This window comes from Kogia breviceps, chromosome 3 (assembly GCF_026419965.1).
Source record: "Kogia breviceps isolate mKogBre1 chromosome 3, mKogBre1 haplotype 1, whole genome shotgun sequence".
In the NCBI taxonomy this organism is placed as follows: domain Eukaryota; kingdom Metazoa; phylum Chordata; class Mammalia; order Artiodactyla; family Physeteridae; genus Kogia; species Kogia breviceps.
Genome location: NC_081312.1, coordinates 14,138,234 through 14,404,029, shown reverse-complemented (window position 1 = coordinate 14,404,029; position 265,796 = coordinate 14,138,234). Strand labels below are relative to the sequence as shown.

The window sequence follows — 265,796 nt, the reverse complement described above, 5'->3', positions numbered from 1 at the left end:
CAAGGAGACAGCTCAACTTCATCAGTAGGCTTCTAGGATCAGGAATCTAGTGGGCTCTTAGAAAGTGTTTGCAGAAAGAAAAAGGAGAGCAATAAAGAAGGAAAGAAAAGAGGGAGGGGGAAGGGAGGGAGGACAGGCTTTTTCCTATTAGGAAAGAACATTATGATGGTTAATTTCATGTGTCAACTAGGCTAGGCTACAGAACCCAGATATTTGGTCAAATATTATTCTAAATATTTCTGTGAGGATATTTTTCAGATGGGATTAACATTTAAATCAGTAGATGTTGAGTAAAACAGATTGCCCACCATAATGTGGGTGGGCCTCATCAAATCAGTCGAAGGCCTTAATTGAAAAACCCTGACTGCCCCCTTAGAACAGAGAATCCTGCCAGAAGACTGCCTTTTGAGGCAAACTGTAGCATCAACTCTTTCCTGGGTTCCCACTCCTGCTATAGTACCTTCTCTCTCCCAGCCTGCACCTATAACTTCATAGGGAGTTCTGCATGATCACTCGGAGAAAGAGAAAACTTGGGTCTTGTTTACAATAGACCTTTGTGATATGCAGCCACCACCCCAAAGTGCACAGCTACAGCACTACAACCCTTTCCAGGGTATCACTGAAGGACAGTGGTGAAGTGAAATCCTCCCGGTGGGTAGAATTTTGAGCAGTGCACCTGATAGTTCATTTTGCTTGTTAGGAGAAATGGCCAGCTTAGATAGCAATTAGATAACCATCCACAGTCTATGGCCATGTGAAGTCTGTGGTTTGACTTGGAAGGAACACGACTGGAAAATTGGTGACAAGGAGAGAAGACACATGTGGACAGACCTCTCTGAATGTGCAAAAAATGTGAAGATATCTGTGTCCCATGTGAATGCTCACCAAATGGTGACCCCAGAAAAGGAGGATTTTAATAGTCAAGTGGATAGGATGACCTGCTCTGTAGATACCAGTCAGCCACGTTCCCCCTGCCAGCCCTGTTATTGCCCAGTGGACTCATGAACAAAGTGGCCATAGTGGCCGGGAGAGAGGTTATGCATGGGCTCAGCAACATGGACTTCTACTCACCAAGGTCAACTTGGTTGCAGCCACTGATGAGTGTCCAATCTGCCAGCAGCAGAGAATAATACTGAGTCCCTGATATGGCATCATTGCCTGGGGTGATCAACCAAATACCTAGTTAATTACATTGGACCACTTCCATCATGGAAGGGGCAATGTTTTGTTCTTACTGAAATAGACACTCTGGATACAGATTTGCCTTCCCTACACACACTGCTTCTGCCGAAATTACCGTCTGTGGACTTACGGAATGCCTCATCCACTGTCATGGTACTCCACATAGCATTGCTCTTGATCAAGGAACTTGCTTCACAGCAAGTGAAGTGTGCCAATGGGCTCATTCCCATTGGAATACACTGATCTTACCATATTCCCCACCACCCTAAAGCAGCTGGCTTGACAGAAAGGTATGATGGCCTTTTGAAGACTCAGTTACAGCATCAGCTGGGCTGTAACTTGTAGGGCTAGGGCAAGGTTTTCCAGGAAGCTGTATATGCTCTGAGTCAGAGTCCAATATGTGGTGCTACTTCTCCCATAGCCAGGAGTCACAACTCTGGGAATCAAGGGGTGGAAATGAGAATGACACCAGTCACTATTATCCCTAGTGACCCACCAGCAAAATTTTTGTTTCTTGTTCCAAGATCTTATTCTCACTGGCTTAGTGGTCTTAGTTCCAGGGAGAGATTCTTTTACCAGGAAACACAACAACGGTTCCAGTGAACTGGAAGTTAAGACTACCACCCAGGCACTTTGGGCTTCTCATGCCTCTGAATCAACAGGCAAAGATGGGAGTTACTGTGCTGATTGCAGTGACTGATGCTGATTACCAAGAGGAAATTGGACTGCTACCCCACAATGTAGGTAAGGAAGAGTATGTATGGGATACAGGAGACCCCATAGAGTTTCTCTTGGTATTACCATGTGCTGTGATGGAAAACCACATCAACCCAACTCTTGCAGGACTACTAATGGCCCAGACCCTTCAGGAATGAAGGTTTAGGTCACCCACCAGGTAAAGAACCATGACCAGCTGACGTGCTTGCCGATGGACTTTTGAATGATGATGATGTGTCAGTGCAGGTTCATCAACTGTAACAAATGTACAACTCTACTGGGGCATGTTGATAACTGGGGAGGCTATGCATGTATGGGTATGGGGTATATGTGGGAAATCTCCATTTCTCTAAATTTTGCTGTAAACTTAAACTGCTCTAAAAATAACGTCTATTTAAAAAAAAAAAAAAAGACTGAGGTACTCCAAGGAAGAGGTAATTCTGTCTCCAGACTGCTTTTGAACTCAAGCTACAGAATCAGCTATTCCATCAGTCTCTAGTCTGTTAGCCCATCCTTCATAGCCTCCAAAATCACACGAGGCAATTCCTTAAAAATCTCTCTGTATATGTATATGTATATGCATATGTATATGTATGTGTATGTGTATGTGTGTGTGTATACATCCTATTGGTTGTGTCTCTCTGGAGAACCCTAATATAAACATCATATAAAGTAATTTTATGCTGATATAAACACCTTCTACCTGTCTTTCAATTTTTTAAAAATTGTTGTTGTTACATGGAGAGAGAGATGGTGTAAGTCAAAGCCTGAGGAGATGTGAAGCTTTAGTGGGTGTAGCAGTCAGCAGTCAGAGGCAGGCTCTCCTGGTAAGAGTCATCCCAGTGCCCACTGAAGAAGTTGAGGGTGAGTCTTTTAGATTTTTAATAAAATGTGAGATGGACCCGATGGTCTTAAACTCTCAGTTGGTAGGTGAGAGCAGAGGGGCCACCTGAATGGAAAAGTCCATTTCTTTAATGAATCCTACCAGACCTACAAGCAGATCCCATCCTAGATTCTAATTCTGAGATCCAGGAGCTTTGATGACAGCTATGGTGCTAGTCAGATAGAACAGCCAGAAGCTTTGATTGGAAGTATAAGGATTCCAATGACTGAAAAAGAAGTTTTCTACAGAGCTTTAAGAATAAAACAAAGATTAACAGTGGCTGGTAAGATTCAAGGATGGATGAGAAATGTAGCAAAAGTACTTAGGTATGTATTTTTTTATAGTAATTTTCTCTGTGGGGCTATCTTGTTTGCTTCTTTAATGTTTATTATTTGTTTTAATAAAGAGATATATTCTTTGTAAAAAGAAATTATAATTAGGTTATGAAATAAATTAATCTTTTGACTAATCATACCTTTGGGAGATTTGGGTTTTTTAGACTGCAAAGCTCTAATGTAAGAATCATCACTTAATGGTGGCTAGTACCCTAATCGTATGCAAAGCACTAAGAGGAACTAAACAGTCTTTTGAGTGCCAGGCTTACAGACTCAACCCCATAAAGAGAAAGAAATATCGGAGAAGCAAAACTATATTAAGATTTCCATGTCTGGGTGAACTTCAAATGCTGTACCAGGCGTCCATGGCCAATAATTATAGCAGAATAGCTCTCAAGACACCCTATCTAGGTCTGGGGTTGTGAACTTTTTCAACTATGAGGACTCTTTATAATATTTCCCAAATCACTGGGATCCCCCATAGAATGCTAGCCATATTGTAGTATCTGATGCAAACATACGTAATAACAAAAAAGTAAGAACTTGGAAGTTATTTTAAATGAATGTGCCTATTCCTTCATATGCACGCGCTCCATGATTTACTTAGTCTAGGCAGGTACATGGATTCATAAGCCCCGTGTAGTAATTCTTCAGTAGCCTCAGGGCTCCTCTGCCACTGCTTTAGATAATGAGATGCGAAGCGTCTCAATAACCTATACATCTTTAAAGTCTCCGCATCTCACTGAGAGCAAAAGCAAGGTTCTCCCTCTGGATTCCTTACCCCGGATCCTACTGATGCTCTCAATAGCCCCCTAACTGGTCTCACTGCTTCCACTCACCTCCACACCCAATCCCAGTTCAAATCCATCCTGCACATCATGGCCAGAGATACCTTTCTAAAAATCTAGATCTGATCCAGCCACTTCCCCACTCAAACCTATGCACGGCCCCTCATCACCAAGAGCAGTGGTTCTCAATCTTGAGCACGCATTAGACTCATTTGGAGGACGCCTTAAAATGCAGATCATCATGGGGTTCCATTCCCAGAGTTTCTGACTCAGTAAGTCTGAGGCCAGGACTCATGATGTGCATTTCTAAGAAGTTTCCAGGTGATGGTGATGGTCTGAGACCACATTTCGAGAACCACAGCCCTAAGTGTAAAACTCAGACCAAAGTAGGTCCTCCACTTCCTGGACCCCGACATCTCTCAAATATCGTCTCCTGCCTGGTCTGCCCTTCACCCTTTACCCACTTGTCTAATTCCAACTCATCCTAAGCTTAAGCATCACCTCCCTCTCAGAGTGCCCTCCAGGAAAATATCAATTTCTCTTTCGAGTTCCCACTGACTGTGCCGGGCATCTTTTTACTGAGCATTGCATCTCTTTGCGACCGTTTGCTTACACATATCTGCTTCACCCACTAGATTGGGTGCCCCATGAAGAGGGGATCTGGTCATACAGCTTCCAGCTTCCAGCACCAGAAGATAGTAGATGCTCAATAAGTTATTTATGCGGGCTTTTAAATCAGTATAAATAGCAAACGCACAACTTTTAAAACACACTGTTTCTCTGAGACGTTTAGAAACCCTGCACCCTGCCGGCTAGTGTCAGTAGGATTAGACTGTTGTCAGTGACTCAGAGTTCAAGATGCTGCTTGCAGCAAAGAAAGTAACGTGTTGTTAACACCCTGTAGCTATTGTTAACACCCTGTAGCTATTTGTGATCCTGATTAAAGAGGACATATATACGTCATGCATGCAAATAGAGTGAAGAAACATCTGAAATCTTTATTAGAATCTAGGACCAACTAGACTGACAGCAAACCAAAAACTTGTATTTGTCTCTGAAACTCTGTATGATTCGGTGAAAAAGATGGTTCCATATTCCTCCCAGCAATGCAGCATCAGAGAGAGGGAAACTCTATTTCAGTGATCTTTTCTATGTATCTTTTACAAACACAGCTGAGAGTTCCCAAGTAGCAGACTAATTGGAGGATGGCAATAAGAGACGAAGGAACTTAAAAAATTTTTGAGATTCTCTACAGTCCGTGAGGTAAAGAGAAAAAAATAGACTCTATAAGAACATCTGATATGGCTGCTTATAAACAGTGGACTATATGTGTACTGGGTCTAAAGACTATTTGTGGTACAATTGCCTGTGGAGGGATACCTGGAGAACTGAAAATCAGCATCTTCAAATGTAAACAATATTATATACACGGAGTCTACTGTTCTATTATGAGCTCCTACATGATGTATATTCTGGTTGATTACTCATTGATGATTATGGGATTTTTGTGTTACACTTTCAAGGGTAGATATATCTGGTCAGTGACTTTTTTAACCTGTCAATTACTCCTTCCTTCCTTCCTTCCTTTTTTCCTTCCCTCCTTCTCTCCTTCCTCTAACTCTATTGTCCTTATATATTCATACACATACAAACAAATTTTATACGTATATGTATACACACAGACATACACACACATTCTCCTATTATTCAATAACTTCTCTTGATTTTCATGAATTAATATGACAGCTGATACCTCCTCATGCTCTGATAACAGCTACCAAATTTTGCTCAACATTTAACTATCTCTTATCAGATCCTGCTTATCAGAACATATTCAGCTTTTAAAATGTTTTTCAGATATTCTGTTCATTTTTATTCAATTAAATAATTGAGTGTCACAGGTACTGATGACACCACAGCAAATAAAATAAATATGATTCCTGACCTCACTGGGCTCACAGCGTTACGAGGGAAACTGTCAGTAAACAAGTAATCTCACAAATAAGTAAACAATTACCAAGTACAAGTGCCTTGAAAGAAAAGTCTTTCCTGAGACATTAAGAATGAAGAATCTGGACTTCCCTGGCGACACAGTGGTTAAGAATCTGCCTGCCAATGCGGGAGACACAGTTCGATCCCTGGTCCGGGAAGATCCCACATGCCACGGAGCAACTAAGCCCGTGAGCCACAACTACTGAGCCTGTGCTCTAGAGCCCGCGAGCCACAACTACTGAAGCTTGCATGCCACAACTAATGAAGGCCGTGTGCCTAGAGCCCGTGCTCCGCAACAAGAGAAGCCACCGCAATGAGAAGCCCGTGCATCGCAACAAAGAGTAGCCCCCACTCGCCACTAGAGAAAGCCTGTGTGCAGCAACAAAGACCCAATGCAGCCAAAAAAAGAAAAAAAGAGAGTGAAGAATCTCATTTAAATGAAGCAAATATGGAAGATGTCATCATTGATCCCCAATTCTTCTCCCTTTCCTGTATCCAAGCCTTTTGTCGTGTGATTGTTTCAGCCTTTCCCACATAAGGGGTGGAGTGCCCTTCCCACCTTTAATTCTGGCTTTGGCCTTGGAATTTGGTTTGACCAAGAGAAGGAGGCAAAAACGATGTTGTGCCAGTCTTGAGTCTAAGTCTCAAGAGTCCACCTGTGTTTATATTTGCCTATTGTATTTCTGTCATTGCTGTGAGAAGACTATACCCAGATTAGCCTGCTGGTCCCAGAAGGAGGACAGACACTCAAAGCAACCTGAACCTCCTCATGTGCTCCAGTCAATCCTGGCTTCAAGCAAAGCCTCCAGCCATCCCACAGGCTCATGTGTGATCCCATCTTACATCAGATGACCCAGTGGACCTATAGGTGCATGAACTACAATAAGAAGTGATTATTTTTTGAGCCACTGAGTTTTGGCTTGTTACACAGGTATTGTTAGAAATAGCTAACTGATGCAGGGCATCAGAGAATTCTCTCCCAGACAGTGACATTTGGACTGAGACCTAAATATTAAGTAGGTATTAGACAGATGAAGAATGAAAGTAAGAATGTTCTTACAGACGGGAGGCTTCAAGTGAGAAAGAACTTGATCACTCAGATGATTGGAAGAAGGTTTAGAGAAAAGGATGAGCTGAAGACAGGGAGCAGGGGCTAGATCATGCATGGTTCCTCATGTAGTCTAGAGAATTTCAGGTTAAATTTCAAAAATTGGACTCAGAGGAGAGCTATTGGTAATCAAGAACATTAAAATCAAAGGATTGCTGTCTTCATTATTATTAATCTAGAACTGCACGGTCCATTAGGGTAGCCACTAGCCACATATGGCACCTTAAGCTCAAAGTAATGAAAATTCAGTTCCTCACTTGTACGAGCCTCATTTCAAATGCCCAGTAGCCCATGTGGCTAGTAGCTACCGTATCAGCTGCACAAATATAGAACATTTCCATTATGACGGAAAATTCTACTGGACCGGGTCTTAGTTTCTTTTTACTGTGTAACAAATTACCATAAATGGAGTGTCTTAAAACAGCACAAATTTATTATTTCAGATTCCATAAGTCAGGAATCCAGGTACAGCTTATGTGGGTCCTCTCCACAGGGTCTCACCAGGCTGCAATCAGCCTGTAGCCTAGGGTCTCCTCTGAGGCTCCGGATCTTCTTCCAAGTTCCTTAGTTGTTGGAATTCATTTTGTTGTATCCACATAGCCAAGGGGCTGCTTGCAGCTCCTAGAGGCCACCTTGGGGTCCTTACCGTGTGTCCCCCTCATCTCATAACATGGCAGTTTGTTTCTTATCCTTGAGGCCAGCAGGATATTATTTCTCCTCTGATAATTTCCCTTTTGACTGACTCAGTCAACTGAATAGTAACCTAATCAAAGGAGGGATATCCCATCATACTCACTGGTTTACACACATTCAAGTGGAGGTGATTATGTAGGGTGTATATGCCAGGGCATGGGGGAACCTTCAGGGCCATCTTAAAATTCTGTGTACCACAGACAGAACTGATCTAGAAAGTGGGAAAAGGTTAAATAAATTAATGAATAGAGAAGGCAAGTGGCGGGAGAATTTAGAATGATTAGCACAGGCTTGGACCACAGGTGTAACCTCTATTTAAATAATCTCTACATCACCGAGGTCTATAACAGCCTTCTTGTAATTAAAGACTGCCTGCAACCAGGATCAAGGTTTATCCACAGTAATTTCACCCTCAAAGTAGCTGTAACCACTACTCTGCCTGCAACCAGGTAGCAGTATAAACAAGACCCATAAAAGCGAACACAAATAGATGTTACCTTAAGAGCTGACATCCCTAGATTCTATTTCCTTGCTGTTACTAACCTCCAAGAGTTTCTGACCTCCTGCTAGTCTTGATCTTCAAAACCCAATTGCTCCTTCTCAGATTTACTGGTTTACCGGCTTGACACAGTCCAGCCTTGGCCTGAACTCCCTGGCTTCCAGTCCCTTGGCCCCTCCAACTGCAAACATTCTTGGGCGCACTCCCCTCCTCTTGCAAGCCCCGTCTAGCTGCTGCCCATCCCCCAGGTGACTTGGGTTTTGGAGGAGGAGAGGACTTTAAATATTGATGTTCAGGGAGAGGTGCGCTGGCAGAAAAAAAGCATTTACACCATTTGGTTTCTCTTTTTTAATTGAAGTATTGTCGATTTACAATATTATATTAGTTTCAGGTGTACAGCATAGTGATTTAGTTTTTTTACAGCTTATACTCCATTAGAAGTTATTGCCAGATAATGGCTATAACTCCCTGTGCTATACAATCTATCTTTGTTGCTTATCTATTTTATACGTAGTAGTTTTTATCTCTTAATCCTGTACCCCTCCCTTGCCTCTCCCCTCACCCCTCCCTTCAGGTAACCACTAATTTGTTTTCTATATCTGTGAGTCTGTTTCTGTTTTGCATACACATTCCTTTGTATTATTTTTTAGTTTCCACATATAAGTGATAGCATACAGTATTTGATTGGTTGCCCTGAAGGTAAACGTCAACCATGAATTATAAGGACTACGTAAGGCTAATTATTCATTTTAAAGAGGTGCTAATTAAAAATCATGTAAGGAATGTATTCATCATTTTGATAAAATTGTATCTACATAATTTAAAATTTCACCAAGAAAGCAGGTTTTTTAAAATGTTGCATTTAGTTATTTTAAGAAACTCTATTTCAAAGCTGTACCTGATTCTGAAATGGCTTCTATAGTAGCACTTCCTTAAAAAAATTTTTTTTCTGTTACAAGTGAAGAATAAGTGTTTGCATTCTAACTACAATCAGTATTTCAACAGAGTGGAGATATTTTAGTGCCTTCGGTGGGCATTTATCTTCTTGCCATCAGCACAATAGAACAAAAGAGTACCCATATTAGCATTAATAATAAAACCAAGTCCATTATGCAGATTTTCTTGTCAGTTAAATTTGTTGCAGGCTCAGTTTTGGATTCAATTTCATACATTTGGAAGTACTTTTGCTGTCAAGCAAATTTTTATCATTTTAATTTTGGAGGGTTTTTCTTCTTTGTTTTTTTGCTCTCCTGTGTCTAAATTACCTTTTTAGAGGTTGGCAAATGATTCTTCCCCACTGATATAGGAAGGGTTTGATTTGGCAAACTTAGGTATTTTCCCTGCCATGTGAATAGGGTTAATTTTAACAGAGCCGTTTCATTTTAACAGCCTCAACTTGCTCGGTGTATGTCCTGCCAAACAGCTTTGTGTATGATTGTCGACTGATGTCAGCACAGTTCTAGAAATAGTATTTGATAGTTAACAGCTGCCACAGAGCCAGAAGGGGAACACGAGACATTGTATTTCAGGAGGGTTTACGAAACTGGTGGCTATTGTTTTTATTTATTTATTTATTTGATTTCTTGACAACAGGAGAGTTTAAGATACCAAGTATAGGCATTTTAAAAAGACTGATATTCCTAAGTAGGTCAAGTGGATCCTAGGACCTTGACACTATATACCATTTAAATATTCTGCTCTCAAATAATATTTGATTAATAGAGGTTTTTACTCATTTTTTGATGACGTATATGGTCAACAGGTAGGTAACAAAAAATAGGTAGGTCGAGACTTGGCAAACTTTTTCTTTAAAGAGCCAGGTAGTAAATATTCTAGGTTTTCTGGGCCATGCAGTCTCTGTGGCACCTACCCAGTTCTACTGTTACAGGGCTAAAGCAGACAGTATGTAACAAATAGGAATGGCTGTGTTCCAATAAAACTTTATTTACAAAACAAGCAGTGGGCTGGATTTGGCCGTGGGCTTTAGTGTTTCCACCCTTGTTTTGAATACTAAGTGGGAATATTCCACACAATTCCATGCTGCATTCCATAAAGGTTAAAGGTACTTACACTCTCTTACAGGCTTCTGAATCAAATTCCCCATGCATTCCCTGTGGAAACACGTGCAGTTCTTTTATGGACACAGAGGGGTACTTAATTACATACGTATATGTGCTCTACAACCACTCTAATAATGGTCTGAGAGTAACGTGGGCAATAGATATGCTTTAATGAACTGAGAGGATAAAGATTATGATCTCTGGTGTACAATGAACCTGATTTTTCCTACCTTTCTTATTTTATTTAAGTTAATATCACCCTTAAAGTTTGAATTATCCTGCAAGAATGCAGGTTCATTAACTCCAGTTCAGCTTGTGCATCATCTTAATGGGACATATTTTGTAATGATGTAAATCACAAAACAGTTCTGTGCTTCAAATGACCTGCATATTTCATTGAAGTCATTATAAGCAGTGCATACTAGTAAGAAAACGGATGTTATTATTTAAAGATAACTTACACAGAGAAGAAAATCCACGGAAGAAAAACTAAAGCATGGTCTAAAAAAAGAAAGTCAAAGAATATGCTGGTTGCAAAATGTTATCTTGAAAGCCTTTATATGCCTTGCCCGTGCCCACTCTCCACCATGAACAGACTACCATGAACATTACTAATTTGACCACATACAAAGATGGAGGAAAAATGTAACAATGCCTTACACTTTTTATTTTTCTGTATTCATGTATCACATTTGTTCTAGAAATGCCATTTTCGCCTTTGGCATCTCAAAGGTAAATTGATGGTCCCAAGCTGGAGAATATCTACTTGAAAAGGATCCCATGCACTAGCAACTTCCAAAAAAATGATCACTTTTTCCAAACAAGCCTCTTGCTCGAGGCTACATTTTCTTTTAACAATAGTTTTTGGAAACTTTCCCTCTCTTAACGTTATCACAGTCTCTTTGTTGTCTTGTTCTTTCTTGTTTTTCCTATTTGTTACTTTTTAGAGATGGGAATGTCATCTATTTGTCTAATGGGATTCAGAATGATTTTAATACTGTTGCTCTTTTTAACTCAGTGTATTACTTGCCTTCAATATATATACCATATAACACAATAGTGTTGTACCATGTCAAAAGCTATGACGCTTTTTCTTTAATGGGTTATTCTTAGAGCAATTTAAGTTGAATAAGTAAATCATTACACTCTAAGTTATTCTTATCTATGTACATAATTTATAAAAACTATGCCTGTTATTGTGTTAATCATTTCCTAATTGATTTAGGACCATCTGTAGATCTCTTTGGCTCTAAGTTATCTGAAGGATGCTGTTTTTATTTATTTATTTTTTTTTAAGGATGTGTTTTGTCAGCAACCATTTTTCAGTTTACTTTCCCACTGTCATGAGTAAACATCACTAGTCTCAGTACTGATTGCTAGAATATCTCAGCCCTAACTTCATCATCATGCTCTTCAAATGGCATGGAAGTGTTTTTTATGGGCACTCTTCTCTCTCCCAAACTCTCCATTTTATCCCCTGGAATCCCTATTAAATGCTAAGCAAATTTCCTAACATATTCCATCACTTCACAAAATATTCCCTCCACTTCCTAATTATAACTGAAATCTGCTCTCCCTTGAGGACATGGGTGTTCTTTATAGGACTCTTAAGCAGCTGTTCATTCTCACAGGACTGACATGTGATAGGCCAGGAGCTGGGGGTGGTGTGAGTGCAAGAGGGCTTGATATTCCCTTAGCTTCTCATTGTGGCAGCCAAGTCATTACTTCTCTACCTTCATCTGGGCTTTGCTTCCTCTTTGAACCTCATGCCATCCAATTATGTAGCATTTTACCATCCCTCATGTCTGTCATCTACTGGTCCAGAGGTTAACATGGTAGAGGTACTTCACAAATAGGGAAGGAATTTATGAAATAATCAATATAATTCCCCAGATTCATCAAAGACAATTCAGTCCCTCCATCACAGGTACCACAGTTATTTTAGGGGTTCTTGGTTTCCAAGAGGGTAACCTGTCTAAAATCCTTACCTCACTCTTTTTTTACACCTCAACTCCAAAGAGTTATACCTCCACACTCATGATTGTACTACACTTTACCATCATCTAGAGCACTTTACTAACTCAAACACTTTAAACAATTTAAAATTCTTGAAGTGTGCTCCAAATCAATCCCTTGCTGTCTTTACTTTGTTCCCTATCAAACCATCTAGCTAAGTGTATCTCTGAATTTTGATATCTGCAAACAACTTTATGGCCATTTAGAACACATGTGGATATTCAAATGTAGGCAAATTGTTTTTTAAAAGATTAATCAAAACTTTTAGAGTGACTAATGAGGTGTTTTATACCAATGCTCCTTCTGAGAAAAATTAGAAAAGCTGAAGCAAATATTAAACACACACACACACACACACACACACACACACCCCAAAACTCTAAAGATATCATAGAAATATCAAAGCAGACATAATTTGTAGGATCAAGATTTGAATAAGGGAAAACCCAAGAGGTAAGCCTGGTATTTGGAGTGGAGTGTGGCTGAGAAAACGAGAAAGTAAGCAGAGATATTAGTGGTCTCATAGATTCAAGAAGTGCTATGAATACCCAAGCAGTATGTATATACATATGCTTGATAGTAAAGCTGTTAAAATACAAAGACAAAGAGATAATCTTAGATGCCTCCAGAAGAAAAATTATATATGAGCTTCAAAGAAGCAGTACTATAGGACTTACAGCTGACTTCTCAACAGAAGCAATGAATCCAGAAGGCAGTGGAATCAAACCCTCCAAGTACTGAAAGAAGATAGCTGCCAACCTAGAATTCTATGTCCAGCAAAAATATTCCTCAAAAATCAGGATAAAATAAAAACATATTTAAGCAAGTGAAAACTGAGATTTTTTTTTAGCAGCAACCATTCTCTTTTGCAAATGTGAAAGAGAAAATTTTAGGAAGAACTATGATCCTAGCTGGTATTTGCAGAAAAAGAATGAATGATAAATATGTACATAAATTTAAATATTTACTCTATGAAGCAATAGTTATAATGTCCTGTGGGGCTTGAAATATACAGATACAATTAAGGTACATTACAATAACAGCCCAAAATGTGAGGGGTAAATGGACTTAATGTATTGTTACTTTCAAGTATTATCAAAGAAGAAATAAAGTAACAATTTATATTTTACTTTTTTTAAACATCTTTATTGGAGTAAAATTGCTTTACAATGTTGTGTTAGTTTCTGCTGTATAACAAAGTGAATCAGCTATATGTATACATATATCTCCATACCCCCTCCCCCTTGCGTCTCCTTCCCACCCTCCCTATCCTGCCCCTCTAGGTGGTCACAAAGCACAGAGCTGATCTCCCTGTGCTATGTGGCTACTTCCCACTAGCTATCTATTTTACATTTGGTAGTGTATATATGTAAATCCCACTCTCTCACTTCATCCCAGCTTACCCTTCCCCCTCCCCGTGTCCTCAAGTCCATTCTCTATGTCTGCATCTTTATTCCTTTCCTGCCCCTAGGTTCTTCAGAACTTTTTTTTTTTTTAGATTCCGTATATATGTGTTAGTGGTATTTGTTTTTCTCTTTTTGACTTACTTCACTCTGTATGACAGACTCTAGGTCCATCCACCTCACTACAAATAACTCAATTTCGTTTCTTTTTATGGCTGAGTAATTTCCATTGTATATATGTGCCACATCTTCTTTATCCATTCATCTGTCGATGGACACTTAGGTTGCTTCCATGTCCTGGCTATTGTAAATAGAGCTGCAATGAACATTGTGGTACATGACTCTTTTTGAATTATGCTTTTCTCAGGGTATATGCCCAGTAGTGGGATTGCTGGGTCATATGGTAGTTCTATTTTTAGTTTTTTAAGGAACCTCCATACTGTTCTCCATAGTGGCTGTATCAATTTACATTCCCACCAACAGTGCAAGAGGGTTCCCTTTTCTCCACACCTTCTCCAGGATTTATTGTTTGTAGATTTTTTGATGATGGCCATTCTGACCAGTGTGAGGTGACACCTCATTGTAGTTTTGTTGTATCATACTTTACGTAAACCAGGAATGCATGTTGTAATCTATTGGGCAACTACTAAAAAGAATAGTTTAAAATACAAAGATAACAAGTGAAGAGAACTAGAAAATGTAATAACTAAAATGGAATTAATGAATAATAACACAAGGAAGAGAGAAAAGGGAACATAGAACATGTAGAACAAATAGAAAACAAATGGTAAGATGGTAGATTTAAATCCAGATACATTGGTAATTACATTAAATGTAAATTGACTACATTTTTCAGTTAAGAGACAAAAAATTTGAGACTAGATTTAAACAATGACATACTGTTTACACTAGTCACATCTTAGGCATAAGGATACAGATAAGTTGAAAGCAAAAAGATAGAAAAATATATACTATGTGAGCAAAATGAGAAGAAAACTGATGTACTATTATCAGTCAAAGTACACTTTAAAGCAAGAAGCATTACTGGAGATAATGAGGGGTATTTAATTATATATCTCTACAATATATATCTCTACAAGACAAAGTGTTAAAAGGAGAAATAGATAAATCCATATACATAATGAAAAATTTTAATATACTCCACTCAGTAACCTGATAGAGCAACAGACAAAAAAGATCAGTAAGACTATAAGTTAATTGAATAGCATGAGTTAAGAAATTTAACATAGAGGGAACACTTTACCCAACAACTGTAGAATATGCATTCTTATCAAACATATATAGAGAATTTATTATCCATATGGAGAAAATTGTCCATATGTTGAGCCATAGATTTAAAATAATTAAAATCATACACAGCTTCTCAGGCTGCAACTGAATTTAATAGAAGTTAATAATTAAAAAAACCCTAGAAATCCCCCCAAATATTTGGAAATTAAAGAGTATAGTTCTTAATTAGCATAGGTTAAATATAAAGCACAATGCAAAAGAGAAAATATTCTGAAGTGAATAATAATGAAAATACAACATACCAAAACTTGTAAGATACAGCTAAAGCAGTGTTTAGAGAAAATGTTTATCATTAAATGCATAGGTTTGAAAAAATAAAAAGGCTAAAAATGAATTAGTTAAGCAACCTCTCAAGAAGTTAGGGGAAAAATAGCATAATAGACCCAAAGAAAGGAGAAGGAGGGAAATAACATAAATAAGAGGACAAATTAATGAAAAAGAAAACAAACATATAACAAAATCAGCAGAGTTTACAGAGTTGGGGCCTTGAAAAGTCCAAAAAATTTGACAAAGCCCTAGAAATACTGGATCAAGATGATGCCAAAAGTAGTTCTACCAATTCACATACTCCACCAGCATTTTCTCAGAGGATCCATTGTTCTAATTGATACTTGGTGATGTCAGGGTTTTTGGTTTTTCCTATTTTAGGCATTTTGGAGTGTATGTAATGGTACCTTGTTATGGTTTTAATTTTAGTTTCCCTAATGGCTTATGTGGTTGAGCTCACTTTTATATATTTATTTACAATTTTAAAATCATAGTTATTGTTTATGTTTTGTTGCAACATTTAGATGTTGGATGTGTTTAAAACAAACATACCTGGGGCTTCCCTGGTGGTGCAGTGGTTGAGAGTCCGCCTGCTGATGCAGGGGACATGGGTTCATGCCCCAGTCCGGGAGGATCCCACATGCCATGGAGCGGCTGGGCCTGTGAGCCATGGCTGCTGGGCCTGCTCGTCTGGAGCCTGTGCTCTGCAATGGGAGAGGCCACAGCAGTGAGAGGACTGCGTACCGCGAAACAAAAAAAACAAACAACACAAACATACCCAATATTGTATCTTTTTCTTATGTCCTCAACAAATTTTTTTTAAAAATCAAGTGTAAAATTGAGAAATCTTCAAACACTGTGCTGAAATCATTTGGACTTGAGTTTGTATTTCTAGAAAAATCTAATGTCTGGTCCTCTGCCTTAAGAATTGTGGTGATGGGCAGTGAAATGATTAGTGAGAAAAACCACTTGGTAATGTAAAATGACTTCACTGGCACTATTAGTGTCATAAAGAAATAACTTTGTCTCATCCTTCATTTAAAAATGTTATGGGTACCAGCCCCCCTTCCGGCCCGCAATGGCCAACATGCTTTCATGTGAAAAGCAGAATCTCTATTCACTGTCCATTTTTTGTGTTGCCTGACAAAAAAGAAGCTTGTAGTCAGTGGAGTCAAATAAATCACATTTATATTTTTCACTGTTTTCTTTAGCACTTAGGCAGTTGGGTTTCCCTCTTCTTTTGAGGCAGAAATTAGCATGTAGGAGATTTATTTGGGGAGTGCTCTTGAGAGGAACACCTGTGGGGGGAATGGAAGGATGGTAGCCTGGGAAGAGGAGAAGCTGAGCTGCAGTGTAGCCACTGCTAGGTCTCAGCCGACCCCGCCGGGAGCTCTGGAGCTGGGATAGCCATTCAGAGTTGTTCTGAGTTGGGGCACTGTGGTGGGGGCCTCTGTACCATGGTGACCAGCCATTGGTTGTGGGCTGACCTGGAAAAGGAGTATGACTTTAAGTGGGATAGCTCTCTCCAACCTCGGCTATTCCATCAGGGCAATGCAGCCTGTGGCCACTGCCAACGCTGATTAAATTCACGAGGCACATTATTGAACGTTCAAACGCTCTGTGGATACAGCCGTGCTTGGGATGGCCTTTAGGAGCTTCATCTTTTACTTAAGTTGTCCAGCTCTTTCTTTGCTGTGCTTATAGGCAGTCATGTATGAATACTGAGCCCCAAATACCTACCCAGTTGACATTGTGGCTTATGGAGTACTTCACGTGTCCAAATGTAAGGCAATTGTGTATATAGGCAATACTCTATGAGAAAATATGGAACAAAAGCCTTTTGGCAATTTGAATATAATATAAACTTTCAGGAATGCAGATGAAACAGCCAAATAGCTATGCATAATATTTACTTTAATTATGTATATTTAAAATCTCATGTTATAAACTCTCATGCGACAATTTTATTCAAAGTCCTTATATGCTTTACCGTATCTGACATCACTGGAGTCAATTTTTGAGTTTGCTAGAGTTTTTTAGAACACATCACCTTTGTTTCCTTCTAAATTGTTTAAGATACAGTACTTTTGGAATCTCTATATAATAATGAATGACCTTGGAAATGGTAGCCTAAGTTAAAAGTAGCCATTTAGTATTTGTGAACTCCATAATCACTTACTTTATTACTTCTTAAATTGTTTGTCTATTTTTTCTTGAAACAATTGACATATAACTTTGTATAAGTTTAAGGTGTACAATATTTTGATTTGGTACATTTATATATTGCAATATGATTACAACAGTAGTGTTAGTTAACACCTCTATTATGTCACATAATTATCGTTTCATTTTTATGGTGAGAAAATTAAGATCCAGTCTCTTAGCAACTTTGAAGTTTATAACACAGTATTGTTAACTATAATCACTATGCTGTGTATAGATCCCCAGAACTTATTTATCTACTAGTTACAAGTTTGTTCCCTTAAACAACATCTCTCCTATCCCCCCAGCCCCAGTCCCTGGTAACCACCATTGCAATCTGTTTTTATGAATTTGGCTTTTTTGGATTCCACATATAAGTGATATCATACAGTATTTACCTTCCTCTGTCTGACTTATCTCACTTCCTAAAGTGTTTTTAAAAGGTTTATTCTCAACAATTTCCAACACACATGATCAAGAGATCATTTTACTATTAATAATTACTAAATCTGTGTTAAAGTTTTCTTTTTCTCCCAATGGTGTTATTATTGAAAATAAAACAACTCAGACAGCACTCTGTAATATGAGTGACTTAGTAAAGATTCTAACTTAAGGCAACAGCTTCTTTTCTGAGAGACCATCTGTGGGGAAAAAAGACCTTACATTATATTTGTGTGTATGCAGCAACCATGAGCTAAATGAAAAACTTTTCCTCTGTATAATGGTTTCCAAAGATAAACAGATTGAGAGCTGCCTTAACTTCCCAATCCCACTCTTAAATTTATCTTTATCACATCTTCCCTCTAGTGTCAGAGGAAACTTACTGAAGGTAGGAGAAAGAAGAACAGATGCGTCATTCAAAGTTGAACTTGTGGCAAAGACGGTCTCATTATTGCAGCGAAGCTGGGAACGTGGTAAAACCAAATAAACGAAATGACAAATTGCCAAGGAAAAGAAAAAAAAGAGAGTGAGCAAGTGGCAACATTCCTTTATCAGAGAAATCAATGATGTGTGCCGTGTCAGTGGCCCTCCGCAGGGGAGAGGCCAGGTGACCCAGGCTTGGTTGAAAGCCCATGACTGAGCCCAAATCCCTTACCACAGAGACCCATATGCTGAAGCTCCTCTTGAAGACATCTGTGTGCCCCCAACATCACCCCTGGTTCCTAATTCCAATATTCATGTAACATTCTTGCTTCACTTGGCCTCCCTGCAAAGGTGAAGGATCTCTGGAAACATGCTCCTCCCTTGAATTCACTAACTCACCTTCTACACAGCTTTGCTCTTCTCCTTCTGGACTCTCCCTTTCCATCTTTTCCAAGGAAATCTCTCATGATTTACTAGCAAAAGTTCTTGTTCCCTAGAATTCCACTGTCTGCCCTCTGCTTAAACTGCATACTCTGCCTAAGCACACTCACTTATCCCTGTAGCTTTCTTTGTTACCTGTAAACTGAGAACTTCCAGCCAGATTGTTTGGGTTTAAATCTCAAATGAACCATGATCTAGCTGTAGAATCTCAGAAATGGGTATAATAAAAGGACTGATCTCACAGGACTGTTTAATGATTAAATGAGATCATACATACAACATGTTTAGTACAGTGTCTGGCACATGGTATAAAAACATATGAAATGTCAGCTGCTCTTCTTAGTGTCTATTTCCAGCCTATATCTCCAACCTGAGTTATCTTGCATATTATCATTTAGATGTCCCATAAACACTGCAGATGCAACAGGTTCCATTTAAAACTCATCATCCCACCCTCTCCATCTCACTGTCCCCGCTGTCACCCCATACACACACCCCTAAATATATTCTTCCTTCAGTAACATACCCTAATGTCAGATAGCAGCCTTGAGATGGAGAGCTCATTTTCAATATTTCATTTTGCTAAGTTATTTTTTTATTTTATTTAATGTGATCAGTATCCATACATGTGTTTGAGCCCGAAACCTTTGCCTGATTCTTAACTCCTCTCTCTCCCTCCACCCAACACCCTCCCCTTGCTCCAAATTAAGACTTGAGGTAGCAGAAGAGCCACTCCAGACAGAAAGGACAGCGTGTGCAAGTGCTGAATGGGCGAATGGGTGCTACATGTTTGTCTGACTTTGAAAACTATCTGCTGCCAACACACAATTTCAAGAATGTGTGTGGCAGAATTACAGGCCAAAGAAAATAATACTTAATATGTTGTGTCTGTATGTGGTCATTTTTTTAATGTGCTTGAATACATTGTCTTATTTGATGTGTACAAAAATCATGTGAGTTGGGCAGGGAAGATATTACTTTTCCCTTTTTGAAGAGGAGGAAATTGAGCCCCAAAGGGGCCTCAAAGACCTGCTAGAGGTGCATGATTTGAGATCCATGAACAGAGGAGCAGCTCTGCCAGTTCGTGGACCTGTGCTCTGTGCACAGTGTGGCCACCTCATCCGACAGTGATCAGGGTATCAAAGCTCATATCCAAACCACTGCCTCCAAATCAAGGGCACTTGCTGTCTGTATTACTCAGGGTTCTCCAGAGACACAGAACCAACAGGAGATACGCATGCATACATGCACACCCATGCATACACACACGTCTTAGAAATGGGTATAATAAACACATAGATCATATAGTATAACCAGTGTCTCTCTCTCTCTATATATATATATAGATAGATAGATGATAGATAGATATAGATATATAGATATATTTATTGAGAGAGAGAGAGAGAGAGAGAGATTTTAAGAAACAAGTTCATGTGATTATAGATGCTTGGTAAGTCCAAAATCTGCAGGGTAGGTCAGCAGTCTGGAGACCCAGGGAAGAGCTGATGTTGCAGCTCAAGTCTAAAGGCTGCCTGATGGCAGAATTCCTTCCTGCTCAGGGGTCATCAGCCTTTGTTCTATTAAGACCTTCAACTGGGACTTCCCTGGTGGTGCAGTGGTTAAGAATCTGCCTGCCAATGCAGGGGACATGGGTTCAAGCCCTGGTCTAGGAAGATCCCATGTGCCGTGGAGCAACTAAGCCCATGTGCCACAACTACTGAGACCACACGCCACAACTACTGAAGCCCATGCTCTGCAACAAGAGAAGCCATCGCAATGAGAAGCCCACGCACTGCAACAAAGAGTAGCCCCCACTCACGACAACTAGAGAAAGCTCACGTGCAGCAATGAAGACCCAACTCAGCCAAAAATAAATAAATAAGTTCATTAAAAAAAGAAAAAAGACCTTCAACTAATTGGATGAGCCCCCCCCCACACACACACACCATTCCATGATGGAGGGTAATCTGCTTTACTCAAAGTCCATTGATCTTTGAAAAGCATAAATCAGATCTTGTCACTTCCCTGCTGTAGATCCTCCAATGCCCTTCCAACACTGGAAGAATACAATCCAAATTCCTACTGTGCCCACAAGGTTCTCCTTGGGCTACATTCCAAACTCTGTTAACCTAGATTATAAACCTTCTCCTGAGTCTGTCCCCACCCACCTGGCTAATCCCACCAACACCACTCCCCATTCCTGTTTCTTCCCTTTCAGGAATCCCTGCACATGAAATTAAGATAATTCAAGGAAGGCTTAATTGTGGGACTGTGTACAAAGCATTGGGTGGGGTGTAGGAAAACCACAGAGATAGTGCAGTGCCTCAGGGCTGTTATCAACTGAAGGAGGGAGCAGTTACAGGACCTTGGAAGAGAAAATGGAGAGGTGTCCCAGGACACCACCAGCCAGCCAGAAACCCCTCCACAAGGACCTGAACTCACTTCAGGTCCTTCATCCAAATCTCCTCCATCCAAATCTCCTCCATCCAAATCTCCTCCTGGAGCTCCCCATTGGCTTAACCACAAGTGGCAGCCGTAGAGCACATTGGTGTTCACCAATGTAGTCCCTGCAAGTCAGTCTCCCTTCAGAGAGTAGGGGCCAAAGGGTGGAAGGTAGACCTCAAGGAGCAAATGGAAGGAATAGGGCACAAGGTCCTTAAACAGGTCCAGTGATCTCTCGAGGGGGCATAGCATATGAACATCCTTCTATCTGGGTCACCTTCCTCCTTCCTGCCCTCTCCCTAACACTCTCTCCAACTCTGATGTCCCTTCACTGGGCTATGTGTCCCTGCCATGTGTCAATAACACCCTGAACCTCCCCTTATCACACTGAATAGTAATTATATTAATTATCTGTCTCTCCTACCCTGTACAGCTTGTTCATAGTTATTTACCCAGCAAGTTATCTCTGTGCCCTGCACATAAGCACTCAGTTTCTCTTGTTGAATTGAATTAAACAGAATTATTTTATGTTCTTTTTTTAAAAAAATTTTTATCGAAGTGAAACAGGAGAGAAGGGGGCAGGGCACAACATTCGAAAGAATGGCATAGCCCAAGGACATGACATAAACTAATTAGAACCAAATGGGTTCAAGATGGCGGACAAGCTGACTTCCACTAGACCTTGAGTCTCAGTATACACTCACTGTAACACATCAGCAAGCTAAATGACACACCCACAGGCGCCATGACAGTTCCAAGACTGACCATAAGGATCAAAAACTGGGTGGTGGCCCAATTCCTAGAAATCCCCACCCCTTCCTGAATAGCTGGAATACTCCTCCCACTCATTAGCCTATGAAATTACCCACCCCTATAAAAACTGACAACCCCACACCCTGGTGCCTTTCTCGCCTTCCAAGGTGGCCCACACTGTCTGTGGAGTGTGTTTCTCTCTAAATAAATCCACTTCTTACCTATCACTTTGTCTCTCACTGAATTCTTTCTGCGATGAGACATCAAGAAACTGAGCTCCATTAAATCCTGAAACCACGTGTGTGATCTCAGTTGGAAGACTGTGGGTTTAGGTTGGGTTCGAGTCCCGCCATGGAGTTTCAAGTCCCAGTCTGAGGTGCACAGTTTCAGAAGTACAATTGATTTATTGTAACATCGTACGGAAAATCCCGAGCGAACTTTTTGGCCAACCCAATACAATGTTGTGTTAGCATCAGGTGTACAGCAAAGTAATTCAGTATGTATATTCTTCTTCAGATTCTTTTCCATTATAGGTTATTACAAGATATTGAATATAGTTCCCTGTGCTATACAGTAGGTCTTTGCTGTTAATCTTTTTTTTTTTATAAATTCATTTTATTTTATTTATTTTTTTATTTTTGTCTGCTTTGGGTCATCATTGCTGAGCATGGGCTTGTCTCTAGTTGTGGCAAGTGGGGGCTACTCTTCATTGTGGTACGCGGGCTTCTCATTGCAGTGGCTTCTCTTGTTGCAGAGCATGGGCTCTAGGTGCGCGGGCTTCAGTAGTCGTGGCACATGGTCTCAGTAGTTGTGGCTTGTGGGCTCTAGAGAGCAGGCTCAGTAGTTGTGGCACACGGGCTTAGCTGCTCCGCGGCACGTGGGATCTTCCCGGGCCAGGGCTCGAACCCGTGTCCCCTGCATTGGCAGGCAGATTCTTAACCACTGAGCCACCAGGGAAGCCCCTATCTATTTTTTATATAGTAGTGTGCATCTGTTAATCCCAAACTCCTAATTTATCCCTCCCCCACCCCATTTTATGTTCTTAACCTCTATTTTAGCCGTAGTTATGTGAAATAAAATTCATATTTTATGGCAAGACAAGACAAATTTAAACATAAATTCTTCTCTGCTCTTTGGCCTCCCTCTCACCCCACTGTGCATTGTGCATCTTCATTACCCATGGACCAGACCTCCCCCGTTGGCAGAAACACCTGCTCAGCCATAAAGAGCAACATTCTCCCAGCACCAACAAGACAACTCCTTAAAAGATAACATTCCTCCTTAATCTTGTAAGAGGTCACGTGACCCACCAGGATTACGCTTAGATCTGGATTATGTGAACTGTCAATAATACGTCATTTGATGTACAGCTCTCTGTCTCAAAAAACTTATATAACTGTGCTTTGATTTCTAACTGGTAGAAGAGTCCTCAGAGCTTTCTGAGATGCTCTTCCCGAGTTATATCCTCAAATTTGGCTCGAATAAAATTTTCCATTTCTTTCTTAGATTGACTGATTAATTTTTTGTCGACATATATAATACTCACTGACATCCATATTCTTATCACGTTTGAGCAAATAGGCCAAAGTATTAATTTATACATATTCAAGCCACAAAGATACTGCAATGTTATTGTCAGCATTTTAAACAACCAGTTCATTATCTTTATGTATACTCTTTTCTACAATATGCACTGTGGATAAGACACTTACCCTCTTTAGGCCACTGGGTTTTTTTATCTGTGATAAAAGGGAATTTGGTCAGATGATTTCCATGGTGTCTTCCAACTCAAAATTTCAGAGGTTTTAAGTGAAGGGCTGCATAATCTCCTTCAACTCGGCACCCACGTCTTACTCGTGGCTGTGTTTCCAGCATTCAGCCGGGGGTTTGGCACACAGCAGGGACTTAAGAGCACAGCACAGCTGTGGGGTGTCTGTTCAAAGCCAGCTCTGCCACATTCTGGCTGGGTAAACCTCGGCCATTACCTTAGCCCTTCAGAGCCTCGGTCTCCTCCTTTGAAAAGTGGGGCTAATAAATGGGATAATGTTGGCAAAGAGATGAGCACAGAAGTCAACTCACGGTAAACCATCATGGAATGTGGATGACTGTACGAGCCAGTGAATCTGGGACGCTAGACAAATTGCCTAGATTAAACTGTGCACTATTTCTCCAGTATCATGTTCTCTAAAATACTGAGTGATTAACATAACTGTTCCTACTCTCTAGTTCGTAAGTAGATGTAAATTAGTTCCTGGCATTTGTGCCAAAACACCAAATATTACTAAGATGTATGGTTAGTAATTATATATACATTTACAGTAGGAGGCATACACTAAATTTATTTATCTTATTTTTTATGTATAAATAGATACATAAGCTGATTATTACACATTTAAATGAACAACGGGCCAAACATTTGCTGAAAGTTTTTTGTGGGCAAGAATTTTGTTTCTAATAAAAAGAACTACTCGATTATCATATTGTTACCTAATTATTCCCGAACAAAACAGTCTGAACTTTTATTGAGTTAAACCAGAGCTCAGGAGTTACATTATCTTTCAAACCAAGTTTCTGACTATCTCAATAAATAAGAGAAGGTGTGACAACAAATGTAATTAACAAATGTGATTTTTTTCTGCCAATTTTTTCCCTTAACTGTTTATGATGTCGGTTTTGCCCATCTGGTTTTCATCTGAGAATAGAAATCACTAATCCCACAAACCATCCACTGAATTCTAATCCTAGAGAAGACTGGTATTACTTAGCAGCATAATATGTTTTTCTTTCCTCCTGTGGAAATAAATGTGCAGCTTCATAGTGGATTAAAAAGACAATTGAGAAATTTCCTATTATAAACATGTATGGTATCTTAATTTCCTAGTATAATAGCAGACAGACGAACATAATTAATTATATTTTAAATGCAAATTGTTGACAACTGTTCATCTGGTTGAAATTATTTAAGCCACATCAACTCTAAAGAAAGTCCTACTTTCTAATTCCTATTTTTTTATAAAAATAATTCCATAGGCTTTTCCATACCCAGCAGTCTCTTAAAAATGTCACATGATATTTAAAGCACCATTGCTGCAACCCCCATAGAGACATCTAGGCAAATATAAGTGATTTATATGCAGATTTCAACCTATTTACCGAGCTTAATAGTGAGAGACAAAATATTATATGCAAAATGCGTTCATTTAAATTTTTGATCAGATCCTTCTGCTACTTGATGGAATGAGAAAGTTATATTGGTATAGGAGTAAATACATTTCAGAATAGAAGTCTCATACCACGTTTATCTGTAATGAAAGACCTGGACAACCATGTGGCTAGATGATCCATCAGTTTCACTAGTCTTCTTGATTGACAAGTGTCACTGCAATGTGACTCAATCCTGAGATTTCCATAGTAAGCACTAAAGTGGCTGAAATTATGACAGCTCTCAAACCAGCAACGCCGTGGGACCCACAGAGATCACCCACCTCATCCATGGAATGCCAGCCGCATGTGGTATACAAGATAATTTTAGGAATTACACACACATTGGCTGAAGTTACAGTTACATTTGTATATCAATGTGTATTAGAAAAAAACATAACTAGCATATTGAAGCTATGATTTCATAGATGGTATTATTTAGGAAAAGGATCAGTACTTAAGCAAAAAGTAAGCTGATTAAAGAAAAATATTTACAAAATAATAGTGCAGGTGGCATATGGAAATGACAAAAATAGTGATGGCCATACATAAGAATGACTAAAATTTAGAAAATACTGACCTACTCCAACCCCTAATTGTGTAGGTGAGGAACGTGAGGTCCTGAATAGTTTTAAAGGTTTCCCCAAGATCCTATGGCTTGTCGGAGGCAGTTTGGATTCTACAGTTTACAGCCCCACACTCTACGAATTGCATCTAAGGTTGACTATCTTGCCTTTACAACATCTATTTCAGCCTCATGGGGCACACACATCTTTTTCCTGGAAGAATGGGACAATGAGAAATTCAGATAAATTCTCAAGCTATTTGTGTATTTGATGTTGTTCCTTTTTATGGAACAACGGTTGTCTGATGACAAGGAGTACAGTTGTCATTGGACGAGAATAAAAAGTGCTAATGAAAGCTGATCTCACTTTCAGCTACATTTTTTTAATTGAATAAATTTCACATGTAACACTGTGTCAGTTTAAGGTGTACAGCCTGTTAACTTTGATGTATTTATATATTGCAATATAATTGCCATTGTAGCCATATTTATCACATTATGTAATTATGGTACAATATTATTGTCTATATTCATCAGACTGTGCATTAGCTCTCTAGGGTTTATTTACTATTCCTTACAAGTTTGTACCCTTAAACTTCGTCACTCTTATCCCCGCCAACCCCTCGTGACCATTATAGTCTCTGGTTTTACAGGTTTACCTTTTTTAGATTCCACATATAAATGATATCATTTAGTACTTGTCTCTCTCGGACTTATCTCACTTATCACGGTGAGCTACATTTAAACAGAGTAATATTGATTAGGTCTGTGTTGTTAAATATGAGTATAGAGGTAGACTATAAGAATGGTAAGTTTATAATCCTCTATACCTTTTGTTAAACTAACTTGTGAGCCTTCTTACTAAATTCAGCTATGCTTAAAATGTCACTTTTATCCAACACACCAAGGCCTTTGGACATTTTTGCTTTGTATGTGAAGGATATTCTAAGATATAGATTCTATAGTTTCCTGAAAATGGGGGGGTGGAAGTGGAAGGAGTCCACATAAATGTCACTGTGCTCCGAGTGATGTGCTGGAGCCATTTCCTACCAGACCATGAGCATCGCTCCCCACCCCCCTCCAGCGTTCAGAGACGTCACATTGGTAGCTTGAAATCATTGACCACAGTGGGAGTATTTACACCACAGTAGTCGGCAAATGCTACAAATCAGTGTTTCTTCGCTGAGAGAGTTGACTGTCAAACATTTACAAGGAAACCACTTTTTTGAGGGTTAGTGGAAGGCAGGCCCTTTTACAGTGAGGCTTGGTGGTCTCTCCTTTCAGCGCTGGTGTGAGAGCAGAGTACGAACTGCCAACTGTGGCGGCCGGAATCCTGGCAGGACAGGCATTTAGAGAGTTTCTTCCCCTCTTTGACTGAGTACCAGTTGAAAGAAGTGCAGCCAAAACTGTCACCAAAGGAGGTATTACGCTTCCAGAAACATCACGAGTAAAAGTATTGCAAGCAACGGTAGTAGCTGTTGGATCAGGCTCTCAAGGAAAGGGTAGAGAGATTCAACCAGTTAGCGTGAAAGTTGGAGATAAAGTTCTCCCAGAATATGGAGGCGCCAAAGTAGTTCTAGACAACAAGGATTATTTCTTATTTGGAGATGGTGACATTCTTGGAAATATGTCGACTGAAATATGTCACTATTGAAATGGCATCACGTGAAGCTGCCCATTCCACGGAAGTTCTGAAACCTTTCATCATGTAAATAATGTTCACATTTCTCTGTGTAAAATAAACGAATGATATCCAAACTAATGACATCCAGTGTCTCTAAAATTTAGTTTCAATGTATTGATATAAACGTTTCCAAGTAAACGTATATAAATGAAAAACAAAAACGAGGCTTGGGTGCTTTAAGGAATGAAACACAAATTAACTTTTACACCTGTTAGGGAGTAACAGGCAGCGCCACCCCTGCTCTAGGGAGCAGGTGAGTGGGGGATGCAGAGAGCCCCTGATTGTGTTTTCTTTGCTTTCCGGGGACTATGGTATAATTTGAGCCCTGAGGAAAAAAACACAGGTCCAAATAATCAGAAATGGCTTTTCTCATTATTCTGCTGACCAGAAAGACCCTGCCTAAGGCTCTTTGGAAAGTAAAGATGACAGGTAAGGCCTTCTTCAGAAAGAAATATTTCTACATAAAAATCCTCATGAATGGGCTAGATGTGTGCCATCCCATAGAACTTTCTGCAGTGATGGATATGTCCTGTATCCATGCTGTCCAGCAAGGTAGCCACTACATGCAGCTTATTTAACCCTTGAAATGTGGCTAGTCTGAATTGAGACGTGCTGTAAGGGTAAAATATACACTGGATTTCCAAGACTTAGAATGAAAAAAAGAATGTAAAATACCACATAAAAATGTTTATATGGATTACACGTGGAAATGACGGTCTTTTGGATAGATTATTAAATATTATATACTACTATTAAAATTAATTTCACCTGTTTCTTTTTACTGTTTTAACGTGGCTACTAGAACATTTTAAGTTTAAATTTAATATTTAAATTAATGCACACATTCTATTTTTATTGGACACCACTGAGCTAGATCATGAAGTTCTGAGTCAGGTGCTATGGAAGAGAGAAGGGTATAGCGAATCAAAAAGGAGGGGCAAGGAAAAACAAAGCCAAATTGTGCACACCTCAGGAGACGGATTTTGGAATGCAACTTCCCCTTCCACATGGAGTGTTAGAATGTTGGGAGAATGCATCACGAGTTGCCTGTATGTGGCCTAGGAGGAGAGGGAGACACACCCAAATATTTAAAACCATGAGCAGTATGTCTTGAGTGTCAAGCAGAACCTACATTCCCCTTAAACCTCCTTCCTTTGGTGGATGGGATTAGGACATGGTTTGAGAAGTTTCTACAGAATTCTGTGAGATACTAGGCTCAAATGTTCAGTCCTGCTTCCAGTAGATGTGTCCTAGTTCCAGCCCCGATCTGAGAAAGAACATTGTCGTGTTTGAGAATTTACGTCAGATCATCACCTACCTTGAAATCCAGAACCTCTCTTTTAGATGGGGAACCATAAGGCGTAGACGAAGGTGTAAGCATCCTCACTAAATCAGGAGGGCTGAGGCCATATAGGACTCAGATTTCATTATTTTAATCTCAGGTCTTCCCTTTCTCCAGAAGATTTAAGAAACACAGCACAGTCATTCCAATGCACTTGATGTCCAAGACCTATTTTTTGGTCTGCTTTTTAGAAGTAGGGGTGGCTTCTGAATCTGTCATCAAAAGCATCTCATGGAGGGCAAATGCTGCAGCCAGCAGAAAAAAGTTTAATTTCAACATATATAAAAAAGGAAAGATGGGGAAGGGAAATTCTTTTCCTACTGCACAGAAATACAAACTTTCAAGCCCGCAGCATAAAGGATGTGCACCTTAATGAGACAAAAGTCACGTTCTAATCAGGAAACTTTGATCAAGTAGAAGTTAAATAACTTCCCACCTGCAAAACCATGAAGAAGGAAGCACAACAGGAAGCCCTGAGCTGTAGCAAGGCTGGTACACAAATCCTGACTGTCTCTGCACGCGCCTTCTGGGACTTTAACATTCACCCAGAGAGTGGGAACTATAAAAATAGACGACATGTTTCTGAAGAAGTGAAAGACTTATTGCATAATGGTGGCAAACTCTGTCTGCTAGAACAGAACGACTCTGCATGCAAACAGAAAACTAAAAAATAGCTACCACTCTAGACAAATGTATTTTTGAAATATTCAGCCTCCAGAAAAATGTATGGCTGCATTAGCAGAGTGAAAGCCTCGTCACCTGATATTGGGAAAATGCAGTCACCTTCCCTAGTCCACAAATCTGGCCCATAAATCTGGCTAATTCATGTTGACCCCTCCCGAACTGTAAGTCTCAGAGTTATTTCTCTCCTCTTTCCTTACTTTCCTCTGTAAGACTTGTACATCAATAGAAAAGAAATAATTTGTGAACAGAAAATATCGATTTTGGCGGAAGCCTTGTAAGGCAGAGATCTACCGCTTCCTTCATTTTCATCGTGGGGAACGAGAGGAACCAGGGAAAAGAAACATCCAGACACAGACACAGCTGTCAGGTTGAAGAGGCATCTCCTCTGGTGTCTCCTTTGCTCTCTGCCCTCCCCTTTTCCGTGTCCCCTCCAGAGTTTCATGCGGACTGTGTGAGTCTCTGCCCAAGCCCTTCTTCCTTGATGACTACCCATCTGCTGATTCACCGACGCTTACAACAAATATTAATTAAGCAACTAATATGTGCAAAGCCTGGATTGGATTAGATACTTAGAGAGGGGGCTTTGGGGAGGGAGAGAGAGATGCAAAGACAATTAAGATATAATAACTTTCTTAAAGGAGTTGAAAATCCAGGGGAGATAAACATGAAGACTGTAATAAAATACCGAGTATATCAAGTGCTGTGATTGTGTGGCAGGCAATCTGAAAATGCCCTAGGATAGGGCTTGTCTCAAAGTGCCTAGAAGTCCCATGGGATGCAGGTGGAAGTCTAAATGCCCAGTGAATTGAGAGGCCTTTTGGGAAGAAGTAAGGGGGAGAGAGATTAGAGGTGCATAAGATGGCTGCAAATTCAGTGCTTCCGGGTCACAGTAATGAACGTGTCTACGTTCAGTGCAACAGGGCTGTCAGCCGCATCCCTGAGTCTTACAGGGTGAGGCCCAAGTGGACAGAATCCTTCTACCAATTACATGCCCATGGGGGTATCTATGGCCCAAGGTTACATTGTGTCCTTGCTAATAGGCCAACTTCATCTCCCTCTGGAGTTATTGTTGGAGCCTATAGGGACATGGCACTGACCCACTGTTCTAAGCAGCTGGACAGTCCAGCCAGGAGCTGGACCAAAGAAGATGCGTAAGAGGACAATGTGCCCCTGCCACTGTGATTGTCAGCGGCAACCTGGTGGCCTCAGAAGATAGTTCCTTTGAAAGGCTTCTCTTTGGCAGGCGTCAGCAATTGTGCTTTCATAGCATCACAGATAGCAGAACAGGAAGGGAGAAAAGAGACCCTGGAGGGCAAGGCTAACTGCAGATGAACAAAACTCAGGTGCCCCATGGAGCCTGTGTTCTTTACAACCTGAACGTTTATTGGGCATCACCCATGTGACTAGCATTGGATTAGACCCTAGGGCCACACGGACCAACCAGTCAGACACTAGCCCCTGCCCCAAAGAGCTGATGGTCTGCTGGGGGCAACCAAGTATTAACTCATACTTGCATAAATGATTATTTCATTGGGTAAGTGCTCTGAAGGAAAAGCATCGAATTGGGAAAGTATAAAGAGGTTAGGGGCAAGGTCATCTGAGGCTTATAAACGCTTCCTTGAGGCAAGAAGTAGTTGGGCAAAGGGAGTTGGATGGAGAAGTTCCTACAATCGCAGGCAGGGACAGGACTGGAGAAAAGCTGGTTGTGACTGGTGTTACGGCTGTGTCATTATGCCAAGTCTGGGTACAAAACCTATCAAAAGGGACTGTGGGGACCCATGGGCAATTGACTTGCAAGAGCTGAGAAGCCTTCTTAGAAAAGGTGGCCTTTTAGCTGAGCTTTGAAATATGAGTAGGGTTTTGACAGGTGGAGGATGGAGGCAAATGGCATTCCAGAAAAAGGAAGAAACAGTAAAAGCAAACACTAAACATGAAGGGAAGAGATGAGCAATTGTATATCTATACGTATATCATATATATCTACACACACATCCCAATACCGTGAGGTAGTTGTTATTTCTGTTTTGCAGATAGGAAATGCAAGTTCTAAAAGATACAAAGGTTGGAAAGACTTGCCCAAGGTCATCAGATTTTAGGTGATAGAGCCCACATGTAAACCCCAGTCTAAATCTACCCCATGTTGCCTTCCTGAAAGCTCATGGCACATAATAAGCCCTCACTAAGTGGCTATCATTATAGATACAAATGTGACAGCAAAAATGATCACGTGATGCGCCCAAGGGCAGTTGGATGAATAGGGGGGTAACAGGAATTGGGATGGAATAGCAGAGGAGTCAAGCTTTGAACGTCTGTTAATGTAGCCCATGTGCAGTAGGTATAAAATGATCAAACAGCAAAGTCTCAGCCAAATCCATTATCCCAGGATCCTGTAAGGCAGAACCTGCTGTTTCGGTGCCTCCTGGGGTTTGTCCAGAGTCAAGAACAAAAAACAACCAAAAAAACAGGAGCAGATTATAGAGATATATTAATGGTAGTTGATGAATCCTCTGTAGTTGAGGCAGAAAGCCTGAATTTTAAGGACAGAGGTCTGAGAAAATGCAGACAGAAGCGTTTGAACACTGTCACCAAGCTGGTGCATTTCAGCAAGGGGGTGACAAATCTCATGGGGACGTAGGTAGGTTTCCAGAAGTGAACTGCAGACAATGATAAGGGGCAAGGAGCAATGACCACATACACAGAAGATGCTGGCTGAGGAAAGGTGGCAGTTAATGCCATAGTCGCGTTTTAGAACACCGGAGGTCATGTTTGTAATATGCTTTGTTTCAATGGATGCTTGTCAATATACTGTTCAGTAATTTCATTTAGAGATCAGCAACAGTATTTGCTTAGAAATTTCTCAAAAATCCCTTTTGATCGTCACTCTGATTTTATGAACTCTTTCAGGTTTTTAAAGAAGGGATATCTAATCAACCAGTATGGTCTCAGTGCTCTTGCCCTGGTTAAAATGCTTTAGATATTTGCTTCTTAAGTGGGAGAGTTGGGGTGAGGTGAGGACAGGGCAGGGGACCTTCTTGTTTAGATAAGGCAGACAAACATCTTTTACATTAAGGAATTTGATATTGATTCCATAGTAGATAGAGTCATCAAAAGCATTTGAGTTGGGGCTATGACAATCAGCTCTGTATTTTAGGAGGAAAATCCCAATAACAGTGTGAAGGATGGATTAGGCCTTTCATGCACTTTTCATTTTTTTTTTTCATATACTTTATTTTATCAAAACTTAACTGCTCCTCTTTAATCAGTATGAGGGTGATATGTATTACAATGAGTATCTTAGTGCCTTACTCCTATTAGCTAATAAAAGTTAATGTAATTGAACTTCAGTTGAATTGAATAGTTCCTAGAAATGTAATGACAACCCTTCTAAAAACTGGCTTTTTAAAAAACATTTTTATTGGAGTATGATTGCTTTACAATGGTGTGTTAGTTTCTGCTTTATAACAAAGTGAATCAGTTATACATATACATATGTTCCCATATCTCTTCCCTCTTGTGTGTCCCTCCCACCCTCCCTATCCCACCCCTCTAGGTGGTCACAAAGCACTGAGCTGATCTCCCTGTGCTATGCGACTGCTTCCCACTAGCTATCTATTTTACATTTGGTAGTGTATATATGTCCATATGTACACTACCACTCTCTCACTTTGTCCTAGCTTACCCTTCCCCCTCCCCATGTCGTCAAGTACATTCTCTAGTAGGTCTGTGTCTTTATTCCCGTCTTGCCCCTAGGTTCTTCGTGACCTTTTTTTTTTTAGATTCCATATATATGTGTTAGCATATGTTATTTGTTTTTCTCTTTCTGACTTACTTCACTCTGTTTGACAGACTCTAGGCCCATCCACCTCACTACAAATAACTCAATTTCATTTCTTTTATGACTGAGTAATATTCCATTGTATATATGTGCCACATCTTCTTTATCCATTCACCTGTCAATGGACACTTAGGTTGCTTCCATGTCCTGGCTATTGTAAATAGAGCTGCAATGAACATTGTGGTACATGACTCTTTTTGAATTATGCTTTTCTCAGGGTATATGCCCAGTAGTGGGATTGCTGGGTCATATGGTAGTTCTATTTTTAGTTTTTTAAGGAACCTCCATACTGTTCTCCATAGTGGCTGTATCAATTTACATTCCCACCAACAGTGTAGGAGGGTTCCCTTTTCTCCACACCCTCTCCAGCACTGAGACAAAAGACCTGTATGCAGAAAATTATAAGACACTGATGAAAGAAATTAAAGATGATACAAATAGATGGAGAGATATACCATGTTCTTGGATTGGAAGAATCAACATTGTGAAAATGACTGTACTACCCAAAGCAATCTACAGATTCAATGCAATCCCTATCAAACTACCACTGGCATTTTTCGCAGAACTAGAACAAAAAATTTCACAATTTGTATGGAAACACAAAAGATCCCAAATCGCCAAAGCAATCTTGAGAAAGAAAAACGGAGCTGGAGGAATCAGGCTCCCAGACTTCAGACTATACTACAAAGCTACAGTAATCAAGACAGTATGGTACTGGCACAAAAACAGAAATATAGATCAATGGAACAGGATAGAAAGCCCAGAGATAAACCCACACACATATGGCCACCTTATCTTTGATAAAGGAAGCAAGAATATACAATGGAGAAAAGACAGCCTCTTCAATAAGTGGTGCTGGGAAAACTGGACAGCTACATGTAAAAGAATGAAATTAAAACACTCCCTAACACCATACACAAAAATAAACTCAAAATGGATTAAAGACCTAAATGTAAGGCCAGACACTATCAAACTCTTAGAGGAAAACCTAGGCAGAACACTCTATGACATAAATCACAGCAAGATCCTTTTTGACCCACCTCGTAGAGAAATGGAAATAAAACCAAAAGTAAACAAATGGGACCTAATGAAACTTAAAAGCTTTTGCACAGCAAAGGAAACCATAAACAAGACCAAAGGACAACCCTCAGAATGGGAGAAAATATTTGCAAATGAAGCAACTGACAAAGGATTAATCTCCAAAATTTACAAGCAGCTCATGCAGCTCAATATCAAAAAACCAAACAGCCCAATCCAGAAATGGGCAGAAGACCTAAAGAAACATTTCTCCAAAGACGATATACAGATTGCCAACAAACACATGAAAGAATGCTCAACATCATTAATCATTAGAGAAGCTCAATATCATTAATCATGATACAATGCAATATCATCTCACACCGGTCAGAATGGCCATCATCAACAAACTGGCTTTCTTATGAAGGGTATTTTAAGTTCTAGGAGAGGGGGCAGTAGAGCAAACATTTTGGAGAAGGAAAATATTTGATGCTAAAAGTACCACCAAGCATATCAGCCTTTGCCCTTGCCATCCAAGTTTTTTCCACTGCTACAGATCACTCAGAAGTATATGCTGCAGTGTGGGATAATGCACTCATTTGAATATTTACATTTGAAAATAACAGAAATAGATTTTTTTTCTAGAACTTTTTTTTCTGCAGTAAATTTCTGGAAAACACGGCTTTTGCTGTGTTTAAATCAAATTGTTATGACTGTGCTTAAACATGGCTCTCAGCTCTTCCACATTACACAGTTTTCCTCATTTCCTGGGACTGTGGTTTACTGAGAATTGACATATCTTGGGCAAGAATCTGTATAACAGATCTGTCAGCAGAGATTGAAAAATAGATTTCATTTCAGACTGCTCTGTGTTTATACTGTTTGAATGAGTATTGGTTCTCTTATTTCTTACTTTCTGAAACCTGCTTACCACCTGCACCTTTTTCTTTTCCTTCTTTGGATATTCTTTCATTCATTCATTCCCTCATTCATTCATTCATTTGTTCTCTTAACAAATACTGGTTGAGGTGTACTTCGTGCTGGGTACTGCTCTGGGGATAGAGATAAGAAAGGTCCAGTTCTCATCATTGAGAACAGTGTGGTCTACTGGGGGGAGATGATGTGATGGAGGCTGGAAGGGGCTCCAGAAGTTCAGAGGAGCCATGTCTAACACAGATTTCAGAGTCGGGGAGCAATTCGCAGAGGACCTGGCGCTTGAGCCGGGTCTTCTGGATGAGTAGATGCTAATAACATTGGGAAGAAGGAATTCTAGCCAGAGGCAAAGAGGTGTGTTTCCTTTTGTCACTTTCAAACTCTTATTCCTACATCCATTCTCTTTACCTTTTAAAAATTAATCATCCGAAGTGGATAAACATGGAGAGGAAAACACTAGAAAGTAGCAAAAGAAAATTATTTTTGAAAATACTTTTATCCAATGTCAAAAATATGCAATTCTTTATGTGTGTTCATAAAGAAGTAAGGGGGCCTCCCTGGTGGTGCAGTGGTTAAGAATCCGCCTGCCAGTGCAGGGGACACGGGTTCGAGCCCTGGTCCGGGAAGATCCCACATGCCACGGAGCAACTAAGCCAGTGCACCACAACTACTGAGCCTGTGCTCTAGAGCCCGCAAGCCACAACTACTGAAGCGTGTGCGCCTAGAGCCCGTGCTCCGCAACAAGAGAAGCCACCGCAATGAGAAGCCCGTGCACGGCAAAGAAGAGTAGCCCCCGCTCACCACAACTAGAGAAAGCCTGTGCACAGCAACAAAGACCCAATGTAGTAAAAAAAAAAAATTAAAAAAAAAAAAAAAAAAAAAAAAAAGAAACACCAGCTAATGGGCATGGGTAATTATTTTTAAATGCTTAAAAAAAAAAAAAGACTGTTGTGATGCTTTTCACCATCCATCTATACTAAAAGATTCATAACCCATATTGATTTTTCTTCCCCCAAAGACATCTCAGTTTTCAACAAGCCTTTTGGCCTGCCTCTTCCCATACACTCTTCTCCTTTCTTTCTCTGCTATCTCTAGCCTGTGGCTACCTTCCAAGGCAGTCTGTTTCCTAAACATGTATACATTTAAAGAAATTTTAGCGATGATATCTGGTTTGATATATTTCATTGCTCATTTGTTCTTTGAGGTTGTGTTGAGATGTTCAGGGAGAAACAGGTAACATTAGGTATCTCCGTATATGGATAGACTTGAACCTGCCCATTGAAGATGAACTAACAGGGCCAAAATTTCAGCTAGAATTAGGGAGAAAAGCAGGGGAATTGGGGGATCTTCTCAGAGTATCCACAGCAAAAGCACCAAGATACAAAGTTTGTCTTCCATACAGTCTCACTTCCTTATTTGGTGCCATTCTGTCTCTCTGGGTTGGGCATCCTTGTTCCCCAACCCTAAAGATATATTTTAGGGAACTAATTTTGTTTCCTGACATGTCAGGTTGGAAATCATTCCTGATAGGGTTGTAGTGAAACAAACAAAGAAACAAACCATAATAACAATAAAAAAAACAAAACAATAGCGACGAAAGAAAAGTCTCCTAAAGGTGTTTACAATGTGATTCACTTATTCCCTTAACAAACGGTGGCTGGGAACCTATGTGTGCCAGACACAGTGCTAATGAATGGCGATGAAACGATGAATATTCAGACTGCGGTATGTTAAATGCTAAGATAGATGTATGCACGAGGTGCTTGAAAGCTCAGAAAAAATCAAGCATAGTGGGGCCAAGCTCTGCATGCATGATTTCAGTGCCTTCTCACTACAGTCTTGAGAGGTCCATACTTTCATTACTCCCATCATGCAGATGAGGAAATGGAGGTTAGGAAGGATACATAATTTACCCAAGGTCGCACGGTGAGTACATGGAAGAACGTGGACTTGACTGACTCCAACCCCGTGCGTCACGTTTTAGCCAGGCTGCTTTGCAGAAGAAGACACGCTCAGACTCAGTTTAGAAAGAAAAGGATTAAAAGCATCCCAGGCAAAGAGAACACGTTCAAGGGTTCAGAGGCAACAGTCGTGGCGTGTGCAAGGAATCCCATCTGGATCATTGTGGCCGAGAGTGATCTAGGTAAAAGAGCACTGGGCCAAGGGCAAACCTGGGGAATCCCAACATTTTAGGGGAAAGGGGGAGAAACCTGAGAAGGAACCTGAGAAGGAGCAAACCATAAGAAAGGAATGCCACTGAAGCCAAAGAACAAGAAACCTTCATGCAGGAAGGAGAGATGCAGAAGAATGAGTGAAAATGAAGAATGAAAGCCCCAGGGAGGGAAGGGTGGGATTTCGGGCACCTGAATCCCAGGGGATGGGAGGGATGATTTAGAGGCCCTTCCTTAAATACATAAATGAAAATATACTGCATAGGTGGTCACCCATCTCCTCCCACGTTGACCACTGACAAGGCTTGCTGATGGGTGGACCGATGGACGGAATCACAAAATTTTAGAGAACGACGATGAGATGATTTAATTTAATCAGCTAGTTTTCCACAAGAGGAAATGGAGACTCAGAACTCTGCAGTGATTTTTTTTCTCCTGACATCGCATAGCTAATTAGGGATAGAGCTGTGATTAGAATTCAGATCATCTGACTCTCTATCTCAAAAGGAAATTTTTCAGACATGTATTCTTTGCAAAGGACGTGAATAGACAATCCACAAACGGCCAACAAACATGAAAAAATTTGTTCAGCTTCACTTGTAATCAAAGAATCCTCAACAGTACAGGGAAGCAGGCACACTCACATACTGCTGGTAGAAATCTAGACTGTAATAATTTGGCGGGGAAGCTATTCTGGCAATATGGAAGGGGCCATATAGCGCAGTGATTACGAATATTGGTATCAAAGTCAGACACACTTGAGCCCAAACACCAGGTCTGCCAACCACTGTCATGTAGTAACCATTTTCTGGGCACAGGCCTCAGTTTCTTCTGAAAAAAAAATGTGGATATTAATAGTACTTATCTCATGAATTTGTTGTGAGGATTGTTGATAGCATACGCCCCAGCATATGGAGTCCAATAGAATGTATATTCGTGATCCTTATAACAAAGAGTTCTACAAATACATTCCTTGGACCAGCAATTTCATAGCTAGGCATTCATCTTACAAAAATAATCAGAACTGGGCACAAGGATTTATGTACATGGATATTCATCACAACGTCATTTATAATAGTGAAAAAATGGAAACATGAATGTCCAACAATAGAGTGGGTAAATTAATGATGGTTCATGTGGTTGACGGAATACCACGAGGCCATTAAATATCGGGCTGCAAAAGAACACTTCATCATTGGAGAAAACATCCATACTAAGTGACAAAAGCAGGTTACACAACAATGTATAAGCATAACACCGATTGTGTAATAAACCTTACAGACATATGTGCATTCTATACCTATAGAAAGTACTGGATGGCAATTCGGTGAGAAAGGAAGGATCCCCACCCCCATAAATCCACGCTGGTCATACAAGTGCATGTCCGTGTGAGATGCCTGTCCCCCAAATTGAGGAAAACCGAGTTTTAGTGGATCGTGTTGTAAACTCTGTAACAAGACTAAGATAAAAGAAAAAATGAAAATAAGTTCCTTTTTCTGATACTATCAAAATGACATCAATATTTGAGTTTAACGAGCCATTCTCAACCTTCCAGATTTGAAAAGGCTTGGAAGGAAATTATATTTTACAGTTGTAAACGGATTTCAGCATGCTGGGATTTCCACATTTAACTTCTATTAATGCTTTTCAATGCCAGCATGAAAACATACACCTTAGACAATCTTCCTCAGTGGTACTTCTTACAGGGAGCTAATTAGACGAAATAAAATAAAGTAGTAAACAAAACTGGCAAACCCTCTCTGGACAAACACTGAAAAAGGGTGTTAGAGTTGGCTTGTTTACTACTTTCTTCTATCGATAAATCCTAGGAAACCTACAGAGGAATTAGAGTACAAATAAGAAAAATAAAGAACCCAAAGGAATGAGCGATCTTTTTTCCTACACCCATGATTCCAAGTGGTTCACTGTAATAAATTTTGAAAAGACCATAGTATGCATTCTTAGCTGTGAAGCACTTCTCTACTCCTTCTAGTTGCACATTATTTGTGGAAGGTTTGGAACATACACCCCAAACAGGTTCTACAAATATAATGACTCCATCATTATTGGTTTTGTGCTTTAATTTATAATGGAATTAAGTTATAAATGTGCTTCTAATAATGTACTCTTGGACAAGTCACGTAGCCCATCAAATCCTCCATAACCTCATTTGTAAATAGTTATAGGATTGAACAGGACGATTTCTAAGATTCCCTCTCGCTCTGAAATTATACAGCAAGCTATTAACTCATAACATAAAAAAATTGTCAATCTTTTAGGTCAGAGGTTGGCAAACTATAGCCCGTGGGTCCAATCTGGTAGGTTGCTTACTTTTTAAAATAAAGTTTTACTGGACCACAGCCACACCTGTTCATTTACACATTGTCTATGGTTGCTCTTATGCTACAGTGGCACAGGTGAGTAGTTGCAGCAGAGACCACAGGGTTCACAAAGCCTGAGATATTTACCACTGGCCCTTTACAGAAAGTTTGCCCATCCCTCTCTTGGGTTCAGTTTACAGATCTTACTATTCTTTATATAAAGTTAGTAAATCTTGACAATCACTTTTAGGGAGGCTTTTATAAATTCAGTTAAAATGCCATCAAACATTTCTAACTACAGGTATATACTTGATGTAGTAGATTTCCTTTTAATGTAACTCAGGTGCCTATTTTAACAGACAACTTCCCAAGTGTTTGTATTATTCTTGTAAATCTAGTAAACCATGTTGAATCTTGTAAATATAACCATATATTTATATTATTTTTATAAAACTTATAACCATTACTATAATCCTACAACTATTACCTTCCCTTGAATGTTTCAATACTTTGTATAAATGTGGAAAAGTTTCAATTAGAAGTCAGATGCCTAAATCAATGATAACTTCTATTTAAGATCACAAGACTGACCTATTTAACCAAGAGGTTAAATTCTCTTAAAAATGAACAGATATGAACAGTTTGCTTCTTGAAATAAAATATAAATATTAAAGGTTGGATCCTCTTACATGTTTCTATGCTTAATTCTAAATCATCTCAGGGTTAAAATATGGCAACTCATTAAGGAAATAATTATATCATCATTATAAATAGTTTGGGGGCCTCCCTTCTCAATGATGGATATTGCAGTAATAGCAGTGGAGATAACGGACTGGACATTTCTTGGCAACAGCGATGGGACTTGCTGAGCTCCATTTATGAGCCATGACGAGGGCACCATACATTACGGTAGGGGTGGTCACAACAGTCTATTTTAGTTTGCTACGGCTGCCATAACCAAATACCACAAACTGGGTGACTTGAACAACAGAAATTAATTGTCTCTCCGTTTTGGAGGCTAGAAATCCAAAATCAAGGTGTCAGCAGGCAGCGTTGGCTCCTTCTGAGGGCTGTAACGAAAGGATCTGTTCCAGGACTGTCCTCTAGCTTCTGGTGGTTGCTGGAAATCTTTGTTATTCCTTGGCTTGTGGAAGCATAACCTGATCTCTGCCTTCAGCTTCATATGACTTTCTCCATGCGTGTATGTATGTCCTTGTGTTCAAATTTCTCCTTTTTTATAAGGACTTCAGTCATATTGCATTAGTGCCCACTCTAATGACCTCATCTTAAGGTAACCAACTATATCTGCAACAACCCTATTTCCAAATAAGGTCACATTCTGAGGTAGTGAGGGTTAGAACTTCAACATATGAATTTTGTGGGGGACACAATTCAATCCATGGACAGAGTCCATGTCCATAGGCTTGACAGCAGAGACTGGAAGGCTAAAACTATCTTTCCCGAATTCTCTTGACATTGGGATGGTGGCTCTAACGTAGGTTCAGTACTCAGGTAAACAATGGGGCAGAGGCCCTGCTTCTGCTGCTTCTTCTGGAAAGCACGGGCATGGAGGCATTTTGTTCTTCTAGGAGAGTTTTCAGCGGACCACAATGCTTTGGAGCTGGGTCTAGTGAAAGATTCTTGACTGTGGTCACTCCCCGAATATGGTGGCCTTCCAGACCATGGCCATAACAGATGAGTCTGAAGGAAGCAATCTACACTGTATGAAGGTGACTGATCCATCTACCAAGTAAGCTGGAGGGCAGTCAGTTTTGAGTGGGAGAGAGAGAGAGCAAGAGAAAGACCTCAAGCTGATCCAAAGCAAGCAGTCCTGCAATTTGGTTCTTGTGATGCCGAGTATCTAACGGTGGGCAGAGAATCTACGACAGGCCAGGGTGCTCTCTGGAGCCTGTGATGAGGCCCCAGTGCGAGGGTCACAGCATAGGATTTCAACATTTTGAAACTAAAGCCGCATCTCCTTTGCAAAGAACTATTAAGAGACAGCTCTCGGTTTGCTGAATGCTTGACAATGGAAAACCAAGCGATCTTGTGACGCGTCTTCCCATCATGAAGTGGGTGCTGCACGGATCCACTCACCCACAAAGCTGGCGGGAGTGGTCTATGGGATACTGAGCCTGTGCAGGTGCAGATGGTCCAAGGAGCTCGAGTGGTTGGCTCACACTCTCACAGCACCTGCTCTTGTTGCTTGTCTCCTTCAATCCACACGTAAACCCTCATGAGGAGTTCCCCACGAAAAGAATTTTTTTAAAGGTAAAGAGAGAAACAAACCTGAACGTGGCTCATGGATGGCTCTGGCTAACACGCAAGCCTCACTGTTAAGGGACTGCGCCAGCATTACAGGCTCAGAGGTGGGGAACAGCAATCTTCCCAGGGGTTGGAACTTTAAATGATTCATCCGGTTGTTCAGTTTGTACGGAAAGAGAGATGATCAAAAGCACGGGTTTATTTAGGGACTTGGAAATAAAAAGAGGTGATTGCTGACATGGTGGTCTGGGGAATCGGGATGTGTATAGCCCTCCTGGAATGAACCCAGAGTGTGATACATCCCACAGGTTTGCTCGCCAAAGGGCAGCACGGCATTTGGGAGGGAGGCGTGAACCCAAATGATAAGGCAGATGAGATGCCTTGTTCAGTGCCTGTGAGTCAGCTGCCTTCCTCAACTACCCCAGACTGCCCAGAAAGCAGCCACAAAGCAAGGATGGGGGTCACACGTAGGGGCTTCCGTGTATCGAGGCACATCCGGAGACCTCCCACTGCTGAGGGCCACCTTATCAACAGCGGACTCACGCTGAGCCCCTGGTGCCACGTCAAACCGCCCTGCAGCAGGCTGCATATAACTGACCTCCTCCATCGTGGAGGGGGCGACAGTTTGTCCTCACTGGACTATTTCGGTTTGGATTCGCCTTCTCTGCCTGCCATGCTTCTGTCAGCAACGCCATTTAGGGATGCATCAAATGCATTATTCATTCTCACAATATTCCACACGACATTACTTCTGACCAAGAAACGAATGTTACTGCCAGAACAAAGCAGGTGGCTGACCTCCACGGTACTCACTGACCTACCTGTACGTGCCCGTCACTCAGAAGGCTGCCACGCAGAGAGGAACGGCCAGGGGACACAGCGGAGCCACACCTCGCGAGGTGCTTTCCTTCTCGGTGTGACATACGCTCCAAAACAGGTGCTCTTAGGTGGTGCTGACGCTCCCACAGGCGGGTCTCACAGATCTGGAAACCAAGGCGTGGAAAAGAGAACGGCACCTCTCCTTATTAAACCTGGTGCGATGTAAAAGCTTTTATTTGCCTCACTGTGACTTGGAGTTATCGTGGAATTGGAGGTTTGTGGACTCCTCCATCGGGGAACACACGGTTTCACCGGACCGGAAGTTGAGGCTCCCACCTGGTCATCATTGGGCTTCCGACTATCAGGGGAAATGAAGGTCGCTGCTACACAGTGAGGGCCCATAGATGCTCTGGAGCGCCTCCTAGGACTTCCACACCCAGGGGCAAAAGTTAGAGAAGACGTCAGCAACCCTAGAACTCAGACACCTGGGAAAGGAAGGTTTGGATCATGCCACGGGGCAAAGATGTCTGGCCCACTGAGCCAACCTACTGGGAGCAGGGAGCCCACGGAGCAGGTCGCAGAGGAAGGAAATTGCGACCACCAGCTCTAGACTTGTGAACCAGAGCGAAACGGAGGGTCCTAGTAGGGAGCATAGTTTTTTCTTGCTCTTTATGTATCATTGACATACATTAACCACTTTCATTTTTCCCCCCTCCCCTTTGTCCCTAATGTTTTATAAAGGGTTTGGGGGACATGATTAACTACAGTTCAGCCCATAGGTTGTGGAACATCGAGCCTGGATTGTGACTGGGCTTAAGAGAAAATGAACATTCCCCACATAGATCCAGGGAAGTGTTGGTCTCCCTTTGTGGGGAGGGCAAGTGCATTTGTATGGTAGGGAGGATCCGTTGTTATTGCTATCATTTGTTTTTTGTTTCTTTGGGTTTTTTTTGTTGTTGTTGTTTTGGGCCGCACTGTGCGGTTTGTGGGATCTTAGTTCCCCGACCCAGGATTGAGCCCAGGCCCCTGGCAGTGAGAGCCCAGAGTCCTAACCACTGGACCTCCAGGTAATTCCCGTTATTGCTGTAATTTGGAAGCTTAAGTTTGGGAAGAGCCGTGGACGAGGTTCCAACCTCCTTTTCATATGCCTTCCTCGACTGCAGAGGTGGTGGGAACGCCACAGTTTTCAGACTTCCTTGAAGCGAAGTTCTGGATATAATTTAGGTTCTCACGGCACACTGGCACTATGCCAGGTTCACTTCTGGGTTGGGCTGTTTCTGCCAGCAAGCATGCTTGAGAAGCCACTGAGGTCAACAAGGTTAACGCTGGTGCCAATACTAGCCTGCTGGGTGTCTGGGCTTTTCTCCTTGTACTCTCCCCTCCTTAGTCAAAATGTCTGTTTTATGTCCTGTCAGAATCCTGTCTATCTGTGGATAGTCTAACCTAATAAACTAATTTAGCCTACGTTAATTGGTGACACTGGAAACAATGTTTTAATATAGATGATAATCGTGATGAGCACAGCCACTGCTGACTAACATCATTCACTGAGTGTTGGTTGCGTGCCAAGAGCTTTACAAGAATTATGTCATTTAATCCTTTAAAATTGCCAAACTTAATGAACTAAGTGCTATTATCTCCATTTTACAGATGAGGAAACTGAGGCCTAGAGAGGTTAAAAAAAACTTGATTAACACCACAAAGCTGACATGTATACACTGATGTGTACAAAATTGATGACTAATAAGAACCTGCTGTATAAAAAAATAAAATAAATTAAAACAAAACAAAACATCACATAGCTAGTAAGCGTTAGAACCAGGATTTGAATCCCAGTCTGAGTTCAGTGTAGTAGTCTCCTAACTACTACACTGCATTGCCTCTTCAAATCCCACGGAATGATCTGAGAATATTAGGTGACCTTGCAGCTGGATGGGAACAAATATTTTGAGATTTCGAGATGAGGGAATCTTCTAGCAACAGATGCATTTATATTTTCCCGAGATCGGGAGGTCTAAACTTAAGACATTAAGAACTAATGTCTTAACTAAACAAGCACTAAACAAGAACACTTTGTGGTAACACAGTCATTTCTGTAGTAACAAGTAAGCATTTTGGTTTATTTCATCATATAATGAAAGTGGGAAACATGAACATTTAAAGAAGGAAAAAGGTACACGGGTAAATGAGCAAAAATAGAGAAATGTGGAAAAGTAGAGAAAGGTTAGTTTATTCTTATGATAAAATATTTCATTAAAGAGCCCATATTATGATAAGCCTCTAAAGGATTAAAGTAGTATAGATAAAGCAGTAAATCAAGTTTAACGCAGGATTAAGTAAGAGGCTGGTAGCCAGTAATAAGGATAAGATGCTCAAAGCTTAAGGTCACTGATTATTTGGAAAAGAGGAAAGGTAAGCATGAAAAATGGATCCTGTGTTTGATAAATATTAGGTTCCTAAGAAACAATAACCATAAATGATAAGGTAGAAACCTTGTAATAATGGGAACTAACTGCAATGGCTATGTGGAGATCATTTTCACGTTAGGAAATTATGCAGAAAATCTAGTAAGGTTCTCGACATTCATGTATTCTTAATAAAGTAGGGCATGCAGTAACTCTCTAAAACTGTCAATGAATTCTAAGGAGTGAAGGTTGGGCTAACTCATCGGTATAACCAAACCTCTACCTACCTAGAGAGAACAACCAACCAGTTAAAGAGCTGATCTGGTCAGTTCTATTTGCCATGCCAGGCACGAGTGGATCCTTACCAATATCTTGCAATCAAGCTGGTCTAAGCTCACACTGATGAATAACTTCTGTGAAAAGAACGTCAGGGTAATGAATGAAGAATCAGACACTAAGAAAATTACCAAAGAAAAATTAATGTTTGCAAATGCTAATATTTTATTATAAAATATATTGTTGTTTCTACCATTCTATCATTTAAACTACCGAATCTGAAGCACACTCGGCAATTTGCCTTACGCACAAAAAAGTTGTTACTATACATCGTTTTGTACACTTTTTTTCCCCTCCAATTAGTGCTAAACATAAAACTATTATTTTCAGATCCTTGATTTAGCTTTCCGAATGCAAAATAAAGGTTCTGTTTTGATACCGGGGGAAAAAGATACAAACACACATATTCATATATAAATATAAATAATATGATCATTTGTTCAATTACAATTACATTTTCAAACGAAAAAGTATGTGAAAGAGGCTTTCTGAGAGATTAAATATTCTGGGAAAATGAAGAATAAAGAAGTTCCAAGTGAACGATCCTTTACAGTGGGAAAAGGTTAGCTGTGAACATGCTTGTGAAATACGCTGAGGAGGAATCTCATTCTGAGATTATGGTCGTTCTTGCCTCCAGCTTCAAGTGTTGCTCAATCAGCAAGGTGCTCAATTCACAGTGATTGCTGCGCATTTGCTTGTTGATCAAGAAAATGCATAATCTCAGCCTAGACACATTTACCATAGAAATGAATATAAGAAATAGGATTTTGATTTAAATTTTCCAGTTGCAGCAGATCGAAAAAAATATATGCAGGAGAAGATTCCATTTGAAAAGCTCTGATTCAAATAAATCCAAAGAGAACGCATCTCTATGTACCTAATGCAGTCTTCGCATTACATAGCAAGCTTTTCTCGCTCAGATCCCTTGTCCATTTGATTAAACTCACGAACACGTGACTGACTCCGCCTCTGTTAAAAATACTCTCAAGCCAGAGAATGAGTGAGAATCGTGTGGCTTTGTCTTTGTGAGTGGGTCCTTTAACAGAGCATTCATAACACAGAATACTAGCTAGGGGCGTATACGTTTAAATTTAACACCCCACAACTGAACTCTCCAAACGCAGCTCACTGCAGAGGGATTTAGAAGAATGCAAATTCAAGTCCAGAATTCAGACTACCCTTCCAGGCATGGACATTTTCAGTTTAAAATGGCCCTCGTGAAACATGACACTTATTTGCAGGGTTGTTTTTAAAAGGCTGATTTGGAAGCCGCTCTGTTTTCTGCATATTCTCTTTCCAAGATTAAAGATCCTTCAGGTGAAACACTTGAGAGAAAAGCACGGGACGCTAGGCCGGGGTGTTTCTTGGGTAGCTGGGGAAAAAAGGTGCGATGAGATTCCAAAACCCAAACAGTTCATTCAGCCTAGACCTGGCCCGGACGACCAACTCCGTCCCCACGAGACAGACTGTAAAGTCTCCAGGCCTTTAGCTGGCTCAGGCGGCGGGGGAGCCAATCGGGACCAACGACCTTGCGCCCCGGCCACGTTTGCAGACAGCTCGGATCCCCCTGGGCTCCGGGCGAGCGCCTGAGCCCCTCTAGGCCGGAGCTGGAGCAGCAGGGTGGATGGGCGCCTCCCGGCCGCCCACTCGGGGCCCGGAACCCTGGTTTCCCTCCGGCGCCGACGGCGTCAGGCGCGGCAGACGCGCTACCATGGCAACGGCGGCCCGCCCCCCCCCTCCCCCCGCTTCCCGGCGCCGCCGCGCCAAGCCGGGCGGGATGGGGCGGGGAGGGTGTTGCTAGGACACCGCCGGCAGGCGTCAGCCTCCGCGGCGTGGGCTCTCGGCTTCCACCCTTACCCTACTTCAACCCTGCCGAGAGGGCTGTAGGGGAGGATCGGAGAGGAGGTCGAGGAACCACGTGGTGGCCGAGGGTGTCAGGGCCTTTCTGCTTTGAGGCCTGCCCTCCCGGCCGGCACGACGTCCTCTTTCCCTTTGCCTTGCAAGTAGGGTGTCCTGTGCCCTGGGAGGAAAAGTGAATGAAAACACTTGGGCGTTGCCTCTGCCCAGGCTCGCTCTATAAGGATAGTTATGTCCCCGGACTCCACTGAAGACGCTGTATCCGCCGCCGTTCTTCCCCTTCCGAAAGGAACCATTTCTTGAGCTTTACTAGGTCAAGGAGCAAAGCTAAGGACTTTGCCTACATTAATTCACTTTCAGTTCTGTGAAGTAGGAGCTAGTTAACTTCATTAGAACATGAACAAAATGTGGCCAAGGTCATAGAGCTGGTTGGGTGGAGCCAGGATTTGAGGTCCGGTCTTGCTTAACTTCAAGGTCCCTGCTTTTTTACAATGCTTAAGTGTTCTCCCTCAGCTGCCTCTTGGCTAGCACATTATCGTTTGCTATCCAAACACCACACCAACTGGGACACACTGTCTGGAAATGGTCTGACAGGGAGATTAAAAAACTAAAATCAGGGTTGTCCAAAAAACCTGGGACATGTGTTTTACATTGATGTATCGCTGATAATTTACAGATGTCGCCGTCTGTAATATAGTAATGCAATCGCCACTTAGCATCCTCAGATTCTTACTAAGGGAAGAGAGTCTAAACAAAAGAATTTGCCAAAACCCAGATCAACTCCTGGTAGGTATTCCACGCCGGGCTACATACGGTGGGAGATTAAAAGATTTTTTTTTTCCCCTTAATTAGTGTCTGTCCACAAAGAGTTTATGTGCTACTAGGGAACCGTCTTGTCAAGGATTTCTTTGCAAGTAATTTATTAAGGACATGCTTCCAGGAGAAACGCGTAAGGGAAACAGAATAGGGCAGGAGAAGAAGACAAGCAAGGCAGCAATTTAAGGTCAAGTTCCAGCCTCAGCTTGATCCAAAGGCAGCTCTGGAGCACAAATTACACAGTGAGTTGATCCCACCTTGAGGCAAGGGAGCTGGATTTTTATACCCCTGCACTAATCAGTCACCAGCTCCAGGCCTTCCTGGAGGGGGTGGGGGACATAACACCCAGCACTTCTGATTCCAGAGAGACCCTGGGTGAAGTGGCTCTGGTAGATTAAGGTATTCTCTGAAGGTTGGAGGTGTGAGCCATTAGGAGAGAAGCACCCAGTAGCTGGGGGATGTGTACAGTGAACTTTCGGTCAAGGGTCTCTGAAGGGATCTGGCAGAGCACCAGAAGCATCCACTACAGTCCGCCCCTTGCGACACTCAGAGTCATATGTTCTCACATTAAGTCTCCATCTTGTCATAGCTTATTCAAGATTCTAATTGGTCACACATCTAGTGGGACAAACCACAGCCCTTGCTACTGCAACTGGTCCCAAGATTATAACTAACATCCATCACCTCTCTTCTCTACCATCCATTCTGGACTCCTTTCATCCTCAACTAGCCCTTCTACCGATCTAGGGGTTTGCCTGGCGGAGTGACCCAAATCCTCATCCTTGAGGGATCTGAGCTCCTTGCTACCAGGTCTTTATCAGGTGGTAGTTGCCACGACTGCCTATTTTCAGTTAAAACTCGGCAAGAGAGACTCCAGTGAATCAGCTGATTGTCAAACACATTCCTCCCCCATCATGTAACAGCAGCCCTGCATTCTTATGATGATCGGGGTCAGTTACCTCTGCCGGTATGATCATAGCTTTCTTTGCTCACATGGAGTCCGAAACAATAGGACTACAGCAGTAGCTTTATGTTTAGTGTGAAGTATTCTCCCTCTGGGAACTAGAACCTCTAGACCCGATGCCCTAGAGTTGTGAGGACAGGAAGGATGCATTCCCCAAGCAGGTCACTGAGAGTGGCAGTGAGCCAGGCTACTCCTCTTTCCACCCCTTGGTTCCCAGACCCATGTATTCAACTCACGGGAGACAACACAACATAATGGCTTTTGGTTTAAGGCACACACTGCGTCCTGAAGGATGGTGCCCCAACCTCACAGGGTATCATTTCTAAGTTAGTGCCTTCCTCTGCCTTCAGAAGGTGGTTACAATATATTATGCTAGAATGGCGCGGTATGTTGTGGGATCCGTGGATCCCCTAGTCAGTTGCCCATTACCGTACCTCTTTGGGACAAAAAATGTTTTGTGAGATTCTGTGTCCATAAATCAGACATTCTGAGACCTCAAATAGTGGATCTTATCAAAGCACTGCAGTCAGGAGAGGCAAATGCATACAATGAATTTGTACCAGTCAGTCAGAACAAAATGCTGCCATTGCTAGGGTAAAAGGGGTCCTACATAACTAACTTGCCATCAAGGCTCTGGTTGGTCTCTTTAAGGAATGGACCTATAGTGGGGACTCAAAGTCAACCTCTGACAGGTCAGACATTCAGCACTGGCAACAGCTAGATCAGCTGTAGTGAGAAGGAGCCCCAGGCTTTTGGACTGATGTGTAGCCTCCATATTTGTTACTGTAGCTACAGTAACAAAAATGAGCCTTTAGGACAAGAGCCTTTAGGACAAGAACTGAGGTAGCTAACAACAGATGCTGGCTGACGTCTATTGATGAGTTATCCTGCCCACCAGTGTGCTTAATGCCTCTTCTGCAGTCAGTGCTCCCCGGTGGGCATCAGTGTACAATACAAAGGTCTTCACTCCCATAGGTCCTCTTTCCCCAAACCTCCTTGTCCCCCATCTTCCAGTTGTGTGCCTTCCAGTTCCGTGACCAGCCTGTGCAGTCAGTGTCCATTGCCCATAAGTCTATCTGTATCTTTACCTTGGGCCACCTCTCTCTCCACACAGATTGGATCACCAGGTGCAATGCCCAAAGCTCTGCCTTTTAAGATTTATCTTCATTGGTCTCTTCAGCGCCACCTCTGGGTGGGGCTGTAGTGCAGCTGTCCATTTTCAGTTTGTGCCAGCATACTGAGTCAACCCCTCTGTGAACCAGACTTGGGAGCTTTCCTCTATCAGCTGGTCGTGGGGGATACCCCATGAGGCCATAGGTGTGAGCTGATGAAGATGTCTTGGTTGGTGGATAACATAGAGTCTGGGTCCCTACTTTGTGCAATTTACTCATGTGTTCTGGACCTGCTCAAGCCCAATTCCACCCAATTACATAGTCCTTATAGTTGTTATTTCCTCTATTTCTCAAAAGCTAGAGGTGTTGCACAAGCCAATGGAGCTCCTTTTAGATGTATGCCATCACAGTTCACCAAAAGTGAAAGTCTTAGTAACTTTAATGATGCAAAGATATAGAATGCCACAATTAACGCTTGGTACATAAAAAATATTCTGCTTTCCTCTTTTTTCTTTTAAGATAAAGGTGCTTTTGTCCATTTTTTTTTAAAAAAGGTTTATGTATTATTTATTTATTTTATTTATTTTTGGCTGTGTCGGGTCTTAGTTGTGGCAGGCGGGCTTCCCTCTAGTTGTGGTGTGCAGGTTTTCTCTTCTCTAGTTGTGGCACGCAGGCTCCAGGGCGTGTGGGCTCTGTAGTTGTGGCGTGCAGGCTCTCCCCTTGAGGCGCGCAAGCTCAGTAGTTGTGGTGCGTCGGTTTAGTTGCCCTGTAGCATGTGGGATCTTAGTTCCCTGACCAGGGATCTAACCCACATCCCCTGCACTGTAAGGCGGATTCCTTACCACTGGACCACCAGGAAAGTCCCTATTCTGCTTTCTTGATGCTTCATCATAAACACTACTTAGAGGTTTGTTTGTATCAACATGTATGTCCTTAAATGTAAGTAAAATGAGGTAAATTGTTCTATGCAGTTTTCTTTTGTATAAAATAAAGATATGCTGATTTTCTAACAAACACAGACAAAAAAATACAGAATGCCACCTACCACCAGAAATGAGATCTCCATTTTCATCTTGCTGGTGAAGGAGCTGTATCCAGAATCCCCTTCTTAAAGTCAGCTTCCTGGGATTACTTATGGCACCATCTGTTTTAGGCAGGTTCCCCAGATGCAGACCCTGAGGAAAGGGGTTTTGTGTAAATAATTTATTAAGCAAGTCGCCTCAAGAGAAATTAGAAAGGGAGTAGGAACAGCAGACTACGGGACAAAAATTAGCCAGGCAAGGTTGTGATTTCGAGTAAAGTTTCAGACCCAACTTGAACCCCTGAGGAGATTTTGAGAATAAATTGCCCAGCAGAGTTTATCCTGCCTGAAAGTAAGGGAGCTAGGTTTTAACACTTCTGCACCAGTCAGTCATTAGCTACGGGTCAAAATGGGGATTTGTAATTTCCCAGGCTGTTCTGGATCTGGAAGCATGTGAATGAAGTGGTTCCAGGGGATCCAGGGTAGTGCTCTGAAGAAAGTTAGAGATATGAACTCTTTGGAGCACAGCCTGTAGAAACTGGGGAATGGGCACACTGAACCAATAATGGCAACTTACAGGGATTTAGACAGAGAGCCATAATTGCTAAAGGAGCTAAGATTCACATATGGAAAACTGACGTAGAGCTTCTGGTTGCTGACAAGATGGTAAACTAAGTTGAGCTTCTGCCTTCTCCCAGAATCTAACTCTGAAGATACTGGTAGGGAGACAGAGAGAGGTTGGGTCCCCATGTGTGTTGATGGGGGAACAGTGCCTGGACGCTCAGAGCATCACAGAGATGGGTGCTATGGAGACTTTTGCTTCCCTCACTGCCCTGAGCAGATTATTGTCTTCTGTGATTAGGTTCCATAAGATTATGACTTCCATCTTGCTAGTACACCCTCTCTACTGCATGTTTGGGTTGCATGTCTTGATAAAGCAAGCTGCCATGTTGGAGAGGCCCATGTGGCAAGGAAGAGGTGGAGGCCTCCAACCAACAGCCAGCAAAGATCTGAGGCCCTCAGTACAATAGCCCTCAAGGAACTGAATTCTCCCAGCATGAGTTTAGGATTCTTTCTGGGTTGAGCCTTCAGATGAGAACACAGCCCTGCCAATACCTGGACAGCAGCCTGTGAGAGACCCTGCAGATAGTATCTGGCTAAACCAATCCCAGATCCCTAACCCATAAGAACTGTGAGATAAGATGCATATGTTATTTCAAGCCACTAAGTCTGTGGCAACTGGTTATGCAGCAATAGATAACAAATGCTAGCATTCTGCAGCTGGCCTGTAGGCTTGAGCATATCCTCCTTACAGATGGTTATCTGTGTACAGATTATATCTACCTGCTAGAATGCAGTGCCCACCTCTGGGTCTCCCTGCAGCAGCTAGGGTATTACCCTGCACATAGCAGTCACACAGATAATGATGTCTAGGCAGGAAGTGCAGGCATGTATGATAATAACAAAAATGGATTGAGTCCTTACTATGTGCCAGGCCTTGCTGTCGACACTTTACAAATCTTAATTTATTTAATCCTCCTTGGTGATCAGATTAGGTAGGCTCTTTTAGAATTTCCATTTTGGAACAGAAAAATGAGGCTTGCAGAGGACAAATAAGTTACCCAGGTCTGACGCTTGTGAGTGGCAGAGCTGGGATTCAAGCCCTAGACAGCCTGGCTCCAGAGCCTGTGCTGCTCTCAGAACTGGGAAGAGATGGGGATCAGTGCCACACAAACATTCTCCTTTTCTTTTTATTTTTTATTTTTTTTGTGGTTCAAATTGCTTTTTCTTTTTTCTTCTTTTAACATCTTTATTGGAGTATAATTGCTTTACAATGGTGTGTTAGTTTCTGCTTTATAACAAAGTGAATCCGTTATACATATACATATGTTCCCATATCTCTTCCCTCTCGCGTCTCCCTCCCTCCCACCCTCCCTGTCCCACCCCTCTAGGTGGTCACAGAGCACCGAGCTGATCTCCCTGTGCCGTGTTGCTGCTTCCCACTAGCTATCCACCCTACATTTGGTAGCGTATATATGTCCATGCCACTCTCCCACTTTGTCACAGCTTACCCTCCCCCCTCCCCATATCTTCAAGTCCATTTTCTGGTAGGTCTGTGTTTTATTCCCGTCCTACCCCTAGTCTCTTCATGACATTTTTTTTTTCTTAGATTCCATATATATGTGTTAGCATACGGTATTTGTTTTTCTCCTTCTGACTTACTTCACTCGGTATGACAGACTCCAGGTCCATCTACCTCACTACAAATAACTCAGTTTCATTTCTTTTTATGGCTGAGTAATATTCCATTGTATATATGTGCCACATCTTCTTTATTCATTCATCTGTTGATGGACACGTAGGTTGCTTCCATGTCCTGGCTATTGTAAATAGAGCTGCAATGAACATTTTGGTACAAAACATTGTCCTTTTCTGAAGCACCAGAAAGAATTCCAACCTGTCAGCCGCTGCTCGTCAACTGTTGGAGGGCAGGAATGTACCTTATTTGATATGAAATCTCACTTTTCATATTCAAAACATGGCTATAGTAGGAGCCTTAAAAGTTGGCTGAATGAGTGAGTGAGTGAATGAATGAATGAATGAAATGCCTTGAATAGGATGTGGAGAGAAAGAAAAGGGAACGCACAGAGGCTCTATTTCTAGATATTACACCAGCAGACTCAAGTGTCTCCCCCCCCAACACGTTTCTTTGCAGTTGCTACCAATATTACCTCTTCCGGTGCTTATCTGATAGCATGACTTAGGAAATAGGATGTATTTTTCTTGATTTGGAATTGAGAGCAGAAAATAACTCATAAGAGGCAAGTGAAGTGGAAGGCGGCTATTGTCCCTAACAAGTGTGTTCATTTCTTACTGGTCTGACTGCACGTGCACACACAGAAAACCCAGGATTATATCTAATTCTGCCTTTATAGCAGCTTATTACCTGCAGGGATAAGCGAGGTTATATAATGGGCTGGTTCAAAGAATGTGCTTGTTTGTATATGCAAATATCTGTCTAAATTGCTTAAAATAACAAGTTGTTTAACACCCGCCACTGAGGGAATTTGGTTTGAAATGTTCAAACATCACCCTTTATTAGGCCTGCCTACTCCAAGCACATGAAGTGAAAGATGGTTCCTTAGCCACACAATTTGTCCGAAGAAGGAAAGAAGCTCAAGTCTTGTCTCATATTTCATTGTTTTCAGGTACTAGAATCAGAATAAGAGTTAACAGTTTTTATGACTAAGTTGCTTTGGTTTCGTGGCACAGATAAAAACGTGTGGGAGAGTTTGACTATACAGTCATCCTTTGCTTAACAAAAGTGGACTCTGCCATTTTAGGCAGTTGGATTTGCTCCCTAATGATATGTGAACGACTGAGCTTAATTTCCTTGGCCTTTTTTGGCCTTCTTCCCCTCTTTCAGTGCCATCCTGACTGAGCCACACAAATCTGGTCCCATCACACCTTGGTTAAAACTTTGTACTGACTCTCCCAGTCCCCTCAAGACAGGGCACACTTCTTGGCCTGATATCCAAGGCCTCTGTCATCCAGTCCTTACTCCTCTGACTGATTTCATCTTTCAGAGGTTTTCCCCACCTTCCAGCCTCCGTATTCCCACCCTTCTGTTCTATTTTTGGTTTCTCAGATTTTCTATGATCTCCAAAGCCCTGGGCCTTTGCATTTGTGGTTCCCTCCATCTTGTTCCCCTTCCTTTCCTACCCACCCCCGAGCCCAGCCGGCCTCCACAGGTCCCCGCTAAGATGTCACCGCCTGGGAAGCATTCCCCCCGCTGGGTCTCGGCGCCTTCCTCAAGGGGGCTATGGCTCCCGGCACAGCCTGTTAGCATTGTCTGATTCCCCGGCTGGACTCTGAACTCCTAGACGGGGTGTCTTGACACCCAGCACAGGGGCCTGGTTCACGCAAGAAACTAAAAACACTAAAATAAAAATCGGTTGAGTGTATTTCTCATTACTCTCCCGTAACCTCTGTTTCTCTACTTTGAGCAGATCTAAATTGTAATTAGTCCAGTTTATACATTTCGATCCAAATGAATGACAGTTTACGTAAAATAAAAGCTGTTAGCACAATAGAAAATTTTCCTGAAAACAAAATTAACTTTTGAAAGTTTAACCACATGAACTTCATTGCTATAGTGTAAAGTGCAAAATTGGAAACCAGTTCTCAAATGTTAGACCCCAAATACTGCTTCCAAATCCATCTATTTTCATTTCTTACAGACCCCCCATCATTCTATGGGAATAAGCCCCCATAGACGATGCTGCCTCCCACCCTCCCTCTGCAACTTTTCTTAGAAAGTGTGACATGCATTTTTTTTTTTCTGCTGGCATAATAATGAAAGCAAGGGTAAATACAGTAAGATGTGCTTCATGTAGTGCTAGTACAGGACAGAAAACTAGCTAAGAAGATCTAAAAAAATGCTTCTAAAATATAGTGTTTATTAGCAACATTGATTTTTATTTAGAAGGGAATTCTCTCTGTGCAGGGCACACTCTTGCTTTGAAACCTCCTCAACTATTATCAGCAGCAATAACAGTTTAGTCAAAGAGATGAGACTTGATAATTTGGGCATTCCTAATTGGACCCCAGTGCTCTCTAGAATGGAGGGGACTTTAAAACAAGTACTGGGAGTTGGGACTTTGCTATTATTTTGGAAGTTCTAGTGAACTGTGTTCTAAATACTTTGTAAGCCATAAATCACTGCTGTAGTTTTGCTCAGAGTCTTAAACTGCCTTTATCAGTTTGAATTTTTAGAGCCAGGGGGCCCAATTTGTACATTATGTTGTTATTCTGGGAAAAACTCCAATGTTTTCTGAACATTTTGTTCAGGAAACTGAAGTAGGCCTGACCCCACTTAGCAGGACTGACTTCCCAGGTCTGCTGAAAAGGCATTCAATGGCTCACCAGGCAACTCAGGAAACAAGAATAAAATGAAAGAAGAGAGCATAAGATATAGAGGGTGTATTAACTTCCTGGGGCTGCCATTAGAAATTACCACAAACTTGGCAGCAATAGAAATCTATTCTCTCACAGTTCTGGAGGCCAGGAGTCCAACATTGAGGTGTCAGCAGGACTGGTTCCTTCAGGAAGCTCTGAGGGAGAATGCATTCCATACCTCTTCTTAGCTTCTGGTGGTGTGGGCAATCCTGGGCTTTCATTGGCTTGTAGATGCATCACTCTGATCTCTGCTCCATCTTTACATGCCATGGCCTTCTCTTCTGTGTGTCTGTGTCTGTGTTTCAAATCTCCTTTCTCTTATAAGGACTCCAGCTGTTGGATTTAGGGCCCACACTTCTGCAGATGAGCAAATACCTTATCCAGGTTGACCTTAAGATCTTTAACATCTGCAAGGATCCTATTTCCAAATAAGGTCACATTCACAGGTACTAGGGGTTAGGACTTGGACATAACTTTTTGGGGGGATGTAATTCAACCCACTACCAAGGGAGAGTTCACCTGGGTAAAAACCCTTCGTGCTTTGACCCTCCCAAGGGCTCTCTACATTTTGACCTTCTCAACTTTCTCCTCCAGCCACTGAGACAAATCCCTGCCTCTTGTCTGCACTATTTACAATAAAACCAGAATCTGAGATACTATTGTGAGGAGCTCTTGAAGACTGAAAAAGAGAAAAATAACCAAGAAACAAGAAGGAAGACTGGTCCTAGAATCCTAAAAGATGGAACTTTACAACTAGTGGTGTATAACATGGCCCCTCTTTTTTTTTTTCTTTTGTAAGGTTAGATTGTTTATTTGAGATTTTTCTTGTTTCTATTTCATTTATTTCTGCTCTGATCTTTATGATTTCTTTCCTTCTGCTAACTTTGGGTTTTGTTTGTTCTTCTTCCTCTAGTTCCTTAAGGTGTAAGGTTAGATTGTTTATTTGAGATTTTTCTTGTTTCTAGAGGTAGGCTTGTATAGCTATAAACTTCCCTCTTAGAACTGCTTTTGCTGCATCCCATAGGTTTTGGATCATCGTGTTTTCATTGTCATTTGTCTCTAGGTATTTTTTGATTTCCTCTTCGATTTCTTCAGTGATCTCTTGGTTGTTTAGTAATGTATTGTTTAGCCTCCATGTATTTGTGTTTTTTACGTTTTTTTCCCTGTAATTGATTTATAATCTCATAGCATTGTGGTCAGAAAAGATGCTTGATATGATTTCAATTTTCTTAAATTTACTGAGGCTTGATTTGTGACCCAAGATGTGATCTATCCTGGAGAATGTTCTGTGCGCACTTGAGAAGAAAGTGTAATCTGCTGTTTTTAGATGGGATGTCCTATAAATATCAATTAAATCTATCTGGTCTATTGTGTCATTTAAAGCTTCTGTTTCCTTATTTATTTTCATTTTGGATGATCTATCCATTGGTGTAAGTGAGGTGTTAAAGTACCCCACTATTATTGTGTTACTGTCGATTTCCTCTTTTAGAGCTGTTACCTTATGTATTGAGGTGCTCCTATGTTGGTTGCATATATATTTATAAGTGTTATATCTTCTTGGATTGATCCCTTGATTGTTATGTAGTGTCCTTCCTTGTCTCTTGTAACATTCTTTATTTTAAAGTCTATTTAATCTGATATGACTATAGCTACTCCAGCTTTCTTTTGATTTCCATTTGCATGGAATATCTTTTTACATCCCCTCACTTTCAGTCTGTATGTGTCCCTAGGTCTGAAGTGGGTCTCTCGTAGACAGCATATATATGGGTCTTGTTTTTGTATCCATTCAGCAAGCCTGTGTCTTTTGGTTGGAGCATTTAATCCATTCACATTTAAGGTAATTATCAATATGTCTGTTCCTATGACCATTTTCTTAATTGTTTTGGGTTCGTTTTTGTAGGTCCTTTTCTTCTCTTGTGTTTCCCACTTAGAGAAGTTCCTTTAGCATTTGTTGTAGAGTTGGTTTGGTGGTGCTGAATTCTCTTAGCCTTTGCTTGTCTGTAAAGCTTTTGATTTCTCCATCGAATCTGAATGAGATCCTTGCCAGGTAGAGTAATCTTGGTTGTAGGTTCTTCCCTTTCTTCACTTTAAGTATATCGTGCCACTCCCTTTTGGCTTGTAGAATTTCTGCTGCGAAATCAGCTGTTAACCTTATGGGAGTTCCCTTGTATGTTATTTTTCGTTTTTCCCTTGCTGCCTTCAATAATTTTTCTTTGTCTTTAATTTCTGCCAATTTGATTACTCTGTGTCTTGGCGTGTTTCTCCTTGGGTTTATCCTGTATGGGACTCTCTGTGCTTCCTGGATGTGGGTGGCTATTTACTTTCTCACATTAGGGAAGTTTTCGACTATAATCTCTTCAAATATTTTCGCTGGTCCTTTCTCTCTCTTTTCTCCTTCTAGGACCCCTATAATGTGAATGTTGTTGCATTTAATGTTGTCCCAGAGGTCTCTTAGGCTCTCTTCATTTCTCTTCATTCTTTTTTCTTTATTCTGTTCCGCAGCAGCGAATTCCACCATTCTGTCTTCCAGGTCACTTATCCATTCTTCTGCCTCAGTTATTCTGCTATTGATTCCTTCTAGTGTAGTTTTCATTTCAGTTATTGTATTGTTCATCTCTGTTTGTTTGTTCTTTAATTCTTCTAGGTCTTTATTAAACATTTCTTGCATCTTCTCGATCTTTGCCTCCATTCTTTTTCTGAGGTCCTGGATCATCTTCACTATTGTTATTCTGAATTCTTTTTATGGAAGGTTGCCTATCTCCACTTCATTTAGTTGTTTTTCTGGGGTTTTATCTTGTTCCTTCATGTGGTACATAGCCCTCTGCCTTTTCATCTTGTCTATCTTTCTGTGAATGTGGTTTTTGTTCCACAGGCTGCAGGATTGTAGTTCTTCTTGCTTCTCTGGCCTCTATTTCTGACACATAAAATTGCATATATGTTCATAGAAAATGTCTGGAAGGATGGATACCAAAAAGTTGACAGAGGTAATCACTGGGTTCGGTGATTATGGGATCTTAAATTTCTTCTTTATGTGTATTTATATATTATAATTTTAGGTAATTTAAAAACGTCTCTTTAAACATTAGAACCAATAGTTTATTAAAAGAGAATGAGGTCCCAGGATGGTAAAGAATCCTTCACTTTGTCTGGTTGCTCAAAGAGGCAATTGCTCTGAAATCAAGTAGAGAAGGTGGAACAGGGGTCAGTTAGCATCTTTCTCTGAATCTCCTTTCATTGGTATGAATTCCACGTACCATATCCTGCTGTTTGGTCACTATCTGGGTAATCTTACTGAATTGTAGACATGAACACTGGAAGAAACCATACAGATCATCATGAGAAAAAAGAGAACCCTAGAGAGGGTGGCACACTCTCCTAAGGCTCATGGACAGAGGGAGAGCTGAGACCCGGAGGCGGGGCTTCTTCTATTACTGCAGGAGGCTGCTATCAAGGTCTTGTACATGGGCCACTGTACTAACACAAGTCATAGCATTTATTTCCAGTTCAGCTTCTAATGAATAAGCCACTTGTCTATGCCAACATTTGTGAAGGCTTATTCATCGAACAATCACTGAATACCTGTACCCTGTCCCAACATATTCTGGTCACTGGGTATAAAGATGGAAGTCTTCAGGATCTACTTACTAAATGTCCCCAGGCCTAGCTAGATATTTTAATTTAAAGACATTTTAATAGAAAGGCCCAATTCTCCATGACTGAAGTCCCCAGTTGCTCTCCTGGGCATTTATCGCCCTCACACTGGTTATTTTAGGGAGTCTCAAGACGGGGACATGAGGGTTAGTGTTTTGCTGGTAGTGTCTCACAGACGTGTTCCCCACCCACCCCCAGGACCTCATTTGGGAAGTCAATGGTCCAAAAACCATTTGAGGAGATATGATGGTTAATTACATGTTAATTTCATCAAATTAGATGTTTCTGTGAAGATATTTTTAGATAAGATGAACATTTTGAATAAAGCAGATTACCCTCCATATCCACTCAGTTGAAGGCCTTAATAGAAAAAGCAAAAGACTGACCTCCTGGAAGATGAGGGCATTCTGCCAGTAGGCTTGGACTTTGGACTCAAACTACAACCCTTCCCTGGGTCTCCAGCCCGTTGGCCTACCCTGCAGGTTTTGGACTTACCAGTCTTTGTAATCATGTAAGCCAATTCCTTCAAATTCTCTGTGTCTGTCTCTCTGTTTTTCTCTCTCTCTCTCTCTTTCTCTCAACCTCTCAATCTCTCTCTCTCTTCCCCCTACTCTGTGGATAGATAGATGGTAGATAGATAGATAACCTCCTTTTATCATTATAGATAGACAGATAGATATCTAGATCTATCTATCTATCTATCTATCTATCTATCTATCTATCTATCTATCTATCTATCCGTCCTATTGATTCTGTTCTCTCTAACTCACACAGGAGGAGAACCATCACTAGCACAAGCCCAGAGAACCCTATCTCCTTGCTACTCTAGTGACTAACTGTGCTGCTACTTCACAGCCACCCCCAGACCCTGCTGCTTTGTCCTGGGACAGAAATGGGAGGATGGATGCCACCCTCCTCGACTCTATGTCAAGCTTGCTTGAATCAGCTAATATGACAAAGGGATGTAATGCCTAATGGCAAGAAAGACTTCTAAAACTTCTTAAAACATTTTCTTTTACTAAAATAAAACTATGAAGATAGAAAACAAATAACAATAGCATTAATAATAATTTATAGATTTAAAAGTACTCATAAAGACTCTTGCATACTTTTCCATTTTCCATATTTTACTGTCTGGACACTTTTCAGATTTGCCTTCCCTATGGTTTCACAATGATTTGCTTGTAAATCAACACTTTTCTGCAGGTAATAGGCATGCTAAAAAGTTTTTTCGTCTATGTTGGATTCTTCATCCACATATTCAGTGTGTTTGGCGCTTTTTGGCATGGACTTGTGGGGCTTCTCTCTCATGTCCTATTGTGGTCCCAGGGGTATGGAATAACTTGAATAAAATAGTAGCCTCATTACGTATTACATGAGAAAGGTGTTATTATCCTTGTGGTACAGAAATGGAAACTGAGGTTCAGAGATGTCCCATAACTTCCCTAATATACTTCAACTTGAATGTCCCAAAGCTGGCCCTGAACCCAAGGCTATGTGGATCCAAGCCCACACTGACTTTCGTGATTTAGATGATTCGGATAATTTTTATTTAATTAGCTCAGCCTAGCTGAGCAGTGACTTGCCGAGTTCGTGCCACCACACGCAAGGTCATTCAGCACCTTGTCCGTGTCCGTGATAACCTCACAGCCTGGCCTGCGCTGTCTGTTCCTGTTAGATGTGACCCTGTTCTCTGCCTCCTCTCAAACTCAGCCAGCTGGTTGGTCTCCAGCCTTTGTTTACTTCCCCTCAGCTTCCTTGATCTTTCCCAAGGCTTCCGGGCTTCTTCTCTGCCTTCTGCTGTACCTCAGTTTTCTACTCCTCACTCCTAGCTGACTCCCAACAACTATTTTTTTCATCTGATTATTCTTAACGGAAAAGAGTTTCATGTATACGAAGCAAAATTTTCATGGTTGCAAAAAAAGGCACCGTATTAGTCAGCAAAAGCAACTGAACCCCAATTCAATCAGTTTTAGGGAATTAATTGGCTCAGGTACCTGGGATGTCTGGGGGCGCTGCCTCCAGGCATGGCTGTATCAAGTGGCTTAACCAATGACATGAAGAGTTTGTCTGTTTATCTTTTGACTTGGTTTGACTTCTCTCAGATAGAATCTCTCCAATGTGGCAGCAAGAATGCCCTGGCATATCCAGGTTCCTATGATCCCTACCTCTCTTGACCTCAGGGCAAGAGAAAGAAACTCACCCCTACCCCACCCTCACCCCCAGCTCTCATACAAACCCCCATCATGATTTTGATTTACCCTGTTTGGGTTGCATAGCCATCCCTTTGGCAAAGGGGTGGGGACACGTTTGACAGCCTCGGGGACATGACACAAAGTTGGTGTAACGTTACCCATTACCTTTAGAAAGGGAAGCAATAACTACCCACTTTGGTCCACATAACAAACTTTCCCTGAGGAACACTCATGACAGCAGAGAGAACACGGGTTCTCCACTTAACCCCCATGATCACCACAGGCTGATTTGGGAAGATTTACCCCCCATTTCCAGTTGGCTTGGGATGGGAGGGGGCCCAGCATTAGAGCCAGACAGGCCAGGAGAGAACAGCCAGAGGCCACAGGCCTCGGTATCAGGAAGCCCCTCCCTCATCATAAATGTCCCAGTGACCCAGGCGCCTGCCCGAATCCCTGGAGAGGAGGGTGGAGAGTGTCCAGTCGCTCCTTCCACTCCTCCCCTCCCCAGGCAACCTCAGGGACAGTTTTCAATACGCATGTTCCCAATGTCCTTCTTTTCTCTCCCAGATCTACATGATGATGGTGATGGCACTGCTAATGACAGTGATAGCATAAAAATATAAAACTAAAGCTTACTGAACACCCAAGTACTGCTCAAGATGCTTAAGAGGCATTAACTCATCTAATCCCCTCAACAACTCTGTTTTACAGGTAAGAAACTGAGGCATAGAGAAATTAAGAAATTTGCCCAAGATCACAGAGCTAGCAAGTGGAGAGCTGGGCTTTGCACTCAAGCAGTCCCTTGACAGATAATGAAAATGAATGTTAACTGAGCACTTGGTATGTCCCAAGTACTTTATAAGGATTACCTTTAATTTTTACAGCAGTGCAACAATGCAGTGACTATTATCCTTACTTCACAGAAGAAGAGAGTGAGTTGTAGGAGGAGCAACTAACTCGCTCAGTTCCCAAAGCCTGCAGGGACCCACCCGGCTAAGTAGTTGGGAGCCGGTTCTGAACAGCAGAAAGATACATCTGAAGCTGCACTTTTGGAAAATGAATCTGGCAGCCGCATAGAACAGAGACGGCCTTTTCTCGGCTCAGTAGTACCAGCTGGAAGAGCTGACCACAGAGCCAGCCAGGGGCAGAGCTGGGGTTAGAACCACATCTGTCTGATTCCAGTACCTGAGTTCAAATGCCCTCGGCCGAGTGGACTGAAGCTGGATGAAGGCTTAGGCTCCACAGCCCTCTTCCCTCATTGTGGGGTGCTCTGGTGCCTCATGGCCCTGCTGTGCTTCCTCTTGCTTTGAACCCTTCTATTGGCCCATCTCAGCAGCAGACAGTTCCTCTGAGTCGAATAGGCTCAGAAAAGCCCAAATCCGCCACCAGTTGGAGCTGGTAAGGCTGCAGTACTTCCTGTTGAATTGGGTCCGGGGGGGCAGAAACTGCAATGTCATTTATACCCAAAGCTCTTTATTCGTGGGGCTTTACAAAACACAGAAGGCTGAGTCCTGTCTCATGGAGCCAACAGACCACAGACGTACATAAAATAACAGAGAAGAGTAATAAACTCCCTGCCCTCTCCTTACACCGTAACTTCCATTCCGCCTGAACAGCCCCCTCCGCTGCCCCTTTTGTTTCTTTCGTTACCTTCCTCTGAGCAGGCTTATTACTGACATAGACAGACGCCTAATTAACACATCAGGTTTCCCCTTTTCCAAAAAGTCTCGGAAATTTGCCTGTTCCCTGATGCTGTTCACTCGAAGCCCCCCCCCCCCCCCCCCCCGCCGTCTCTATTTGTTCTGCTTTTCCTCCTGGCTTGTATCATTTGTTTCTCTGTATTGAAAGCTTGTCAGCTCATGGAACCTGGCACGTATTAATTAGGAGGATGGTCCAGCGCACGTCGCAGCTTGATGGAAAGCAAGCCTGAGTGGGAAACTGGGCAGAGGATCAGAAATAAGCGGAAGCAAGCAGGAGTGGGAGACACCTTAAGACCATGACCCAATTTTCAGGCCCAGGGCGACCAACAGTCGGCCTTTTTTCCCCCCCCCCTCCTTTTTTTAAAAAATAACTTTATTTATTTATTTTTGGCTGTGTTGGGTCTTCGTTGCCGTGTTTCTCTAGTTGCGGTGAGCGGGGGCTACTCTTCATTGCAGTGCGCAGGCTTCTCACTGTGGCTTCTCTTGTTGCGGAGCACAGGCTCTAGGAACACGGGCTTCAGTAGTTGTGGCACACGGGCTCAGTAGTTGTGGCGCACGGGCTTAGTTGCTCCGCGGCACGTGGGATCTTCCCGGACCGGGGCTCGAACCCGTGTCCCCTGCACTGGCAGGCGGATTCTTAACCGCTGCGCCACCAGGGAAGCCGCAGCAGTTAGCCTTTTGTGCCGTGATTCTTTACTTGGGCTAAGCCAGTCTTCAGCTTGTGCCATTAAAGCTCATATTAGGTCTCGCTTCTGTGCCTCCACCCGGTTTGTTTCCCTCTGCCAGGATGCCCTTCTTTCTGTCTTCCACCTCTCTGAATTACACTGATTCACAAGGCCAAGATGAAGCCCCATCTCCTCCAAGAATCCTTCCATGATTCCTCCAATCCTAATTAACCTCCATTTTCATGACACTCTTACAGTATTTGTATCACAGAATCTAGCCCTTGACTATGTAGTCTTCTCAAAGAGAACTGTCTCAGCCTCTCCTTACCTCAGTCTGGAGAGAAAGAAAAAAAGGGTTCCTCCAGACACAGGTTGAATAAAAAAGAGGCTTGTTAGGTGTTTTGGGTCAGACGTACCCCGAGAGCCGTCCTGCAGCCACCACAACGAGGGCAGCAGGAGAAGAGCTCAGCAGGCACCGAAGATTATACAGCAGCTACGAAGGGGAATCACCAGCCGTTGTTCAAAAGCATGACCAAGTATACACACCTCGGCTGCTGCCAGCTGCAAAGGGCTGCCCACCCATGAGAGAAGCAGCTCAACTGAAAACCAGCTTCTGCAATGTCAAGTGTCTGCCTTTAGAATCTTGACCTCATCTGAAATACCTATTCCTTGTCCTGTACACAGGTTTTAATACATGTGATGAACTATTGGGTGTCTCTCTGATCTCCTCAAAATTCTTTTTCCATTTCTGCATGCCCTACCCTTGGCTTCTATGTTTGCATCCAATGGCCAGCACCAGTGACTCTCTTCAGAAGACTGGAATTTAGATTCTCCTGGGGGGCCCTTGGTCGATGACTGACTGGTACCCAACATGAAAGCCCAGCTCTCTGCCCAGAGTTGGGATCAAGTCTGAGGTGTAACTTACACTCCATGGCCCTCCCAGGGTCAGGCTGAGGGCTCGGACTTGCCTGCAGCGGCTCCCTGGCTTGGTTTCTTTGTGTTCTCTGTCCTGCCTGTCTGGCCTCCCACTCCCATCCCATCCCCTCTGATTTTCCCCAGGGAGCAACTCCTTTAAAAATTCCTTGCACATGAATCTTCATTTCCAAGTCTGTTTCTGGGAGAACCTGACCTAAGATAATACATATAGTGTGTTTTTTCTTTGGTCATTGGCAGGCATACACCCCACCCCACCCTGCCAGTTCCATGTCTTTGATTGATGATTGTTATTCTCTTTGAAGTAGCCCTCCAGGACCCAACTCCGAGTAAGTTTCACCCAGAGAGCCCATATTTCATGTTACATCGTTGCAAACGTGTCCTCCAACCCAGTAAAAATCCACCCAGTCACTCCTAAGTGATGTGATAGCAGATACACAGTCAGAAACTTATTTTTACTTATTCCATTTAGAAGATAAAATGTATCTTATTTTTTCTTCTTGGACTTTCCCCATTTAAAATAATTTCTATGTAATACATTTAAGGACATCAGTGTACTAAAATGTTTTGTCTGTGAAAGAGAGGAACCATTGGGACCAAAAGGAGTCACGCTCGCAGCTTGTATATATAATTAAGACAATGATGGTTACTTTCCATCCTGGGTAAAGGTTTCCTTTCATATTTATATACCAAAGTTTGCAAAGGTAACCAATTCAATGTCATCTTTCATCCTCCTAGAAAACAGTAATACCTTCCCCCTCTGTGACTTTGGATGCTGTCAATAGAGTCACTGATAGATTTCATTCACCTTTCTAGATCCAGCATTCCTGATATTGTGACTCAGCATATTGTGCTCCAGCACCCCTGGCCCTGCCCTAAACTCTTCTGATAAGCTACCAATGAAGCAAAGGAAAAATTTACCTTTCTGTTCTTGGTCACAATCACTACACTCTTCCTAACTTCATTAAAATCTATCCCTAAAACCCCACCGGCATGCTGTCACCTTTGTTGCAGGTGTGCATGTTCACTTCCTACCTCTCCAAGCCCAAGGCCAAGTCTTGTAGTTCTGTGTTCCCCTATTTTGCTCGACACGGGTCCAGAGTCACACCTGCCAAACATATCAGTCTCATGGGAAATGAAAGTCTATCAAGCCAGGCAAATAGGGTCTGTACAAGATTCAAACCTATTCGTGGGTCCAGGCAACTTTGCAAGCTAGAGCCTCAACTTGGCAGCTGCAATGTACTTTTCTACAATTAATTTCTCACACTCCTTTAGCTATCATCTGCTGTAAGGTGCACTTGGTTTTCTTTCTAGCTCTATCGTTTTACAACTTGATCCATTTTCCTGCCTCCCTGAGATATTTAAGTCCTCCTGAACTCAAGGATTTCAGCACTTCAGATTTCTAAGAAAGGCAGTTTATTAGGAAACCTGTGTTTACTCAAGTATGTGACAAGTCCCACTTGGCCAGCAAGCTAAATGTGATTCCTTGAAATTTTCTACCAAGCATGGACTCCAGGGAGTCCATGTAACATTTAGTCATCAATAGGATAATTTAGGTTCATTCTTTCTACTTGACTTCTAAGAAGGGATCGGAGTTCACGCTGGTATTCTCTAGAAAATGGAACTACCTTCCCACCCTGTAGAGGTATGCTATTATTGAAAGAGCCACCTATTTCCTGTGCTGGCTTCCTCTATGCTTTGGGACTTAGGCACAGTGTCTTTTCAGACGTGCTGACTCTTTATGGCTTCGGCAATGTAATAGTGGATGCCGTTGGCCGTTTACCATTTGGGATTCAACTCCACGTCTGGATCTTGTTATGCAGGCATTTTCAGAGCATTACAGCTCAGCTGTGAAAGCACTCTGGCTTAAAGCGAAAATGCAGTAGAACCTTGCTAATCTAACAGCTTAATCACACTTACCACCCCTTCACAGCAAGGACTTAATAGTGAGACTCAGAGTGAGGCTTCATGTCTTCAGAAGGCACAGGAACACATTCTTCTGATGACTGTGTTATCATAAATAATCTCCAACTTTGGTTATTGAAGCAAATGAGACATTACTTTACCGCTGTGCTATCCTTTTAATGCAGCCTTCGAGGATAGCTTCAAGATGCTGGAGAACTTGACTGAGATATTCTGGCTAATGCCTTGAATTCTATCCTTCAGTACCAAGACTCTGTGAAAATGTATTGTGATCCTGGGCCATTTCGTGTCTTCAGGTGCCTGAAGACAATCTTTAGAGGAATGTTCTAAACAAGGAGTGTTTGGATTTAGATATGGAAATTCACACATATATAATTCTAATTATTTGGCCAGAGTAGGTTAGCCCATTTTCTCTCCCTTTGGGGGTGAGGGAAGCTTTCATATTCATATTGAAGTTGTTTCCAGTTATCTCTAAACGATTTCCATGGCATATACTAGATAAATTTGTTTTCTACTTACCAGCTCACCATTCATAAAACAGAGAGCGTGTTTCCAAAAGGAGACTGAAAAAGTGACCTATTGTTATTTTTGAAATCTAACTGATCTCACCTAAAATTCTACTATCTCTAACCAGGAAATTACAGTTTGAAAGTTTCTGTGTGTGTGTGTGTGTGTGTGTGTGTGTGTGTGTGTGTCCAAAATCGTTATACTCTTCTATATGAGGAAGTATTTTACAGATTCCAGAAGGCAGCCCTCAGTAACAAAGTTTAATGGAGATACAAGAGGGAAAAGTTGATGGCTCATGTTCACAAGTTCCCATGAAAATGACTACAAATCTATCCAACAAATATGTTTTCTACTGAGTATCGTGCATGAATCTGAGTACAACATAAATACCTTGTACAGATGGATATGGCCATTTTAAGTGACTTAAAATGTCTTGATGGTTTGGGTTATAATCCAGTGTCGTGCAGGCTTCCCGTACATGGGGCTTTAGAATTCCCAGTCTCTGGTTATTTCAGAATGGGGTCTAGGTATGTGACTTGCTTTGTGGAGATCCCTTATTTTTTGGCAACAGGTTGCTCAAGACTTCCAAAGTAATTGGTATTCTCTCTTGTTACTTCATCTATTCTAGAGATGACATTTGTCAAAGATGGAAAAGACACCTCAGAGTTTTGCCCTGACTCAAGTTGTCCCAAGTGATGTCAATTTAACATCACTCCTTATAAATAAATTACTATAGACTCAATCATCAGAACCAAAGTTTTTCTTCAAGAAAAGGGTATTTTTCCATATATGCAAATTGAGCCAGATATTTCTCTTGTCAGAAACTCAGCATCATTGCATGTGGCAGGAGAAACCTCAGCAGTAATCCAGTATTCCAAAGAATCCTTAGCTGATACCTTAATCTTTGAGGGAAGGAATTCCTAGGAAATCAGTGGAGAGTAACCGCTGAGGTCTGCATCTCAACTTTTCTGGGTTTCATGATCAGTATGATCTCTCCAAGTGAATTCTTGGGAGTCTACAGAAAATCTGTTCCAAATTTAAAAATAATCCTTTACAAACATATGTGAAATTATGTCCCTGCCTTGCTCAAAACACTCCCCTGACTTCCCATGACATTCGGAAGAAAATTCAGTCTTCACCATGCCTCCAGGTTTCCTCATGGCTGGCCTCTGCTTGAACCTGTGGCATCCTTGCCCTCCCTCATGGGCTCTGGTCACCGTGGCCTCCTTGATATTCCAGCCTCCAGCCTGTGCACTCCCTGTCCCCCTGCCAGAAGCACTCTTCCCCCAGATGACTCAGCCTACACCTGTGACTTGTTCCCTCATTTGGTCTCTGCTCAGATGTCTCCCCTCTTCAGAGAGGACCTCCCTGAACCCCCATTATGGGCTGAATTGTGTCTTCCAAGAATTCATATTGAAGCCCTAGCCCTCAGCATCTCAGAATGTGACTATATTCATCGATAAGGCCTTTAAAGAGGTGATTAAGTTAAAAGGGGTTTGTAAGGGTGGCCCTAATTCGATATGACTGGTGTCCTAATAAGAATAAGAGACTAGCACAGACAAAGACACACAGAGATGACCAAGTGAACACACAGTGAGAAGATGGCCATCTGTAAGCCAAGGAGAGAGGCCTCAGGAGAAACCAAAACTGTTGGCACCTTGATCTTGGACTTCTAACCTCTAGAACTGTGAAAAAACACATTTCTGTTGTTTAAGCCACTCTATCTGTGACAATGTGTTATGGCCACCAAGCTAATACACTCCCCCAGTCTAAGGGCCCTTCCCTCACTACTCTCCCCCATTCTGTGGTTTACATCTCTTCCTAGTCCTTGAGAGTACAAACTTATTTATTTATTTCATTTCATTTCATTTCATTTTTTTCTTTTCCATTATGGTTTATCACAGGGTATTCAATATAGTTCCCTGTGCTATGCAGTAGGACCTTGTTGTTGATAATTTTTTAAATTGAGATTTAATTGACATATAACATTATATCAGTTTCAGGTGTGCAATGTAATGATTTTATATATATATATACACTGTAAAATGATCATCACAACAAGTCAACAAGTTGAGTTAACATTCACCATTGCACATAGTTACAATTTTTTTCTTGCGCTGAGAACTTTTAAGGTCTATTTACTTTCTTAGCAACTTTCAAATGTACAATACAGTATTACTAACTACAGTCACCATGCAGTATGTTACATCCCCAGGACTTATTTATTTTATAACTGGAAGTTTGTACCTTTTGACCACCTTCACACATGGTAGGTGTTCAGTAAATATTTGCTTAATGAATTAATAAATATATTAAATAATGCACAGTAGTCTAGCTCTACAATAACTCTACTAGGAGCTTTGAACCATGTATAAATACAGATATTAAGGTCTTGTGTTTAAATCAAATGAACCGACTTATTCCCTAAATGTATAGAAACCTGGATTGAAATGATTATAATCCTGGCAGGCACCTTGAAAATGACATTGAAATGAACCTAAGAACTAGAAAGGTACTAAGTGGAAGCTGTGAATATGATATCAAGTTCAAGAACATCAAATGGTTTTTCTTTCTGCTTTCTGCTCATTATACTATATTTGGAATAGTTAGGAAAAAACACACAACAAAGAAGCTAGTGTTCTAAAAGGCAGAGATACTTGAAAGTCTTTGAACACCTCACCAGAAATAATTTAACCCAATAAGATTAAAATTCCAGATCAAAGGTAGCAAAAATACAGAAAGGGAAGAAAGACAGTTGTAAGACCTCCCGTTCCTACACGTTTACCACCACGCCAATAATTAGTAGACGTGGGGTTCCCATAGCAAATAATTTCCATTTCTACCACCTGTAAGGAATAGCATTACATCAATGTTCTTGGAAACATAGCTGGTTTCCATCACTCATGATCTGATTGGTCTAGGAACAGATAAACAATAGAGAAAAAATAATGATACACAAGGATGAATCTTTACCATCATATAATCAATCGGCAAACATGTATTGACTACCTGCTACTATTTGAAATTCTGTCCATGGTGTCATAGGAAAATCCAACATTATATTCAAAAGCTTCATGTGATTTATGTAGTCAAGCAAACCTACATTAAATGGATATTAAGCGCCTCGCTGGAATGTAAGCCAGGGCCATGACACGGATTCACCTCTGTATTGCAAGATCCTTACACCTAGCTAGGGCTGCATTAATATTTGTTGAATGAATAAATGAATATCAAAATAGAAGTAAAAATATGGCAGTGGCTCAGTTTCTTGAGTGATCCATGAGTCATGAATTCAAAACTGTTAGAATCTTTAAAAGGACTTTGGTCAGCAAGCTTTATAGGGAAAAAACAGGCTACTGGACGTCCAATCCAAAGATAAAGATTCCCTACACTCAACCTCGTGGTCAAATATCATCCAGTGTCTACCATTGACTGCTTTACTGGCAGCGGCAGCGAATGTCTGTTATTTTGGTCTGTCCTGCATGGACTCCCTCCTTCTTTGAATACCGACATCTCAATTTGCCTTTCTCAGTCTTGATTCACACAGTTTAGGTGGAGCCAAACCCTCTCCCCATCCAACTAAGATGGGCAATTGGCTCAGGTCAGGCCAAGCCAAGGTTGCCTTCCACTTGACCACAGTGATTGGTTTAGGGATATTAGGTGACTCAAGACAGGTCCACAAGACTCAAGGCCAGATTCATGCTGGGACTTTAGAGGGAAAAGCCCTGTCTTTTTACCAAACGCTAGACTTTATTTATCTTCGTTTCTGTGCACAAGCTTGCTCAAGTTGCGGCGAGGGGGGGCTACTCTTGGTTGTGGTGGGTGGGCTTCTCAATGCTGTGGCTTCTCTTGCTGCAGAGCATGGGCTCTAGGCACGCGGGCTTCAGTAGCTGTGGCACACAGGCTTAGTTGCTCCGCGGCATGTGGGATCTTCCCGGACCAGGGCTCGAACCTGTGTCCCCTGCATTGGCAGGCGGATTCTTAACCACTGCGCCACCAGGGAAGTCCCAAACTCTAGACTTTTCGATGTAGGCCTGATGCTAGCCAGTTTAACCATGTTAGCAGAGAGGTAGGCAACTCTAGAGGTGGAGAAAATGTGTGTGTGTGTGTGTGTGTGTGTGTGTGTGAACGCGTGTGTGTGTGCATGCGCTGGTGCCTGGGTGCGCACACGCTTGGGCATGGTGGGGGGAGAGGGAAAGAGAAAGAGAGAGAGAGACCGCGTGCGAGAGAGCATGTGAGCCACCATTTAGTCACTTGGATACAGCCGTGCCTGAAACTTGAAACACACCACCGATAAATTCCCATAGTGCTTCAGCAAATTTGAGTCTGTTTCCCGGGCTTTCTAGCAAAGTAACTTGAATAATACAACAACACAGAGCAAGCCTCAAACTAGTCTGCGTCTCAGTGGAACATCCCATAGTGAAAGTAGTTGTCAAGAAAAAGGAATACAGTAGACTGTTTAGTCCCAGGCCTTGAAAGTTTGTTGTTCTCTCCGTCTGGACTCGAGGCTTCTGTTGCAACCATGGTTTGCCAGATCATCATTCAGGCCAAGGGGCATCCTAGCTTGAGCCCCATCTTCATATTTATTGGAGTGGGAGGTACTGGAGCAGCACTGTATGTCTTGCACCTGGCATTGTTCAATCCAGATGTCAGTTGGAACAGAAAGAATAACCCAGAACCCTGGAACAAACGGGGTCCCATTGATCAGTACAAGTTCTACTCAGTGAATGTAGATTACAGCCAACTGAAGAAAGGAGGTCCAGACTTCTAAATGAAATGTTTCACTATAAAACTGCTTAGAATGAAGTTCTTCCAGAGGCCACCTGCACAATTTTCCACTTAACCAGGAAATATTTCCCCTCTAAATGCACGAAATCATGTTGGTGTATTGTGCTGGGGTTTACACTGATTAATAAATAGTCTGAAACTTGAAAAAAGACAAAAGAAAAAGGACTACAAAATTCTGGACTCGCATGGAACTGGGAAAGTTACCTCCCCTCTCTGTGCCAAGTTTCTGCATCTGTGAAATGGGGATAATAATGAAACCTCCCTCGTGGCATTACTGTGATTAAATAAGTCGATAAGAAAAGTGTTATATGAAAGTATCCCAAGTGTTGGTACGATGGGTACTATTATTAGTTATTGTTACTGTTACTGTTATTTCCATCGTAAAAATGATTATATCAATGCTAGAGTTCTATTGCTCTATGTGAAGGCTCTACTTTGGAGTCATATTTGAATTGTTACCAAGTTGAATTAACTACCCATAGGGTCTATTATTGGATAAATTGAGCATTTATTCAATCATTCAGAAAAGAAATCCCGGCCAAAAAAAAAAAAAGAAAGAAAGAATTACAAAGGGACTTCCCTGGTGGTCCCGTGGTTAAGACTGCACTTCCAGGGTAGGGGGAGCGAGTTTGATCCCTGGTCGGGGAACTAAGATCCCACATGCTGCGGGGCCTCCCAAAAAAGGAAATCCACATCCAAGTCTGGGATCTGGCCTGACTCCTGAATCCACAGGGAGCACCCGTGGGCAAAGAGGAGACCCCTGGAGGACAGGGTTCTTATCACTGCAAGAGCCTGTCAGGGCCCGGTGGCCTGTGGCTCCATCTGCACGTGTGGAACCAGGCAAATTTCCCTCCTCTGTGGAATCCGTAGGGAAACAAGTATTTTTAAGGGAACGGAGGGCAAAGGATAATGGCAGCTTTAGCCTGAATCTGAGGCTGCTGTAAGAGAGAATAACAGTGTTGGTAATTTCTCCTTCCTGTTTAAGCACTTTGGTGAAGTGCCTTCCCCTAAATTAAACTGGGAAGTAAGAAAAAACTAGTTCACATGCCAGCATACAGACCCACAGGCCCGCTTGGCTACAGATTTCTAGCACACGGGAGTTGTCTTACAGGAGAACTGGGGAACTGGGCCAGACTACAATAGCAAAATTTCCCTCCACCGAGGAAAAAAAGGAAAAAGAAAAATGAACTTCAGTCATCTCAGTCAAAAATGTACTGAGGTTTTCTTCCCAAATCCTTTATCTTTCTCCTCGGTCTCTTCTTCCTCCTTCTCCCCCTCCTCCTCTTTTTAAGAAAAACTGTGGTAACATATACATATAAAATTTACCGTATCAATAATGTTGAAGTGTGCAGTGCAGTGGCACTGAGTACTTTCACATCGTGCAACCGTCCGCCCCATGCATCTCCAGAACTTCCTCATCATCCTATCCTGAAACTCTGTCGACATTAAACACCAGCTCTCCACTTCCCCTCCCCCTAGCCTCTGGTATCCACTATCCTACTTTCTGTTTCTATGAATTTGACTGCTCTAGCTCTCTGATATGAGTGGAATCACACTGTATCTGTAGTTTTGTAACTGGATCATTTCACCTAGCTTAATGTTTTCAATGTTTATGTTGTGGCATGAGCCTGAATTTCTTTCTTTTTTAAGACTGGATAATGTTCCATTGTACATTCCACTGTGGTCCATTCTACCACATTTTGTTTATCCATTTATCTGTTGACGGACACTTACATTGCTTGCACCTTTTGATTCTTGTGAATAATGCTCCTATGAACATGGGTGTACAAATATACATGTTCCAGTACCTGATTTCCCTTCTTTGGGCTATATGCCCAGAAGTGGAATTGCTAGATCATGGGGTAAATCTATGTTTAATTATTTGAGGAACCATCACACTGTTTTCCTTAGCAGTTATACTGTTTTCTATTCCCACTAGCTATGCACCATGGTTCAATTTCTCCACTACTTCACCAGTATTTGTTATTTTCTGTTTTTCTTTTTTAAAAAAAATAATGGCCATATTAATGGATGTGAAGTGGTATCTCATTATGGTTTTGATTTGCATTTCCCTAGTGATCAGTGATGTTGAGCAGCTTTTCATGTGTTTAGTGACTTTTTGTGTATCTTCTTTGATGGAATGTCTATATATTTAAGTCCTTTGCTCATTTTTAAATTGAGTTATTTGGTATTTTATTGTTGAGTTGTTAGAGTTCTTTATCAGATATATGATTCACAAATATTTTATCCTGTTTCCTGGGTTGGCTTTTCACTCTGTTGATAATGTTCTTTTATGCACAGAAGTTTTAAATTTTGATGTAGACCGGTTTATCTATTTTTTCTTTTGTTACGTATGCTTTAGGTGTCATATCCACAAAATCATCACCAAATCCAATGTCATGAAGTTTTTTATGTTTTCTTTGAAGAGTTTTATACCTTTGACTCATGTTTAGGTTTCTGATCCATTTTGAGTTAATTTCTGTATATGGTGTAAGGTCTAACTTCATTTTTTGGCATATGAATATCTAGTTTTCCTGTCACCATTTGTGGAAAAAAAAAACCACAATGTTTAATTTTGAAAACACTCATAACTGTGAGGTGTAAAATCTTTTCTCAGTTCTTTTAGTGTTTGCTTTGTGTATGTGAAGCTCTGCGAATAGGTATATACACATGTAGAACTGTTATGTTTTTTTTAATGAATGATCCTTTATCATTGTGAATTTTCCTCTTTTTCTCTGGTTATATTCTTTATCCTGAAGTTCACCTTGTCTGATATTAATATAGCCACTCAGCTTTCTTATTATTAATGTTTGTATAGTATATCTTTTTCTAGATATAGAATTCTACTTCAACCCTTTTTTTTCCCCTTCCAGCTCTATAAGAATGCATTTTCCTTGTCTTCTAGCTTGCATTGTTCCTGACAAGAAGTCTGTGAGCATTCTCGTTTTTGCTCTGTATATGTTATATGTCTCTTTTTCTGGCTCCTTTTACTAACTTTTTTATCACTGGTTTTCAGTAACTTGATAATGATGTATTGTGATGTGTTTTTATTTGTATATTTTCTGCTTGGGATTCATTGAGCCTCTTGAATCTATACAGTTATAGTTTTCATTAAACTTGGGAAAATTTTGGCCATTATTTCTTCAAATAGCATTTCTGTCCCCCCCTTTTCTGGTACTCCCATTTTATATATGTTAGACCACTTAATCTTGTTCCACAGGTCACTAAAGCTCTTTTCATTTTTTTCAGACTCTTTTTCTTCTCTGTGTTTCAGCCTAGATAGTTTCTTTTGCGATTTCTTCAAGTTCACTGATCTTTTTTTTCTATTAGTGTCCAATCTCTTGTAAAACTTGTCTAGTGAATTCTTCACTTCATTTGGTTCCATTGAAATTTCATTCATTTCTTTTTTTATAGTTTGTATTTCTCTCCTCAGTATGATCATGTTTTCCTTTGATTTCTTAAACATATTAATATGAGCTATTTTAAAGTTTTTGTTTGATGATTCCATTATTGCTATCATTTCTGGGTCTGTTTCTTATGATTAATTTTTCTCCTGATCATGAATCATACCATCTTGCTTCTTTGAATGTTTAGTAACTTTTGACTTGATTTAAAACTTTAAAAATTTTATTTATTTATTTTTGGCTGTGTTGGGTCTTCACTGCAGCACGCAGGATTTCTTTAGTTGCAGGGAGTGGGGGCTCCTCTTCATTGTGGTCTCCGGGCTTCTCACTGCAGTGGCTTCTCTTGTTGGGGAGCATGGGCTCTAGGCACAGGCTTCAGTAGTTGTGGCTTGAGGGCTTCAGTAGTTGTGGCTCAGGGGCTTCGTTGCTTCGCGGCATGTGGGATCTTCCCGGACCAGGGCTTGAACCCGTGTCCCCTGCATTGGCAGGTAGATTCTTAACCACTGCACCACCAGCGAAGCCCCTTGATGTGATTTTAAATTTCATATTGTTTTGTGTCTGGCTTTTGTTGTCTTTCTTTAGAGTATTGATATTTATTTTGGCAAGCATTAATTTACTTATGGACTAGCTTAATTTTTTTTATTTTCAAGCTTTGTTAGGTCGAATCTAGAACATCCATTGTTTTAGGGCTAATTATCTCTACTACTATGGCCTAACTGTTCTGAGGTCTCTAGTAAATGCCTCAGTGGTTGTAATAAGCAAAATAATGGCCTCCCCAAATGTCCACATCCTAATTCCTGGAACCTGGGAATAATTAAGTTAAATGACAAAGGGGAAATAGGTTTTAAGAATTAAGTTTTGCTAATCAGATGACTTTAAATTAGGGAGATTATCCTGGATTATCTAGGTGGGCTCAAGGGTCTTTAAAAGCTGAAGAGGGAGGCAGAAGAAAGAACCAGAGAGACAGAGTGTAAGAAGGACACAGCTCAGTATTGTTGACTTTAAAGACAGAGGAAAGGGGCCATGAGTCAAAAAAAAGTGGGTGGTTCCTAGGAAGGAAAAAATGCAAAGAAACAGACTCTTCCCCAGATCCTCCAGAAAGGAATGCATCATACCCACATTTGGGTCTTACCCCAGTGAGATCTGTGTCAGACTTCTGGTCTACAGAACTGTAAGTTAATAAATTTGTGTTGTTTTAAACCACTACATTGAGAGTAATTTGTTACAGCAGCCGTAGAAAACCAAGACAGTGGTCAGTGAGATTTCTTCACACTGACTGTGTGGAACTCAATTGTCTTCCAGATAATTGTGAATGCTGAGAATGTTTCTGTTTATGGCTCCCTCATGGTTCTTTCACCTTGTTCTGTTTCCCTTCCCTCAGGGATTATAGTCCTGCTGTCCAACATCTGAAAATAATTGTATCATATATTTTATCCAGTTGTCTAGTTGTTTATGGCAGGAAGAGAACAAATAGTACTGGTTATTCCAACATGGCTAGAGGCAGAATATAATGTGTGCAACTTTGCATATTGAGAAACAAATTTATATAGCATGACTTTTTTTTAAACATCTTTATTGGAGTATAATTGCTTTACAATGGTGTGTTACTTTCTGCTTTATAACAAAGTGAATCAGCTATACATATACATATGTTCCCATATCTCTTCCCTCTTGAGTCCCTCTCCTTCCCACCCTCCCTATTCCACCCCTCTAGGTAGTCACAAAGCACCCAGCTGATCTCCCTGTGCTATGCGGCTGATTTCCACTAGCTGTCTGTTTTACATTTGGTAGTGTATATATGGCCATGTCATTCTCTTACTTCGTCCCAGCTTACCCTTCCCCCTTCCTGTGTCCTCAAGTCCTTTCTCTAGCTCTGCATCTTTATACCTGTCCTGCCCCTAGGTTCTTCAGAACCTTTTTTTTTTTTTGGATTCCATATATATGTGTTAGCATATGGTATTTGTTTTTTTCTTTCTGACTTACTTCACTCTGTATGACAGATTCTAGGTGCAGCCACCTGACTACAAATAACTCAACGTCGTTTCATTTTATGGCTGAGTAATATTCCATTGTATATATGTGCTACATCTTCTTTATCCATTCATCTGTTGATGGACACTTAGGTTGCTTCCATAGCATGACTTAAAAAAAAAAACAAACTTCCTTAAGTATAGAACTGAAGACCCAGCTCAGTCTTACACTGTCAAATTAAAGCACGGCCTTCTTTTGGTCTCGGCAGCCACTGTTGAGGACAAAAGGAACTTTATATGTCTTCACATGGTCTTCCCTTTGTGTGTGTCTGTAATCTAATCTCTTCTTTAAGAACACGAGTTATATTGGATTGATGCCCACCTTAGTAACTTCATTTTAACTTTTAGTCACCTCTTTAAAGACCCTATCTCCAAATATAGTCACATTTTGAGGTCCTGGGGGTTGGGGCTTCCACATATGAATTTGGGAGGAGGTGCCCACGTCCAACACATAACAGTGCTTTCCCATGCTTGAAGTCACTGTTTCCAAAAAGACTGGAAATCTTTTCTTCCTCTGTTTCTATGGCCCATTGACTGTTCTTTATTAGTTAATGGCAGCGGGAATATTTAATGAGGTCAACTTGAGTTGCTGGACAGGGTACCAGAATATGGTCAAGATACAATTCCTGCCCTCAAGGGGCTCTCTTCTTGTGGAATTATGCTTTTGAAATATTAAAATATTAACTGATTTTTTTTTTTTTTTTTTTTTTGTCCTTAGTACCTTCTTCTACCGACTGACCCACAAACAAGTTTCTATACACCCTGGACTCTCACATAAGCATCTTATTTATTATTTATTTATTTATTTATTTATTTGTGTGTGTGTGTGTGTGTGTGTGTGTGTGTGTGGTATGCGGGCCTCTCACTGCTGTGGCCTCTCCCGTTGCGGAGCACAGGCTCCGGACGCGCAGGCTCAGCGGCCATGGCTCACGGGCCCAGCCGCTCCGCGGCACGTGGGACCTTCCCAGACTGGGGCACGAATCCGTGTCCCCTGCATCGGCAGGCGGACTCTCAACCACTGCGCCAGCAGGGAAGCCCTCACATAAGCATCTTTATCCTCACATACCTATTAGCAGCATGAAAATGCTGAGTCTTGGACCGATGGAGGGAAGCCCTACAGTCAAGAATCAGTGAAAAATCCCCAGTTAACTGACAATGAAACCCCAAACAGAAACGAGAATGCCTGCATCCAATGATGATACTGAAGACCAGATGCCCATCCCCACAACCTAAAACTTAGATGGAACTCCAAAAGAAATTAGGAAAACCCCCAATTAACTAGAATTCCTTTTCTGCTATGTCAGAAGCATGGAAACTCAAGAAAGGAATTGAATAAAGAAAGTCACATTCCTTGTACCCTGAAATCAATACCTATGATATTGTCTATCTGGGAAAGGAAGACATTTCCATAAGAAGAGAAGCATTGACACTGGCTAATAGAGAGTAAACAAGCTGTAGCAGACACTTTCTATAGAAGCTCAAGGCCTTTGAAGCCTGTGGAGGTGGAGAGGACATCATGAATGGCCAGTGACCTTCTTGCAATATTAACTGACCAGACTGGTTAAAGTGGGGGTCCCCAACCCCCGGGATGCGGACCCACAGTGGTCCTCAGCCTGTTAGGAATCAGGCCACACAGCAGGAAGTGAGTGGCGGCTGCCTCTCCCCATTGGTCCCCATCTCTCACATTACTGCCTGAACCATCCCCTCCCCCATCTGTGGAAAAATTGTTTTCCACCAAACTGGTCCCTGGTGCCGAAAAGGTTGGGGGCCACTGGGTTAAGGTGAGGCACTGTGCCTAACAAGCTGGGTGCTATAATAAGCAAACCCTAAATTTATTTATTTATTTATTTTTCATTAATTTTTATTCGAGTATAGTTGCTTTAAGACGTTGTGTTAGTTTCTGCTGTGCAGCAAAGTGAATCAGTTATACATATACATATATCCACTCTTTTTTATATTTCCTTCCCATTTAGGTCACCACAGAGCACTGAGTAGAATTCCCAGTGCTATACAGTATATTCTCATTAGTTATCTATTTTATACATAGTAGTGTATATATGTCAGTCCCAATCTCCCAATTCATCCCACCTCCCCTTTCTCCCTTTGTAACCGTAAGTTTTTTCTCTACATCTTTGACTCTATTTCTGCTTTGCAAATAAGTTCACCTGTACCAGTTTTCTAGATTCCACATATAAGTGATGCTATATGATATTTGTTTTTCTCTTTCTGACTTACTTCACCCTGTATGACAATCTCTAGGTCCATCCACATCTCTTCAAATAGCACTATTTTGTTCCTTTTTACAGCTGAGTAATATTCCACTGTATATATTACCACATCTTCTTTATCCATTCCTCTGTCAATGGACATTTAGGCTGCTTCCATGTCCTGGCTATTGTAAATAGGTGCATGCATCCTTTGGAATTCTGAGCAAACCCCCAATTTAAAAGGTTAACCACAATAGTTTACTCCTTGCGTGTGTAACAGTTTGACAGTGGTGATCCTGGGTGCTTCCTCCACACGGTCATTCAGGGACCCAGGATGCTAGGTCTCCCCAGCGCAAGGTGGAACATTGTAACAATACAGAGAATTCCTAATGAACGGAATCATCATAGTTCCCATTCACCGAGTGCTTCCTGAGTGCCAGGAACTGTGCTGAGACTCACCATTCCGTCCTCACAACAACACTTGGTGAAGAAGCCAGGGCTTGGAAAGGCTCACGCCCAACTTTGCCCAACCACAAGCCAGATTCTTAATCATTCCACTCTACATCAGCTTCTTGATTTATGCTGATATTGCATCCCTGAGAAGTGACAGTTAATTCAAAAACATGTAGAGCAAAAATGAATTTTCTCACCAGAAATGAAGGGAAAGAAATGCAAGAGAAATGCTCTAGTAGACTGCAAAAGATTCCAGTCATGTAAATGTTTTTGCTATATTGCATTAATATGAACAGTAAATAAGCAGTTTATGGGGAAAGTTGAATATATTAAAATTTATTCATGGAATAACAAGAAAAAAATAGCCACTGACTAATGGAGCACTGGCCAATATAGCCTGCAAATGTGAGTATGCAAGTCTCCATTTTCTACATTATGAGAATTTTAATGTGTGAAGTCTCTCATCACATTACTGGTGTTCCCAGCCAAACAATCCTGTTTCTCTTGGTGGCCCTGCTTACATTTTTTCTTAGCGTTTTCATCAGAGAGAAGCATACAGCCAAAGCCTATGACAATACTAATTAATAATAATAATAGTCAAGAGCAAACACTCACTGAGCACTATGTGCAGACACTATTCTAAACACACGCATTGATTCATTTAGCCTTCATGTTCACCCACTAGGATAGGTTCTTTTATTATCTCCATTTTACAGATGAGAACACTGAGGCGCTGGGAGATTAACTTCCTAAGATGGTTGCTTTTATGTGTCAACTTGGCTGGGCCATGGTGCCCAGATATTTGGTCAACCATTATTCTGGATGTTTCTATGAGTGTTTTTGGATGAGATTTACATTTAAAACAGTGGACTTTGAGCAAAGCAGATTGCCCTCAATAATGCTGGGTGGGCCTCATCCAAACAGTTGAAGGCCTGAAAAGAACGAAAAGCTAACCTCTCTCTAAGCAAGAAGAAATTCTACCAGCAGACTGCCTGTGGACTCCATCTGCAGCATTGGCTCTTCCTGGTTCACTAACAGACTGCCTTTGGATTTGAAGTGCAACTCTTTCCTGTGTCTCCAGCCTGTTGGCCTCCCCGATCAGATACTGGACTTGCCAACCATCCACAATCACATAAGTCAATTGCTTAAAATAAATCTCTTTCTACATATGTATCACATCCTACTGGTTCTGTTTCTCTGGAGAACCCCAACTAATACACCTGCCTAAGGTTATATACCCAGTAAATGGCAGAACTGGCTTTCAATCCTGCAGTCTGGTGCCGAAATCCATACTCTTGATGGGAACTGTCCTGTTAGCCCTTGTCAGTGCAGCTGGTAACCTCTATTCTTATGTTAGTAGCTTTTTCTCACTTCTTCAAATTAAATGACCATATTGGTTAAGATAATGCAAATTGCCTAAGAAGCTAGCTGCCATAATAAACAAACCTCAAATTTCAGAGGCCAACCACAATAGACATTTACTTCTTTTTTTTTTTTTTTTTTTTTTTTTTTTTTTGCGGTATGTGGGCCTCTCACTGTTGTGGCCTCTCCCGTTGCAAAGCACAGGCTCAGGACGCGCAGGCTCAGTGGCCATGGCTCACGGGCCCAGCCGCTCCGCGGCATGTGGGATCTTCCCGGACCGGGGCACGAACCCGTGTCCCCTGCATCGGCAGGCGGACTCTCAACCACTGCACCACCAGGGAAGCCCAGACATTTACTTCTTACATCTATCTGTAGCCATTTGACAGGGGCCATCCTGGTTGCTAGGTGACCTTCCTTCACATACTCATTCAAGGGACCCAGCTGCTTGAGGCTCTGCCATCTTCAACACATAGGTTCCAAGGTCACCCTGGGGCTTGACTCCACTCCAGCTAGCCAGAAGGGGAAAGGAACATGGTAGATCATGCATGAGAATTTTTATAATCACTATTGCTAAGGAATTTTTTGTTAAAACAATTTGGCAAGCAGTTTAAATTGTGTTATTCTGAAATTATTTTATGTGCATGTGTGTTGCTCATTCATTGTTCATTTTAAAGAATGTAATTCTTTAAGATGACATTTAAAAACACATTTTAAAGCTACTCATTTTGCTTTCATTTTATTTCAAACTCCTTAAATTAACAGGGTGTAAAATGAGAGGCAGGTGTATTTCTTAATGAAGCAACCAAATTGACTAGAAGGGTTGTTTATATAGAGGATATTATGAGAGAAGGTTGGAGGTAAAGTTGGGACAAGATTATGGAGGGCCTTGAATGCCAGGCTAAGTGGCTTGGACTTTTTCCTTTGAGAGATCTCAAATTCTTGCTCTTTCTCCTCTGAACTAACAGCCCTTATTCTCTACACTAATTAATCATAGGTGATGTTCACCACCACACTTGAGTGTGATAATATTTAACTCACCATTTGTTTGTTTCTCATTGCCTCTCCTCCCTCCACACCCACTGCCTGGATAAACTGTATGCATCTCAAGGGCAGGACCATGACTTACACTCTTATTAATGCCGCACAAGCCTAGCAGAGCATCTCATATGTGAAGTTAAGGACTACATTCTGTTGAAATTCAAGAGATGTCCCTACACCTTCAAATATCCCACAAATTGGTGAATGTAACTATGTATATAATTTTCTCCCAAAATGCACTATATTCTAACTGAAAAATATGAATGATGTCTTGAGGTTTCTAATGACTTTATAAACTACCACGTTCTGGTTGGGGTTCTCACCAAAATGACTTACCCAGTTATGCTCCCTGGCTTGGGGATTGCATCCTTTAACTGTTTTCACATCATAAAGCCAAGCTGCCATCACATTTGGCTTTCTGTTCTTTGAAATGTCTATTATTAGGTGGGGAATCTCTATTTCTCAGGCCTCTTTATTTTCCTTTCACTTCTATCACTAAGACTAGCAGTCAGCTGATATTTTTAAGCACTTTTTGGGGGGGGAGCAAAGTATTTAAAAAAATTACATCAAAAATGTATTGCAGGGGGTTGCTGGTGGCACAGTGGTTAAGAATCTGCCTGCCAATGCAGAGTACACGGGTTTGAGCCCTGGTCCGGGAAGACCCCACAGGCCGAGGAGCAGCTAAGCCCGTGTGCCACAGCTACTGAGCCCGAGTGCCACAACTACTGAAGCCCGCGCACCTAGAGCCCGTGCTCCACAACAAGAGAAGCCACCACAATGAGAATCCCGCGCACCGCAAGGAAGAGTAGCACCCGCTCGCAGCAACTGGAGAAAGCCCACGTGCAGCAACGAAGACCCAACGCAGCCAAAAATAAATAAATAAACTTTAAAAAGAAAGTATTGCATAAGGAATGACTACTAGAGAACAAAATCCTATTTGTGCTGGCAGTCAGCTAGGATCACTCACTAGCTGAGAAACTCGCTCCCACCCACGAGCCTGGGACCCAAATTCATGGCTCAGCAAAATTATAAATGACCATACATCATGGATCTGGGATTTGCAAATAATCAAAACCACGTGTGCTGACTCTAGAGATGGTAAGTGTCTAGGATATCATAGTAAACGTGACAATAGCATTGATACCAAACCACTAGTTACCAAGCTGTGTGACTGTGTGTGTGTCAAACTGAATATGTGTCTGTATGAATACATTTGCATACAAATGTGTGAGTGTGGGCATGTGTGTATTTTCAAGTTCTTCATTGCTACATAACAAGCTACCTCAAACAGTGGCTTGAAACAATAACTGTCATTTGTTCTCTCACTCAGTTCTGGGACTGACTGAGCTTAGCTGGGTGATTCTCACTTGGGGTGGCTCCACGGCTGCAGTCAGCCTGTGAGTGGAGCTGGAATCATCTCAAAGACCTCTTCACACACATCTGGGGCTTGGACTGGGAACACCCAAAAGAGCTGGGAGCTAGGGCTGGACGATAGGCAGCTCCTTGGGCATCTCTATTTCTATTTGGCTTCTCCATGTGGTCATTCTAGCATGGTGGCCTCAGTGTAGTTGGACTTTTACATGGCAGCTCAGCACTCCAAAAGCACAGGTTCAAGGAGAGAGAGACAGAGACAGAAACCGAGAGAAACTCTAGCGAGATGGGTGCTATGCTCTTACAAAATCCCATGCATCTAATCATGTACATCTTATTGCCTTTGCCACCTTCCATTGATTAGGAGCTTGTCACAAGCCCCACCCACACTTGTGGGGAGGGGAGTGACACAGAGGTGTGAATGCCAGGAGGGAGGGATCATGGGGTCCCCCTAAAGGCTGTCTGCCACATGTAAGGAAACTAAGCAGTGTGTTCCAAATCACATAGCTAGTAAGCCCCACAAATAGGATTTGACACCCGGTGGTCTGACTCCAGAGTCCCCATTCTCAATTATCATACTAGAGGGACATCTGGCGGGAGTGCATATTTTCAAGTGTCATAATCCTCTTTTTAAATGAATACATTCTCCTGTGCATCCTCAGTTAGTAAGAAACTAAGCTGACAGAATCATGCTTCTGAGTCTGCAAAGTTGAAGACCAGACCCCAGGACAGGACATGGTAACTTCATGCAGGTAATGCCACACCCATCAATGAGGCTTCCTTGGTGGCACCTGCTCCATGCTGATACCTTCAGGTCATAATTTTATACCTAATATATTTGTATAAACAGAGAAAGAGAGCTTGTCAGAAGACCATACATTTCCTTGGAACATCTTCAGGCCAGATGGCACGTGGGCAGGGACAAACGGGTAATGTTGCAATGGAAGCAACTGGGGGAAAGTCCTGTAGATGCTGGGACTTCAGCCTTGGGAAGGACTCCAGCAGCAGCTGATTCTCTACCATACAACCGGCTGAAAAAAACACATCTCTGTAAAAATAAAGAAAAGCCTAACCGAGTGCAGCTGCCATCCTCCCAATAATTAGATTCGGAGGATTATGCTGAGATGAATGGAAGATATCATATGGTCACTGCTAGAAATATTTGCCATCTTTGTCTAACTGCACTACCAGATACTAGAGTTCTTAGCGGACCCACATATGTTTGTTTTTAATTAAAATGTGCTGAGTGAACCGTTAGCTACACTGAAATAATGAAGAAAAGCAACACAAGACAAATCGGCTAATTGACAACTCCAAACATTCTATTTTATACCCTTCAGTTATGTTAATGGAGAGTTCCAATATGTTCTAGTTGAAATAATAATTACACAGCACAGTTACATAATAACCTAAGAGGTAGATAAAAATGTTATAAATAACTACAGCAGCAAAACCCACAAATGGGTCAAAGGATCACAAATTCATTTACTCAGTCTTTATTCCAACAAGTACATATTGAGTGCATATGGTTTATTATGTGTCAGGCTCTCATAGGTTAACGCTTATGATGAAATATTCCTAGTGTTTTCAAATACACATTTTTGTTTAAGACAGCACGTTCTGTGAGTATCGAGGTGCTATGCAGGGTACCTCTCCAACCACATGATGAAACAAAACAGCAAGCAACTCTTGAAAAGGAGAGACCATAATTTTAAGACATTTCAAAAGCTAGTTTAAATGAAGGCAGAGAATCTGGCCAAGATCTTGACAAATTACATTTTATTCAGTGCACAAGAAACTAGCACAGCTGCCTGAAGGAAAATGTGTCCTGGGATAGTGTACACAGAGCAAGGCCAAAGGGCAGCCATATTCCAAGTAGACCGTAAACAGGGGATTGATTGGAAGCCTTTCCAAAGATCATGGCAGAATTTCAGCTGTGCGATAACCAGAATTCTGGCCAAAATTGGGAGTGACGGAAACCGTCACATATCTTTGGATATTCTGTGGAGATTAATCCCTTGGCTGGGTCGTCTCTGATGAATGAAAGAGAATAATTCAGAGTCAGTCACAGAACACTCTTGCTCTTAACTGGAGGGGCAGGATATCAATGAGGTAAATTAACTCCAGGGCATTTAGAGTTTATTTACAACTAAACTGCAAAGCCTCCATCTCATCCATATTCAATCAGAGAAAATTGTGGCTCATCCAAGACAAGACATGAGCCAAATTTGGGGCGAGGCGAAGGGTGACGTCATCTGAAAGGGCTGGAAATGAAGTGCAAATTTGAATATCATCTGTATATAAGTGATAATTAAAGCTGTGAGACGCAATGTGCGCCAACAGAGAAAGTCAATACAAGTGAGGAAAACAGTGTCCCAAGCTACGTGGTACTTCTGAAATGGAGAATTTTTAAAAAATAAGGTAGTGGGGACAAGATTTTCTTTCCTCTTGAACGATCTCAAGAGAAATACAGGTCACTCGTGAGAAAGACGCTCATCTTCTTGCAGAGAGTCACTCAATCACTTGATAAAGTAGAGGAGTTTTCCTGTAAGATTTACATTCCAAGGAAATAAGTTACTTCGTTTAGTTTAAGGAAGACCATTTTCTCTCCCCAAATAGATCATTTTGGTAAATAATAACAATGAGAGTCACCCATTCAAGCTGACATTTGCTTGTCCTTTTCAAGTTCAGTATTATATTTGGGCAGGAAACACAAGTTGCTTTATCTGGGTGTTAGGTGATTCATTCATGCAATGAAGAAATAGTTTCTCTTTTCCTAGCTCTGTCTGAACACTGTAACAGTAGCATAACTAAAGGAAATGAAACATGAACCAAATGAAATGGAGACTAGTTCATAAGGAATTATTCATTATGAAAATGGCAGCTTTTGCCCTAATCATCCCTCTAGAGATCTATGACTTAGGGCTATCTTTTTTCTCTCTCTCTCTCTCTCTCTTTTTTTTTTTTTTTGGACTACTAGCTCTCCAGGTCAACAACCTGTTCCTCAGTAGCATGGGCTGAGTGTGGAGTGACCCTCACCCTGAGTAATGGGTGTTATGGGCTGAATTGCATCCCCCCCACAATTCCTATGCTGAAGTTCTAACTCCCAGTACCTCAGAACAGGACTGTACCTGAAGACAGGGTCTTTAAAGAGGAAATTAACTAAAATGAGGTCATCAGGGTGGGCTGTAATCTAATATATGACTGGTACCCTTATAAGAAGAGGGAATTTGGACACAGACACGCACACAGGGATGACCATGTGAAGACACAGGGAGAAGGCGGCCGTCTACAAGCCAAGGAGAGAGGCCTCAGAGGAAACCAACCCTGCCAACACCTTGACTTCAGACTTCTAGTCTCCAGAGTTGTGAGAAAAATACATTTCTGCTGTTTAAGCCTCCCCAGACCATGGTACTTTGTTATGGCAGCCAGAGCTGATCAATACAATGGGACAAAAGAAGTAGGGCCAAGGATACAACTTATTTTCCATGGAAGATCCTTACCCTGAACCTTTTCTCTCATTCTAATAGACCTACCTCATAGATTTGTTTGTTCTGTCATCATGAGCAACAACAAAAACAAAATTTATTTTACTTCTCTGAGCTTGAGTCTCATTTCAAAACTGGGATGAAAAGTCTCGAATTATTGCTCTGAAAGTAGATTTTTAAAAAATACATTTATATATTTATTTATTTTTGGCTGCATTGGGGCTTTGTTGCTGTGCGCAGGTTTTCTCTAGTTGCGGTGAGCGGGGGCTACTCTTTGTTGCAGTGCGCGGGCGCTACTCTTTGTTGCAGTGCGCGGGCTTCTCATTGCGGTGGCTTCTCTTGTTGCGGAGCATGGGTTCTAGGCATGCGGGCTTCAGTAGTTGTGGTGTGTAAGCTCAGTAGTTGTGGCTCACAGGCTTAGTTGCTCCACGACATGTGGGATCTTCCCGGACCAGGGCTTGAACCCGTGTCCCCTGCATTGGCAGGCGGATTCTTAACCATTGTGCCACCAGGGAAGTCCCCTAGATTTTCAACAAATTAACATGAACTTGTCTCTTTCCCCTCTTCCATTCCCTATACAGTCATATTTGGCTTCCCAAATATTTTTTTCATCAAAATATCCTATTAAGGTTTGAATTTAGTCTGATTTAATCACTTACTATGTGACTTTGGACAAGTTACTGAAACTTACTGTTCCTCATAACCTGCTTCACAAGGTTATGAAAATGAAAATTCAAGTGACAATTATTTAAGGCTTCTAGCAGAGTGCCTGGTACATGGTAGGAGTTCCGTGAAGGTTGCTTTCCTCCTTCTAAAAGCGTGAGCCTGTTATCCACCAGCGGAGAAATGTTTATTGCATTTGATATTATACTTGTTTTATTTATTTATGCCCCTCTTCACTCTAAAAGGAATTTATCACTTCAGGAAAATATCTCCAGGATAAATTAGTCTTCATAAGGGAAAAATAGTATGGGGTGGTAGACAAGGCCATGGACCACCTTTTTAAAATGAACCCAAAAGGAAGATAAGAGGGCTGATCCTTAAAGCATCCTGTAGTTGCATGACCTCAAAATGCAGTGGGAAGGAGTAACGCTTTGCTAGGGAGGTAGAGGTGAAATGAAGTCCTGCTTTGCAGTTCCTTTATGGTTGGACTTCACCCCAAAATAAATGTAAAGTATCTTTAGGAATGGATGAGTTGGTAGCATATGGTACATACTATTTTGCTAGTCAACATAGATTTTGCAACTATGCTTCAACTCCACATTGTTTTCTGAGTTGAAGCTTCATTGTTAGATGTGTGTCTCACCCATTCCTCGTGGGAGCTGTTTTGTGGGATGGATTGTGTGCCCCCAAAATTCATATGTTAAAGTCCTAACCCTCAGTGCCTCAGAATGTGACTATTTGGACATAGGGTCTTTAAAGAGATAATTAGGTTAAAATGGGGCCATTAGGGTGGGCCCTGATCTAATATGATTAGCCCTTATGGAAGAGGAGATTAGGACACAGACACACAGAAAGAAGACCATGTGAGAACACAGACTGAATGCAGCCATCTGTAAGCCAAGGAGAGAGGCCTCAGAAGAAACCAACCCTGCTGACACCTGGGTCTCAGACTTCTAGGCTCCAGAATTGTGAGAAAATGATTTCTGCTTTCTGTTGAAGCCACCTGATCTGTGGTACTTTGTCATGGCAGCCCGAGCAAAGTAATACAGGCAGCAAAGTATTGCACAGAATACACAGCCTACAGTGTTTTTAGCCATTCCCCTAGTGGTGGACATTTAGATGGAAAAGCATAAATACGCATCCTTGAACATGGCTCCTTGTGCAGGAGTATCTCTAGAGTAATACCTAGAAAGGAAATTGCTGGGTTATACAGGAGGCACATTTTCAAACTTTCAAGATGCTGTCAAATTGCTCTCTGAAGCATGTGTCAATTTACACTCCCATTGACAGTGAATGAGAGGACCAGTTAATTCCCTCACATCTTAGCCAGCATTTAATATCCTCAGACTTTAAAATTTTGTGCCAATATGATTGGCAAAAAAAGTGTTTTCTTAATTGCACTTCCCTAATTATATATGAAGTTGACTATCTTTTCATACATGCATTGCCCATTCTTATTTCTTCTTCTATAAATTCTCAGTTCATATCCTTTGCATGTTTTCACTTTGGGTTATATGTCTTTTTCTATCTGACTTGTGGGAATTATATACATCTTAGATAATAATCCTCTGTCTGCTAGCTGTTTTATAAATCCTTCTCCCAGGCTACCACTTGTCTTTTAATCTTGTTCATGGTGTTATTTTGACAAAAGTTTTCTAATTAGGTGTAATCAGGTGTACCTCTATTTATAGTTTGTCTTTTCTGTGTCATCTAAAAAAAAAAAAAAACAAACCTTTCCTCTCCAAAATTCATAATTTATTTCCTCACAATTCTGTTTTTTTCTTATGTTTTCTTCTAATAGTTCTAGAGCATTTTCGCCATGTTTAGATCTTCAGTACATCTTTAATTTATTTCTGTGATTGGGATAGGCAGGATTTTCTAATTATTTCCCCTGTGAGAGTCAACTGTCCCAACACCATCTACTGAAATAGCAGATACTTACTCTAAAAAAAAAATCTCAGTAAAGCACCCACAGACCGTCTCATTTTAAGTAGTGTAGTTTTCTGATAACTCCTCCAAAATGTATTAGGAGGAAAATGTGCCCCTAGGTAAGTAAATAAGCTGACCTAAATGGGTATTTGGATGTGAGCCAAGCAAATGCTAGAAGTTGTCTGCCAAAAATGGTTTTGATGTTGGAAGGGTTGATGTCAAGCCCTTCTTCCTGACAGTCACTGGATAGTGGGACCAGGTGTCTCTCCGAGGCCATTCTGAGTGTGCAATGATTAAACCACCAGTGGCATTTAAAAGGCTTATCCTTCCATTGTCCCTGGCAAGAGGATGTGCCTCCTGCCCACCAGAGCAGTGACACCTGCATGGAAGTCTCTGGATGGAAATGCTGAAGCCAGCTACAGTATTGTCTCTAGAGATGGGGGATGCGTGTTTGTGGGGAGGCTGATTTTTTGACTGAATTCCCGCCTTTTTCTTTTGGACCATATGCATGTATTACCCACTCAAAATAAGAATTTCTTTTTAAAGCTAATAAAGAAAAAAAGGCAATATGTCACTAAGACACTAAGTAAAACCAGGAGAAAACATCCCTGTGCTATTCTGTCTAAAAAAAAGGAACGTAGATTGATGAGAATTTTGGAGGGAAGTAATTCAAATAGAAATTACACTTCACCTTAATTATTTGAATAATTTCGACCATTGGTTTTCAGATATTTCTTAGCCACAAAAAACTCTGTTCAGACTAGACCTTTCTCGGGACTTCCTTGGTGGTCCAGTGGTTAAGAGTCTGCCTTCCAGCGCAGGGGATGCGGGTTCGATCCCTGGTTGGGGAACTAAGATCCCGCATGCTGTGGGGCAACTAAGCCTGTGTGCCGCAACTAGAGAGTCTGCGTGCCACTACTACAGAGCCCACGCACCACAACTAGAGAGAAGCTCGCGTGCCACAACGAAGACCCAACCCAGCCAAAAACGAACACAAACAAAAAAAACCAACTAGACCTTTCTCAGAAGACCAACATATAAAATTGATGAAAATAAAGCAGTCTTGTTTAAAATGAGGATCCCCTCTGAGGGTCTTTGAGGGGGCTCTGTGGGACGCCCCCACCAGGGCTCTTTAGAGGACACTGAAAAGCCTCCTTTAAAGTCAAGGCATTTGAGAATTAGAGATAAGTTATATAATTCTCTTTCTCAGTTTCTTCATGTAGTAAGAAATTCACAGTGTCTGAAATTCACAGTGTTATGTGTTCGTAATTCTGTAAACATTTCTTGAGTACATCTACTGTTTTCCAGGCCCTGGGATAGGCACCCAGGAAGAGGACGTGGCATGGAGATGGTGAGGCCTGAGAAAAGATTTGAAGTGTGAGGAGGAGACAGCTGAAAGTCAGGGAGGGCATGCCAGCCCCAGGAGACCGCAGGGGAAAGCAGCAAGGAAGCAGGCTGGCAGATTAGAGGCGTGGCGGGGCGGCACAGTGTGGGGAGATGCACAGGGCATTTGTTGGTGGTGGCAGGTGCTGAAACCGGAGAGGCAGGGAGGACTGAGTTACTATGTGCCTGGTGGACCTTTCTAAGTTTGGACTTGGAAGGCCACGAGGAAGTGACTGAAGGGTTTTAAGCAGGAGATTGACACAGTCATATCTGTGCTTCGGAAGGATCACTCTGGCCCAAGTGAGCATTGAAAGGGCACGTGATTAAGGCAGGGAGACTGGGTAGGAGATCGTTGCAGACATCCAGTGAAAAGATGCTGTTGGACGGACCTGAAGCCGAGCTACAGAGATGAAACAGAAGGGGGCTGACTAAGACAAGATGAGTTGGATGGTGTACAGAGGAGGAAAACAGAAGTGTCTCGAGGAGTCCTGGAGTTTGTGTTCGTATAACCGAAATGGGTTGGACAACCAGTGCCATTCAACACAGCAAGAAAGATGGGAGAAAGGATGATGAGTTCCAATGGGGGTGGGTCTTGTTTGAAGTACCTGTGAGATATCAAAGTGGAGATGCCCAGCAGGAAATCAGATCCCCAGGTCCTGAAGTTCAGAGGAGAGAGAGCTGGGATGGAGGGGACGATTTGGGAGCCACCCTGAGCACGATGATAATGGCGGGTCAAGAAGGTAGTTAAAATCCTTGAGAGACTGGAAACAGTACAGAGAGTAGAGTCCCAAGAAGGCAGGGGAAGAGGACCCTAGAAAGTAGCTGAGATGGCTCAGCAGAGAGGAAGAGAATCAGGGAGAGGGGGGCTCAAAGAAACAAGGGAGAAAGTTTTGAGATAAGGAGGATTTATGAGGAAGTTCAAATGCTGTGTTGAGAAGAAGAAATGAAAGCATTGTGATGATGAGAGAAGTGTGAGCTGCCCTGAGGTGAACGTGCTTTGATTCTGGGGAGCCACACACGGAATGACCGGGTGGAGGATTATCAACTCTAACCGCACAGTAGAAACACCTGGGGACTTTTAAAAACAATAATAAATCCTGGGTCGTAGACTTCATTGGTCTGAGGTGGAGCCTGGGTCAAAAATACATTTTTAAGGCTCCACAAGAGAGCCTAGCGTGTGGCCACAGTTGGGAACCACTGTTCCAGTTATGCCCCGTTTGAGCCACAGAGGATTGAAACAGGCTCCTCTGGGAGAGGTCAGATGACTTTCACGTTGATCTGTGTTGTTGGAATGCACAGGAAATGGAGTCCAGCCAATTAAAATGCATCTGTGTAGGCCCATGTCTTTTTGGTAGGGACAGGTCCTGAAATTGGGGGAATACCAAAGATGAATTGTCCACTGCTGGTGAAGGGAATTTCGCTGGCCTTCCCAGAATGTGAGAGATCTGTCCCCAAATCAGGCCAAGCTTATACCCACCAAACGTCTTTCTGGTTAATAATTAAGCTTTACCTGGTAATTTAAAAATTACACGTATTTTTCAAAATTTGAAAGGAATGCGTATATAAGGACCAGAAAATATGACAAAAGTAACATTCTTTCCCCTCAGATTATCTCTATCCACAACTACATCCCAAAGCCAACCACTGGACCATTTCTGTTTATGTGTCTGGTGCTTACCCCATAACTGTAAATAATAGGCTTACCTCTCTCTTTCTAACTTATCAATACTGTACCTTACCTATCAATAATAGAAGATGAAAGTTTACTTACTCTGCTTTTACTGCCCCTTCTCCCTTCCAAAGTTTGGTAGTCTCAGTATTATTTTTAATTCTTCTTTGGGTTACTTTTATAAAAGTATACTTTAATGTACTTAAAATTCTCTTTCTCATTCCATGAACTTGACACAGTATTTTTTAACTCCACACAATGTGAGATGAAGATATCAGCTCCCCCGCTTTCCTCTTTCAACTTCTGTCAGTTTGATCTATGCACTTCCATTGTTCTGATTGACAGCATTACATTCTGTTCTGTAACCGTTAAGTCCTCTCTGCTTGGTCTGCTGGTTAATTCTGAGTTGAAAACCCCAAAACTGCATTTGAATTATTTTGAGTAGGGCTTCCCTGGTGGCGCAGTGGTTAAGAATCCGCCTGCCAAGGCAGGGGACACGGGTTCAAGCCCTCGTTTGGGAAGATCCCCCGTGCCATGGAGCAACTAAGCCCGTGCGCCACAACTAGTGAGCCTGCGCTCTAGAGCCCGGAAGCCACAACTACTGAGCCCGCGTGCCACAACTACTGAAGCCCGCGCGCCTAGATCCCATGCTCCGCAACGAGAGAAGCCACCTCAATGAGAAGCCCGTGCAGCGCAACGAAGAGTAGCCCCTGCTCGCCGCAACTAGAGAAAGCCCGCACGCAGCAACAGACACAATGCAGCCAAAAATAAATTTAAAAACAAAATTATTTTGAGTAGGTAGATGCTGTTCCCTGGAGAGCCAAGGACTGTGTCGGCAGCACATTTGTTCTTTTTGGGGTCCAATGTCACACCTCTTGGGGGACTTAAGGAGAGTGTTCCCAGTAGCTCGGTCTGATTCTCTTTTATTACACTCCATCAATGACTCAAAATCATGGTTCATTTTAGTTTGCCTCTTTTTGGATCATGCTTTTCTTGTATCTCTTTTCCTACACTTCTCTTTTTTCTTGTTGAGAAAAGAAACATATTCTGTCTTCATCATGTCACAAACATTTCTGGCATCTTACTCATCCCACCTCTGGAAGAAGAATAATTGAATGCCTTCAATTTTTCATCTTCTAGAGAGATTTCTTGGAGCCCAATTACCTCCTGTTTCAACTTGAACCTGGGAAAAGGGGTGTTAGAGATAAAGAACACAAATATTTTGATCACTGCAAAAGGATGGTCTCATTGTAAACAAATCAATTTGCTGTGTATTCATTAGTCTTGTCTGAATTTAGTTAGTGTGACCTTGTCATGGAGATGCCAATTATCCATGGACACATAAAGAAAATTCAGGTTCTGGGTCTCAGAGATTAAGTATCTGACCCTGAAGGTAGTCACTCAGCCACCCCAAGAGTCTCACCACAATCAGCCAAAATCCTTCAGTGCACTTGTAGTGGATGCTGTGATGTGTTGCCAAGACGCCCGAAGGACTAAGGCACTCAGCCCCTTGCCTCAATTCAAGACATCTCTGAAGGGCCATCCCACATTCAGAGTTCCCCATGGGATGGGCTGAGGCCTCTTTTGCAACTGCTTTGAACTTCAACTTCTTTTACTGTCCAATCTTTCCTTCAGTCTCTTACAGGTATTGTTCCCACAAGTGCTCCCCAATAAATATCTGTCTCGGAGTCTGTTTTCTGAGGAACAGTCCCTATAATCCTACTTTTCTCTCATACGGAAACAAACAATAATATAAACAAACAAACAAACAGAAGGTTAATTTCTTACGGGGATATTGGGTTATTGTGGGAGGGGGTTGTTTTCTAGGCAGGAGATGGGATGCGGGGTGGGATTCAGTTTCAGGAGAGGCAGGAGGGACTGGGATCCAGGACATCAAGGGATGGGAACAGGAACTAAGCTTCATCAGAGACAGGAAGGGAGGACAGTGAGGTGCTGAAGATGTTTAAAGGGATTGGAATGGGGGAGCAAGTTGAGGACGTGGTAATGATGGCTGTGACTCTGAATTTGCTTGCGGAGAAGAGCACTCTATCTCTAGCTTCAGTTCCTCCTCCTATTATACCTGTACCTAGAGACCCTGACCGGAGGTGGAGTAGGGGTGGGGAGATGGGATGGGTGTGGACCTGAACCCCTCCCCCATGATGGTGCCCCGTCTAGATACTGCCAACGCCCTCCCTCAGGAGTCTGGTGCCTCTCTGCCGTGCCCTCCATCTCTCCAGAGATGAAAGAGATCTTTGGATGAAAGAGATCCCCCATTAGATCCCATCAGGGTTCTCTTTGGATGGAAGAGATATACCCACATCCCAGTACCAGGCCATGGATGGGACTTTCAGTATCACTTCCTGCCTGGACCATTGCCTCACCTCCCCCCACCTCCCCATTAAATTGCTCAAATTGTACTTGAACTTGACATGCTTATCAGCTTCCCACCAATGATTAGGGTGAACAAAATCTTTTCCTCCCCACAAAGACTGATCTGGTAAAAAAGAAATTCTGAGGGAATCCGTATTTTTTTCATTGAAAGTGCGAACTTGAATCCCAAGGGAAACCGTGCAGTCTTGTAGCTTAGATCACCAGCTTTGAGAGGGGAGGGACCTCTCAGCTCAGAGAACACGCACCACAGTCTCTGTCCCACCTCTTGCCAGCTGGGTGACTTGGGCCAATAACTTACTGTCTCTGACCCTCAGTTTCCACATCTGTAAAACTGTTAAAAGAACAGCAGGTACCACGTGGAGCTTGGAAGAATTTTATGGAAAATTAAATGAGACAAACCACGAAGATTTGCTGGCACACTGCCTAGCACGTGGTAAGCACAAAGTAAATATCACCTATGATTGTGATTATGATTACTGAATTTTAAATATCAGTAGATTGGCACTGACTTTTAGTTGCTAAAATGCTACTACCCGGGGCTTTGTGAGAAGGAGCCGTACAGAGTCAGCTTTCTCTTTTATTCTGATATGTTGTCTAATCCCGTGTTTCTCCTTCCCCTTCGAGGTTCCAGCTGTGGAGGTCCCAGTATGCCTTAAATCCGAGGAGGTGTCACGTGTAAATCAAAATCAAGTCTGTTTCTCTTTGGTAAATACTTACACTGCCCCCACGCAAATGTCTCCTCCATGTGGCAGATTCATCTCTCCAAACCCTCAGCTCGGAGATTGGTCTATCAGTCCACACACATCCATGGCGTGGATGTCACATCTTGGGTGGTACTCGAAGGCCTGACCAGGTGGAGAACTTGTCCTTTGGGGACAAGGTTGCATTCTCCCTCTACCTGCTCTTTCTTTCCTACACATGGATTTCTTTCTGTCATCTTATTTCCTCTTTGTCATTTTTGCTTTCTTTTTCTACACAAGTGTGTGTGTGTGTTTACATATTAAATAAGTAACATATGCTTAATTTAGAAAACACAGAGGTCTTCCCTTCCCTGGTGGCGCAGTGGTTGAGAGTCTGCCTGCCGATGCAGGGGACGCGGGTTCGTGCCCCGGTCCGGGAAGATCCCACGTGCCGCGGAGCGGCTGGGCCCGTGAGCCATGGCCGCTGAGCCTGCGCGTCTGGAGCCTGCGCTCCACAACGGGAGAGGCCACAACAGTGAGAGGCCTGCGTACCGAAACAAACAAACAAACAAACAAAAAGAAAACACAGAAAAGCAAAGAGACGGGGGAAAGCATAATCCCACCATCTTGGATGTGTATCCTTCCAGAACACCTAGACACGCATACAATTTTTGTTTCCATGAAAATAAAATCAGATAGGCTAGACCAATGGTTCTCCTTCAGGGGTATTTTTGTCCTCCTCTCAGAGGACATTTGGCAACGTCTGGAGACATTTCAGTTGTCAAAACTGAGGCAAGTGGTGCTACTGGCATCTAGGGTAGAGGCCACGGATGCCACTACACATCCTACAACGCACAGGACGGCCCCACAGCCACTGACTATCTAGCCCCAAAGGTCAAGAGGGTCAAGGTTAAGGAACACTGGTCTGGACCAGGGTTTGGCAGATTAAAGCCGCTGCTGGTTAGCTGCCTGTTTTTATAAATAAACTTTTATTGGAACACAAGACGTCCATCCATTTACATGTTTTCTCTGGCTGCTTTTGCCTTAACCAGCAGCTGCGTAGTTGTTACAGGGACTGTGTGGACCGCAAAGCCTAAAATAGATGTGAACCACACATGAAATTTTAAGTTTTTCTGGTATCCAGAGTTTTTTAAAGTACAAAGACAACTCAATAGCAAAAGAAACAACCCGACTAAAAAATGGATCAAGGATCTGAACAGACATTTTTCCAAAGAAGACATAAAAATGACCAACAGGGATGTGAAAATGTGCTCGATGTTAATCATCAGGGAAATGCAAGTCAAAACCACAATGAGGTATCACCTCACACCTGTCAGGATAGTTATAGTGAAAAAGAAAACGTAAGTGTTGGTGAGGGTGTGGGGAAAAGGGAACCCTTGTGCCCTGTTAGTGGGCATGAAATTGATGCAGCCACTACGGAAAACAGTATGGAGGTTCCTCAAAAAGTTAAAAATAGAACTACCATATGATCCAGCAATCCCTCTTCTAAACTTATATAATAGGAAATGAAATCACTGGTACTTCAAGGAGATATCTGTGCTCTCACATTCATTGCAGCATTATTCACGATAGTCAAAATATGGAAGCAATCCAAATGTCCATTGACCGATGAATGGATAAAGAGATTGTAGTATACATAGACAATGGACTATTATCCAGCCTTAAAAAAATGAGACCTTGCCATTTACAACAACATGGATGAAACTGGAAGACATTTTGCTAAGTGAAATAATCCAGACCCCAAAAGAAAAATACTGCACAATCTTATTTATACGCGGAATCTAAAAGAAGTCAAATACATAGATGCAGGGAGTACAACGGTAGTTACCAAGGGTGGGGAGATGGGGGAAATGGGGAGATGTCGGTGAGAGGGTACAAGGTTGCAGTTGTGTAGGATGAATGAAGTTAGAGATCTAATGTACAGTAGGATGACTATAGTTAATAATGCTGTACTGTGTACTGGAAGTTTGTTAAGAGAATAGATTTGTACTTTCATCACACAAAGAAATTATGTGAGGAGATGGATACGTTAATTAGCTTGACTGTAGTAATCATTTCACTCTGTATATGTATCAAAACATTATGTTGTATACCTTAAACATATACAATTGTTCTTTTTAAAAATAAAATAAATATTTAAGATGTACCAAGAGGCAGGTGAAATAAATTTGAATAGCATGTCTAAAATATTATCATTTCAACACTGCAATCAATGTAAAAATTATTAATGAGATATTCTATATTCCTTTTTTTTCCATACTAAGCCTTTACTTATAGCACATCTCAATTCAGACTAGCCACATTTCAAGTGCGTATGTGGCTCGTGGCGACTGTACCAGACAACACAGGACTGCTCTATTACAAGCTACACCATTTACTTAATATAAAGGTCCTTTCATGTCCATGCTACATTTTTATATCACTTTTAAATGGCTCAATTTATTTAAAAGATCCCATCTATTGGATATTTATATTGCTTCCTAGTTTCATAATTATAAACCATGCTGCCATCAACATTCTTACATTAAAACTTTATACCCCATCTTTAATTAGTTCCTTAGGATAAATTCCCACATGTGGGTCAAAGAACACACATCTGTGCTCAATTTTTTAAGCCTTTTAAAATATAATGTTTAATAATAATACCTCTCCTGACAAGGTTGTTATGAGGATTAAGCGAGCTAGTACATGTAAACCAATTTCATTAATTCAAGTAAGGTTAATAAGACTTCAAATAGTAGTGCCTTGCACATAAAAGCATTCTATAAATGTCATCTATTATTATTACCAGTACTACGTCTGAATCCATCTCCTGCACTGTTATACTAATTTATACCCCAGTTAACAATGTCCACGAACACCTGATTGCAGTGCTCTCTCTCCAATGCATTTATAGCTCTCACAAGTTTCATATGCAAAAGTGGCTTCTTGTTATAGTTGGTTTAATCTGACTGTAGTTCCTTAGTTTTCTTAGAATTAGTTTTTCTTGGATAGACCTATCACAACCTCAGTCTATATCCATGTATCTACCGATACTATATAAAATAGTTCAACTATACAGATACACATATACACATATATCTAGTTGGACTATTTTTCACTGAACTGTGTAGGACTATAAATGACCATTTGTATCAGTCAGCTTTCATTTGGTTATGTTGTTGTAACAAACAACCCTAACATTTTAGGGGCTTACAACAACAAATATGTATTTCTCACTCTCATTCCATGTGAGAACCTGGGCTGAAAGAGCAGTGCCTATTGGGGTTATGCCTTTCTAATGGCAGACAGAGAGGAACAAATGATCAAGAGTAAGAGTGAAGTCTGCTATAACCTCTACCCTTACCTGTCATTCAATCTCTCCTGCTCACATCTCATTTTGCCCATGACAAAGCAAGTCATGGCACCAAGCCCAATATCAAGGGGGGTGGAGAAGTATGCTCCAACCATAAGAGACACTGCAAGTCACATGGCAATGGGCGGGGATTGAAAGGATGAGCAAATGATTGATGACTAATAAGATCCACCCCACCAGTGAAATCAATCCAGTTAAGTTAAACTGGTTATGTGGCTCCACCCACCTGAAGTCAGGAATCCTTTAGGACTCACTGTAGTCCTACAGGAGTGTTGTGGCCCCTGCCCCCTAAGGGGACAGATAACAGACGCTGAGCTTCTGAACTGCTTCCAAGGTGCTCTAAGGACAAACTGATCCAGAGGGACTAAGCTTAAAGCAAATATGGCTACATCTCCACTCCTTGCATGAAGGTACAATCAATGAAAAGAGCTTTGTACCTAAAGAAATCATTTCATCATCAAACAACTAGGAAATGATAAATCCCTGGATGCTCTTGCAGCCATCGAACAAACTAAAGGTACCTTGATTTTCGAGGAAAGACGGTATGGCAGTCAGTCTCCTTAGAACAGGGGAGAGTGGTGTTCATATCCTGGCTGCATCACCTGTATGATCAATAGTTGCTATCATCATCATCATCACCATCTTCACGGCCACAACCACCACCTTTTAAGGTCCAGCCAGCTGCCATACTCCTGAAGCCAGCCAATAGTGCCCCGGTTGGCCAAAGGGGCATCCCCACCCCAGATAACTGACCCTTGTCCTAAAGAAATGAGTCACAGGCTCTGGTTGCCTGATTAATTGGAAAATCACTAAGCTATTTGAAAGTGCATAAAAATGTATTTGTAAAATCCTAACACTAGATAGTTTCGGAAATAATAAGTGTGCGGTAAAATTACAAGCCTATTCCACTGCAAACATAAAAGAAAGCATTCCAGGAATATGAAAAATGAAAAGGAGAAATGCCTGTTTCCTATGGTAAGTCACTTCATATCTGAATCATTTATTTATATAACAAGCCTTTCTGGACTGATTAAGGGAATTGCCAATTACACTCACCATCCTTTCTGCAGGTTACAGAGAAGCACGACGTTTCTTCTTGCTTTACATGAGAGTGCCTGGGCTGGAGATGTGTGTCTTGGCAACCAGACTCTTCTCCATGTTTGTCCGCCTCTGGAAGGATTCAGTGCTCAAAGGGAAGCACTTCTCATCCCGAACCAATGGCAGAGGAAAGAAAAACAATAGGATCCTCTTTCCATCCCACAGTGCTACTGAGCTTGCCTGAGCCTTTGAAAATGGTCAGAAAAGAAAGTACAGTATTTTCTTCTTTATGCATTTTTAAGCTCTAAGTCTTTCAAGGCCCAGTTCAAATCCCACCTCTGCGGTGAAGCCTTTCCAAATGCCCCCCAGTGAGCACGATTTTCCATCTTCTGAACCCCAACTTATATTTCCTGACTTTACCCCCTCTTCGGCACTGTCTTCACCCCCTGGTAATGTTGGTTAACTTTTCAAGTAGACTGTTGTAGGTAGTGATTTTACAGATTCATTCCAATCTCCTTCTGGGGTTCAGAGCAATGAGTTCAGGGGTGAACCTGTGATCCCAGCAGGACCATCCAGTATTTGTTCTGCATAATTAAAAATATATGTTGGAAGAGAGAGGCTCCTGTCTCCTCCTGGGTCATGAGCTATAAGGAGATTTTAAGCCTGGAATTTCTGAAGGCCAACTTCCCTGGACTTCTGCAGAAAGCCCAGAAGGAGAGATGGAGAGCCCTATGCCTGAAATTCTTACCCCAGACTTCCCAATTACATGAGCAAATATACTCGTTTTGCTGCTTCAGTGGATTTGAGTTGACTCTTATCATCTGCAACATAAGTGACTAATCTGCTCACTCAGAACTCCTTAAGAAAAAGGATGCTTAAAGATTCTCTGGACCACAAAGCCTCCAGAATCTTTCCATCTTGCTGCTCTGCTCTTGTCCTTGTGTGGTTGAAGCTGACTGCCCCCACCTCTGGGTTCCAGCTGGAAATGGGCAGAGCACGCGGAGGAGTGCACAGCCAGTGTCTGAAGGCCCAGCTCGGGAGCTGGCCCAACTGCCTCCCTCAGAGCCCTGTGGTCACAGCTACACCTGCAGGGGCCTCTGGGACATGTAGTCCATCCAAGCAGCTGTGTGTCCAGCCATGACTCTATTCCTGAAGGAAAGAACAGATGTGGATGCACAACTCTCCGTCTAAAGCACACCAGCTGTCTGCAGATTAGAACAGTTGAAATGCCAAGTCTCCTTGAAGTGCATGCAAGGCTGGGAGTGAGGTGGGGAAAAGCCGCATCCGAAGTGAAAAGTGCTGGTGAGCGGAGCTCCACACGGTCCACCTCGGAGCTGTGTTACCAGGGCAACCGAGCTAAGCGGGAACTACATTTCCTAGCGTGCCGCTCCCCATGTGGCTCCGCGCCGGGCTTGGCCACGAGAGAAGTGAGCATGAGGTCCCGAAGGTGGCGGTGACGCAGCAGCCTTTACGCTCTGAAGGGCGGTGCGGGGCGCATTGCCGCAGCTCGCAGGCCACAGCTCTTCTGCTGTCCGTCCACCTGTTGCAGCGGGCAGCGGCCTGCAGCCTCTCAGCCGATGCCCAACCTCCTCTTTCAGATTTTCCAAGTCCTCGGCCAAGTGCTAGCGTAGCTGCACAGCACAGGGCACCAGCAGCTTCCGTGGGTCACCCCGCATGGAGCGAGCTTGGACGCTGTGGGAGACAAACGTGGGCTCCAGCCGGCCTCGCGGGTCCCAGCCTTTCTTTACCTTAACCTTGAGGTTTCTCAGCCTCAGCACTGATGCTGTTTTAAGCCAGATGATTCTTTGTTGTGTGGGGCTGTCCTGTGCATTGTGGGGTGTTTAGCAGCACCCTGGCCTCTACCCGCGAGATGCTGGTAGCGACACTCACGGCAGTTGTGGGAACCCAAACTGTCTCTAGGTTTTGCTGAATGTCTCCTGGGGGGGGCAAATCACCCCGGGTTGAGACCACTGTCGTCATATCCATGTTTCCTTCCCAATTGCAGGCCTTGTGACCTACAGCAACTTCAGGCCCGCTTTCACACACAGAGGCGTATGACTCAGAGACTCCTTGAGACCTCGGCGCCAGCTCCCACGGTCACAGTGTAACTCCACAGTCAGTCCCTTATCTCGTGTTCCTCAGGGGCTGTTCCGCTCCGGGCCGCATTACGACGTTCATGTGCCCCTTCCTCTATAAAAAATAAAAGATGATATGCAAAGGCTATTTTGGTATAAAAACAAATACTATGTAGGCTGGATTGATTATTAGATATTCATTTTTATACTCATTTTAACTAAACTTAGGGCTTTTGGGGGCCCCTGAAAGGAAGGGGGAGCCCTAAGCATTGTGTCTTTCATAGAGGAGTTGGCCCGGGGCCTGCTTCTTCCCCCGGAGCCTAACAGGTGCTCTCACTTCCCACAATTATCTTCTTTGTAATCAGAACAAAAACACATGTAGCAGTGATTTGCTTCTTTCAAGACCAGCCTGAGTTCAGGGGAGGAACTCCAAGTACTTGAGGCTGCAGTTAATGGGAGCAGAGCAACTTGGGCGACGGCCCTCCACAAGTCTGCCTCTTAGCCCACTAGCTGGACCAATAGAAATGATGGATGCGATTTAGGGAATTGGGGGCAAAAGATGAGTGTGAAATAAAACTCCCTTTTAAAAGCACATCAAGGAAACCACGTGTGTCTCAAGGTGAAATTGTAGACATGTGTTTGCTGTGTATTTTCCATTAGATTGTTAATAATCGGATATAAATCATCCAGTGCAATCAGATGGACCAATCCTGGGGTCCCTTTCCCCACCAGTGATGGCTGTTTCTGATTAGCACGGAGCCCCCTGCCCTGACGAACAATGGTCTCCTCTCGGGCAGTGGAGGACAGGAAATTAAGCCATCAGGCATCTTGCCTATTATTCTCACGCTATCCTCAAGCTGTAAATCCATCAAATATGGAAGGCAGAAATATAAATTGGGGCCAAATAGGGGCAAGTTGGAGATGCAGTTTTATTCCACACGTCTCTCAGAAAGTTTGTCCACAAATGTTCAGTATTCACTCTGGAATTAAAATACCCGCTTTACAGCACATGTTTTATAGACGGGCACCACGGTAGATGGTAAGAAGTTTGTATCAGAGCACCAAATATTTCCTTTAGCAAGAACTCTGCTTTTATCTATGGAAATATCAGGAAATCATTTTGAGTTGAACAACCAAAATAAAGGCAGTGGAGTTTGAGATAAATGTTAGGAAAATTGCGTAAAACATTATATCAAAACCCTTGGCACCGTCAAAAAGATTTCTGAATCCAATGAGTAGCTGAAGAAGAGAATTCAATTCCATTTTTTTCACTTTGTCTGCCAATTTTATAGCACTTCATTTAAAATGGAATCTCTAAAGAATCAATTCAAATTAGCTTTACAGTTTTCCCCCAAAGAATCTGCTTTAGAATAAATTGAACTGGAGCATGTGACATAATATGTGAGCATAAAATTCATGTTAACTAGTCCGACGGAAAAAAGTTCTCATAATAAGGAAACAAATAATCGCACATGACTGAGCTAAAAATAGTCTTTAAATTGTCAGTTTCAAAATTGAACAAAAATAGGGAGAGTTGTTATAATAATGATATGGCACATTTCCTCCTAATGAAATGGCCTTGAATTCTGTAATAAATTACAGAAAGAGAATCCTCTGGGTGAAAAGAAAAATACCAGACATGAGTTGCTGTCATAAATAGAGTGACAACAATGCAAATACCTTCCAGCTGGGACTGAGCAGCCTCTGCTGGAGGCTTCATTACAGGAGACAGAGCTGAGCTGGGGTGAACAACAGAGGATGATCCTTCATCATCTGTGGCCCCCGGTTTATAAAACAGCTTCTGCTGCTGTATTTGCTTTGTTTTGATCAGGTATATTGAGTATAAATATTTATTTGAAATCTCTTTATAAAGTTGATTAGGAATCTTAGGCTCCTTGAGAATAGGGACAATAGCTTATGTGACTTGGTAACCACCCGTACCTATCACAGCCTCTGACACGGGGTAGGAATCCCATACGTGTCTGAGGGAGGAACATAAGAATGAATAAATCAATGAATCAATTTAGCGTTAAAATCACATTAAACTTAGTTATTGTACCTTCAAAAAATTTTTACAGTTAAGTTAGGAAACGTACTGTTAGTTTAATTAAGGAGGGGATAGTTGGGTTGTGGTGATTTTTTTTTCCTCTGTTGAAATCAAGAAACAAATACTTAGGTTTATCACTGAATAAAGCTTGATGGAGATTCTTTTTTTTTTTAATTTAATTTTAAAATCTATTTTATTAAAGGATAGTTGATTTACAGTGTTGTTAGTTTCTGGTATCCAGCAAAGTGATTCAGTTATACATATATATAATAGTTTACATCTGCTATTCCCAAACTCCCACTCCATCCCCCCCTCACCCTTCCTTGGCAATCACAAGTCTGTTCTCTATGACTGTGAGTCTCTTTCTGTTTTGTAGATAAGTTCATTTGTCATATTTTAGACTCCATATATGTGATATCATATGGTATTTGTTCTCTTTCTGACTTACTTCACTTAGTATGATAATCTCTACGTCCATCCATGTTGCTGCAAATGGCATTATTCCATTCTTTTTTATGGCTGAGTAGTATTCCATTGTATATATGTACCACATCTTCTTTATCTATTCATCTGTTGATGGACATTTGGGTTGTTTCCATGTCTTGGCGACTGTGAATAGTGCTGCTGTGAACATTGGGGTGCACGTATCTTTTTTTTCTTTCTTTTTTTTTTTTTGCGGTATGCGGGCCTCTCACCGTTGTGGCCTCTCCGGTTGCGGAGCACAGGCTCTGGACGCGCAGGCTCAGCGGCCATGGCTCACGGGCTCAGCTGCTCCGCGGCACGTGGGATCTTCCCGGACCGGGGCGCGAACCCACGTCTCCTGCATCGGCAGGCAGACTCTCAACCACTGCGCCACCAGGGAAGCCCCACATGTATCTTTTTGAGATATAGTTTGATCTGGATATATGCCCAGGGTTGAAATTGCTGGATCATATGGCAACTCTATTTTTAGCTTTTTGAGGAATCTCCATACTGTTTTCCATAGCAGCTGCACCAGTTTACATTCCCACCAATAGTGTAGGAGGGTTCCCTTTCCTCCACACCCTCTCCAGCATTTGTTATTTGTAGACTTTTAAATGATGGCTATTCTGACCAGTGTGAGGTGGTACCCTGTAGATCTGATTTGCATTTTTCTAATAATTAGCGATGTTGAGCATCTTTTCATGTGCCTATTGACCATTTGTATGTCTTCTTTGGAGAAATGTCTGTTTAGGTATTGATGGAGATTCTTTAAGGCCCTGCCTGAAAGTAACCATACAGGAGAAGTTTATCTGAATGGGACCCAATATCTTGGAATTTAACTATGTCTTGAAGTATGGGCCAGTCCCTCTTTCCACAATACCCATTTGAGCTTCCTTGCTTTTCCACCTTACCTATACTTCCATTCTTCAATGCACCCATGCATTGGTCTATAGCCATCTAGCTGATCATCTGTCCATCAAATACTTAGCGGTACAGTGAGGAACAATAATAAGAGCTAACGTTTACTGAGTACTTACTTTATGTCAAACACTTATAAACACTTTATGCTAATTAACTCATTTAATCATCCATCATCCGCTTCGATGAAGGATGTACCATCATATTCCCCACTTAACATTCAAAGCAACTCAGGTGCAGCGAGATGAAACACCTGTCCAAGATCACATCGCTAGGAAGTAGGGGAGTCTAGATTTGAACCTAGAGGGTCTGGCTCTAGAACTACCAGTCTGCTGCACTAATTAGGCAGAAATGCTCTTGACCTTCACAAGCTTTATATTCTAGTGGGAGAGACAGAATTTAAACACATAATTATGTAATTTTAACCATTAACAACTGCTTTGAAGAAAAATTATAGGTGTTACAAGCGTATGTAAAAGGGACATGTAGCCCAGTGTGAGGAATTCAGAAAGGCCTTGCTACTGAGGAAGTTGACCCTTGGGTTGAGCCATGAAGGGTGGGTGGGTGGTGAAGCATAAGCAGGAAAGAGTGTTCAAGGCAGAACAGCATGTGCAGGGGAAAGAGGTATCTGTGCTGAGGACCCATGGGGCCTTTGGTGTCTACTGATGTCAATATGATCAAAAGTCAATTCTAACATGAGCCTCTTCTGATGCTCTCCATCCCACTGACTTGCACCTAGGTAACCCAGTTATAGAAGGCAGACATCTCCAGTTAAGGAGACAGCCTTGTCATCTTCTCCCTCACCCAGTGCCCAGCATATCCACTCTTGCCATCCAGTGCCACCAAATTTAACCCACTGTCCCCATTGATCTATCAGATCTACTTGTGTCTTTCTGATCCCACCCCACCTCCTGAATACAAGCCACTTTCATTTCTTGCTTGGATGTCTGCAGCCTTCTCCTGTATCCAACACTCTTCCAGAATGCACTCCAGAACCCCTCACATCTGTCGTCCACCTGCAGCCAGACTGATCATTTCTGAAGGCAAATCTGGTCATTCCACCTCTGCCCTCACTAAAAACCTCCAATGGTCTCCCATTGCTCTCGAGAAAAAGACAAAATTCCCTGCCCTGGTTTAGAGGGCCCTGCATGGCCTGGCTGTCCCCACTGACAATCTCAGTGTCATCCTAGCCCCAGGCCGTGTCTCACAGCTCCTCAGTCACCATGGTTGCCTCCCCTTGGTCTCTGCTCCCTGGCATGGCCCCTCCCACCGGGAGGCGGGAGGCTCGGCAGCATCCTTCCCTCTTCCTGGAATGCCCTTCCCCTCCGCTGTGTTTAGTTAGCTCTTACTCATCCTTTAGATTCCCATTTAATCCTCAGCAAGCCCACCCTACGTCCCTGCTTGGATACCCATTAATATCTGACCCTTCCCCATTAACATCTCCATCTGAACCCGATGACTCTCTGTCATGGCTGAATCGTGTCCCCCAGAATTCATATGTTGAAGCTCTAACTCCCAGTACTCAGAATGTGACTGTTTGGAGATAGGGCCTTTAAAGAGGTGATTAAGTTAAAATGAGGCTGTTAGGGTGGACCCTAATCCAATCCGACTGCTGTCCTTGTAAGAAGAGGAGATTTGGACACAGACACGCACACGCACACAGAGGAAAGACCATGTGAGGACGCGACGAGAAGTCTGCCATCTGCAAGCCAAGGGCAGAGGCCTCAGATGAAACTAAATCTGCTAAAACCTTGATCTTGGACTTCTAGTCTCCGGAATTGTGAGGCAATAAATCCCTGCTTTTTAGGCCACCCGGTTTGCAGTATTTTGTTATGGCAGCCTGAGTAGACTAACCCTTTCTTTCAGAGAAACTGTCATAGTTAAAGTTAGTTGTCAAAATTAGTTGCAACTTAACTTTCATTTCATTATTTGACTGCTATCTCCCTGATAAGAATGCAAGCTCTGTAAGGACAGGAACTGGGTCTGGTTTTGCCCACCATGGCATCACCAGAGCCTGGCATGGTGCCTGGCATATAGTAGGTGGTCAGTAAATACCTGGGGCATGAATGAATGAATAGACAAGTACAAAACATATGAGTGAGTGGGTAAACACACATGGAGAAGAAAGAGTAATTATACAGTGGTTTTACCTCTGGAAAGTTTCACTTTGGGCCTGGGCTGCATCTGGAAGCAAGGGCACCTTGTCCTGGCTAACATGAGTATTAACACGCATTTACGTAATTTCACTAGATCCAGCAAATTCCTGAAATTTCAAGTTTTTACTCCCTCAGAGCAACACTGTTCAGTGAAATTTAATCTCACGGATTTTATTTTTAAAGAGGCAAATAACACTCTCTAGGGTAAAAAAAAGATAATTCTAAGAGACATAAATCCAACATCCTTGCAATTGGAAGAAAATATCTTGTTTGTATCAACCCATGATACAAATGGCATGCTTGATTAACGGTATGCTTGATTTCCGCTTGGAAAATGTCCTTGCTGGTTTCCACGGGACAATGACAGTGACGGCAGCGTGGAATCACCACACAGGAGGGAGGGTGGGACACACGTGAGAATTTCTGTTGCAGTTTTAAGAGGAGTCTTCTTTTCTGAGAAACTCATTATTCACTTAATTATTCATTCTGTTTATTTACTGTAGAGTTATTACACATAAATATGGTGCAAATCCCTGGAATCCTCAAACACCAGATGCCAGTTTCCCTCTGCAGTCCCAGAAGACATAGCCAAGCCATCCCTGTGAGAATTAAAACAACAACAAGTAAAACCCAATTAAAATTGTGCCAGCATGTTCATTTCCGAAATAAAAAACCCTGGGAATGAATAAGCTTTTAGTCACTCCCCTGACTGCTTCTGCAAAAGAGCAAACACAAAAAACTTTAAACTAAAACTGGCATATAATTAGTATTTAAATCACAGTTACAATGAACCTCGTATCTGCACAGAAAGGGCATTGGCTAAGTCAACATTGTATTATTTCTCCCATTTTCAAAAATCACGTGACTGAAGAAAAAATGGCATTTTGCTTTTCAGAATTTCCATGTCTGGCCAAAGCCCAACGATGGTGGAGGAAGAAGCCAAGATGGCGACAGGAAGTTTGGGGTCTTGGAATCCACAGGTTACACCACCTCTTCCTCCTCATGACGTGAGGGGGCCTCACACCCAGGTGCATCTCACCCACCTGAGTATAAGACTGGGCACAGGAGGGAATGAACATGCAGCCCATGTTCTTGGAACAAAGGCCAACAGAGCACAGAGGAGGCCTGTCTCCTTCAAGATATTGTTGGGAGTGCAGAGAGGACCACACGACTGAGGGCAGTGCAGGGCTGAACGCTGGGCTGGAGGACGTGTGTGGGCGTGGGGAAGGAGGAGAGGTCGGGTGTGTGTGTGTGTGTGTACGTGTTTGCAAGTCACCGATTCTCAGGTGATATTGGCTCCACGAAGAACCAAGTGGACTTTCTGATGAGCGTGTGACTGTGGTCACCTCCACTGGAGAGTCGCAGAGGGATGGGAGATCTGTCTGGCCTGCTACACCCATTACCAAATCACAGTCTGCCCATGGGGTCACCGTGAGACCCGAGGTAACCTTGGAGGTGCAGGCAAATGAGCGCGTTAGTGGAAATACGTGAAGCTCTTCTGGATAGGCCAGAGGCCTGCGGTGCCTCCCCTAACCCAGAGCTCAGACCTGAAAGGCCCGGGGTCTCCATTCTCAGCGTTGTGGTTACAAGGGCGGGCTCAGAAGACAGGCTGTGCAGCTTCAAATCCCAGGTCTGCCACTGACCTTCACCTCTCTGTGCTTATTCCCCATCTTGACAATAAGGATAATGCCTCTGTCTTAGAGCTGCCACAAGAATTATCTGTGACAGTGCGTGTGACGTGCTGACAGCAGTGTCAGCCAATGGCAGGCATATACTAAACACTGGTTTCTACCATCAATGCCGGTAAGTCCCAGTCCCTGTGACAATTTATCACAGAGCTGAGCTTCGTGGTAACACTGTTGTTTTCTACTTTGTATTTCCAAGGCAGCTGATAAACTTTCACTCCTGAGCAACAGGAATGTTGCTATTCCTGGCACCTCAGATTAAAATAAGTTCATTGCCTCCTGTCTCACGATGCCCATGGCCATTTTTGTTACCTGTTGCAGATATTTTCTAGTCACGTAGCCTAATCTGGGGCCTTTTTGCTGAGAAGGCAAAAACATTCTCTAATCTTTTTGGCAATCACAGTGTAAAGAATCAGGTCCACAAAAACACAAAAGGTCTTCATTACTAATATGTGGAATAGGAACTCTGTATAATATTTCATTATTGCTTTCTTATTAACATAACATTAATAATCCGTTGCTGCTTTAACAATTCCTGGGCATGAAAGCCCGGTATATTAAGTTATGGCTAAGATTAGATATATTAAACAGTTACCTCCATGATATCATGAAAGAAACATGATAGAGCTGAGAAACTCAATTTAAATTAAAATAAAATCATTCTGTCTATGCTTCAGTTTTCAAGGCAGCTGCTCTTAGGTCAATGTGACCTCACTGCCTGAGGTCTGAAGTGAAGTGGCTGCACCCAGGCCCTTCCTTCCGGGTGCCTCAAGTCGAGCTGTTCAGTGTCTTCACTTGGGTGGGGCAGGGGTGCAAGGGGAGACGAGGAAGCAGAGGCAGAAGGAGTGGAAGGTTAACTGTGTGGCTTACGAGTTTACAGTCACACCACCAGTCAAGTTAAGTACCAGGGATGGTAAGATGGCAGTATGTTCATAAGACATAAAAACATCGAACTGGAAGATCGCTTAGAGACAGCTAATCAATCATTTCCCAAAGTATAATCCATGGAACATTAGTTCTTTAAGACGGCTCTCTCTATATGCTCACGTGCACATAAACACACACACACACACACACACACACACACACACACACACACACAAACACAGAATTACGTGGTCCATCAAATAAGTCTGAGAAACTCTGCATTCTACCCATTCCTGGGAGTGCCATAAAGAACTTCAGCATTTTAAAGTTTCTGTGAACTCCTACAGTAAGAAAACACCCATTTGTCAGGTTTGACCAAGTATTTCCTGAGCTTCCTTGGCCACGGCACCCTCTGTTCATATAACGCTTATTTACGTCTAACAGGCAATGAGCAATCTTATCTAAGTCAACCTCCTCCTTGAAATTGATGAGGAAGAAGAAACTGAGGCCCAAGGAAAGTGTTTGATTTGCCAAGGAGCATAATTCAAACACTGAGTGGAGAGGGGAATTCACATCTTCGGATTCTTAGCTCTGCCTCTAAGAGAAACTTCCCTCTCATTCATCAGTGTATGCAAACCTGCCATGCGCAGATACGGTGCCAGACACTAAAGACGCAAAGATAAAAAACGGTCCTGGCTTCGGGAAGCTCATAGCCCAAGGCTGGAGGCGGAACTGGAAGTGTACCGGCCACACTACGATGTGAGGAGAGCTCTGAAGTGACTGCTGTGGGAGTGGATCCAGAAGACAGTATGATTCATCTCCTAAGGGGTTAGGCGTTAGTTGTCACACAGGATGTGAGGTTGGCATGGGGCCTTGAAGGGTGAGCAGGAGTTTGCCTCAGAATGTTTTTATCTCCCATAATACCTTTCTAAGGAGTCCCCACAGTAGCTCCCTTGTGTGGGATGATGTTCACATAAATCACCACAGGATTCTGTCACCTGACTGGACCAGGATCAGGGCCCCAGGGTGGCCAACAGGCGTTTCTAGGGAGTGCTGTCCAACAGAACTCCGTGCAATGATGGAAATGTTCTCTTTGTCGTGGTTCAACATGGAGGCCACCAATCATAGGGAGTTATCGAACACTTGAAATATGGCTACTGGATATGGCTTATCCAGTGAGGAACTGAATTTTTAACTTTATTTAATTTTGATTCGTTAAAATTAAATTTAAGTAGTCACATGTGCTGGTGACTTTAGACAGCACAGCTTTAGACTGATTAACAGATACACTTTGTGATTCCAATTTAAAATACAAGTTGGGGGACTTCCCTGGTGGTCCAGTGGTTAAGAATCTGCCTTCCAATGCAGGGGACATGGGTTCAAGCCCTGGTTGGGTAACTAAGATACCACATGCTGCAGGGCAACTAAGCCCGCATGCCACAACTAGAGAGCCCGAGCACCGCAACTACTGAGCCCGCGCACTCCAGAGCCCGCACGCCACAACTAGAGAGAAGCTTGTGTGCCTCAACGAAGAGCCCACACACCGCAAGGAAAGATCCCACATGCGGCCACTAAGACCCAACACAGCCAAAATAAATAAATAAATAAATATTTAAAAAAAAAATACAAGTTGTTTTAGACTTAAGATTTTGAGTTGAAATTCGAGTTTATAAATACTATTGAAACATTCAAGAGACTTAAGACATCAGATTATAGAGTTTACTTAATTATACTTAAAATTTATTTAAATACATGGGAAAATGTATTTGTTCACTGGAGAACTGAAGGGCTTAAAAGAGAATTGATTCAAGGATTTGAAAACATTAAAAATAAGTCCTCTGACAAGTGGAATTAGCTAGAAATCAATAACAAAAACTAGAAATGCCACATCCTTTGAAAATTTAACAACTCATTTCTCTACAGCCCATGGGTCAAAGAAGAAAGTACAACAGAAATTAGAAAATATTTTGAACAAAATATTAATGAAGATAAGACATACCAAAACTTGTGAGATGCAGCTAAAGCGGGGCTTAGATGACACTTATAGTCTTAAATATAGGTATTAGAAAAGAAAAAAGGCTGAAAATCAGTACAGTATTTGTCTTTCTCTGTACTATTTATTTCATTTAGCATAGTGCCCTCAAGATCCATCTATATCGTCACAAGTGGCAGCTTTTCTTCTTTTTTAATGACCAAATAATATTCCATTGTATGGGTACAGATACAGATATATTTCATATTTTCTTTATCCACTCATCCATCGATGGACACTGAGGTTGTTTCCATGTTTGGCTATATTAACATATTAACAGGCCTTCTGAGACTGGCCACAGGGAGAATCTAGGAACCATACCTGTGGGTTTTCTCAGTGCTGTAGGAATTATGAAGTTCAAAAGACATGCAAAGGGCTTTCATTTCGATAGGTCCAAAGCTAAGGGATTTCCTCCTTTGAAGTGTATATTGCAAGCAGTATTATAGGAAAGCTAGGAACTTTTGTTTGTTTTTTGAGGTTCTCCAAATGCAATTCAGAAGCAGATATATGAGGTCTCTTCTCTGTCAGAAACCAACCCATATAACAGTTTGTAAGCATACTTCCCAATGGCAAAAGTCTGACCCCAATGGGACACTGTTGAGAGTCCAGAGTCCTATAAAGTTGCCATTAAGTGGTGGTTTTCCATTTTTTGCTAATGTATCCTATAACATTATTTTGAGAAGCTATATATAACCCCTTTATATATTTTAAATTCACATCTAGACTTGTATTATAAATTTAGAGTGGCAAGGGATATAATTTCCACCATACAGTAATACTTGAAAATTTTAAAATAAACTTTTATTTTAGAACAGTTTTAGATTCACAAAAAAAAATTGTGAAGATAGTACAGATTTCCCATAAGCCTCACATCCAATTTCACCTATTTTTAACATTTTACATTAGCATCCTACATTTGTTATAATTAATGAAACAATTTTGACATTACTATTAACCAAAGCCCATGCTTTATTCAGTTTTCCAGGGTTTTTATCTAATGTATTTTTCCTTTTCCAGGATCCCATCCCAGCTATCACATTACATTTAGCTGTCATGTCTCCTTAGGCTCCTCTTGGCTGTGACATTTCTCAGGCATTCCTTGTTTTTGACCTTGACAGTTTTGAGAAGTGCTGGTTAGGTATTTTGTAGAGTGTCTCTGAATTAGGATTTGCCTGCTGTTTTTCTCAGGATTGGACGGAGTTTGTGGGGTTTGAGAAGGAAAGCCAGAGAGGTTGAGGGTCATCTTCATCACATACATAAGGGTACTATACAGTATCAACAAGATTTATCACTGTTGATATTGACCTTGATCACCTGGCTCAAGTAGCGTTTGTCAGGTTTCACCACTGTTACTCTATGTCTCCCTTCCATACAGCACTCACTGGAGGAAGTCACTATATGCAGCCCACACTTAAGGAATGGACAGTTATGCCCCACCTCTTTGAAGGCAGAGTACCTATGTAAATCATTTGGAATTCCTCTGCAAAGGAGATTCGTCTCAATTCTGCCATTTATTTATTCAACCATTTATTTGAATCAGTGTGGACTCATGGATGTTTATTTTATACTTTGAGTTATAATCCAATACTACTTTATTTTATTACTCAAATTGTTCCAGCTTTGGCCACTTGGAGTTCTTTCTATTGGTTCTTGTGTCCCTTTGATATACCCCTACCAATGTAAATTGTTTTTTTTTTTTTTTTTTTAATTTTGTTTTGCTTTGCTTTTTGAGCACTTCCTCACTTTCTGGCTCATCTTGCATATTTTTACCACACTAAAAAAAAAAAAAAAAAATTCCCCGCGCTTTACCTAGTCAACCCTTCTCCACCACAAAAAACCCTTGATAATCACTGGTCTTTTAGTCATCAATATTTTGCCTTTTCCAGAATGTCATATTGGTACCATACAGAATGTAGCCTTTTCACACTTGCTTCTTTCACTTAGAAATATGCAGTTAATATTCACCCATGTGTTTTTTTTTTTTTTTTTTTTTGTGGTACACGGGCCTCTCACTGTTGTGTCCTCTCCCGTTGCGGAACACAGGCTCCGGACGCGCAGGCTCACGGGCCCAGCCGCTCCGTGGCATGTGGGACCTTCCCGGACCGGGGCACGAACCCGTGTCCCCTGCATCGGCAGGCGGACTCTCAACCACTTCGCCACCAGAGAAGCCCACACCCATGTGTTTTTGTGGGTCAACAGCTCATTTCTTTTAATCACTGGATAATAATTCCATTGTATGGTTGTAACACATTTTGTTTATACACTCATCTCCTGAAGGACATCTTGGCTGCTTCCAGTTTTGGGTGATGATGAATAAAGCTGCTATTAACATTCTTGGGGAAATTTTTTTGTGGAGAGAAGTTTTCAAATCAGTTGAGTAAATATGTAGGTTCATGATTACTGGATCTTTTTTTTTTTTTTCCAAATAGGTTGTCTAAGAAACTGTCTAAATGGCAGAGATGGGTATTTTTTTAAGATGTTGGGGGTAGGAGTTTATTAGTTTATTTATTTATTTTTGCTGTGTTGCGTCTTCGTTTCTGTGCGAGGGCTTTCGCTAGTTGTGGCTAGCGGGGGCCACTCTTCATCGCGGTGTGCGGGTCTCTCACTATCGTGGCCTCTCTTGTTGTGGAGCACAGGCTCCAGACGCGCAGGCTCAGTAGTTGTGGCTCACGGGCCTAGTTGCTCCGCGGCATGTGGGATCCTCCCAGACCAGGGCTCGAACCCGTGTCCCCTGCATTAGCAGGCAGATTCTCAACCACTGCGCCAACAGGGAAGCCCCATGCTGGATCATTTGGTAAGACTATGCTTAGCTTTGTAAGAAACTGTCAAACTGTCTTTGGAAGAGTGGCTGTGCCATTTTGCATTCCCGCCAGCAGTGAGTGAGTAGAAATTACTGAACTGAAAGTTAAACTGAGGGAGGAAGAGGGGGAGGAGGAGAACAGAGAATGAGAGAGATGTCAGATAACATCATTGGTATAACATACGTGTAACTGGATTCTGAGAGGACATTCCCTTCAAGGATGTCATAAAAGAAGTGTTTGAAGAGATAATGGCCAAGAGGTTTTCACATTTGATAAAATACATGAAGTATGCTGGAATTTTGGTTTCTATTTGTAGTGGGGGGCGGGTGGAATCTGTTGACACAAGGACATCAGTTAAAAAGCAGGTCAGATAGAACCCTGGATTCTAGGTCACAGGAACATATCTAGTCTGGGCTAAGTCCACACAGTGTATGTAATTCTATCTATGGATGTGATAGGGATAGTAGAAACAAAGGCAGGAAGGGCGGGAGGGAGGGAGGAAAGGGAGGAAGGGAGGGAAGGGAAAAAGGGGGAAAAAAGAAAGGCAATGAATAAACCTCATCCCATAAGCAGTCCAATGTAAGTAGCAGTAAAGAATGCTTAGTAAAGAAGTTGACTCAAGCACTATTTCTGCCATGTTTAACCTTAGAAGCATCATAAAGTCAAGGTTGGCATCCTTCTTTAAAACAAAGAAGATGATCAAACCTGGCTTCTACTTTACAATGACTATTATTATAATACTTGCGATGTACTTCCAGACCCTTGCTCAATTTTTCTGTAAAAATTTAATATTATTGAAATTGTTCTTCTTAATGAATATACTACAGCAAACCTAACTGCTTAGTTCTCCTTTGAAGTTTTTTTCCCCTGCCAAGGATCAGTAAATCATAAAATAAGGAGTATCCTTGGATTTCAGTTTATGTTTTCATATAAATTAATCTGCATTTTCTGTGAAGTTAGAGTAATGTTCTTTTTGATTCACACCTCTGAGCATTTTACCAATTTAGCAATCTAAGAGAAATTTAGATTGAACTCCATATTTTATTATGTTAAATTGTTTTCAGCCACTTTTGAATCCACGTGGACAAGCCAATTTAAATTTGTTTTGTAAGAAAGGCCACTTTGTGAGCTGCTATCCCTAATGCCATTACATTTCCATTTGTGTGGGTTTTAACTGTCTAATTCCGCAGTTCTAAACAGATTTCTCAAAAGTTACAAGAAAAAGGAAAGCAACCGTTTTTACTAACCCTAAATTAAAATTCCGTAAGTGAAGCGTGAACCCCAAGTACTGTGACTGTTGAAAACTGCTGTTTAGAATTTACACACATAAGTGAGTGTTGCCCAATAAGGATGCACATCTATTTCAAAAATGCTTCCATTGTTCACAGCATTACTAGAAATCCTTTGAAAACCGCCTTTAGAGCCGGCAGCACGTTTTAAAAGATATTGTCTCTGGTGGCAAATCTTTGTCTTTTGAAAGTAGATTTGATTAATAACCCAATGTAATTTGGATTAAGCTTGGTGACGTGTAAGATGGGAATTAGTATTTAATACCTACCATGTGATAGACGCTTGACCTGGGATGGCCAATGAATCTGGATAAACTCATTCTGGATCAAAAACAAAGTGTGACCAAAGAATACGGACCAGTGTCATAGATGATTTTCCCACTGGAGGTGATGTAGCATAATAGCAGTTATTTATGCTTAGTCAGGCTGACAGGTTTGGATCTCCACCCTGACACTCCACCCATCGCCATCACCTGGCCTGAGCCACGTTACTTAGACTCTCTGAGGTGGTTTCCTCATTTATAAGAGAGGATGCTAATGTCTATCTCATCAATTTTCAAGAATAAAATAAAATAATACAAAATACCCAGCAAAATTAGCCCCCCTTCCCCCCCCTGAAGGTGACAACGGGGAAGGAAAAATATTCATTAGGACACTAATATACCTCAAATAGATAACTAATGAGAACCTACTATACAGCACAGGGAATTCTACTCAATCCTCTGTGGTGACCTAAATGGGAAGGAAATCCGAAGAAGAGGGATATATGTATACGAATAGCTGATTCACTTTGCTGTACAGCAGAAACTAACACAACATTGTAAAGCAACTACACTCCAATAAAAATTAAAAAACAAATTCACTAGGATGAAGGTGGCCCAATGTTTTTTTAAATGGAATTTTATCTTATGGTGTATTTCCCTATTACCTCATCAGATATGAATTCCAAGGTTATTTGCTAATTTTCTATTTGGGGCAAAGATCTAGTTGCTATTTTGGTGTTTTTAGCTAAGGGACTGTACATGTGTGTGTGAGTTGCCTGGTTGTGGGATGGTATGGTAGAGGTAGTCGTGAAAGATAAAGCTGAACGGACAAGTGGAGACAAGACTGTAGAGGGCTTTGAATGGCACATTAAGGGTTAGACATGACCCAATAGTAAAGATGGCTATTAAAGCTTTTGAGCAGAGAAGAAAAAAAATTCTATTTGTGCTTTGAGAAGATAACTGACATGCTGGGCTAAATTTCATGACAGTGGGGTCTATTTCTTACTTATCACCACACCCTTTACTCATCTTTATAGCAATGAATAGAAGAACATATGGCCCGATGGATGGATGGGAGTGGGGATAAGAACATGGGCCGAGAGATCATGATGGATGGAAGGAAATGTCATGAAAGTTTTTGCAGATGCAGACTCAAAGGATGCAGTGACTGACTGGATGTCACAGTGAAGGAGGATAGGGGAGATTTGAAAGAAACTCCTAGGTGTCTGGTTCAGATGAGAGCTTGGGGTGGGGGATGGGATGGATGCCATTAACAGAAATAGAAAACACAGAATGAGAAGCCAATTATGGAAATCAGAGAAAACAATGAGTCTGATTTTAGTTCAGTGAGCTTGGGTTGAGGTGAAAACGTCCAACAGGCAAATGAAAACACAGGTCTGGGTGCAGCAGAGATCAAGACGAAAGATAAAGTTTGGTTGGTGGAGTCACACCCATAAAGGTGATAGCTGAAGTCCTGGGAGAGAATGAAATCATCCTTGGGGAATGTGTTGATCAAGAAGAGTGGCCAAGGACTCCCCTGGTGGCACAGTGGTTAAGAATCTGCCTGCCAATGTAGGGGGCCCAGGTTCAAGTCCTGGTCCAGGAAGATCCCACATGCTGTGGAGCAACTAAGCCCGTGTGCCACAACTACTGAAGCCCGCATGCCACAACTACTGAAGCCCGCATGCCACAACTACTGAAGCTTGTGCACCTAGAGCCCGCGCTCTGCAACAAGAGAAGCCACTGCAATGAGAAGCCTGCACATCGCAATGAAGAGTGGCCCTTGCTTGCCACTCCTAGAGAAAGCCCACACGCAGCAACGAAGACCCAACGCAACCGTAAATAAATAAATTTATTTAAAAAAAAAAAAAAAAAAAAAGAAGAGTGGCCAATTAGAGTACCCTGGAGAATACTAACACTTACGAGATGGTTGAAAATACAGGAAAAGAGAGTCAGGGAAGAATGGGCACAGAAATACCACGAGAGAGCAGTGCTATGGAGGCTAAAGAGAGAAGGACCCAAGAGAAAGGACAAGTGTGATGGGGTCCAAGAGGGGCTCGTGGGTTTGGCCACTGGAAATCACTGGTGATCTCCGAGAGACAGCTGTTGCCACAGGGGAAGACTGGAGCTGGTCATAGTGAGAGATCAGGTAGAGGCAGAGGTATCAGCGAGAGAGAACTGGCGGCAGCTTCCTCTTCCATCTGGACTGCTTCTCCTTAGTCTATTTAGAAGACTCTTTTCTCTGCTGCCCCAGTAAATGTTGATGTTACCTGGTATCTGTCCTTGCCTCTATGCTTGTAACAGTTAGGGTTCTCTCGGTTTCAGATAACAGAAAGCAACTCCAGCTGGCTTGAGCAGGAAGATTTATTGGAAGGATACAGTTACCTCATAGGACCCAAAGGGTTATGACTGGGCCTTGTATATAAGCTTTAATGAGAAATCCAGTACCATGGGTTTCTCTAGTTCCTCTCTTGTTCCCCTCTTGGTGTCTGTTTCATTTTCTGCTCTCATTGCAAACCAGCTGCCTTGGTTTTCCAGGCCAGATGGTGGCAAACACGTCTGCCCCTCGCCCCTGAGTCATAACCACTCATTCGGCCGGAGGAGCGCTACTCCGCCTCCCTCACTCTCACTCCTGAGGTCTTCCACGGGGAGAGACCGAGCTGATCAGCTTGCATAGATGCCCATCCTTGGGCCATGCAACTGAAGGGAGACCAACAGGGTCACACCACAGACAACATCATGTGGCTTGGGGACGAGGGTGGGGCAGGGGCCTGGAAGTGAGAAGCTGGGGCAAAGCTTACAAGACAAGGATTTGGACTGAGTGTAGGGGGAGTGGTAAGGAGGGAAGGTGACATGAGCAGCTTCTCACTGCCCCTTCTTTTGGTCTGTGCTCTGCCCTGAGAGCCTGGGCCCTCCTAAGCATCAAGTCCTCGAGGTGCTCTCCCTCCTAGAGAAGGTCCAGGTCATACTGCTTTCTTCTAAAAAAGAACAGGGGATGGCCGCCCAGCTCTTATCAACTTCCCCTCCTGTGACCAGCCCTCAGCACACCTGGCTGAGTGTCTAGGGACCAAGCCTACACCCTCAAGAGGAATCAGAGTTGACTGACCCAGAGGCCAACGGAAGCCTCTTTCTAGGGTCTTGGAACTCGCACAGATGACGGGCCCGTTCCTTTTTAGAATGGTGTGAGGCTGCGGTGGCCACGGGACAGGGGCAGGGTACGGAGGTATCTGTGTTGCTTGTTCTTATCTTCCTGGAAACCCAGCTGCACCACTGCCCTTCCTATGTTGGACTATGTAAGCTAGCCCAGTATTTTCTAGTAAATTCCTTTTCTGTCTAAGCTAGTCTGGGTAGGTTTCTGTCATTGAGACCTCACTGAGACCAAAGAGAGCCTGGACTAATCCCGGATCAAGGCAGTTGCCCAGTAGCTCTTCCCACACTGGCCTCCTGCCTGCCACTCAACGGGAGGACGTGACCTCTCCCTCTCTCTTGTCATGTTTACGGGAAGAAATAAGGTCCAAATAGTGATTGCAATACAAGGTTTTGGTATTCTGGCAATTACTGAAATATAAGCATTTTGTTGGTAGATTACTCCAATTTTTATATTTTAAAAATCTAAAAGCAGTATCACTTATGTACTGAGATGAGGACCAATGACTCAACTACTCAATTTATGATGAAAATACTTGCTGAATAAAACTCTACCCAAAGTCAGAAAGGGCTTTTCATCAGCCAGAACAATTTGTCCTAAAACGCACGTGATGCTCAATGATACCATGGATCCACTTTGTTCTTGAAACAATATTTCATGTGCACTTCTTAATGATTTTCAAACTTTTCTTCATTTTAGAGAGTGTTTAGTATGCTAATTTTGGAAGAAGTTTATTTTTTCATAAAGTATTTTTATTTTGGAATAGTTTTTAAATAAAAAAACCTTTTTATTTTGGAATAGTTTTAGGTTTATAGAAAGATTGTGAAGCTAGAACAGAGAGTTCCCATGTACTCACTCACTTTCCCCTATGATGAACATTTTCTATGAATACGGTACCTTTGTCACAATTAATGAACCAATATTGATATAGCATTATGAACTGAAGTCAATACCTTACTAGTGTTTACCTAATGTCCTTTCTTCTATTCCAGGATCCCCTCCAGAACACCAAATTACATTTAGCTGTTATGTCTCTTTAGGCTCCTCTGATTTATGACAGCTTATTAAGTTTATCTGCTAATACTCTGTGTCAGAAGGATGCTTATTTAATGTTTCTCTTTGACAAATGTACATATTTCCTTGACCTTTAATACTTTTAAAATTTGAATTATATTAGATGTTTTCACAGTGTTGTTAATGTTTAGCATTCTGAACATTTACAGATAAAATATTAGTATTGATATGAGTATTTATTTAGAATAAGTGCTGACTGTCCAGGGTCACAGTTTTTGTTCTAGGACAGCAGTCCCTGGATCCCAGGTATGGACGGGCAGAAAACGGAGGACAGGAACACAGATGGCTAAGGCTCTTGTTGCAGGGCAGAGCCGCCCAGAACCAGGGAGGGTACAGCAGAGGGCGGCCGGGCAGCCCAGGGCTTGTTGTTCTGCTGCAGGAACCCCAGGCCCAGGCCATTCTAATGGGTTCTGCAGTTAAGTCTTTTGCCTCCGATATCCTTACTGCACCCTGTTCTTCCTCTGTATGCAGCTGGAGAAGACTTACACTAATGTCAGCTCAATCTGGTTTTTCCATCTTGCACACCCAGCGCCCTAGGGCCATTTTTGCGATGATGATTTTTGTTGACTACTAAGGATACACCGCCTTAGAGAAGTCTTAACTTTGTTTTCCAAAAGCCTTGCTCATTGCTTGGAACGCAGTCAACACTCAGTTGCATGTATGTGCTATTATTTGTTCAACCAAAGCTGGACGCGTGAAGGAAACTGGTACCACTGGCAGTTCCGGACACTAGGAACTGCTGAGGATCAGGGAGGCTGTGGGTAGAGTGGCAAGGACCAGTAAATGAGTGCAGCATCCTGGCTGGCAGCGCTGGGGGAAAGTCGGGGGTTGAGAGTAAAGAGGAGGGGTTGGGGACCATCCCAGTGGCAGTGCAAGCAATTGTCAGCATCTGAGAACCATGATGAAGAGTTTAATGGAAGGTATACAGCATGACATCATCGGTAGAGTGGGATTTGACATCTAAATATATCACAATCTATTTCGGTCTCCCCACAGGTTGCCCAAAGCAGCACACAATAGTTAGGCTTACTTTTGTCCATAGTTCATGGCATATTCGAAGTCTTTAAAGCTGACGTGACCATCTGAGTCTTGATCTACTTCCCTGGAAAATGAAACAGAAAGTTATTTACAGGTTAGTTTCGTCTCACCTTATGCATCAAGAGCACATCAGAATCTTCATTTCTTTTTATGTCTATGTGAGAGGCACCTATTTTATCTACTTGAAGGCTGAGGTTGATGCTTATCTTTTTTTTTTTTCCTTGATAATACCTAAGGCGTGAAGGAAAGGGAAAGACATTTATTAAAACCTCCAGAAAAAATATATTCAATAAATTTAAAGGAATGTCATCAAACGCACAGGTTATATTTAAAAAGGCAGGAGTGATGGTTTTTCTAGTCATCCTGCAAATTCTTTCTGTGATATATCAATAAATATACATGCATTTGTCAACCAAAAAAACAATGCAGGAGGCTGCAAAGAAGAAAGGAGTTTATTTAGGGTCTGAAGAATTGCAATTTGGGAGATACAAATTCGGGTAACCCCGGAAGAGTGTTCTGAGGAAGAGACGAAAAGCCACGGGGTTGTTAAAAGTTGCCTGGTGAAATTTGTGACTGACTCTGACTCAAGTTAGAAAAGATTTGCCCTTGAGGAATCACACGTTTTTTTTTTTTTTTTTTGCGGTAGGCGGTCCTCTCACTGTTGTGGCCTCTCCGTTGCGGAGCACAGGCTCCGGACGCGCAGGCTCAGCGGCCATGGCTCACGGGCCCAGCCGCTCCACGGCATGTGGGATCTTCCCGGACCGCGGCACGAACCCGTGTCCCCTGCATCGGCAGGTGGATTCTCAACCACTGCGCCACCAGGGAAGCCCTCACACGTTTTAAGGTAAGGGTCCAGTAAATATTTTGTGTTTCTGGAAGGTGTTCTGGATGACGTCATCAGGACCAAAGATTTTGATGTGCAGAAGTCACACTTCCTTAATGGTCTCCTGGCTCCATTTTAGAGAACTCTCTTAGCAACACCAACTCCATTTTGATTTTCCTTTCATTACATAACATTTCATTTGATTTTCCTCACATTACACAACAGGAGTGTGGAATAAAGAATTAAGAGATAGAAAAACATTTACGGAGTAAATAATAATGACGGGAACAGTGACTGACACCCTGCCTCGCACTGTCTTTATATCACGTGTCTTATCGAATCTGTGCACAGATGCCAGGACGGGTCCATTTTACAGACATTGAGCCTAAAGGGGTTCAGTGGTTTCTGAAGGATCATGTTGCTGGTAAGTAACCAGACTTGAAATTCAAATCATGATTGTTAAATTCCCAAACCAGGGCTCTATACTGTGTTCCACGTGTCTCCCTATGTAAAAAGGATGGTCCAGAGAGAAGCGGTTGTGTTGCAATTCCCATGAAGCTAACCCAATCTCCGGAAGTTTTCACTGGCTTCATTCATGGCCTCAGAAGCTTGGTTAATTCCTCATAAACACGTGATAAGCTTTTCTGACTCCTGTGGAGAGAGGTGAAGATGTGAGCCTCTGGCTGGTCAGCGGGAGGGTGTGGGCGGCCTCAGCTGGGTTGTCCGTGTGTGTCCCTACAGCCACTGAGACAGGGGCGTTGCTCCTTCAACAGGGAGCAGAGAAATGGCACCCATTCCACCCGGTTAAGATAACACATGGCAGAAGGACAAAATCATGGCATAAGCAATACATTCAACTGCTAGCAGTGAAAGCAGTGTTTAAGAGTGTGTTTGAAAGATAACTGATGAGTTGTGGTCTCAATTCCTCTTTGGGGGGCACTCTAAAACAATGCATTACGTGCCGTATTTGCCTTATTGGGTTGGTGCAAATTATACTTTGTTGAAACAGCAAATGGTATTAACCATGACAGAGGGCTTTTTAAAGTAAGGACTGGACCAAGTAACAAAGCCACTAATCACTGTAATAGTTTTAAAGCAGGCTTTTAAAATATTGAATTCTAAAATAAACTTTCTGAATATTTCATGCCAAAGGCTCTGAAGTCTATAATGGTACTGGATAGAGTGATAATAATTTTTCATTCTTTTGAAGTAGAGAAAATCCCTACTTCTCTGCCCCAGGGCAAAACCATGTTGCAGTAAGTTAGTATAAAATGATTGCAGACTGTAGGGGCCATTATTCTTGTTGCTTCTTTTGGTAAAATATACATGACGATTTCATGCTATACAGGACCAGAAGCAGAATGTCGGATCTCTTCTAAGGGATTAGAAATAATCAGTATCACATGTTACTGATTACAGAGTATAAATCATCCCTTCTATTAAATTAGATAATTGAAGATTCTTAATATTGCCTACGTATTTTTTCTCAAGGAATTGGATTAGATAAATGGCCTTTTTTCTTCCCACTCTGAACTGGTATTATGATTGAACTATAAATCTCATAGGGTGAGTTAAGTGGATAACCTAGGAAAGTAATATTTAGAATAAACTGTTTCTGATATATATGTGTATATGTGTGTGTGTGTGTGTGTGTGTTTATTCACTTACTGAGATGCTGAATGCTTGTAGAAAAAGAAATCCTTTTGCCTGATTTTCTCAGTAAATTATTGTAATTCCATTAACTTCTTATTTTTCTTGCTGCCTTTGCCAAAGCTTCCCATCATAAAATGGGCACAGTATAACCAAGCAGTATTAAAATGGAAAAAGGTTATTCATAAGGCTTGGAGTGGCGTTTTTATAATGAATGGAGGAACATCATGTTTATATTTAGAATGAGACATGGTAAAATACTGTCTTCAACTGTTCTTCCTCATCACATATATATATGGTCGTCTCAAGGAGAATGAAGAGGAAATTCACATTTCAGAGCTATAATTTTAAAAGCTAAAATACTGTTTTTCATTGCAGATGGAATTATTCCAAAGAAGGAAGGTTTCACAGCACCCACACTCAAGGCACCATGTGATGGATGAGCAGATGTTGCAGGTGGGTAGAATTAGTGGTGTGCTGAGGAGATGAAGGAAACATCATTAAGTAAAATGTTTCATTGTTTCTGTTTACAGTGTTTAACCCGAAAAGGAGTATTCTCTCCTTATGAAACTAGAATGTGCTGTCCTGGTGTCACCAACATACATTCAGCACTGAAATATTCCACCACCGTCACTCCAACTAGAAATAAACTCTGGGAAGGCAAGAACTTTCTCTTGTTTGCTGTTGTATCCCCACCTCTTAGCCCATAGCAGGTAATGAATGTTTGCAGAGTGCATGCATTTGTGGAATAAATGAATCTGGGGAAACAGTGGACAACATTTTGGAATATCTACTGCCTCCCAGGAGGTTTGGGGGGATTTAAAGAAAGTATATCATCACTGTTTTATAGAGTCTAAAATACTAGCCAGAGAAATAATAACACACTGAAGAAGGCACCTAGGAGCCATCACTCGGACCAGTAAGGAACGGTCAATTGTGGTCTCCATGCCCAACCGCATTTTGTAAATACAGACCAGGTACAGAGGGACCAAGGAAGACATGGACTGAGAGATGAGGTTGCTTAGTAGAGCAATGGATGGAAGGAACCCCTTGAGTGTCAGGCTGAACAATTTAGAGATAAAGAGTTGGAAACTGGAAACCAAGGCAGAGCACTGGAGACATCTGCGTCGAACCTGCCCTGTAGCTGAAGTCGAAGCCCTTGAAGCCGCTTAACTAACTGCTCTTTTACTGGACGTGTGGCTATAGACATGGATATAGACATATGCATCTATACACACATACATACAGGCTTATACTTCACAACTGTCTTTTCAAAGGAATGAACAAAGATTATACAGATGGATGAGAGGAAAATAAATTGCTGTGAACAACAACAACTGCCTTCTAGACATGTAAATCCAGTTAAATTAAAGGCTTTTTGGTTTGCTTGGTTTTGAGATGCAAAGGGAGAGCTGGAATTGATTTGGGGAGTACGGACTCAAGAGAGCTGAACTGCTCTGTGTAACTCAGTATGAACGATATAGGACCGTCTGGGAGGAAGGAGATGATGAGCAAGATAAGACAGGATGCAGGGAGAAGGGCTACTGAGGGGTAGGGAGGAGGCTGGGATACTATACGACGCGAATCGGCCCAAGAAAAAGGCCCCAGTGATCAAAGGTCCTTTAATTAACTGCCACGTTTACTGTGTGCTCCGAAGTTGTTCGTGTTGCGTGTTATAACCTCTCCTTTATCTTCACCAAGGGCTTGACAGGCACACGGTCTAAGGGGGGATGGGGTGTTTGGGGAGAGTGTGCTGAGTTCGGCACTGGAGATGAGTTCTGTCTGAGCGGGTGCAGTAGGGAGCAAGAAAGGTGGGGTACGGTAAGATGACCCATCAACTGAATTAACTCAGAAATGAGAACTCAGAGCCACAGGCCTTCCAGAAATTTGCAAAAACCTAGGAAGTGTTTTAAAATTCCACAGGATGTGGAATGGGAGTTCCAGGCAATAATACTATCTGGACTTCGAAGGGCAGAAGACCCAGGGTGACAATGGGATACATTGAGAATTTCAGGCAGGACCAGACTCTGTCCATTCAGCTGAATTCCAGTAGCTTTCATATCTATTAAAATACAAACATTTTTTGACTCAACAGATAAGGGGTTATAATTACTTTTATCACCATGAGCTTTAACATTTGTCTTTTTACATCCTGATTTGTTAAGCAAGATTCTGCTCTCTTTTTTTTCTTTTAAAACATCTTTATTGGAGTATAATTGCTTTACAATGGTGTGTTAGTTTCTGCTTTATAACAAAGTGAATCAGCTATACATATACATATGTCCCCATATCTCTTCCCTCTCGCGTCTCCCTCCCTCCCACCCTCCCTATTTCACCCTTCTAGGTGGTCACAAAGCACCGAGCTGATCTCCCTGTGCTATGCCGCTGCTTCCCACTAGCTATCTATTTTACGTTTGGTAGTGTATATATGTCCATGCTACTCTCTCACTTTGTCCCAGCTTACCCTTCCCCCTCCCCTTATCCTCAAGTCCATTCTCTAGTAGGTCTGCGTCTTTATTCCCGTCTTGTCCCTAGGTTCTTCATGACCATTTTTTTCTTTTTAGATTCCATATATATGTGTTAGCATATGTTGTTTTTCTCTTTCTGACTTACTTCACTCTGTATGACACACTCTAGGTCCATCCACCTCACTACAAATAACTCAATTTCCTTTCTTTTTATGGCTGAGTAATCTTCCATTGTATACATCTGCCACCTCTTCTTTATCCATTCATCTGTTGATGGACACTTAGGTTGCTTCCATGTCCTGGCTACTGTAAATAGTGCTGCAGTGAACATTGTGGTACATGACTCTTTCTGAATTATGCTTTTCTCAGGGTATATGCCCAGTAGTGGGATTGCTGGGTCATATGGTAGTTCTATTTTTAGGTTTTTAAGGAACCTCCATACTGTTCTCCATAGTGGCTGCATCAATTTACATTCCCACCAACAGTGCAAGAGGGTTCCCTTTTCTCCACTCCCTCTCCAGCATTTATTGTTTCTAGATTTTTTGATGATGGCCATTCTGACTGGTGTGAGATGATATCACATTGTAGTTTTGATTTGCATTTCTCTAATGATTAATGATGTTGAGCATTCTTTCATGTGTTTGTTGGCCATCTGTACATCTTCCTCGGAGAAATGTCTATTTACGTCGTCTGCCCGTTTTTGGATTCGGTTGTTCTTTTTTATGATATTGAGCTGCATGAGCTGCTTGTAAATTTTGGAGATTAATCCTTTGTCAGTTGCTTCATTTGCAAATATTTTCTCCTATTCTGAGGGTTGTCTTTTCGTCTTGTTTATGGTTTCCTTTGCTGTGCAAAAGCTTTGAAGTTTCATTAGGTCCCATTTGTTTATTTTTGTTTTTATTTCCATTTCTCTAGGAGGTGGATCAAAAAAGGATCTTGCTATGATTTATGTCATAGAGTGTTCTGCCTATGTTTTCCTCTAAGAGTTTGATAGTGTCTGGCCTTACATTTAGGTCTTTAATCCATTTTGAGTTTATTTTTGTGTATGGTGTTAGGGAGTGTTCTAATTTCATTCTTTTACATGTACCTGTCCAGTTTTCTCAGCACCATCTATTGAAGAGGCTGTCTTTTCTCTACTGTATATTCTTGCCTCCTTTATCAAGGATCACAAGCACTGAAATTGACACTGTGATTAAAAATCTTCCAACAAACAATATCGGAAAAGAAGTAAAGCTGTCACTGTTTGCAGATGACATGAAATTATACATAGAGAATCCTAAAGATGCTACCAGAAAACTACTAGAACTAATCAACGAAGTTGGTAAAGTAGCAGGATACAAAATTAATGCACAGAAATCTCTTGCATTCCTATACATTAATGATGAAAAATCTGAGAGTGAAATTAAGAAAACACTCCCACTTACCATTGCAACAAAAAGAATAAAATAACTAGGAATAAACGTAGGGAGAAAAAAGACCTGTATGCAGAAAATTATAAGACACTGATGAAAAAAATTAAAGATGATACAAATAGATGGAGAGATATACCACGTTCTTGGACTGGAAGAATCAACATTGCGAAAATGACTATACTAGCCAAAGCAATCTACAGATTCAATGCAATCCCTATCAAACTACCAACGGCATTTTTCACAGGACTAGAACAAAAAAATTCACAATTTGTATGGAAACACAAAAGACCCCGAATAGCCAAAGCAATCTTGAGAAAGAAAAACGGAGCTGGAGGAATCAGGCTCCCTGACTGCAGACTATACTACAAAGCTACAGTAATCAAGACAGTATGGTACTGGCACAAAAACAGAAATATAGAACAATGGAACAGGATAGAAAGCCCAGAGACACTCTTTTCTTTTGTGACGCAGTGTGGACTTAGCCCAGACTAGATATGTTCCTGTGACCTAGAAGCTAAGTGGCCCCCACCTTGAAGGAGCCAGGGTTTCACACTGTGAATTTGTTTATTAAGCTCAGGACCAGTGCTGATCTAATATTACATTCTAAAGAAAAACATAGGTTGTTTTTAAACTTTAAAAATTCATAAATAGCAAATGTTTCTCACAAGTAGTAAATTTACATCATACCAATTTCTTGTAATGTTTTGAAAATAATTTTTCTTGTAAAATAATTCAAGATGGGCTTTCCTGGTAGCACAGTGGTTAGGAATCCTCCTGCCAATGCAGGGGACACGGGTTTGAGCCCTGGTCTGGGAAGATCCCACGTGCTGCAGACCAACTAAGCCTGTGCACCACAACTACTGAGCCTGCACTGTGGACCCTGCGAGCCACAACCACTGAAGCCTGTGTGCCTGGAGCCCGTGCTCCGCAACAAGAGAAGCCACCACAAGGAGTAGCCCACGCACCGCAACAAAGAGTAGCCCCCGCTCACTGCAACTAGAGAAAGCCCATGTGCAGCAACGAAGACCCAATGCAGCCAAAAATAAATAAATAAAAATACATTTTTAAAAAATAAAAATAAAATAATAATTCAAGAGTGCCCCATGGCCAGGTCTCCAAAGCCAGATTTCAAATTGGAGTGTGTGCTTTTGCTCAAGTTACTTTAAAAAAAAAAGAAAAAAAAAAAAGAAGAAGGAAGGAAGGAAGGAAGGAAAGAAACCAAGAGAGAGGAATTGAAACAATGGAATATTCTCTATTAAAATGATGTAAAGACTATAGGGGCTTCCCTGGTGGCGCAGTGGCTGAGAATCTGCCTGCCAATGCAGGGGACATGGGTTTGAGCCCTGGTCTGGGAAGATCCCACATGCTGCAGAGCAAGTAAGCCCACGTGCCACAACTACTGAGCCTGTGCGTCTGGAGCCTGTGCTTCACAACAAGAGAGGCTGCGATAGTGAGAGGCCCGTGCATCGTGATGAAGAGTGGCCCCCGCTTGCCGCAACTAGAGAAGCCCTCGCACAGAAACGAAGACCCAACACAGCCAAAAATAAATTAAAAAAAAAAAAAAGACTATGAAAGTGACATTTTTAAATAGAGACAAGAACACAAACTATATATAACTGCAATCTTATAAACACCTATATTCATTTGGGCAGAAGTTGAAGATTATAGGCTAAACACAAACTTGTCTTACGGGTTATTTTGACTTAAAATAGTTTTTAATATTGATCTCTTTTTCAATTGAAGGAAGGAATATTTTTTTGTTTTTGGTCTGAATTTTCTAACAAGTGACCTTATTTATGTATAAATCCTCAACAGCTAGAGCAGGATTTCTCAGTGTTGGTGCTGTCGACATTTTGGGCTGGATCATTCTTTGCTGTGGGAGCTGTCCTGCACACTGTAGGATGTTTAGCAGCATCCTTGGTTTCTACCCACTAGATGCCAGTAGGACTCTCCCCTGGCCCTCCCCGGCTATAACAGTCAAAAATGTCTCCTCTTATTGCCAAGTGTCTCCTGGGGGGACAAAACCATCCCTGATTGAAAACCACTGAGCTAGAGGAGCCAAAGTTGGAGGCAATTCTCTGGAACATTCCAGCTAAATCTATACTTACCAGAAAATTGCTTTAAAGACTTTTTTTTCTTTTTTCTAAACAAGTGATTTCGGGGCAGAGGAGGCACACGTTTCTTGGACGGATTAAGCAGATAATTGCCTCAACACTCTGCCTCACCGACACTAAGGTTTTGAATGGAGCCCAGAGAAGAAGGCAAGCTCTGCCTTCTTCTGGTGATAACAGAGCCAGTGGCAGGCATATCTGTGTTCGCAGCACATACACTGACAGTCGGCAATTATTTTGAGTCACCGTGATAGTTACATGGGGTGTTGAAAGTTGACACCGCATTTGATTCACCTGAAACATGAATGAGAAATTTAATGTGGCGGCAAAGATGTAAATGAGAAAAGTTTTCTGAGTGGAATTTTTGGGGCCGGGAAAAGAGAGAGTGGCCCTCTTTCTCTCTGATTCTTTACGGAATAATTTAAAGGAGAGTCAAAACTACCATTACATTAGGGACAAAGCCGTCATACTGACTGAACAGTGAGAGTAAAAATTACCCTCCAAGCAAGGAGCCCCTGCTGGGCATGAGAGGACCCGCCAATTGAAGATGCGATGCTGACAGCTCCTCCCGCGAGCAGCCTTCTCTTCTGAGGACCCTCCCGGTTCTCCCACTGGCGGGCCTGCCTCTTTGTTGACGAGAGTCCTGCAGGGCTCGACAGCAATTCAGTCGGTGATGTGTTTATTAATTTTACCTTTTTAGAGACATGTTGTTATAAAGCAGAAACGAACACACCATTGTAAAGAAATTATACTCCAATAAAGATGCTTAAAAAAAAAAGAAAGAAAGAAAAGCCATTCAGACACCCAGGAAAGAAGAGCCACGCAGATGGTTTCTGATCCTTTGCAGGTTCCTACATGGCTCTGGCAGATGCCTTCTCTTCAGTGTGTGTTGCACTCCCTTCGTGCCCCGCCTCACACTCTCGCCACCCATCTTTTGCTCCAGCCTTTGCTGGGGGTGCCTCGCGCTGTCCACCTGGGATTGCCTGGAATCACCTGGGCGGGGCCTCACCCTTACAGCCCGGAAGTATGAAAAAAGGAGTTAACGCCCCATAGGTGACCCTTGACCAATGAGGGGACAGGCGTCAACTGATAACCACTTTCCCTCGGTCCCTCTGAGGTTGTTCTCTCGGCTCACGGGAGGTTCTGGTGGGACTGAGTCGCTCACAGAAGTAACAACCGCGGTAAGAGGTCCTTGCGCCGTATGCTGTCATAACCTGTTCCGCTCTTGCACACCAAGGTTGTGCCCCAAAGAAGCGACCTGCAATGCAAGCCCTCATCCGAAGCTCTGCTTTCAGAGAGATCCCAGGCTGACACAGTGAAAAGTTTATTTTGAGAGATGAAATTCTCACGGCGCATTTAAATTGCCATCATCAACAGCATGTCACTTCAGATTCTCATTCAAGTAAAAGGGAACTCACTATTGAAACAGATCAGTTTCTTCTATTTGGAAAATGATTTTTAGAGCAAATTAAATATTCCCTTTAAGAAGAGCTCTGAAGTTTGAAGTTCCAGGCAGTTGAAATGCCAAAGTCAACCAGAAAAAGACAGCAGCATTCTCTTCATTGTATCATATGCATGTCTTACTTAATACTATCTAGCTTGACAACAATAGATGGTATTATTAGACTTTAGGTGAGGACCATATATTCCTCAATATAAGAGACTTCTTCTGCCACTTGGATGCAGAGGTACAGCTATGGACTGGCTGTGGGCAGGTGGTGGAATTGGCCATTTAGGATGAACTGTGGAGGATAAAAGGATGGCCAGGAACAAAGAATGACACAGGCCAGGCAAAACTCTGGCCTCATTAGGATCAGGCTCAGCCTACGAGATGAGAGACACAGTGGATGCTGTCAGCTACTTCCCCAGCATCTATGCCCCCATCCCCTGTGCTACTCAGCAGCTGTGTGATTTGGGTGGATGGGTCCCCACCCCAAGCTCCGGAAGCGGGATCCCACTGGCCTAAACCAACCGATTTAATCCCACTCTCCTTAGTGTGGTGCCTGGTTTAAGGATTTGCTGGTTAATTAGTACATGGCATTCCTCCCCTTACCACTGCTGATGGGTAAAGAGTTGGGTCAACCATAATGAAGCCTGGGAATTTTGTTTGCAAGCTGAGAAAGGAGAAGCTCTTTCAGCTGGGATGCAGGGGTGACACGATATTACAATGGTCCTTTTCCTACCACAAGAGTACAAAGTCCACAACAGTTCTATGAGCTGTTGATCCAAAAATTTTTGCACCTGCTTTTCATTGTCAATTATCAGCCTGAAAATGGAGCTATACACAGTGAAGGGAAGAATCAGAGAAATTAGAGTGAATTGGAGCCTAATCAACCAGGCCTGAAGCATGCCCAATTTCAAAACTCTTAGTCACCTGATCCAATAAATTCCCTGGGTTGTTAAAGGAAGTATGAAATGGATTTCCTGGTACTTGCAAATAAAAGTGTCCTGACATGCCAGGTATCCTATCTGAAATCTTTTCTAAACCTTATAATATCTGGAACTTGGTAGACATAGAGTAGACAGACACTCATAAATTCAATATTTTTGAAATAATTATTCCATTTTGAAAGAAACCCTAAAATAACCCAGATTTTTCTCTTTAGGTGCTATCTCAAGATTCTGGATTATTCTCCACAGTTCTGCATTCTAAGGAAGTTACTTTCTTGCTGTAATCCAACAAAAATCTTTGTTTACAGTGGCTTAACTGTGATTATGTGCTGAAAGAACGTATTGATGGGACCGATATGGTTTTTCCCTAAAGAGTGACAGAATAGATTCTCCAGTCCAAGAAAAAGAAAAAAGAAAGCAAAATGGATGTGAAATGCAGTCACAGCTGGCAGAAGTGATTAACCATAAATAATGACTCACTTTTTCCTATTTACTAGGTTTTTAAAATGAGGAGTCTTATAAAGCTAGAGATATTTTAAAAGGAGGAAAGAATGTACTTTCAGCATGGTTGATTATCGACTACTTGTGTGCATGTGGATAAATGCAATCAACATATAGCCCAAAGTCTCATTTCTGGCAAAGAGTTTCATATTCCTTCTCTATCAAGTGTTTTAGCAGAACTGCTAATAAATAGTGACATTATCTTTTTTCTCAGTTTGAATCTCTGGAAGAGCAATTGTGATGGAAGAAAATAACATGGATCAGACAGTTTTAAGGATAAAGAACAAAAACAAAAGTGAGCCTCTTTGGACTAATCATAAAAAATCTGGTTCCTGTACTTTTGGGTCACTAGGTCCTCCGTTCTCTCCCACGCCATATCTGTGTAAGAGGCCTACTCTGAATACAGCAGGGAGGCAGTGTCATCCACCAGAAAAGGCCTAGGAGTGAGCTTTCGTCTTGGCGAGGCTAGGTGACCCTGGGCAAGTGTCTCAGCAGCTGTGAATCTCAAGCTTCTCACTGGTCAAGCTGCTCGGCTATGGTTGCTAAGATTTGATACAGCTGTACATTTTGATGAATCTATGCTGGATCTTAATCTAGAACTAGTGTCTCTGTACTGAAAGTCTAAAAACGCAAGCCAACCTCCATTAGCCATTTTTAGCCTTTAAAAAGTAGCTTGAGTCTTTAACCCACAGACAGTTGTAAAGAACCATAAACATATATAAATGTAAATGGGAAAAAAAATGATCCTGCCTTCAATAGTATGAAATATGAATGGAGATAAAGCCATTTCTATTTCAAATATATAATCACTTCAGCTGAGATATCTAGTATCATCTTGAACTTGATTATGAGATAACAGAAATGGGACAGAGATGGCAATCATTTAATCTCTTAAGAACAGCTATTTTGAAGAGCTTTTCACTCTACACTCAATAGATTTCTAGCAGGTTATGATCTGGCTAGAAAGCAAGCATAATGATGAGGAAAATTATGTTTTCAATAACACATGCTTTTACAGTACAAGTTCTCCCACAAAGGAGGCAATAAAATGAACTCTGACCACTTTAAGTGATGGCGTAATGGCTCCATGAACAGATGTGGCCTCTCTGAAAGCAACAAGTTCATATCCTTGATTGGAGGTTTAGGAATGAGCTGAACTTTCATGTGTAATGTAGGAAAGATTACATACTTCCAGACAAGAAAGCTGAGTATTAGGGGGGGTTCAGATGCTTGGAGAGACGGACTAAAAGAATAAAGCTTAATAAGCTTCATTTTGCTAGCAACAAATAGAGTTGAAGTTGAAATATGAACTATAAACATCGAGCCATTTATAAATGCCCTGCTAATAATGCTGTTAGCCACTGTCAGATAGGAAGCTTGCTTTTTTAAGAAGCATACTTCCTCGGAGTCAGAAAACACCAATTGTCAGATAATGCTTATTTTCCCTAGTAGTATAATGTTTTCGAGAAGAGTATATTTTTAATAATATATGATGGGGGACTGTGGAATTTTTTGTTTGCTTATTTGTGCTTTCCTTTCTTAGAAAATTAGGTAAATTGAATCTAAAGTTTATCTGGATAAATATGCCAGAAGAATATCTTTTTCAAAAAAATAATAATGATATAAAAACAAAATATAAAGCCTCAGTGTGATTATGGCCCAGGAATTAATGAATGAGAACAGCATCCACATCCACACACACACACACACACACACACACACACACACACACACACACACACAAACACAAGAATTCAGCAAAGGTCAAAAGAAGCATTTCAAATTGGTGTGGATAAACAGGTTGGTAGGAAAAGGAGCTGGGATTATTGACTATCCATTTATCCATTTGGGAATGGCTGGAGTCTGTTTCCATGGCAGAGCCTGCTATGTGTTCAACAAAACTTATTTCCTTCTCTTCCTGAGAACGTAAACCACATTTTCCAGCCTCCCTTGCAATTAGACGGGACTGGGAGTTCTGGCAACAGAAGGATAATAATATAATAATATAGAAACAAAGAATATCCATTGCTCCATCTAATTAAAAGCACTCACATTTCAAAGGAGCGTACAGGACCTGACAGTCACCCCGGGGACTGTAGCACAGCCAGATCCTGAAAGATATTCTCATACCGTGTTAGCAGAGACTCACAGTAATATAGCTTGGTAGAGGAACAATATTTTAAAATTCTATCAAGTCAGGGTGGTTTTTATTCCATTAAATGAGAGTATGGGAATTTATAAAAATTAAGATTTTTAACTGCTTACACTGTAGTTTTAAATAATCCACTTGGGAAAATAAGATTTTACATCTCAGGCCAGTTCTCAATGATATGCATCACTGAGCCAATAGAAAATCTGGCCTTATTTCATAATTACAATAAATTATTTATGTTTTTGTTTACAGCATACTCTCAGCATTTAAAACCTCTGGGTCTGTGGACAATAATAAGCAACATAAAAAATGAATAACACTTCATAATGAAACAATTCCCTCAGATTATCAGAAGTAGCCTATTAATAAGGCCCACCTATAATCACAAAGTCACACCAAATGGAATAACCACGAGGGCTTTTTTAGAATTTCAGTCGAAATAGAATTTCAGTGGAAAGAGATGAAAGTTCAGAGGGCACATGGCAAGCGTTTAGAAAATTATGAAATGCAAAGAGGATGAACATGGCCAAATTAATCAAATCCTAGGCTAAGACCAAGGGACTCCAAGTGCAACTGCAGAGGGGATATTTTAGGACTGAAACCTGGAAGGGCTTCTTCACACAACAGCTAGAAAACAGGACTCCTTTTCTATCCCTGAACTAATAATTCCCAAGGTTGGTATGGGGATGGGGGAAGAAGAGGGGATGCACCCCGCTTAATGAGGTCTCACAAAGTACATGACACCCCCCGCCCCCCGTCCCAATCCTGACGGGCCTCTCCCCTCCCGCTCAGCACTGAGAATCGCTCTTCAGCGGGGTGACCACAGGGCCGGAAGCTGCCATGGCATTTGCCTTCTGAGCGGGTGGGAGGGTTGGTGAGAGTCTTCGGAGGTCTCAGGCTGAGCACAGAAGCTGGCTCAAGGAGGGTTTCAGTAATGCGTAAACCACCAAGGGACGTTAGGAGTGTGTTGGTGGGTAGGGGCGGGGCCCCCTGCTTAGCCTTGGGAAGAAACTGGACTCTCCCATGAACAGCCACAGCAATACTGATTTCAGGGGTTCAAATTACTGGTCCCAACCAGCGTGACGTTTCCTACCCATTATCTAGTCTCTCCTGCCCACAGGCAGGGCCACATCACCGATTACGGAGTATTTCAGCCACTAAAAAAGATCCCGGGCTTCCCTGGTGGCGCAGCGGTTGAGAGTCCGCCTGCCGATGCAGGGCACACGGGTTCGTGCCCCGGTCCGGGAAGATCCCACGTGCCGCGGAGCGGCTGGGCCCGTGAGCCATGGCCGCCGAGCCTGCGCGTCCGGAGCCTGTGCTCCGCAACGGGAGAGGCCACAACAGTGAGAGGCTCGCGTACCGCAAAAAAAAAAAAAAAAAAAAGATCCCGATCATCATTAAAGATACTAAGCGTTGATCTGTGCTGGCTAAGTGAGGTAAAATGTTTGTGCCCTTCTAGTAACAACTCAGTGAGGCTATTTCAGGATATTTATTAAACCAATTAAGTATTTACATTATGCTCAAGTACAGAGGCACAGTCATAGAGTACATAAATATGAGAAGATGAAAACAAGAGAATTTATGTTGGGAAAACTGTTTTTCCAGTTTCCTCGAATTGGGTGCAGAGGACGCACTGACTGGGAACGTGTTTGCGTTGAGCAGGCATTGGTGGTGACCTCGTGACCACCTGCACACATCTTTTTGCTGTGGTTGAACTAAGGTAACCAGGAAAAGCTCCTCACCTCCCCAGATGTTTTCCTTGTACGGTGTACAGTCTATGTCTTGGAAAGTGGTGATTAAGGGCTGGAAAGACAATTTAGGAAATCTCCTTCAAAGCCTAAAGACTAAACGAAGTGGGTCTAGTCCTACAATTTTCCCCCTCAACTAAAATTTTTAGTGCCATGATGATGATGAACCCAAACTCCCAATACTTTCTTTAGCCTATGGTGCACATGTGGTAAAGGAGTCCATGTTTTCTCAAATACGGTGATAGTCCGTGAATACTGGACCACCTGTGTTATATTATTACTAGTTTTCCTCCTCACTTGACTGTAAACTTGCAGTAGGCAGAGACCGCATACATGTTGTTCACTGTGCTGTTCTGAGACTTGACACAGTGCCTGACACCCACACTGGCATTCAAGAAACATGTGCCGTATATATGAACATGTGAATAGGAAAGTTTGGAAATGGGAGAAAAGGAATATCACTTACCATCCCATGATCTTAAACCAGTTGCTATGATCATTGTGGCACTTTTCTTTCTGATTAGGGCAGGAAATTCTGTATTCTGCTCTTTTATTTATTTATTTATTTTTATTTTTTTTAATTTTTTTGCGGTACGCGGGCCTCTCACTGTTGTGGCCTCTCCCGTTGCGGAGCACAGGCTCCGGACGCGCAGGCTCAGCGGCCATGGCTCACGGGCCCAGCAGCTCCGCGGCATGTGGGACCTTCCTGGACCGGGGCACGAACCCGTGTCCCCTGCATCGGCAGGCGGACTCTCAACCACTGCGCCACCAGGGAAGCCCTATTCTGCTCTTTTAAATGCGCTATAAACATTTCCTCCATTGTTATAGTCTTTATTATTTCCATTTTTAATGGCTGTATATGATTTTATCAAATGGAATTATAATAATTTACTTATTTGTTGGACTTCTGAAATGCCCCAGCCTTTTTGCTTTTATAGCTGTGTCAATGAACACATTCACTAAAAATGTTTTTTTCTGAGAAAGAGATTCTTGAGTTCATTTACTTATCCATCAGACACACACTAAGAGCCACTGTGGACCAGGTGCCTTAGGTTCTGAAGATGTAGGGGTGAGCAGAAAAGAAATAGAGTCCCTTGCAGCTTTTAGTTCAGCCAGGGGGAGAATTAAATAATTCTACAAGAAAGTAGAAGGACCAGTGTGCTAAGTGCCCTGGAGGAGAGACAGAACAGGAAAGGGGCGAACTGCCCAGCAGAGGGGACAGCATGCATAAGGGCCTCATGGCAAGAGACAGCAAGTACATTCAAGGAACTGGAAGAAGCAATGTGGCCAGAGTACAGAGTGGGGATGAGCGTGGAGGCCAGTGAGGCTGAGGATGAATGGAATGAAACTGCTCAGGGCCTGGTGGGCCACTTAAGGATCCTGGTTATAATCCAAAGAGCTATGGGAAGCTGCCAAAGTGCTTCAAGGAGAGGGCTAATGTGCTTAAATATACATTTTGAAAGTTCATCCTTGCGGAGGCAGGCAGAATCACGGCCCTCCAAAGATGTCCGTGTCCTAATCCCTGGAACGTATGGTTGTGTTCCATGGGAAAAAGGGGGGATAGGGTTGTAGATGGAATTCAGGCCACTGACCTTAAAATGGGAGATTAGCCTAGATTATCCAGGTGGGCCCAATGTAATCTCAAGGATCTTTATAGGTGGAAGAGGGAAGTAAGTAGAAGACTCAGTAATGAGTCAGAGAGAGATTGGAAGATGCTAAGCTGCTGGCTTTGAAAACGGAGGAAGGTGCCATGAGCCAAGGAATGCAGGTGGCCTCCAGAAGCTGGAAAAGGAGAGGAAATGGATTGTCCCCTAGGGCCTCTAGATGTAATGCAGCCCAGCTGACATCTTGATTTTGGCCCAGGGAGGCCCATTTTGGATTTCTAACCTCTAGTATGGAAAGCTAACAAATGTGTGTTAAGTCACTAAGTCTGGGGTCATTCATTACAGCAGCCATAGGAAATTAATACAAGGGGGCAGATCGTGAGTTTTGTTTTGGATAGTGAAGTTTCATATGTCCTCAACACAAAGAATATGGACATTTGGAAGTATTCATCTACTTAGCCACTTTTCTAATAAGTTACATGATCTGTAAAGAAATTTGACTTTTCATGACCCCAGTTTTATCAGATATAAAAAGAAGTTTTATTTAAGGTCGGTTCTACTTCTAAATCTCTGAGTTTATAAGCTTGAAAAGAAACAAATATGCTTTTCCCTTAGATTCCTGTCAGTACTTGGCAGTCATTCGGGAAAAAGTGATATTAAAAATAGTGGATCTAAACTAAAGGGAGAAAAGATTCCATTAAAAAATGTACCCCATACATAAAACTATCTTTAAATACCTCAAAAAGAAATGTGTTGAATTTATTTAATGAAAACTACAAAATTCCATGGAGACATACAAAAGGATATTTTTAAATGTCCATATGTTCCTGGATGGGAAGACTGAACATTGTAAATATGCCAAATTCTTCCCAATTAATTTATAAGTTGAACACAATTTTCATTGGAAGCCCACAGGGAGGTTTTTGGAACTCCACAAAAATGATTCTACCATTCATCTGGAAAATAAACAGGCAGGAAGAGCTGAGAACAATTTGAAAACAAGAAATACCAGGTTTTAGAACATATTATAAGAACTGGGGGGGAAAAGTGTGTCCTTGGTGTAAGAATAAGGGAAGAGAGTAGATCACGGCCTGGAAAGGTCCCCTAGGATGTAAAAGAACTCAATACAGAATATGATAATCAAGACATTATATATAAATAGGGGTTATCTAGCAAATGATAAGGGGGAAACTGGCTTGCAATTTGGAAACAAAAATGTTTAGATCATCACCCCATGCTACATACCCAACTAAATTCCAAAGCACTAAACAATCTTAAAATTCAAAGCAACCAAGAAAGTAGAAGTGGATATTAACCTGGCCTCTAGATGAGGAAAACTTTCTCAGTATAAAAGCAGTGGGGAAAAATTGCAAAGAAAAAGATCACAGGTTTGAATATATGAAAACTTAAAACTTCGCAGATCAAAAAATCATCATAAAATAAAAGGAAAACAGCACACTGGGAATAATAGTTGTGATAAAAATAGAAACAGGTAAATATTCTCATCATAGAAAAGAGGTAAATGACATGGATAGATAATTCACAGAAGAGGGAATAGAAAGAGCTAATCAACATGTGAAAATGTTCAATATTACTAGCAATCAGGGCAACAGAACCAAAAATGAGATAGTTTTCCACCTATTAGATTATCAAAGATTTGAAAAATAAATAACATTCAATCATCAGTGAGAGCACAGAGGGGCGGATGCTGCAAAAGGCAGTCACATTTGTTAATTAGGCAATTTGGTAAGAATCAGGAGTCCTAAAAATGAAAAAGTAAGTTCATAGTACCCAGTATGGTTTCCCCACATCTAGGAACCTCTCCTAAGGAAATAACTTAAAAGTGTGAACAAATATGTTGATTGTAGGGTTATTTATAAAGTGAAAACGGCAAAATGATTGAAAAGCATGGGATCTAAAACTCACTTAACAAAAACATGGAGAGAAACAAGAAAGACTAAAGACCAAAATACTAACAACAGTTATCTTTGATTTGCTAGGGATGTGGTCGGTCTTTATTCTCTTTTTCTTACCTTTCTCTATTTCCAAAATATTGTACAAGGAGCATTTGTTACTTTTGTAGCCAGATCTCTTCCCCGCCACACACTAGAACGAGCGCCCCCCCACCCCACACACAACCACCTCTTCTCTATTTTGCCAGCTTCCCCCTGCATGCAACAGCGAGCTAAGGGAAAATTCATGTTTGATAAAATCATGCTGCGAGTGATGGCCAACAAAGGAAAAACATTTAGCACTTCGAGGGCTTATTTGAGTTTATAAGAAAGGAATGAAAGGAAAGATGTTATGGACAGAACTGTTAAAGAAACAAGTGTGTTCGAAGGAGGGTCCCGGGTGCCACCGTCTGGGCGCACATCTCTCCGCGGCAGTTTTCTTTCTGTGACTGCATGGTCTGACTATTCGGCACACTTGACACTCTTTAGCAATAAATATATCCCGCGTATGGAAGTTTTACTGAAAACAGCTCCCAGCAGGGAGAGAAAACAAACAGAACCCTTTTCTTAGTTTGAATCGAACCGCAGGGATAAAACGAGTCTGAACTTCGCGCTTGCTGTTCTCATCTCTGGAGGACCGTACAGAACAAACACCCTGAGGTGGGAACGCTTCATGTCTTCTTTTCTTCCCTGTCGCTTCTCTGCACCCCTACCCCTGCCCCCCGCCCCGCCCCGCCCAGTGAAGTGGGCTGCTGCCATGAGGACTTCAGATCTGCCGCCTGTCAGCCCCACGGGCTCTGGGACCCTGGGATGGAGGCAGGTCTAACCTGCCCATCATGCTTCCAAATTCCCACCCCCTCCCCAGAATAAGAGCATGCAGGCATTTTTTCCTTTTAGAGACCTTAGAAATCACCCAACCCACTCCTTTTTTTTTTTTTTTTTCCAACCCACTCTTGCCATTTTATGGATGGGGAAATTGAGGCTCAGAAGCATAAAGCAACTTTCCTAAAGTTACCTATCCAGCTAAAAACAAAATTAGGCCAGAAAACCAGGTCTCTTGATTCATAGCACAGTCCCATGCCCAGCTAATAATAATTCTGTGCTTTCTGAGATCATAAAGACTTTTGTCAGAAATCCACGTGGATCCTATTTTACACAGAAAGAAAAGCCAAGTTGTAGAATACAAACAGCTCAAAGCTACATACACACTGCATGTAGTACTAGAAGCAAGACTCTGGGACTCATTTCCAACTCCTAGACTGTTCTCACTGTATGTGGGAATACGGAATAAACACTGGGATTAGGATGACTTTGTTGTAAAATCAGCCAAGCTTTTCACAGCCGTGCAGAGTTACAGGCTGAATAAGACCTGGACCTGGAATGCCCTGGACCATGACATCACATTGAGTGTACTCCCCAGAGCGCCACAGAACAGCACAGAGAACATTCCACTAATACAGGGCTGGGAAAAGAAAGCACAAAAACATTTCAAAATGTTAGTGCTTCAAAATTATGCAGTGAGTGTACATTTGAAAAATTTTCCATTAAAGTTCTTAATTGGGTTTTTCCTCCCACAGACGCTGGGTTGTACTTAAGAGCCCTTAGCAAACTTTGAGTTTAAGAGAAGCACTGGCATCAAAATTAGAGGAATTTCATTATAAAATGCTTTTTAATTAATGCTACATAGATAGCTGTAAATTTGAGTTTTCAGCAATGATGAGGAGATAAACTATTAGAGGACAGTGAGTGCTCCTGGAACATCATGAAGATTAGAGTTTTGACTGATTTGATAGAGCATCTAACTGGAAAAATAAAAATCAAGGGGAAAGTTGAACAAACAGGTTAGAGACAGAGCTGAGACCAGAGAGAATGTGAAGTCTACAGGAGCCTGAGCAACAAGACGAATGAATGCTAAAGCCTCTCAAAATTCAGGGCAAAAGATGAAAAATTTGTGAAGCAAAATGGAAGGTAACCAAAAAGAAATATTCTTTTTATAATATAGTTAATTTACCCCTCACATACTTGGCTGGCACACATAATTAGTTGTATATTAGAAGGCTTCAAGGGGAATTCTGTAAAATATAACATACACGCTTGATTTTGAATTTGTGAAAACTAAACAAAAGCCTTAATGATATTGTTCTTAGTGGATATACAGATATTAGTGGCATGTTTCTTAAAAGCAAAGTCAAAACAAAGATACTCTTCATTGCACATGTTATTTAATAAATTATTAGAAGGTCTTGCCATGGTGATAAGGCAGGAAAAACAAGTAAGAAAAATTAATAGGAAAGGAACATCACTGATTGCTGAAGTCATGATTATATAACCCAGCAAACTCAAAGGAATCTACTAAGAATTTTAGAAATAAAATAATTCAAATAAAATAATCTGCCACATAAAACATATTCCAAAATAACAGTAGCATTCCTTTCTAATGATAACAATGATGAATATTTTTGTTTTGAAAACAGATTTCTCTTATGAGGACAAAATATATCTGTACTTAATGTACATTTATTGAGGTAACTAACCAAAGGTGGGATATATCAGTCCAATACAAATAAAATTACAAACATTTTGTAGAAGAAAAAATAAACAAAAATACTGTAAACATGGCAATACTTCAAGTTAATTTATATATTTAATACATTTTCAAATAACAGTAGGATAATTTGTTACATAAAAAATTCTAAAAATCATCTCAGCGATTAATTTGGCCAATAAAGGGGAACTTGTCTTAGGAAATACCAGATTATGTCATAAAGCAACCCACACTGAAAGTATACTGCTGACTTCAGAAATCTATGGAACAAAAGTAAAGAACTTAGGTATAGGGCATAAGTTATATGGGAATTTAATATATGACAATCTGAGTGCAACAGAAAAGAGAACTCCTGAGGTTATTCCTTGATAATATTAAGGTATATAAACTTAGACTCTTACTGCATACTACAAACCATAATAAAATTATAATAAAGAAAAATTTAACATGCAATTTCCCAAATTTAGACCAAAACAGAATAATCTGTTTATCCCAACTGGCCATTTAGATTTACTATTTAAGAAATAGGAGAAATTATAAATAAGTGGCAGCTGGGGTGGGGAGGTAAAACTAAGATAAAAGGTAAATATTGATATGAAAACATTTGTGATAAATATTGCATGTGTTTAGGCATCTAAATTATAAGGGAAGCTCCTACAAATCTGTAAGAGTAACTCAAATTTTCCAGTTATAAATGGCCAAAAGTTACAAAAGAAAAAATTTTAACTATGCCAAATTTAAGTAAATGTTCAACTTGCTAGGTGAGTGGAGTGCAATAAAACTGTGATGTAACACTTTATACTTACCAAAATAGCAAACAAATACAACTGAGAAAGACCAGAGTTGGCAAGCCCCCAGGGAACATACTATTATTAAACAACAGTGTTTCATACTTTTCCCAAAGTGGTCTGACAAGAGGTAACTAGAACCACACACGCACACAAAAGATATTTGACCTTTTAATCCTATTTCTGAAAATTTATCCAAAGAAAACACATTTTAAAAACTTCTACTCTTCAAAAGACACTGTTAAGAGACTAAAAGACAAGCCACAGACTAGAAGAAAACTGTTGCAAAGCATATATCTGATAAAGCAACACATAAAGAATTCTCAAAACTCAATAATAAGAAAGTAAACAACATAATAAAAAATGGGCAAAACACTTGAACAGACACTTTACTAAAGAAGATATAGAGCTGTAAAATAAGCACATGAAAAGAATTTCAATATCACTCGTCGTCAGGAAAATATGACTGGAAACCACAATGAGATAACCACTGCATACCTTAAAGAATGGCTCAATTTACAAAGACCAAGTGCTGATGAAGATGTAGAGCAACTGGAATTCTCACTCACTGCTGTTGGGAATGAAAATACTTTGGAAAGTTGGGCAGTTTCTTAAAAAATTAAACCTACACCTACCATATAATCTAGTCATTCAATCTACTCCTAGGTGTTTACCCAAAAGAAAAAGCACATATCCATCCATTCAAAGACTTGTACCTCAATGTGCAGAGCAGCTTTGTTAGCAACAGCCAAAACCCGGAAACAACCCAAATGTCCATCAACATGTGAATGGATAAGTCAACTATTGCACATCAATAAAATGAAATACTACTCAGCAATTAAAAAGGGATAAACTACTTATACAACCTATAACATGAATAAATCTCAAAGTAATTAGACTGTAGAAGAAGCCAGACCAAAAAAAGAGTATATATTGTGTGATTCCATTTATATAATATTCTAAAAATGGGAACTAATTTGTAGTGTCAGAAAAGAGTTCAGTGGTTGCCTGTAAAGAGGAAGCAGGAAGATGGGAAGGGGTAGGACAGTGGGATTGCAAAGGAAACTTTTGATGGTGATAAATATCTTCATTATCTTGACTGTGGTGATAATTCAAGAGTATATACATCTCAAAAACTATTAAACTGTATATTTAAATATGTGCAGTTTATTGCATGTCAATTATATTGCAGTATAGATGTTGAAAATGCTTTAGGTAGAAAATCATCTATACCATCATCTTTTACAATGGCAAAAACCCAGTAGGAAATCCAAGTGTCCTACAAAAGGAATATAGCTCAGTAAATTACAGCTCATCAATGTATCATAAAGTTTTTCTGTTATTAAATAATATATGTGATGCCATGTAGATATAAACTAATATTTTCTCATAGTAGAATATGAAATGATATACACATTACTACAACTATACAAAACCCTGTGATTACATATGGCTGAAGACTGAAAGAGGCCATAGAGAAACCTAACAGCTGTTATTGCAGAGTAATACATTATACGTATAAATGTAGAGTTGTTGAAATAAGTTTCTTCCTTTTTAAAAAAAAGAATAGTATGTGTGTATTTTAGAGTTTTGTTAACATCTTTCTAAAGCTCTCTCTAAAGTATTCAGGAAGTTCTGTGGTAAGGAGACAAAGAAACTAAGTGACATTTCAATGCTGATTCTCCAACACAATATTAATTATTTGCCTCTTTCCTCTCTCTTTACAGGCACTCTGCTCCATTCCCACTGGTCCCACTACCACCATGATCTTTCCATCCCCAGGACACTGCTTTCCTCAAGTCCTTGCCATTCTTCCCCCAGCTATCGTCACGATTCTGCACATTTAACCTCAGTTTCTATGCTGCCATCAAGACAGACTACATCACCAATTTTCCTCATAAAAACAGAAGACTCCCACTCTGCCCACACTATATGGTTAACTCCTTAACACAAGTCTCTCATGAGCTACTACAACCTCTACTTCCAGCCTTATTTCCAAAATTATTTCCTTATTCCCAGACTCTTATTTGTTAGTCCTTAATTCCTAGGTACCACCCCAGGCTCTGGGGGTATAAAAATGAATAATATTTGTGTGGTGGTTAATTTGTTGTGTCACCTTGGGTAGGCTACGGTGCCTACTTGTTTGGTCAAACTCCAGTCTAGATGTTGCTGGGAAGGTTAACTTTTTAGATGTGATTAACCTTTAAATCAGTAGACTTTGACTCTGGGAGATAACCCTCCACATGCGTGGGCCTCATCCAATCCGTTCAAGGTCTTACAAGCAAAGAGTGATGTTTCCCAAAGAAGAAGTGATTCTGCCTCCAGAATGCAGTACAGAAACATTGGCTGAGCGACTTCCCTGGCGCTCCAGTGGTTAAGACTCTGAGCTTCCACCACAGGGGGTGTGGGTTCCATCCCTGGTCAAGGAACTATGATCCCACATGCCTTGTGGTGTGGCCCCAAAAATAAATAAATAAAATTTTTAAAAAAGAAAAGAAAAGAAAAGAAACCTCGGCTGAGTCTGCAACCTGCAGCCTTACCTGTGGACTTCAGACTTGCCAGCTCACAATCGTGTGAGCCAAATTCCTTAAAATAAATCTCTCTCTCTATATGTGTATGTCCTATTGTTTCTGTTTCTGGAGAACTCTAATACCATATGGCTCCTACACTTATGGAACTTGTAGGCTAACCCAAGAAACAGAAATATACACAAATAATTAAACCAAAATTGGAGCGTACCAGAGTAGCCCTTCTGCCATAAACAATGAAAGATATATACAGATATTTTTTTAAAAAATTTGTTTTTTAACGTGGACCATTTTTTCAGTCTTTATTGAATTTGTTACAATATTGGTTCTGTTTTATGTTTTGGCTTTTTGGCCACAAGGCATGTGGGATCTTAGCTCCCCGACCAGGGATCAAACCTGCACTCCCTGCAATGGAAGGTAGAGTCTTCACTGCTGGACCGCCAGGGAAATCCCAAAAGATGTAATTTTTAAAGTGGCTTTCAGAGATTGGACAGCAGAGAGCAGGGCTTATGATTCCTGAGAAGAAAAACAAGTGAAGAGAGCCCTATAATTATCCTGGCTTTCTGCCTACAGGTACCATCCGAACTGAGGTAAAGGGAACGGAAACTCAAGCGGGGTATGCGGTCGTACTGAGCTGAGGAGACAGAGGTCAGAGTCTGGGGCACAGAGCACCTAACATATTTGACACCAGGAGCCTATCATTTCTTAAACACCTCTCTTCTCTGTATGACAGAATTATTTTCAGCAATTATCATGTAATAAAATAATCAGCAATAATCATTATGTTCTTGATTTCTTCTCTGGTTTTAAAACAAACCATTAACGATGCAAAAAGGAGAATAAACATCATTTTACAAAATGTTATTGAAATCTGTAAAATAGTTCAGGTGTAAACTAAACCTTACACTTCACAAACATAAAAATGATGCCTCACATTTCCCACTTGGTTTCACTATTTTACATTGTAAACACAAAGTAAAACTCTTAAGTGGTCACGTACAATGACAGACTTTAATAACTCACATTACTTCTTCATCTTCACAACAACTGTGCTATCATTGTTTATACCAAATCTATTCTTTAAACATGGGAGCTTCTTATACTATAGGAGATGGAAACACAAACTATATTTGAAGCCAGTCCAAATGATTCTGAACTGCTACTGCTAGAAATGTACTCTCAAAATAAGCACATTTAGGGCTTCCCTGGTGGTGCAGTGCTCGAGGGTCCGCCTGCCGATGCAGGGGACGCGGGTTCGTGCCCCGGTCCGGGAGGATCCCACGTGCCGCGGAGCGGCTGGGTCCGTGAGCCATGGCCGCTGAGCCTGAGCGTCCGGAGCCTGTGCTCCACAACGGGAGAGGCCACAACAGTGAGAGGCCCGCGTTCCACAAAAACAACAACAACAACAACAAGAAAAGCACATTTAGCTGTTTGATAAATACATAATAATGTGCAATTTAAAGTTTACACGTGTATTATTAAAACTCAAAAGTAACCTCAGCAATTGTTTAGAATGTAGGCCAACAAAAGTCCCATTTCCCACCCCATCCCAAGTATTTTATCACCTGATTAGTCAGAGTTGTAGAGACATGATGATAAATACAAGATAGACTTTTAGTCATTTTTATAATTATTTTAAAATTCTCTTCCAACTACATACCTCCAAATTCCCAGCACCTGGGTTGGACTGCTCCCTCACCCTAACCTTTGGTGTACCTGGCTTGGGAGTGGCTGAGGGTCTGAAATTTGTGGTGTGGAGTGCAATGGAGAAGGAGCCATGCAGAGAAAGGGCTCCAGAAACCTGCAAGGGATTCCCTGAGGACATGCAGGGGTGAGAATCAAAAACCTGGGGAGGGAATTGCCAGGGTTGAGCCAGCTGAACAACCACTGATCTCACGCAGGGCTTGTACCTGTTGAGGTTCCCACTAGTGAGACTGGGGAGACAGCACTGCACACCTTGGCTACTGAGTAGACACCGGAAAGGCCATACCTCCGGAGTGGGGCTAAATTAGCTGTAAAGGGTACTCTAAAACTATACAGTTCACCCTTGAACAACACGGGTTTGAACTGCGTGGGTCCGCTTATACATGGATTTTTTTCAATAAATATAATACCTGTATTTTCATTTCACAGATCTTTAATCAAGTGTTGGGAAAAGTTTGTATTTGCTTAGAGATCACAATATGTGGAATCAAAAGAACTAGGGTTTGAGACCTGATTCCATCCAAACAGTTTTAGCTTCTTGACCTTGGGTGAGTCATCTTTCAATTCCTTTTTTTTTTTTCTTTGCGGTACGCGGGCCTCTCACTGTTGTGGCCTCTCCCATTGCGGAGCACAGGCTCCGGACGCGCAGGCTCAGTGGCCATGGCTCACGGGCCCAGTCGCTCCACGGCATGTGGGATCTTCCTGGACCGGGGCATGAACCCGTGTCCCCTGCATCGGCAGGTGGATTCTCAACCACTGCACCACCAGGGAAGCCCAATTCCTTCTTTTTTTTAAGGCAGAGATAGCAGTACATGGATTTTTGACTATAAGGGGATCAGTGCCCTTAACCTCTGCATTGTTCAAGAGTCAACTGTACAAAGCTTATAAACAAGCCTTGAAAATCAAGCCCATTTGCAAGTAAATTTAAAACCTGGCAGAACTAATCTCAATACTCAAAAGAAGACATCAAAATCTCAACTCTCAACATCATAACATTTATAATTGTGGTAGGCAGAAGTTCTAGGAATGGCCCCCAAGATTCCATACCCCAAGTCCTCAGAACCTGTGAATGTTACGGGAGATCATTTCCATGATTGTTAAATAATCCAGGTGGGCGTAATCTAATCACATGAGCCCTTAAAAGCAGAAAACTTTCTCCAGTTGGAAGCAAAAGAGATCAAAGAGACTCAAAGAGTTAAGAAGGATGTGACACACCACTGCTGCTTTGAACATGGAGAGGACCACATGAGAAGGAATGCAGGTATCTTCTAAGAGTGCAGAGTACACCGGCTGACAGCCAGCAAGAAAACGAGGGCCTCTGACCCACAGCCACAAGGAAGTTTCCAACAACCCAGATGGGCTTGAAAGCAGATTCTTCCTATGAACTTCCACATAAGAGCTCAGCCCAGAGTTTGCATGCCACAACCAAGAAGCTGGCGTGCCGCAACTAAGGAGCCAGTGAGTCACAACTAAGGAGCTCGCCTGCTACAACTAAGGAGGCTGCCAGCCACAGCTAAGACCTGGTGCAACCAAATAAATTTTTTAAAAAATCTCAGCCCAGCCAAGACCTTGGCCCTAGGCAGAGAACTCAAGTGAGCACATCTGACTTATAACCTGCAGAACTGTGAGATGAAAACAGAGGCTGCTGTAAGCTGTTAAATTTCTGATAATCTGTCACAGAGCAACAGAAGATTAATAAAATAAAGTCTAGAATCCAATAAAAACATTATAATACATGCTAAGAAGTAAGAAAATGTGACCCATAAACAGGAGAAAAATCAGTCAAAAGCAAGAGAACCAAAAACAACAAAGATGACAGAACTGGTAGACAAGGACTTTTAATTATAAGTATGCTCCAGGATTAAAGAAAAGATAAACATAATGAAGAGAGAAATGGAAAATATAAAAGAGAACCAAGTGGAACTTCTAGAGACTAAAAGTATACTATCTGAAGCAAATAATTCATGGGATGAGATCAACATCATATTAGACATTACAGAAAAAAAATTGTTTGTGAATTTAAAGAAATAGAAATAGAAACTTTCCAAATTGAATCTGAGAAAAAAAAGGCTGACAGTGAAATGGAAAGAACATCAGTGACTTGTGCGGTAATACAAAGTGGTCTAATTCACATGTAATTGGAGTACCAGAATATCAGGGAGGAAGAAGAAACATTTGAAGGAATGATGGCCAAACACTGTCCAGATATGGTGAACACTAGAATACCCCTGATCCAAACTCAACAAACTCTAAGCAGGATAAATAAAGAACACTATAAAAAAGGAACATCATAGGGCTTTCCTGGTGGCACAGTGGTTGAGAGTCTGCCTGCCCATGCAGGGGACACAGGTTCGTGTCCCGGTCAGGGAAGATCCCACATGCCACGGAGCGGCTAGGCCCATGAGCCATGGCTGCTGAGCCTGCGTGTCCGGAGCCTGTGTTCCGCGACGGGAGAGGCCACAACAGTGAGAGGCCTGCATACCGCAAAAAAAAAAAAAAAAAAAAAAAAAAAAAGGAACATCATAACCAAATTGCTGAAAACAAACAAAACAAAATCTTAAAAGCTGCCAGAGAAAACGACACATATGTTCAGAGCAAAATATATATAAAAATCACCACTGACTTGTCATCAGAAATAATGGAAACCAGTTAAAATGACAATTTTAAAGTGCTGAAAGAAAATAACCTTCAAAAATGAAAGTAGGGGCTTCCCTGGTGGTGCAGTGGTTGAGAATCTGCCTGCCAATGCAGGGGACATGGGTTCGAGCCCTGGTCTGGGAAGATCCCACATGCCACGGAGCAACTGGGCCCATGAGTCACAACTGCTGAGCCTGCGTGTCTGGAGCCTGTGCTCCGTAACAACAGAGGCCGAGGCCGCGATAGTGAGAGGCCCACGCACCACGATGAAGAGTGGCTCCCGCTCGCCGCAACTAGAGAAAGCCCTCGCACAGAAATGAAGACCCAACAAAGTCAAAAATAAATAAATAAATGTATTTTAAAAAATGGAATTAGCAATAAACATATAAAAATGTTTAGCCTCACAAATCATAAAAAAAGGTAGATATGCAAAGTCAAAAAAAATGAAAGTAAAATAAAACGTTTTCAGACAAACAGAAACTGAGAAAATTTGTCACCAGTAGACTAGAAATTTTAAGGAAGTTCTTTAGGCTTATAAAAAAATTATAATGAATGGAAAATTGGATCTACACAAAGGAAAGAAGAGTCCTGGAAATAAAGGTAAGAAAGGAAGGGGAAAAAAAGGACAAATAGAAGAGACAGAAAATAAATATGAAGATGGCAGGCTTAAATCCCACCCTATTGATAATTACATTAACTGTAAATAGGATAAACACTCTAATTAAAAAGAAGAGATTGTCAGAATGAATAAAAAAGCAACTCAGCTGTATGCCATCCTTAGGAAATCCACTTTAATCATAAAGACATAGATAAATTAATAGTAAAAGAATAAAAAATAGATAACAAAAGAGGAATGGCTATACCAATATCACTTCAGAACAAAGAATACTATCAGAGAAAAAGAGGTATTTCATAATAATAAGAGTCAATCAATTAATCAAGAAGACATAATCAAATGTATATATACCTAATAAAAGAGCTTAAAAACACATGAAGCAAAAAACTGAGAGAACTCAAAGAAGAAACAGACAAATCTATTATTATAGCTGATTATTTTAATACTCCTCTGGTAGTAAATATCGACATCTAAAAGATATTCATTCCACTCCATTTCTAATGGAACATTCACCAAGACAGATGCTGAGACATAAAAAAACTTAAAATAAATTTAAAGGAGTTGAAGGGAACAGAATTAAATAAAAAATCAGTAACCAAAAAATTGGAAAATATCTAAATATTTGGAAATTAAGCAGCATATTTCTTAATAACCCATGGTTCACAGAAGAAAACACAAAAAGAATTAGAAACTCTTTTGAACTGGATGATAATGAAAACACAAAATTTGTGGAATGCAGTTAAAGCAGTGCTTAGATGGAATTATAAAGTTTTAAATGTTTACATTGGAAAAGAAAAAAAGACTAAAATCAACGATGGAAACATCTACTTGAAGAAGCCATAAAAAGACCAAGTAAACCAAAATAAGTAGAAGGAAATAATAATATAACAGCAGCAAAAATCAATGAACTAGAAATTGGAAGAATAATACGGAAAATAAATGACACCAAAGATGGTTCTTTAAAAAGATCAGTACAATTAATAAGCCTCTAGCTAGACGATGAAAGGAAAAAACCCCCACAAATTAACCTATATCTGGATTGAAGGTGAGGCAGATCTTACAGCCATTAAAAATATTGTTAAGAGAATACCATGCATAATTTGTGCTAATAATTTTGAACTTAGATGAAATGGACACATTTCTTTTACATTTAACATTTCTTTTAAAAAATAACGAGAGAGAAGAAAATACAATCAGAAGCAAATATGGCAAAAGTCAAAATCTGTTAAATTTGGTTGGGAGGTACCTGGGTGTTTGTTATATCTTCTGCATGCTTGAAATGCTTCATAACTAAAATTATAAATTAATTGAGAAAAATTATTTCTCAGAATCATTCAATCAACAAATATGTATTGATCATCTACTATGTGGTAGGCACTGGAGCAGCATCCTGGGAATACAGTAGCCAATCAGACAGACAGGTCTCTGCCCTAATGGAGTGCAGTTTGGTAGAGGGGAGATGAACAAGGAAATAAAAAAGATCTACAAAGATTGCGGTAAATGCTATCAAAGAAATGAACCCGTGATGACATATTTACAAGGGGAAAGGGTTGAAGGGAAGCAGTCACATACGAGAGCTTGGGGAAGTGAATTCCAATGAGAGAGAACTGTAAAGGTGGGAGCCCCAAAGCCGGAAAGAGCTAGAAAGACTAGAACAACTGAACAACTGAGAAGAAGAAAGTGGTTTGAGATGAGGTTGAAGAGGTTAGATTTTAAGTGCAATAGGATGTCACTGGAGGTTTTAAGCAGAGGACCTGGTTTTAAGGCACTTGGGTCACCATATAGAAAATGGATTGTCAGAAAGAAGGACTGGAAGCCGGAAGCTATTGCAAACTTCAGGGGAGAAATGAGGACAGCGTGAGGTAGGGTGGTGCAGTGCACATGGGGAGAGGTGGGATCATTTGAGGTTTTCCATCTATGACTTGACCTCAGTGTTTAAAGACGCGAGCTCGTCTTTTTTTTTTTTTCCTACAAATACACATCCAGGCAGAAACAGCCACCGCATTCCCCACTCTTAGGCGTCATCATTACTGCAATGATGGGTACACGCAACAGCCTCAAGTTTCTTGCCTCAGTGGGCACTCCATTGCCATCAACCCCTGGGGGTGATCTGATTCATCACGATGCCAGTGCATGACATGGATTACTACCACTTCCCACTGGCAAGCTGCTCAGCACTGCATTCAGGGCCGGACACAACCAAACCACTGCCAGGCCAGCTGGGGCCACTGCCAGTACATCAGCTGGGATCCAGTCAGGAAATTCAGTCCAGGAATACAACAGTTATTTTAAAAGAGAGAATTTTAACCTAAGAAGTAGTTAGACAGGAGGGCTGTCTAACTTGGAGGGCTACAAGGCAAAAGGGAAACACTGCAGTTATTAAAAAGAAAAAAAAAAGTTGTAACTCTGAGTATGTGAAGCCTCTACCATCGTCAGGGCTGAAGAAACAGAGGGAAGAGGCTGAGGTAGACCTAGAAGGCTGGTGGAGGGTCCTGGGAAGCTGGAGCCCACCCTCTGGGAGCTGTGGCTGACGTCTCTGAGGGGTCCAGGGTGAGAAACAACAGGAAGCTAGAACCAACAGCAGGTGCTGGAATGAAGTGACCCTTCCGGGAACCGAGAGGAGACAGGGAGGAAAGAGCCACTGCGGCTCCCTTCTCCAGCCGTCAGGCATCCTCTGAACATTGGGAAGGTGGAAGCTGCTGAGAGGCAGCTGGTAAAGGAGAAATGCAGCTTTCAGAGTCTTAGTCCCAGCCTCACCATGCAGAGTAGAGAAGGGTGTGTTTGGGGCTGAGAGACAAGAGCTTAATAACCATCACACGCTGCTTTTCCCATGATCATGTTTCATGAAACAATTTTATTCATTCTTGACATGCGCCTTCATATCAATGTTTTCATTATCACCGGAGCCACTTTTAGGACATTAACTCTATCTTTCAGGGCACGTCATTTTCACATCTGTTAAAGCTGTCTGGAATACAGGACTTTGTAAATTCCATGCCTGGTACTGACACTAGAGATTTCTACCTAAAGCCACTTGGTAGCTATTTGCATAACATTATAAAATGTATATTTTGGGTTTCTTTTTCATTCAATCTGAGATGTATATTTGTGATCTCTAATATGTAACCACTTACTGGATTGCTTTTAAAGTATCTTTAAAGGCTTGTTTACAATGACAGCCAATGTTTGCAGTTATGAGTTTATAACATCAGGCAGAAGAACTGGATCTGTGTGACATTTCCTTCCTCCTTTATTTGCCAGTTTCATCAGGTAACCTCTGTAAGCATCAAAAACTCACACTGACTGAGGCTGCTTCAGGCTCAACACACTTTTCTTGTTCAAAATAAAGTAACTGAGAACATGTCTGATAGTTTGAAAGACTTCATAAGAGAACTAATTCTTTTCAGAGGGTATGTTTTGAAGAAAAGCCTCATTTTCTATTAAGTCCCCTAAGGCAGTGCTGCTTAAATTCTCTTTGGTAAAGGACCACTTAAAAAATTTTTCCAGTCTGTTGCAAACTGCTACTTTGTAAAACTTAATAAAAATTACTAGAAAAATGAAATAAAAAGACTTATAAGATAAAAGCTGCAATTCTGTATTACTAGTTCAACCAACAGGAAATTATATTACAATAAATATTACCAAAGTATACATAAGGAAAAAAGTATGAAAATTGTACATGTTGTTTGTTCATTGAAAGTATGTATGTAGGCAACTAATATGCAGTATAGGCTATTACACTTGTAACTTTTTTTTCATTTGGGGGGAAAAAATGAATCTCCATATTAAATGTCTATAGGCACACTTTGAATGAACACAGTGCATATAAATGCTTAAAATTTTTAATGTGACAAATTGACTTGCTTCTTGACTGATAATTTATCTTATCTAGGTGGTTTTGCCAACAAGGCTACTTGTAGTTGATAAGGTACATCTAAACTATTTCTATGTTTTATGTTAATAATAGTAAAAGGAAAGAAACCAGTCTCACAGAATGGAATAGAAGAGGTTTTAGAGCAATTTCATCAAGCTCGGTTTGTTCACTTTAAAATTTTATCTAAAATGGAGAAAGTGCTACTATGTTTTCAGAGTCCTTTAAATCCTTCAAAAGATGTCAGTTCCAGCAATGTATCTTGTAAGTTATGGTTAAATTTATCTTTTGATGAAAGAAATGGATTCTGGATCCATGAATTTTTTAGGCATAGATCTTCTTTTGATGGAAAATAAAATTCAAAATGCCTTATCAAATTTTAAGGTGTTTTGTGATAGCTTTTCACAGATGTGCAGTATAAAGATCATCACCCACATCATTGATAATTGTTAATTTATGGAACGTGTGTCATAATAATCTGTAGAAATTCTGTTCTTCCAAGCTCCTTTCTTTTTTTTAATCAGCCACTGAAAAACATGTTGCGTTTCTTCCTTGCATGGAAATATTGAGATCATTAAAAATACTGAAGGTATTAGATACATACGCAATCCTGCTCGTCCAATTCATATCTTCAACAAGCCGGGATCAAACTGTCTTCTGATTTTACAGAAACGCTTAGAGTTGTTCTATAAATTGAACATTCTCGAACACTTGTCCTCTTGATTATTATCATACCTCAGCATGTAGTAATAGCTGTTCATGATCTGCCTACACAGTATCATGTAACACAAGAGAATAATCCAGAATTTACCACACCAGCCTTTACCTAATTCATGATTTTTAGGACGGCACTAAGCCCACAGTTTAGTTCCACCAACATTTCTTTTCATAGCAGGACTTCCTCATGAGAGAGACAGCCCACTGATTTACATTCTGGTGCAGCCCCTAAATCAGGGCGATGTCTTCAGGATGTTTTCTGCACCATCGGAACACGCTCCTACAAAACATGTAAACTCCAATCCATGTTTGTTGGCAACTCATCCTTCATCTACACAGTTCAGACTTAGTTGTTTGTCAGCGACAAAACTGGAAAAAGAAATTCTTCCTTCGTATCACCAACATGTTCAAATTGCACATAAACAGGAATATGAGTAAAATTATCGCACTACAATGAAAAAACATGTTTCTGGCTTCAGTTGCTCTATGAGTTAGTCCTCCACACCATTAGCGGGTTCTAGAATAGGCTGAGCTGTGGGGGCCCTGGAAGTATACTTGAGCTACCTTCTGTGCGTGGATTCACCCCACATTTCTGAGCAAGTACCTTTGATACAATCCTTCACCAATGTCTCACCAACTGTATATGGATTTTAGTCTTGGCGAGCTGAAACACTACTAAGAGGCCTGTAGAGCCCTCATGTTTATAAGTGAAATACTGAACATCTGTTTGAATCAGCTTTTTAATCCTCTATTCTTTCTTTCAAAAAATTCTCATGGCTTTGAACTTTTTTTTTTTTTTGGATGCCATTAAAGAATACTTTTTTTGTGTGTCATCGTGGATTCTACTACCCTATATGGTCTTTTTTAAAAATAAATAAATTTATTTATTTATTTATTTTTGGCTGTGTTGGGTCTTCATTTCTGTGCGAGGGCTTTCACCAGTTGCGGCGAGCGGGGGCCACTCTTCATCACGATGCACGGGCCTCTCACTATCGCAGCCTCTCTTGTTGCGAAGCACAGGCTCCAGACGCGCAGGCTCAGTAGTTGTGGCTCACGGGCTTAGTTGCTCCGCGGCATGTGGGATCTTCCCAGACCAGGGCTCGAACCCGTGTCCCCTGCACTGGCGGGCAGATTCCCAACCACTGCACCACCAGGGAAGCCCTACCCTATATGTTTTGATGGTTCCATTGCTTCACAGCCAGTATGTCTCTACAAATCACTAAACATTATGATTTTAGGATGTCAACATCAATGACAGCTATAAACTGAACTCAGTATGTGAGGGATCACAGTTTTAAGGAAAACAAATATGTACTCTTGGGCCTTTGTTTCTTCAGAATCCCTTCCACCTTCACCATTTGGTTTATACTCTCGCCACCTTCAGAAAAGACAAGTGGTTCCTTGCCAACAAGCTAACAAAAAACTCCAGTGAGGCTTGTTTTACCTTCTGTAACTTGAGGGTGAAAATAATCACCATAAATTTTATTTCCTTAATTAACTAATAATGTTAAACAATAAAATGAAAACTTTTGATTAAAAATGAAAACTTGTAAATATAAGTTATAAAAAGAAATGCTTACATCTTCACAGGTTTTTATACACTTTGAGAATACAGCTGATAAACCAATCATAAACTATCACATACTGTAATATGGCCCTATTGCACGGGATTATTTATTACACAACTTGCGCCACATACGACTCACCATTTGAGCTTGCCAGAACTAAAGAGGTCTATACCCTGTTCAATGAGATGAGTCTGCCATTGTGAATGTGGCATCATGACAATTTCAAACGGCTGTAAAAGCTTCGAATGCTTACTCTCAATGTCTATACCTAACTCATCATGAACCAGCACTGATCTGCTGACCACACTTTGAATAGCACTGTAATAAGGTATTATGAATAGAGAACCAATATTGTTTGCTGATGAATTGCATTAGGGATGTGGGATAAGGGGAGGCAAGTAAAGGGAAGGTAGGATTCAAGGAAGACCCTTGGGCAATTTTTAGCTTGAGTCAATGGATGGATAGTGATGCCACTTACTGAAATAGTAGGGAGAAATATGTTTGATTCTGTGAAGTCTGGGATGCCATGAGTCACCCAAGTAGAGATGGTTAAGTATGGATGAGCCTGGATCTTAGGGCAAGACCCGGTCCGAAGGTGTAACTGTGGAAATCACTTAGGTGTTGTAACTCTGCATAAGATCACATAGGGAAAAAACGTGGATAGAGAAGAAAACCAGGAACAAGGCCCGAGCTCTCCAACATGCAGAGGTGGGTAGAGGAGGGGAGTGAGTCAAGGATGGAAAGGCTCTGGGTAGATGGTTCTGATGTGCATCACTGGATTAGTCATTTTCAACGTTCCCCGGTGAGCATTAGCAAGGAGCAGATCTCCACCTTTGATTTGCAGAACTCTTGACACAGAGCACTGCCTATAGAAGCACTTAATAAATAAGCATTGGATGAACGAATGAAAGACACGATAGCCATGAATATTAGTGTATCTTCTATCCTGGTACTGAAATTTTGCGGCACTTTAATTTTATAAAATGCCTAATGATTATCTGTATGACTACCTTACTCCTTCAAATGAACAGCAGCTCCTTCAACGAACAGAGCTCTTAACTGTTTTTGCACCATGAACCCTTGCGGCAGTTTGATAAAGACTCTAATTTTAAATGCATAAAATGAAACCAATTATACTGAAATAGATATGAGTACTAAAAAAACAAATTAGCAGTAAGGTATTATAGGTGCTTCTTTATTAACACATTAAATAACAAGATCTAGCGGCGAGACAAATAACTAGTGGTGGGTAGAGGAAAGGGAGGATTCAAGGGAAGGAGGATTCACTGTGATTCCAAAGCCCGTGAAGAGGGTGAACAAATTCAAGACAGCCACAATATTTGTACTATGATACAAAAATATCTGTGGCTTCTGTTAGTGACAAAGTCACAGATACTGTTAAAATGACTGTGCTTTGTTGGCAACATTTCCAGTTTAAAAAGATGCTGGGGGCTTCCCTGGTGGCGCAGTGGTTGAGAGTCCGCCTGCTGATGCAGGGGACGCGGGTTCGTGCCCCAGTCTGGGAAGATCCCACATGCTGTGGAGCGGCTGGGCCCGTGAGCCATGGCCGCTGAGCCTGTGTGTCGGAGCCTGTGCTCTGCGACGGGAAAGGCCACAACAGTGAGAGGACCGCATACAGCAAAAAAAAAAAAAAAAAAAAAAAAAAATGCTGAATATCCATCAGAAGTTTACGTTCATGGACCCCAGATGAAGGATACCTGAATTAAAAGGTCCCTTTCACTTGTAACCTCACCACTACATCCAGGTTAAGTTCTATTTTAAAATACATCTTTTTTTTTTTACAAGAAGAATCATATAGTATACCACATGTACAACCTTTATGAAAAGCAATTTACAATACCTATTACATTTAAAATAAGCATGCCCTTTGGCTCAGCAATTCCACTTCTAATAATTCACCTCGAAGAGATAGGCCCATATGCAAGCAAATAAATATGTATGTGGACGTTCACAGCTGACATGTTCATAGCATCTGTTCATTCAACAAGTAGCTACTGTCAGCCTACTGTGGGGCAGGCACCCTTCCAGATGCTGAGGATTCCACAGAGAACCAAACAGACAAATTTCCTGCCCTCCTTATCTTCCAGGGGTACAGACAGATAATAAACAAAACAAAAAAGTAACCTCTATTGTAAAGTACACTAGATGGTGATAAGTACTACAGAGAAGAGGGCTAGAGACGGCTGGGAAATGTTATTTATAAATACCCTGGGCAAGGAAGACCTCACTGAGAAGGAGACTATTGAACACTTGAAAGTGTTAGGAAGCAGGCTTGTGTATATCTGGGAGAAGAGCATTGCTGACAGAAGGCAGAGAATGTGCAAAGGCCCTGAGACAGGAGCATACCTGGCACGTTTGAAGGAAAGTGAGAAGGCGACTATGGCTGGGGCAGATGAGCAAAGTGGGAGAGCTATAGGTGAGTATGGACGGGGGAGACAATGGCGGCGGGGGGTGGCGGTGGTGGGGGGTGATCACTTAAGGCCTTGTCCACCAGTGTAAGGACCTTGGCTTTTATGCAAGTGAGACAAGAATCCATAGAAGCATGGCCTGACCTGCCGCACATTTGAAAAAGATCCCTCAGGTTGAGAACAGACTGTCAGGTAAAGGCAGAAGCATGGAGCTGACTTGGGAGGCCGAGCTGGTGCTGACATAATGGATGTGGAGAAACAGAAAGGAGCCTGAGGTGATTCCAAGGGTTTGGGCATAAGCAACGCAAAGGATGGAGTTCTGTGAATTAAGATGGAAAACTTTAAGAGAAGAAGGTATGGGGGAGAAGATCAGGAGTTTGGCTTTGAACGTGGAGATGGCTATCACACATCCTTGTAGAGAGTTGGATGCAGAAAAATAGAAAAGCTAGAAGCAATTTAAATGTCACTAATAGGGACTGATTAAGTAAATTATTATATATTGATAAATAGCTGTCACAAAGAATGTGATACAATCATACTATTATGAAAATTTGTCTGTGATGTATTATATGAAAAAGCAAGTTGCAGAATGGTATGCAGTATTTTAATATTATATTTATGCATAATCTATGTGTGTAAGTATGTGCATGTATATGTTAGTTTATATGTTCAGAAAAAATGTGGATGAATATACACCAAATAGCTAATAATATTTATCCAGGGAATGGGATTAGCAGAGGGGAAAAAGGAAGAAACTCATTTTACTTTAGTTTCTATACTGTTAGAACTTTTCAAATGAAGAACATATATTATATATATAATATAAAAGCTAACAAAGATTGAAAAGTTTTAAAAAGTGTTTTAAATGATACTTGGTTAATATGTACACACACACTTGCAAACCCAGGCACATTTCATTAGTTATTATTATTTTTTAGATTTTATTGAAGTATAGTTGATTTACAATGTTGTGTTAATTTCCTCTGTACAGCAAAGTGATTCAGTTATATATTCTTTTTCATATTCTTTTCCATTATGGTTTATCATAGGATATTAAATATAGTTCCCTGTGCTATGCAGTAGGACTCTGTTGTTTATCCATTCTCTATATAATTGTTTGCCTCTGCTAATCTCAAACTCCTGTTCCTTCCCTCCTCTACCCCCACGCCCCCAACCCCTGGCAACCACAAGTCTGTTCTCTATATCTGTGAGTCTGTTTTTATTTCGTAGATATGTTGACTTGTGTCCAATTTTAGACTCCATGTGATATCATATGGTATTTGTCTTTCTCTTTCTGACTTACTTTGCTTAGCACGATAATCTCTAGGTCTATCCCTCTTGCTGCAAATGGCACTATTTCATTCTTTTTGATGGCTGAGTAATATTCCATTGTGCATGTACGTATACACACCACATCTTCTTTATCCATTCATCTGTCGATGGACATTAGATATTCTTAGAAATGAGGTAGGAACTTTGTGATTGCAGCTCTCGGCTGAAGTGGCAAGCAGTCTGAGATACAGGGTGGATGGTGGCGGGAAGTAAAAGAGTGAAAGAGGGTATGTGGAAAGGGGAATGGAGGAAACAAAGCAAGGGATAGGCAGGCGTACTTCAGAGATCTAACACTTGGGCTGGGACAGTACGGAATCTCTAGACATGTTTTTGTTTGGCGAGCACAGTGTTTTTCAATTTGTTTAACATGGATGCCTGTAGGCAACTTAGGAGCTCTCCAGGTTGCCAAGGCCCCACCACTGCCTGTGATTTCCCACCCAGCCTAAGTCATACATTTATGTTACCACTGAAGGCAGTGGCTTTTTCACTCCTAGGCTAACATGCATTGGGCTCTTATTCTGGGCTGGGACTGTATTCAATTCTGCCCTGTGCTCTCTTGGGCCCCTAGGTAACGCCAGAAGATTAAGAGCTTAATAATGTTTCCCACGAAATCTGCACGTCTCATCTATCTCCCTTTTAGCCATATTCATTTTCTTAGACATGTCGATAAAAATGAAAGTGGCCGTTAATATCACTGTTTTAGTTCATACTTACGTTGTAAAAACATGAACTGTACAAATCAGCAGGCAATGGAACCCTGACTTCTGATTTAATTTTGACAATTCCTTCTTTCCCTGGACTGGGGAAACTTTCCCTCTGCTTAAGTATAGAGTAGCACAAAGACGCCATAACCCAAATCACTATTAAAATGACTGCAACAGGGAAAGATGGAATATAATAATATGACACATATGCAAAGTAGGTCCTTCTGGCAAACACATTCTGAAGGTGGGGAAAAGAAACCTTGGCAGGTAAAGGCCAAATAAAGTAAAGAATAAACTCAGCGTCTCTTTTTGCCATGCATCTTTCTGCACATTAAATAATACCCATTCTAAGATGACTTTAAGTGGCTATTAACATAATTATTTGTGGAATGAATGATGAATGAATAAACAAATAAATGCTCTACATGTGGCATCTCTTTATCTCAATGAAAAGAGAGCCCTAAATAGTTCTCTCTGCAATTCTTTTTTCAAAGTGGGTTCCAAGATCTAATTATGGCCCCTAGGCTGATGTTTGGCCCTCCAGTTTGGGGTTTGGAATATGGAGCTAAGAGAAACTTTATGACGTTTCTCTTAGCTGGAAAGGAAAAGGCCATAATGTTTAATCACATGTCTCTAGGGAAAAAAAAAAATTTGTGAAAATGCTCTATTTCTAATAATCATGGAACATACACTGCCTTTTAAGATTTGTTTCTCAGGGCTTCCCTGGTGGCGCAGTGGTTGAGAATCCGCCTGCCGATGTAGGAGACGCGGGTTCGTGCCCTGGTCTGGGAGGAGCCCACATACTGCGGAGCAGCTGGGCCCGTGAGCCATGGCCGCTGGGCCTGCGCGTCCGGAGCCTGTGCTCCGCAACGGGAGAGGCCACGACAGTGAGAGGCCCGCATACCGCAAAAAAAAAAAAAAAGATTTGTTTCTCAGAACAGCAGAACTCATTTAGTCTAGGAGAACACAGTGTGGCTTAATTATTTTTTTTTTTCTTTTCTAGATTCTCTGCCAAGAACTACAGAGCAAAATGAAATGACAGTGCAGGAGACAGCTGCTAAGTTATCTCTTTGTTGTATTTCTAATAAGATAGCGACATCATTTCTGTTGCTAACGTATAGCTGTGTTAGTTCTGAAATAAGCTATTATGGTTTTTTTCCCCCTCAGTGGACTCCAGTTCCAATAAGTAATACATCATTCATAATTGGAAATGTGTATCCCTCCAAAAAGAAGTTTGCTCCTTCTTGCTTAAACTTTTAAAGACTTGAGTTCCTTGCTTGTATTTGAAACCGCTGCCTGATTTGCATACATGATTTGAGATTCATTGAGCACCCACAGGTCAGTGCTGAGAGTTAAATGAATAAGAAGAGAAGCAGCTGAGGGCAGAGCTCTGAAAAAGACAACAAGGAAGGGAAGGAGACTCAGAAAGCTGCCCGGAAAAGCAGCAAGAGCGTGGATGTCAAGGGCAAAGAGCATGTTTAGAAGTCCAGCTCACTTGTGTCAAACACTGTGCAGAAGGACTAAAGTACCCATTGGCTTCAGCCAGTAGAGGTGACTGTGGGACTTGATCGGAGAGGTTTCAGCGGAGTTACTGGGGCAGAAATAAGACCTCCATGGACTGGAGGGGATTTGGAAATGAGAGGCAGAGGAGTGACTGCAGCTTAAAGGCAGAGTGTTAGACAGAGGAGGTCACCGATGCAGTTAGGTCCCCAGCAAGCAGGAAGGGGAAGAATCTAAAGTCATGGTGGAAGGACCTGCCAGAGGCTGGGGGGCAGGGAAGCAGCCCCTTCACCTCTGTGACAGGAGGAAGGCGGCACGGTGGCAGGTGGGGCTTAGGGGTGGAAAAAGTTAGCCATTATCCTCCATCCTTATCCTCACCATCATTGTCAGAGGTGTCCAGTAAAACTGCAGAGGGGGGCAGGAAGTAAAAGACACTGTGGCTTTGGTGACTTCTGTTTTCTTAGAGAAATGGGAAGCGAGGCCATTTGATGAGAGTGACAGAGAAGAGGCGGGGCAGGAGCCTGAGAAGAGTGGAGAAGTTTCGAAAATGTTTCGGGGGAACCAGGAAGAAGCTGGTGGTCCAGAGGTCCAGCTGGGATGTGTATACTGCTTATACTGTTCACATGGCAGGCCCTCACCAAGCCGAGCGTAAAGCAGGAAGATGGAGACTCGGGTTGCCGGGTACAAATGATGGAAGGACCGGGGGCCTTGCTGAGAGCGTGATGGACCAGAGGACCCAGACCAGGCAGGGAGGCTCACAGTCTGAGAAAAACATAGAGAAGAGAAGGGACTGGAGGTCTTGATGAAGATGAAGATTAGGTGCAATGGGACCAGCACTAAACCCAGGCCAGAGGGGACCCTGCCCTGGGCCCTGCATTTTAGAGGGCTCTGTTCTGGCCCTTCTCTGGCTGCACCCCTCTCCACAAAAGGAGTCTGCAAGATGAACAAGATGTGCCCACCCCTACATCCTACATCTTCCACCTTTCAGCCCCCATTCCAGGTACCTGGGACTCTAGGATTCCCTACCCAAGCAGCCCTAGAATGCTTTCAGTGCCTGTGCAGGCCTCCTCCTAAGGGTCGGTCCACCCAAAGGGTGGCTGTTTGTAGGTCATGTGGATTGAGGTGGGATGTGAGGGCTGAGTGTCCACACAGGTGCATGTGAGGCTCCCTACCACCCGGAGCAGAGCCAGGCACAGAGGCCAGCTCTCCCCCAAGCCATGAGTGCCCCATGTGGATCTCCCGAGAACCGATGAGTTCCAAATCGTAGCTTTGCCTTCGAGTCATTATTAAAGTATATTTGTCAAGGTAGGAAGATAAAACATATTTTACCTAATAGCTTACCTTGATTTATAATTTTCATATCGATAGACATATGGCATGTGGGCTTCTGTTTGTACCTTGCCCCAGGCCCTGCAAACGTTAGGGGTTTGCCCAAATGAGAGATTCAGCTGAGTAAGAAGTCGGAGTAGGGATTATTAGACTTCTGAGTCAACATGGCAGGGTAAACACTTGCTGAAAATTCTCAGTCTGCTGCAACATACAGAGATAACAAATGAAATATTTTTAACCAAAAAATCACAGAAGCCCTGTATTATTTATTTATTCTCTACTTTCATATCCCTCCAATCCATTCCCTGCCTTGTTCTGTGCCCCTCTGGGCCCTATTACCTGGGCTTCCTTGCTGGTGGTGCCTTCCAGCTGGGTTTGGCCAACAGAAGTTACCAGCAGGAGACAGGAGAAGAGAGGGAGAGAGGATGGGGTATTTCTTTCCTGCTCCCTCCCTGCCTCAGGTCTTCCTTCTGGTAGTGGCTACTTCCCTCCAAACTCAGCTTCTACCCTCCTCCATAGCTCCAGCTGTCCCTGGCCTCCAATAATAACATTCTCTCACTTGTCCCTTCAGACTGGGAGTGGTGACAGCTTCCTAGTCCCTGGTACCTCAAATGACCTTGTTGGATTCTTTATTCCTGTGCATACGTCTGTAAATAGTTTCTTCATGAAAATCTCTTGAATTTAAGTATCTGAATGATGCTCTATTTTCTGCTGGGACCTTTACCGATTGAAACCATTTTCAAAAACAAGACAGGAAAAGTCCCTGAATAGAAAAGGATCATAAGCTCACAGTGCTAAGTGATGACTAAGACTCCGTGGCCATTGTGAGGATGGGGTGGGGGCAGGTGCCAGGAAGACTGGAGGGGTCTGAGGTTTCTACATCTGCAAAGGGGAAGGGACTGAATATGCCTCCCAGATATCAGGGGTAGGGTGGGGTGAGAAGAGTTCCATTTTTTTTCCGGTTAGGATCAAGACCCCACGTTACCGATGACTAGAAATGAAGATAAGATGCATATATCTCACTAGCAACTGAGTCAGAATCATACGTGGGCACAGAAACTTTTACGTCCTTGTAGTAGGATTCCCAAGCCATACTTAATGTATGACTTGTGTCAGAGCTAAGAAATTCATGGGTATGGGATTGAGGAAATCTCAAAACCACCCTTCAGAGAGAACCCTTGTAGAGCAGATCCACAGGGGAGGTAAGCTCTCAAGAAAAGAAAAGAAAATTACAAAATATGCAAGGATATGCAGCATGATTAAATGCACTCTGACAAAAGAGGCAATTCACATCTGAGGAAGTAGCTATAATAGAACACTCTGAAAAAGACTTTTAAAATCCTCCAAGTCATCATAATGGAGGGACTAACAGCTATCAAACAAGACTGAAATTAGAAGAGTGTGAAAGAAAAAGAGGTAGAAATGAAAAGAAACCAACAGACAATCTTGTAATGAAAAAATAATTAGCAAGTTTCATACAGCTTAAGAGAGATTTAATGAACTGGAAGGCAAAATGAAGAAAATCTCCCAGGGTGCAGTAGAGAGAGAGAAAACAAAAGATAGGGGGAAAAACTGAAAGGAAAATTAAGGAGACAGATGTAAGGGGAAAAAATTAAGGAGAAGATGTAAGAGAAAGCGCTGACATTAAAGAAGTTTCAAAAGGAGAGGAAAAATGGAGGAGAAAAAAAACTTAATGCTGTAAATATCAGATTAAGGGAGAAAAACAATATGAGAACTTCACATGTGTAGGAAAAAAAAATTCACAGAAGCCCAACATCTATTGACACATGAAAAAATTGAGCAGATTTGGAAATATAAAGGTTTCTTTTCCTTCTACCAAAACCCTATAGCAATGTCATACTAAATGGTGATATAAAGACTTAGAAGCATTTGCATAAAAAGCCAGAAATACAACACAGATGCCCACTACCATCCCTACCACTCAATACTGTATCAGAGGTCCTGACTCACAGAAAAGAGTTATTTGAATGTGAGATGTTAGAAATGGTGCACTTCCTGGTAATGGTCCAGATATTACCAGGACCAAACAACGGTCCTGCTAAAGTAATGGAGATGAAGGTCACTGGAACTGAGAGGGCGAAGGAACTGAAAATCTAAAGTATTGGGTAGCACCCAGGATGATGTCAGGGCTTTGAGTTTGCAAAGTGGCTGTATGTGATGCAGGTGATCTGGAGCCTGATGGATGACAGTGCCATGGACACAGAAAGCAAATCAGTCAGATTTGGGATGATCAACAAGGGAGGGTCTACTGTAGGGTGGGAAATGTTGGTCTCCAAACAGCACTGTGCTTCTGAAGTAGTGTTCCCTCAAAAGACCAGCTGGGCAAAGCTCTTGAAGAAGAGCTGAATGTCAGCTAAGGCAAGGAGGAAGATGCAATGTTCTACCACTCAGTTAAGGACGCAGGGAAGTTCACTTACAATGAAAGGAAGATTCCAAGGATGTCCTTGGAAAGCCTGAGTGAGGGGAAGAGTGGAGGCCAAGTCAGAACAAATGAAGATCCAAGTAGAATAGGCATGAGACACCCAGAGAGAGTGGAGGGGCTTCTGTTTATAACAGAAATGGTGGGGCTGGGAGCCAGATGGAATTAGGTGGCATGGAAGACAAAGCTCTCTCCATTAGTCTGCCCCAGCCTGGACATTGACAGGAGAATCCACTATACATGTTAAGAAATGGAACAGACGGCCTCTTGGGGGTTACACTGGGAAGAAATTAAAAAATAAACTCTGACCTCCTGGTCAGATCCACTAAGTATTAACTGCAGATTTCTCATTTGACAGTGCTCTTGTACTGTACTGTAGACCACACTTATATGTACACAACACAGGGATATTCTCATTTACCGATATTAGAAATCTAGAGAAATTAGGATAAGTCATTAAAGAATGTATCTGGAACAAACACCAAAGTCTTAAATACAATAAATATTTAGTAGATGGTTGTAGACTTGGAATCTATAAGTATTTAATGGCTTAATCTTATACTGAAGCTACTTGAGATATTTTATTTTACAATTTCAACAAAAAAACTGTTTCATACTTTGCATAATTAACCTCAGAGAAATAGATTTTGGAGACCAACGTCTCCGTGGATCACTTAGCTTAGCTGTGCCCCAAAAGCAACTGTCTCCATTACATCTGTCTTATCATTTCCCCTGATGCAGAAGCAGCCCTTTCAATAAGGAACAAGTATCAAAATAAGCAAGGATTGGCATCTGTTAGCCTATGAATCTGGACTGTTAGTTATCTAAGACAAACACGGTGTATTCAAGAAAACAGTACCCATTCATCCACTTTTTTTCCAAAATAGAAACGCACTACATTTAATTTTTGGTTCTCTGCGTTTTAAATAGACAACTCAATAGAGCAATAAATGTGTTCAAAATGAACAGATTTTTCTACATAGGGAACTCAATGTCAGGAGCATAGCTGAAGATTTAATGCAGTGAACATAAAATTAAACAACAGAATACACAGGAATAATTTGAATTGGCCAGAAAATGTTTTGGTTAAAAAAAAAAAAAAGAATCACTATTATTGAGGGTAATTTTTAGGTTGTGATACAAATGCATCATTGTGCAAAAAGAAAAGATTAAATTACCAATATCTGTAATTAAATTACCAATATCTAAAATAAGATCCAGCTCTCTGTGTATCCTGCCTGTCTCCTCACATAACTGCTCTACTTGGCTGCTCTGGTGAGCCCCTCTAGCCTTTGCCTTCCCCGTCTTCTTCCTCACGCTGCTCTGTGGTTTTTCTCCTTTGATCCAAACTCCCACCGATCTCCTCCTAAACCTTTCCAATGGGTACCACAGAACTTCCGTTTCTAATTAAACCATTCTGCATCTTCTTCAGCTAATGCTCACCGTACCCTATGCCTTAATTGAAACTTGGTTCTCTGTTGGAGACATAGCTTCCCTCCACCTGTTCTCCAAACCCCCTTCCCTCCTTAGTCTTCTGGAACCTCACCATTGATTTCCCCTTGCCTCTTGTATCTTCAACCTTCTCTCTCTATGGGCTCCTTCCCATAGAATTATAATAATCTCAAATCTCAACATCTCTCTCTCTCCCCACTCACCCACCACACCTTTTTCTATCTTTCCCCTCCTGTCCTCCACCAACCCCCTCCTCTCTCCCCTTCCGCACTCTTCCAGCTCTTGGAGCACACTGCTCCATTGACATTGTTCTGTATACAGTCAATGACTCAACAACTACTTTCTTGTTGCTCAATCTAGAAGACTCTCTTAATCACTTCACTGACTTCTTGATAACACTGGTCATCACTGACCCCTCCCCTTCTTCCTCTATCTCCTTGGTCTCAATGACCACATAGTCTCTGGATTCTCTTAATTCTCTGGGCACTTTTCCCACTGGCCAACTTTGCACACTCTTCAAAGCTATGTCTCTTGTCCAGCTCTTCCTCCTCAGCTTCAGAACCACATATCCAAATGCTGACTGGGCATCTCCTCTTGGATAGCTTGGAGATGGCTCAAATGGAATACATCCTCCCCCTTTTACAGCCTGTACCTTCTGTTTTCCCTCTGTCAGTGAGCATTATCATTACTCCCAGGTGCTAAACCTGAAACCTAAATTCCGTCTTGTAAGAAAAATTTTTTTAATTGAAGTATAGTTGATTTACAATGTTGTATTGTTTTCAAGTGTACAACAAACGGATTCAGATATATATATATATACTTGAATCAGATATATATATATATATAATCTTTTTCCATTATAGATTACAACAAGATATTGAATATAGTCCCCTGTGTTATACAGTAGGTCCTTGCTATTTATCTATTTTATATATAGTAGCGTGTATTGTGAATCTGTTAATTCCAAACTCCTAATTTATCCCTCTCCCCCACTTTCCCCTTTGGTAACCCCAAGTTTGCTTTCTATGTCTGTGAGTCTATTTCTGTTTTGTAAATAAGTTCATTTGCTCATCTATGTGCAATCTAAAAAAAAATGATACAAATGAACTAAATTCAGTCCTGATGCCTACCCTTCCCTCCTTAACCACACCCAATCTATTTACCTAGATCTGTAAACTTCACACAAATCTCCCTTAAATCTGTCCACATCTCTCCAACACCTGGGCCATACCCTAGCCCAGGTTCCATCATCTCTTGATTTGGTTGGCATGGTGACCCCTAACTGGTCTCCCTGCCTCTAGACCTCCATTCTCTACAGCCAGAGAGATCTGTCTAAGATGCAATCTGAAGTCATTCTCCTGACTTAACCCCCTTCCCCGGGATCCTCCATTCCCCTAGGGGGAGGTCCTCACACCTCACACCCTCACAAAGCCCTTCACGACCTGGCTACTGTCTTCTAGTCCAGCTTCACATCTCACCATCCCTCCACTCTGTGCTCCTGTTACACGCGACTTCTTTTCTTTCTGCAGTGAAGTCATGATCTCTCACATGGGGACCTCTGCACATGCTTTTCCATATACCCAAAGCAATCAAGCTCTCTTTGCCTGGCTAACTCTTACTCCTCCTTCAAGCATCACCAGAGACATTAATTCCTCCTGGAAGTCTTCCCTAAAAAGGGCCAAGTGCTTCCATATCACTTTGTGCTTCTCCTATCATGACACTTCCCACTCTATGGGAACTATCTGTTTAATTGGAGGTGACTGCTAGCTCTGAGGGCAGGGCCCGTGTCTGTCCAGTGCACCATACTATCCCTGTACCAGCACAGGCCCAGTATATGGTAAGTATTCTATATGTACTAAACCAGTGGTTCTCACACTTTTTGCCTTCAGGATTCCTTTAAACTCTTAAAAACTGAGAACTCCGAAGGCTTCTGTTTACGTGCGTTATATCTATCAATTGTTACCATACTAGAAATTAAAACTGAGAAAAATTTAAAAGGTTAATTCATTTAAAAATAAGTTAATTACGTTTTAACATAGATTTTAAAAATGAAAACTAAGTAAACTTTCCAAAACAAACCAAAAAATTGTGGTAAGAGAATTATTTTACATTTTTGCACATCTTTAAAATTCTTAATACATTACAGCTGGATTCTCCTATCTGCTTCTGAAATCCCTCTGTGGAATTCTGATTGTGGTATATAAAGAAAAATACAGCCTCACACAGATATGTAGTTGAAAAGGGAGGAGTATTTTAATAGTCTTTTCATATAACTGTAGATATTCCTTTTGATATTATACCATAACTCAGTAAGTGATAATTTCTTACAGGCTAGCTGCAATGTATAATTTGAAAGCATATCAATTAACTTTTCATACTTTGCTACATTAAAATCCTTTGGTGTATTTTGTACTTTCAATGCATCTTTTACCCAACCATGATTTTGTAACATCATGCAGTGGTTATCTTCTAAATGTTAACACATTTCATTATACAATATTTTAAAAACTACATTTGTTAATATCACCACTGAATTTATCAGAAAAGTCTTTAAGTATTGAGAAACTGTCAAGCTCACAGTGGCAGATATAAGTTTCCCAAATTTTAATTTTCACTTGAAAGCTTGAATTTTAGCATTGGCAACAAATACTGTCACAGTTGTTTTCCTTGAAATGACAGGCTCACTTCGTTCATTTTTAAGAAAATGTCGACTAAGTACTCAAGTCTAAATAACCGTAGTTTGTCTGTCATTCATTTTTTCAAATAAAAATAGTGTTCCATTAAAACAGTGGCCAGTCTAGACCTCAACTTAAACAACTGGGCAAGAGCTTTTCCTGGAGACAATCATCGTGCCTCCACGTGTGACAGAAATGCAGTATGGGTACTTCCCAGAATGTTAAAAAGATGTGCACTTGAGAATTAAGATTTAATAAAACAATTTTTTATTGCTTCATCAAGGATACTCAAGTGAAACTGACTTTTAAAAAAATTTTATTTTTAGCTGTGGGGGCAAAGTGGCGAAGAATACAATGACTATCAGTACAATTTGGTGTTACTGCCTTGATTTATGCTAAAAACAGGTGAAACGATTCATGCAGTGCTACCTACCACAGATTTTGCATCATCAATGCAAATGTCAACAGAGTGAGACAAGACACACAGTGCCTTAGTATTATGAAAATAGTTTGGACCTCATTGACCCCTTGGGGCCAGGGATCACACGTACAGAACCGCTGGGCCAGATGAATAAATACAAGGAAGGAGACCGGAAGCCAGGTTGGGTGCTGGTGACACTGCTGCCCAGCACTGGCCCTCCCAACTGGAAATCCAGCCTGAGCACCTCCTGCATGGCTGACCCCTCTTGCTCTTTACTCTTGGGCTTCTAGTTGCTTCCTCCCATCCAACCCTTACGAGTTGACACCTGGGCCTTACGAAAGTCCTGGTTGGAACCTGATCTCTTGGTTTCATTTTTGTTATTTCTGGGACTCGGCTTTGGGTATCAGCCCTCTGGCCTTAGGCCCCATGATGAGGAGTATATTTCTGGACCATTCTGGGGTGTACTGGCCAGATTTACCTCTTTTTTTTTTTTTTTTTTTGTGGTAAGTGGGCCTCTCACTGTTGTGGTCTCTCCCGTTGCGGAGCACAGGCTCTGGACGCGCAGGCTCAGTGGCCATAGCTCATGGGCCCAGCCGCTCCGCGGCATGTGGGATCTTCCCGGACCGGGGCACGAACCAGTATCCCCTGCATCGGCATACGGATTCTCAACCACTGCGCCACCAGGGAAGCCCCAGATTTACCTCTTGCTAGCTCTGTGTATCACACTGTGTGTGTTGGAGAAGGCAGTGGGGGAAGGGAAGTACAGGGTTAGAGATCTGGTACAAATTGATATTGTTTAGGAATGCACCTGACTTTGAAAGTAAAACCAAACTGCTTTGCTGAAAGTAAAACCAAACTGCTTTGCTGTTTTACTTCTTGTAAGACAAGGTGAACTATTCTTATACTCTTGCAGATAGGGGTCAAATAAAAACCTTCATCTGTCAGTGAATATAAGGTGAAAGAAATGACCAACATATTACAGTTTTAAAGATGTGTGCTCATCCATTTCTCTCCCATCAGTACCTTCTGAATACGCATCAGAAGTTCATCCAAGTATGAGACCTTGGTAAATGCATCTTTTAAATATAAAAGTTGGAGTTGGGCCTGCACAGAACAAGGTATCATTTCCTGAAAATAGCTTTCAGCAAATAGCAAATTAATTTAGTAGCAAATTAGTATAATTTTCAAGGTGGTCCTTCCTATTGAGTAACTCATTTTTATCGTTACACAAGGAATGCTTTCTTCTCCCTGCATACCTCTTTCTTATATTACTTTTCTGAGTAATTTTTTTTTCTAAATTTTTATTGGAGTATAGTTGATTTACAATGTTGTGTTAGTTTCCAGTGTACAGCAAAGTAAATCAATTATATATATATATATATATATATATATATATATATATATATATATAAAATCTCCATTCTTTTTCAGATTCTTTCTCATGTAGGTTATTACAGAATATTGAGTAGAGTTCCCTGTTATACAGTATGTCCTTGTTAATTATGTATTTTATATATAGTAGTGTGTAGATGTTAACCCCAATCTCCTAATTCATCACTTCCCCTTATGTTGGTAACCGTAAGTTTGATTTCGAGATCTGTGAGTCTGTTTCTGTTTTGTAAATAAGTTCATTTGTATCATTTTTTTATGAGATCCCACATATAAGTGATATCATATGATGTTTCCCCTTCTCTGTCTGATTTACTTCACTTAGTATGATAATCTCTAGGTCCATCCATGTTGCTGCAAATGCCATTATTTCGTTCTCTTTTATGGCTGAGTAATTAATATTCCATTGTATATATGTACACATCTTCTTTATCCATTTCTCTGTCAATGGATGCTCCCCTATCTTGGCCATTGTAAGTAGTGCTGCAATGAACATTGGGATGCATGTATCTTTTCTTTCTTTTTTTTTTTAAAAAAAATTTATTTTTTTTTTAATTTATTTTTGGCTGCATTGGGTCTTTGTTGTGCAGGGGCTGCCTCTAGTTGCAGCGAGTGGGGGCTACTCTTCCTTGTGGTGCGCAGGCTTCTCATTGCAGTGGCTTCTCTTTGTTGCAGATCACAGGCTCTAGGCGTGTGGGCTTCAGTAGTTGTGGCTTGCAGGCTCTACAGCGCAGGCTCAGCAGTTGTGGCGCACGGGCTTAGTTGCTCCGCGGCATGTGGGATCTTCCCAGACCAGGGCTTGAACCCGTGTCCCCTGCATTGGCAGGCAGATTCTCAACCACTGTGCCACCAGGGAAGCCCCATATATCTTTTCGAATTATGGTTTTCTCTGGATATATGCCCAGGACTGGTATTGCTGGATCATATGGTAGTTCTATATTTAGTTTTTTAAGGAACCTTCCATATTGTTCTCCATAGTGGTTATACTTTTCTGAGTAATCCTTGAACTAAAGTTTCCATATCAGCATAACTACCTCCTTGTGTTTTGAACAGTCAAGCTCCCATCATAGTAATGCGTCTGTATGAAACAACCCTTTACGGTGATAGGATGAAATGCTTTCCCTGCCATTCCTCAGCTCTCTTGCAAGAAGAGGCCTGAGGTTTAACTTCTGGGGGGAATTTGGGAAGACTTCTCATGCTGCCCTGGCAGTGAGGGCCACTGTGGTGAGAAAGCAGTGCTGTATGGGGTGATGGGTGCTCAAAGGCACAGAGTCTGTGCTCTGAGGAGAAGCAGGCTGAAGGTGGGTGGGCACTGGGGAGATGGAGGCCATCCAGGAGCCCTGGTTCCAATGGTGCATCTCTGAACAAGGGATCTTGGGGGTGACTACCTTTCTCTTCCTTCACAAACAGGAATATGCTGAAGTCCAACACGAGGCTGGCCTAGGTATCCTTAGCCATTGAGAAGCTAAGACCTTGAGTTCTGAAGGGAGAAGGCCTGGGTTTGAATGCTGGCTCCGTCACTTACAAGCTGACTGACCTTGGGCAAGGCACTTCTCTAATCTTCAGAGCGCTTAACTATGAAACAGCTAGAGAACGCGTACGCATCTTGTTATAAGGCTGTAAAGAATCATCTACATAAAGTGCCTAGCCCAGTAACTGGAATGTGGCAAATGCTTAACAAATGACAGCTGCTATTATTATTATTATTAACACTCTTCTTCACAAAGTGTAAGCTGTACATTTCCCAAAAGGAGAAAAAAATGAATCTAGGACTTTCATATTCTTCCCCTACCAATCCCAGGAAGAGGTTCCTAAGAAAAAGTTGAAGGTTCTATCAGATTTCCCAGCCACCGAGTAAAGAATATGTCACTCCCCAAGAGGAGTGTTTATACCCTAACTGGGAGAGACATCTTTCTTTTTTATTATTTATTTATTTTATTAAAGTATAGTTGATTTACAATGTTGTGTTAATTTCTACTGTACAGCAAAGTGATTCAGTTATACACATATATACATTCTTTTTCATATTCTTTTCCATTATGGTTTATCTCAGGATATTGAATACAGTTCTCTGTGTTATACAGTAGGTCCTTGTTGTTTATCCATTCTATACATAATAGTTTGCATTGGGCTTCCCTAGTGGCTCAGTGGTTAAGAATCTGCCTGCCAATGCAGGGGACACGGGTTCGAGCCCTGGTCTGGGAAGATACCACATGCTGCGGAGCAACTAAGCCCACACGCCACAACTACTGAGCCTGTGCTCTAGAGCCCCCGAGCCACAACTACTGAGCCCACGCGCCACAACTACTGAAGCCCGTGTGCCTAGAGCCCATGCTCCTCAACAAGAGAAGCCACCGCAATGAGAAGCCCGCGCTTCACAACGAAGAGTAGCCCTGGCTCGTCGCAACTAGAGAGAGCCCGCGAGCAGCAACAAACACCCAACGCAGCCAAAATAATAAAAAAAAAAGTTTGCACCTGCTAATCCCAAAGTGGGGGGAATCTCTTTAGACATAAACATTTGGATTAATAACAAAGAATTATAAAAAGATGCACTCTTGGGCTTCCCTGGTGGCGAGGGGTTGAGAGTCCGCCTGCCGATGCAGGGGACGCGGGTTCGTACCCCGGTCCGGGAGGATCCCATGTGCCACGGAGCGGCTGGGCCCGTGAGCCATGGCCGCTGGGCCTGCGCGTCCGGAGCCTGTGCTCCGCGGCGGGAGAGGCCACAGCAGCGAGAGGCCCGCGTACCGCAAAAAAAAAAAAAAGATGCACTCTTATCAGATGAAGGACCAGTGTGAGATCTCAACCACAATTCTAGGCCTGAGTCCCTTGATCTCAATTCTGATGACCATCACCTCTATTCTGCTTCAAAAACTAAACTTAATGGCAAGACCAGGGGCCTTGCCAACTATCCAGAACTTCTCTGCATAGGAACTGTTGAGTGTCAAGATCCCATTCACTGTGGATAACTCGCCGTTCTTACGACTCTACTGCTCATTTATTCCCAACTTCCTTTCAACATCTTCTGAGACTCCTAGGACCCTGACCGCTTAACGTTCTCTTGGTGTATGAATGGCCACCCAGTTTTACTTGTCCTCTCCCTAGCCTAGAGCCCACAGGGCCAGCCTGTAGCCATACTGACCAGTATCCTCAATTCTCTGCCTGCTCATTCCTCCTGACACACCCAGCCCACATGACCCAAACTCAACATCAGTCCAGCCATAATTCTCCGGCCAGGCTTTGGATCCCACCAACCACCTCCTAAGGCACTTGGCTCCTTCAATCGTGTTCCTATACCTTCACTTCTATCAATACTTATTATTTCTTCCCAACACATATACGTTGTTAAATATCTCCCTAGATTCCCAGTTACTTCTCTAGCAGCTGATTCTTCAAAAGTCGTTTCTGCCACTTCTCTCTACTTGCTCGCCATCAATTCACTCCTCGACCAAAGCAACCTGGCTTCTGCTGCCGTTACCTTATCCAAACTGCATTTGTTAAGATTATCGATGTTGTTCATCTTGGCAAGTCCAAGGAATCCTTTCTAATTCTTACCTTTTATGACTCTGCCCTGTGGCATCTGAAATGGTTGATCCTTCCTTCCTGCTCTAAACTCTCAGCTTGTCTTTTAAAAACCAGCGTTGCCCGGGGCTGCATCCTTGCCCTCTCCTCTTCTCCCTCTATAGACCCTTCGGGTGTAACCCACTCAAACCCAGGACGGCAACTACTCCCAGGACTCATAAACGGGGTACCATTCTAGCTTAGATGTCTCTGATGAATGGAGACCCCCTATGCAGTTTAAAAATGTAGACTCTGAATTCAGACAAACTCACATCCAAGTCCTGTCTCTGCACTTAGCAGCTCTCTGGCCATCAGAAAGTTATCTTACTTAAACCTCAGTCTCCTCAGCTAAAGAATGGGAGTAATCATATCACTGGTATCTACGCTAGAGTTCTTTGGAGGATTAGTGCATTTAAATTATTTCTTTTGAAATAACACATGTAAAAGCACATAGTTAATAACGCTCAACAATGTTAGCTACCGTTGTTGTTGTTACAGGATTTTTTAAATCTAAAAACCTCCAAAGCAACTCAAACTTCACGTAATAAAAAAAATTTACTTGGGACTTCCCCTGGCGGTCCAGTGGTTAAGACTCTGCATCCCCTCTGCAGGGGGCACAGGTTCGATCCCTGGTCGGGGAACAAAGATCCCGTATGACACAAGGTGCAGCAAAAAAAACAAAAAAAAAACCCCATGAACTTAATGCCCTAATGCTCCTCCTTCATTGTAGTAATAATCATAATAGCTTCTGTCTTTCAAGTTTTAATTTTTATCACTAATCTGCAAGTTAAATATTAGCGACCCCATTTCACATATAAGGAAACTGAGGCTTAGAGAAGTTAATTACTCTGCTGGAGGTGGCAGGAAAGTGATGGTTAGGATTCAGACCCTGGTCCTTCTGACTCCAAAGTGAATGCTTCCTGGCCCTGGTATCTGACTTTAGTGTTTTGAGTCCCACACCAAAACCCAGCGCATTTATTCTGGACTTCTTCCATCTTAGCCACATCTAGCAATGTGCTGGGGAACTGGCTCTCATGCAAAAAAAGAAAAATTTCCCGATTTGCAGCATTTGCTGATTTCAAGCTACCAAGGTGACATCAGGGCAGAGCTGGCTTGAGGGCCTGCACGAGAGCGGTTCCAGCAGACTACTGATCTGTAAGGCCCCAAATCCTGTTAATTCAAATCTAGATAACTTGACCGATAGCAATTTTCCAAAAACAACTTAGTCAAAATCAGGTTGGTGAAAACAACAAAGGGTACCGTTTGGTGATAGGCTGCAGACTTTTTCTCTTTTTATTTGCTAATCTCTCCGGCCTCCACACCCCTCAGCCTTCCCCCTCCACACTCCAGCCTGACCGGACAGCTCTGCACTCCTCCCAGGCACCACGGTCTCCGCACCTGCAGTGCCCTTGGCCTGGAACGTCTATCCCTCCGGCCTGCCATCGTTCCCTGGCTGACGCCTGTTCTGCCTCACCTTTCAGTTTAGGCATCAGCCACAGGGGATTCCCGGGAACAGAGTAAATGTCAAACAACGGGAGTTAAGTTGGAACAGTGCAAATGTGAGACAATTGGAAGACTGCTTAAACAAATTATACTAGTTTCAAAACACACATGGCATGACCCTATTTCAGTAGGGAAAAATGCACATAGACACAGAGAAGGATCTGAGAAGCTAGTCTCTAAGGGTTTTAGCAGTGATTTTCTAAATAATGGGTGGAATTCTGTGCATTTTTTCTGTCTATACTTTCTGTAATAAGCATGCATTGTTTTTATAATAAGAAAACCTATTTCTATAAAGCCCTTTTATTGTTAATGTCTTTGTATTCCAATTTTTCACAATGATAGGCCATTTTGGACAAGGATGAGTGGCTGACTATTCATTCGATAGAAAAAGAACCTGGAAAATAATGGAAAACAGGTAATTGTGTGTGCATGTGGTTTAAAATGACACATTTATTATGTTACAGTTCTGGAGGTCAGAAGTCCGAAATGAGTCTCACTGGGATATAATCAAGGTGGCAGCAGGGCTGCATTCCTTTCTGTGGCTCTACAGGAGAATCCATTCACTTGCCTGTTTCAGGTTCTAGAAGCTGCCTGCATTCCTTGGCCCATGGCCCCCTTCCTCTAACTTCCGAAGCAGCAATGTTGGCCTGAGTCCTTCTCACGCTGCAGTCTCCCCAATTCTGACTCTCCTGCCTCCATCTTCCCCATTTAAGAACCCTTGTGATTACACTGGGTTCACCTGGATTATCCAGACTAATCTTATCTTGTTAGCTGATTAGCAGCCCTATTTCCAGCTGCAACTGTAATCCACCCCCCCCACCTCCCCCCCAGCCCCCACCCATGTGCCCTTTGCCCCAGTAACACAAACTCCATGTCCCTGAACATGTCATGTGGCTTCAGTTCTCCATGCCTCTGCTTGTGCTATGTGCTCTGAAATGCCTATAAAACACATATGTGCACACACAGGGTGACACAATGTGATTAACATGATCACACCATAGACTATCAATAATAATCCTATCGGCCCTATGCACATGATTGGCATTCTGAGTGTCTCTGGAACTCAGGCACCCAAAGCGTGCACTGTATACCAGCAGTATCAGTATTACTTGGGACTGTGGCTACGAGATATGCACATTTTCAGGCCCTGCCACAGTATCTACTGAATGGGCAGCTCTGAGGATGGGGTCCAGGAGGCTTAAAAAGTCCTCCAGGTGGTTCTCATGCACCAGAAGTGTGAGAAGCACTGACCCAGGTCCTCCTTAATGTTGGCTGAATGAACTGATACATGGTTCAAAACCTGTGTGATGCTCCTTTACATTTTTAAAAACATACCTCCAGTCCAGGCTTTTGCTTTTATATGTGTCAACCTGGACCGATGTATGTGTATATACATACACAAAATAAACCACCAATCTTTTCAAGATGTCCAGTGAAATTTGACTCATCGGATCACTGTAGGACATTAAACTTTCTTCTCTATACAGGCAGTTAACACAGGGCTTCACTTATCATTTGTTAGTTGTTCAGTAGCTACATGTGCATTACAGTTCTGAATTTTGGTTGCAGGAATAGAACCCCAGGAAGGTAAACTCACAGTGTCCAGCCTAGGACCACACAGCAATTTCACGGGAGGCCAGGTTCAGACTGAGCAGCCTTGGGATTTCCCCCTATGGCTGAGCGCACGGAGTCACAATGCTGTTCTGCCTTCAGGTGTATCACGGTAATTAACTTGGTAGAGAGACCTCAGAAGGTTACAGTAAATGCTTTGTTTTGTGGTCAGGTAATTAAATGTGTAAAGGTCCCTACCCTCTACTTGATCATTACCTAAAGGACATTCCTACGGGGCCAGAAGTGATTTGTTGTTGTTGTAATATAGGCAGCCTTTTTACATCTCCCTCTGTAGCTGCTGAAATCTTGGCTGGCACCCAGATGCCCCACTTGGGTTTTGTTCAGGAAAGATTTCTTCCAGCTGCTTTATTTGTTGCACAGTTACATGTATGAGCTTCCAGAATGTACAAGATCACAAGTCAAATGAAAGGCTTCAGTTCCCAGTTCGCATAAAGAGATAAAATTTGAAACCAAGGCAACAACAAAACATGGCTAAATGAAGGGCTAAGTAGAAACGAGACTGAACGGTATTCTTACTAAAAGGTTAGCACGCGCCAAAACTCGAAAGGAAAATGCGACACCATGGGGTAGTCATAGTATCCTTGTGCTCTATTTATGGCCACACTTGCAAAGGGATTCAGACTCCCTCTTTAGCATTTACAATTTGGGGCACAGCAAGCTGAAAGAAACAAAAATATATACCTGTACTTAAGCAATTATACTCCAATAAAGATGTTTAAAAAATATATATATATATATATATATATATACCTGTATTTAAAAATAAAAACTTGCACACTCACATTCACAGAAGTATGAGTCACAATAACCAAAAGGTGGAAACAACCCAAGTGTCCATCAACAGATGAATAGATAATGTGTTATATACATATGATGGAATACTATTCAGCCTTTTAAAGAAAGGAAATTCCTTTTAAATGTGGATGGCCCTTGAGGACATGACGCTAAGTGAAATAAGCCAGTCAAAAATGAGAAATACTGTATGATATTACTGATATGAAGTACCGCAAGTAGTCTAACTCACAGAAACAGAAAGGAGAACGGTGGTTGCCAGGGACTGGAGGGAGGGGACATGGGAGTTTCAGTTTTGCAAAATGAGAAAGCTGTAGAAATTGGTTGTACAACAATATGAATATAGTTAATGTTGTGGTACTATACACTGAAAAATGGTAAAAAGAAAAAAAAAATAATAAACACAACCACATATACAGGACTTCTGTTTTAAGGATTGGAAGAGTGTATCTAAAAATGAAGTGAGGTATCCTGGAGATTGGCCATCATTTATGTCAGGAGCCAGAGGATCAGGATAAACAGGCAGTTCTAAATGGAAAATGGAAAGTAAGGGCAGCAGGAGTGGACGGTTACTTGTGGCAGGTGGAAGAGTAACTGAAGAATCTGCAGATAAAGAACTACAGGTCATAGGATGTGAGAGGAAGGTGACCTTTGGCACAAACAGGGAGAGTTGCACCAAAGGAGGAAAAAAAAAAAAATCATCAAATGCCAAAAAAAAAAGTCTGGAAAATTGAAGAAGCAAAAATCGGAGGTTTCATGAATCGCCAATATTGGGTTGGCCAAAAAGCCCATTTGAGTTTTTAACAGAAGAAACCAAACGGACTTTTGGGCCAACCCAATATATACTGGAAACTAGTTAGAAGTCGACGGAGTTCCAACATCATCTGAGCTTCAGACACGTCACACAGGCATCCACTGTGACCAAGCCTCGCAGGCTTGCTATTGGGTTGGCCAAAAAGCGCGTTCAGGTTTTTTTGAAAGATGTGGAAAAAACCCGAACGCACTTTTTGGCCAACCCAAATGTATCACAAATGGGACAACTGGCGCATGTAAAGATCAAACACAGTGAGACCTTCAGAAGATCATGCGTGAGCAGCGAAGACGCTCTTATCTGAAGCCGTCTGGACCAAAAGTCAATCAGCCAATTTAAAAAAAATCTGTTGAAAGGGGGAAACGTGCAAAAAAATGGACACAGTCAGTTGTGGATGCTGGGGACCATCACATCCCCCAGCTGGAAGTGTCACCTGCTGAGAGTAGACAGGTAAGAACCTCTCGGGCTTCCCTTCCAGCCAAAGGAAGTCGCCTTGCTCAAGGTGATGTCCGCCTCCGCTGGCGGGTAGCCCACACCTGATGTCTGGTCAGTGCAGGAGCACAGTACGAACTGCCTCACTCTGCCACCTCTCTGGAGGGCGGTCAGCACTCGCATCCCCACGCCGCTGGCTGAGGCCTGAGCTTCAATTCTCCTTCTATTAGTCCTGCCTCTCTCACTCCCATCCAGGCCTGGTTCCGAGAGGGCTCACTCCCCGGCAAGCTTCCTGCATGCAAATCTCCATCTCAGAGCCTGTCTCCCTGGAGCCCAATCTAAGACACATACATAACTTAAAGGGTTAATTTTAAATTTTAAATATAAACATGCATTCATTCTCTGATATTCTGATCTATGCCAAAGCCTTCACCTTCGAGAACCGGTCCAGGGATCAGCATGCTCTGTTCTCTTTCTTGCATAAACTACACCTAAAATTTTAGAATTACCGATTATTCCCGATTTTGGTTTCCTGAAAGAAAACTTAAAGACCACTAGAAAACAACCTAGATGTGGAATTCCTCTAGCTTTTTAAATTCCACCAACCCTTAACAGGTATCTCACCCACAGTGAACGTGACAGATTAAAATAACTTTTTAATTTAATAAACTACATATGAAATTTACCATCTTCGTTCAGTCGTATTAAGTGGTACATTCATATTGTTTCACAGCCATCCCACCATCCATCTCCAGAACTCATTTCATCTTGCAGAAGTGAAACTCTGTCCCCATTAAATAACAACTCTCCATTCCCCCTTTCTCCTCAGTCCCTGGCAACCACTATTCTACTTTCTGTCTCTATGAAAATAACTATTCGAGGTACCTTGGAAGTTTTTCTTTAATTTATTGAGTTACCTTTACTAAGTCTTTCCAAAATTTATTCTGTATAGAAAAAAGCAGCTCTGGGTCCTCCCCGGCAGTCCAGTGGTTAGGCCTCTGCGCTTCCACTGCAAGGCGCACGGGTTCAATCCCTGGTCGAGGAACTAAGATCCCACGTGCCGCACGGACAAAAAAATAAATACATACATACAAACGTACATGCATACAAGTTAAAAAAAAAAAAAGCACTGCCTTTTTGGATTGCACTTGCATCCTGTTTGCTTAATGTTTAATTAAATCACCTAATTACAATGATACGTTCAACTGGCATAAATAGGTTTGAGAACAAACAACACAGAACAGGTCTGGGGACAAATACAATTCAGACAGTTGGAGAAGTACATGAGGGCGCTAGAGAGAAGGCTCCGATTACAAGTGTTCAACACGCTGTGGGCATCCACTAGACGGCTCTGCACAGGGACTGGAAGCTTCCTTTAAGCTGTGAACTGGTAAAGAGAGCTGCTTCTACTGTATAAAAATAGATATTGATAGCATTTATTGAGCACCTATTATGTTCCAGGCACTGTGCTAACCATGTAACTGGCATTGTGTCACTTAATGTCCATAATCCGTGAGGCAAATATTGTCATCTTCATTTTATAATACCTATAGGAAACTGAGGCACAGAGAAGTACTCAAGCAATTTATCCAGAGTGGCACCACTAAGAAGTGGCAGAGCTGAGATTTTCAAGTTGGTGTGAATCCAAAGCCTGTCCCCACTCTACCTGCCACACTGGCTCTTCAAGTGAATATTAAATAAAAGGTGTAACAAGAATAAAAACACAGAAGTGAGCCTTTGTTTTCTACTGGCATCACATAAAATGACAAAATATGTCACAGGTAGTTTTTTTAAGACTATAATTTAACAAACGGGATGCACTTAGATTCTCGCAAGACAGGACTGTAGGTAATACAATCTGCAATTGTTATTTGTCTACATAGGAATGATTTCAGTTAATCAAAGACAGAAGAGTTAGGCAGTATTTGTAAGGAAAGAACTGAAGTCAGACATTTTAATTAAGCTATCAGATTAGCACAAAAAAAGAGAATAAGCTGGAAAGTTTATAGAATATAATAAAAGCTAAGTATGTTATGTCTCAACTTGTCTTTGGATCAGGAAAAAGAGAGAGAGAGCACATCTAAAATAATTCATAGAATCAGATAATAAGTGACTAATCAAAGAGGTCTCATTACAACCATCTATGCCAACACCCACATAGAAAAACCAAGCTATAGTGTTTTTTGGCCACACTGCAGGGCATGCAGGATCTTAGTTCCCCGACCAGGCATTGAACCCATGCTCCCTGCAGTGGAAGCGCGGAGCCCTAACCACTGGACCGCAGGGCATTCCCTTTTTTATTTTCCCAAGCTACAGTTTTATTAGAAGCATCTTCCCAAGAAAATAAAGCATGAATTTGTGGTTGTCTTTTAAAAAGAAGAATGAAAGACAATTCAAAACAGATACAGACAACACTGAAAGCTAACCAAACCAAAAAAAAAGGGGGGGAGGTATTTAAGATTGCCAAATCATGAGTAGAAGCAAAAGCTCCGTTTAGCAGCCTCTGGGAGACCTGGCAGAGAGATGAGCCCTCGTCGTCCAGGACAATGTGGCAGCTCCCTTCTACATCTACAAGCAAGAGGTCACTCATTACTCCCCAGTCCATCCAGGATGTTGAGATATAATGATAGCTATAGAGATTCCCAACAGAACAGCACAGCCAGGAAAGGCTGCCTGTGCCACTGGGCTCTTTTCTACACCAACAATCCATGAACCATCAACAGACATGCATCTAAGACCTAAGCTCTCTCCCAGATACCCTGACAACTCCTCTCTCGTGGGGCCATCTGACCTTGATGCCCATTTCTAGACAGAACACCTTCCCTGGTTGTCCCACAGACACATCCCAAGTTGACATCATCATAAAACCCATGCCTGCTCCTCCTCCTGTGTCCCCTGTCACACTGAATGGAGCCACCATTCACTCAGATTCCCCAAAGGCCTCGGGCCCATTCTCAACTCCTCCACCTTCCATATCCTGTCGCCATGGTGATTTACATGTAAAACATCACTTGAATGCATGTGCTCTTCCACTACTCCCTTAGTTTAGGACCTAGATTCTTGCAAGAAGCCTTCTTAGTAGTGATCAGTTTGGTCAGAGGGTCAGATACACAATCTCCTCATTTACTGAAGTCCAACTTCATATCTAAATACCATGTTTGATTCCTTTGAATCAACCAGGGTAGAATCCCTGGAAAAAATGGGAAAAGAGAAAGGAGATTTTCCCTTAGAACTTTCGGTGTGAGAAACTTTTTGCATCCCACTTAGAGATGAAAGAACATCAGGTTAACACCAAAGATTCATCTGTAGCCCAAATATAATAGGCCAGTTTATTTTCAATAGCCTTTTATTCAATCAACAAACTGTCTCCTTCTAGCAATCTCTCTTAAATCGCAGTGATTCATTCTGGGTAAACACAGAGATACCGCCTAAGGAATTTCTCCCAGGTGAAATCTGTAAGGGTGCTACCTGGGCCTCCCAACACAGGTGCCTCCTAGAGCCTTCCCGACACCACCTATGCTGATGAACAAAACATAGACCTGACTTTGGAACCCAAACTCTGCCACTTACTAACTGCAGGGCTTCAATCAAGTTACACAATCTTACAGACAAAAAGAAGACAATGGTACTTAGTTGTATGTAAGGTTTGTTAAGTTTAACAACAAAGAAAGAGCAGCTAAGGGCCAGGCACTGCCTTGAGCACCTGAGATTCAAAGATGAAAGTCACAGCTCTGCGCCTTGCACTTCCAGTCTAGTGGGACAGACAGATACGGACCAAGAAGTGTGACAACATACGTGAGTGCTGGAATCAAGATGTGGGCAAGTTCCATGAGGAGGGAAGGCTGGGGATGATAGAGAAGAACTGAGAGAGAACTTATTTGAAATGGGATAATTATGTAAACACCTGATACCTGGCTCACTTAAAAAATGTTTTTGGGTTGTTTTTTTAAAATTAATTAATTAATTGATTAATTTTAAAATTATTATTATTTTTTAATATTAGGTTTTTTAAACGTCTTTATTGGAGTACAATTGCTTTACAATGGTGTGTTAGTTTCTGCTGTATAACAAAGTGAATCAGCTATACATATACATATACCCCCATATCTCCTCCCTCTTGCATCTCCCACCTAGCGCGGTGGGATAGGGAGGGTGGGAGGGAGACGCAAGAGGGAGGAGATTTTTTTTTTTTTTAACCCACATTTAAGCTTACAACTGTTACTGATGTAACCTTTTTCTTGTCTTTCTGAAAGTTCATATATAAAGTCACCAAGAAAACACCTGATGGTCACTCTATTGTGAAGACACTCAAAGAGCCCTGACAAGAGGGCCTCATGCAAACAACAGACATTAAATTGCCAGGTGTCCGAAGGAGCCACCTGTGAACTGAATCCTCCAGCCCCAGTCAAACCTTCAGATGACTGCGGTCCTGAGTGTAACTGCATGAGAGGACAGGAGTCAGGACCACCTGCTAAGCCATTCCCAGATTCCTGACCCACAGGTATTATGTGAGGCACTAAGTATTAATATTTATTGCTTTAATCTGCTAAGCATCAGGGTAATGTGTTACTCAAAAATTCACAACTAAGACACAGGTCAATAGGGTTTTACTGATAAGGTTTTTGTATTCAGGACAGCATAATTTGCTTAGTTAAAAACCAATTCCATTTCTTTTCTCTGGAGCACAGAAATATGATACATGTGATGGTAGGTCGTGAGGCAATGAGGAGTTAATGCTGGTTCTACTTCTTTCCTTGCTTTACATCACCACCCCTCAAAGGAAACCATAGTTTAAAAAACCAGAATTATATAACTAAAAGAGAGTGATGTGCTGTGACTTCTTAAAGACAATTTAAAACAAGGTATATGGCAAGGCAAGTAATAATGAAAGCAAATGACTTATCGCTAGATTGTAAGAATTAAGCAAATAAAGCACCGTAGTTCTAGCCACAATTATTAGGTAACAAACTATGAGTTTTGAATTTATCAGAACTGATGATTTGGGCACTCAATTTATTTCATTTCTTTAAAAATATAATTTATTATGGGTAGTATAAATTAGAATTTAAAGTTTCGAGGTGTTATATCTGTAGCCAAAAGAAAGGGCATTTTATTCTCACTTATTATTGATATCAAAATTAAGATTCATTTATTCACACACATTTACTGTACACCTAATTTCTTCCAGAAATTCCCCTAGGGTTTGGGAATAAACTGATGGAAACTATAATCTGTGACCTCCAGGAACTCACAGAGGGTAGACCAGTGCTTCTCATATGAGCCTGACCTATTTTTAAATATGGATGCAAAGGCCGATTTCTAGAAACTCAAATATTGAAGGGGGAGGAGTGGGACCTGGAGATCTCCATGGTTTTACACTCATAATTGCTTCTGATGCTTGGTCTGATGGTTCTCCACCACCCGGGGGGAAGATAAATACAGTACAGCCCACTTATCGATCATCAAATATTTACTGAGCACCTGATCTGTACCGTGGGTTCTGGCTGCTGGGGGGTGGGGGGTGGGTGAGGCTGTATACCAGAAAATACACAACATGAAGTTAGAAGGATAAGAGAGTCAGCCAAATGAAGGAACAGATGATGTTCCACCATTAGCAGAGCACCTCCAAATGTGGAATCACACTGTACGGTAGGCTTGGTGACTAAGCTAAATGATAAGGTATTTTCACGGATTCTGAGATTTTTTTTATTCGAAAGAGACCTAATTGACCGAGCATCACGCAGCAAAGAAGGGAACTGAATCTAGGTCCTGTGACGCCGGTTCTTACCTACTTTTTTCTTGCTCGGTTCCTCTCAGGAGTAAAGCACATCTTCAAGAACCAGAACAAGAGCAAAGAATATTTCTCAATTCTAAAAAGCTTGTGTTGTTACTATAGGCATACTATATCTTAGGAGCTATCAATCTGGGGCGTTTTTGAAAAGATACAATCAGTGAAGAAAAAAACAAGGTGGATGTGAAAAATGTCTTTGAAGCTATTTCAGTTTCTACTGCCAGAAAATGTTTGAATTTCAACTCTAGTAGGCATAAAATAAGCTTACAGAAAACACTGGTTTTGGAATCTGAATCAATGACCTAGAAATAAATCTCCAAGAGGGATAAGCAAAATTCTGAAAGAGTAGAATCAAAGAAAATAAAACTGTTATCTCTAAATGGTTTGTAAAAATAATGTTTTGGGGTTACAGTTGGATATAGGTACATTTTAGAGCTACAGGTATTAATGATATACTGGAATTTTGTGACATAACACTAGTCGGCTAAGGAGTAGATTTCCTTCAAAGGGGTTTATCACTGGAAATAACTGAAGGAAGGATCTTGTCTTACAATCTCACCAATGATACAAAATGTTCTCCGTCTTCTGGGTCTTTGCCATCTGGCACCTACTCCTGCCACTTTCCTGAGGTTTACTCAAGGGTTAACATTTTGTCCTTCTCTGGTATAAAATCAAACTCAGACCTCTTATTATTTTATTTCTCTGCTCATCCTGTCTTCCTGAAAAATTGTCTTTCCTTTGTTCCCATGAAACTGTAGGTTCCTGGCTCTCCTCTGACCTCTCCTTGCCTGGCTTCCCTCCCAATCATGGGCATCCTCTCAAGGTTTTGTCTGGTCTGCTTCTCTTTCTAATCCTCCATTTATGCTAACATGTGACCATGATTCTCCCACTCACACAGGCTCCCCAGCCCCAGGAGCTAACTGGCATTGCTTTGGCATTGCTTCCCAATATCCAATCAGCTTTTGAGGCTATCAGATTCTTTCTGTGTAACATTCCTAAGACTTGACCTTCCCTTCACATGTCCATGTCCTTTACCCCGGAACCTCATCGATTAAGCCCTAGTCAGTTACCATGGCTTCCTGTGGACAGCTTATCATTCTCTGGGACACTGCAGCCTGAGGCCAGATGAAGACCCTTTTCATCGTGCCCCTTCCTTGTCCAAGGATCAGGACATGCCTTGCTGAATCCAACCTCAGTGCCCCATACCTGGAGTGACTTTCCCTTTTGTAAGCCAAATATTCTGCTTTCTCCAAGATCCAACATGAAATTCCTTCTCAGATGATACCAACCTAATCCTCCTGCACAGTGAATTTTAATTTCCTCAGCAATCATATCTGGATCACTCTCTCACACTCGCTTTATTGCAACTAAAGGGCAGTTCTTGTAGAGACCACCATAAGGCGGCGGGGGGGGGGGGGCAGCAAAAGCATCTCCATGTTTGCTAAACTGAAGTGAATTTACTGCAGCTCTGCCAAAATTCAATTTAAATTACATAAAGATTGAAGGAACGTAGAAAGCAGAGCTTGCTTCAACCATAACAGTTATTACTTCGATTTCTTAAACTATAATAACAGAAATAGATACACACTAAAAGCATTTTTTTAATTAGGAAAATCAATGGAACAAATATCTTTATATATTCTTCTTAGTTTTCTCTCCCCTGACGTTTTAGGTGATCTTATCACTCCAATTACAAAACGGTCTTTTGGCATCTGAAGAGCTAAGGATGGATGATAATGAATGGGTAGACTCAAGTGTGTGAAGGATGAATTGTATCCAGAAGGCTGTGGGGGTCAGAGAGAGATTTTTCCAAATGGGAAATGAATTCTGACAGGAAGCTGCCTGCTGGGAAATGAAGGAAGGCTTTGAAAAGCTAGTAATCATGATCGAATTGTAGTTGTGTTGACTGGTCAGAAATACACATGTGGAATCTACAATGTAGAAGTTGTTCCGAAAAGAACTTAATTATGCAGAAGAGGAAGCCGAAGATCTTGTAAAATGTTGATCATCCACATCATCAAATGTGTTAATACGTCACAGATAACAGGTCTCACAAAATAACCTATGTTCAAAAGTTCTTTGCGAGGCTCATAAATCTTACCTCCTTCAAATCAAGATTAGCTCCTGACTAGGTAAAACTAGCAGGAAGTTGCTTTAATAAGATAGATTGCTTTAAAAAAAAAAAGTTAAAATTAAAATCATACACGTGTATTTATACGTAATCTCTTCTCTATTATTTCTTTCTAATCATATGTGAAATGTTGTTTTCATTCATTCACTAAACATTTATTGAGCACTGTCCAAAGCTCCAGGGATTCAATGATTCCTACTCAAAATGAACTCACAGGCCAAAGAGGAGCACTCACAGGCTCGCTGGAAAGAAATGGAGAGAGAAGAACAGGAAATAACTAAAAGGGAAGAAGTAACACTGAAATGGAAAATGTTATGTTTACTCCTAATTTACTAATTAAAGAATAATCCAACAAATCAATGTCAAACAAAGCCAGTGAAGAACTCTGCCAACTTGATCACAGTCAGATTCAGTTTTCTGAAATTCTCATATGTGAATGTGTCAAGCCAAGACATCAGTGAGGAACAGTCTGGAACACTTTAAGATGCTGAAAAATAGTGACTGTGTAGGTAGAACAGTCTTTAGCACCTACATATAAGAAATGGTTCCTACATTTATTTCACAAGAAATATAACTGTTGATACTTTTATCTTCTAGCTTGCTTTTGGCAATAGTTTCTTCATCACTATAAAAGAAATTTATAATTATATTATTATATCATTATAAAACAATTCTAAGGCTTCCCCGGTGGCGCAGTGGTTGAGAGTCCTCCTGCCGATGCAGGGGGCACGGGTTCGTGCCCCGGTCCGGGAGTATCCCACATGCCGCGGAGCGGCTGGGCCCGTGAGCCATGGCCGCTAAGCCTGCGCATACGGAGCCTGTGCTCTGCAACGGGAGAGGCTACAGTGGTGAGAGGCCCGCGTACCACCAAAAAAAAAAAAAAAAAAAAATAAATTCTAAAAGAACAATAGGGAATCATTACAGAAATTTTGGGAAGCGGTCGGAAGTGATCCATATAACCAAATCCTAACAATTCTACAGGAAACTGTAATAGAACAAAGAAAATCTTGGAATCAAACAATATGCTCCATAATAATTTTAGGGAAAATGGAATAAAAGGCAACTGCAAAAGCAAAGTTACCTGGTGGCCTGGGGAGCCCTCCCCTTCCGTGCTGTGTCTGAGCCTCTCCCATCCTCTGCAGGACCACCCGTCACCCCAGCAACTGCTCCCTCTTCTGAACTGCTTATTTCATCTTACCTGGTGGAACCAGACAGTGAATAACCTGCTACTGTTTATCTTCCATGTTTTCGCCTTTTTTCCCCAAATGGATCATATGCTGTTTCCTGAGGACAGGAAGTATGCCTTCTATTTCTCTGTATCCCTAGCAACTAGGAAGCACTCTGCACAGGATAAATGTTTGTTGATGAGGATGCATATGCTCATTTTTAATACTTATATGAATATTAACAAATTAACAAAATACTACTTTGAAGAAAGGACCTGGGGTTAAAATCTTCTAATATTATATATTTCGCCTTATCTGGCAAGATTTCTGAAGAATTCAGTACAGCTTTGTATTATTTAGACAAGTAAAAATGGTAATGAAACAATTCTCATTAAAAAAGTGAAAATTCATTTATTCTGAATTTTGAAATCTCTTTAAACTTAGATAAAATATACAGAGAACAAAAGGTTATCAAACCTTTCACTAACCAGTAACCCTTATTGGTCCTTCCCCTCTGCCAAACTCCAGTTTATAAAGTCATTCTAATACATCAGTGAGGAACACTGTTTAAAAAAATTTAAATGACAGTTTAAAATAATGCATAATTAATTATATGGGGATATATGTAGATGTATAGCTGATTCACTTGGTTATAAAGCAGAAACTAACACACCATTGTAAAGCAATTATACTCCAATAAAGATGTTAAAAAAAATAATGCATAATTGTGCTAAACAGACAGGACCCACACCTGTTTTGAATTCCACCTACCACACCCCGCTACACTTAGCCTATGTAAACTTCAGACTCCCGGGTTCAAATGCCAACAGTACAAGCGTGTCAGAGACAAAACTCACTGTGTAATCTGAGAGCCGACTGAGATCAGCTACACGGAGGAAATGAGAGTTGGGATGGGGTGGGGGAAGGGAGAGGAAGCAGCAGGTGATTCTGGAGCGGTGCGATCAGAGGGCTCTGGGGACCCCTGAGGGAGGAGGACACGAAAGAAGGGTGAGCCCAGAGCCCAGAAAGGCAGAGGAAAAGCTCCCCCTCCTTCTCTCTCAGCATTTTAACACTAACAGGCCCACAGGCATTAGGGCGGGGGTCACCTGCTCTAGGGATTAAAGATGCTGGTTGGGCGAGCCTGGGAAGCTAAGCAGCAGTTTACTACATTGTCGGAGCACTACACTCCAAGCTCCAGATTGAACTTGCCCAAACTTTAGAAACCAATCCGTTCTTAGTTGGGGACTATACTCTGTCACTTCCAAAAGGGAAAACTGTGTACTAAGCCCATAGGAAGTGTGCAATAAACACCAGTTTAACTGATGGATCAACGGTGTATGATCTGATCACTGCCTCAAAGAACCTGATCCCTGGGGAGAAACTCCGAAGGACTAAACAAAAGGAAAGGTTTCTTTTTGATCATCTTCCAAGACCTGCACGTAGTTTGTGAGAATGGCCCGCATTTCGAATTATGCATTATATTTCAACCATCACTGCGCATGAGGCTGTGTGGCCCTCAGGAAGTTTATGATATGAGATATTCCTACTACAAGAAGATTTATTATTAATTAATTTATTTATTTGCGGTACGCGGGCCTCTCACTGTTGTGGCCCCTCCCGTTGCGGAGCACAGGCTCCGTCCGGACACGCAGGCTCAGCGGCCGTGGCTCACGGGCCCAGCCGCTCCGCGGCACGTTGGATCCTCTCGAACCTGGGCACGAACCCGTGTCTCCTGCATCGGCAGGCGGACTCTCAACCACTGCGCCACTAGGGAAGCCCAAGAAGATTTTGATTTTGCATCAAGCTCCACCAAAAGGAGGCATGCATAAGTACATATCGAGATAAAATTACCCCATAGAGCTGAGGAGTGAACCGTCTCCTGTCAAACGCTTTCCTGGAAACACCACAGCTGGGGGTTCTCTTCCTGAGTCAGAAACACCCAGCACTGGCCTTCCAGGTGCTGCCAGCCTGAGGCACCCTCCCGGGTAGGCTCCTCCTGCTATCTTTCTGCTGCAGTTCCTTGTTTTAAGTGCTCTGTGAGTCAGATTAAAGTATTTGTTTATTTTTTCAGTAGCCGACTAAAAATAAACCTGCAAGCTAAGGATAAAGAAAGACACTTCAAACTCTGCCTTTGAAGCCCATTTCACGGCGCACGTAATTGACTTCCCTCCTAGGGACCAGTTACAGATCAGGAGGAAAACAGCATTCAGAGCTTCCACGAGAATACCAGAGACTGAAATATGATTCGCACCCAGCTTACTTTCTTGTAGAAAAAAAGGTGTGCATGCCCTGTCTCCTTCCCTCACGTGAAAGAACTATCACCATGTTTAGCGAAATAAAAATCTCTCTAAGTTGCTTGTCCCTCCCTCTCATACTTTAGGAATGTTACCTCCAGCTTTTCCAAAAATATCAACCACCCAGATACCGACAACAGGGTTTTTGATAAGAAGAGAAAGTGTAAGATTCACTAAAAAAGAAGGGTAACAGGGTCTCGGCAACAGTCTCCCTCCTGCCTGCAGGCCACAGAGCTTGCCTACTTGTCCCTATTACGAAACTTCCTATCACCACAACCCTGTGGCATTCTGATATCCATCAGATAAAAACATTCTGTAGGCTCACACGACAGTGTTAGAATTAGTGGATGAGATGACAAAGCTGTCACATTGCTAAAAGCATGAGCTCTAGAATCCACAAACAGACTGCATTCTGGCTGGGAGAACATGAAGTTACTGCACTTCTCTCTAAGCCCTGCTTCAATAAACAAAATGGGGGTGATGGTAACAGCCACCCTCGGGCTGCTGAAAAGAGTAAATGAAACAAAGTACGAAAAGCGTTTAGTCTCCAGTAGGTGATAAAAATATTTAGCGGTAGTATGATGACAACCTAAGGGTGACCTCACAAAGAATCTAGTGTCTTAACTCTCAAGGTCAGCTAGAGAAGGGATGGAGAGCTCCCAGAGGTCTCGTGTGGGGTTGTCAGCAAGGAGCTGAAGTCATTCTTGGGGGACACAGAAGGACAAAATTCTCCTTAGAGTTTTGCCACCTGAGAAAGGCTTGAAGGGCCCTTGCTTTTCTCTTGCTCTCTCTCTCTCTCTCTCTCTCTCTCTCTCTCCACTAGGTAGACGATAGAGTTAGGAAAGGAAATAAGACTTCTCCATTCCCCTTGGACAGAGAAGTTCGTAGAGTATATATAATATTTCCCCATATTTCCCAAATGCTTGGGTAATGCCCTCTTAGTACTATAAATATACAAAGTGTTTACAGTCTGTTTTTAGGAATAATGAAAAAGAATAGTATCTAGAATTAGACATCAAGCTAAAAATAACTCTTAATTGGTCTTAGCTTAGGCAAATATGAGAGCACTTAATTTGCAAAAATTTCATGATGTATCCACTCTCCAAGAAAGGTCAAACACTGAACCTCTCCAGTATTTCTTGCACAAAGGTATAGAGGTGTACCATTTTCCTGTGGCATGTGGTAGGGCTCTCAAGGGAAGACATTATCCTCTACCAAAATCCATATAGAAATCTAACAGATGCTATGCCATTCATAGCAATCCAACCATTTTAATTATAAACTAAATTTCCCTAAGCTGGTCATAAAAATTTATTATGTAATAGCTGATACACACAAAAGAACAAATATATGTTAACAAATAGCTACATTAGGAAGCTTGATAATAAAACTAAAACCTGTGAGCCCAACCCCAACTTAAGAACTAGAAATTTTCCAGTATTAGTGTAGCTACCTGTGCGCTCCTTCCCGATCTCAGCCCCGTCCCTAGCCTGCAGAAGTAATCGCTTTCTTAAACTTTGAATTTATCATTCCCTTGCACTTCAAAATATTTTTTTGCAAAGATGGATCTTCAAGTGTGTATTATGTAGTTTGGCTAAGCACTGCAAAAACTTGGAGACCTTTATCTCCAAATGGATCTAAAGTTGGCGCCACAGAGCCTAGGATGTCTCAGCTGTTGCCATACTTCCTTAATAGGCATTATGTGCCCTGCCCCTCACCTCCCAAGAGAGTCAACAGAAGTTCTAAGGATCCTCTCAGTTTGTGCCCACAGCAGTCACAAAATGTCCTGCATTCTCAGAATAGGTGTCTGTCTACACAGCTGATGTCTGAAATGGGTAGAACTTTCTACCCACCCAATATGGGGGGGGGGGGCACGTCACTGTTGGCATCCCATCCTCATTGACAGAACTGTTAAAAACTGTGAAGGGCCCGAGGGTTCAGCCTCCTTGCAAGCTACCAAGGTAGCTCGCCACGGTTTCACGGATTCAGAGACCAAGGACTTCATTACTCACGGCACAGAGAGCAGCACGAGCATCACACATTTGCATCAGTTTCCTGTACCCCAGATTCTACAGGGTAGTGTGGATGGGCTCAGATAGATGCCTGTGCACACAGAGGGCTGCATCACAGAAGAGGGACCTTGAGCTTATGGAGTCCAGCATGCCTGCCTTTGGTTCTGGAAGGAGACACTAACTCCATCTTCCAAGGATGTTCACTATACAAATATCCTTGAAAAGAGACCGTGGAACAAAAAGCAGTCAGTGCCTTACTCATAAGATGTGTGGAAACAAGGGAGGTCCATAGCGTTCCCGTAGTCAACCATTATCTGTTATACTTCAATTAAAATTTTTATTTAAAACGTTTTTAGTGGTATGATTGTTTTAAATTCTATCTTGAACCCAGAAGTGACAATCATATTTTCAGAGCCTCGTGGAGGAATGTGTGACAATGTGCAGGAGAGGGGCCCCCAAAAGATACTTGTTTATTACAGCTGACAAATATGTGCTTTACAGGTTCAGGACTTCAGAGGCTTTGAGGGAATCTTTGACTCCGTTTTTTGTTTTGTTTTTTTCTCTACTAAGCAAGAACAATAATTTTCCTTTGTAATATTAGCTTAGGATGTAATTAATAATTCCAAAAGACGTAAAGATCTGCTGTGAGATAGAACTATAAGAATACTGAAAGTTCTAACCACGGTCTGCATGGCCAGCAAGCTTCCTTGATATGATGTAAGCTCATCTTTACAGTGAAGCCCCTACTTTACATTATCCTACAATTTGCACCTTTTCTTCCCAAATCTGCCAGTTTTCTCATGTTACTGATGTACTGACCTCTTCTTTATATTACCCTGTAATTTATGCCTTTTCTTTAAGTCCATCACATTCCCCGCATTACTAACAGACTGACCTCCCCTTCCTATTATCCTGCAATTTACACCTTTTCCTTCTGACTCCATCAGATTTCCTAATGTCACTACTAATGTGCTGACAGCTCACAATTTGTACTGCATTTCTTGCAATTTGTACTCATTTTTCAGAAAAGCTGGAGGAAAGCTGCCTTGTTACTGTGTGTCTAGGGCTGAAGACCAGAGACTGATGAGCGCGCGTGCTTCACTACAGGCCTGTGGACAGGGCTCCTCACTTAGGAAAGCGATGTTAGGAAGTGATGAAAGATGATGAGCTGGGTCCTAAGTTGTTGACTAAGTATCAACAGATGATGAAAAGGAAGATATACATTTTATTTTATATTTTAAAATTTATTTATTTTATTTACTTATTTTTGGCTGCGTTGGGTCTTTGTCGCTGTGCATGGGCTGTCTCTAGTTGCAGCGTGTGGGCTTCTCATTGTGGTGGCTTCTCTTGTTGCAGAGCACGGGCTCTAGGCGTGTGGGCTTCAGTAGTTGTGGCACGCAGGCTCAGTAGTTGTGGCGCACGGACTTAGTTGCTCCGCGGCACGTGGGATCCTCCCGTGCCAGGGTTCGAACCCGTGTCCCCTGCATTGGCAGGTGGATTCTTAACCACTTTGCCACCAGGGAAGCCCAGGAAGATATACATTTTATCATCTGTCCTTTAAGAAAGTTTCACGGGCTCCACAGGATGAGAAAAGTCTATCACAACTAACTTCACTTACATTTAACACATTCTTTTTCATTGAGTTCAAATAAAAGAGAGGCTTTTCGGGCTTCCCTGGTGGCGCAGTGGTTGAGAATCCGCCTGCCGATGCAGGGGACACGGGTTCGTGCCCCGGTCGGGAAGATCCCACATGCCGCGGAGCGGCTGGGCCTGTGAGCCATGGCCACTGAGCCTGTGTGTCCGGAGCCTGTGCTCCGCAATGGGAGAGGCCACAACAGTGAGAGGCCCGCGTACCACAAAAAAAAAAAAAAAAAAAAAAAAAAAGAGAGGCTTTTCCACATGTTAACAAGTTTCCCTCGGTTTGTACTCTTGCTATTTGCCCTATTTCCTCCTGGTCACTCTGAAGTAAGACTTCCTGCAGAATATGCTACCTATGTGGAGTCTGAGATGAATTAGAGTTGGTAAGACAAAGGGAGGTAGGGTTAAGAAAAAGAAAATTCCAGATACAGGACACCGCATGTGCAAAGGCACAGAGGTGCCGGTCCAAAACCTTTAGGGAACTTCAGCTATTTCAGAGTGGCTGGAGCACAGACTGAGTAGGAAGGTGCCTGGAGCAGATAATGAGGATGTGCCGTCTGAAGGAATCTAGACAAACTATATAATCGGGAGCCACTGAAGAGTTTTAAGCGAGGAGAGTAATGTGCTCATATTTGAAATCAGAATAATCTCTCGGATGGTGGAATGGAGGCCACGTTCGAATGGAGATGACACTGGAGGTAGGGAAACAGATCAGGAGAGTACACAATTAGCTAGTAAGGAGATGACAAGGGCATGTGTTATGGGCTGAATCGCGTCCCCCTAAAATTCCTATGCTGATGTCCTAGCTCCTAGTACTTCAGAATGTGATTCTATTTGGAGACAGGGTTTTAAGAGACAGCCACTGGTCTCAGAAGAAACCAACCCTGCTGACACCTTGATCTCAGACTTCTAGCCCCAGAATTATGGGACAATAAATTTCCGTTGTTTAAGCCATCCCATCTGTGGCATTTGTTATGGCAGACTATGACAGCCTGGATCAAGGATGGTGAGGAGGAAAAAACCTGAGACAGACTTGGGTGGCAGAATATACAAAATCTGGTGACCAGCTGGTATAAGTGGTCAAGAAAGAAGTTGATTTAGAGGATCCTGGTATGGGTAACTGGGTAGATGGCCATATCACGGACCAAGAAAAGTAATACAAGAAAAGAGAAAGATCAGCAGTTCTGAGGTAAAAGACAACATCAAGCATTTTCAACATGTGGAGTTCAGTAGGATGTGAAGACATGGATCTGGAATTCAGAAAACAGGACTGAGCTCAAGGCAGGGAACTGGAAGTCCTCCATGTGGAAGTGGAGGCTGTGAATGAGATCTCCCAGAGAAAGTATACTGGTGTAAAGGAGAATATTGGAAGGGGGATGCATCCAGTGAAGGAGGTAGAAAGGGATGCATAGGTAGGACCGGACCCAGGAAGGAGGACTGTCACAGACATCAGTGGAAAAGGGTGTTCAAAGAGGGAGTGGTCATCAGGGTTGAATGTTGAAAAGAGGCCAGAGACTTAAGATTATCCATTGAATCTGACAATTAGGAGCTTATTGGTGAACTCAGCAAAATTATTCAGTAGAGCTGTCAGAGGTGGGAGCCATGCTGCACTGAGTTGACAAGTAAAGAGACTGGGGGTAAATGAAAATGGCAAGCACAGATCACTCTTGCCAGAAGCTTGGCTAAGTTGGAGCTGGAGGTGACGTCGGGTTCAGGGTGGGTTTTATCATCATCATCAGTAGTGGTGGTACTGGTGGTGGCAGGGGAGGAGGGGCAGGGGGGAATGGTACTACTAAGCAGGTGGTCACATCCTAAGGTCAGAGGGTGCTGGGCCTGCCTCTCAGACATGTTATTTCTTCAAGATGAAATCCAACATCATCTTTACAATGAGTTGTTCTAACTCCCATTTGGGGTGGCTGATTTCGATTAGAGTCATTTGCTGTTCAAAGTATGGTCATGGGTGCAGGCAGCCCATTGGTGAAGAATCCCTCATAGACTTCTCTGGAAGGTGAGGTAGATTATATTCATTTGATACCATGAAGGGGTAAGTTGGGTCAGGGGAAAAATAAGAGGGGGACAGGAAATCAAGAAGGAGGTGAAGAGGAACTTTATCCCCTGGCAACACCTGTCAGGGCTGAAGCTAGGTGAATTCGAGTCCCTTGCTATGCATTTACTCTCCCACCAGGCTGCAAGTTCCCTGCCTGCAGCGATAAGTTACCTAGGGCACCCACACAGTGCCAGGCACCTAGAAGGAGCCCAATCAATTCGGAATGAGAGCTCTACCATGGCCCTACCATGTAGAGATCATGGCCCTAGAGCTAGGTCTTCATGACTTGATGCCCAGTCCTGCTCACAAGGCAAGAAATGAGCCCAGTGAGTATCCACACCTGATGTCTACGTCCTCTCACAAGAGTAGGATGGGTCAGGGAGGGATGTGTAACTGAGACGTGTTAGAGACCACCTCTCCGGGTAGATCCCAAATTCTCTCTGAGTGAAATCAAGGTTACATCTAGGGAAATAGGGGAATGAGGCCAAGAAGACGGTTTTAAAAGGCAGAATAAAGCAAACTGGATGGGAATAACATTTAACATAGGGAACCTGAAAACAATTCAGAACCAGGTGGCTATGAAATGTTTGTTAAGGTGCACATTACCTTATTTCATTTATAATCAGGACACCTTCCCCCACAATTTAGAATCTCTGAAATTGTGGTGCATCTTACAATAACTGGTATCTTAGCACTGTCACAGATAGCTTAATGGGCACAATTTTTTTTCATTAGTGGTACATGATATGAGGGTGCCCTAGAATCAATGGTGTCTTAAACTTCATAATATGGTATTTTACTCTATGAAAGCGTATGGCAGTTGTTTTGATCTGCTGCGCTAATTAAAAGTACTCAGCTTTAGCGATGGGTAAACTCTAAGTACTATCTCAAAAAAAAGAGTATCTCAAAAGGCACCCCTTCACATATTAAGTCACTGAGTAACTATTCTGAGAGCCCAACTGTGCACTTCAGTTGATCACTCCCAAAACAGTGAGCAGGAAGGACTCTAGTTCACAGGAAGCTCAGTTATGCTGTATCGCGAGTAACAACATTCAGGACCCAAACCTCAGGAATTAAAAAGAGCCTGATTATTACCATTTTCTGTTCAATTGGTTCTACATTTGTAATTAAGTCTGTGCCTTGTCTCCAACACTGTGGAATGTTGATGACTTACTACGTGGGTCAGAGGAAGAAGACTTGAGACTCTATTTCAAAAGACAGGAGGAAAATTCTAGCTTGCAGTCGGGACAGACTCTGAAGAATATTTTGAGACAGTAGTCTTTCACCAGATGAACCCTGTGGTAACTGGAATTATTTGGGGTTTGCAATGCTTTCAGTGTTTACAAGGTCAAATCTAAATTCATATACTGGAAATGTGTTCTATTTTCACTGCTGAATTATACGGGCCGCATCAATTTATTTGCTTATTTTTAAATGCGTCTTCTGGCCTTTAGAAGCTATTATTTACATAAAGGTAGTTTTGAACTTTACAAGCATGTTGGATGCTACCTACTGTCTACATATTTTAAATAAGGTTAGATATGTACAAAGCAACAACCTATATCCAAAATAAGAAAACGAAAGATGGAAATCATTGCCAAACGCCTTCCTAAATCATATTTTAAAATAATCATTTTCACAGATTTGTTTCTATCATACCGAATTAAAATATACTTTCTTAAAATATTAAACCATATGAATATCTAAATCTATTTTCAGCGTTTTATACAAAGAGTATGGAGAACATTTTTTAGAGCAATCAATAGGTCTACTTTGGGCAGCTATTTTATTTAATGATTATTACAACCCAGTGTCTGTTGTTTTAAACTGACCGAAGGGACAATCTAAAAATGTGAATATTTATCTCAACCTTCTTTGAGATCTAAATTCACTTTTCATCTTGGCTTTTCTCATTTTCACCTTGTACCTGATTACTTTACAAGGCATATGTCTCTTTCTTCCTTTAATTGCTTTGTGTACCTTCTTTTTCATTTTTTACAAAATTGCTTGTTGTTAAGCAATGTGCATAACATTAGGATATACATTCATTATTCTAGAACACTGTCTACTTGGTATTATTTTCCTCTATTCCTTTACCTCATTGGAATTGACCTAAACTGTACTTTCTGCTTTCTTTTGACATTTCTTTCTGTCAAAACATGTTCCCCCATCTTCCTGTCCTTTGATCACTACTCAGTAGCTATTGTATTCAATACTTAGCCCCATGTTTTTCTGTTCTCCATTTTTTTTTTGTTGTTGTTTGTTTTGTTTTGTTTTTTTGCGGTATGCGGGCCTCTCACTGTTGCGGCCTCTCCCATTGCGGAGCAGAGGCTCCGGACGCGCAGGCGCAGCGGCCATGGCTCACGGGCCCAGCCGCTCCGTAGCACGTGGGATCTTCCCAGACCCGGGAACGAACCCACGTCCCCTGCATCGGCAGGCGGACTCTCAACCACTGCGCCACCAGGGAAGCCCTCTCCATTGTTTTTGTTAAGCTCTGGTGGACAGGCTCATAGCATATGACTAATTTTCTTAGTCTACTCTGCCTTACTTCTTTCCTTTGTATTTAAAGACATTAGAAAGACATCTCTTATGACATTTAGGTCACTTCCTATTGTTTTCCTTTTATAACGTTTGCTCTTCCAGATGTTGGTTTTTTCAGGACCATAGCACCTGTTCTGCTCTCTTCCTCATCTTACTGTAATGATTATAATACTGATTATGGTATAATTCTATGAAACCACTTCACTTACCCAACTTAAATTTGTTCTATTTTTCAATGAGCTACAAGGCATTTAATTTATTCAGCTATGGGAAGCTGCCCAAAACAAAAAGTTCCCCCAGAAAACCAAGAAACAAAACAAAAAACCAAGCACGTCAATTACTTACATATACCATAATTTTCTTTTACATATATGTCTGAACAAATATTTTTGAAGAACACAAAGAGCACACTTTACCTTTACCAAACCAAGCTAACTTGTAGCCTAACTTGTACTGCTGGGCTCATATAGATTCTTATTCCTATTATTATTCTTGAAAACAATGATTTCTAAGTAGAGTGTGGACGGGTTTATGACACAGGATTACCTGATATTCAGCTTGACTTACTCTGGTCATAACCTTATAAGGTCTTGCTTTTCTAACTGTAAAAAGAAAAAAGTGATGATTTTTCGTCTATTGTAACAGGAATGTTACGGAGTTACGGAATAAGTTTAAGCAAGATTCATTATGGATAAACTCTCTGGAACAAAGCTGTTCTATCAGATATGTCAGAGATGTGTATGGGTACACATGTTAATATTAGTATATCCTCTTTCACATCTGGCCTATTAATACTTTTCAAGTTCTATTTAATCTAAACTTTGCAAGTATACCCTACTTAATATTTGTTTGTATGACTCCTTTCTCTTGAATACTGGACTGCACAGCCAGATGAAAGGGCTCAAAGTAATTGACTTCATAGTCAAAGGTTCTTAACATATTTCAAATCGATCCTAAACTGAGAATTTGCTTCCATTTTTTTTTCTTTTGAAGGTGGTTTATAATAAGTTGAAAAATAATGGTGGAAACTAAATAATAAACTGGAAAAAAATGTTAATCACTTAAAACAAATGATAAAAACATGCCAGCTATGTCTGTCTATAAACTCTATGGCTTATTGAGAGGCAGCTAGTGTAAGTTGTTAAGAGTATAGGCTTCGGAGTCAATTGGTTTGGTTCTCTTGACTATTTCATTAAAATGAAAGCTAATAAAACTTATGGAGCAGTAGAACATAGTGGCTAACAAGGTAAGCTTGAAAATGTAGAAGGAAATGCACTGAGTTAAGGACAGTCAAGATAATTTTGAAGAAATTACAAAGCTCTAGGACTTATACTACTAGATATCAAGACATATTATAAAGCCATATAATTAAGAGAGTGTGGTATTGGAACAAGGATAGACAAATAGATCAAGGCAAAATAACAGAGAGTTGATATTACAGTCTTTCAAGTCTGAAGTCAGTCTAGAGGCAGAATTCCTTCCTCCCCAGGGAATCTCAGTCTTTTTTTTTTTTTAATGGCCTTTAACTGGTTAGATGAGGCCCACCCACATTAGGAAGGGTTCTCTGCTTTGCTCAAAGTCTACTGATTTAAATGTTAATCACATCTTAAAAACATCTTCACAGCAACATCTAGACTGGTGTCTGATGAAAAACTGGACACCACAGCCTAGCCAGGGACACACATAAAACTAACCATCACACTTGCATAGGCAAAGAATAAGATAAGACCCAAAAAAGCATGAATCATAAAAAATTGATAAATTAGACTTCATCAAAATAAAGAACTTCTGTCTTTAAAAGCAAATGTTAAGAAAATGAAAATGAAAGTCACAGACTGGGACCTATATCTGGAATATACAGAAATCTCTTACAACTCAGTAGTTAAAAAAAAAAAAAAATTAAAATATAAGCAAAAGATTTCAACATACCCTTCATTACAAAGGTGTGGATGGTGAAGAAAACAAGAAACAATCGTTTAAGTCATTAGTCATTAGGGAAGTACAGATTAAAATCACAATGAGATACCACTATACACCTATTAGAAATGGGTAAAAACAAAACAAAAAATTAATAATACCCAGAGCTAGTAACAATGGACAGCAAATGGCAGTCTCATATTCTGCTAGCAGGAATGCAAAACAGTAAAGTCGATTCAGAAAATGTTTCCCAGTTTCTCTATAAAATTAAAACATACACCTACCATGGGGCTCAGAAATCACACTTATTAACTCAAAAGAAATGAGGATAAATATCCAAACAAAAACCTGAACACAAATGTTTATATAGCTGTGTCATGCATAATCATCCCAACTGGAAACAACCCAGTGTCCATTAACTGGTGAACAGATAAACTGGTACATCTGTACAACAGAATGTAACTCAGCATTTAAAAGGAATTAACCCCTGATATGTGCAACGGCATGGATGAATTTCATATGCATTGTGTAAAGGGAAGGAAGCCTGAGACAAAAAATTACAAACTGTGTGATTCCATTTACATGGCATTCTGGAAAAGGCAATAACACAAGGGCAAATCATCCTCACCATCTTCATCATCGTCAGTAGTGCCAGAGACTGGGAGTATACGGAGGGAACTGAAAGGGACAGAAATATTTTATATGTCGATTATGGTGCTGGTTACACAGCTGTATACATGTGTCAAAACCCACATGACTACGATACAACTATTAATGGACAATTCTACAGTCTGTAAACCATACCTTAATAAATGTGACTTTACAATATTGGCAGTGAAAGCCAAAAAGATGAAAAAAAAATCACATTAGGATGAAACTTAGTGGGGGAAGAAAAACTGAAATATGAATTCAAAAAGAAAGGATGTAAAATTTCAAATTGGTAAACAACTTTTTCACATAATTTTAAATGCTTGTTCACACATTTCTGAAAGAAAAATAACGACTGTCAAATCACTGTGGTATGTAAGTTCCACCTGGTACACGTAAGAGTGACATAACAGCTTTATTTTTAAATGTCAGTGTTTACAATACACTGGAAATTATATGCTTTGCAACCATTAAACTTACTTTGAAAAGTTTTAGCTATCGTTCTAAAAATGCACAAGGAAACGCATAGTTTTTAAGAATCCTTTTAGAGAAATACAGAGACCCCCAAACTCTGCCACAGATGGTTTGCAGGTGTGGCGAGATACTGAGCTCCAAAGTCTCTTGGGCAGGCAGGCTGTTTGCCTTGAGCTAAAAGCAACTTGTCTGTTTACCTAATGTGCTTTTATAAATATTCTCATTGTCTCTGAATGCAATAAGGTGAAAGCGATTGTAAGACACTGTCCTAGAGAAATTCTTGCACATGAGTACAGATGGAAAGATACAAGAAAACCTACTGCACAGTTAAATGAAATACTGAATAACTGAACAACTTAAATGTCCATCCACAAGCAAATGGATAAATAAAATGCAGAATTACCTTCCAGTGAGATTTTATGTAGCAGTGACAATGAATGAGCTACAAGAGCTCTATGTATCATTATGATGACTCTCAAAAACGTAATGTTGAGTGAAAAAAATCAAGGTCATGATTACATACAGTATGACACCATGTACAAAACATTTGAAAACATGCAAAACAAGATAACGGATTGTTTGTGAATAAATATCTATGCAGTCATACTAAAACATGCACAAGATTGATAAATACCAAAATATATAGATCATATGGTTCTCTCTAGAGAGAAAAGGTAAAAAAAAATCACGGAAGGATGCACAGGTGTTTTCAACTCTTTGTGTAATATTTTATTTCTTAAAAAATCTGAGGGCTTCCCTGATGGTGCAGTGGTTGAGGGTCCGCCTGCCGATGCAGGGGACATGGGTTCGTGCTCCGGTCTGGGAAGATCCCACATGCTGCGGAGCGGCTACGCCCGTGAGCCACGGCCACTGAGCCTACGCGTCCGCTCCGCAACGGGAGAGGCCACAATACTGAGAGGCCTGCGTACAGCAAAAAAAAAAAAAAAAATCTGAAATAAATACAACAAATGTTAAGACTGAAGAAAGCTAAGTAGCTGAAATGCAAGTGTTACATTATATTACTATCTATGCTGTTCTGTGTTTAAAATATTTCCAATGGACACACAAAAAATGAAGTATGTATTTGGTATCCTAAAATTTGGCAAGAGTTCTGGTTTATTGTAGATGTCGTGATTTATAACAGATACAAAATCTTCAGAGTCTGAAGAATCAGAAAACTTGATCAAGCCTAGAGATTAAATATACATGTTATTAACTTTTTAGTTAGCTAATTACTGGAAACTAAACCCAAGGCCAGTCTGGACATCCTCCTCAAGTTCTAAGAAACTTAAAGAAAATCTGATGCACTTGAATTGGTAAAGATCGAATATTATATCTAACATAAATAACTTACTTTTCTGTAGTCTTTAATAAACGAATTCATTGATTCATCCGACACGAACTGAATGACCATGTGCTCTGTGCTAACTTGAATATCCAGAGGAATCAAGACAGAACAGACGCATCGCTGCTCTCATGGAACTTTATAGTCAAGTGTAAGAAACAGACAGTAAGCAAACAAAGAAAAAAGATCGTCTCAGAGACTGGTTAAGTGCCATAAATGATATAAAACTGGGTAGCAGAGATTTATTGTTGGGGGGAAGGAGGGATAAGGTGAAGCCACTTTGGATACAACAGGCCTCTCTGATGATGCAATGTTTAAACAGGGAACCATAGTGCAAAGACCCAGAATAGAAGGTAGCAAATGTCTTGAACAACCAGATGCGTGGGACTGCATAAGCGTAACAAAATAGACGTAAGCTTTACCAAGCCTACAGAAATACAAGGACATTTATCCTCAGGTAGTAGTTTAAAAGTTTTACAATTCTTTTAAAGCAGTTAAAACTAGAAATACCTTGTTTCCTATCCAGGAGCACTTTAAGTATCACACCTCAGTCATCTAGCTTGACTTCTTATCTGGTATTTCAGTAAAAATAGTACTTTGGTATTATACTGAAATAAAATAACACTGTGAATAAAATAACAAGGAATCCTCAAGGTACTTTCTGAATGACACCAGTAAAAATCAACCTTTTTCTAACATACGTACCAACCATTTAGAAAAGACAACAGACTGTAAATATATTCTTGGGAACAGATGTTATGGAATAAGGCAAGCAAGCTAAGGCAGGGATCAAAAAAGCAGGTGACTATGAACAGTAAAATAATATTACAGTAAGACATTAAACATCTGTATCATATTTCAGCACATGTGTTAACACTCAAACTTTTCTTGAAGCTATAATGTATTTTCTTGGGAATGGATATAGTGAACAGTGGATCTCTTCACTTCAACCAGAAAAAAAATAATCTAAAGGAGACTTACAGAGAGGCAAGCTCTATCAGCTATATTAGTTATCAGCTATATCCCAGATGGCCATCTAGGGGTATTGAAAGACTATTACCTACGTCATTGTCTAATATACCGAGGTAGACAATGTGGTTAACACAATGAGAATTACAAGGAAGGAAATAAAACAGAAAATGCTGTCCTGTCTTTGTTCATAAACCATGATGCAGTGATACCTTCCCTGTTTGCAGTTTTAATTGCTACATCTCAGAAGATGCCAAAAGGAGGTATAGAAAGAATAGTGGAACTAAAATTAGTGGTCAAGTACCAGACAAGCCTTCTGTAGGAAGATGGAAAAACAAAAAGAATTCAGATCCTCTAATCCAGAAACACAAAGGCTGAGGAAAGCCTATGAGATCAGGAAAGGTTTGCATATGATAATTAGAATGATTTTCCAAATCTGAAAATTAAGAGCCATGAAACAACACTGAAGATTAAAAGAGGTCATATGGAGACAATTTCTTTGAATCATAGCTGTATGGAAATGTATAAAATATCTTATCCATGAGGTGAAACAAAATGAAAATAATTTTTTAAAATCAATAAAGTGTTTGGGCTTCCCTGGTGACGCAGTGGTTGAGAGTCCGCCTGCTAATGCAGGGGACACAGGTTTGTGCACCAGTCCAGGAAGATCCCACGTGCCATGGAGTGGCTGGGCCCGTGAGCCATAGCCGCTGAGCCTGCGCTCCACAATGGGAGAGGCCACAACAGTGAGAGGCCCACGTACCGCAAAAAAAAAAAAAATAATAATAAAATAAAGTGTTTGATAAATCATGGATTCTGAAGCCTGCGTTTGAACCCTGACTTTCTACTTATTAGCTGTGCAACATTGGACAAGTTTCTTAACCTCTCTGTGTCTCAGTTCCTCATCTAAGAAATGGTCGTTGTGAGGATGAAATGAATAAAGAACAGTGTTTGACACATAGTAAATGCTTTAAAAACTTTAGTCATAGCTCCATGTGCAGAAAAGAGTTAACATAACTGTCCTGACGGCCATACTGCTTACAAGGATGGCCCTTGGCTGGTCTCCCACCAACATTAAGTCATAAGAGTGGATCACTGTGCTGAAAACTCTTTGTGCAACAATATGGTTTATGCTGAACCCCTGCTTTCCTTCTGGGAGTCTGGAATTTTGGTACATGCCAGGCAGAGAATAACTATGTGATCATCCCACAATAAAAATTCTGGGGCTTCCCTGGTGGCGCAGTGATTGGGAGTCCGCCTGCCGATGCAGGGGACGCGGGTTCGTGCCCCGGTCCGAGAGGATCCCACATGCCGCGGAGCGGCTGGGCCCGTGAGCCGTGGCCGCTGAGCCTGCGCGTCCGGAGCCTGTGCTCCGCAACGGGAGAGGCCACGGCAGTGGGAGGCCCGCGTACCACACACACACAAAAAATTCTGGGTGCTAAGTCTCTAACGAGCTTCCTTGGTTGGCAACATTTCACACATGATGTCACAACTTGTTGGAGGAATTAAGCACATCCTGTGTGACTTTACTGAGAGCGGACCCTCAGAAGCTTGCACCTGGTTTCCCCAAGACAGCCCCGTGTGCCTTTCCCTTTGCTAATTTTGCTTCATATCTTTTCACTGTAACAAATCGTAGCTGAAAGTACAGTTACATGCTGAGTCCTTCCAGCGAATCATCAAAGCTGGTGGTGGTCCTGGGGCCCCATCAACACACTCAGACATAGATTATTATTAGCAATTATTTTACACTAGGTATAAGTATAGTAAAAAAATGCATTTTAATAAATCTGGAAGTCAAGTTCAAGAAAAGAGACTTTTAGATATAACACCTTGATGAAAATAGAAAACACTGTATTGTTTCTTTTCATAAATAATGGATGAAAAAACAAGTTGAGATTCAATGGCATGTTCATTCAATTATACCTCTATTTCCTGATAATATGCTTTTATGTCACATGAAAATAAATATTTAGCTGTTACACCTTTCTAAATGACATTCAAAACAAGAACAATAAGTAGTCAGAAATACTTGGGTACATCCTTCAAATAGCAATAGAAGATACAGCATAACTAAAATGCCAGAATCACTGAACTATAGGAATGCATCACTAATTTTATATATTTTCATCATCTCTTACAAGTGGTTAGTCTTCCCCCAAACTTAATAAATCCAATGTTCTGCCCAATAAATCTAATGTTCTGTCTAAAAAATCAATATCTGAAAAAGAGTTTAGAAAGAAAAGCCTGAGAGAAAAAGTATTTAATAATTCATGTGAGTTTCTATTTTTGGATAGTCAGACCAATTCCCCCACTGAAAAAAACAAAAATGGTAAATAAGATACTAAAACAAAACTACCTTAAAGGCACTGAGTTAAAAAGATAGTGGGGACAGGCCATATTCTTGAGGCAGCTTGAATCCAAAGAGGTTAGTGGAAACTCAGCATCCCAAGGCCACTTTTGCCTTGGGGTGTCAGTCCATATCTGAACTTGAGCTTTGGTTTCGTGGCTTCGTGGGAGAAGAGGCCAGGAGTCAAGATCCAGGGCTTGCCCAACATGAATCATCTCATAGGATAACTTTCCCACATTAAGCTGATACCCAAAGGGTAAAATGGAAGTTGTCTTGAGCAAAGAAGTAAACGAAAAATAAAAGAAAAAATGATAAGCTATCTCTGAAGGGTTATGGCTATTGATTGCCCTCATGTAGACTGGTACCCTGAATCTGAGCAAACCTTGAGTGGGTACAAAAATTTCAACCTGTGAACTTGTTTTAACATGGTCTTGTACTGATAGTACACACACACACACACACACACACACACACACACACATACACATCTAAAGTAAAATATTAGCAAACTGAATCCAACCGTGTATAAAAAAAATAGCATGACCAAATTGTGTTTACATTTATATACACACACACACATATACACACACATATATATAAGCCATTCAGCACATTAACAGATTAAAGTAAAAAACCAATATCATCTCCTCGATAGAGAAAAAGCATGTAATAAAATTTAATGCCCATTCTTGACAGAAACTCTTGTGCTAGACTAGGGAGGTCAAGTACCTTTAATCTGACACAGGATCTAATTATAAAACATCTATAGCTATGATCAAAGTAAGTGATAAAATGTTGAAGTCTTTCTCCCTGAGTCTGGGAATAAAATATCAACACTGGAAGTACTAGCCAGTGTAGTTAAGTCCAGAAAAAGAAATTAAAGGCATAGGATTGGAAAGGAAGAAAGAAGATGTTACTATTTTCTACTGGTATCATAATCTTCTTAGAAACACCTTTAAAAAGCTACAGATAAATTTAACAACGTTAGTGGATATAAGATTGATATACAAAAATAAATTACATTTCTATTTAATTGTTTCTGTAAGTAATTAAAAAACAATTTTCAAAAGCTACCATTTTAATACCAACAAAACTATAAAATACCATATTATAAACTACAAAATTTCTAAGAGACTAAATCTTAATTGTTTTCACCACAAAAAAGAAATGATCATTATGTTACCTGAGAGAGGTGTTAGCTAACACTAAGGCAGTGATTGCAATATATGAATGTATCAAATCAACATGCTGTACAACTTATTACTTACACATTATATGTTAATTATATCTTAATAAAAAACTATAAAATATGTAGGAATAAATCCAACACAAAAAGAAAAAAGCCTATTTGCAATATAGAGTAGTGATTAAAAGCACAAACTCTATATCCAGGTACCTTGGTTTAGAAACCTGACTCTGCCATTTACTAGTTGTAGGATCTTGGGCAAGTCAATTAACCTCTAGGTGCTTCAGTTTCCTGTGTGAAATATCCCATATTACTAGGACTACCTCATAAGGTTGTTAGGAAGACTGAATACAAAGTAACAGAATGAGGCCTGGCACACAGGAAACCCTTAAAAGTGCTTTAGAAAGTGACTACCGTAATCATTATGATGATGATACTGGTAGTGTGATGGTGTAGAAAATTATAAAAATTTTCTGAAAGGCTTTAAAGAATACTTAATTAAATGGAAAATATACCATAATCATGGATAGGTAGGCAATATCATTAAGATGTCAATTCTCCAGAAAATCTGCAGACTCAATGCAATGTTAATTGAAATGTGAACAGGGTTTTTGCCTCTCAATAAGCCAGTTCTGGAATTTAAAACAGAAGACTCGATACAACCAATACACTGCTGCAGAAGAGAAGTAAAGAGGGAGAGTAGCCCTACAGATATTAAGATTTTATGAGGACAATGTGGCATTGGTGCAGGGATAGGTTAAGTGACCAAAGAAACAGAATAGAAAATTCATAAACAAAGGCAGAATGGCAGAGCTGTAGAGAAAAGAGGGCAGTCAATAAAAAGAGCTGAAAATATTGGTTATCCATATGGAAAAAAAGTGAAATTAGGTTCCCACACACACTATGCCGTACTAAAAAATCAACTCTAGAAGAATTAAGGAGTTAATTTACAAGAGCAAAACTTTAAAAATTATGAAGAAAATATGAGTATTTCTCTGACCTTGAGATAAGGGTTTTCTTAAATAAGACACAATCACTCTACTACAAAAAAATTTATAAATTCAAAAAAATTAAATTTGATTTATATTTCAAAAAAGATACCTGAAGAAAGTGAAAAGATGAGCAACAAACTGGGAGAAGACATTTGTTAACTGATAAAATATTTGCCCCAAGAACATATATAAAGAACAGGTTCAAATCAACAGAAAATGCAGCAGAAAAAAAATGGGTAAAAACGACAGACATAGTTACAATACACAGAAAGATAATATACAGATATATAACAAACATGAAGAGATATGATAGATGAATCATTATGAATCAGGGAATACATGATGAGTTATTATGCCCACTCCACTAGAAAAGACTAAGAAGTCTGACAATACCAAGTCTTGAAGAAGATACAGGTCAACAGACTCTCTCACATACTGATGACTGGAGTTAACTATTACAAATGATTTGGAAATATCATTTGGTATTATAATATTTTGGCACTAAGTAAATATGCCACTTTGGAATAATTTACCGTAACACTTAGCTTATTTATACAACCTGCTGGAAAGACTAGCATGTAAACATTAGTTAAATAAGGAAGGAAAACAGTGTACATTACTCCCATAAAACTAATTTAAGGAAGTATGATAAACAGTTCTTTTGACCCTAAGTCACTAAAAAGATGCCAGCAACAAATAAGCCAAATGCACTGAAACCTATCAGTCAAGGAAATCTAGCTGTAAAAATACACACCAACTTTATATAAAAATAGACAGTAAAGCCATGATTCTATAACATATATACTACAGACTGAATGTTTGTATTCTCCCAAAATTCTTATGTTGAAACCTAACCTGCAAGGTGATGGTATTAGGAGGTGGGGACTTTGGGAGGTGATTAGGTCACGAGGGTGGAACCCTCATGATTGGGATTAGTGTCCTTATAAATGGGACCCCAGAGAGCTCCCTTGCCTCTTCCACCATGTCAGGACATAATGAGAAGACAGCTGTCTGTGAACTAGGAAGCAGGCCCTCACCAGACATGAATCTGCCAGCACCTAGATCTTGGACTGCCCAGACTCCTGAACTATGAGAAATAAATCTCTGTTGTTTAAGCCACCCAGTCTATGGTCTTCTGTTACAGCAGCCCAAATGGACTAAGACACCACTGCAATGGAGAGCACACTATGCTGTGGCTGAGAGACCTTGTTCTTAACCTTGATTTTACACCCATCTCAGTGTGCAACCTGGGTGGATTATTTAAACACGCATGTGTAAAATAAGAGACTGTACCAAGTGTTCTTTAAGAATCTTTTTATTGCTGTCTATAACCCTGTAAGAAACTATTCTTATTAAGAATTAGCAAAATCATGATGTAATTTCCTTATATAAGTAGCATGATATTTAATCCAGACTCGAGTGCCTTTGGATAATAAAAATGTCCACAAGCTCTGAGGAAAGAATGAAGCATTAATACAGCACTACTATAGGATTAGTTAAAAGAAAAAGTTGTTTTCCACACATAGAGTTTCCAAGTAGTAGATGAATTTGCTTTTTGGTAGATCAGAGGTGTTTTATGGTACAGCTTATTAACTATACTGAGGGAAAAAAAATCATAATTTAAGTATTAAGATTTAAACATGAAGCATTAAATTCTATAATGTCAAAGAATCTGAAGAGTAACATAAATCTTGCAGAAACAGTGTTCTAACAGCCTAATATAAAATAGGAAAGATTAGTAGTTGTTCAAAGACAATGTAAATACTTCAACAGGCAGAAAACACAAGACCCTATTAGTATGCTCAAGTGATACTACCCACATTCTCTATATAATTTTAGACTTTGGACATGTCAAAGTCTATAAAAGAGAAAGTCCTTTGATATCCCAGATATATGTCAAAAGATACCCTAATAAAAAAATGAAAATACAAGCCACAAACAGGTAAAGATTTTTTATGACTCATAAATGAAAAAAGGATTAGTACTGAGAATATATAAAGAACCCCTACAGATTTAACATAAAAGAGACAACTCAATATTAATATGTGGGCCAATAATATAAATAGGCAACTGACAGAACAGGAAACCCAAATGGCTAGCGGACATGATGCTGAACTTCACTAGTAATCAGGGAAATTAAAATGATAATACAATGCCATTTCACATTCATCAGCTTGGCAAAAACTACAGAGTTTGATAACAAGTGTTGATGAGGATATGGATAGAAAGGAATTCTGATGCACGGACAAGAGAGAACTTGAAAGACCACTTAGGGAGCAAGTTGGGTTACAGATCAGCGTGGCTCTGACCCTGCCATTCCACTCCTATGTATATGTGCTCTACAGGATAGCTCCCACATGTGGACAAGGAGACATTGTAGCACATCTGTGGTAATAACAAATGAGTCTATCAACAGGAGAATGGATATATAAATTATGGGACACTTAAATAATAGAAAAAAAATGTTCTGGGGAAAACTTCCTTCTCCCTGTCTCAGCCTCTCTCCACCTCCTCACTCATTCCTCCTAGAGAAATAATTGGTGCCCCCTTCTTCTTTTCTCTGTAAGAGGCACCTGACTGTGTGGGGCATACACAGTGCTCTGCCCCCCAGTGCTACGGGGACAGAGCTCAGGTGGGGAGTCCCAGGCTAACTGCACAGCCTGTGATTAGAAGGGTAAACCTCCTATTTAATCCTGGCTGCATACTAGCAAGCCTGTTCCTCCAGCAGAGCCATCTCACAGATAAAGCTGATATTTTTATCTACCACTCTCTAACACTTGCATCTATTTCTCAATTTATTCTAGATGGCAAGAGAGGGCGCTAGTTATTGTACCTCCTCAGGCTTCAACAGAATACTATACAGCAGGGAAAATAATTGAAAGATACCCGTATCAAGGGGGCTAAGTCTTTAAAATATAATAAGAGAAAAGGCAATGTGCATTTATGTAAGCTTGAAAGATAAAACAATACTATGTATTATTTAAAATACATAAATCCGTATCATAAAATATAAAGACATACATGAATGATTTTTAAAATTCAGGATAGTGGTTATCTCTGGGGCAGAGGAAGGGAAATGCAACCAGGCAGGGTTACCCAGTGGGCTTCTCAATCATGTTTGGAATGGAATGTTTTGTTTCTCAATCTGGGAGGAACATACATATTTTTTTTCAGCCTCAAATATTTCAAATACACACACACACACACGCATGCACGCACGCACGCACTTACATACCACATGTACATCTACAAGAGAAAAAGCAGCAGAGCTGGAGAAGCTACAAGAACTTCCTGAAGTGGCCTGCCCTGTTAGTCAGGCCTGGCCAGCTCTTTTCCAGACCCTCTGGAACCAAAGCCAGTGGAAAGAGGGACTGTCCATGCCTGGAGATGGATACTAAATGTAGTGCTGGCTGCTACAGTGTTATTCTAAACAGGAGGAAAATCTATTAAACCACAGAATCAGCAAGAGTTAGAAAGGATAAAGCAAAACAAGAATCCAAGGAGTGGAATTACTAGCAGCAAACCATGGAAAGGCTTCTAGAACTTACTTTTGCTAGAATGAAACCTAAACTATTGCCTTTAAAAAAATCTTTTTATTAATTATCTCTAAAGGAAGATTCAATAACTGCTCTTAGTAATGCATCTCAACGTCTTATAAATCACTAGAAAGTTTAATTCAGTGGAAATTTTCAGTCAGTATATCATGACTATATATAGTCTGAAGGCGCACAGAAAGGAGATAATCTGTATTATTTCCTGAGTCCCTAGGCTAATAAGACACTCTGAATCATCACCATAATAATAGAACAGAGTCTGCAAATCTGTGTTGCTTCATTTAAAAGAATATATATATTTTAAACTTCCATATATATTTTATTAAATTGTTAATTTTTAACAACTTATTTCCTCCAGAAGAAAGGTATTTAAATGATAAATTCTTTTTAGCCTGATGCACACGCAGACCTCAAAATCATTTTTTCTTGTCTTGTGTCTCCAGTGAAGAAGAACAAATGAAGACCACGTTAACATTACAAATCACTGACATTTAGACTAGATATTCGGCCCTTAATACACGTTATGATTTGCAACCTCGGGATAAATAAGATGTTAGAAAAGGTAGCTGACCACCGACTGAAATAATAGATACAATGCAGGCAAGTTGCTTTCCAGTGAAAGCCCATCACATTTTCTGCTGCATCAGTCTACAACTGCCCAGTAGACTCATCAGTTTCTTGTGCCCAGCATGGATTCAGAAAATATCTATTGAACTGAATTTAACTGATAATTAGAAAGAAACATGGGAAGACGGTGAGGATCCAGGAAAGGATACTACAGCTCACAAGCGTGACTTTGTATACTGGGAATGCTCAGAAAACCTACCCATCTTGAGGACTCGAACATCTTTCTTTAACCCTTCATCTCCCTGTTTACAAGGTCCAGAAACATAAACATACAATGTTTATACAATATGCTGAGATATGGTATGATACAACACAGCATAGAGAATAAAATAATGCAGTATCATACGTGGCAGCATCCATGAATGACCCATCACCTTGCCCGCCTCCACCTTTCAAATTTCACTGCAGATCTCGCCTCTTGCTCACCGCAGTCCAGCCTCTCTGGTTTTCTTTCCGTTTCTCAATCCTGCCAAGCTTCTCCCCACATCGGAGCCTTTTTAACCGCTTTTCCTCTTTCTGGCAGCTCTTCTCCCAAACAGCAATCAGCTTTTCATCATTTAGGTCTTATTCCAAGGTGACCCTCCCCAAACACCTTCCCTTACCTCCCCATCAAAACCGCCCCCTTGTCGGTCGTTCTTTCATTTATTCGGTTCTACTTTCCCTGTAGCACCCTATCCCTACCTGAAGTTAACTTGTTTGTTTACGCGGTTATTGCCTGCCTTCTTACTACTAACCTGTGAACTCCTTGAGAGCAGGGACCTTGTTTGCTTTGTTCATGGCTCTGGCCCTGGGACCCAGAAAGGGACCAGGCACACAGTAGGTCCTCAGTAACCATTTAATGAATTAACAAGAATATACCTGCTCAATTTAAAATCCCTCAATTTCAAGGCTTTTTCAAAGGATGTAACAAATGCATTCCCTTCAAAATCCTGAATACTGGGTTTACTTAAAAATGGGGGCGGGTAGAAAAAAATGGAATAGGATGAATATTAGAGAGCCGATCCCACTGCAAAGTGAATGTTATTATTTTACCTTTTTTTTTTTTTTTTTTTTTTTTTTTTTGCGGTACTCGGGCCTCTCACTGTTGTGGCCTCTCCCGTTGCGGAGCACAGGCTCCGGATGCGCAGGCTCAGCGGCCATGGCTCACGGGCCCAGCTGCCCCGCGGCATGTGGGATCCTCCCGGACTGGGGCACGAACCCGCGTCCCCTGCATCGGCAGGCGGACTCTCAACCACTGCGCCACCAGGGAAACCCCTATTTTACATATTTTTAATCACACTGATCCGATCCATTAAAAACCAAAAATAAATCCTTCCACTATTTTTACAGTAAGCACTAATTTAATTATATTCAGTTACTACAGCTATTACATTTTCTATCCAAATTGCATTGTACTTTTCTAGCAATGATGTGAGCTATCTCAATATGTCGCAGGTATTCTTGTAGTCTGAGAAACAGTAAGAGGTGAAACACAATATGAACATATTACTGTATAAAATGCTTATAAAATGTCATTCCTTCTCTCAGCCAGAAAAAGGAGATACAACACATTAGGTCAATCATTAGGAGAGTAAAAGCCCACGAACAATGAATGCATCTGTGTTATGCATGAATCCGGCTCTCTTACATGTCTACTAGAATCTGAATAACTGTGTTTTACTGAATACACATTTAAAGGAGAAAGCCATCCCTTAAAAAAAAAATTCAAGAATCACTCAAACATAATTTTACTGGCACGGTTTCGGAATCTATCGTGAGGTATTCCAAGTGAAATTTAAAACTCCTCATTTTTCAAGCTGGCCTGTTACAACTAATAGGTTTTAAAATGATGAACAGCCACAGAACCATAAAAAAGATTCCATTTTATAAAACCAAAGATCATTCTATCTGAAATGAAGTTTCACTTTTAAAACATCACGCATTTGAAAAAAAATCATATACTCCTGGAAGCAATGGGCATTTTCCATGAAAGAAAATGTTACTGGGACACAGCAGCAGCACAGAAGTGAAATATACACTGTCAAAAGAAAAGCTTGTTTGCTATTTGGCAAATACAGAGCTTGTTTCCATATAATGGGTAGGAGAGAAGAGGAGGGGAGACTCCAAATTAGGAGAGACAAAACAGAAGCATGGTATTAGAGCATGTAAATAATCACAATTTATTATCTACTTTTAAGACCCCTTTCTACTGAAGTGCAGAACTTTAAAATGCAGTAAGACTGTGGTTAAAGAAGCATCTCAAACCACATCTCCTATTTGCACACAGTAGGACAAAAACTCAGGGGCTAATGGGGCAAAAGGTATGGCTTCCGATGGAGTCCTTTTGGGCGCAGGGGCTACCAAGATCACCCTCAAGTTTGATGATTTGCTAATTTTTCCTCTGTCCTTGGGTCAAAGTAAGTCACAAGGTCAGCTCAAATTCGGAGAGAGAGAAATAAATGCCTCTTGATGGCAGGACAGTCAAGCCAAGCCCCTTTGCAAAGGCCAGCATCAACAGTGGGCGGGGAGAGGACTGGTTGTGGCCATTTTTGCAAACAACCTACCACAGCAATCTGAATGCACGTGGCCATCTTCCAGTGAACCGTGTCTCTGAATAATAGGGCTTTGGTGGATTAATGAGAGATCTGTTAACTCACTGAGTTCAATGTGAGAGATGTGCTATAATGACCATAAAAATTGCTATCCTCACGCATGCACAAGGGACATGGAAACTTGCACCTTGGGATGTACAGCAATGTTCTGAAGATCATGAGAGGTCTAATCTCCACCCCTGAGCACCTGTGAGAGACAGAGCACACACAGGAAGAGCAATATAAGGCAGGTAGCATGCACTTAGAGCAAAATGAGAGGTTGGGAAGTGACCATAACAAGCGCTGGGAAGAGGGGGATACTCACTGAGGAATGGACTGATCAGAACACATGATAGAGGAGGAACCCGACCTCAACCTGAGGGAGGAGCAGGGCTCACAGAGCAGGGAGCAGGGGAGGGGACATCCCAGAAAGGAGCTATCATGCACAACGGGGGCCACGCGGAAAAACAGCAAGACGTGTTTAGGTAACTAGTTCATCGCGAAGGAAGTGAGAACAGAACAAAGTAGGAGCCAGAGGGTAGCCAGCCTATGTGAATACTGAGTTAAGAGTTTGTTCTTACAGATGCTGGTGAGGATGTGGAGAAAAGAGAACCCTAGCGCACTGCGGGTGGGAATGTAAATTATGTAGCCCCTCTGGAAAACAGTATGGAGGTGCCTCAAAAAACTAAAAACAGAATTACCATAAGATCCAACAATTCCACTCCTGGGTATATACCTGGGAAAAATGAAAAAACTAATTCAAAAAGATACACGTAACCTGATGTTCACAGCAGCACTGTTTACAACAGCCAAGACATGGAAGCAACCTAAGTGTCCATCAACAGATGAATGGATAAAGAAGATGTGATATATATCTACAATGGAATATTACTTGGTCACAAAAAAAGAATGAAATTTGGCCATTTGCAGCAACATGGATGGACCTAGAGAATATTATGCTTAGTGAAATAAGTCAGAAAGAGAAAGACAAATCCTGTAGGATATCACTTATGTGTGGAATATAAAAAATAATACAAATGAATATATATGCAAAACAGAAACAGGCTTACAGATACAGAAAATAAATTTGTGGTTACCATACAGGAGGGGGAAAAGGAGAGGTGTACGTTGGGGTATGGGATTAACAGATACAAAGTACAATGTATAAAATAGGAAAGCAGTATGGATATTTTGCATAGCACAGGGAATTACAGCAATTATCTTGTAATAATTTATAATGGAGTATGATCTGCAAAAATACTGAATCACTATGCTGTACACCTGACACTTATATAAGATTGTAAATCAACTAAACTTCAATAAAAAAAGAAATTCTGGCCTTTAGCCTCTACACTTAGATGTAAGGCCTAGACCCCTGGACTAGGGTAACGGGAAGAGGGCTGACAGCACAAAGACACTGAACAAGCAAAGCGACTTGGTGACTGAATGGATTCAGAGCAAGGACAGAAAAGGAAAAATCAATGGCTGTGAGAATGAGTCTGAGAAAACTGTGGTATCACTGACAGAAATAGAAAGAAGGAGCTGACCTGAGGACACGGATAATGACTTTTGATTTAAATATGATGAACTGAAGGTGAAAACAAGCAACTTGAAACATTTTCAGCTATGTGTTAACTGTGTGACTTTGCAAACATTATTTAACCTAAGCTCAGTTTTCTCATCTGTAAAATAGGAATAATAATAGATGACTGTGAGGATTGAAGGAAATAATGGCAATGCCCAGCACTCACTAAAGCACTCGAAAAATGACACATATTTTGGCCATCATTATTATTCATCTTATATTTGACAAATTGCCCAATAACTCTTTTTTGTCACATGAACTTATGACTATCTGATACACCTCTTATCAGGGTTTTTAAGTTTTTAAATTTTTTTCCCCAATACAACTGAGATAAGTCAAAACATTCTATTCTAATTGCAGTCCTTGTAAATTTTCCACAGCATTAGAGTCTGACCAATTTACAACCTGCAGAAGGCTCCAAGTCTATGACAAATTCATCACTGCAAACCATTAAACCTAGTATGTCAGCTGATCCAGCTGGATTAGATGTGAACATTTGATGGCTATGGTTTTCCCTATGAAGCAGTAGGTTTATGGGGCTTCTTTACATGGAAAACATGGAAAGAAAAATTCTGTACATGATTTAATAATAACTTACAACATATTAAGGATCCCTTTGAGATGAAAGTTTTCTGTTTTGCTTTGTTTGTTTGGCATATAAGAAAATAAGATTAAAGAAAATAAGATTCTAGAGTAAAAATGTAGCCATGAAGGGTACATTAGCAACGGGGAAACTGAGAGAAGGTAAATTCCAAGTAAATCTGAGAATTTAACATTGTAATTATTAGTAATGCTGGGCAGTGAAACGCAAATATTTATCATGTACATGGTAGGTGCTTAATAAATATTTGTTAAATGATGCTGATTGAAACTGATGATGGTGATTGATGAAACTGATGATGAAACTGATGATCAGTGAAACTGATGAGCAAATTATTTGCTTGCCCTTTTCTTCATTTCTGGCGATTAGTTCACTGTGCTATTAATCATAATTTTCTTTAAAGAGTAAGTGAACAAAAGGTATGAAAACAGAGAATCAAGGTATTTAAAGCTAGAAGTCCTTTAGGAGAAGAAACTGAGGTCCAGGGAGGTTAACAGACTTGCCTAAGTCAATTTCCCATAACATGAGATCGGAGCCTGAACAACTAACCAACAGCCCTGTGCACATCCCACCACCCCACGATGGAGAAGAAAAGAGTTACGGAGAAGCTCAAGCCAGTCAGTTCTGTGATTAGTTTGAAGATCTAACAAAAGGGTGAGATGAGCATACGGATTCTGAGAAACAGGGACTTCAATTATTTAAGCCATAAATGTTTCTCATTATGATGTTTAAACAGTTCATGACAGGCTAAAATACATTTTTTTTGCCACGAATGCACCCACATTTTATAGTACTGAAGTATGAGGTTTTTGATTTTTTTAAAAAATAAATTTAGTTATTTATTTGTTTATTTTTGGCTGCGTTGGGTCTTTGTTGCTGCGTACGGGCTTTATCTAGTTGCGGCGAGCAGGGGCTACTCTTCGCTGCGGTGAGCAGGCTTCTCATTGCAGTGGCTTGTCTTGTTGCGGAGCACGGGCTCTAGGCACACGGGCTTCAGTAGTTGTGGCATGCAGGCTCAGTGGTTGTGACTCACAGGCTCTGGAGCACAGGCTCAGTAGTTGTGACGGATGGGCTTAGTTGCTCTGCAGCATGTGGAATCTTCCTGGACCAGGGCTCGAACCCGTGTCCCCTGCACTAGCAGGCGGATTCTTAACCACTGCGCCTCCAGGGAAATCCCATGAGGTTTTTGATATTTTTATCAAAAGATTTTATGACCAAATTGTCAGAAATCAGGGAATTTTATAAAAAGGGTGTACAATTTAGCTTAAGTGTTTTCATATATCCATAACCTTAGGTCCATGAAAAGGCTTATAGCCATAGATTATATAGCTCTATCTTTGACTGTGAAAATTTACATGCTGTCCAGATCTTTATTCTACTGAAATTGAACTGGAAAAGGCCCTTAACTAAAATTCTTCCAAAATTGTGAATTGGGGCTTCCCTGGTGGCGCAGTGGTTGAGAGTCCGCCTGCCGATGCAGGGGACACGGGTTCCTGCCCTGGTCCGGGAAGATCCCACATGCCGCGGAGCAGCTGGGCCCGTGAGCCATGGCCGCTGAGCCTGCGGGTCCGGCGCTTGTGCTCTGCGATGGGAGAAGCCACAACTGTGAGAGGCCCGCGTACCACAAAAAAAAAAAAAAAAAAAAAAATTATAAATTCTAGTAGATCTGACTGATAAAGAGATTCAAAAGCACATGGGGAGAGATGTAAAAGGCAAAGAAAGGCGAAGAGTCTCCCTCGCATGATGTGTGTGACTGTTTGTGTTTCCAATCTGGAGTCAGAATGTCTGGGTCAAAACCAAATTCTATCAGTTACTGTGATCTTAGCCAAGTTACTTGGCCGCTCTGTGCCTCAGTTTACTCATCTGTAAAATAGTGGTAATAACAGTAGCCACCTCGTGGGGTTGCTGTGAGGGTCACAGTTAAGACAAGCAAAGCATTTAGAAGGGGGCTTGGTGTACAGTAAGCCCTCTGTTGTGTTACCTCTTTAGATCACACTCTCAGGTCTACTTACCTTTCCTGTTCCATCTCCTACTCTCTTCCACCCACTCTTTGTCCATGCTCTTCTCTCTCCTGGATGCTTTCCTTCCAGGGATTCTTCAAATCCTAACTCAGTTGCTAAGTTCCTCGATTACCCTGGCTGGAATTAAATCCTCTCGCCTCTTTGTTCTTCTACAGTAGGTACCATTTTCTACTTACAGTCACTCTGTGAAAGACTGTCCCTGTCTGATTTGTTCCTGTGGCCCTGAAAGTACCCTTCTCAGTGTCTTGCACATGGCATTCGGCAAGTATTTGTGGAATAAACCAAGATATAGGGAGAGTTGTCTTCTCCTGCCTTATCAACTGGTAGCTGTTATTATCACTATTATTAAGGAGGAAAGGCAGGTCCTAGGAGGCCCAAACTACTGATGCAAAGCTGAGGCAAACATCATGACCGTCTTTTGGAATAAAGCATAATTTCTGAAATGCAAAGTTAATTTAATTTCATGAAAATTCAGAGAATTTCTGGAACAAAATCAACGGAGAATAAAACCTCAGGTTTGAAAGGAAGCCAGGTTGGTCACTACCCGGACTGGGAAGGGTGTAGTATTATTACTATCATCTCTCGATTACCCATGGTGAAGAGGCGTGGCCCTTTCAAGATTAATCTCATTTGCCTGGGGCAAATTATCCCTGAAGTCAAAATCCTTTTATGTTCTCCTGCTTCTTTCTCTCCACAGTCTAGACACTTTCATAAAATCATTAATAAACAGTGCGTGCCTACCATGGGACAAGCAGAGTGTTTTTCATGCATCCACTCATTTGATCCTTCAAACAACTCTATGGTGTTGGGTCTCTTAATATCTGTTATTTACAGGTAAGGAAACTGAGGCACAGAGACATTAAATAACTTTCCCAAAGTTTACTAGCTAGTTCAACTCATCTTATTTCAATCCATCTCCCCACATTTATTGTCCTATATGGGAGTGCAAAGGGGATCAGTGTGGAATATCTGGAATATTCAACTGCTGGTGGGAAAAAGGGCTAGAAGAATTCTTCAGGGGCAGGTCAGGTCTGGTCTGCTAAGGGCCGGGCAGGAAGTGCCAATCGTACGAACTGCAATGAATTTCAGGGGTCAAAGGAACCCAATGAACTCAGGCTAGATTCCCAAATCCTGGGGGAATCCACGCTGGTAGGCAAAGCAATGGACTCTCTGGGCAATGGTAGTATAGGGACTCCGGCAGACATCCCAGGTGACACAGTCATTTCAGAGCAAGAATCCGCCAGGAGCTGGGAGAAGGTGGAGTCCTGATCGTCAAGACAGGAAGCTAGAAAAGGGAAGGGAGAGTCTGGGACAAGCCTTTGTGTTAATCAGGAAAATGCAAGAAGCTGGATGTGCTGAGCTGGACTCACACTGTGGTGTTAAGAAGGTGAGTTTGAGCTGGGGGTCGCTCGGATCCACCCAGATAGAGGTTATTCTTCACACTGTGATAGGAGACACCACGTAAAGCACAAATCCGATCCTGTTGCTTCCCTACTTAAAACATTTCAACCACTTCCTGTTGTCCTTAGGATCAAGTTCAAACTTCTCAGCAACCTACAAGGCCATTCATGACCCAGGCCCTGCCGTACCTTTCCAGTCTCATCTCTCTGCATTTACCCTTCTGGCCCCACCCACCCAGGCAAACAAAAATGAGTATATTCAACAGCAGACGAGCTATAGTTAACAGCCCTTAGTTATTCAAAGGGCCAGGCTCCCCTGCTGACCTCTGCGGATACCCTCTGCCTAGAACATGTTCTCTCTTCCTCTGCCTGGCTATTTCCACCCATCAGGTCTCCCCTCAGCCACCACTCCCTCTGAAGTCAGCCTCTGTGCCCATTCCCCAGCCTGCACTCCGCAGCCTCCCTGTATATTCCCAGTGCTCTGTAGTCATCTTTCAGGATTAACCATCTTGGATTCTGACCACCTATCTCCCCAACTAGACAATAAGCTCCTAGAAGGCAGGGCGGTGTCTGTCTTGTTTTCTTTTCTATATTCCCAGTGCCTGCAATGCAGTAGATGCCAACAAATATTTGTTTCCAAAACAAAGAAAGAGCACAGGACAGAGACGCCTCCTCTAGAGATCAGGGTGCAAAGAGAAGACAAGAGTGCATGGTGTTCATTAAGGGTGAGGTGAGAACCATGCAGCCAAGCAGGGGCCCAGGGAGGATTTGGAAACGTTATCAAATATGTAGGGAGGGTCTAAATTTCAGTCACTGATTTGAAAGCTATATACAGTGTGTCCAATGCAGTCATAGAAATACAGCGGTCTCTTAAGTGCCCAGGTCACCTTGGGTGTGGACAGCTTCTCATAGAAGACATGAGAGTCTGACTCCAGAGTTTGTTTGTTTTTTTTTGTGGTACACGGGCCTCTCACTGTTGTGGCCACTCCCGTTGCAGAGCGCAGGCTCCGGATGCGCAGGCTCAGCGGCCGTGGCTCACGGGCCCAGCTGCTCCGCGGCACGTGGGATCTTCCCCGACCAGGGCGCGAACCCGCGTCCCCCGCATCGGCAGGCGGACTCTCAACCGCTGCGCCACCGGGGAAGCCCTGACTCCAGAGTTTTTATCACGCGGGGAGAAGCAGGAAGAATGACAGTGAAGGGGAAAACACAATATTCAGAAAAGCTAAACTGCTATCTCTCTGGCACTGGCATGAGCCTGCTAATAAGCAGCCAGGGAAAAACAAAGAGGTAAATAAAGAGAGCCAGGAACGCTGTGGTATAATATTTGAACGTGGCAAAGGAGAAACCATAAAGACCATTTTGTTTTAATCATTAAGAAAAGTGCACCTAGTTCACATGCTATGGATCAGGCTCGGGGGTGTGGGGTGGGACGACAAATTAATCTAAGGCTATTTATTTTGTGACAGCTTAATGCAAACAACTTTTAGCAACATTATGAAGCCAGCTAGTAAAATAAATAGAAATGAAGTCCAAGGGATTTAAAGATGAAAAATTTGGGGGGGAGGGGTGGGGAGAAAGAACTGCACAAAGCAAAACGGACAAAATACAAGGCTAACCAAACAAAAGCGGAATCATATAAATAGGCACTGCCGTGTGCCCTGGAGGACTGCCAAGGAGAGTGAATTTCAACAAAGAATGCTTCTGCTACCAGTCTGGAAAACTTCAGTTCCAGGAAGGTGGGAGGGAGGCTGCAGCCACTGCTGAATGACACAGGGGAGTGTGGGGCGGAGAGGCAGGCTCCGTAGACAAACGCTGGAACCTTCCCCTAGCAAGCCATGATGAACAGGCAGCTCACTCCCTCTCCATGCCCTCCCACGTACCCCACACACAGCCAGTTATGAGAAACAAGCCCACGGCATAGATGAGAAATTGGCAACACCGGCAGCGGCCTTCTCTTCTCCATTTGCAGATCAAAAGACCACTGTAGGCCACAGCAGTGAGAGGCCCACATACCGCAAAAAAAAAAAAAAAAAAAAAAGACCACTGTAAACACCTCTAGGCTACCATGCTAGTATGCAAAGTGTTGAGATGAACCCAGTCCCCGCATCCCAGGTCAAACGAAGCATTGGCAATTACCTGTGAACCTGGATGCTAGGGACAGAGCCCTCGGCTCGATGTGGAATCCTCCGTGGAACAGTTCGAGTCCTAAGAGCAGTGCTGTAATCCTCGCAGAGATAACCATCACCACCGCCAGAACAGTCCCCCCTGCCTGAGCATGTATCCCATGGCAGGCACAGAACTAGGCCCTTTGCATGGATTATCCCTGTGAAGGCCCCAATCAGCCCTTATTTTCTTAATTTTATAGCTGTTCACTCTACAGATAAGGAAACCAAGGCAAGTTAAGATATTGATACTTTTCAAAGGTCTCACAGCCAACAAGCAAGGGAGCAGGGATTTAGATCCACAGTTATTCCCAGACAAGCTCTCTTAACCAATAAAGAATAAAACCCAGTAAAAGAAGGTGGGTAATCAACAAGCACTTATTAATGGTGGGCATGGTGTGTACTATGAACTCTGCTAGGTTAAACTGGGTAAACTGGTTTCTTAAAAAAAAAAAATGAGGAAGACTAACTAGAATTCCTATTACTTAATCTGTAAAACAATTCTTGAACTTTATTAGCCTTTAAAGAAAAAAGGGTCCCTACTCTAGTATCTACCACACCTCTCCAATAAGTATGTAGCCTGCTCAAACCCCTACAGAATCTAACAAAACAAACCAAAAGGAGAGTTGATAACATCTAGCTCAGTGGCTTTTTTGGGGTTGGCATTACCCAAAATGCAGACTTAGCACCGAACACTGGGAGACCTGCGAATCTGAAGTTCCTTAAGATTTCCTTAGCGTAGTTACGCTTTCTCCTCAAATTTCTGTATTGCTGTCTTTATTGAGATCTCTGTACATTAATATGTGCTTTTAAAAAAATATGACCTATTTTTCCAATGGGACTGAGGGGGGGAAATCACAAATGCATATTTAAACCCATAGAATATTTAAATTCTCCCAAATTTTATCATACATTTTTAGTACTTTCTATTTGAGATGAAAGATAAAAACGTATGTGCATGATTAATTGTCATGATGAAAGAATACTGGGCAGTTGCTTAAGAAACGAGAACAACAAAGGAATAAACTACTGCAGGCATCACCAGGGCTGGAATGACACTGCTCTGTGTACTCGATTTCCATGGCAACTAGCAATGGGAAGATGAATGTTTCATAGTCACTCCGCTCTGCGGTACACGTCTATAAATCAAACTTACATAAAGAGCACAAGATTTCTGCTGTGGGCTGTAGGCAGAGCCGGTTTATTTTCCTGTTACTGTATAATTATGGAAAAGCACAGAACAATGAGGTCATCTTGAGTGGGGAACAAACTCAGAAATTACTAATACACCTGAGGCATAGAATGCCATTCGTCTTGCAGGAAGCCAGACGCAGGCAAGGCAGACGGCGAATGGAAGCCCTGCCTGCCTCTGCAGGTATGGTCCTGGCACTCATCTGCTCTGGCTGAGAACTGCATGTGGTGTACCTGGCATGGGCTCCCTCCCGCTGCTCTGCTCTGAAAAGTATGTAGGGGCGCCTTAGTTAACTGCCTCCCGAATGAAACTGCAAGGTTTCATTCTGATAAACCGGGCAGAAATGATACACCATGTTTCGTATGAAAGTTTACTGAGGCTGAACAAGCATACACTTGTTTTTATTTACACCCCAAATGGCTCATCTTGTAGAAGTCAGGATGGAAAATTAATGCTTTGGCATTGAATTGGGAGTCAGGAGGCCCAAGTGTTGACCCTGGTCTATGTAACCTTGGGTAAGCCATGAAGTTCAGGTAGCTTCCATTTTCTTAGCTACGTTACGAGAGACGGTGGATGTGATTTTTAAGTCTCTGCCGCCATCTGCTTCCATGATTCTGTATCTTGAAAACTCAAAGGTCTGAATCAATCAGATCGAACCAAAGATATTAGTTGTGCTATCCCTAAAAATATATATATGTATCTTACACAGTTATACTTTCAAATTCTATACTGGCTAAAGTGCCTAAGCCATAGTGTTTTATGATTACCATTGCGTTGAAGCTTTCTTCTGATTTGTTTCAATTTTTCAAACACAGTATATGCTCTGGAAAACTTAATGAAACCATCAGTTTTAAATGCAAAAAAAAAAAAAAAAAAAACGTTACAGATGATCCTAGAACTGATTTTTATGATATAATATAAACAATATTTAAATTTAAATAATCTTCCTGTTACCTAGATAAGGGTTGCCTATCAATTCCTACCAAATGGGAAGCACCCCACTTCTTTTTTTCTTATAATTAATTTATTTTTTATTATTTATTTATTTATGTTTGGCTGTGTTAGGTCTTCATTGCTGCACGCAGGCTTTCTCTAGTTGCAGCGAGCGGGGGCTACTCTTCGTTGCGGTGCGTGGGCTTCTCATTGCGGTGGCTTCTCTTGTTGCGGAGCACAGGCTCTAGGCACGTGGGCTTCAGCAGTTTTGGCGTGTGGGCTCAGTAGTTGTGGCTCGCGGCCTTAGTTGCTCCACGGCATGTGGGATCTTCCCAGACCAAGGCTCGAACCCGTGTCCCCTGAATTGGCAGGCAGATTCTTAACCACCGGACCACCAGGGAAGTCCTGCGTCCTGCTCCTTGATGTCTGCAGCTCTCAGAGACATGGTGAAGCTTTCCTGGACCTCATCTTTGGAAGAGTCATGCTCAGTAAATTTTGTGGAACAAATAAATGGATGGATGAACAAACTCTTAGTAACACCTTTGCTACACCTTTCAGAAATCTTATATCCCCTTCCCCAATCTTACACGTTTAGGCAGATTCAGACCAACACATAAATATCCCAGGGACAGACAGGCAAATATCTGAAAACCAGGTATAACTAGATGAGTATCAGTTCTGTGAGTCTGTGAGTCTACAAAACCCTTGTGAAACTTTACAAACTAGAAACAGCTCTTCATTAGTGGAGCACCAGGCGTTATCAACACAGAGAGGACCTCCTGTCCTGGCTGAGTCCAGGAGTTCCATGGGGGCTCAGAAGTAACAGAGTCACAGTCCCTGTCTCACGGGAGGGAAAACAACACCCAACAAGCACCCGGTACCTCATCTAAAGCTTACACCACCTCTGGGGAAAAGACGTTATTATCCCCACTTTACAAGTTGGGAAAACTGAGCTATAGAGAACCGATATAAGTGATAGTTACAAAAAAATGTAGGGATATTCAAAACCTGACTTCCTAAATTGATAGGCAGCCCTTATCTAGGTAACAGGAAGATTATTTAAATTTAAATATTCTTTATGTTATAAAAATCAGTTCTAGGATTGTTTAAAATGGGTTTTGTTTGTTCGTTTTATTGGGGTTTTTGCTTTTTTTTTTTTTAAAAAACTTTTTAAGACTGATAGTTTCATTAAGTTTTCCACAGCATATTCTGTTTGGAAGATTGAAACAAATTAGAAGAAAGCTTCAGTGTGATGATAAAACCCTAAAACACTATTAACTAGGTGCTTGAGCCAGTACAGAATTTAAAAGTATAATTGTGTAAGGTATATATTTTTAAGAATAGCACAAGTAGGGGAATTCCCTGGTGGTCCAGTGGTTAGGACTCGGTGCGTTCACCTCTGGAACCCGGGCTCAATCCCTGGTCGGGAATTAAGATCCCACAAGCAAGAATAGCACAAGTAACAACTTTGGTTAGATCTGACTGATAGAGTCAGACCTTTGAGTTCCTGACTCCAAGGCCTCTGTGCTCTTCTGACTGCACCTCAGGACACATTGAAGCAAAAGACTGTTGCTCTACTGGACTTCTTGGGCACTAAAAAACAAAGCTAAACAGACACACTTAGCCCCTAAAAAGCCCATTAATAGTATTTTTTTTTAAAGTAGTAATAATATAAAACAATATTTCTTAAATCTACCGTGCTAGCCCACGTTATGGCCCGCACTTCCATTCCCCAGTCAGCAGGTTAACAGCTATTTCCAGGATGGAGCCAAGTGTTACACAACCGTGCTATTTCCGATATGTGAACCCTATGGGAGCCAATGACATCTTTACAGAAGTTTACTAGAAATGTATTCTGCCGCCCATCAGAGACACTTGGTTTTGTTCCTCAGCTTAGAAGATGCAGTAATTTGGGCACACATTTTTGGCACTGATTTTTCAAAAATTAATAAAGTAACATTTATTAAGAAAGCCTCCAGGTGAACCTCCTCGCCTTCCAATTAGTTTCTTATCAGAGCTTTTAGCACCACCAACTGGTTAAAGAGATCAACTACAAATCGGCTTGGCTCTCAATCTGCTTTGTTCATTACAAGAGGATCATACATATATTTCACATTTAATTTATGTTAAAGTAATTTATTTCAGTCACTAAATAAAATTAGAAATGCCTTTCCTTGTTAGTCAAGTAAAAAATAGTCCACTTTGGCTTTTTCACTTAAGAAGAAGGTACATTTTTGCTTAGTAAGTCATTAAAGAAAACTAAATCTACCCACTAAAGCTAATCTGATTTATTCTACCATAAACTCATACTCAAAAAGCAAAGACTAAGAACTACAATGAAAATTAGAAACTAAAAGAGAGATGGCAAACTAAATGTACTGAATACTATGTGAGTCTACAGTGTCTATATAAGACATTAATTTAATTGGAAATAAAAATGATTGAGGAGGTAATTTCACATTTTTTAAAATTTGAGCTTTTTCTATCAAGATTCCTGACTTAGAGATGAATGCTGCCTTGTGACACATGAACATTTACTGCCATTTACCTTTCCCTCTTGTTTAATTGAACCACATCTAGCAACGGATGGTGTACAGATAGCACAACTGAACACGTGGGGTTCAAATCTGATTTCTGTACAATGAATCAATTTGTGAAAATACGTATTCCTGAAGAACTAAGTCCATTTTTTTTCCCCAAAACAACCAATCTTTGGATAAAAGTTGTCTTTGAAAAGTACATCCAGTCACTTGTTGTCATGACACGTTTGTAACGGGCAGAATAAATGGCACCCCACTATAACAAATTTGGTCACCAACAGAAACTTCTCTACTAGACAATGTAGAAGAGGGAAAGAAAAAGAAGGTTCCCTCCAATTTATTAAATTTGACTCTGATAGCAGAGTTCTGTTAAAAGCTTTCTGCTAAGAGCTTAAAACTGCTGTAATAACTTCACGATGACAGCAGTTTAAATCTCTACACAAATGGGTAGTCAAGTTCATATTTTTTAAAGCCTCTGACTCTAAATCTGCAATTGAAAGCCCAGTAAAAAAAAGATAATTTGCAACAGCCCCAGATAAAATTAAGGACCAGCAGCTGCCCTACCCCATTTAACACACAATTTCAACATGTGAACTTTGATCTTCATTCTATTCCTTTGCTCATTTATTTACTCATTCATTCTTTCACTTATATATCCATTGAATATTCTCTCTCCAGCAAAGACAGTTAAGTTTCTGCAAAAAGGGAAACAAGAATAATGCCGTCTCCAAGGCACAGAAGATTTCCATTTGAAATCATGAATGCATTACCAGGAACCTTAACAATAAGAAGACTTGGGTTAAGAAAAGAATTTTATAACTTTTATTGTTGTTTCTATACATGTTCTTTAACATGGCTCTTGAATGATCCTTAAAGCTAAGTGTGTTTAGATATTTTAAATGTAAATTTTGTCTACTCTACTATTATTATTAGACAGCAGTATTCTTAAATCAAAAAAATACAATTTTGAGATGTAGCAAAAACATCTGTCCATTAACAAGTACCAGCAACATGACTGATATCAAATTAAAAAAAAAAAGTTGATTACTTGTCAATTTCCTACGACTTTTCTTCTTTAACCAAAAGATAAAATGATTGAGAAGTCTAAGTCCAGTTTGGCTTGAGATTAGCAATAAAGGTGCTCAGCTTTACCTGCAGAATTGGTATGCATAACAGCTGATGTGTAGATCACCGCATCAATTCAGCAAGGTAATACTAGCAGGTGTTTGATGAATGGGAACTGCCGTCACTGGCTCTGGGTTGGCACGGTGTCACAAAAGCTGGGAAGGAGCAAGCATCAAGGACAGGGTCCCAGGCAGAGTGCCGAGTGCCTTGAGTAGCTGGCAAGAATAAAAACTTAGAAAAAGGACAGGGGGGCGGCCTAGAGGAACTTAGGTACGAGGAGTAGCTTTCTAGGCTGCGGAGACTGAAGTATATCTGCAGGCAGGTATAGTATAGATGTTAGTTATAAACAGGAGAGGGAGTGACTGACGGAGAAAGGTCTTCGAAGAAGGGAAGGGGATGAGACAGGATGAAAGGGGAGGAACTAGAAAAAAGAAAAAAAAAGAAAAAAACTAGAAACAGAATTGAAGGAAAACAGAACTCTGGGGGTGAAGAGGAAACCCAGGCAGAGGCCATGACCCTGTCCATGAAACAGAAGGCAAGGTCACCTGCAATGCACAGCAGTAGGAAAGGTTTGGTACAAACGTGACAGAGAGCAAGTCAATCTCATGGTGTGTGACATGCTAGTGAACTGGCTTGGGGTGTTATACCAAGAAGAATTCTGAGTCTCATCAGGAGAGTGTAGGCCACGGGTATAAGGAGGTGACGGTGATAGCACACATGCCAACGATTTGCCAGCCTTGAAAAAGGGAACTGAAAACAGATGAGCTAAATTCTCCTGGATGATCTCAGCACGAAAAGGAAAGCATTCTGGAATGATATAGGACCAGGGCTGGGGAACTGTGTACGGAAGATGGATTTGGGTGGTCTAAACACTTCGGTCAAGTAGACACAGCAGTGCCTGCTTGACCTGAGAACTTGCTTCCATTCCGGGATAGGCAGCCGGGAGAATCAAGGCAGGCAGCTGGGATCAAAGCAGAAGGATCCAGGAAGGTGGACACAGAGTTCTGAGATCTCTCAGACATGACACTTGCTGGGAGACGGAGAGGGAGAGTATTGAGTGTGGTGTGTTTGGAGGAGAAGGTAGATGCATCACAGAAAGAAGACAAAGGGAAAGCTCACTCCAGGACTCAGATTGGCGAGGAGCAGCTCCAAGGACTAGCGCACACTCAAGGGCCTGCAACACAGGACTGCGGGCAGGTCAGAACCAAGGCGGGGGCCTTGGATGGAGGCTCAGCCCGAGGCTTGGGTTAGAAGTGAGGGTAAGGAGGGGAAAGCGGTGTCAGCATTCTTGGGGCTTAGTCGCAGCTGAAGAGAACAGAGGTAGGAGATGTGGAGGATACCGCAGGGAAGGAAGAAGAAAGATGGGGTCACATGAGGGTCCAGCAGCCATGTTTAGCCACTAGGAACCAGTCCTGAGATTGTACCATTCTTGGTCCTTTAGGGGGGAGGGAAGGGAAAGGTGAGTGACAGGCAGGAGGGAGGGGCGGGAAAGCTATAGTTAACAGTATTAGTGCCTGTTCCGCCTCTCCTGGGGTCAGCTTAGGAACAGGGACAGGCAGGGTGAGGGAAAGCATAGGAAGAAAGAGATGCCACTCGAAGCCTGTAGTGCACTGAATTCCTACTTTGCCCTGATCTTCTCCAGCAGCAGGTTGCAACCAAGGAGGGAAGATGAGCAGACAATACTGACAAGCTGGAAATGGTAAAAGATGATGCTAAACTCACAACAACTGATCAAAAGGGTCTTACAAGTGAATCAAAGTATAATCCTGCCTTGTAAAGACCATCATAAACTCAGCTTAGCCCTCCCACCCCAGCTAAAGTGATGAAACCTCACTTGTCAATTTTAAATATTTTTTGCTTTTCCAGTTGATTTGGCAAAATCTTTAGCTATTGTGATATAATTTAAAGGCAACATGCAAAACACAAGGGTTCGGGCTTCCCTGGTGGCGCAGTGGTTGAGAATCCGCCTGCTGATGCAGGGGACATGGGTTCGTGCCCCGGTCCGGGAAGATCCCACGTGCCGCGGAGCGGCTGGGCCCGTGAGCCATGGCCGCTGAGCCTGCGCGTCCGGAGCCTGCGCTCCGCAATGGGAGAGGCCACAACAGTGAGAGGCCGGCGTACCACAAAAAAAAAAAACAAAAAAACCCACAAGGGTTCCTATAAAAGCAACGTGATCTGGAATGCCTGCTTACCGTTTCATGTAATAAAATGCTGCATCAGTTTCCTTTTGCACATTTTTGTAAATAGTTCCTTTCATTTATGTGCAGATAATCAAATGAAATCTCAAATGTAACAATCCAAACGAAACCAATTCACATGAAGGGAAAAGCTATATAACTGTGCAACTGGTTTACCAAGAACACTTCCAGGCGGAGTGAACATGCCTTACTTAGGTTTATGGCAGGCATTGTGGGGATGCAAAAGCGTGCCTGGTTCCTACTCTCAGGACGTCCATACTGTTAGAAGAAGTGAGAAGGGAATATTACAGTGATTAAGAGCACAAGCAAATCTTCATTCCGTTACTCAGCAGGCAGCAGCATCAAGCAAGTCCTTTGACCTCTCCAAGCTTTGTCCTCATCTGTAAAATGGGGACAGAGCCTAACCCAGGAGGTTCCTGAGATTCCTTCAGACCAGGGTCTGGTACATAGTAAATACTCAGCCAATGTCAGTTGCCAGTGTTACTGTGGTTACTATTATTAGATGCAGGACTCTCGCAAGTGCTACAGAAGTTCTAAGGAAGAAAAAGGCAATTTTGTGAGCTGGAGAGATCAGGGAAGGCCCCCTAGAAGAGAGAGTTCAGCTAAGTTCAAAGGAATGGATACCAGTAGATATGTGGATGGGGAAGTCAGGAGAGGAGAAGAGAGGGCAGTGAAAGAGAAAGGAGATAGGATCAGAACACAGCATGTAAATCAGACTAGTGGATTAGAATCTTTGATCTGGGCAGGCCAGGTCTCCGTGTGGAGGGGCCTTGTCTGTCACGCTAAGGAGTCTGGGCGTTATCTGGCAGGGGATGAAAAGTTACTGAAGTCAAGAGGTAACATTAAAAAGTAATGCTAATTTACTCTCATTATCCAAAATTGAACGAGGAGGGTGGACCAGTGATTTGCAAACTTTAATAAGTACATATGGATCACCCAGGGATCACATTAAACACATTTGATTCAGTATGTATGGAGTGAGGCCTGAGATTAGGCATTGCTAATCACGGCTAACAAGTTCCCTAATGCTGCTGCTGCTGCTGGTCTCTGGAGCTTTGAATGACAAGGATGTATCTGTTCAAGGTAGCCTGATGGAAGAGGATGCATGGGTAGGAGGATGGTAGACAAGACGGCTATAGACGTGAGGTTGCAAACTCATAGGTCGGTATGCCATACATAAAAACATAGCATTAGAAGCCTTTGGACTTGATTTTTTAAGCTATATCTAAGGGGGACAACTGAAACTTTGTAGTGAAACTCTTAATGCTGAGCCTAGCCTTTTTTGGTGACATCTTAAAACAATGTTAATTTAATTATCGCCTATAAAATAAAAATTCTTTTATGAAATACAAGTTTTTCTTATTTTATAAATACAACACACAGTATTATCAAAATTTTCACCCAGAAGTTAGCTATCTACTACAAAAGAAAAATGTAAGAAACAGATTCCTCTTTCTATGAAGGAAAACGGCAATGAATACATGCATGATGTGTGCATATCAGTAACGTCAAGGATGACTGAAAGGGTTAGCACCATTCGGCCGAAAGAAAGAAACCATGGCAGCAGTTTCTTATGTGACAGTTGGATTAAAGGAAAAATAGTCCTCATGCTATTACAGCAAGAACAGTGTATTCTACCATATACGTCGATGAGGAATTGGAAATGCTGACCATAACACTTGTTACAGTGACATCTCAAAAACTAAACCCAGGGCTGGAGAGCTGTCAGCCCAGTAATTTTCTCTTGAGAGCAGTCTTTGTCACACTGACAGATCACATCTGTATTCACATGGTGGTGCATTCTGAATATTATCTGGGATACGCAGAGAAAATCAAGGAGACTGCCATGCCACCCTCCATGATAGATAACCCCAACAGTCAGTTCTGGAACAAGAAGAAGAACAACGCCCTCATGTCTGAGATGAGGAGAGTGCCGCCCTGAGAGGTTTTGGTGAAAGCCTGTTCGCTACGTAAGCCATTCATTTATATAAAATTCAGTCACTCACTTGACACGTATAAAACTGTGCTACGGGAGTTCTGTACTCCCATAAATATCCCACTTGTGCCTGTTTATAGTAAGCTCACGTTCCAAAACTAGAAATAATTGATGCATGCAAATACCTATGTATAAGCATAAAGAAGAAAGATATTTATTGACAGATTAGGAGTTTCAAGCAGAAGGAGGAGACAAGTTCCTTTTTGGAGTAGAGAGGGGTTGGGTAGGGTGTAGGGTAGGGTCAGCTTTCAAGATAAGAAATATTTTTTTAAAAGCTGGGCCTTGAAGGAGGAATAGAATTTGCATCTGGATGGGTTTAACCTAAGAAAAGACTACAAAATCTGGACATCTGGAATGTGAAAGAGATTAAATCTTTCTTCCAATCAAATAATACATCCTTGTTAACAGGAACTAATTAGCTTAACTGAAGAAACCAAAATAATACATTCTGTTTGAAAATCTATGTAATGAAGTCATTATTCTTCTCTACTTGTTTTCTGGTCCAGTTTCTGAGCTTCAGTTCCTGCATCACCAATTCTAAAATGTATACCGGTAAAAAAAGACCATCCTCAAATGCAAGGATATAATTTTTGTTCATGGAGCAAAATCAGTCAAGAACCCTCTGAAAAACTGACATTTTCTTAAAATGATTAGCATATAATTATTTCTATAGCTGGATTTTTAAAGTACACGCTGTATTTAACATACTACATGTGAAAGTCCCCAGAGAGGAGAAATTCTGAGGTCAGTTTGAAAAGCTTACACATATTCATATTCCCCATTCAGTGATCACATGCAAGAAAATAAACAGAAATGGGAATCTCTGACAATAAAATTTTGAAACATAAACACTGAAATAAAAACCAAGGCATTATCATTGCAGGGAAGATACAAAAATTCACGAACTAAAAATTGGAAACTCAAGAAGTCTACCTATTTGGTCACTACACTCACACACTAGGTACAGCTGGTAACAGCTATCTACCTACAGTTATAAAGAATCAGATACGGGGCTTCCCTGGTGGCGCAGTGGTTGAGAGTCCGCCTGCCGATGCAGGGGACGCGGGTTCGTGCCCCGGTCCGGGAAGATCCCACATGCCGCGGAGCAGCTGGGCCCGTGAGCCATGGCCGCGGAGCCTGTGCTCCGCAACGGGAGAGGCCACAACAGTGAGAGGCCTGCGTACCGCATAAAAAAAAAAAAAAATAAAGAATCAGATACGATGTCTAGTCTCTTTTATACTTTTCTATACACAGAAGCATGTAGATACTTACAGATCAACAATCATATTCCCCAAAGTAGGTACCCACTATAATAACTGCGATCTTGGTGAGGTCACCTGACTGCATTTATATGATCATTCTGATGCACAGAATAATGACTGGGAAACTTTCTCCAGTTACAGACACTGTCCAAGAAAATGATATGCAACAAGTTGGCTGCCAGCAGAAAGGAATTACAAGAAGCTAAAGAGCACAGTGAAGAGTAACACTTAAAAAGAGACGCAAATGATTTGAAAAAATACATTCCACCTTATATCACTTTCCTTTGGGCTCCTTGGTTCTAAAAGACTCTTCCATTAACATGTTAGTTCACGTTACCCAAGCTCATGAGGCCCCTTTCTCCCACAATAGCTGTGATAAAAGGCGTATGTGATCTTTCTATCAAGAGGGTAACCATCACTCCCTTTAAAATTGCATTCTTAAGCCCCTACCCCACTGACACTCTGGCAATGAGAATATATCCAACAAGTCATGATGATCTTACTGTCAACCAATTTTTAATACTCCCAAAAGGAGAGTTAGATATTCTATGTTTTTTGACCACCCCCATGTAATACGAAGAATGAGATTCTTCGACCAAAAATATCAGATATCACTTTAAATGTCTCCAGTTGTGACTGGAGAGCATTTTGGTACGTCAGTATTTCCGCATTACATTACTATCTGGCAATCCACCTACACTGAGAGTCTTGGACACTGGCGGGCCTTCTGCACACCCATGTTTCATTTCATATGGCGGGAAAGCAGAAGAAGCTACCCAGAGCTTTTTGCCAATTGACAGGCGGTAAGAAAGTGCAAATCTCAGCACTTACAATTAGATGGAGAAGGCTCCTAGGCATGGAGACACAAACATACCCACAGAGAGAAAAACACCAGCCAGAAATATCACAGGGTGCTGATGGTGGGCGAAGTCAAGAGAGCATATTAAGCCAGCTCCCTGACAACAGCTGGGGCTAAATCATGAACTGAAAATGTCTCTTTAAAAAAAAAAAAAAAATCAAAGAGAGGCCATCAGAAATTAATTCATAAAAATCACATGTAGAATGAGAAAAATAGAAGGCAAAGCCACATGTGGTTAGAAAGCTCCTGATTGCATTTTAAAGGATTCTTGCCTAGATTACAAGAAATTAAAACCATAAGAAAATTATAAGTGAGGATTTTACTGTTACTGGATATTTGAAGTAAGTGACAATGGACCAACAATTATTAAGTAACTAGAATGCATAAGGCAACACGCTGAGAACAGTGGAAGTTACAGATAGATTTGTAAACTCAAAAAGCTTACAGTATTTTATGGAGATAATCATAAACACTGTATTTTTGTTTACTGAGTAGACGACTGAAACAATTACACAACCATAGTACTATCAAAATTCAGAGAAAGGAGAAAAGACTGTTCAATGTAAAGAAAAAAAGACTTTTTTGTGTGTATTTATTGAGCAGGACCTTCGAAGACAGGTCTAATTTGGACAGGTACGAGGTAGAGAAAGGCAGTGCTGGCAACAGCAACAGAATGCTGTATAAATACACATCACATATTCAAAGGAACAAGCATTATGCAAAGGGAAACACAGGAATCTGGGACGATGAATGAAAGATGAGTTTGGGAAGGGGACCAGATGTTGGAGAGCCACATTAAATAGTTTTAACTACTTTTTAGATTCCCTAAAGATTTTTGAATGTCTAAGAAAAAAAAAAGTACTACAGAGTTTTTATTATGTTCTATTAGTATTAAAGAAGAAAAGATGTTTTTTGTTTTAAACTTTCAGTGCTAGAAACAGCCTGTTAGCTCAGATTTATTCCATTGGACAAACAGCACTACTCAGTTCTTGTACCTCTTAAACTTCTGCCATTTGTAGTGGGTAGGACAAAAAAAAAGAAAGTTCTTCAAGAATAGAATTTCCTGAAAATTTCTTAATAATAATGAAATGTCATCCATGATATTTATTAGCTTCAGTTATTTTAGTGCACAGGTACACAAGTCATGATTATCAGCTCTAAGTGGAAAGCAACATTGTAAGTTTTAAACACTGAAAGGAATCTCAAAATTTAAGAACATTAAGCCTTTTAAAAAATATCTTCAGAGGTTAATATAAAGTAGTATCAATTTCTGTTTTTTTACATAAGATATCACCTTTTGGTTTAAGAAAGAAACAGTCCTCAAAACCCATCCCTCCGTAGAAAACTTGCTTTCTTAATTTACATGAAAAAAGCTATAATTAGCAGCCCCCAAGCAATCAACCATTAAAAATAAAACCTCAAAAACTACTTTCCCCAATAAAGCAAACACCTCCATAAAACGAGAGATGAAAGTAGATACAGAAAGGCTTAGGGGAGATACTATAAAATAAAAAATACAACAAAAAAACAAAATGAAATGAAATATCAGTAGATATAGTTCAAGAAACATAAGGAGAAAATAAAACCATAACAGAGGGAGTGTGTCAAGATGGCGGAGGAGTAAGACGTGGCGATCACCTTCCTCCCCACAAATACATCAAAAATACATCTACAAGTGGAACAACTCCTACAGAACACCTATTGAACGCTAGCAGAAGACCTCAGACTTCCGAAAAAGGTCTTGGTGCTCCTGCCTGGTGTCAGGCCTGAGCCTCTGAAGGGGGAGAGCCAAGTTCAGAACACTGGACCACCAGGCCCCACATAATATCAATAGGCGAGAGCTCGCCCAGAGATCTCTGTCTCAATGCTAAGACCCAGCTCCACTCAATTGCCAGCAAGCTCCAGGGCTGGACACCCCATGCCAAACAACTAGCAAGAGAAGAACACAACCCCACCCATTAGCAGAGAGGCTGCCTAAAACCATACTAACTTCACAGACAGCCCCAAACACACCACCGGATGCAGCCGTGCCCACGAGAAAGATCCAGCCCCACCCACCAGAACACAGGTACCGGTCCCCTCTACCAGGAAGCCTATACAAGCCCCTGAACCAATCTTACCCACTGGGGGCAGACCAAAAACAATGGGAACTACGAACCTGTAGCCTGCAAAAAGGAGACCCCAAATACAGTAAGTTAAGCAAAACGAGAACACAGAGAAACACACAGCAGATGAAGGAGCAAGGTAAAAACCCAGCAGACCAGACAAATGAAGAGCAAATAGGCAGCCAGCTGAAAAAGAATCCAGAGTAATGATAGTAAAGATGATCCAAAATCTTGGAAATATAATGGAGAAACTACACGAAACATTTAACAAGGACCCAGAAGAACTAAAGAGCAAAAAAATCTTGATGAGCAACACAATAAATGAAATTAAAAATTCTGTAGAAGGAATCAATAGCAGAATAAATGTGGCAGAAGAAGAGATAAGTGGCCTGGAAGATAAAATATTGGAAATAACTACCACAGAGCAGAATAAAGAAAAAAGAATGAAAGCAATTGAAGACAGTCTCAGAGATCTCTGGGAAAACATTAAACACACAAACATTCGAATTTTACTAGTCCCAGAAGAAGAGATAAAGAAAGGGTCTGAGAAAATATTTGAAGAGATCATAGTTGAAAACTTCCCTAACATGGGAAAGGAAATAGTCAATCAACTCCAGGAAGCACAGAGTCCCATACAGGACAAATCCAAGGAGAAACACTCCAAGACACATATTAATCAAACTATCAAAAATTAAATACAAAGAAATAATATTAAAAGCATCAAGGGAAAAGCAACAAATAACATACAAGGGAACTGCAAAAGGTTAACAGCTGATCTTTCAGCAGAAACTCTACAAGCCAGAAGGGAGTGGCAGGACATATTTAAAGTGATGAAAGGGAAAAAAACTACAGCCAAGATTACTCTGCTCAGCAAGGATCTCACTGAGATTCAACGGAGAAATTAAAACCTTTACAGACAAGCAAAAGCTAAGAGAATTCAGCACCACCAAACCAGCTTTCCAACAAATGCTAAAGGAACTTCTCTAGGCAGGAAACACAAGAGAAGGAAAAGACCTACAATAACAAACCCAAAACAATTAAGAAAATGGTAATAGGAACATATATATTGATAATTACCTTAAATGTAAATGGATTAAATGCTCCAACCACAAGACATAGCCTGGCTGAATGGATACAAAAACAAGACCCATATATATGTTGTCTACAAGAGACCCACTTCAGACCTAGGGACACATACAGACTGAAAGTGAGGGGATGGAAAAAGATATTCCATGCAAATGGAAATCAAAAGAAAACTGGAGTAGCAATTCTCATATCAGACAAAACAGACTTTAAAATAAAGACTATTACAAGAGACAAAGAAGGACACTACATAATGATCAAGGGATCAAACCAAGAAGATATAACAACTGGAAATATTTACACACCCAACATAGGAGCACTGGCCTCAAAACATAAGCCAAATGCTAACAGCCCTAAAAGGGGAAGTCAACAGAAACACAATAATAGTTGAGGACTTTAACACCCCACTTTCACCAATGGACAGATCATCCAAAATGAAAATAAATAAGGAAACACAAGCTTTAAATGACACATTAAACAAGATGGACTTAATTGATATTTATAGGACATTCCATCCAAAATCAACAGAATACACTTTCTTCTCAAGTGCTCATGGAACATGCTCCAGGATAGATCATACCTTGGGACACAAATCAAGCCTTGGTAAATTTAAGAAAACTGAAATCGTATCAAGTATCTTTTCCAACCACAATGCTATGAGACTGGATATCAATTACAGAAAAATATTTGTAAAAACTACAAACACATGGAGGCTAAACAATACGCTACTAAATAACCAAGAGATCACTGAAGAAATCAAAGAGGAAATTAAAAAATACCTAGAAACAAATGACAATGAAAACATGATGACCCAAAACCTATGGGATGCAGCAAAAGCAGTTCTAAGAGGGAAGTTTACAGCAATACAATCTTACCTCAAAAAACAAGAAATATCTCAAATAAACAACCTAACCTTATACCTAAAGCAAACTTTATAAACATATCTCATTTACTTTTTGTAAAGCCCTCAGATTTAATGAATGATACTCCAGTGTTTCCATCAAGTTACAAGATGAAATGATTCTTTGATGCCTTTTGCCTCAAGTCTGTCTTTCTGAAAGGTTTGTTTTGGGTGTTTAGTTGGTCTTATTGTTGTGGTTGGTTGGTTTCTCTTATAAAATGAAGGTGTGATACGAGCAAGTATCACAAGTCTTCTGAAAGAGGCTACTATTGCTCTGAGAAGTTTCTTTGGGAAGAATCTGGCAATCTAAGAATTGAAGAGTGTGAAAACTTCTTTCATCATTCAAGCCACAGCTGACTCTGGTCTTATTGGAAGTCTCCCTCTCTGGCTGCCTTTTTATAGTGGTCTTCATATATCAGTTTTCTTCTGAGTAACTGTGAACCTGGGAATGAACTCCATTTATACTGGTCAATTAAGTCTAAGCTATTCAAGCTTCTCACACAGTGTCTAACCTTAGAAACATTATGTAATTTGCATTATCACTAACAGCCCCAGCAGCTGCTCCTCTTTTCCTTATTCTTTTTTTTTTTTTTTTTTGGCCACGCCGCAAAGCATGCAGGGATCTTAGTTCCCCGACCAGGGATTGAACCCATGCCCCCTGCAGTGGAAGCGCAGAGTCTTAACCACTGGACCACCAGGGAAATCATTCTTTTCCTTATTCTTGAAAATTATTTGTACCACTGAAACAGAGACATGTGGAAGTTAGACATCTCTGTTTCTCCGGCCAATTTCAATTTACACTCAGAGGAAATAGTTTTCTCTCTTTTGGTGTCACAACTTCATTTAATTCTTTTTTTTTTTTTTTTTGCGGTACACGGGCCTCTCACTGTCGTGGCCTCGTGGCCTCTCCCGTTGCGGAGCACAGGCTCCGGACACGCAGGCTCAGCGGCCATGGCTCACGGGCCTAGCCGCTCCGTGGCACGTGGGATCTTCCCGGACCGGGGCACGAACCCGTGTCCCCTGCATCGGCAGGCGGACTCTCAACCACTGCCTCACCAGGGAAGCCCTCATTTAATTCTTATCATGCATCATTTATTCTGGTTTAGGGATTGTGGTGCTATAAATAATAATGCAAATGAGACTTTTAGCAGGCCATGTTCAGTTAGCTAAAATGCCTTGTTTGGCTGTTTACTGTAGTAGTCTCTAAACTGTTTTGATCGCAATCCTGGGAAGTACAAGATTTGTGGGCATATGAATATATTTATGTATAGATTATATAGACATGTACCACAATATTAATATGCTATGTTCATTATAAAATATAATACAGAAATTTCTGAGGAATTAAAGGTAAAAATATTTTATTCATTAATGGCAAATGACTTTTTGCCATCACTAGAAATTATTAATAATATTTAACAAGAACAACGTGATTTCATGTACTTTATTATTTCTGAACATCTCGGTTGAATCCTTTGTGACTGAGCAATTTCAAGTTCAGTTTGTTTTACTATTTGGTCTTAATGGCTGTCAGAGATTCCTCACGAAGGTACGTAGATCTAAATGGGAAAAGGGCATCACGACACCGAATCCCTGTTTTTAATTCCTTACTCTGATAATGAAAAAGCTTAAGGGTTTTTAAAAAATTATTTTGTTGGTATTGTTAATTGAAATTCAGCTAATAAATGTCCATTTCTCCTGATGCCAATTAGTTGTTCTTGAAAACTTATCAAAGCTATTGAATTTTTATACTTTTAAAAATTGTGCTCTCAAACCACTGAAACTTTTTTTTCGAATTTTAAAAAATATTTTATACATATACTCCACAGTTAGGCTTACCCATAACCTTTTTTTTTTTTAATCCCCAACCTGAAATAGTTTGGGAATTGCTTGTTTCTTTTTTTTTTTTTAAACATTTTTATTGGAGTATAATTGCTTTACAATGGTGTGTTAGTTTCTGCTTTATAACAAAGTGAATCAGCTATACATATACAAATGTTCCCATATCTCTTCCCTCTTGTGTCTCCCTCCCTCCCACCCTCCCTATCCCACCCCTCTAGGTGGTCACAAAGCACCGAGCTGATCTCCATGTGCTAGGCGGCTGCTTCCCACTAGCTATTTTACGTTTGGTAGTGTCTATATGTCCATGCCACCCTGTCACTTCGTCCCAGCTTACCCTTCCCCCTCCCCGGATCCTCAAGTCCATTCTCTAGTAGGTCTGTGTCTTTATTCCCGTCTTGCTCCTAGGTTCTTCATGACCATTTTTTTTTTTTCTTAAACCTCTGAAACTTTGTACGACTTTTTTCACTAGATTAGAACATTCCATTTTTAACTTATTAAACATGCAGGTATGAAAGTTTCAATAGGTGTACACATTTTTTAAAACAGAATCACATTTCCAAATATTTATTTTCAAATATGCTCTCCCAATAATGTAGATTTCTTTTGAGAGGAAGTTACTTTTCTGCTTACTGTTAAAAGACTGTTTCTACCTTGAACGGCTATATTTAAGTGGATTTTTCAAAATTACACATGTGGTACAAGGGGGCACCTCCTGAAACCATTTAACACAAAAAGGTCAGCAAATTGGGGCGCTTGTCTTTTTTTTTTTAAAATTTATTTATTTTTGGCTGCATTAGGTCTTCATTGCTATGCACGGGCTTTCTCTAGTTGCGGCGAGCGGGGGCTACTCTTCGTTGCGGTGCGCGGGCTTCTCATTGCGGTGGCTTCTCCTATTGTGGAGCACGGGCTCTAGGCACGCCGGCTTCAGTAGTTGTGGTGCCCAGGCTCAGTAATTGTGGCTCTTGGGCTCTAGAGCACAGGCTCAGTAGTTGTGGCGCACGGGCTTAGTTGCTCCGCGGCATGTGGGATCTTCCCGGACCAGGGCTCAAAACCGTGTCCCCTGCATTGGCAGGCGGACTCTTAACCACTGCGCCACCAGGGAAGACCGACACGTGTCTTTTTGTAAAAGTAAAATGAAGTAATTCTTTTTGTGAAAAACCACCACCATGTGGTAGAAATACATTGAGTTTCATTACTCTTCTCATCACAAAGTGTACGCAAAGATGCTACTATATTTTAAAGGTCTTAATGTTCTGGAATCACCTAAGTAATACTGTCCTCAGGCACTCTGTCTGTGCCTGGCTTGAACTCCTTTGCTCTTCAATAGCTTGCTCAATAATCTGCTTGCAAATGATGCAGCAAAAGAATTTCATATATGTTACTGCCAACGACAGTGAGTGCAGACCCTTATTTCAAATAACCTGCTTGATAATTTCTGCTGAGCAGGGCTGGCTTCCGGTCAGATTTCAAGAAATTACTTTTATCCACATGAGAACACCTGCCAGATGTCCCCCAATATCTGTTCTCTCCTTCTTCCTCAGTATCAGAAACTCCATTTGAGTGCACATGACTGCCCAAAGAAGGGATTACATTTTCCAGACCCACCTCCCCCTTGTAGCTATTCGTGGCCTTGGAACTAAGCTTTGGTCACTGGGATGTAGGAAGAAATAATGGACAGCCTTAAAAAGAGGGGCAGATCTTCTGCTCCCTTTCGGCCTACCTAGCTGGAATTCAGGTGTGATGGCTGAAACCTTGGGAGCCATCTTGAAGCAAGAGGGAGAAGCCAGATGCTGAGGCAGCCAAACAACAAGAGGGGAGGAATCTGGGTCCTTCACAACTGTGTTGCCATCAAATCAGCCCTGGACTCTCCTGTGTTTATTGCTCTCTTTTTTTGAGCTTTGTTGTTTTGGGTTTTCTGGCTCTTACTGCTGTACGAAACCCTAATTAACACACCTGGTAACAGGGTTGATGAGGAACTCGTGTTAGCAGTCAGAGAAGAGGCAACTCTGCAATTTTCTCTGCAAGCACGTGCTTACACTATTCTTACTACTTTCAATCTGTAGTTTCCTAACGGAAACTGCTTTTAAGCCACTTGCCCATTTTGTCAGAATTAGTTTATAAAGAAAAGATAATATAATCTTTAAATCTACTTTATCAGGTGTGTGTGAACTGCAACATGGGTCTATAACTTTGAAAACAAACGAAGGAGGGGCCACCACTGATCAACCCAACTTCACTCTCCAGACAACTCAAGCACCATTTGTAACCCATGTCTGATGAAATACAGACCATGGGAGAACACCAGCATCCATGTTAAATATTAATAAAGCTTCGGGGGGGGGGGGGTTGGTCAATACATAAATATACAAAGAAGTTCTACTTTCTTTCTGCTCCTCTCCACCCCTACTAACAAATGATTTTTGCACCTTCCTAGTATGCAAGCACTCCACCCACTTTAGGTGTGTGGATAGACTAAGAGCTAACTATAAAATTCTCTCCTGGATCATGACAATATGCTGTGAGATGAAAATGTTCACTAGTGAAAAATAAGCATAAATGAGTGTTCTCCATAAAACTGAAAACTTGTAAAAGCAAATGGTAAATCAAGGGGTGGGTATACATAAAGATTTTGGCAACTTACCTGAATACCTCGAGAATCACCCTTTCCGATAACTTGGGAGCCACCTGCTTAAATGCTTTTTCAAAATCTTCCAGAGTTAAATATCCACGATCTATTTGAAAACAGAATACATAACATTCACACACTTCTATCGGCCCCATGAACTGCTGTTTCAGCCATAATATATGCGTGAGACTTTAATCTATTACTAGGAAAAAAGCAGTAATTTATAGTTGATTTTACATATAAGGTAATCTGAGATTGTCTCATTGGAAGAGTTTGAGAATCTAGTAATACTCTCCCTCAGTACAGCCCCAGATGCTCCTGCAGGTTTCTTCCAGCCCCATCATTTGCTGATTCCGTGAGTCCCAGGTAAAGGACTAAGGGACAGACATTGCAACAATGGCATTAGGCTTCAAGTCTTTGTGAATTGCCAAAATAATTCATTCTTCAAAATTCACGTTTTTTTCTTGCTTGGTATTAGAACTATATTATTATTTAGAGGAAAACCATTAAAGAAGCCAAAATACTGAACCTGGACTCCACAAGTCTTTCAACCCTGTGTTCTGTGGGGAGGGGGTCTGAAGCTACTCCTCTGGGCCACCCCAGCGTGGGAAAGCAATTCATCCAATTATATGTGGGTCAAAGGAGGAGTTGGAAAAAAAGGCCTCATGGTCTCCCAAACTTCCATAAGTAGCTCTTCACCTATATCCCTGCACGGCCAGCCCTTCTGCTGTACCCATTACATTGTAGGCAAATCATAAGTATTGTACAATTATATAACTGTAGATATTATTTCACCCATCGTAAATGTCAAGAATTTAAGATTGTGACGGAGAAAAAAAAATGTACACCAACATCTAAGGTAATAGCTGATGAATACAGTAAAATAACCTTCCAAGTATATTATTTTAGTTACTGAGTATATGTTCCCATTCACAGCTCCTTAATAGCCATTTTTTATATCAAAACACTTTAAAGATACTTACAGTGCCTGTCAAAAGCTGTGAAGATGTGTCTTATTTCATTCCGATATAGCTGAGCTTCCTTCTTTTTCCTTACAATGTCTAAAAACTCCTTAAGTAATATCCCTAAAAGTTGGAAAAAGACAATTTACTGTCTTCCTCTTTAAGAAGGAAATAAAACATAAACGGAAAGTGATACTACCACAAACAAATGTTATCTTAATTTTGGTGAGTAGCATTTATTCATAAAGATCTCTAAAGCTGAAAAGACATTTTCTTAAAAGCTAAGCAGACTCCACATTAGCAATCGATGGCAGAAAGGGTAGCCACTTTCGGAGCTTACTGAGCTCTTCCCGGAGATAAAAGATGATGACCTCGAAAAAGTATGACACTCTTGCCTCTGACAGATCTAACAGCCAGGCCCGAAACTACTTATAAAATAAGGTCTCATAATTTTCTTTCCTTATGCGTCTTTGATCCTTTTTTTCCTAGCCAGATGTCATTACAGACAGGTTTTTTTTCCAGCTGGGAGATCGGGGCGAAGAAGTAGTTTCTCAAAAGTCAATACCAACTGCATACCGCAGATAAAGGTGGAGAGAACATTCCATAAACAATAGCGTTGGCACTGTCCCCAGCCTTAGCTGCGTCCCATGACTGTTCTGCAGCCTCAGGCTCTGCTTCCTGTGATTCTCATAATAAAAGAGCCCAGCGTGATCATATGAGATTGGATACTGTGCTTACAATGTCTATTAAAATGAATTCTAATGTGATCTTTGTAGTAGGTTTAAAGAGGGCAGCCAAGAATTTAAACATTCTAGTGAATTGAGCCCTAAATATCTAAAAAGAGCAGTTCGTTTTTATGTCAGGATTTCCATTTAAAAATGTATCACTGTTTTAAAAATAGCCCCAAATCACACAATAACCACGTGCTAATTTTTAAGAACTCGCACCCTTTCCAAAAGGGAATATTTTGGTGAGGTATACTGAACTATACACATTTCCCGAAATAGTTCCGATGGTTTTTTTTAAAAGTAGAAAATAGTTTTCTTAATTTTCCACATTTTTCTTATTTGTAGTTAAAGATTCAGAAATTTTAAAAGTCCATCTATCTTTATGTGTTTAAACGATTCTCTTGCAACTCTTTAGGACCCACTGGGTGCCAGGCAGTGCATTAAGCTCTGGGAATAGAGGGGAAAAGAGAACACACACGATTCCAGTGCCAAGGGAGCCACTGGTCTGGTGACACAGACGGTGATGATACAGGTTCGATTACAAACGTACACATAATTACAAACTGTGGCGCGCACAACGAGGGGAAAACAGGAGGGTATAAAACGCGTCACAGAAATCCTCCTGTAGAGCAGACTCTGGGGAAGGAGAGATCTCACAGAGGAGGTAATATTTAGGCTAAGACCTAAATGATGAGAAGATACCAACTGGCTAAAGGTGGGAAGAAGAGCATTCCAGGCCGTGGAAAGAGCACGTGCCAAGGCCATGGTGTGGGGAGTGGGAGAAGTGAAAACAGGCCACAGTGGCTCGAATGCGGTGAAGATGGCGTTGGTGAGGTGGGCAGGGGCCCGAACGCACAGCCCCTCGTGGGCCACGGGAAATAATTTGATTTTTATTTCCGTTGTAATAGGAAGTCAATAAAGTTTGAACTGACATGATCTGATTTCGATTTTGGAAAGATCTCTCTGGCTACTGTTTTGAAAAAGGACTGGGGGGAAAGCAAAATATAAAAAAGGAGACTTGTTAGGATCCTACTGGCAAGAGATGTGGCCACGAGGGTGCGGGAACGGAGGGCGGTGGAAGGTTCCAGACATACTGCAGAAAAGATGGAGGGTCAGACATGGTGCAGGAGAAAGAAGATGTCAAGAATAAGCCCTAGGTTCTGGCTCGAGGACTAGGTGGTTTGAGGAGTCATTTAAAGAGATGAGAAAGACGAGGGGAAGCAGGACGGGGGTGGTGCTGAGATGGAGTGGCAATTTGGAGATGTTAGCTGTGTGATGCTTTGGAGACAACCAAGAGCAAAAGTCAAGAAACCAGCAACAGGCATTATCTCCTGGCACCTACCAGAGTGCTTGGCATGTGCTCAATAAATACACATTGTATGGACTTAGCATTTCCCCCATGGCAGTGGAGGATGTGCAGCGATGCAGCTCCATTCTCATCGGGTCCCGTGGTAACTATTTGGCCACAGGTCTGCCTGAGACACACTGAGGGAGAGGACTGTCTGTTGTCAAAATTTATCCACAGTGTTTAGTAAGATACCTGCTTGTAGGAGGCATTCCTCACGTTTGTTGACTAAGTAAATAAAATCATAGGAAGACGTTATTTCTAGTTTTCAGTAAAAAGCGTTAAAATGTGTTTTAAATGCTCTTATAACTCTGTAAATTAATGCCCCAAAGTAGGTCATTATTTATTCACATAGCCAGCAAAATCGTCATTTTAGAAACCCCAATTCCTCAATACCTATGATACAGTAAAAAACAAACAAAATTCAGAGGAAAAGGAAATGCATGCATAATATTCGCCCTTCATTTAACTGCATCTGATTTCGGGAAACGATAAGAAAAAAAAGCACAGTTCCATGGTTCAATGTGTGATTCAGATTCACAAGAAAAAGTGCATGAGTGGTGAATGATATATTTTAAACCACATATTCAGAAAACTCATCCGTATTTGGGGCTATAAAGTAGTCGTGTCTTTATTTCATATCTTGGGGGATAAAAAGCACATGTTCTTTAGTGTTTCCTAGGAGAAAATACATGTGGATTTCAACTATATGTTTATTACCACTTAAAAAGAAGAAATCATCTAATAATACACATAACTCTATTTATGTAATCAAGTTCATTCACACTACTTTCCCGCAGGCTCATATACCTTATTTTTTAAAGTCAATATCAAACCACATAAACATATCTCACTGCCCCATTCCCATCCCCTTGTCTTAATCTTCGATGGCAACACATACAAATGCATTCAATACCATGCAAGTCCCTTTTCTAAAAAGGATAGAGAAGTTTCCATTCAGCTGAGCTCTCATGTTGTAGTAGTATGATCACTTTGCAAAGCCAAGGCGTAAAGGTTTGCTATTCCTACAGCTCTGTAATGCAAACACATTAAGTTTTATATGTTTTACTGCTGTTTAAATGGCCTAGAAATAGAGTTCCTACTACTAGCTCCACCTGCTGTCACAATATTCAAACCTGAAATTATCACTTCACAAAGACTTTCCATAGTTCTACTGCCACATTTCATACGCAATGAGAAATGCATTACTGTGTCCACCCCCTGGAGTGAAAGTATGTTCAGAACATTCTAATTCCAAATACGAGCAAACTGTTCCAGTAATAAAAGTTACCTAAACACACTTTGCTGTAGCTACACATTGGGATCACGACAGGAACCACGTAGACCTATGTGTTTATCTGTGTTCATTATTAATCTACAGAAGGTGTTCAGAAGTTGCCCGGGTAGCTGGACTCTACCAGTAGTTTTCTGACTTTGTTTTAGCTGTAGGAAAGGTTCTTCTTTCTAAAACAGGAACGCCCAGTATGTAGAGATGAAGGCAAAGCTATTCGGTTTGCAGTGAGGTGGGCTCCTCACCGTTCCCTCTCCAGCAGCGCCTCTGGAAGTGCCTCCCACAGGACACAGGACTGAGGATCATGTCTCAAAGGCCACCGGGACCAACGATCTTTACAAATCCTTCCAGACTCTGCAAGTCTGTGCATTTTCCATATCACTGAAAGCACTCCTTTCCATTTTATAAACTACTCTTGGTGAAATGGACTCTTCATGTTCTATAATGAATATATATATTTTTTACTTTCCAATCTACTTAATACATGTGATATAGATATATCATATAGAGGAGTGTTATCTTTTCCCCCTTTTTTGTTTTTAAGCAATTTCCTGGGAAGGTAATCATCTTTCACCACAGGGGTGGTGAAAAAAAGTCCAACAAAACTATATAAATTTTTCCTTGAAAGTTGTTTTTTTTTCTTTTTTTTGTGGCTCACAATTCTAAGCTTCAGGGTCAGTGCGTAGAGAGAAATCCTCTTGAAAAGGTAGTCATCTAGTTTCTGACTATCACAGTGAGCTTAAATTAGAAACTGCAATAAACCTGGGAGAATGAAGGAGAAAATAATAAAAATGCCAAATTTTTTAGACTGGAAGTCTGGTCCTGGATTTAGTAGAAAACAGAGGGCTCACAGTCATTGGGCCATCTATTAATTTTTCCAGGGATTGAAAATGCCTAAATATGAGGGCTTAAAAGGATTAAGTGGCCTTTTAAAAGGTATAATGCAAGCCTTTTCTAGTTGGAGAAATAAAATTCAGATTATGACTTTTGGAGGCCATGAAGAAAAAAAAAAAAAAGGATAGAATGTGTTTGCATAAAAAGATTGTGAGGACAGAAGGGCTTTCGTGGCATCAAGAGCAGTGAGTTGTCACAGTAAGATGGGTAAGTAAATTCAGAGGACTAATATTTTCTTCCAGCTACAGGCATAAGAGTAGGGGCATGAAGAGAAAAGAATCCACCTTAACGGAAGAAAGCATGTTTTACTCTATCATTGGGAGGGAAATGAGGAAGAGTAAAAACAGGTTACAGTAGAACAGAGAAATCTCAACCAACGAAACCTTATTCCCACCAAACGTGGACAGGAATCGTCGTCTTTTTTTTATTACGCACATCTCCTGCTCATAACCTTTCAAAGGTTCCTCAAGAGTTATCAGTGCAAAGCCCCGATGCCTTATTCTGGAGTTTAAAGCTTCACTCTTCCTTCCAGGTAAACTGGTCCTTAAATCTACCCCTCTCGAACTCTCAGCTTCCATCAGGGCTGCTCGCTGGGGGGCAGCTGGCTTGTGGTGTGCACTGCACGCCCCGCGGCAGCGGAAGAAAGCAGCACTCCGTGGGGTTTGGGGGGTTCCGTTTCCGGCAGGACTTGATACCAGCACAGAGACAGCTGAGGAACACTTTGGGCCTGCAAATCTGAGGGGGGGGGGGGCCGGCAAGAGGGCGCGCTGTAAAACGGGGGTCAGGGATCTGAGAGAAGAGGGTGAGACGCTTGGGGGTATGGGGTCTGTAAGAGAAACCCCCCAGGACTAGCATGCAGAAAGAGACCCTATGGAGGAGAAGAAAGTGATGGAGGGACCTGTGATGGAGGGTGAGGAGTGAGTGATAAAAGCCCCTCCTCTGGACCATTAACAAACACCTCGGCAAAGTTTCCAGGACATGACAGGCAACGTTTGCATGGGTGTGGACTGCGCAGGGAAGTCTAATTTCGCACGGAGTTCTGCATCCACGCTGGCACCGGGAGCTGGAGGACAAGCTCGCAGCCGGCATCTGCCTTCATTCATTCTCCCTGTTCTCCTCTTTGCTTCTCCACCTTTTGCAAACCCTGCCCAGCCTTCCACATCCGGCTCTGGCCCACACCTCGGGCAGGAAGGAAGTACCGCTCCCTTCGAAAACTCTTACAGGTCTTCTTGTCTATTGTGTTTGTGCGACATCTGGCCATCAAAGAAGTGACAATACTTCTTTAATCTTCCCTATCAAATATGACATTTTTAAAAAGTGTCTTTAGGTCAGTGTCTCCTAATTTTTTACCCCTACAAGGAAACTTACTCATCATCTTTGAATGGGGAATTAAATACATTAATTGAGAGGGGAATATCTGTGGGCGATACCACAAAATGGTCCTATGATTTCAAGATAAGTATAATGTGTATGTGTTTCCTGATGATAGAAATGAACAAAGAGGTCAACTGAAATCTGAAGTCAAACAACAGCCTGCTACGCCTGCTATACCATGGCCTCAGTTCCTTAGGTAGGAGCCCAAAACAACAAAATATACACAAAACAAATACAAAAAAATGTTTCTACAATATAACTTAAAAGACTAGAAAACAGACCTTTAAATTTAGGAAAAGAATACTTTTACAGTCAACTATCTGGCTCAAAACATCTCAGCCAAGATGGCAATAAATAAAAGCCATTAACCTCATCATCCACAAATTATTTCTCAATTAAACTGACCCTGGATAGCATGACTGAGTCAAACAGTCCATCATCACCATTGTAATGAATCAATCTCTTTGATTTTTCCATTGTTTAAAGCTGAAGGTTAAAAGTAAGCTCCTGGAAACCTTTTTTTTCTAAGTATGAAAATAAAATATGTTCAGTGTGTTGAAAGGGCAACAATATAAAAAAACAGAAAGAAAGGGGAGAAAAAAGCATGATCTAATCACCCCGTGGAAACAAAATTCTGATATACTTTGTTCTGGTTTTCTCCCTCACGCATATTGTATATAGATCTGGGATAAAAACACACAGATGGCTGTGTGAGAATGCAGTGGGGCGATGTGCATTGGGCAGACTAAGCAAAAGTCTTATAAATCTTAGCTGTTATTCATATAAAATGCTCTACGATTTATCCCACAATGAAGTCAAACCACCTGAGATCACACATGGTCCTGCCCTTCATAGAACTGCCCAGACACGTTTGGCATTAAACCACTGGCCTATGCTGAAGAAAGTTCAAGAAACGGCCTTACAGACTTCACTACTGTATTCATTGAACAGTTTGTGGACATCAGTGCCCACTTATTAGTCTCTCCTCCATGAGACATCATGGGGGAAATATCCCACATCGGGGAAAACTATGTCTCTCTAGAAAAGGAGTTTCTGTGGTGTGGATGCTGACTTCTGCGCTCGGTTGTGGTTCCCTATTTGATCTGGACACTCAGTAGCTCGGAACCAAATTTGACATCAACCTCTAGCGGCTGCACAGAACCCTGTGATTTGTGTTTTGTGTACTGACCCACTCCTGATTTCGACTCATTCATTCATTAAGTTCCCAGGACAATGAAGACTGGCCTCAGCTCCATCAATATGATCCATGACACTATTAACCTCAAGGGAAGGGTTTATCAAATGGTTGAGCGGGTCAGCTTGGAGATTACACTACTGTGGTCTGCCACCTTGCACAGATTACTTAACCTCTCTAAGCTTCAGGATTGTTTTAACTTATAAAATGGGATAATCCTAACATAGAGTTGTATTAAATGTAATAACCCATGCATAATACTCATCACAGAGTCTGCACATGGTAAACACTCAAGGAATCAAAGCTATAATTATCTATAATAATAATAAATACTGTAACACATGTAAAAGTCTCTTATAAACCAATAAAGAACCATCAAATGCCAGGATTAAGATTTTTTATTCCTCTCTGGAGCTCAGTTTCCTCATTTTAAAAAAGCAAATATATGACTGTTTTCTAGGCTCTTCCAGTTGCCAACTTCTTTCGTTTTCTATAGTTAGAGGAGATATGAAATGTTCTATACCCTTAGAGAACAGAAATAAAACCCTCTAAAATTAGGTAGCAATAGTGTATATTGGAACCAATCCCAACACTGATCTGCTGCTTCCTTAAACAAGTGGCTTGATTTATTTTTTCTCTCATTATTATAATTTCTTGTTCCTGATGCCTAAACAGTTTTTGCTGATACTCACGTGCTTGTTAAGTTATAGGCATTAAAAATGTCATTAACACCTTTTTGCTACTCATTCTGGCTGCCCTCAGATTCTCCCAGTGTGCCTTTCCTTGAGACATCCTACTCTTCTAATGGCTTTGTCTTAACTTTTCACTCTTTTTAATTTTCACAAGGAACCTCTACAGAAACGACCCACCTTTCAGAGAGACCTTGGGAAGTGGGAAGCAGGGTCTGGGCATCCAGGTTTAGGTACTGTATGAAATGTGTGCATCGTCAGGGCTCTGCCCAGTCAGGCTCAATCCAGGATGTGAGTCTGGACCTTCCCCCAGGAAGCTGGGCAGCAAATGGGCTCTGTGTGGAGGGTCCTTTGGGGTTGCATGCTGGAGATATGGCACAACCTTGTCTGGAGGTAAGAAGAGCTACACCTAGTGGGAGAATTCCCAAGTCACAGCTACTCAGAAGAACTTTGGGAGGTTGATTACCTGAATAAATAGCTCCCAGAAAGCCAAGGCCAACCTTTCAGTTCTTCAAGATCAAAACATTAAAGAGAGAGATAATATATGTGGTAAAATAATCTGTGTATAAACTCTCTTCCTGTAAGAAAAATAACATGTAAATGTGACTCATGTCACTGAAAGGGAGAAAAGAAGGAGCTGGTCTGAAATTGGTTCACTACTAACAGTCCTAATGAAAACATTTTATGTTAGCAGCATTCAGAGTTCAGCAGTGACTTCTTTCTAAGATGGCTATTTTACTCTTTCCCTGAGATGTCTGTGGTCTTGAGTCTCCCCTTTCAAGGGGACATGAATTGAAGCTAAGTCTACTCCTTTAATCATGAAGAAAGTGATGCTTTGAGAAAGTTAATCCGCTGTTGATATCAGGACCAGAAGAGGAAGGGGAAACCCCTGTCACAGTAATTTTGGAGCAAGGTACTCAGCACCTACACTTTGATCTCATTCCTCCAAACCAATCTTCCCTTGAATTTCTCAGATGACTAATTTACTTTGTAACCTTTTGAAATATACTTAAAAAATAATTATTAGGAAAAGATGCTGTGACAGGAAGCATCTTAATGATCTGATGGCGAAGTGGATGTGAGAGTACCTATAACAGCCCTGATATTAAACGCAAGGGATGTGCATACGGGACCCGGAGCACATCGCCAAAGTTGGAAAGCCCTCATAGGGAAGCCTACTTTCAGCATCAAAAACTCCAGTTCTGAAGCAATCCTTAGACTATTATGAATTTGAGAAAATGTCCCATTAATAAGGCAGTCCTCATTATACATAAGAGAACTCAGGTGTGGGAAAGGCCACATGAAGGGAATGTAGAGAACCTTGTTCAAAACCTAAAGCTTTAACATACATCAGAACTTATATTAAAAGGAAGCTCCATGATGGCAAAAATGTGAGAACTGTTTTTGCAGGAAGTCCAAATCCAAGCATGAGAGTACTCAGGAAGGAGAGGAAATGTTCATGAAATTTACGAAATATCTCCAGCCTCAAGTCAACCCTCTCTCAAACTTCAGAAAAAAAGAAAAGGCAGGGGAGGAAACTAACAAGGGCATACTTGGAAGATCCTTTTGCCACAGACGAGTCCTCATTTTATATTAGAGCAATCGCACTCAAGAGAAACCTTTAGAATGCAATGAAGGTGGGAAAACCTTCTGCCAGAAGTTACCCTTCAATGTACATCAAATTACCCATAGAGAAACCGTATGAATGTAACACATGTATATAAGATATCTTACTGAATGTGAGCTAATACACATGGCGGGAAAACTCAGGATACTGAATGTGGAAGGTTTTTTCCGAACTCAACCTTTACATCAGAGAACTCACTATACCTGTAAAGAACGTGAGTAACCTTTCTTCCAGAATAACACTTGTCTGTTCATCAAAGAACTGTTTAAGGAAAGAAAATCTTCCGTGTGAAGTCAAATCACTAATTCAGAACCAAAGAACACACATAAGGGAGAAAATCTCCAGGAATAATGAATGTGAGAGTGCTTTTGGCAAACTACACGTATTTATGTAGAAACACTACATAAACAAGAGCAGCATAAGACATGTGTTGTGTCCAGACAGAATCACTCACCGACTCTCAGGGGACTCCTAAAGGAGAGAAACCCTAACAATGCAAAAAATGCGGGAAATCCTTCAGCCAGAAGACAGAAATCTTTATAGACTGGAATATTCACATAGAAACCCAGAGAAATATGTAAGGAAGGCTTCACCAAGAAGTTACAACCTAAATTGAACAGCAAAGAAACAACATTTGAATACTTTGAAAGTGTGAAAATTTTTAACATGAAATTTAAAGCCTGGGGAAATTCCATCAAGTTAGGGAGTATGTCAGAAACAACTTCTCCTAGCAATAATATTGTTCAAAGAGTCATGTTTAATATGTGATACCAAACCTGTATCCAAAAAATAATCTAGTAAACTCTTCTGTAAATCCAAAATTTATAAATAAAAAGATTTTTAAAAAGAAAAAAGTCAAGCCAGTCTAAAGGACACAGGAGCCAGCTCAAGGAGGCACTCAATGGCCAAATCTGTGGTAAGTGGAGCACTAAAATAATTAAGTACAGTAATGAATTATAAATCATTAAAAACATACAAATTCATGAGTACACACTGATAAAAGAGAGACAGATTGATCAAGAAGACGGGAAGTCTCTTGCTTATAGTAAAAATGCCAAGGGCTAACTGAAAGAAGCACTGGGATTATAAAATCATTACTTTGCAATCACGTGGCAAAAACTGGATCAGACAAGAATCATAAATGGATACCAAATCCAGGCGGAAATTTTGATGAGAAGCAGAATATCTGCAACGTCGAACGTGTCTCTCCACAGGCTGCTGATTAGTTGCAACGGAAAAAAATATAAAGAGAAATAATACAATGGAGAAATCTGACAACGTCTTGACCGGTGATAAAATTAGTATCTACAAGAGACAGACAGACATCATGTGCCTCCAGATGTGGTGCCCTGAGAGGCACATATCACCCAAATAGGATTCTGGCTGAACCTACTTACAGAGAAACGTCATGCAAACACAAGATGAGGGCTGTTCCTAAAAAAAGGAAACCATGAGGGGTGGGCTATTTCCTCAAAAATATCAATGTTGTAAAAAGGCAAAAAAAAAAAGTCTATAGAAATATCCCAGATTAAAGGAGGCTAAAGAGACATGATACCAAGGACTAATTCCTGTATTAAATGAGGAAAGATGCTAATAAGGACATAATTAGATCAAGTGACAACATTGCAATAAAGACGGTAAAGCAGATAAAGACAAGTATCAATATAAACTTATGATGGGTGTGCTGTGGTTACGGACAGCTCAGCGAGAGGATGGAGAAGAGGCAGAAAGTGCAGAAGAGAAGGTAGATGGGGTAAAATAGGAACAGTAAGTGAATCTGGCTAAAGGGTATACAGCTATTCTCTGTACTATTTTTATTTTGCAACTTTCCGTAAGCCTTAAATTACATCCCCCCAAAAAGTAATTTTTGAAAAGCCAATTCAGCATGCTCTGGACCCTATCTCCTCAAACAATAGGTAGTTATCTCTCTGTCTCATTTGCCTTTCCCCTCTTCCCTAGATCATTCTGCTAAGCTTAGAAACATCTTCTTCATGTTCCAAAAATAGGCAAACAGAGTAAAGCAAACAGCTCTTGATCCACAGCTACTGGACCCACTGAAAGACTTATCTACTCACATTGTCACTTTGCCACTTTCCCTTTATCTTCAAACCACGGCAGCCTGGCCTCTGCACCCATGACAGGCTGACACTGCTCTACCTAAAATCACCCGACACCCCCGGGTTGCCAGCTCCACGGATCCTCTTCAGTTCTTTTGCTACTTAACCTTTCAACAGCATTGGACACTGCTGACCATACCTCGTCCTTGGAATAGTCATTTCTCTTGGCTTTTGATCAAATACTCTTGATTTTCCTCTGGCCCCTCTGCCCCGCCTAAGTCTCCTTTGCCATCTCTTCATCCCCTACCAGACTTTTAATGGTTATAGTTCCTACGGGTCTCAGTCTACACTCTCCCTCAAGGGGTCTCATCCACTCCCATGGCTTCAAAACCATCCAAACGCTGATGACTCTCAAACTTATTTCTGTGGCCCAGATCTTTCCTCTGAATTCCATACTCACACAGCTCAATTGCCTTGACATCATTGACCGAAACCTCTCAAACTCAACATATTCAAAATTGAACTCTTGCACTCCCCAAACCCTGAATCTTCTCCCCGAGTCTCTTCCCATTTCAGGAAGTGCCACTTCTACTCACTCAGCTGCTCAAGTCAGAAAACCTAGATCATCCATGGGATGTTGAAATTATCAGCAACATTTTTTCTTTATGCTTTTCAGTGGTTTAAAATTTTCCTACAATAAACATATGCTTATGAATACATTGATTAACTAAAATTAAAAGAACCAAATCTCATTCTTCTTGGGTAATCAGAAACAAAACAAAGATTTGCTTAAACATAATGCTTTACAGCCTCTATATTTGTTCTTAGTTGTAGTTTCATAAATGTCTAAATAAGAATACTAAAAATTAACTTTCACATTACCGGAAGTGTGTGGATCTACTGAGGACATCGCAGAATCAGCTTCTATCTAGAAAAGAAAAAAGCATAGGATATACAATTTCATCAAATGTTTTCACGGTACAAGTTCTTAATTCCTGGGGTGCTGGGAAGGAATGTATTTTATGAGAAACCAACTGTGTTGAATCCAGCAGACAAGTAGCATCACAGGACACCTATAATAGTCATTTTTCTCTTCTATTAATAAGATACCAGATGCTAATCTACTACAGAGTCTAATGGCCCCCAAAACTTTATTGCATTGACCAAAACAGTTTATCATATAAAATCAATTTGACTGTCACATATACAGAATAAAAGGTAACATTTCTGTTTTAGACAAATACAAGCAATTGTTACAATGGGCTCTATGGGTTTATTTAACATTTTTTTCCTGACTGTAATAGTAACATGGTGTAGAAAACATGAAAAATATTTTTTAATTATGAAGAAAAACATCTAAAAAAACCAGCCATCCAGTGAAAACCACTGTCAACATTTAGGCCTAGTACAGCTTTTTTTCCCCCCTCCATGCATTTTTAAACATATTTGAGAATACACTGTATATTAAGTTCGGGAACCTGCCTTCACTAAATATTAAAACGTAAGCATTTTCCCACATTGTTAAGAGAGCTTTATAAACATCACGGAACTAGAATCTTGGCAACATCTGATGTAGCTTCTCTACCTTGGTTTCCATGCCCTGCACTTCCCTGGTTCCTCCTGTCCCTGCCAGACAACCAGTTCCCAGTGCATCTTCTTCATGGAGACCCCACCAACCCTTAACTGTGGGTACTCCCCCATGTTCTCCCCCCAGGATGCTGCCTTTCATACTCCACATACTCCTCTTGGGCAATGACACCTTAGTCTCATGTTTTGAGCTGCCACCCGTGAGGAATCCCAAATCTATCTCTAGCCCTCAACCTCTCCACCCAAGTTCAGATTCCTACATCTAAGGGAGGTGGCACAAGCTGAGAGCAGATCTTTATCACCATCACCTCAACACCCAGCACAGCACTTAAACAAGGAATGCACTTGGGGTGCTTGTAGCCTCCTAGAACTTAATATGCCCCAATCCGAACTCACTGCCTTTCCCCCAAACCTACTCCTTCTGAATTTTCTTATTTTCTTATCCCTTCAGTCCTGTTGTCACGTCACTCTGATATGGCCACCACATGCAACCATGAATCACCAAGGCATAACTTCTCCCACCACCACAAAGCGCGCCCAGACACTTCATGTCAGAGTCTACCTCCGCTGCTCTAAATGATGCCCAGATTCCTATTAAAGTTACTACAGAATTAGACCCTTCTCCTTGCCCTCCTCCCTTTCTGTTCTTAATCTCTTCTCTGAGTATTTATCAGAGTTTTATAAGTCTCTCTACACTAAACTGTGAACTATTTCAAAGTAGGGTCTATGTTTATTCACCTTTATGTTTCTAGCAAGTGCTCCTTTTATTAAATGGGAACACAATAAATTTCATTCTGTAAACATTTTCACGAATGCAGAAGTGATTTATTATCTTAGTGCCTTACTGCTTCATGACCTGCATTCAGTAAATATTTCATTTGCTGAAAAGCAATGTTTAAAAATAAAACCCCAAGTTCAATGAGGTAAAATGGCACTAGTGGGCTCTATATTTTTTAAGGATATACAGTTGTTTCAATGTCACTTTTATACATACGTCTATGTATGTAAACAAGTCTTCACAGTTTACACTTTCATTTGTATCTGCTGGGCTGGATTAAGCTCTGTTGTGATTGTGACCAATATTCAAGCCACGTGAGCATGTCTTATCACATCGCCAATTAGTTGTAATAAATGTTCAATGTACACCAAAAAAAATTTTTAAATAAAAATAAAACCCCAAACCTCAACCTATTTTAAGAGGAAAAATCCATTAAATTTCACAGAGGGAATACATTAAGTGTCACTTTAAAAAACTCCATGATTGTTACAAGTGACTGTTAAGTGTATAGGTGATTTGCTATATCAGTATTTCACTCTTTAGCGATCTGCAGTAAACAAGCGTTTCCTTTGATTAGAAAATAAAATCCAAAACCTCAACCAAAAGTAAAAATCTGTTACATTTGATCGTGTGTATGTTTGTATGTTACCATATCACTGTACTTGTCATTAAATTCCTCACTTACATGTTCTAAAATTAAAATCAAGTAAGTAGAGCCAAAGGTGATAAAGGTAGAATGAGACCAGCTGTCTTTCCAGCTGAACCTGGGTTAAATTCAATGCTTCAAAAGCTGAGTCCACTTAGCTGACCTGCTCTGGAATTCCAGCTGAAATGATTGCAGGTTAACAGGAGAGCTGCAATTTCTGGGAGCCAGCCCTGAAGCTCCATCATCAACCTCTCAGTAACTAAGCAACCCCTAGCAGTTGAACCTACCTGGGTGGCTCATGGGACATATTTATATCAACAGAACATATTAATGATGAAGTTGTAATACATTTAAGCATAACGAAGAACAGAGAAGTAGGACACCACGTGGTCCCTGGCTTTACAGGGCCTGCAATCCGACAGACAGGTAGAGCCCACTCATAAGGAACAATTGGGCCAAAGCAGTTGCCCAGCCACTTTGTCTGACAGCAGGAGGGATGACATTCCAGGCAGAGCCCTGAGTGCTGCCTCTGTTTGATGCCTGCAGTTGACTTTCTTAAGCCTGGCCAAGATCTTGCCCCTGATTAATTCCAGTTCAGCAGCTTAACAAGAGGGATCCATCGCTAGAATGGATGTAACAGACAAGAGGAGTAGCACGGGGACAGGAGGCATAGGAAACCTGTCCTACTAAAATGGGAGAGTCACTGAAGTTTAGCTCAACTTGCCTTAATTGGTACAACCTTTCCTGGAGAGCAATGTCCAACAACATTTCAAATGTACCTATCATTTGTATTTCTACGAATTTATTCCACAGAGATATATCCACAAGCAGAGATATAGTTATAAGACAATGCTCACAGCAACAATGTTTGTAGGAATGAAAAATAATAGAAACAACTGAAATGACCCAAACAAGGAAACTAGCTAAAGAGAATACTAAACAACTATTTTTTTTAATGTGGTGTGTGTGCTTTTATGTTCTTCTATTGTGAAGTGAAAAAAGCAAGTTAAAATAAAATAGGCATACTATGCACTCACTTTTCAATACAATGCTAGGCATGTTTGTCAATACATAGGAAATTTGGGGATGATACACAAGAAACCGTTAATAACGGTAACTCTTGAGGAGTGGGACCCTATGGTAGGGAGGGAGGGGATTTTACACCCAACTTTATACTTTTCTGGACCATTTTAATTTTTTGACTATGTAAATGCATTATTTTCATAATTTAAATGGAGTAAAAAATTTTTTTTAATTTAAGAAAAAAAAAATCCTGCATGTCACATCCTCTGTGAATTCCTTCTGTTACCAACATCCCACTCCCAGTCTTCCCTCTTGGAACCTCGCTAGCGTCTCATACTTAATATTATTAGCAGCCTGGTGACTTAGTCTTGATGGATTCTAATTCATTCCTGAGTTGGATTCTTAAGACAAAAGTAAAATTCAGCCCTGGACACATCTCTGAAATTGCTCAAAAGGCAGAGGTTTGCTTCATAAACAACCTAAGCTAGCCCTCTGCACTTTATTTAGAATCCATCCTCTATTGTACTGTCAGCCCAGTCCCCAAATACAAAAGAAAGTTCTACCTTGGAGGGCTTGTATCCAAACAGCATTACAACAGCAACTTTAAAGTCCTCTCTGCTTAGATAGCCTTTGTTTTCTTCATCGCATGCTTTAAATACCTAAAGAACAACAAATATCGTCAGTTAATAAGACAGAAACAGTTTGTCCTATTATTACTAACTTATATTAAGTTTAGACCTCCCAAACCTAAAACTTAGCCAAGAGTAGGGCTGGGAAATGGAATTTCATTATCCTAATTTTAATCCTCAATAAGTTTTAATCTGCTGGGACTCCCCTGCAGAACCAGTGGTTAAGACTCCGAGCTTCCACTGCAGGGGGCACGGGTTCTATCCCTGGTCAGGGAACTAAGATCCCAAATGCTGCCCCCAGGGCCAAAAAGAAAAAGAAATCTTGATGTGCTAAAATTTACCCCACAAAAAAGTGCAAACGACTTAATCCCTGGGTTAGTTCCTTTAAACCATTCGGATAAATTCTACCCAAAATTCAATCCTAGAATTGGGAAGGTGAGGCAAAGGGAATGGCTTTGAAAGGCTGGAGAGATGGAGATTACAGCTTGTTATACACAGACTATGTCGCGGAGAAAATAAGGAATTGGAAGTAGGCTAGGGCCTTGCAGCCCTAGCCTCGTACATTAACCATGACACTTCGGAAGGACAGTCCAGCCCTTATCTGTGCAACAAAGCTGAGGGAGAGCCAGGCGGGGTGACGGAAGGGAAAGTCCCAGGTCAAGTTAAAGTCCGAGACAGCCCTCCGGACACCTACTTCCACCCACTTCTTGTGTTCTGACTGGCTGGCTTCCCACATCCGCGGCCGGGCCCCGGCCTGGGAGAAAAACATCGCGACAGCCACACGGGAGTCGAGACGCCTGAACTCAAGACTTCTGCGGCCTACCACCGGCTTGCAGCGACCGCCCGCCAAGCACCCCGCAGTTCAGGAAGCTGAACTTGCCCGGGTACCTCCAACGTCTTCTCCCATTGGACGGCCTGCGAGCCACTGGCGTTGACCCCGCAGCTCTATTGGCCAGAGACTTTGTTTAACAACGTTTCCTTGGAACAGCCTATGGCGGAGGGGCTTCCAGGCCCGCCCCCAGCCTTGGCTCCGCCCCCCTAGTCCTTTAACTCCTGGCGCGCGGCGGTGTATCCCGCTCACCCAGGTGCCCTTTCAACGTGTCCTGCGTGATTCTTTTCATTTTCTGCCCCCACACCTTGTAGT

General features: G+C 41.3%; 1 protein-coding gene and 2 pseudogenes across 2 annotated transcripts; 2 read left to right on the top strand and 1 right to left on the bottom strand.

The window, feature by feature from the left end:
• Positions 1-24,013: 24,013 nt before the first annotated feature.
• Positions 24,014-27,376, top strand: LOC131752285 (10 kDa heat shock protein, mitochondrial pseudogene; annotated as a pseudogene).
• A 44,983-nt stretch (positions 27,377-72,359) lies between these two features.
• LOC131753684 (cytochrome c oxidase subunit NDUFA4 pseudogene) lies at positions 72,360-72,691 on the top strand (annotated as a pseudogene).
• Positions 72,692-108,923: 36,232 nt separating this feature from the next.
• Positions 108,924-265,530, bottom strand: EFCAB11 (EF-hand calcium binding domain 11). Of its 2 annotated transcripts, none has more exons than XM_067027911.1 (7): positions 265,347-265,530; positions 264,587-264,682; positions 260,872-260,917; positions 248,811-248,912; positions 247,843-247,933; positions 122,955-123,026; positions 108,924-109,364 (listed from the first exon to the last, which is right to left on the bottom strand). In XM_067027911.1, the coding sequence occupies exons 1-7, from the start codon at positions 265,419-265,421 to the stop codon at positions 109,274-109,276; spliced, it is 573 nt and encodes a 190-aa protein (XP_066884012.1). In that variant the 5' UTR covers positions 265,422-265,530; the 3' UTR covers positions 108,924-109,273. The 2 variants fall into 2 exon arrangements, with proteins under 2 accessions (XP_066884012.1, XP_066884013.1); XM_067027912.1 differs by lacking the exon at positions 265,347-265,530 and adding an exon at positions 265,221-265,271 and having other exon boundaries at positions 109,259-109,364.
• Between the last annotated feature and the right edge of the window lie 266 nt (positions 265,531-265,796).

Excerpts from the sequence above, each read along its gene's own strand:
- EFCAB11 (XM_067027911.1), bottom strand. The coding sequence starts at position 265,421 with ATGTTTTTCTCCCAGGCCGGGGCCCGGCCGCGGATGTGGGAAGCCAGC. Across the intron at positions 248,913-260,871 it reads AGTAGATCCACACACTTCCG|GGATATTACTTAAGGAGTTT; the intron begins GTAATGTGAAAG and ends TCCAACTTTTAG. Across the intron at positions 247,934-248,810 it reads CACAGCTTTTGACAGGCACT|ATCGTGGATATTTAACTCTG; the intron begins GTAAGTATCTTT and ends GTTTTCAAATAG.